Source organism: Notamacropus eugenii, chromosome 1 (assembly GCF_028372415.1).
Source record: "Notamacropus eugenii isolate mMacEug1 chromosome 1, mMacEug1.pri_v2, whole genome shotgun sequence".
In the NCBI taxonomy this organism is placed as follows: domain Eukaryota; kingdom Metazoa; phylum Chordata; class Mammalia; order Diprotodontia; family Macropodidae; genus Notamacropus; species Notamacropus eugenii.
This window is the reverse complement of record NC_092872.1, coordinates 199,894,017-200,182,374: the sequence shown is the minus strand read 5'-3', so window position 1 is coordinate 200,182,374 and position 288,358 is coordinate 199,894,017. Positions and strand designations below refer to the sequence as shown.

At 37.3% G+C, this 288,358-nt stretch overlaps 4 protein-coding genes across 7 annotated transcripts; 2 read left to right on the top strand and 2 right to left on the bottom strand.

Annotated features, from left to right (window-relative positions):
* The first annotated feature begins 6,159 nt into the window (after positions 1–6,159).
* LOC140524514 (ubiquitin-conjugating enzyme E2 N-like) lies at positions 6,160–6,657 on the top strand. The gene has a single exon (XM_072639062.1). It carries the CDS (start codon positions 6,160–6,162, stop codon positions 6,616–6,618), a length of 459 nt encoding a protein of 152 aa, XP_072495163.1. The 3' UTR covers positions 6,619–6,657.
* A 97,438-nt stretch (positions 6,658–104,095) lies between these two features.
* SEC23IP (SEC23 interacting protein) lies at positions 104,096–131,411 on the bottom strand. 4 transcript variants are annotated; one of them, XM_072624186.1, is made up of 19 exons: positions 131,138–131,411; positions 127,847–128,382; positions 125,949–126,171; positions 124,705–124,898; positions 122,455–122,544; positions 121,504–121,621; positions 119,654–119,743; positions 118,980–119,121; positions 117,941–118,149; positions 116,951–117,063; positions 116,572–116,721; positions 116,187–116,282; positions 114,900–115,094; positions 113,117–113,272; positions 112,623–112,725; positions 111,805–111,990; positions 111,012–111,174; positions 110,340–110,438; positions 104,096–105,203 (listed from the first exon to the last, which is right to left on the bottom strand). In XM_072624186.1, the coding sequence occupies exons 1-18, from the start codon at positions 131,379–131,381 to the stop codon at positions 110,357–110,359; spliced, it is 3,090 nt and encodes a 1,029-aa protein (XP_072480287.1). In that variant the 5' UTR covers positions 131,382–131,411; the 3' UTR covers positions 104,096–105,203; positions 110,340–110,356. The 4 variants fall into 4 exon arrangements, with proteins under 4 accessions (XP_072480287.1, XP_072480314.1, XP_072480306.1 ...); XM_072624213.1 differs by having other exon boundaries at positions 111,012–111,171; XM_072624205.1 differs by having other exon boundaries at positions 127,847–128,379; positions 131,138–131,396.
* Positions 131,412–137,537: 6,126 nt separating this feature from the next.
* On the top strand, positions 137,538–170,688 carry MCMBP (minichromosome maintenance complex binding protein). Its single transcript, XM_072624173.1, has 16 exons — positions 137,538–137,997; positions 146,225–146,310; positions 147,028–147,168; positions 149,362–149,403; positions 152,505–152,606; positions 154,409–154,553; positions 156,526–156,677; positions 158,121–158,221; positions 158,956–159,125; positions 159,872–159,995; positions 160,531–160,648; positions 164,363–164,528; positions 166,633–166,766; positions 169,297–169,461; positions 169,748–169,836; positions 170,265–170,688. Exons 1-16 carry the CDS (start codon positions 137,940–137,942, stop codon positions 170,389–170,391), a joined length of 1,920 nt encoding a protein of 639 aa, XP_072480274.1. The 5' UTR covers positions 137,538–137,939; the 3' UTR covers positions 170,392–170,688.
* Positions 170,689–173,987: 3,299 nt separating this feature from the next.
* Positions 173,988–260,879, bottom strand: INPP5F (inositol polyphosphate-5-phosphatase F). Its single transcript, XM_072624157.1, has 20 exons — positions 260,604–260,879; positions 236,209–236,289; positions 215,896–216,032; positions 209,115–209,243; positions 208,516–208,683; positions 208,042–208,098; positions 202,952–203,150; positions 201,817–201,996; positions 194,455–194,522; positions 193,843–193,967; positions 192,916–192,993; positions 191,808–191,928; positions 191,044–191,172; positions 186,168–186,285; positions 183,733–183,931; positions 181,204–181,275; positions 180,952–181,025; positions 178,079–178,207; positions 177,480–177,567; positions 173,988–176,498 (listed from the first exon to the last, which is right to left on the bottom strand). The coding sequence occupies exons 1-20, from the start codon at positions 260,698–260,700 to the stop codon at positions 175,352–175,354; spliced, it is 3,396 nt and encodes a 1,131-aa protein (XP_072480258.1). The 5' UTR covers positions 260,701–260,879; the 3' UTR covers positions 173,988–175,351.
* Positions 260,880–288,358: the final 27,479 nt, after the last annotated feature.

Below are 288,358 nucleotides of genomic sequence, written 5' to 3'. Positions count from 1 at the left end.
TAACAACTATTTATTAAGAATCTACTATGTACTAGGCACTGTGTTAAGTGCTATGGAGACAAAGAAAGCAAAAGACAGTCCCTACTCTCAAGAATTTCACAGTCTCAAGGCAAAGACACCATACAACAACCAACAATATGTGAACAACATATATACAAATAAATTGGAGATAGTCAGCAGAGAGAAGGGACTAGTATTTATGGAAATCAAGAAAGGCTGATTTCCAAAAGTAGGATTTTAGCTGGAACTTGAAAAAGCCATGGAAGCCAGGAGGTAGAGATAAGACAATTCTAGACAGAGATGAAAGTCTAGGGATATGGGTTGGTAATTACTGGCATCTCTCAGTCACTTTTTTTGTTTTGTGTTTGGTAATATCTAATATATATATTCTACAGTTTTGGCATCCTCCCCTCTTTCTCGTATCTTGAGACATCGAAACTTCAAAACTCTCCAGCACAGACCTCCTCTGTGTATATGTAATCTAATCCAGTTATTCTTTCCATCTGCTTTTTTTAGTACCATTTCTATTTCTTCATGCAATATTTCTGAGGCTATATTAGATTCTCAAATGTGATGCATTCCATTGTACTTGATGGTAAAGAGTTTGTCATAAAAATATTTACAGATCTTTTCTATTTTAACAGATTTGTTATCATTCTTCCAGTTTCATCATTAAATGTACCCAGGATTACTTAGCTTAGTTGGATCTCTTTCCAAGCTTTCTTGTTTTGCCCTCCACTGATTGTCACTGACATATGAAGCAACACTACTCAAACTCTTCCACTAACTGCTTCTGTAAGATCCTACAAATGAATTTACATAAGGTGGCTGTATTCTTACTCTCTTATCTCTGTCTCCATTTCTGTGTCACTGTCTCTTTCTGTCTCTGTCTGTCTCTCTGTCTCTGTCTGTCTCTGTGTCTCTGTCTCTCTGTCTCTGTCTCGATGGAAAAAAAAAAGTGTTGGATGCCTGAGGTGCTTTCTAGCTTCTTTTGCTCTCCCCTTTGCTATTATAATTCCTTATATTTGTTGAAGTTCATTAGGAAATGTTATCATCTGTTTCGCTGTCATATCCTCCATTCTTTTAACATTTTTTTTAATTGATAAGTTGTGCTTATATAGGTCAGGATGGAGTTATTTTCATTGTACGTAATATACCCATTTTCTTGAGTTTTTTCTTCTAGTTTTGCATTAATTTTAATCTTTATTGTAACAAGCCAATGGTATGGCTGTACAGAGACAATGAATTCAATACTCATTTCACATCACTAACTAGTTAATTTTCCTCTATTAAAATACAATCAATTTAAGTTTTATGTTGTTTGGTGTTTTTTCATATCCAGTAGCTCTTGACTTTTTTTTAATCAAAGAAATTTTTCCTAATATATAAGTCATTTGGCTCCTGGGCAGTCCAAAAACCTTTGAACTCTCAATTCTTACATTTCGTGTATATGTGTTAACATATATTTCATCATCTTCCCCTACAATCATCTTTGCTTTGAAGTTACCATGTACCAAAAATATATGTTGACTTAATTTAGAAAGTTTGTTGAGTTGTTTATAGAATTTCTTTACCTCTTCATCCTCTGAAGCAAATATTTGTGCCTTTTCATGGTAAAAATTTTAATAGCTAAAATGATCAGTGTTACAATTACTGTAGTAAGAAATAACTAGACGTCCCATGAAATTATGTTTCCTAGTCTTTCTGGAATCAAAACAAAACAAGATCCTTTATTTACCTTCCATTTAGTTACAACTTTTTTTTGTATTCTGTTTTCATAGATAAGAATGTCAATATTTATATGATTCCATTCCTCTAAGAAAATGTCACTGGGTGAGGAGTTCACATTTAAAATCCCAATAGGTAAATTTATGTTTACTCATAGGGTAAAACTTTATTTTTATTCCTATAACTCTTTGGTCCATAGTCTGCCACCTTTACTTTAAAAGTAGAAGAAGAGAGAACTACAGGACCAAGGATTATTTTGTTGTATTGTAAATTTCATAGATTGCAATAACTAAAAAAAACATCACCAACTACCAAAATGCTAGTGATATTCATATTTACTGTAGCTATGATAGCAAAGTGTAGGTACCTAGGTATATCATAGTGGTAGAGTGTAGCACTTGGAGTCAGGAAGACCTGAGTTCAAATCTAGCCTCAGGTACTTCTTAGTTTAGAGGCAGTACAGTAGATAGAGCTTTGGGCCTGGAGTCAGAAAGACCTGAGTTCAAACTTGTCATCAAATACTTACTAGGTGTGTGACCCTGAGTAAGTCACATAACTTCTGCTTGCCTCAATTTCCTCATCTATAAAATGAGGGTAATAATATCACCTACCTCTCAGGGTGGTTGTGAAGAATAAATGAGATAATATTTGTAGAAATCACCTAGCATAGTACCTGACTATAGGCACTACACAAATGCAGTCTCCTTTCTTCTTCCTTTCCTTTTCCCTTCCCAGTTGGGTGACCTTGCACATGTCACTCAACCTCAGTTTTCTTATCTATAAAATAGGAAAAATTATAGCACTTTTTTGAGAAGCAAATTAGATGATTAATTTAAATTCTTTTGTAAACCTCAAAGACATAAATGTTAGCTTTAATTTTTATCATAATTAATCTAGTCTTCAGAAACCAGGCAGTCTTTGAACCACTTTGAACCATGTTCAAAGTCTTTCTAGCATGGCAGAGCCTACTGGAGTTTGCAGTCTGCAGGCATATATACATATATGAGTCTTAACAGTGGCCTTTGGATTCCCCAACTTTGTTGCTTAACAAGGAAACGGACAATAATTTGGGTGCGGAAGAAGAAAGCAGTAATAACAGGGGTCAACAAACACAAAAGGTAGACAAGTAGAAATAAAAAACTTCTTTTACAAATGAAAAAACTGAGGCACCTGGAGAGAAGTGACAGCTAATTAGTAGCAGAATTGGCTCTCCAACCCATTCTCCCAATGCCCAGGCCAGCACTCTTTCAATAGCTTCATCACAAACAGGATGAATAATCCCCTGTGTTCACTTAAACCCATTTTTCCAGCACCATCCCTGCTGGGCCTTTTGTTGGTGCTTGCCAAACTGAACACTATAACTCTTATTTCCTTTTATTTCCCCAGCCCAAGGTCTAACAGAGTTGCTGATAAACAAGAAAATGTGCACAGGGAAGGCAGCCAAAGGAGAGAGGAAGAGCAGAAGTGGTGAGTCTGGATGATACCCAGACTGGCTCATCAAGCCTTCACTAACGACAAGCTGACTTCCCTTAGGCAAATGATTCCTTGTAGCCAGAACTCAGTTGTATGAACCTCAAAGAATCCAAATGTACTGTGATTGATTCTGCAATCCACTCTGAAAGCCATACACTTACACAAGTTCTAGGTTAACAGGACAATAATCTTGAAATTAACAAAGCACAGATAAGCCTAATACAAAGATCAGAGTAAGTGGCATGAAGCTTTTTAGATATTCTTTCTTAAGCCGAGAGTATTTTTCCTATCTTTAGCTCCATGAAAAATCGCATGGTACCAAGAAAGTTCTCCATCAAGAGACTGGAAAAACACAATGTGTCAAAACCACCCACATCATCTAGAAAATCCTTCACCACTCTGGGCAGCAAAGCAAACTCCACAATTGATTACCCAGTTATGACTTATCCTAGTCAGTGAGTATAAGACTTCTCCCAGCTGACCTATCTAGAGCCAATCTGCACAAAATATTTCATTTTACTGCCATGTGGCTAAAATTGAGAGGATGAAGTCACAGAAATCATTAATTTCAAACTGAAAATAAAGATAAATAAAAAGAAATTAATAACTATATTCACACTGAGCTTTGTAAGAACATAGCGATTTCAGAAATGCCATCATTCCAAATGCCATTGTTTGTCAAGCTAAATATTAGAATACAACTGCGAAAGGTTGTGTTAATGAGGCATGATATAGTAAGTAGAATCATGGTAAGCACCTTGTTGGAGACTTTATGACATTTTGCACTACCAAATCAAATAGTCTACTTCGTCACTCATAAGCAAGTATCTTCTAGTCAATCCCATGTTCTTAGACCCTGTAGGGAGAATACCACATATTCTAAGAGGTCCACAAGGGATCTGGCTTTCTCTACAGGTGTGGGGCGGGGGTGCTTCACCTTCGCTTCCCTTTTCTTAATACTATAATCTTTGAAGTGAAGAAAGCCTTTTTGCTTTCCCCAAGACAGGTGCTGAAAATTTTATAGCCAAAGAGCACCTTAACAGCCCTCTATGAATTCAAGTCACCAGACCTGGATGAATTACAATGAAAAGGCTTTTGGAATGGTTGTTGAACTATGATGGATTGATTCCTGAGTTCTGAGGAATCAAGTTAAAAATGGAGAATTGACTTGGAACTTGAAACAGATGTCCTACTTTTCAAAAAGGGGAAAAACATGGATTCTACACACTATAGACTAGTACAGTTGATGTCAATATCAAGTAGAATTCTTGGATGCATTATTGAAAGGGGTAATGTGTGAGCACTTAGGTAGGAAAGCTGTGATTATTATGAGCCAGCATAAGTTTATAAAGAATAAGCTATGCCAAACTAATCTAAATATCTTTGTTTGACAAGGCTACTAGACTGATAGATCATGGAAATGCACCAGACAATGTGCCTAAATTTAAGCAAAAAATTTTGATCACTTCTCACACCATAGCCTTATAAGTCTAGCAGTCTGACTATAGCAGAGAATTTGAGTTGGAAAATAGCAGGAATAGGGTTGAACAGTTATGATGGAATCATATTGTAGAGGACTTTTTATTGTCAAGTGGAAGGTTTGGGCGTTTTCTATGGATAATTTAGAATTGTTTAGAGGTTTTCAAGTAAGGGAGTGATGATTCCAATAGAAGGTAAGGTCTTTGAAGGCAGGAACTACTTTGGTTTTGTTTTACAACCTGGTATATAGTGGATAGAGAGTTTGTCTTAGAGTCAGGAAGATCTAGGTTCAAATTCTACCTCTGTGTGGCCCTAGACAAATCATTTAAATATTTCTCAGTGAACTAAGACCTTGCTAGAGGGAGTTACCACATTAAGAGTTCTTATATCAGAGAACTGAGTCAAAAGTACAATAATACAAGTCATTCCCCACTGATAAATGGTCAAAGGATATGAACATGCAGTTTTCAGAAGAAGAAATTAAAACTATCTATAATCATATGAAAAAATGCTCTAAATCACTATTAATTAGAGAGATGTAAATCAAAACAACTCTGAGGTACCACACCTATAGGTATCACACCTATCAGATTGGCAAACATGACGCAACAGGAAGATGATAAATGTTGGAGAAGATGTGGGAGAATTGGAACACTAATTTATTGTTGATGGAGCTGTGAGCTAATCCAACCATTCTGGAGAGCAATTTGGAACTATGCCCAAAGGGCTACAAAAATGTGCATACCCTTTGACCCAGTAATATCATCTCTAGGACCAAACCTCAAAGAGATCATAAAAATGGGAAAGGGTCCCACATGTACAAAAATATTTATAGCAGCTCTTTTTGTGATGGTCAAAAACTGGAAATCAAGGCAATGCCCATCAATTGGGGAATGGCTGAATAAATTGTGGTATATGAATGTAATAGAATACTGTAAGAAATGATGAGCAGGAAGACTTCAGAGAGGCCTGGAAAGACTTATATGAAGTGATGCTGAGTGAAAGGAGCAGAACCAGGAGAACTCTGTACACAGCAACAACCACAGTGTGCAAGGATTTTTTCTGGTAGACTTAGTATTTCATTGCAATGCAAGGACTTAAAAAATTCCCAATGGTCTCTTAAGGCAAAATGCCTTCCATATCCAGAGAAAGAACTATGGAATTCGATTGCAGAATGTAGCATATCATTTTCTTTTGTATTATGTTTTGGTCTGGTTTTTCTTTTCATGGTTTCTCCAATTCATTTTAATTCTATGAAACATGACTAAGGTGAAATTGCATTTAATAAGAACCTATAGAAGGTTGCATGCTGTCTCAGAGAAGGAGGGGGGAGGGAAGGTAAAAGGAGGGAGGAGGGAAGAGGAGAAAATCTAAGATATATGGGAGTGATTGTAGAAAACTGAAAGCAAATAAATTATCTCTTTAAAAAGAGTACTCTTGGGAGACAAGACCCCAAGGCTGAATTCCAGATCAGACAAGATGGCTGGGCTGTGCCACAGGATTATTAAGGAAATCCAGCATTCGCTGACAGAACCAGTTCCTGGAATAAAAGCAGAACCAGATGAAAGCAACACATATTATTTTCATGTGGTCATTACAGGCTCACAGGATGCCCCCTTTGAGGGAGGGACTTTTAAACCTGAACTATTTCTGCCAGAAGAATACCCAGTGGCAGCTCTTAAAGTACGTTTCACGATCAAAATTGATCATCCTAATGTAGATGAGTTGGGAAGTTTATGTTTAGATATTTTGAAAGATAAATGGTCCCCAGCGCTGCAGATCTGTACAGTGCTGCTCTCAACCCAAGCTTTGTTGAGTGCTCCCAATTCAGACGATCCATTAGCAAATGATGCAGCCAAGCAGTGGAAGATCAATGAAGCCCAAGCCATAGACACAGCCAGAGCATGGACTAGGCTATATGCCATGAACAATACTTAAATTCAATCTCAACATCAAGTGTGCATCACTTCTCCTGTTCTGTGAGGACATCTTCCTTCTTTGTTTGTATTTAATGGATACAATATTAGAAATATTACAGAATAAAAACCAAAACCATCTTCAGTCCTTTGGTGATTAAATGCGCATTAGCAAATCTCTGTCTTGTCCTGATTCACTGCAGTAACACATGAGCAGAGGCTAGAAATATCATCTGGATTGTTGTGAAATTGTTAAAAAGCAGTAGCCCAGATCTGCTTTTATTCATTTCTCCCATCATGGTTAAAGTATCAGCACTGTGAATGAAAGTAGTTGTCGGTTAGCTGCAGGGATGTCTTTTTTTTCTTCCAGTTTTGTGGGCTCCTTTTCCCTTTTTATGGTGATGCTAATTACTTTGGTTAAAGCAGCTAAGCAGCTGTGATTTAGAATATGCCCTCTAGCCAAGTCGAACTCCTTAGCCACTATAGATGGACAAGCATGGTTGTTTGAATAAAAATGGGAACATTAAACTTCACAGCCCTCGCTAATATCATGATTCTACTGTCAAGTGTAGAAACATCCCTTCAAGAAAAGCTTGTGACCATTTTGTATGGCTTGTCTGGAAACTTCTATAAATCTTATGTTTTAGTAAAATATTTTTTGTTGTTCTACTTTTCCTTTGCACAGTTTATTTTGCTGTGTTTATTTCATTTCCTTAATGTCACAATCATATTTGAAGATTAAAACTAGTCTAGGACATTTTATGTTTTGGGTCTTCTCTTCACCATCTGACATTAAATAGTAAGACATGGACTTTGCCAGTTTCTTTTCATTGATGCAGATATGTGATAAAATGCTGCTAAATGAACACTCATAAATTGATCCCAAGAATACAGAAATCTCTAAAGTAACTGACATGTTAATTAAAATAAACCTAAAGGGCACAAAATTATCACTGTCTGATCAGTCAGGTGATGATTGGTATCTAGACCTAGAATGTCAGGGAAAGACTGACAGCAAGCAGAGCAGCAGTTGTGACTGGCAAATGTATAACTTTTCTTTTGTGCTACATCATGTCTGGCATTGATATGGATATTATAATTTTGTTTTTTCCCAATTTGTCTGAATTTAATATATGACTTTTTGTATTTTATAGGACAACAATGATAGATTTGCTAATTATTCAATATTTGCTTAGCCATTTATTACAATCTTATCTACAGATCAGATGAACAAAATATTGACCAGCTAAACTGAATTATTAGAAAGTTTTTCTTAATTTGAAAGTCCCCAATTTTTAGTGTAATATAATCAATATTAAAGTTTCTGCATAATCATTTCCTGATGATCCCACTAGGGATTCCTTAAAGGAGCTCCCCTCAGCCCCTTCCCCTGCCTTTTTTTCTTCTTTAATTTGATTTCCCATGATTTTTTTTAGTTGTCCTATCTTTTCCTCTTTGCACTTTTCTCACTCTGCATATTTGATTTCTTTTTATTTTTAAGCCAATCATAGTCAGTCTGAGTTATGTTCATGTTAATTTGCAGGTGGAACTTTTGTCTCTTGCAGTTCAAGGTGATGGCTATGTAGCCCATCTGAATTTTCCCCACTCTTATCTCAAATCATCTGGAGTTTCTTTATTGTGCTCCTATGTAAGATGAAGAATTATCTATTAAAATTACATTTTCAACATACAAAAATAAATAAATAAAAGTAAAAAGAGTACTCTATATAAACACTATTACAAAACTAATCCTATCCCCTATACCCCAGCACCCCAACACAGAACCTAGCACAGAGTAAGGACTTTTAAATACAGGTTCATGCAGACAAGTTATAAAGATGTAATGGTCCCATTAAGGAGATTCATAACTGGTTTACTGGATAAACCTAAAGAGTATTGAATTTGTTCACTTGATTAATAAATTGATGTCAACCTGGAGGGAATGTCCAGTAGTACACCACATACCTCTGTCTTGGGTCCTGTTCTACTCAAAAATCTTTTGAATGGATGGCATACTTTTCAGATTGGTAGGTGGCATGAAGCTGAGAGAGATAGTTCACGTACTGAACGATAGAATTGCAATTCCAAAAGATACCCACACTCTGGAATAATGGGGTGAATCTAATAAAATTTGAAATTTGCTAGAAATAAATGTAAAATCCTTCATTCATGTAGAAAAAACCAGCTGCACAAGTATATGGCTGAGATGGTATGGTTAAAACAGTTGATGTAAAAAAGACCTATGAGTTTCAATGAATCGTAATCAATCATTAAGCATATACTGAGAACTTACTATGTACCAGGTATTGTTTTAAGTGAAAAGGAATTCTCATATACATATATGTGTCTTTATGCATATGTAAATATTTAAATACAAGTAATAATATATTCAAATATGAATATTCATATTTATATACAGATATATCTTAGATACATACAAAGTAGATGAAAGGTAGCAGAGGTTCATAAACTCTTTTTGTGTCAAGGACCCCTTCTAAGAATAATGTTTTTACACACATGAAATCAAATACATACGATTAAAAAGGAAACCGGTTATACTGAAATACAATTGTCATGAATAATGTTTTAAAGTTCATAGACTCCAGGTTAAGAACACCTGCATAGAGTGAATTGAGAAAGGCCTCCTAAAGAAGGTGACATTTCAGATCAATTCTGAAGAAGATGGGGGAATTCTAAGGGTCATAGATGAGAGGGGAGGGCATTGCAGATGGGGGAACAACCACTGTAAAAGCCCAGAAAGGAAACAGATACAAAATTTATACATGTATATAGATGATATAGATAGATACAAAATTTCTCATATATTTTATATACCATAGGTATTTTATATAATATTTATTATTACACATCTATATGAGTAATAATAAAAGAGCCACTATGGGGCATAAAGACACAGACCCATAGACCTCATAGATCCACAGAGCACATGAAAAGAAATAATGTGTAAGAAAACAAGAAAGACAGGAGGGGCCCAACTAGCAAAGAGTTTTAAATGCCAGTATATATTTGATCCTAGAGGTAATAAGGACTGAAATTTATTGAATGGCGAAGAGACATAGTCAACATACACTTTGGGAGAATCCCTTTGGCAGCGATATAGAAAGTGGACTGAGGTGGGAAGAGACATGAGGCAGGGAAATCTGTGATGCCTCATGATGCTAATGATGCCAATGCAGGTTAATGATGCAATAATGCAGGTCAGAGATGGCTATGAACCAAGTTCAGAATGAGCCAATAGTATAAATATCCACCTAAAAAGCTCATGTGATTTATATCAGTGCTTCAAATAGTCTCAGATAATATCAGTATAGATATTCACATCCTTTCCATGCCTTAGTGGGAAATCCTGATTATATGTACTCGTCAAAAATTCACCATTTGATCTTCAACCCTCTGGTAATGACCCTCACCAAACTCAGCTAGGTTGACTCTCATACGATATGGTATAATGGAAAGAAGAGAATACTTTGAGTCAGGAAATGATTCTGATGGTATGATCATGACCAAGTCGCAACCTCCCTGAGCATCAGTTTCCTTATCCGTAAAATGGGGGTAATAAAAGCATCTACCTCTCAGGGTTGCTATGAGAACAGAATAAGCTAATATCTAGAAAGAAAGTTGCAAACTTAAAATACTACTTAAATGCTAGCTGCTGCTCTTGCTGCTGTCATCCCAGAAAGAGCAGTTGAAGAAACAAGGAAAACAAGAATGTAATTGTCCCCTTAAAATATCATATAAGTTGTTAAATATAAGAAAGATTAGGCATAATCAATTCATTAACACCCCTGAGCAGAATTAGAATCAATGGGTGGAAAATACAGGAAAGAAGATTTTTGATTCAACAGAAGGCAAACATTTCTAAGGTTTAGAAATATCTCGATCTATGTATTGATTAGTTTTGCTGAACTACTTTTTCCCATCTTTATTTTTTTAATCTTTGTTACAAGAGATAACTTTCTGGATAGCAGGGAGGTACATATGTGTTAATGAAAGTGATATATTCTTTAAAGACATAAATAAAATTATAATATTTTTAAAAAGTTAAAACTGTCCAAAGTAGAATGAGCTACCCTATGAGTTCCCAAGCAGTGATGATATTAAAGCAGGGGTTGGATGATCAAAAATCAACAATGTCATTATAAAAATTCATGCTACAGAAAAGGATGATATCACATGATCTCTGAGATCCCTTCAAACTCCAAAAGTCTTTGGTTTTCAGATTGTTTTGATTCTGATTCTAACAATGGCACAAAGAAACGTTTGGTGGAAGAGCATGTCAGTCCTCTTAATCCCAAGTGATATTGACACAAGCCTAAGTATACAGGGTTTGGGGCCCTGCCTACCCTATTTGTAAAAAGAAGTCGGCATGTCTTCTGTTACATTCTGAAATCTCATCATCATTAGCAAATATTTGCTAGGGACTTGTCATTGAATTTAGCATTATGAGCTCCAGTTTTTGCAATAAGGCTCTCTTGGGGCTCATTTATAAGAAGGAAGGAAAGAAGGAAGAAGGAAGGGAGGGAGGAAGGAAGGGAAGTAGGGAGGGAGGGAGAGAGGAAGAGAGAGGAGAAAAGTATGAGAGAGATGTATTTTTGGCATTGTTTCTATAGGATAGAAATCATTCTACCATTTTAAATGACATATTCAATAAACATACTCTCCCCCACCCTCATTTCAATTTAAACCTTGATCTTTAGGTCTCTCCTAACCACTTTTCTAAAATTCTGACTTTTAGATTCAACATTGTATTGTACATTGGAAAACATGCTTTCATGGGTAATTTGGTAGTTTTCACCACTTGCCATTGTCTCAATCCTTGGTGCATTGATTTCGCATCTTTGACAGCCCTAACATTCCTTTGGGGGCATAGGAAAGTCTATTTTATATCTAGGTTCTGTGCTTTTTGTAGTGATTACTGTTTTTAGTAAGACTAGCTTTCCACAAGTGAGAGAACATCCTCCTATAACATTAAATGTGTTCTATATGAGTTCATTTAAACTTAAGTCAGGCTCAGAACTGCTGGGTTCTTTTTATTTTTTCTTTAAGAATAGTCTCCAAACCTTAGGTCTGAATGGACTGAAAAATCCTCATTCTGGAGGAACAAGCTGGAGTCACACAGGTGAGTTATTACAAGGTAACCTATAATGAGCCATCTATATGTTATCTTTCAAGAATTATAGAACACTGGCTTCCATAGCTAGAGAGGTTAGAAGGGGGGATACAGCCATAAAAATTTCCATGAAATGATCACCTTGAGACCTTGGGAAAAGTCCCCAATAGCATAAGAACTCCACTGTTTACATATCATTGTCCTCAAAGGAGACTCTTGGGATTCATGGTAGTTTTCCCCAAGGATCAATTCAACCCTATCCTAAATTATTACTTTAAAGATTTCTCTTGTTCTAATTCACCTTTCTATATTAATAACTTACATTTCTGTAATACTTCAAGGTTTACAAAACACTTTCCTCACAATAGCTCTGTAAGGAAGGCACTAAAGATGTTACTATCCCCTTCTTACAAATAAGAAGAAAGGAACTCGAAGAGATTAAATGACTTGCCCAGGGTCACATAATTTAAGTTTTAGAAGTGGGCTTTTACTTAAAATGAACTGATGCAAAGTGAAATGAGCAGAACTAGGACAACATTGCATACAGTAACAGCAACCTTGTACGATGATCAACTATGAATGACTCTTCTCAGGAACGATCCAAGACAATTCCAAAGGACTTAAGATAGAAAATGCCATCCACCTCCAGAGACAGAACTATGGAGTCTGGATGCAGATCAAAGCACACTTTCTTTATTTTTTTCATGTTTTTTTTCTTTTGGTCTGTTTCTTCTTTTACAACATGAGTAATATGGTGAGAAAAAAACTGTTTTTGGAATGAAAAAAGTGGATTTTTAAATCCACATCTCCCAACATGCAGTCCTGTTCTTTAATAGCACAACAATATCTCTCCAAAATTCAGTCTTCCTCTAACACAAAGCAGCCTTAGATGACCATATAGCACTTCAAACATTTACAAAGCAAGAACATACATTGTTTTAACCTCAACTGTTGCCCAAAGAAGATATGTTGCTGTCTCATACACTTTCTATACTGTGCCCAGTCAAACATGAGACATCATTAAACATGTCTGAATGGAGGATCACCAATTTTCAATACCCTTTCCATCTTTGCTTTACCTCATGCTTTCCAAGGAAAAGGAAGTGGGAGGAAATACGGACAAAAATTTTTTTCTCAGTCTGGATTTAAAGGCATGGGAGATGGAGGGCTGAGACTGCAGTCAGGAACACATTGGTTCAAACCAACCCCAAATAATATCCCTACTTGACTTCTCCATGGCTCAGGCAGCTTCTTATGATGTATCTTCTAAGTTTGTGAAAGGAATTCTCACTCCAACAATTCTCCATCTTGATGAGATCACAGCTTCATCTCTTTTCACGTAAATGTGTAGAATTAAGTTCTGTAACTGAAAGACTGTGAATTCCCCATCACTGAAGGTCCTTTAGAGACAGCAAGATGACCACTTGAGAACATTTTCAAGGGAATTCATTCTTTAATTAGGGTAATCCTTAATGCCTATTCCCATACTGAGATTCTGTGATTTTACAAACTGCTTCTTAAGTTTTTAAATAACATTTTCACTCTTTAAAGGATATAAATGTAGGCTATTCTACGTATGGGATGTTCCTGCATTTTTCCAATGTACGGTACCTATTTTCCTTGTGAATGATTAAATCTCCTGAAACTCAGGTAGCATTTGATGGCAATTAAGTGAAATGGAGTCTCTCATATTATGTAACTGATATATTTTGAAAATATAGCCAGAGCAAGGAGAATACAGGCTAGAAAAATTGTCAGTTACATTTTTTAATAAGCAAGAAGAGACATTACACAGGAAAAGAAAAAAAGAAAAGAAAAAGAATTTGGGCTCTTGGGAGAAGGAAGGAAGAAAAACTTTTAAGTAAGAGAATGAAATAATGAGAAAGAGAACCAGACTTGGAATTAGTAGACCTAAGTTTAAATCCAGCTTCTACTATTTACTAGCAATATGACTTTGGACAGTTCATTTCCTTTCCCTAAGCCTCAGTTTCCTCATCTGTGTGGGAGTTGGGCTAAATCTCTAATTTCTCTTCTTAATCTAAAACCTACAACCCTGGCAACAATAGAGAAAATACTAAGAGAAGAATATTTTACTCTCAATGAAGTAAAATGTTATAATCAAGAGTCCAAGGTTGAGAAGACCTTGTTTGGGTCCCATTTCTAATACTGTGTATGTAACTGTAAACTGTAGCACCTTTACACAGATGTAAAATCTGTCTCTCAAGGCATAATCTCTCTTCTGAATTCTAGACCTAGATCTTCAAGACCCGCAGAACATCTCTACTCGAGTATGCCACTAGTACCTCAAAGTCAACATGTCCAAAACCAAGTTTTTATCCTTCTTCCTCAATTTGCTTCCCCTTGAGACTTGACTATTTCTCTCATTGGTGCCACCATTCATCCAAACTCTCAACTTCAAATCCCTGTTGCTATCTGACTCTTCCTTCTCCTCTTCACATTCAAACTGTCCCCAATTCTTCTTGATTTTTGCCTCTACAACATTATCCATTCCCTACTCTCTAATCTTACTGCCACCACCCAGGTACAAGTGCTCATTACCACCCACTTAGATTATTGCAAAATACTCCAATAAGGTTTCTACACCTCTACTATCTCCCTATAATATCCTTTATACCACTACTGGACTCATTTTCTTTATGCATAGATTTAGTCAATTATTTCTTTGTTTGAAAATGTACAACAGCTTCCTAAGGTCCCCCCTAATCCAATGCCACCCTACCTTTCCAACTTTTTCTCATCACTATCCTCCATATAATCTCCACTGCAGATAAAATCGACTAATCTCTCTCCCAAACACCCTGCCTTTTCCCACCGTCATGCCTTTGTCCTGATCATTCCCCATGCTTAGACTGTCCACCCTTCCTTCCCCAATCTTTGCCTGATGGATTCCTAATCATTCTTTAAAGCATGCATTCTCAACCTTTTTTTGCATCATGGGTACCTTTGGCAGTCTATAGAGGCCTAAGGACCCTTTCTCAGAATGATTTTTTGAATGTATAAAATAAAATATGTAGAATTACAAAGAAAAGCAATTGTACTGAAATAGTTATCAAAATATTTTTTTAGAGTTCACAGATGACAGGTTGAAAACCATTGCTTTAAACACCACAAAGAAGAAGAGAACACTAAAAGGTCTGAGGAGTTAGATTTTAGGATATGATGATGAAATTATGAAGCTAATCACAAATACCCTAACAATGTAAACTTGTATGATCTAATAGACACATTCCATCTTAAGTTTTCTTTTCTACTCAGGAAAATAAAGAAAAGTACTGTTAATAAACATTATTTATATTTTCTTGTACACTTATTAACCTCTGAAAATTATCACTATTCTTTTATGATGGTCCATTCTGGTTGAGTTTATCAGGTCACATTTCTTTTCTTCTTTCTAACTTTCTATTTTATAGTATGAGATGTGTCCATCAATATCTCTATTTTATTTATGTACATTTTCCCCACCATCTCTCCTGTCTGAACCTTTTCCCAATATTTTCTTACCTTTAACTTGGTCTCTTCTTTGCCCATCTTTTTTTTCTTCACTCAGTCCATTTGTATGTCCATCCTATTTTAACCATTTTTTTCTTGATTGTTTTCTTTTGCTATTTGAATGGGCTCATTAAATTCAGCAGTTACTGTGGCTTATTAATATTTATATCTCCTCATTCCTACTGCTCATACTGGGTAGTTGAAATGAAAATGAAAAGAAAAATTCCAGCTTCTTAGGTTTCTTTCTCAATTCAAAAATATTTATGTTTGCTAATTTTTTAAATTGACAAGCATTTATTTTCTCTCCTTTTCACATTTCCCCTGAGGGGAAAAAGAAAAAAACCTATATTACAAATATTCATAGTCAAGTAAAATCAATATCCACATTCAAAAATGTGTGTATTAATCACCTGCTATGTGCAAAGCATTGCCCTAGGTATACAAGAAACTGATTTAGAACATGGTTTTCAGTTATACTATGTGCACACTGGGAAAAGAAATATAATTTTCCTTCTTGTTCAGCCTTTTTTCTTTCTGTTTCTTTACCTCTAATCCTTAAATCAACTTATTTACAAAGTAACCAACCAAGAAAAATTTAGTGTTAGCTCAAACTAGACGTGCATATTTGTACTAAGCACCTTAGAGTTGGTTGAAAAATGATTGATAAATAGAAATAGAAATATATTGGTACATATGGAGAATTCTAGTGAGATGCTGAATGGTTGTAAGTCCAGATTATCTGCACCTCATCATAACAGCAATGAATGCACCAATTAAATATATTAAGAACAGTAAAAGAGAAAAAAGGAAAAATCCTGAAAGGGAAAACTTTGTAGGAAAACTAACAAGTGCCATAAGAAAAAGTAAATTTTAAAAATGGGTCCTAATACGATGAATAAATTTCATGGGGTAAAAGAAAAAATCAAGGAGAAATCTTCAGAATGAAAAAACAAAATTCAAAAATACTACACCCCTGGAAGAAAAAGTAGTCATTCCTTAAGAATAGTTAAAAAGAAAAAAAATAAAACAAAAAAATTTAATAAAATTTTTAAAAAAGAACAAGTAGAAATATACCATTAAGCTCAAAATGGATGGATGATTTGACATAATACATGATATACGCTAAATAAATTAATGGAACAGTGAAGAAATTACCTGTCAGATTTACGGATGGTTATGAGCTCATGACTAAACAAGAAACAGAGAAGTTCACAGAAGGTAAAATGGATATTTTTTATTATATAAAATGTAAAAGATTTTGCACTAACAAAGCCAATGCAGATAAAATTAGAAGAAAAGTAGGAAACAGAAAAATCTTTGCACCAAATTTTTCTCACAAAAGTTTCATTTTAAAATATATAGGGAACTGACCAATTGGCAAATGGTCAAAAGATAAAAGTAGGCAGTTTTCATAGGAAGAAATCAGTTATCAATAACCATATAAAAAAATGTTCTAAATCACTAATAGTTAGAGAAATGCAAATTAAAACAACTCTCAGGTACTTCCTCATACACATCAGATTGGCTAAGATGACAAGGAAAATGACAAATACTGGAGGGAATGTGGGAAAACAAATACACTAATGCACTGTTTGTGGAAGTGTAAATGATTCCAACCATTTTGGAAGCAATTTGAAACTATGCCTAAAGGGCTATTAAACTGTGTATACCCTTTAAACCAGCAATACCACTACAAGTATCATACTCCAAGAAGATTCAAAAAAGAGGGAAAAGAACCATATGTGCAAAAACATTTATAGCAGCTCTTTTTGTAGTGGTAAAGAACTGGAAACTGAGGGAATGCCCCTCAATTGAGGAATGGTTGAACAAATTGTTGCATATGAATGTAATGGAATATTATGTGCTATAAGAAATAATAGGAGTGCTATCAGAAATGACGAACAGGAAGACTTCAGAAAGGTTTGGAAAGACTTATATGAACTGACGCTGAGTGAAAGGAGCAGAACCAGGAGAACTTTGTACACCGCAACAGCCAGAGAGTGAGAGAAATTCCTCTGGTAGACTTAGTACTTCATTGCAATGCAAGGACTTAAAAAATTCTCAATGGACTCTTGAGGCAAAATGCCTTCCACATCCAGAGAAAGAACTATGGAATTTGATTGCAGAATGAAGCAGACCATTTTCTTTTGTATTATGTTTTGGTTTGTTTTACGATTTCTCCCATTCATTTTAATTCTTCTATGCAACATGACTGAGGTGAAAATGTACTTAATAGGAATGTATGTATAGAACCTAGATAAAATTTTATGTCATGCCAGGGAGGGAGGAGGAAGGAGGGGCAGGGAGAGGGAAAAATCTAAGATATATGGAAGTGATTGTAGAACACTGAAAACAAATAAAATAATTTAATTTTAAAAAAAAAAAAAAGAAAGAATGGGGATAGCTAGGTGGTGCAATGGTCCTAGAGTCGGGAGTTCCTAAGTTCAAATCTGGTCTCAGACAAATGACACTTACTAGCTATGTGATCCTGGGCAAGTCACTTCACCCCAATTGCCTTGTGCAAAAAAAAAAAAAAATAGGAATGAATGAATGAGATGCTTTCAGGAAAACCTGTAGGAACTGATACAAAGTGAAGTGAGAAGTACTAGGAGAAAAATCTACATGTTAACAGCAGTATTATAAAGATCATCAACTTTGAAAGACTTAATAATTCTAATCCAATGATCCACCACAATTCCAAAGGTCTCATAATGAAACATTCTATCCACCTACAGATAGAGTACTGATGGACGCAGAGTACAGATTGAAGCATATTTTTTTCTTTCTTTTTCTGTTTTTGGGTGGGGGAAATATGACTAATATGCAAATTTGCGTGATTATACATATTTATAATGAGTTTTGTGTTTCTTGCCTTCTCACTAGGTGGGGGGGAGGGAAATGGAGGAAGAGAATATGGAACTGAAAAGTAAAATTTAAGTCAGAAAAAATAATAAGTAGAAGACTTATCATTTTGTTGATATGAGAATTTTCTCCACTGGAGCAGATAGCAATCTGCCTATAATTTACTTGCTTTCTTTTTTAATTAACTCTCTGGCTTAATTGGCAGAAGGAATTTCCTCATCTCAGCTTCAGATTGACTGACACCTGTTCTGCAATTTGTAGTCTTAGGGAATTGTTTCAGGGTACTGAGATAAGCGATTTGTCCAGAATCACATAGTAAGTAAGGATAAGAGAAGGACTTGAACTTCCTCACTCCAAGGCCAGTTCTCTTAAAATTTAGAATCACAGAATTGCCTGAGGCTCAGAGCAATTTAAGTGATTTGCCAATGGTTACAGTCATTGTCAGAGGCAGAATGTCAACAGGTCTTCTTGACTCCAAGTCCATTACATGTGGCACTACATCATCAACCTCACAACAAAAATATTAAATGCCCAAATTAACAAAACAAGTAATATATAAATAATATAATCTCAGAAAGATAAATCAGACAAGTCATAAATGAACTCCCACTGGAAAAGAAAAAAACCTCTGGGTCCAGCTAAGTCTACAAATGAATTCAAACATTGAAAAAACAAATTTCCTCTAGGCTACATAAATTGTTTCCAAAAATGGTTCAAAATCATTCTGCCAAACCCTCTCAATGAAACAAACAGGGTTCTGATTTTCAAACCTGGGAGGGATAAAGCAGAAAAATAACTGTAGGCTAGTATCACTAGTTGATGTTACAAAAAATAATAAATAAAATACCAGCCAAATAATTACAAAAACATATCCCAAAAAATCATATATCTGAAGTAAAAGGAGGTTCAAAAAAGGATAGGAACACAACTCAGAGGGAATAGGATGATGAAAAGTATATGTTCATCCTTCGATGCTGAAGAAGATCATGCCATCAGAGAAATAATGACATGACTTACACTTGAATTTTTTTGAGTGAGGGAGGGCTGTGCAGGTCACCAGCCTCACCTCCTCCAGATCCATCTGAATCCAGTGACCAGATATCATCAGGATGACTGGAGATGATCCAGAATGAAGCAATTGGGGTTAAGTGACTTGCCCAACGTCACACAGCTAGTGAGTGTCAAGTGTCTGAGGTGAGATTGGAACTCAGGTGCTCCTGACTCCTGGACTGGTGCTCTATCCACTGCATCACCTAGCTGTCCCCATGATGAAAATTAATGATGAAGACAAGGAAGAACTAGTCAACTCTTATTTTGCTTCTGTTTTCCTTGCCAAGGAGATCTTAGACTAGAAGGGACAAAATAAATAAATAGGAATTTTTATGTACTTAATATTACCTTATGGATATTGACCTAAACTCCTTTGAATACTTTTAGATCTCATTCTAGAGCTTTGTAATGAGTCACTACTATAATCAGTATATTATCAAAAAAGAGGATCTAAAGAACCCCATAATCTATGAAAAATCATTTTTCCATTTTAATTCTCCACTGAATATCCTCCCTATACATCTGACCATGTCACTGCCCTGCTCAATAAACTCCAGTGGCTCCTATTACCTCTAGAACCAAATGTAAACTCCTCTGTTTGGAATTTAATACCCTTCGTTATCTGACTCCAATCTATCTTTCCTGACTGTTTATACATTACTACCCCTCAATAACTCTACCTTCTACTCATACTGGACTATTTGCTATTTACCTTACACAATATTCTATTGCCCGTCCTAGATTTATGTGCTTTTGCCTGAAATGCTTCCTTTTTTCATACAATAAATAAGCAATTTTGAAGCACCTACTAACTTTGAGGCACTGTGCTAGGTGCTAGCAATACAATGAAAAAAAATGAAACAGAAGTTGTCCTCAAGAAATTTTTCGTCTATCAGGGAAGACAACAAATATCTACATCTATTTATATCAGATAAATAAAAGGTGATTTTTGGAGGTAGGGCATGAATACATTAGAGGGAGATCAAAAGGGTCTCATATTAAAGACTATGTTAGGGTTGAGAACTGAAAAATATAAGACATTCTAAAAGCTGGTAAGTGAGGAGGGAATGCATTCCAAGCATGGGCAACAATCAGTACAAAGGAGATGAAATGCCAGCTGTGAGAAACAGAGAAAAGGATAGAAAAGGAAGTAATATATAATAAGCCCAGAAAGGTAGGTTGGATTCCAGTTATAAAGGACTTTAAATTCCAGAGGAGACATGTGAACAATAGGGAGCTACTGGAATTTATTCAATGAATGACAATCAGACCTGTGCATCAGGAAAATCACTTTGACAGTAAAATATGAATTGAAGCGGGAAGAAATTTAAGGCAAGGATATCAGAAGTCTATTGCAATAGTGGAAATGAGAGGTAATAAGGGCTTATCCTAGGGTAGGAGCTGTGTTAATAGAAAGAAAAGAACAGATGCAAGAAACTTTTTGGAGGTAGAAAGGATAGAATTTGGCAAATGGAAGGATTATATGAGAAGAGAGTGAAGAGTTGAGAATGTCACTGAGGTTGTGAACCTAAGAGATTGGAAGAATGGTGATACACTCAACAGAAATAAGGAAGCTCAAAAAGGGGTGAGTTTTGGAACGAGGATAATAACAAGTTCTTTAAGTTTTGGTTTGAATGTATTGATTTTGAGAAATCTATAGATTTGGAATCTATTGAAATGTAATAGGCAATTAGTGATATAGAACTTAAGCTCAGAAATGAGACTAGGATTGAATATATAGATGTGAGAGCCATCTGCATAGAGATGATAACAAAATCTCTAGGAGCTGATGAAGTAACCAAGTAATAAGTTCTAGGCAGAGAAGAGGGTCAAGGACAGAGTCTTGGGGTACACTCTCAGGGATGTGATATGCATGATGAACTAACAATGGAAACTGAGAATGAATGGTGAGAAAGGAAGAAGAACCAAGAGAAAAATGTTGGGAAAAGCCAGAGAAGAGAAAGTATTCAGGAGGAGAAAATGTTCAGTGCCGTCCAATGCCACAGATAAGTCAAGAAGGACAAGGATGGAGAAAATGCATCGAATTTGGTCTTTAAGAAATAATTGGCAACTATAAAGGGAGAAGTTTTAGCTGAGTGATGAGGATGGATGCCAAATGGAAAAAAAAATGAAAACTGAGTAAGAGAGAAGTGAAAACAACGAATGTAGACAACTTTTTTTCCAGTTTGGCAGTAAAAGAAAGGAGGTATATAGGATGAGAGCTTGTGAGGATGGTAGAATCTAATGAGTGTTGGTTAAGGTTTGTTTGTTTTTTAAGCAAGAAGAGACATGCTTCAATTTTCAGCTTAAAAGCTAACTCTTACAAGGCCCCTTTCCTAATTCAATAGTTGTTTGTGTTCCCCACAAAAATTACCTGGTGTTTATTGGGTACGTGTTGTTCCTACCTACTCACCACCTCCCAAAAAAAAGAACTTATATAAGCTCCTTAAGACTAAAATTTATTCCATTTTTTGTACTTGTGTCCCCAGCACCTACTACAGCACTAGACCTATAGGAGGTATTTTTAAAACACTTGTTGAATTGGATACAGTTGAAATCTGCCACTTGAAGGAATGTGAACACTGATATCACAAGCTCATTGAAATACATGTCTATACATACATGTCTAATTTCCCCTACCATACTATAAGCTCCAGGAGGACAAGTACAGTTTATTTTTCTTCTTTGTATCCTCTCCAAGATTCTAACACAGTGGACAGGATGGGATGGCATGGGATGGGATGGGATGGGATGGGATGGGATGGGATGGGATGGGATGGGATGGGATGGGATGGGATAGGGTAGAATAGGGTAGGGTAGGGTAGAATGGGATAGAATTGGATAGGAGAGGATAGGAATAGAATACAACAATAGACCTAGAAGAAATCTCAGAGATCATCTAATACATCACCTAATGAAGAAATTGAGACCCAAAGAGGTCTGATAACTTGCTTACAATCAACCAACTAGTAAATGGTGGGGCTAAGACAAGAAGCCAAGTCTTTTGATTTCAATTTCAGTGTTGTTTCCTCAACTAGTGTAAGTTGAATGAATGGACTGCTTCATCCAGAGAATATATAACACCTGTACCACACAGGATTATCAACCAACACTTGTATATCACATAGGACTTTGAATAATTTTGTCCTTTAAGGAATGATGGAAGCTCAATTTGTCGTAGCATTTAAATGGACCTTCATTCATTTAGTTGCCTGGTTTTGCCATAAAAAATAAACTGGGTTGCTTTTTTCAGTAAAGAAGTTGTAAATTTAAAAGCAACAAATATATTTCAGATATGTTCTGTTTCATTGTTCTACCTTCCTTGCTTATATAAAATCAAGCCCCAAATATCTCTACTGACACTCTCATGATGTAAAGAGCACACAAAAGCAACCTCTAGTATGTTGTCTAGATCTCATATGAAAAACAAATATATGAGCAAAGCATGGACAAAAGCCACAAGAGATAGACAAAGATGAATGAGTATAATTGCACATTTGGAGGGAAAGTCTACATGAATCAACTCACTGATTCACCTGAATCTTAGAGTTGTAAAATAATTGCCTAAATTTAGCTGAATTGAAATGCCTTTATCTGTTTTAACACACCTTGGAATAATTTTTCACTGATATTGCCTTTATATTAAGTATTTTGTAATTCAAAGAAGCAGAGTTTAATCTTCAAGGATAAGATTTCTCAGATGGCATTGTGTTAGAAGTAGCTATATCAATCCAAGGATCACTTCAATTAATGTTCTAATAAGCAGAATAGACATAACACTGTAATAGTGTTAACAGCAATAAGTGTCTTCAGCATTGTATTCATTCTTTGGGCTCTGCCCAAAGGAATATAAATTTTGATCACTGATACTAGATATCTTGGGATCTGGGGGTTAGATTTTTTTTTCTCTTCCCTATTTATTTATTCTATCATTTAAAAAACAACCTGAGGAAATTAACTCTTCTGTCCCATTTAGTTTCACTTATGATTTCTTAAAATAGAGATCTGGAAAAACCAGGCTTTGATAAAGTCCATTGGGATTCACTTGACCATGCCTTAAACCCAAATCACTCTGGCCTTCACTGATTGATCAATAATAGGTCCCAGTACAAGCTTCATTTGGTCATTGTTTAGGTTCTGATGGCTCAAGAGTGAGTGTAAATAGCAATTGTTTCTGTTCCAGTCAGAACCCTGGGGGTCTTCCCCTCCTAGTTTAATTTTTTTTTTTTGAGTAGGCAAATTAGGCCATCTTTTGCTTCATTTCTTACCTAGCCTTAATCGTTGAATGGGTGTTGCCTCAGACAGAGACCTAGGAAAGACCTTATCCTAAAAATGCCAAGGTCTCCTATTGCTTCCAGAATCATCTCCAGTCATCCTGACCTGTCTTGCCACTGGCAAGACGACCCTGGAGGACAGAGTGAGGCTGATGACTTTGAACAGCTCTGTCTCATTTAAATCCAATTCATTTGTAAGTCAAGACATCACCCTCCTGATGGCACTGGTCCTCTTTGAGAATGAAGGACAAACAGCAATTAACCAAGATAACAGGCAAAGAAATTGCAAAAGCCTTTTCCCCCAGTGGACAATGTGTTCAATAAATCAATAATCATTCATTTGTAGCGGATACTAAGAAGTATAAGAGCCATTACCAGCCCTCAATGAGGAATTGACAATACCTGGTAGCACATAAGTGCCAGAAAATTAGCACAGACGATAAGTACCATACATAGCATTTCAATTTTACCATATTACTGATATTAAAAGGAAACAAGATTGAACAATGACTAATATGTCCAAAAGGAAACATCAACAGGCTCCTTCATCCATCTCAGATCTGAACAAAAACATAGCCAGAAGCTATGGACACTAGAATGGTTTCAGCCAGAGAAGTTAGTAGAAGTAAAGGTAAATAAGAAACAGCAGGCGCACATTCTGGAGAAACAGAGGCAGAGCCTTGACTGGAGAATACATTTGGAGCACAAACACTTCCCAGCCCCTTGATCAAGTGTAATGATGAGGTTCACTTAACGGCATCTGTCAACCTACCCCAATTACAAAAATTTACAAAATCCTCTAGCCTTAATGCCTTTATCAGCTGAGAACACCTCTATTGAATCAATCAACTAATCAATCAAAGGTATTAAACTAATTTTGTGCTTTATGTTCCAGCCAAACTTTTCTACTAGTTGTTTCCCCAAACCAAGAGCAAAAAAGTCCTTAATCACTTGTAAAGGAATTAAAGCCACTAGATGAAATTAAATGCTACACTGGAAGTGTACTGGAATTGGCAGAAGAGACTCAGATTAAAAAATGGGTAGTATTTGGATTGGTTGGGTAGACTATGCGAATGAACAAAACATTGGAAAGCCACAATACAATTCCCTTTCACCGTTCAATAACTCAGTTAGTTTCATTTCCAGCAATTTTGAATCTGAAACAAGTCACTTGGAGAAGTGTTACAAAGACGGGGAATCAGCTTCAGAAATGTGTAACATAAAACCACAAAAAATTTAAATTAAAGTCTGTCATGAAATTTCCATAACACATCAATAAAAGCCAATCTCAACAAGCTAATGTTTGTGGGACAATAATTATTACTACGATTATATACCTACAATGCACAAGGCAACATGTTAGGTGAAGGGATTCAAAGATAAAAATATCCCTGTCCTTGATTTCTATTAATTCTTAAATTCTACTGGGCAGATATACCATGTGTGAAGATAAGTGAATTCAAGGCAATTTCAGAAGTGAGAGGGCATCAATAATTAAGACAGTTAATACAAGAGCCTGGTTCATTCCTTCACACAAATACACACAGCATTCATGGGAAGAATAAACTCAAACTTAAACCATAGTAGTAGTGAAGCACATGTATAAGAAATATGGGTGGCAAGGTTTAATTCACTTCACCTGCTCTAGAAGTCTTTCTCTCTAGATAGGGACCTTATGCAAAACCTTCACTGTTGTGAACCTCCATTCTTGAAGAGGACCAATGACATCGCAAGGGTGATTTCTTGACTTGCTTGTGAATTGGATTTGAGTGTGGCAGAACTGCCCAAAGTCTTCAACCTTGCATCACAGAAGCTAAGAAAGGAAAGACTATTTAGGAAGAGGGGGTGATCACCCATGTAAAAAGCTACGTATCAACCAGGTAGAGTGAGTAATGAGTCAAGGCCATTGGATTTGGCAACTAAGATCATTGATAGCCTTGGAAAGAATAGTTTCAATAAAGTAATGGGTCCAGAAGCCAGTCTGTAAGGACAAAGTGAATTGAAATAAAATAATACAGCAATAGAAATTAGATAATAGAAACAATTAGCAAAAACAACTGCACTTTGCCCTAAGCAATTAATTCAGTTAGATTAAGACACAGGAGGTTGAGGTTCTAGTCTCAGCTATGTGCACTTGAATAACCTCTCAGTTAACTCATCTTTAAATTGAAAGTTGTATTAGATTATCTCCAACAGCCTTTCCTAGCTCTAATATTCATTGAAGTTATGATAAAACCTTGTAATAATGTTGGTGTTCAGAGAAAAGATAACTCATTTTATAAAATTTTCTTATTATGAGATAGATATCATCAATTGCCCAAGGGTATGATCTGACCCATAATATAGCAGAATCTATGGCCTAGGGAGATGTTTTGTAATAGAGTTTTATTGCATTTCCATTAATTTTTTTTTACCATATTTCCTTCGAACAAGTTTTAGTGTGGTTGATCTCATCAGTTTCATAAGTAACGGAAACAAAAAAAAAATCCCTCAAGATCAAATCTTTCATAAAAATTTCAGAATATTTTTCCTGATCAATAACCAGGCTCTCCAGTATATATTTAGCACTCCTGGATTATTTGAGAAGTTATTGGAATGGCTATACTGTATGAACCAGATAAGGATAAGAGATGTCATCAATCTTTTATTTCTGACCTTAGAATTTTCTTAAATTCTTCCTACACACACACACACACACACACACACACACACACACACACACACCAACATACATAATTGATTTTCAAGTTCTATGGTGTTGTCTCTGTGACTGTCTCCCATATGTCCTCTCCTTTTTGTTTGCACAACCAAGACCCTATTTCACACCATTACCACGCACCTGACCTATTCTAATGCTTTCAACTATTCATTCCGCCATTCTCCAATCCATTGCTCACCAAATTTACTTAATATACAATACGGATCAAATCTGCTCAAAAACATTCATTAGCCCCTATCACCTGTAGCATCAAGCATGTACTCCCAAGCCTACTACTCAAGGCCCTCTATAATCTAACTCTACTTTCCTTATAAACACCGTGCACTCTGTTCCTAGATGAAGAGACTTAATTTCCATTCCGTCATACCAACCCCCATCTCTCAGAAACATCATAGGATAATGTCAGAGTGAAGGAGAAGACAGAAATGTGCCCAAACTATGCTTTGGACTCATTAAATACTCCCTTTCACTAGTGTGGATGGCTGCCTTCCATGGTCTCCTCTCAGAGGCTCTCCATGCCTCTGAGTTCAGAGACAGGAAAATAGTTAAATGGGGAAAGGGAGCAAGAAGTAGGAGAAGGCAGGAAGGAAAGTCTGAGTCTTAAATTATTTAAGTTATTTAAGCATCTGACATTTGATAATAAAAGGTTTCATAAATTGAACTAGAAAATGTGGATTTGTTTCTCAGTCGTTTCAATCATGTCTACCTCTTCAAGGGCTTATTTGGGGTTTTCTTGGCAAAGACAGTGGAGTGGTTTGCTATGTCCTTCTCATTTTATAGATGAGAAAATTGCGGTAAACAAGGTTAAGGGACCAGTTCAGGGTCACTCAGTTAGTGTCTGAGGTCAGGTCTGAACTCTGATCTTCCTGACTCCGAGTCAGGGTGCTCTATTGACTGCATCCCCTAGCTGCCCCAGATTATATGATAGGCATGGATAATAGACTTAAAGCAAGGAAGGATCTTAGAGCATGATGAACAGTAAAGAACAGTACCCTGTGGCCTGGGAGCCCTAGGTTCTAGCTCCCACTTAAACTATTGCTGGCTAAATCAGGTTGGGTAAACCACAGTATCTCTGGCTTCACATGTCTGGCAAATGGCATGATGGGAATATCTTGCCTGCCTAAATGTAATGGACTTGGACCAGACGATAGATAATAACTACCTTTACACTGAGCTTTAAAGTTTACGAAGTACTTTACATATATTAGCTCTTCGGTCCTCACAACAATCTTGTGAAGCTGGTACCACAAGTATGTGCGTGTATGTGTATGTATATACTCACATATACATGTATGTATATCTGTGTGTATGTATATAAACTCCACTATTACAGTCACTTCACTTTCCATTGTTTTGGTGGCTCAGTTGTTTCAGCAGTCAAATTCTTCATGACTCCATTTGAGGTTTTCTTCGCAAAAGTACTAGAGTGGTTTGCCATTTCGTTTTCCAGATCATTTTACAGATGAGGAAACTGAGGCAGATGGAGTTAAGGGATTTGTCCAGTGTCACACAACTGCTAAGTGTTCAAGGCCAGATTTAAAGATGAGTCTTCCTTATTCTATCCACTGTACCACTTAGCTGCCCCCCATCACCTTCCATTGGGAAATTGAAATACCTAGCTCAGAGCTTCTCAAGTTATTTATATATCATTTTAAGGTTCACAAAATGCTTTCCTCCCAGATCCTACAAGTATTATTAGCTCGTTTTACAGATGAGTTCACTAAGACTCTAGGCTATTTAGTGATTTGCCCATGATCCCATAGCTTTAAAAGAAAGTATCTGAGGCAGGATTCAAACCCCATGTCTCTGGACTCCAGATCTGGCACTCTTTGCACCATGCCATACTGCCTTCCAAGGAGAATGTCTACCCCAGAACCAAGTGGAAGCATCACAGCACAGTGGAAAGAGCTCTGGATTTGGAGAGATCAGCTTAATCAAATATTGGCCCTGCTGCACAACACCTCTGTGAGTCTGGACTCATCACATCACCTTGCTGTTTCTTAGTTTCCTCCTCTGTGAAAGAGTATTGGGACTCAGTCTCAAAGACACCTTTCAGTTCTAGAGCCTTAGTATTTATTCCTTCCTTTCTTCAGTTCATTAACCCCAAGGGCAAACCACACAACTGCTTTTTAAACACACATCCAGGAAAGGGTGAGGAAAGGGTGAGGACAGGGTTCTGAACATTTCTCTTTTTATTATTAAAAAAATCATTGATAGGTTATAGCATCTGCTATTCAATTCCAAGACCTTCTCTTGATCTGTTACGTATTTTCCAGAGGAAAGTGGAATCAATTTTATTAAACCATAGAATCCAAATTCTGGAAGGTGCCTTAAAGGACATCAGGGCCAGTGCTGTGGTTTCCTGAAATAAAGCCCATTTCTGCTGACAAGAAGGTCCAGGTGATAAAAAACAAATTCACTTCTGACCCATTTCAACTTTCTATTTCTCTGTGGAATTGGCTCCCTTGAATGAGCAGGTAGCCACAAGGCATAATTATGTCCCTCTTGCAAACTGAAAACCAGACATATTGTGGGTTAAATGGTTTTGTTCAAGGTCAAATTGCAAATTAGTTACTGCAAAATTTGATCCTCTACTTCATCCCCAGTCACTCATTCAACAATTTCTTAACAACTCCTCTATGTATGTCATCATGCTAGGACACAGGACTTTGGCTTTCAAGAATCTTACAATATAATGGGAGAAAATACATTTATACACATTAAAAAAATATGATACAAAAAAAGATAAAGTGAGTATAAGAAGAAGGTCCAGGCAAAGTGCTTTGAAATATGTGAGGAAGAAAAATGTCCTTCTATCTTACTCCTTTCCATGTAGTCTTGTGATTATGTGACACTGGTCTCCATGATATTCCTCAAACACAACACTCCATCTCTCAACTCATAGTGTTTCCAATGACTGTCCCTCATGCCTGGAATTCTTTCCCTCCTCATCTCTGTCTCCTTCAAGTCTCAGCTAAAGTCCTTTTTTCTGCAAGGGCCTTTCTCAATCTTCCTTAATCTTAATGCTTTCCCTCTGAGACTACAACCAATTTATTATATATATAAATATGTGTATATATATATATATATATATATATATGTATATATATATCTCCATATAATACATACATATATGTGTATAGATATATGGATATATAATATAATACACATGTTATAATATATTATATGTGGACATATTATTTATTATACTATATATCATATATCTTATATGCATAATATATAGTATATTATGTATAATGTGTACATATAATACATATATTATGTGTATATATATCTATGTTACATGTATATATAATATATACATATATATGTGTCTGTGTATATCTTGATTGTGTATAGTTTGCATGTTGTATCTCCTGTCAGACAGTGAGATCCTTCAGAGGAAGGAGTGTTTGTTTGCCTTTCTTTGTATCAGCCCTTAGCACAGTGCCCAGCACCCAGTAGGTACTTGGCTGACTGCTATCACATAAGGAAGTCAAAAATCGTCCCATGGATGATGAGAGCCTGTTTTGTGCCTTGAAGAAAAGGAGAAACTTCAACGGGGGTTGGTGGATAATCTATTCCAGACCTGGACCAAAGACCCACAGATTGAGAAGGATAGGAAGAGAACAGGGAGCAGCCTGATTTGGCCAAAACATGAATTAGCCAAAATTACCCACCTGGAGAGGTAGGATGGCATCAGATCATTGAGAAACTTGAAAGCAAGAATCAGGAGCTGATAATTAAATAGGCAATGAGGAATCTCCCAAAGATGTATGAGTGAAGGAAGGAATGACCATAGCAGCAAAGTAGCGAGATTAGCTAGGCTGTAGTGTGAGAAATGAATTGGAGAGGGGATAGAGTAGAAGCAGAAAGAATGATCAGGACCCTATTCGAATAGCCTAAGAAGGAAGAGATGGGGGACCTTGATGTTATAAAATTAGTATGCTCTCAGCACATCAAGCCTTTAATAAATAAGAGGGGGAAGAGGTGTCTCTTTCCAGGGTAAAATAAAATAAGTGCTTACTCCACCTAAACTATTTCCTGACAATCAAAATTGAAAATGATGCCTATTCCCCAGCTGGTCCTTTCAAAATGCTCTGCATTTAGTCCAAAGTGACTTCATATGAGACCTTCTTTAAATGTTCTGCCTTCCATAGCCTTAAGAATAGGGGTTGAATTGTGTTTCTCTGGTTTTAGGGATACATGATGTAATTAAAATTTGCCTTAGCCGTGGTGCAGCCTTATTGCTGCAGAGCCACTGAGGAGACTCATGGGACATTCTCTATATGCAGTACCCAACCTTCAGTTTTTTTCCTAATCATCAAAATAACAGTATGACATAGAATGAAATTCAGAAAGCCAATTACAGTTCTCCCAGAAGCCAGATGTCCCAGGGCTACGTGGGTAGTATAGGGATTTGAGAGAACTACAACTGGCTTACCTTTGGGTACAACTGTATAAAAGTGCTAGCAGTGATTTTATCTGACTACAAATTTAGGTGGAATTAGAGGTTCACACCAATTTTAACTATACAAAAATTTCAACCCCAAAGATCACCTCTAAAAGACACCTGATCTCCAGGGTTGAACTACCCCACAAAGGGTAAGGTGAGTCTTCTAAGCATGGTTTCATTTTTTAAAAATATATGTTATTTATTTTTCAGTTCTTAACATTCACTTTCACAAGAATTTGAATTCAAAATTTTCTCCCCATTTCTCCTCACCTCCCACCCCAGGACAGCATGCACCCCATCCACCCCTTCTTCCAGTTTGTCCTCCCTTCTATTACCCACCTTTCCTTCATCCCCCTTCCCCACTATATTCCTGTAGGGCAAAATAGATTTCTGTACTCTGTTACCTGTATATTTTAATTTCCAGTTGCATGCTAAAACAATTTTTAAGATTCCTTCTTAAAGCTTTGAGTTCCATATTCTCTCCCTCCCTCCCCACCCATTCTCATTGAGAAAACAAGCAATTCAATATAGATCATACATGTATAATAATGCAAAGCACTTCCATAATAGTTAGGTTGTAAAAGACTAATGACGTTTCCCTCTGTCCTATCCTGCCTTTCATTTATTCCATTCTCTCCCTTGACTTGTCCTCCCACAATAGTGTTTGCTTCTCATTATCCCTTTCCTCAATTTGCTGTCCCTTTTATTATCTTCTGTCTCCTGTCCCCTTCCCCCTTGCCTTCCTGCAGGGTAAAATAGATTTCCATATCCAATTGAGTGTGTGTTACTCCCTCCTTAAGATAAATCCCATGAGAGTAAGGCTGACTTATTTCCTTTCATCTCCCCTCTCTTCCCCTCCATTGTAAAAGCTCTTTCTTCCCCCATTTATGTGAGATGATTTGTTACATTCTGCCTCTCCCTTTCTCTTATTCCTAATACATTCCATTCAGTAAATTTTATTTTTTTAGGTATTCTTCCTTCATATTCAGCTCACTCTGTGCCCTCTGTCTATGTGTACATATATATATATATACATACATATATATGCACACATATACCTATGTATATATACATAGCTACACATATATAATATACACATACATACATACCCACACACACCTACATATATGTATGTATGTATGTGTATATATCTATATATTCCCTCAAACTACCCTAATACTGAAAAAGGTCACATGAGTTACAAATAATATCTTCCCATGTAGGAATGTAAACAGTTCAACTTCAATGAATTCTTTAAGGCTTCTCTTTTCTGTTTACCTTTTCATGTTTCTCTTGATTCTGGTATTTGAAAGTCAAATTTTCTATTCACTTCCGGTCTCTTCAACAAGAATGCTTGGAAGTCCTCTATTTCATTGAAATTACATTTTTTCCCCTGAAGTGTACTCAGTTTTTCTGGGTAGGTGATTCTTGGTTTTAATCCTGTCTCCTTTGATCTCTAGAACATCATATTCAAAGCCCTCTGATCCCTTAGTGTAGATGCTGCTGAATTCCATGTTATTCTGATTGTATTTCCACAATACTTGAATTGTTTCTTTCTGGCTGCTTGTAATATTTTCTCCTTCACCTGGGAACTCTAGAGTTTGGCTACAACATTCCTAGGAGTTTTCCTTTTGGGATCTCTTTCAGGAGGTGATCAGTGAATTCTTTCCATTTCTATTTTACTCTCTGGTTCTAGAATATCAAGGCAGTTTTCCTTGATAATTTCTTGAAAGGTGATGTGTAGGTTCTCTTTTTTATCATGGTTTTCGGGTAGACCAATAATTTTTAAATTATCTCTCCTTGATCTATTTTCCAGGTCAGTTGTTTTTCCAATGAGATATTTCACATTACCTTCCATTTTTTTCATTCTTTTGGTTTTGTTTTGTAATTTCTTGGTTTCTCAGAAAGTCATTCACTTCCATCTGCTCCATTCTAATTTATAAAGAACTATTTTCTTCAGTGAGCTTTTGAACCTCCTTTGCCATGTGGCCAGTTACACTTTTTAAAGCATTCTTCTCCTCACTGACTTTTTGGACATCTTTTGTCATTTGGGTTAGTCTATTTTTAAAGGTGTTATTTTCTTCAGCAATTTTTGGAGGGTCTCCTTTAACAAACTGTTGACTCACTTTTTATGATTTTCTTGCATTGCTCTCATTTCTCTTCCTGGTTTTTCCTCCACCTTTCTTATTTGATTTTCAAAATCCTTTTTGAGCTCTTCCCATGGCCTGAGACCACTGCATATTTTTTAGGAGATTTTGGATATAGAAGCCTTGACTTTGATGTCTTCCTCTGATGATACGCTTTGTTCTTCTTCATCCGAAAGGATGGAAGGAAATACTTGTTCACCAAAAGTAACCTTCTATAGTCTTATTTTTTCCCCTTTTTCTCACATTTTCCCAGCCAGTTACTTGACTTTTGAGTCCTTTGTCAAGTGGAGGGTATACTCCAGGGGCCTGTGAGATCTTAGTTCCTTCAAGGTGGCACAATTAAGGGAGAGGAGTATACTCCTCTCCTGGCCTGCATGCTGGTCTGTGAGCAACCAAGAGCACTCTTTTTGCCCTGGATCTGCGAGTAGGATTCCCTCTCCACCGTCACCATCAGCTCTACCACACCAGTGCTCTTCCTCACTCCAGAACCGCCACTCAGAACTGAGACTCAGATCAGCTGCTGGATTCCCCCAGGATCTTTAGGATGAGGGCTCCAAAAGTGGAAGCCAGTGCAGTGGCTGCTGCTGCCCTGGGGCCAGGGCTGGGGCCAGAAGAGGACTGGGGACCAGATGGAACTCCCTTCTCACTCAAGTGAAAGAGCTTCTTACTGACCTTTGAAGCTGTCTTTGGCATTTGTGGGTTGAGAAATCGGAAATGGCAGCTGCTACCCATAATTCTGCACCCTGAAGCTTGCTCCAGTCCTGTCTGTGCTACAAACCAAGGCTGGGCTGCACTCCACTCCTAACCCAGTGGAATAGACCTCTGCTGTCAGCCTTCCAGGTTGTCTTGGGCTGGAAATCTCTTTTGCTCTGTAGTTTTGTGGCTTCTGTTGCTCTAGAATTTGTTTACAGTCATTTTTTACAGGTATTTTATGGGTTACGGAGGGAGAGCTAGAGGAAGTCCATCCTTCTACCCTGCCATCTTGGGTCCACCCCACATGGTTTCATTTTTGAAGGGGCTGAGGTAGGTCCCCTGACCCAAAATGCCAACCCCCCTATCTATCACTCTCCTAGTTTTTCTTCTTTTGGTCTAGAAGGAGCTTGAGTCTTCAAAAGTACATTATTAATATGCAAATGCTCCTATGAAAGGTCTCACTTTAAATGAACATCACTTTAGGTATCAGTTTACAGAAAATTCAGAACAAGATTCTCTGGGAATGGAAAACAGGACAGGCATGTACAAAGCACTGAGTAATTGGTGATACAAGAAAGTGCCAATGGAAAACTTTATCTATTTTATATTATTTTCCCCCTAGGACTGCCCCTGCCAAGTGACAACTCTTAAAAAGTGGACCAGGAAGTGGCTTGTGCTTTTCTGAAAGGAAGGAGATGGAAAAACAGTAGGTAAGAAAGAAGCAAGCACCTATGGCCTTCCACCTGAAAACTCTGCCTCATCATCTGGCGCTGTAGGAATACAGCCTACTTTGTTGAAGGTGACCCAATGCACCTGGTCCCTCAGAAAAGAATCAGGAGTAGGGCCAAACCTCCCAGAACTGCTTCAAGTCAGAATAAATCTCTCTACCCATTTTACACATCCCACTCTGTTGGTTCCTTCCAAACCAGCCTAATAATCATTCTTGTCTATGGGAGCCAGAGTTACTGGAGGACAGTTTTGCTCATTGCTAAATATCAAAACACTTTGTTACTTCACTCTGTTTCCTAAATGTTTAGAAAGTGAGAACTATTCTCAACCCTAGAGATAGTCCTCCTGAATTTTTATTTGAGGCCAGGGTGGGAAGTATCAATTTGTCCTCTGGAGACAGGTTAGGTAGCATAGAGTTGGACCTGAAGTCAGGAAGACTTGAGTTCAAATCGGATTTCTGACATTTACTAGCTATGTGATTGTGGACAAGTCACTTAACCTCCGTTTGCCTCAGTTTCCACATCTGTAAAATTAGGATAATCATAACACCTATCTCCCACAGTGCTTTCAAAGATCAAATGAAGTAATACTTGTAAAGTAATCTGCAAACCTTAAAGCCCTACATAAATGCTAGCTATTTTTTAAACTTTTTTCTAGGTAATATTGTTATACTTGGAAAAAAATAGAAAAGTAGCCTACCTGGATGACTCCTTCGTAGCTCTCCAAGTCCTTTGTGCCTCTCTTATTAGATTGAATATCACATTCTTTTGTTAGTTATTTTTGTATGCTTTCTCTCCTCTACGGCACCTAATGCAAGGTTTTGTTCACTTCAGGCACTTGATCAATGTTTGCTAAGTAAATAACGAATGGAAGCTATTGCTTTTCCAAGACTGTGACTTCATTAGTTAAGAAAACTTCCTCCACTAAGGTAAATCTATCACTGTTTTATAACTTACATTCTTAGCAAGTTGTCTGGGGTATTGAGAGGTATCAAAGAATGAACTAAATATTCCCAGATAATTAAATTTAGCTATAATATTTCTTTTCACAGAAATACTTTGTCCACATTTTATCCCAGACATATTAAGAAAAATATTTCACATTCCAAGATAGATTATAGATGCATAATTGATTGAATTGGTAGGTTATGATTAGCTCATTCAAAGAATCGTTTTCAAATACCTTCTACATTTAAGTTCCCAGTATGAGATATAAAATTATATGAGAGATACAGTTCTTGGATGAAGGGAATACATCCTGAGTCCAAGTACCAGGTCTGCTTTTATCTTAGTATATATCAGAAGTTTGGACTTACAAGCTATTTTGACAAAACAGGCCAGTTAGGAAAAAAATGACCTTTATCATAATATTCTTTCATTCACACAAGCGAAGATACACAGACTATATAAAATAAGGAAGAAGGCTCCAGGTTAAAGTGATCAGAGTCATAGTGATGGGTAATTCAACCAATTAACAAGCATTTATTTAGTGCCTGTAATGTAACAGGATCCAAATCCATCTTAATTTATGGGACTGAGGGGAGGCAGCTAAAAGTAGCTAGATCTCAGTTACTGGAACCTCAGGTGAGAAGGTCCTCATACCCAGGAAGAAAAGGGGGTAGGTTTGAGAAATGATCCTTCAGAGGGACAACCCTCAGGTTTGGCACTCCCAGGTACAATAAGCTCTCTACCTCTCCCAGGAGATGTTTGGAACATCTCAGTCCCTCATCTCTTCCATATCAGGATTATTCTAAGGATTTTATTAGGAAGGTGGATGGTATTCTCCTTCCATCTCAAAAGTCAGAGACAGAGAGTCATTAGGTATTTCCTAGGAGTTGTGTCAACTGTAAAAGTATGAGGCACAGAAGTCCATGCAAGACAAAACCAACATATTAGGCAAGAGAAGGGGCCAGGTGTTGAATAAAGAGTCTATAACAAGTGAGAGTTGCATGTCTCAGGTCAAAAAGCATGTTTTTGGACTACCACAAATACTTTGGGCAAGTCACTTCATTTCCCTTAGCCTCAGTTTTCTCATCTATAAAATGCAAGGGTTGAGCTATAGGATGCCTGATATGTCTTCCAAATCTAACATTCTAATTCTGAATCTAGAAGCTGATGATCTAAATACAACAGATGGTATATATACAAATATCTGCTCCTTACTGCCCAGGGGACTTCAGACAAATTACTTCTCTGTTCTGAAACTCATCTGTCATGTACAACATGAAAGGGATAGAAAGAGCACTAGATTGGGAGTTCCAATCTTGACTCTATTTATTACCTGTGTCACCTTGAGCAGATCACCTTCTATCTCTGAGTTTCAGTTTCCAAAGAGGTTAGTTTTGGTTGAAATGATAGTGAAAGAAATCCATCATAAAACAGTTTCATTTGTTTGTACCCTGAAGGTAAAGCTTGAATCTCAAGTCAGTCTGGACTCCAAATCACTTGTTCTGGGTTAGGCCTGACTCAGGCTGATCTCATGATTGAGACTCAGAATTGGAAGAAAATGAGACACTTGTAGACCATCTAGTATTTAACAAAAGAAGTTTACTCAATAATTACATGGAAAAATATATTCAGAAAAGATATGGCAATGGTTCATTTGGGTGCAGCTCACCTCCCAATTTGCCATGATGGTGCATCTGATCAAAAGTGAGTATTTATTCACATAATTGTGTGGGAGTCTCCATCAAGCCTACAGGGCACCAACTACTCTGACACAATTTTTATGCCCCAGATTAAAGGTGTAAAACATAGGCTACAACACTCCCAAGTGAGACTCAAGCCATATTAAACTGCAATTAGAAAATGTTTAACAAGATAAATAAGAACTTAGTAGAACATAGATCATGTTCATATATAGTGTCCTAAGTCAATGGTAGCCCACAGGGATCCTCATGTATGGTTCAATGGCTCCATTTCCATTGAGTTTGACACCATTGCCTTGGGTGACCAGGACAGCAACATCAGTAGTTTGAGTCTTAGTCCCCTGGAACAATTAAGTTTGAAGGACAGTTTAAGGAAAAACTAGTTTATGTGCCTAAGATCGTCTAGTCATACCAGCATGGGTTCCAGTCAGATTACTAGCAGAACTTGCTCCTAACACATTACTATTAGCCTAAAAGCATACTTTAAGAATGGACAGAATGAAAATAGAAGGATATTCCAGACAAAGGGAACATTGGAGTAAAGGTACAAAGTTGGAAAACCCTAATGTATCTAGTTGAAGGAAAAGTGAGTAGCCATGATTAATCTCACTGTAGAGCTCATTAGGAACGGGTATAATAATAATATATATTCATATGTAATCATCATAACCAACTGAGACAAATTAAATTCTACTTCTCATCATGAAACCTAGAAAAATTCTGAGAAATGCATTTACTGTGAAATACCATTCAAATAAAATGCCCCAGAGTCCCAATCCTTAATCTGAATAAAACTTTTTTCCCTGCTTTGTCCACAGGAACAGAATTAGCTTAGGATGAAAAATAAAAGTTTTCAAGAAGGAAGTTTTTCAGCATGTTCTAATCAGTGGGAAATCCTTATCCAAGCAGCGGACGTAACGTGTAAAAATTAATGATCTCAAATGACTTTTTGCTTCTAAGGTACACGGACAATTAGCAGCAAAGTGAAGGACTGGAAATTAGCTGGCACAGTTGGCCCAGGAAAAGGCGGTCCCCATATTAAACATGCTACTTTTTTTTCTTACCAGGAAAGAAAAAAAGAGAGATGACAGCTCTCTAAATTTAAAAAAAGCAAGAGTCACATTAGGTCATATGGGGATTTGATTATAATTAGTATAAATTAAAAATGAAAAATTAACTTAACAATAATAGTACAGAGGTTCACGAAGAAGCTGTTTGAGCTGCCAATCAGGGCTGGTCACAAGTAAAGTTTGAAACGGGTAAAATCTGTGTTTGGCTCCCTCCATTTGTACCTGATTCCCATCTTCACACATTACCAGTCCAAAGGTCCTTACTACCTAAATTCTCTCTTGCGACAGTCCAAAGTCCTTGAGTCTAACCTCCAAAAATGCTCACCCTCCCCACAGTACAAAATTGCTTTTCCATTCCAAGCTACCCTGCCTTCACTGCACAGGTCTCAATAGAGTGATGACAAAAATGCAAGCTAAGTAAGTTAATTCACAGAGTGAGATAAATGCTAACTCAAAGGTGAACCTCCTAGGGTTATCTGCATCAGAGGTGTCAAACACACTCTGCCCAACCAGATTAAAATGCAACTGGGAAATACACATTTAAAATAAATAAAAACATGATAGAACATAGATAATGTTAATATGTGATTTTCTAAATCAACATATGACCTACAAGGATCCTGATGTACAGTTTAATGGTACCCTTAACAATTTCAGTTTGATACCAATCTGTTTTTAAAAAGATACTTATTAAAAATCCAGCTACCAATGAATGGAAAATGAACTTGGGGGTGCTAGTGAATCTCTCTTTTCCACTGATTCCTACATAGTTCCCTTAAGTAGGACTCTATGATTTAGACTTTCCACTGAAGATAAACCTATTTATAGGGCTACTGAACAAGCAATGTCTATCTGAACTCTGCTGTCTGAGTAACTACCTAAATGTCTTACTCTCCAAATAGGAGGCTGCTCAGAAAATCTATGGACTATATACTTCTTTCTCCAAAAAGTATGCTATTAAGAACATCTGCCTTAAAGTCAATGTCATAAGTTACCAAGAGTTTTACCCAACACAAAGTAAATTGCAAAGAGCATGTCAAGAAAGACTGTGTTGGTTTCCAGAGGACCACGTGAAAGTTTTGAGGCTTACTTTTGGACTTACATTACTCAGAGATTTGAACTGCTAGATGATGAAGGTCCCCTGACTGACCGTTGAGCCAAAAAGAGCTGATAACTTGAGTGGATGTACAAAAGCAAGCTACCTCCCCTGAGCTCTCTTTCATTCTACTATGAACCATTCTGTTTGCAGCTGCATCTTGACTCTGGTGGGAGAAGGGACAATGGCCACTATGCCTCATCTGGCCTCTGAGTCAATGTCCAGTCTAGGCAAACCTGACAAGACTTATCTGAGTGTGGGTTCTTCTGTGACTCCTTTCCTGGATAGGTGGTTTTGTGAGTTTGAAAGGTCAAGAAGTCTTCAAGTGCAACTATAACAGTGTCCCAGGGACAGCAGTAGCAACATCCACACTGGGACTTAGCTGCAGCATCAGAAACAGCAGGTTGGCAAGGAAAGTTTCTGCAATGGACATGGTAGCCACTGGAAATAATAATGACCCAAATTTAGTCTTTTGGTCTGACAAGCTGAGTCAAGGTGAATCATAGAATTCCTGAAGGATTTAAAAATAAAATAAAAGCTCTAGACCCACATAGGTTCCCCAAAGGGGAGATACCACTGGAATGGTGCTGTTGGAATGATCCAGTGGGGTGGTAGTAGCCTTGGGTGAAAATGGAGGGTATTGAATAAAAATAATGGGGCATTAGAAGCATAAGGAAAGAAGAGAAGAAAATTTAGAGAAATTGTTCATACATGTTGTATAACAAAGTTAAAGTCATACTGATTACATCATTTTCTAAATAAACACACAAAATTCAAGTTATAACTGAACTATGATCAAGTCTACTTATAGGTCTTAATAAGCAAGTATTGGCAGGCAAGGGTGTCATGCATTGTCTGTAAGTCCAGCATACATTGCAGGAATATATGCATGAAATGACTTGTTTACAATATGAGGCCATACAATTTTATGACACAATATTGTGTCATAAAAATTTCAATGCAGGAAAAAAAACACAGATTTACAATTAATTATTAAATTTAAGATGTGTCACTTTTTAAAAAACTATACTTTTTGAAATGACACAAATTTCAAAAAATCATTAAAGGGTTAAAGAAAGTAGATTTCCAGGGAGGCACGGAGTAATTTTTTTTTGAAAAGGGGGTGGTAGGCCAGATAAGTTTGGAAACCTTTGCTCTAGGGGGGGAAAATGAGATGAGATTAAATAGATTAGAAGAGAAAATGGTAAACCTTATCCAAGTAACAAATTCTTAGAAAATGAAAATAAACCAAACAGAAATCAGCAACCCCACAGAAAAATAAGAAATGTTAGAACAAAGTCAAAGGACTAAAGAAATGGAAGAAAATGTAAGATATCTGGTATCAAAAACAATTGATCTGAAAAGCAGGTCAAGGACAGATAATTCAAAAATCATTGCACTCCCTAAAAATCATAATTTTTTAAAAGCCTAGGCACTCTCAAGAAATCAAATATAAAAGCTGCCTTGATCTATTAAAATGGGGGGACAAAGATAAAAGGAATTCATCAATCATCTTCTAAAAGGAACCGAAAGAAGAAAAATCTAAGCAATGTCACAGCCAAGATTCAGAATTCCCATTTCAAAGAACTACAGCAACTAGTCAGAAAGAAGTTGTTCAAGCACCAGAGAACCACAATCAGGATCGTATACAAATGTGGGTATATACATGTATATCATATATCATGTACATATGATCATAAATAAGAAGGGATCTTAGAAGTACAATATACTAAGAGACAAAAGAGATAAACAACCAAAAATAACTTATCCTGCAAAACTTGGTTTAATCTCAGAGAAGAAAAAATTGATCTTTAGTGGAACAAAAGAATTTCCAGCATTACTGACGAATACACCAAAGCTGAAGAGGAACTTTGAAATACAAATAAAGAGTTTAAAGAATCCTATAAAGTAAATTTATCCGAGCAATAGGAAGAAACTCTGTAATGGTGAACAATTGACATTCCAATGGAGGAAGAAAAAACAAGTATCCCATGTGAGGGAGCTATGTGGTACAATTGGACCTGGAGTCGGGAAGATATGAGATCAAATCTGACTTCAGACCCTTGCTAGCTGTATAACCTTGAGCAAGTCATTTAATCTCCATCTCCCTCATCTGTAAAATGAGGTTAATAGTAGCACATACTTCACAAGATTGAAGATCAGATGAGATAATTATCTCTAAAGCTCTTAATAGTGTCTAGCACGTAGTAGGCACTTAATAAATAGTTATTCCCTCTCTCTTTACCTTCAGAATTATAAGGTCTTCAGGAACAATGATCAAAGCAATTCAATACTACTCAAATGGTTGCTTAAGAATAGCTAGCTCTCCTGGGCAGAATTAAATAGATGCTCAATTGCAAAGGTTATACCCTATAAACCTTCTAAAGACTATAATTGCTTCTCATTTAAACCGTGCTAACGAGAACAGAAACCCCAAGCCCATTTTCAGTGTCATTAGTCCAGAGATCTTATGCAAGAAGAAACAGAACTAAAGAAGGCAAAAAAATCTCAAGTTGAGTTTCCTGAGATCGCCTGGGGAGACCATCATTCTGAGCACCTGTCCTATACGTTGTATAGTTTGCATCTTCAGGGGTCTTATACTACACTACACTTTAAGGGTCCATTTCTAAATCAGCGCAACATTTTCTCTGAGCCATGCTACAAAGCAAAAAGTGAATGACAAATACCTTCCAAACCTTATAGGATTTCTTTGTTTCTGCCTATGTACAAAAAAGCAAAGCCACTTTGATGGGGAAATTCAGATATACAAATCAAATCAGTAAATCACCTAGTGATTACCTGCTTTACACAGAGCTTTACCATGACTTCTCTCTAAACAGTAAGCTCTTGTAATTCAGTTAAAATGAAATTCAATCAACAACAACAAAAAAAAACACACAATTATTCAGAACACCTTCATTGAATAAAGTGAGAAGTGCCAGTAAAAAGAAGACACAGGTGAGGCAGGGAAACTGAGGTCACCAGGAAATATAGCTTCCTCAATGGTTGAGACCATTAGAATTTATTCTGATTTTCCATGCATTCTGTCTAATCAGTCAAGAAGCATTAACTATCTGCTATATGCACTTACTATATGCCTACTATGTATTGCATTCTTCTGTCCTGAGCACTGGGGATATGAAAACAAAAACTGTACTCAAGAAACCTACTTTCTATCATGACAAATAATAGTTACATATATAAGTATATATGAAGTAAATAGAAGTTACCACAGAATGGGGAAGAGGACATTACTAGCTGGAAAACCAAAGATTTTCCCTATGCTACACCTAAAATCTCACTAACATCTTTATTCCCTCCACTGATGCAGATTAAAACCCCACCTCTCTCCCAGCTGCAACAAACACACACACACACACACACACACACACACACACACACACACCCCTTCTTTCATGCTGTGAAATTCTAGTTCATAAATCTAACAGATGATCTATACAATGTGCTGAAAGCTAGTGTCAGAGACCAATGCAGCACTCAGACCATTCATCAGCTGTGTGACTTTGTTCAACCCTGACTGTACAACCAGCCTTGGTCTTTCATAATTCTTCCTGTGTAGAATTTTGATGATTGGGAGTAATGACAGATATCATAGACACACAGATGAAACAACTGAATTTTCTTTGCTCATTAATTCTCATTCCTTTGCTAATGACCTCCTTGAATGTCTCACTGTGGCTCAGAGGGGACCATAGATTGTCGAAGTTTCTATGTCAACAGAGCCAAAGGGGTTGGCAGGCCATACCAAACAAGCAAGGCCTTATACTCCAAGAAGTGCTAGTTGATCTATTGAAAATGGACCATTTGTCTGTTGTCAAATGATCAGTTTAGCTCATCACAAGATGGATAGACACCAGGTGATGAATTTATTCTTTTAGTCACAGCAATTCACATGAGTCTTGACTACTAAGATATAGAGGCATGAAGCAGCTAGGTGGCACAGTGGAGAGGAGCACTGGATCTAAAGTCAGAAAGACCTGAGTTCAAATGTGGCCTCAGACACTTAATAGTTGTATGTCCCTGGGCAAGTCATAATACCTGTCCAGGGGTATGTTGGTAAATGTTTAACAACTGGTTTGCCAAAAGCATGCCACACTTTTGAGTTTAATCTCAATATTAATATTTTTCCATCACTTCTTAATCAATAAAACAATAAATCAGCCCCTGATTTATAGTGTTAACCAATCTCTCAGGTATAACTGCTCACACTGTAAATTTAACAATCAGCTCTCATGAGCCAGTTGGAGCTGGTTATAGCACATCCCTGCTCTGACTTTATCAATTTACTCTTACACAAAATGGGGGTGATAATAGCACCTACCTCCTAGGTATGTAAAGATAAAATGAGCTAGTATTTGTAAAATGCTTTGCAAATCTTAAAATGCTATATACATGCTAGGTAGTAGAGGTGGTAGTAGTGGTAGTAGTGGTAGTAGTAGTAGTAGTAGTAGTAGTAGTAGTAGTAGTAGTAGTAGTAGTAGTAGTAGTAATTTCAAACTGTATTCCCTAAAAGGTATGCCAGCTTGCTGAAATCACAGATCCTTGAAGATATATTACATTGATTATAAAATGAACAATAATGATAAAACCTCAGATTTACTTAGCACTTTATATGTTGTTAAGTCATTTCAGCTGCATCCAACTCTTCATGAATGGGGTCATGATACTGAAGTGTTTCACCATGTCCTTCTCTAGCTCATTTTACAGATGAGGAAACTGAGGCAAACAGAGTTAAATGACTTGCCCAGGATAACACAGCTAGTAAACGTCTGAGGCCAGATTTGAACTCACAAAGATAAGTCTTCCTGACTTGAGGCCCTCTACTGTCTCCACTTAACCACCTGGCTGCCCAGCAATTTACATATATTATCATTTGATCCTCACAATAACCCAGTGGAAGTGAAGGAAGGCATTTGGAGGACTGTGATGTGTAAAAGACATTAGGTCTGGGAAAGACCTTCATTTAGAAAGACCAAGGTCATCTAATGCATCCTGGGCCAATGCCAGTCATCTTGACTTTTTCAATGACTCTGGAGAAGAGAGTGAGGCTGATGACCTTGCACCTCTGCTGAATTTTGCTTTTCAAGAATGAAGGACGAACAACAGATTTAAGGCGCCATGAAAAGAGAGCTGGATTTGGAATTAACAGAACCTGGACTCAAATTTAAAGTCAATGAGATTCACTTTAATCTCTCACAGCCTTGTTTACATGATTTCTATAAAATGGGAGGGATTTGGACCTATGAGGACTTTTCCATCTCTATATCACATGCAATAGCCTTTCTTTGTTTCTGCCTATATGTAAATCATTCTATAACTAGAAATCATTCTTAGAAGCTGCAGACAGTCAGATTTAGATTTAATATAAGGAAAAACTTCCAAATGACTAGAGCTAACAAAAAAGTAGAAGTAAGAAGGAGGTTTCAGTTCAGAAGAGGCCTTCAAGGAAAGGCTAAGTGATCACTTCTTGTGCATAATATAAAGGGAATTCTCATAGATATACAGAATAAACTAGGTCTGAGTTCCCTTCCATCTCTGAAATGTGATTCTGTGACCAAATTTAACAATCAGCTCTCACGAGCCAGGAAGAGCTGGCCCTATGGCTCTAAATAGGGTCATGAAGAATTGGACCCAACTGAAATAACTTAACAACAACAACATATAAAGTGCTAAATAAATATGAGATTTTCTTATTATAGTGAACTTCTGAGTCCTTTCCAATAGAGGATAATGCAAAAGAAAGAGTTTAAGAAGCAAACTAGAAATATTTTTCAAATTCCAATCCATTGCCATGGATAGAAACCTTGAGAGACATCTTAGCAGAAAAACTTGGTCCACAACAAAGTTTTGTGACCCATTGTGATCCATTCTCATGCTAAGTTGGATATCTGCTATATCTAAGAGCAATAAATTTCATTAAGTACATTAGCAATTTAGTCTAACTGTGCTTCAACCATTATGCATATGAGGAAGAGAATCTTTTTGCACCTTGGAAAACAGAGAATTAAATGCCAGTCCTTGCCTGAGAACCACATTGTTAAAACTCAGGTTCTACTAGTCTCTTCCATTTGAGAAAATCCCCGTAGAATAGATCATTTAGTATGACATAATCTTTCTGAGTATAGTGAAGGAGGCAGAAACCAATGTCTAAATTCCCTCTTTTTTTCTTCATAATCCTTAGACACTCAAATTTTCTCATATGTATTTGAAGCAGAAGAGCAATTTAATTCCTTGAAAGAAAAAAGCAATGAGCCATAAAATGAGTGCACCACCAGCCAATGCCAACATTCCATGAAAGTATGATACATTTCCTATTGACCTTGCAGTCAATTTTAGAATGTGATGAGGAAGTTTCTGAAAAGCATCTTTCCTCTCTCAGGAGCAGGGGGTGGGGAGAAAGGAAAGAGGTCTGATATTTTTCCATTTAGTTTTCATCTTTTTCTTTTATATGGAAAGAGAAAGTCTAATAATGGATAAAAGGGCTCCACCACCTTTTAGTTTTATAATCTATGTGATTTTTGTAGTGTGTCCCAAAGGTGAATAGCAATGCAATATTTAAAATAAATCTAGGAAGCTGGGTACAATGTTGGGACTTAGAAGAGCAACAGATTTTGAGTTCTTTTTCCAGCCCTACTTATATGGCCTTAGTCAAATCCCTTAACATTTTCATGCTTTAGCTTCCTTATCTGGAAAATGAACCAGTTGAACTACATTATGCCTAATGTCCCCTCCAAATGTAACACTCTAAAATTCTGTTAACTCATGTTTAGAAAGCTAAAGTTTACCTAACAAATTTCCATACTGGATATGATTTCCAAATAGCCTCTTTTTTGAAAGGTTCTTCATAATCAGTCCTCCAGTTGAAATGTCATTATTATTATTGAACATCAATCAATTAACAAGCATTTTTCCAGCATATCTTTTCTTTTTATTAGTTTTAAATTCAATTTTATTTTCAACCCCAAATTCTTTCCTTCCCACCTCTTCCTAGCTCTATTTAAGAAGGAAAAAGATAAAATAAAATCTGTCACAAACATATATAGCCAAGCAAAATAAATTCCTACATAAACCATGATATGCACACACACACACACACACACACACACACACACACACACACACACACACCTTAATGAGACTTTTAGAATTGAGATAGGTCCTTATGTTGATCAGAATTCCTAAGTCTTCTGAGTTGTTTTTATAATATTGTTATTATTGTATAAATTGTTCTCCTGGCTCTACTAACATTATTTATTTTACTTATTTTAACAAGTCTTCCCAGTTGTTTCTGAAAACATTCCTTTCATCATTTCCCACAGCAAAATAGTATTCATTATATGCATATATTCAGTTGTTAAATTTTGTCTTTTCTTCCTCTACAATATCTCTCACATACATCCTCTTTTCTCTATAACACCATAGTTTAAACTCTTAACACATCTCTTATGGGTTATTGAAATTTCCTCCTAATTGGTCCCACAATTTCAAGGCTCCTACCTTTCCATCTGTCCTCCAGATAGCTGCCAAAGTGACTTTCCTAAAGTCAACGTCTGGCCAAGTTATTTCAGCTAGGTGGCAGAGTGGATAAATCCCTGGGCTCTATTCTAGTTAGGAAGACTTGAGTTCAAACACTTAATAATTGTTAAAATACTGTACAAATCACTTAATATCTCCCTGCCTCCATTTTCTCATATAGAATAAATAGCAGTAATAAGTAGCTATGATGATAAAATTAAATAATGTATGTGAAGCACTTTGTAAACTTTAAAAACCACAAAATAATTACTATTATTATCAACAAATTCCAAAGGCTCCCCATTGACTAATATCAAAGATTACTTCATCTTTATCTCGTCCTTTTTTGATTTCTATTTGTGATGTTTATAAAGTATAAGTATTCGTACAGTAGCACATATGTAATATATAAACAAGGAAATACACATATATTTAAGATATATGCCCAAAAATATCTTAGTGATGAGATAGAAGATCAAAAAAGTTTCCTATACTATGCTTCCTCAAGGTCAATAAGTCAATAAGCATTTATTAAGTGCTTATTATATGTTGGACACTGTACTAAGTGCTAACCACAAAAGAGCAAGTGGAATTGACTAGAATTTTGAGTGGTAATGCAACATCATTGCTGATTAACAGGCTAGATGTCAGAATAGAATTAGTAACTGGGGACTGGAAGCTATGTCACTTTAAGATGAATTAATGGAAGTGGGGATGGTTAGCCTAGAGTAGAAGAAACTGAGTGGGATGGGATAGCCATTTTCAAGTATTTGAAGTGCTGTCTGGCCCCAGAAGGCAGACCAAGGAGAAAATGGTGGACGTTTTAAAGAGATGCATAATTTGTGCTTGATGGAAGGAAATCTTTCCTAACAATTAGAGTTATCCGAAAGTGGAAGCAGTGGATTCCCTCTCACTGAAGGTCTTTGAGATAATCATTTGTCTGCAAGTTTTCAAAGCCATTCTTGTTCTGGAATGGGTTATACCGGATGGCTTCTGAATGTCCTTTCTAACTCGGAGATCCTGTGGATCTGTAAATTAATATTGAAACTCTATGAAAAATTTATCAACACACACTTTACCAGATTCTTTCAATAAGGACCCAAAATCCTGATACCTATTGCTTAGTAAATAGCAAATTACTTTGGATTCATAGATCCCTTTGAACCTGAAGACCTGCAGATCTTATTCCCCTTTACTTATCAGTAGAATAAATATCAATTGAAAGACTATACAAATGTTTCTGTAAAACACAAATTTTGCCCTAAGTTTGCCAATATCTCCTGTGAGAGATTGCCTTCAGTTAGTATTCTCCACAGATTCTTGCAATCTATATTACACAATACAACTACCAGCAAATAAAACACTCAGAAAGAAGACTTACTGAACCTTTAAAAGTTCTAGCAACTGGAATTTGATGCAAAATTTCAATAAAAACTAAGAATTGTCTATAGAAGTACTAGTTATGTTTGCAGACTGATATTGTTAAATTATGAATTTCCCCCTTGACTCTTCTAATTCCCCCTTCTACTCTCTCTCTACTCCTCCCCACCTCCAATCACTTTCTAGACATATAACTAAATTCTTAGATGGTGAGAGAATGTTTTGCATTTGATTCTGGAGGTGATAAGGAGACACTTGAGTTTATTGAATAGGGGAGTGACATAATCAGACTTGCACTTTAGAAAAATCTCTTAAGTGGCTAAACGGAGGATGGATTGAAGAAGAGAGAGACTTGAATCAGGCAGACCCAAAAGGTTATTACAATTGTCCTGGTGTAAGGATGAGATCCTGATGAGGATCTACACTTGAGTGGTGACAGTGTCAGAGGAGGGAAGCAGGTATATTCAAGAGATGAAATGTTACAAAGGCAAAATAGACTTTTAGCAACTCCCCTGTTGGAGAATGAGAGGTAGTGAGAAGTCCAGGATGGCTCCTAGGTCACAAGCCTGAGGCAGTGGGAGGATAGTGTTACCCTCTAAAGTAATAGGGAAGGTAGGAGTGGAGGAGGATTCAGAGGGAAAGATAATGAGTTTTGGTTTTGGATATATTGAGTTTAAGGTGACACTGGACATCTAGTTTGAGATGTCTGAAAGGCAGTTAGAGATGCAAGATGGGAGATCAGCAAAGAATTTGGGGTAGGACAGTAGATCTGAGAATCATTGGCATAGAGACGGTAATTAAATCCACTGGAGCTGATGAGATCACCAAGTGAAGTAGTACAGAGGGAGAAGAGAAGAGAGCCCAGGACAGAGCCCTAATGGACACTTATAGTTAGAGGTTATGATCTGAAAGATGATCCAGTAAAGAAAACAGAGGGAACAGTCAGAGAGGTAGAAGGAAAACCAGGAGAGAGTGGGGTCCTAAAAATCTAGAGAGAAGGAAATATCAAAGAAAAGAAAGTGATCAACAGTATCAAAGACTGCAAAGAGGTCAATGAGAATGATAGAGAAAAGGTCATTGAATTTGGCAGATCTAAGATCCATAATTCTGTTACTCTCCTGGTAGTCCTTGGAACTAAGAATTCTCCAAAACCAGTCTGGATCCCTGGGGCCGCTGTTCCTAGAAGAAGCCCAGCCTCACGTCATTTGCCACAGCTGGACCATTCTTCTGCTAGATATCCAACAAGATGGTACATAACAAGGGAAATGCACTAGATTTAGAGTCCTGGAACCTGGCTTCAAAACCTGGCTCTTACTGTGTGACCTTGAGCCAGTGAGTTCCCTTCTTTAGACTATGTTTCCTCAATTATAAAATTAGAGGGTTGGACTAGATGACATCTAAGGTCCCTTCTATTCTTAACTCTACGATCATACTTCATCTTTTATTCAGGCTTCCCTCCTTAATTCTGTTTGCACATCTCCCAACTAGAATCACAACCATTTCAGACCTGCAGGAGTCTTTAGAGCAGGAGTTCTTAACTTCTGTTATATCACAGATTCCCCTTTTGGCAGTCTGGTCAAGCCTATAAACCCTTCTAAGAACAAAGCTTTTAAATTCATAAAATACATCAGGTTACAAAGGAAATCAATTACATTGAAATAATGATGTAAAGTTTGCCATATCTAAGTTCACAGATCCCCTGAAAACTATGAATCCATTGGGAATCACTGGACCCTGAATTCAGCTTTTGAGACTAGGTAGTTCAGTCTCCTCCTTTATTTTTTATATGGGGAAACTGAGTCCTAGAGAAGTGAAATTTCTTTACCAAGGTCACTAAGGATGAATAAGGATGATGGACCTAGAGAACTAGACCCCAGTCACATTGCTCTAAGTCCAAGGCTCTCTCTACTATTCCAAACTGTCTCTTAATAGAGTCAATAAACATTTATTAAATGGTTACTATGTACCATGGACTTGGAATACAAAGAAAGGCATAAGATACTCCCTGCCCTTAAGGAACTCACAATGTAATGGGGAAAGACAAAATATTTTTTAAAAGCTGAAAAGGAAAGGAAATATATCTGGTCCTAAAGTCAGGGTAGGAAGTGATCTAAGGAGGTATGAATTACAGAGCTGATTTCATCTTGCCAAATGATGAGTTTCTAGAGATCATGAAGTCTAAGAGAGCCATGATAAAATATGAGTGGCTATGTGGCACTAGAGGATAGAGCTCTGGGCCTGGAATTAGGAAGACTCATCTTCCAGAGTTCAAATCTAGCCTCACACACTTAACTAGCTTTGTGAACCTGGGCAAGTCATTTAACCCCGATTGCTTCAGTTTCCTTACCTGTAAAATTAACTGGAAAAGGAAATGGCAAACCACTCCAGCATCTCTGCCAAGAAAACTCCAAATGAAGTCACAAAGTCTGTCATGACTGAAAAGACTCAAGAATAATAACATGATAAAATATACTATATACTAACTTCAATACATCTGCTATGTCATAAAAGTAGACATTCCCTATATTAATGTAGATGACAATCTATCCATATCTTCTCCTCCCATGTAATTTTTAACAATGTCTTCCCATAAACCTTTTGTAGAGAATCTACACAATGCAGGAAGACCATCCTGCAGATCTATCAATATTTTGTAGATTACACTGCAATGCTCAAGCTGCTTATCGGGCATCACTTTATCTCATTCCCTTACTAGTCTACTTGCTTTTCTGATCATACTTGTCTCTACTGATGTCTTTTGTGCAATTTTTTGCATATGGCTTGGGATGCTGGTGAAATGATGTAGCATGTTTATTCCCAAAACACATTGTTCCAGCACCATTGATTACCTGATACTGTAAATCTTCTGATATCATGATGTTATATGATCCACAGCCACGTAGCTTCACCAGGAAAATGTAGGCATTGGTGGGGTATGGGGTATGGCAGGGAAGAGATAGATTTCTGTGGCAAGCAACAATTTAGGATCATTAAAGGTCTTGTAAAATTTTCTAAATACAATCTAAACCACTTTCCTCTGGTTATTCAATTCAGGGCTCAATACCCAGTGCTTCTTCAACAGACAGACAGATAAAGAGTGAGAGAGAGAGACAGAGAGAGAAAGACAGACAGAGAGAGAGACAGAGAGAGAGAGAGAGAGAAAGACACAGAGAGAGAGAGAGAGTGAGAGAGAGAGAGAGAGAGAGAGAGACAGAGAGAGAGAGAGAGAGAGAAAGACACAGAGAGAGAGAGAGAGAGAGAGAGAGAGAGAGAGAGAGAGAGAGAGAGAGAGAGAGAGACACTTATCCCAATTAGGCTAACTCCATGGGCTGCCCATCAAACTACTTACAGTCTTCATCCCCTCAGGTTTTCCCATGTGGTAGTCTATCTCATTAAGGAGGACTCATATTATTTTGGATCTTGATGTCATCAGCACAATGTCATTCAAAAAAGGAGCATGTAGAAAACCTCACTATCTCTAGTGATTATTAGTAATTTCCCACTGGAACTTAAAAGAGCCTATGTCTCCCTATTTTATGCTTCATTTGATATTTATAATCAGAAAATCACTGAACAATGGGAAAGGTATGAGAAGACTTGCACATAGACAGTATTATAACCAAAAAAGGTAACCAAGAAGACATCAGCAAGAATCAATACTCATTTCTTTCTCATCCTTATAAAAAATCTTTAGGTGATGGTCTATGACTATAATGAGGACATCCTTAAATGAAAATACAAGAAAGAACAGACAAGACTTTACAGACTATTCCAGAGAGCAGATTTTCGCTATTGTGCTATTATTTTCAGTTGTGTCCAACTCTTCATACCTTGTTTAGGGTTTTCTTGGCAAAGATACTGGAGTGATTTGCCATTTCTTTCTCTAACTCATTTTAAAGATGAAGAACTGAAGCAAACAGGTTAAGTGACTTACCCATGGTTATAAATCTAGTAAGTGTTCGAGACCAGATTTGAACTCATGAAGGATGAGTCTTCCTGATGCGAAATTCAGTTCTTTATCCACTTCACCACCCAGCTGCCTAATACAGTTGGTTGCATCTTCATTATAACATAATTAGCTAGAAAATGGATATAATCCCACTTTATTATAATAGTTTGAAAAGAAAAAAATTGGCAGAGTAAAATGCAACCATAAAGACTTTTCTTCAGCATAATATCATCTGTAAAGCCTTTTGCAAACCTTAAAATATTGTATAAATGTTAGTCATTATATAGTAAGATCACACAAGATAGCTACAACTACAAAGACAAATTTATTCTATAATGCCATTATTAGTAGTATCAAACATTTAATATACATATGTATATATATATTTACATATACATACAAATTTTATATTCAAATAGAATGAGGATAAGGATGGAGAAAGGGATAGAAATAGAAACTGGACATGTGATTTCATTAGTATATAGAATCCCTAGGTTAGTAAACTCCCTCTACCAAAGCAGATCAATACCTTCTCTTCAACTTATGGCATTAAAGTGACTCACTTAAGGCATTAGGTGACAATGTTCATAGAATGCTGGACTTAGAGTCAGAAAGACCCATGTTCAAATCTTGCCTCAGACACTTATTTAGCACCTCTGGTGTGAGGGCTTGCTGAGCACTTTTCAAGGCTGCTCATCTATCTTTGGTGTTCACCTTTCACTCAACTCTTACCTGCGGCTCCAAGAAGATGTAACAAGGACAGTGGCCACACCCTAGTAAACCATCTCAGAAGAAGGGCTAAATCAGATTGAGGGTAACCAATAGGCCTCAAACTCATCAATGAGTTAGGGGAATATCTACCCCAAGCACATGAAGACTTCTCCAGGTGGAATGGATGGATGAGAACAATTTGTTCCAATGACTGTGAAAGCAGCTGAAGCAGGTACTGTGGAGCACTTAGAGCTTGATCAGACATGGATCTGCATCCCAAGTCATCATAAGTCATCCTGACTATTGTATTGCCCCTGGACTTCAGTGATTCAGGTCAATATTTTTTTAATACATTTCATTTGTTCCCAAATTTCATATTAAAACAATGTTTCAACATTTGGGGCTTTTTTTAACATTTTGAGTTCCAAATTCTATCCCTCCCTCCTCTTCCCACTCCCTTAGATGGTAAGCAATTGGATATAGATTATGCATGTGCAATCATGTAAAACATTTCCATATTAGTCATTTCTAGTGGGGGACCTCAACTTTCCCCTCTCAGAACTAGATAAAGCTAACCAAAGAATAAACAAGACAGAAGCTAAGGACTTCAATGACTCAGGAAGAGAGAACAAAGCTGATGATTTTATACAACTTTGCCCCACTTAAATCTAATTCATGTGCAAGTCAAGGCATCACCTCCATGTCACTGGTCCTCCTGAAAAACTAATGACAAACAACAACAGCTTATGTGGCCTGGACAAGTCATTTAACCTCTCTCAGCCTTAGTTGACTCATATGTAAAGGATAATATTGCCATAAGTTAAATGAAATTATACATATAAAACACTTTGTGAAACTTAAAAGCACTATGAAAATACTAGCTTTTTTAGAGCATTGCCTAGCAGTGAGAGATTACATAATTTGCCCAGGTCATGGAGAAGCCTCTGACTGTGTGAGTTTTAAGTGTATATAACATATGCATGTATCTGAACAGATATTGTTATTATATTATATAATTATATAATCTATAATAATATAATTGGCTATTTCCTATCTGAAAAAGATTGTTTGTTCATATAAACCATCAAAATAAGCACTTCAGGCTACTCTCATAAAAAGAGGCAGAAAAATGCCTAGGTTGCTAAGCCTCTTGGCAGGGTTTCCATAACAGCAGGCACTGCTTCCACTCTGGAGGTAGGACATTCTAACCCAAAATCAGTCCCTACAGCAACAATCTGCATATAACAGAACTAAAACATCCCTCCTGTCTTCCCCTTATTCTCATTTTCTATCAGCTATCAATTTGCAGAGGAAACCCTATTTTAATTTTCAAGTTATGGGTCTTATTAATTTTCATATTATTTCTTAACAAAAATGTCCATTGCATTAATTTTAATCAAAGTCCAAATTTTAGCAAGAACCCATATCCATCTCCTGCCCCCACACCATCCATCTTCTCAGCCTCTCTGTTTCTGCTGAAGTAACAACCATCCTTCTAACTTTGCAATCTCAAAATACTCTTTGTTTATGCAATTGGGGTTACTTGACTTGCCCAGAGTGAGAAAGCTAGGGTTTGAACTCATGTCCTCCTGACTCCAGGGCCAGTGCTCTAGCTGTTATACAACCTAGCTGCCCCAGAATACTCTTCCTTCTCCTCCATATCCAATCGACCTCTACCTTATCTTACTTCCATCCCTTTATCTTCCCTCACCCAGGAATCAGCACAGTTCATGTCCTCAGTATCCCTTTCCTGGACTAGGGAAAGTCTCCCTACTTTAAGTCCCATTTTTCTAATCTATCTCCCACTCAAATGGAAATGGACAACACTGTGATTTTGAGTCATTTTGGACCCCTTGCAAACTCTAATCAGTATTAGTCAGTTCATTATAATTCCATAAGGAATAATGATTGTTAACAATTGTTTTATAATACTTATCTAGTAATACATATTTAGCCAGCCATCTATCTAATAACAGGTATAAGAATAAACAATGCATTAGTCCATATTTTGTATACATCACATAGGAATATGGGTTCTAATAGAAGGGCCCCTATTAAAAGATCTTAAACTTTAATGTAATGTTCACTACTTGTTTACCAGCTAGGAAGCTTACTTGTATAACTGCAAGAATGCTGACAGATTTCTCCATCCTGTTTTGCTCAAATCCCATGGCCAAACCAAGCATGGGTGGCAAGGTATGGGAAGCCCCCCCAAATCTAGTCTCAGAATATATGTATGACTTGTGCTGTCTACCCAAAGCATCATTTGACCACCTTTGCTTAAGAACTTTCAGTGGCTCCCTATTGCCATTAGGATAAAAAAAATCAGAATAATTCTACTTACCATTCAAAGCTGTTCCTTCAAAGTCTGGCTCCAAACTACCTCTCCAGGCTTATCAAACACTTCTCTCCCTCACACATTGTATTTACTCACCTAACTAGCCTACTTGCTCTTCCTTGAACTCAATATTCCATCTCCCACCTCCACACCTTTACCCAGATATGGAACTCTCCACACACTGAATGCACTCCCTACTACTTTAAATCTACATTAAGCCTTATCTCAGGTGCCACCTTCTATAGGAAGAATCCTCCCAATCACTAGGGCTTTCTTCCTCCTATTATCATGTGTATTTTTATCTATTAATACATTGTAGCCCCTCAATAGAATAAAGCCTCCTCAAAAAGATGAATTGTTTTTCATTTTGCCTACTGCACCTAGCTCAGGGCCATGATGGACACATAACAAGTACTTTAAATAGAATTAAATTTGATTACCTGCAAATACTAAGGTAGAAATATGTAGAAAATGCATCAAAGAGTTGAAATATTAGAAATCATTGGTTTAATTTCTTCATTTCACCTAATTTACACAGCAAGTCAGTAGTAAACAATCCAAAACCATTTAAAATCAAAAGGGAAACAGGCAATTGGCTGGGAGGGTTTAAGGGGAAATCTTTGCAGCAAGATTCTGTGATAAGATTTAACATCTAAGATCTGTAAAAAATTGATTGCCCAATTGATAAATGACAAAGGATATGAACAACTATCTAAGGAAGAAATTCAAACTATCACCACCATTTGAAAAAATGCTCCAAAGCACTAATAATTAAAGAAAATTAAAGCAAGTCTGCATTTCCAACTCATACCCATAAGATTATCCAAGTGGACAAAAAAGGAAAACGTTGGGGGAGTTTCCAGAGGAGAGGCACATTCATTCATTATTGGCAGAGCTGTGAAATGGTATGATTATTATGGAAAGCAATCTGGAAATATGGCCCCAAAGTTACTAAACTATGCATACTCTTTTTACTTGGTCATACTACTAACAGGTCAATATCACATAAAAAGGCAAGGAAAGATATAAAGGACCCATAAGTAAAAAAGGATTTTTTTCAGCTTTTGGGAAATAGCAAAGAACTAGAAACTGAGGAGGGAGGGTACCCATCAGTTGAGCAACAGCTAAACATGTGTATATGAATTTAGTGTTTGTTAAGTTCAGAATAAAAATAAATAATTTTTTTAAAGCCAATGTCAATACCACAGTAGGACTAAGATTTTTCTCTCATCTCCTAATCCAAGGTATTTCCAATCTCTCTATTTTTTCTTGATAGAGAAAAACTGCCTGCTGCCCATAAAGTTACAAACTACCTCTCAAAAATTTTAAGACTACATTTACGTTTATTGCTTCCAATGATCTGTACTTTGTACCTTCATCATTAACTCCCAGGAAACTTATGGCATAATTTCTTTAATATCCCTGTGCCAGAGACTGATTAAACTCATATGGCTACAAGATGCCAAGGAAAGCTCAGTCTCCTTCATCCCTAGTTAGCCTATGTGTTTCTTTTTGTTCTAAGATTGCAAAGTATTGTATTAGAAAACAATGTAACCAATAAAAAGCTTGAAAGACATAGTTTCTGGGTGATCAATCATTTTACTAATCATGCTAGTAGATAATTAATAAAAGGGATCCGTGAAACTCCCAAATGGCAAAGACTGCTTATGAGCTTATGAACCCACTCAATGCTTATATGCCCTTGGAAGAGTGGGTGTTCCTGAGGATGGCCATCAACTCTGATTGGTTAATAAGTAATGAGAGAATGAACGTTATAATAAAAAGTGGGCTTATTCTCATGAGGGTCTGGAGGATGTGACTTTAATCATTCATCTCAGACAAAAAGATTTATCTCTTCTCCTGACTTTACCTGCCTAGCGTAATCTAGACAAAAGAGGATCCACCTCTACTCAAACCTGGCTGACTAAAACACAATGGGCTAGAATTCACCTTAGATTAAACTCTTTGTAAGGTTCTCCAGGTGAGTCTTCAAAAGTTGGCTATCAAAAAGCATGTACCCCAGGGATTTGGGCAATCTCATCCAACAGCAATGTCCTTCGTATTTCTGAAAAGATCCTGGTCCTAATTCAATAATTGATTATTAATATAAGAGAGAAATAATCATTTCTCTCAATATGGAATCAAATGATCCATGTTTGGTTTTCCATGCTCAGCTGTATAACAGTGCACATGTCATTTAACTCCTCTGGGCCTCAAAATCAGGAGTTGTTAACTTGGAGTCAGGTCTATGGAAAGATTTCAGCAGGATGGTGAACTTATATGGGAAAAACAATTACATTTTTATTTCAACAGAATTAGTTTCCTTTGTAATTTATTTTATGCAGTTAAAAATACTATTTTTGGAAAGTGTCTAGAGGTTTTACTGGACCCCCAAAGCAGTACATGACATACACAAAATTTAAGAACCCTGGAACTGAACAGTTCCTTTCCAGTTCTTGGATATCCCTACAATGATATCCCCTAATCCTGACTATGTATCTCCCAAATACATGCTGGTGTTCCCTGGAACCCTACAAAAGCAGACTGTGGATAGACCAGCAAAAGTACCCTTCATTTCTGGAAGAAGAAAAAAGGCAATTCAGTACATATTCTACCCCTCCTCTACACCCTCCCCCCAAAAAATAGGTGAGAAGTTCTTGCCTAGAAAGCTCAAAGAATCACAGTTCTCCCTGTATCTACTAACATCTCTGGGGCAGCTGGTGGTGCAGTGGATAGAGCACCAGTGCAAGAGTCAGGAGGATCTGAGTTCAAATGTCACCTCAGACACTTGACACTCACTAGCTTGTGTGACCTTGGGCAAGTTACTTAACCCAATTGCCTCATCCTGGGTCATCTCCAGTCATCCTGATGAATATCTGGTCACTGGATTCAGATGGCTTTGGAGGAGAAGTGAGGCTGGTGACCTGCACAGCCCTCCCTCACTCAAAACAAAGTCAAGTGCAAGTCATGTCATTACTTCTCTGAGGGCATGGTCTTCTTAGGCAACTAAGGACGAACACACATTAACATCTCTATTAATATCTTTCACAATTGAAGATAACACTGTTTTTAATGAAGAAAACATGATGGAGTTTTTTGGTAACAAGGTTGCCATGTTTTCCATTTGTTAAAATTTCTTTCTAAAACAAACAAAAAAGAAAAGGTTTTTTCTTTTTTCTTCCTAAAAACCCAAAAGGTTTTTTTTTTATTAGAATGACCAAGCTGTCCCCAAGGAAGTGATGAGAAATGTCCCTTCCCTTCTTTGTAGAGGAGGCAGGGGACTACGGCTGGCTGAACAGTACCTATACTAACAGACTAGGTGGCATGCTGGTGAGTTTTGCTGAACTGCTTTTTTTTCCTCCTCTCTTCCTTTTTTTATTTTTTGTTTTGAAGTATGTTATTATTGAATAGTTGAGGGGGAGGGTTATATTTGAAAATGACATTTATTTGAATACAGAAGATATCCAAAAAATTTAAAGCAATTCAAAAAATTAAGTCTTTCCTTCATTATCTTGGGGAGAAGGTTTCTTTTTTAAAAATGATGATGATGATTATGGTGATGGTGATGATGATGATGACGATCTCAGCATCTTGGTTAGTTTGAATTAAAGATTTTATGACATTTATTTTTTACCAATACCTCTTTCTCTCCCGTCTGTTGTACCACCACCACCTCCATAGTCTTTAATTGGCACAGGATCCAGATATCTAGCCCTTACTACACTTTCCCCTAACCCACATCATACGGGCATTTCATGACTCATATATCCTTCACTAGAAATGACCTCTCTTGACATCTCAGATGAAAGACAAATAAAACTTAAGGTCAGCTTTTAGATCAACTCTCAAGAAAATCTCCTGGGTACTTTATGATTAGAATTCATATTTACTGAGCATTTCTAGCAACGTGAGTACAAGTCAGAATATGTATAGAGCATATACAGCTTGAGGCATATGACCTCCTGAAGATGGGTCATTGCCTCACATAGGAAATATGGTGCATGATAAAATCTCAAAAGGCTGAGTAACACTTCAAAGACCGAGTTATTGAAATAATAATAATCTCACATTTGTGAGGCATTTCATAGTTGCAAAGAGTTTTATATACTTTGTCTCATTTGATCCTCTCTCCTGGTGATCTCATCTGCTACCATGAATTGTCACCTTGAATTGAATTGTTCAATCAACTCCTATTAGAATGTAAGCTTTTTGTGATTAGGAAATGTTTCATTCTTTGTACTCGTGCCTCTGGGGTCTCGGACAGTACCTGATGCTTAGCAGACATTTACTAAACACTTGTTGACTGATCACCCAGGACTCACAGATCTATAAATCCACCCCTGATTTTACCCCTGAACTTCTAACTTCCAGATGGATAGATATCTCCAAATGCAAGTCCCACTTTGTACCTCAAACTCAACATGTTCCAAACAACTTAATATCTATCTTTCTAAAGTCAAGCCCCCTAAACTCCTCCCAATGTTCATGTTCCTGTTGAAGGTACCACCATTCTGTATGTCACTCACACTCAAAACCTTAGAATCATCCTTCTCTCTTCCTCAGCTTCCATATCCAATCAGCTGTCAGATGTGCATCCCTCTCTACATCCCTCATATTCATCCCACTTACACAACCACTCCTCTGGCTCAAGCCCTCATCACCTCTTAACTCTACTAGTACAAAAGGCTCCTAATTAATATCCCCACCAGTCTCTCCTCTCTCCAATCCATCCTTTGCACATCTGCCAGTATAATTTTATAAAGGCAAAGGTCTGGCAATATCATTCTCCTACTCAAAGACCCTGGATACAATGGATAGAGTGCCCAGCCTGGAGTCATGAAGACACATCTTTCTGAGTTTAAATCTGCCCTCAGACTCTTATTAGCTGTGTGATGCTGGGCAAGTCATTTAACCCTGTTTGCCTCAGTTTCCTCATCTGTAAAATGAGCTGGAGAAGGAAATGGCAGACCACTCCAATATCTTTGCCAAAAAAACCCCAAATAGGGTCATGGAGAGTCAGATAAGACTGAAAGATGACTAAACAGCAACAATTTAAAGACCTTCAGCATTTCCTTATAGCCAGTAAGATAAACACAAACTCCTTTCCACATGTTTAATGGTCTCCAACAGTCTGGCTCAAAACTACATTTCCAGCATTATTTCATGTTACCCATTCTGGAACTCAATTTTTTTAAATGCTATTTAAAATAAATAATTAAATACTTGGAAGAATAGTGAAGTAAATAAATAAATGTTAGTAAAGTCCATATAACTAATTAATATCAATTGATAGTCATGGAAGGAGGCACATTAATGGAGGCTCAAGAGCTATTGTACTAGGAAAACACTCTGCAACCCTGTAGGGTCCCCTAGAATTCTAAGGGGAAAAGTAACTATTCTTGCTCTAGGGATCCAGTCTACCAGTTCAAGTAGGAGTTGGGAAAGTAGATCCAAGGTATGTACTACATAAGGGAAAAAATTCCCAATAGAATTGTCAAAAAAAAAAAAAAAAGGAATGGACTAGAGAGAGAGAGGTAATAGGTTCCCCCTCACTTGGAGTCTTCACATAGATTCTAGATGACACCTAAATGGGTTTGTTGTAAGGTTTTGATTTTTATTCAGGTTGAGTTAAACTAGACAGCCTTTCAGGTCTCATTCAACCATAAGATTCTATGATTAATATTCTCATTTTGTAGGTAAGAAAACTGAGGCTCAGAGAGGCTGTGACTTGTTCAAGATCACAGAGCTTGTAAGTGATCAGAATCAAGATACAAAAACAGATCCATCGCCTACAGACACCCTCTCCACCATACCATGTGATCCTGGTCCCAAGGAGAAGGCAATAACTTAGTTACTGGACCCAGGGTACAAGTTTAGATTGGAAGACATCAATAAGACTTAAGTTGCTTATTCCTTGAGCTCCAGGATGTCCATTTTAACTCAGGTCAAGGAGGAGTCAAGGGCTTTGACCAGGTAGAAAAAGTCTATGGAAAGAGAAGCCTACTACATGCTTAAGCACGGATCAGTAAGCACCCCAACATACAGAGAGAGGCCTGCTATCATAGGTTCTGCATTCATAAAAGGAGAGGCAACTTTTCAGGAGTTAACAATCATTTTAATCAAGTAAATGTATCATTCCTTTAACCAAGCACATATATTATTCACCTAATTCAGAGGAATCAGCACTTTGAGCTTCAAAGAAAATACAGAGAGAACTTAAAGATCAACAGACATGGCTTCCTCTGCCTGAAGTCAACAGACAGTTGGACCCCAACTGTCTGCATAGTTACCACAGAGGGAAGCACCAACATCTAGTTTTCAAAGGGCGGGGAGAAGGCTCCTTTAGTGGCTTCCCAGAGACCTTATCTGCCCAAACAAACAAAATCAGTAAGCCCCAAAGTAATTGACAGACATGGCTTCCTCCACCTGATTATATTCAACAAACAGGTACAGTTGTCTGACCATTGTCACCAGAGAGGGAAGCACTGACATCTGGGTTTTCAAAGGGTTCTAAGGGGGCAGTCCTTAGAGCTGTTTCCCAGAGTCCTCATCTGGCACCCAAATCTTCTTACAAAAACTAAGCCCCAAAGTAAAATCTCACTCTCAGAGTATTTATACACCTTTTTAGAGTCTGTGCCTCAATAGAAGAAAAAAAAAAAAGGTGCTTGGGATCCTCCTACAAAACAATTCCCCTAATCAAGCTTCCCACAATGGACAAGCCCATCAATGGGTGGGAAAGATCTTTACTCTTATTATTCAATAAAAGGCACTTTTAGTAAAACAAAAACTGCAAAATATCCTCATTTGATTGCCATCACAAAGCATTACACCTTTCTAGACATACAGTCCATCTACATAGTCTTTCCATTCCAGATAAAAATCTTTTCCTTTGATGGAGAGAAGTTGGAACTCAAAGTTTTAGGAACAACTGTCAAGTACTTGCTACTAGGCAATTAGAAATACAGGTAATGGGGCCCTACAGGACAAAAGAGAAAATGGGGACAAGGGAAGGGAGGAATGATAGAAGAGAAGGCAGATTGGTGATAGGGGCAATTAGAATGTTTGGTGTTTTGTGGTGGGGGGAGGGGACAAATGGGGAGAAAATTTGGAATCCAAAATGTTGTGAAAATGAATGTTAAAAGTTAAATACATAAATTTTTTTTAAAAATCTTTCCCTTTTATCCTGATCTCAAAAGTCGTAATATCCAGACTTTTTTAAGAGGCATTTGTAAAATTTGCTTACTGGTGACCTTGCCTGAACTTAATAGGTCACTGGCAGCCACTCAAGACAGACATCTGAGTAATAGCCAGAGGCAGTAAATTCTAAGTCAGGTGATTCCCAAGCAGGAGAAATTCATAACAATAATGGTTTTCCTGTATGCCTACAAATTTAAAATGCAAATTTTCCTATGTGGTTTTGTGGAATCAGTCTCATTAATGTGGAGTGAATATGTGTGTGTGTGTGTGTGTGTGTGTGTGTGTGTATGTATGTTTTAAGATTCTTACTACAGTAAAAATCATTCCCTCTTTGGCTAACTACCATTCCACAGACCTCTATAGAAAGTGATTTTTACTTAATGCAAATTTGTTAGCAGACATTGGGAAGGCAGAAGCCAGAGCACAAGGGGTTAATGAGGGCCTAGCCAAGAAGAACAAGGAAGGGGAGAGAAGGGGGCAGATATGTGGTGACTAGACATGGACCAGACAGAAGTAGAAGGGTGATATGTGGTGGAGTGGGGTCTAATTCAGAAGGAGGGAAGACAGACAGTACACTAGATACACAGGTGTGTGAACAGAGCAAAGGTCTCTTCTCTCAGGCCAGAGAGCTCAAGCCAAGCCCAGCACTGGTGACCATCTCTCTGCAGATGTGTTCTGGTTTCACTTGCAGGAGGGTATTTTAGGGCTTTGGGGTTTTGTTTTGGTTGTTTTGTGGAGGGGGCGGAAAGGGGAAGGTGGGAGGCCCTGGGTCGCCTACTAGAGGGGCAGGAGTGGAGAGAGAGAACATAGTACTGTAGGCTAAAGTTAACTTGGGTGTTTCTAGGAATGAAGATTTCTTTCAGAATTTTTTTTAAAATGAAGTCAAATTTGTGTAATGCTAATTTATATAAAGTCAGAACTGTCTGTATATGAATATGTTGTTGTTCAGTCTTTTTTTCAGTCATGTCTAACTCTTCGTAACCCCATTAGGGGTTTTCTTGGTAAAGATACTGGAGTGGTTTGCCATTTTCTGCTCCAGCTCATTTCACGGATGAGGCCCAGGGTCACACAGTTGGGATATGAAGGAATACTATTGTACCATAAGAAGGAAACTAAATAATTAAAAGAAACATGGAAAGAGATGTGTGAATTGATATGTAATAAAGTCATCCACAACCAGAAAAAAATGGTATACACAATTGTTACTAAAATAAATGAAAATGGTAAAAAGCAACCAACTCAGATTAACTGAAATGACGAAACACATTTTTCTATTTTTGGAAATGAGGTAGAGGTCTACAGGAGCAAATATTGCATATATCATCAGATGGGTCCATTTGAACAGTTTGGTTACCTGCTTTTCCTTTATTACAAAGGAGGGGTTCAATGATAGGAGCTTACTTTGGGAGGTTATTATTCAAAGAAATGATTATTAATAACCAGTGATTTGGAGAGATCCAAAGATTCCCCCTCTTTTCCTAAAGTGATGATTTTTAAAAATTCAGTCTCTTGAAGGACATTGCTGATAATGAGATTAGACTAACATTTCTTCAGATTCCACCCAGGTGGAGTAGCTCTGTTCTGCTCAGGTTTTGGTGGGGCATAAATTCTTTGAATAGAGAGCCCCAGGTTGGGGAAGGTGGTCTGAGTATAAATCAGTCTCCTCTAAATCACTATTGATTAGAGAGATGCAAATCAAAACAACTCTGAGGTACCAGTCACACCTATCAGAGTGGCTAACATGACAAAACAGGAAGATGATAAATATTGGAGAAAGTGTGGAAGAGTTGGCACACTAACCCATTGTTGGTAGAGCTGTGAGCTAATTCAACCATTCTGGACAGCAATTTGGAACTATGCCCCAAGGGATACAAAAATGTGCATACCCTTTGACCCAGCAATATCGCTTCTAGGACTGTATCCCAAAAAGATCATAAAAATGGGAAAGGGTCCCACATGTACAAAAATATTTATAGCAGCTCTCTTTGTGGCAGCCAAGAACTGGAAATCAAGGGGATGCCCATCAATTGGGGAATGGCTGAACAAGTTGTGGCATATGAATGTAATGGAATACTACTGCACTATAAGAAATGATGAACAGGAAGACTTCAGAGAGACCTAGAAAGACATATGAACTGATACTGAGTGAAAGGAGCAGTACCAGGAGATTGCTGTACACAGTAACAACCACAGGAATTTTTAGTCCTTCACCACACTGCAAGGACCTAAAACATCCCCAAAGTACTCAAGGGAAAATGCCATCCACATCCAGAGAAAGAACTATGGAATTGGAAAGCAGAATGAAGCAGAACATTTTCTCTTGTGTTAATGTTTTGTTTTATTTGGGTTTTTCTCATGGTTTCTCCCATTCATTTTAATTCTTCCATGCAACATGACTAATGTGAAAATGTATTTAATAAGAATGTATGTGTAGAACCTATATAAGATTGCATGCCATCTTGGGGAAGAAGTGGGGAGAGAGGGGGAGAAAATCTAAGATTTATGGAAATGATTGTAGAAAACTAGAAACAAATAAATTAAAATAATTTAAAATAAATGAAGATAATCTCTGTGCCCAAGGGTGACATGACTTCACTCTCAGTCTCTCATTGTAATGTACAATTATCTCATTAATTATTAACCAGTCAAGTTTGATTCGCACCCCAGAGAATATCCATTCTTCAAAGGGTATACAAACTGTGATTATCTTTAGTCTAAGAGAGATAGCCAAATGACCATCCTTTTATTAATAAATGTGCTGATCTTATCAATAAAATGATTACATTATCCAGAAACTGTCTCTCAAACTTTTTTAATCACCACATTATGTTGTAAAAAACAAAAGGCATCAGAGGCCTTTTGGCTTCTGATACTTATTAATTGTGTGAGTCTAGGCAAGTCACTTAACCTCTGTCTCAGCTTCCTCAATTGTAAAATAGGGTTCATTAGAGCACCTACATCCTAGGTTTGTGAGGATGAAAGGAATTATTGTGAGGATGAAATATTTGCAAAGTGCTTAGCCTATTGCCTCTTTTTAGATGCCTCATGCAAATAAAACAAGATCCAGAAAAATATCTTCTTGTTTTACTTACAAAATCCCAAATGCCAACCATGACCAGCAAACAGATCAGAACAGCTGAGTGGTACCAAAATTCCAGCATTGCTTGGCAAAGCATCTTGATAGCAATTTGCCCAAACCACAACCAAACTACTCACTTGATAGCTTGACTGATTCCATTTGATGTGTACTGTGAAACCCAGGGGATTACTTTCTGAGATCTTCCCACCATTCCATTTCTTTCCTTATTGTCTTGCCTCTCCTTCCAGAATAAATGTTGGTTGAATTGAACTGAATTTCACAATATGTTTTCTGTCCTTTTGTAGCAATATTGGGTTTTTGTCACACACACAATACAGAATGAAGGCTCTATTTAGACCTGATATGCAGCATTAAAGTCCAGCTCTGACAGGGAAGAGTTAGAACCAACACTGGCAAGTTACTGTCCTGACTGAAGCATAAAGATGCAGAGCAAATACTTACCTGCTCCTTGCAAGTTCTGGGCTTTGCAAAAGCTACCGGAGAGACATTGAGAAGGTCTCCTGTGTTTTGGAAGCAAAAGGCTCTTACTAAACCAGTAACTTTGGCTGGACCAGGAAGAGAACAACACAGCTAACCAGTCTACTGTTTCTTTCCGGTCTATGGGCTGTGAAAAATATTTCATCTCCCCAGGCAACCTCCACAGGCGAACACAACATTCTTTGGCCTCAGCTGCAGTGCCTCCCCAGTCCCTGATAAACCCTGCTAGAGGACCAAGCCTCCTTCCTCCTTCTCTAATCACCATATAAAAACTGCTGGTTCCTCTATGAATTATTCCCAGCTTTCAGCAAGCTCCAAGAACTATATGTGGAAGCCAACTCAGCATTTCCTTCCCTTCCTGAGTCTATGACCCTTTCAAGAAAGCACTGAGAAGAAAAGGGTGTCATAGCTAGTAAGCAGAAAAAAAGTTAGAAATTAATTGCAGTCAAACAGCCTGGGAAATTTGAAGTGTAATTCAGAAGACTTCACTTTCCATTTCAAAGCACCCAATTATACAAAGAGCCCTGCTTTTCCACTAATACTAGGACAGCGGTATCAGGAATACTTCTGTAGCCCCAGCTAAATGTTGAAAGGTAGATTTCTTTATCTCCTGAATGCCAAGAGATCTTCCAGGATCCAGAAGGGAGATTCAGAGCAAGTCAGAACTGTGCCCTAAAGTCTTTCAATTATTCTCAGAGGCCAACATGGAAATGTGTAGGAGGGAGCACCTTGCCACTTGGGTGGTTGTACTAATTTTGTGAAGGGTTCATTCCTCATCCTTCCCTTAAAATTCCTTCTAAACTCATCATTGGCTATGTGCCCTGGTACTGACATTCAAACTAAGCAAGCATACCTCTGAATACAAGTTTCCAGGAGTTCATATATAGCTTCTGTTGGCATCCCAAAAGAAAACTAACCTAGGAGGTGAAAACTTTGCTTAGAGAGCAGTTTTTAATCTAGTCTACCACCACACACCCATTTTACAGAAGGGAAAACTGAGGCCCAAAGAAGTGAAGTGACTTGCTAAAGATCACACAGCAAGTCAGAGATAAAGCCAGAGCTAAATCCTATGTCTTCTGACTCCAAGTTTAGCCCAGCCCTACTTGTCTGTACTGGTTCTCTAAGACTCAATGGGAGAGGTAGAGATGTTGGTCTGATCAGTTTTCTCTGCTATCAGTAAACCCATAATCAAGGAGTTTAGGTCAGACACTAGACCAGCCTCTAGGGACACAAAGAAAAATAGTGAAACAGCACTTGTCCCCCATGAATTTCCATTCTACCAGAATGTCATTGCTGTCACCTCAAAGGGTTTATTGAGCACCTAGAACCGGGACACATGGCACTGTTTTAGTCACTATGAAGTTAAGAATTGTGGAAAGTCTCTGCTCTAATGAGATTCTCCTTTTTAAATGCTCTACCCATCAGCAAACTGGCCTACTCACTATGCCAGGAGTATATCCCATGCTTTCCTGCCTCAGTCCCTTTACCATTCCATTATGGCTGTGATGCTTCCACTTCTCCCCAAGTCCTCTTATTGAAATCCTTCATCTCTTTCCAGGAACAATTCAGACTCTACTCCTCCCCTCTTCTCCCCAAGAAGTTTTCCTGGACATCAGGCAGTAGAAAGTGGTGTTAGATTTGAAGTCAGAGAATCTGGGTTTGAATTCTGTCGCTATGTTGCTTATTACCTGTATTAACTTAGGAAAGTCAATTAAATTTTCTGGGCCTCAAGATTCCTCACTGTGACATTTAAAAAGTTCGAGAGACATAATTTCTGGATACTTAATCATTTTACTAATAAAAGAGGTCAATGGCACTCTTGAATACCAAAGACCCTCATGGTGGTAGGCTCACAACTTAAATGCCCTTGGAAAAGTGGGTGTCCCTGAGAATACAATCAACTCTGATTGGTTACCATTTAATGAGAGAATTAATATTATGATGAGATGTGGGCTCACATTCTCATGAGGGTCTTGGAGGTATGTGACTTGAATCACCCAAGTCTTGATCAAAAGGATTTATCAATTTCCATATCACCTTTCTGACACAAGGAATATTCCACATTTTCCCAAACCTTTCTGAATAAATACAATGATCCATAGTCTTTGTCCAACATTTCCTATACTGGTTGATTTCCAGATGAGGAAATAGAAAGGGGGAAAAATCTTCATGCTAATTCAATAATTAGTTATTAAATATAAGAGAGAAATAATCATTTCTCTCATCACCTATAAAATGAGAAACCTGAACTTTTTGGGTAACAAATAACAAGAAAAGAAATGAGTGGCCATCAATTGGGAGATGGCAAAACAAACAGTGGTTAACAGATGCAGTGGGATTTTATTGTGCTATGAGGAATTCAGAGAAATCTGAAAAGATTCATACAAAGTGATGCAGATGAAATACAATATACACAATGAGAATAAGATAAATAAAAAGTCAAAACATTGGGTAGCTGGAAAAGCCATTAATGATCCTGGAGAATAGATAATGAAATATTTTTTCTTCCTCTCAAGAGAGAGGTGGGAACTTTGGGACCAGAGAATTACAGACACTATAAGATGGAGTCATATGTGTTGTTTTTGTTTACCTATTTTCCTTAGGTACAAGGGAAGGCTCAAAGATGGGTGACAGAGTTATATTTAAGAATGAATGTGATATTTTTAAAAAGCAATAAAACTTATTTTTAAATAAAATAATTCATAAACCTGCCTAAAGATATTCTCTACCTCCTGAGAACACTCATTTCATCTTGTTTATATTCCCATAAAATCATAGCTACAGAGTTGGAAGGGATCTTCAAGCTACATAGTCCAACCCTGATATTTTACAGATGAAGAAACTAAGGCATAGAGTGACTTGATCAGGATCACACAGATAGTAAATTTGAAGCCACGTTGTCTAACTCCAAACCCAGCATTCTTTCCACTACACCAGATTAGTTTATTTGCAACATGTCTTATCATGGTTCATGCCAAGTACTGAGTCTCATATTCCCTCACTCTCCGTTCTCTGCTTTGATTCCAAGTCCATCATTCCTCTTCAAATGGATCCTGTCTTATTTTCTATCCTCTGTGGGACTGGAGATTGGCACATGAACCCCAATCCCCATGACTACATTTCCAGAACTCATTAATCTTGCCTTCCTGCATTTCTGCCTATTTTCCACAGCTTTATTCCCCAATAGTGAATGTGCTCAGCCACCTTCCAAAATACCTGTCAGAGCTCCTGATGTAGTCAAATACCTGACTGTCTGAACTTCCTCAGGTTATCTGTTCCTGGAACCTTCCCCAATTCCTGGGGCTGTGCTGATGAGTCTTGTCTCTAGGTCAAAGCCACCCTGATCTGGCCAGACCTGCCACCACTGAGTCCTGGTTTCTGACAAGCTAAAATATACATGCTTAAGTTCTCTCCATCTCTCCCTCCTTGATCTAAAACCTCTCCCAGTAAAAAAAAAAAAAATACATTCACCTCATCTTCATGTCTAGGAATATTTGGGAAACAGATATAAACAAATACCACCTCTATGCTCTCACCCTCCCCAACCTCTACTCATCTCAATAAAAAAAATTCTATTTCACAAGATACCTACATAGATTATATCCAACCAAAGCACAGTGATGCTCAGGCTTTTGAAAGCTGTGAAAACTTACTGATGATTGGATTTTTTCCCCCAGTACCATCATTTTGGATGCTATCCCCACCTCCCTAAAAGTACTGGGAAGCATTCATTAAGGGGAGTTGCCTGATCAATTTGATGAATTACATAGTGGTGAACCTTATAGGAATGGAGAACCTGCAGCCTCAAGGCCCTTTGGCCTGCACTTGATGACCTAAAGGACCACATGTGGCCTTGAGGCTGAAGGTTCCCCACTCCTGGTTTAGAACCTTCACAAGCTAGCACCTTCCCACCTTTCCCATCTGTGCTCCCATCACGTACTATGCCATCCAGCTACACTGGTCGGCTAGCTGCTCTCACACATGATACTGCATCTCCTGGATTTTTTTCACTAGCTTGTACCCCATGTCCAGAATGCTCTACCTCCTCACCCCTAGCTCTCCATTTCATTGGCCTCCTTCAAGACTCCCTTTGAATCTCACCTTCTACAAAAGGCTTTTCCCAGTCCTCCACCCTCACTGTGCCATTTGCACTTTATACACTTGTGTGAACATAGTTGTTTGCAAGCTGCCTTCCTCATTAGAAGGTAAGTTCCTTAAGGGTATAGACCATATTGGTTGTGTTGGTTGTACTGGTTTGTTTTTTTTTTTTTTTTAGTTTCTCTGTTTCTCCAGTGCTTAGCACAGCACCTGGAACATAGTAAGAGCTTAAATCAATCTGTCCATCGACTTGCACTTATTAAGCACCTACTAAGTGCCTGCCAAGTCTGTGCTAAGAGCTTGTTGACTGACTGAGAGCATCTCCTTATAGAGCAGGGTTTCTTGCCCTGCAGTCAGTGAAGACACAATATGAGATATTAAAAGACAGAGACTTTCCCCTCCACTGTTAACGGAAGCCTATTAGACAGTGAAGGTCTTCTGAGACCTCTAGCAACCCAAGTTTATTATCAATTCTGGATGGAGTCCAAGATTACTTTAATGGATTCCTCTGTGGGATCCTAGAGATGAAAGTAGGACTTTCTGCAATGTAGGGAGGTTTGCCTGACTGACAACCCCAACTGTGTACCATAGTTTGGTACTGTGAGGGGGGAAACCTTTCAATCCCTAGAGAAAAGTGGGACTCAGCAGAAATGAAGAATCGTATTAATTAAGAGTTACTTATGAGTCCTTTAGGTATTTTCTGTGTTTTCTATAGTGTGGAATAATAGCTATTCTGATACACACACTGATACCTTGAAAACTTCTACAGGACCTAGAGACCTTTTTACCATCATCTATGGAACCTTAGGTCTGATATAGATAGATAGATAAGTTATTGTTTATATAATATATTATATTATTAGATATAATATCTTGTAATATATACATATATAATATTTTATATAATGTAGTATTTAGATAATACACAAACATATTATTTTATATAATTTATATAATATATATTTATATATTATATATAAAATCTGTCTTTTCTCTGTCTCTTTGTGTATATATATTATATATGCTTTATACATACATATATGTATATACATGTATATATATATATATATATATATATATATATTTTCTCTCTCTCTTTCTCTCTCCATATATATATACACTGAGATTGTTTAGAGGGAACTCTGAGTAGAGGGAAAATGAAGCCCAAAGTTACATCTGGAGAAGTTCCCAACAGTGAACCTAGTCCCTATAAGCCACACAGTCCTGGGTCCTGGGCCACACAGGCTACAGTAGGATGTCAAGCTGGAAGAAGCTCTAGGGGCTCCCCTGGCCTTTAGTGCTCTCTCCCTCTGGAAATTATTTTATATTACTCTGTTCCTAATTTGTGACTACTTACCTACACCCAAACTATGTGCCCTTTCCCCATTCCCCAGGAGAATGAAAACTTCTTGAGACAGAGACTATTTTATTCTGTCTTTAGATTCCAGATTTATCTTATAAACAATATTGCAATTTAACAAATGTTTGTGTTTTTGTTTGCTTTTACATGAATCCAGGCCAAATCCTCACGTTACAAGTAAGAAAACTGTGACACAGAGCAGTTAAAGGACTTTTCTAGGATTATACAGGTAATTCATACTAGAATCAGGATTTGTACCCAGGATCCTGTATCTCTAACCCATGTTCTTCCCACTATGCCAGGTTGAATTGATAATGTTTTGGGGCTTTGTTGAGAATTTCATGATACCCTCAGATTGCCACCAAAACAGGCTTTATGCATTAGGGGCTCAAACTAAAACTCTTTGTCCTATACGTGCCATAGACAGATATTCTGCTGAACTAGGAAGTGGAGTTTCTATTGAACATTAAGTGAAAATAACTCTCACAGAAATGCTGAGTAATGACTAATAAGTATTAATAATCACCTGTAAACCAGTAGCTTTTCCCCAAGCTTTGATTTAATGAAAACAGCAGACAACTCATTTCATCTAAAAAAAAAAAAAAAAGGCAATATGGTTGAGGAGGAAAGCACTTCAAATTCTATTTGATAAAATCTGAGTCCTTCATAGACAAGGCAAATACCTTTTTATGTTAAAAGTGGGAAAAATCTACCCTAAGGCCAACAACCCTCTCTCATTCTGCTCCCAGGTTCAGTGCCTAAAGAACATGACCCTATTCCACCAGCATAGACAGTGTACAAATAACAAAAGTCCATGCAGTTAGAATTTCAAAAGTAAATCATTTTTTTTCCACCATATTGTATGACAGGGAAAATTGAGGTAAATATGTTGAGTCTCAAGCAGCCTGTTCAGGAAAGTGGATCATGGTATCCTAGAAAGAGCACTAGACTGGAAGTTGACATACCCTGATTTCAGTCCTAGTTCTGTCACATAATACCTTGACAAGTGACCTTGGGCAAGTCATTGTCTATGTGACTCTAATGTCTCCTATGTAAAATGAGAACAGTAACACTAGCCTTGCCTATCCTGTTATAAGCATCGAATGAAGAAAGGCTTTGTGAATTGTACAGAACTCTACAAATGTTGGAGAATATCATTGTTGAAATTCTAAAGTCTAATGTTTCATGTTTGCATCAGGCCATTCCTTCTTCAAAAAATATTTATTTTTCATTCGATACCAACCTGAGAGTTTTTCACCAGTTTCTTAAAGACAATGAAAATTAAATATAGACCCAACAGTCTCTTCTCATAAAAAGTTATAGATAAAAACCACCATGTGAAGCTAAATCCTCTGTGGCTGACTAAAATATACAGAAAATCAATTATAAAGAAGGCAAACAAAAGGCTGATTTATTATACTGTGCTGCCAGTAGCAAAATATATTACTGCATCCTAGACCTGAATGTTGACTTTAATGACTTTTTCTCTATTTTATACTGAAATGCATTTTTACTTCTTTCTCCTAAAAAAAAGTCATCTAATGCATGTAGAAAAACATAAAGATCTGAAATCGCACTCTTTCTGTGTCTTCCTTAAGATAACATTCAAAGGATTTATTTTGAGAAAAAGATGAAAAAGCCAAGTCCAACTTATTCTTATTTCTAAATTGTGTATGAGCCACAGTCTATAAGCACTTCAATAATAGTGTCTATCTCACTGTCATTAGAATATAACATTGTTTTCATCTAACTTGGCTTTCCCTGCCTCTTGGATCCTAGGAAAATTTCTTTCCATTACCTTTCCAACTCATACCATTTCTCCAAATAAAAATAGACCACACACAATTAGCAAGTTGGCTTATGTTTCGATAGTAATAGGATTAGCTAGCAATTATGAATAATCAAAACTCTAGATTAAAATGTTGGAGAATCAGCTTCAGTCTTTCAGGTATCATGAAGTTGCCCCCAATGAGAATGATAATTTCCCTTTGAAATTTCAACACAATGGAATCTGATCCTTTGAATTTTGTGGTTTTTTTGAATCTTGTTTTGTCCACTTTAGTGTTCAACAATGGGCTTAATTTGCCTTTCCTCCCCTTAATCACAGAAAGAATGTGACTATGTGCCATCCTATGCAGGACAGTTGGTTCTTAAAGAGCACAGCACAAGGAATGGGGAGCCCTGGGTTCTAGCACTTACTAACTCTATGAACTTAAACCTTACTGAGCCTCCATTCCCTTTTTCATAAAATAATAGCGATGCCTGTCCTGCCTACTTCACAGCACAGTTGTCATGATCAAATGAGATAATCCATGCATCATTTAAGATGTTCTCTTCTAATAATCAAGCTAATTAGAAAGACTTCATCCCTTTCAGTAAGTGTAAGGCACTATCTAACTGTCATTTGGCTGCTAGGTGGCATAATGAATAAAGTCCTAGACTGGAAGTGTATTCAAATCCTCGAACATGTGTTGATCTTGTAGGCCTGCGCAAGTCTTTCTGTCTCTTCATCTGTAAAATAGGTATAATAATATCACCCACCTTACAGGCCAGTTGTTGAGAGGCTCAAATGAGATAACATATATAAAGCACTTTGCAAACCCTGAAATGCTAGATAAATGCTAGACTATGAAGAATTTGTTGCTCAGTCATTTCAGTAATGTCCAACTTTCTGTGACTCCATTTGGGGTTCTCTTGCATAGATACTGAAGGAATTTGCCATTTCCTTCTCTAGATCATTTTACAGATGAGAAAAGTGAGACAAATAGGGTTTAATGACTTGCCCAGGGTCACACAGCTAGTAAGAGTCTGAGGGTAGATTTGAATTCAGCCAGATGAGTCTTTCTGACTCCAGACCTGGCACTATATCTACTTCGCCACCTAGAATACATGGTATTATATGGAATCTTTATGTCTTTGATCTCTTTGGGATATATGTTTAGTATGTGTCTACCAATATTCCTGGGTCAAAGGATATGAATAGTTTAATCACTCTTCTAAAACGATTACAATTTTTTTCCTCTATGACATTAGACCAATTCATCACTCTACCAACAATCTATTAGTGTTCCTCTCTTCACGCAACACCTGAAAGATTATTTCTATATTGTTGCAGTTTTGTCAATTTGATAGGTGTGAGGTGAAATCTCAAGAGTTGTTTCTACTTGCATTTCTGTATTGTTCATGAACTGGAGGATTTTTTTTAATGACTGGTGGTCATTTTCATTTTTCATGCTCCTATCTTTGACCAGGTGAATTCAATGTTGAAAGTATCAATCCACAGTAGCTATCTACAACATCCAACAAGATCATTTTGATTACCTATATGGTACCAGTTTACAAGAACCAAAAATAAGCAGTTAGGAAAGATGCTGGACAAAATTTAAATTCTAAGGAATGTATTAAAGATCAGGAAACCAAAATGTAGAAAATAAAAGAAGTGAACACTTCAAATTAAATCTGCTTTCTTGGACACAAATCTTTCAGAAGGCACTCATGTCCTGCCCATGTTTGCTAGTCAATCTCCTACTGACTCAGCCACTCCAAGGAATCACAAGCTTATATAATTACTACCTTCTCAAACTATGTGTTTCAGTCAATCTGCACAACTAGCTGTTCTTAATGTCAATCTTTCACCTCATTGTCTCAAAGCATTGGTAAAGCTTTTCCCCTTCTCCCAACTATCCCCATCTCCAACTATTGAAATGCTTCACTTCCTTCAAAGCTCCTTTAAGGGCTGCCGTGATCCTCTCTGCTGAAAGTATTCTCTCCCTCCTTCAATTTTTCCCAGACAGGGCACTGGGTTGGGATCTCGTCTTTTCTCTGCCTCTATAATAGCTATCTTAGATCATACTTCTTTATGAACATTTTTATATTCTCCATAGTAAGCAAAGGTTCATGCCAATATTCATCTTTGCAACCCTAGCATCAAGCACCATGCCTTTTCCTCAACTTAACAAATATTTATCCAATGCCAGCTCTGGGTAAGATGCTGTACCAATCACTTAATAAATGGTTGCTGAACTGGATAGAACATATCATGTAGCTAGTACCCTTCATAAGTCCATATCATTCATTAGGGATGACTACAATTTAAATAGGTATTTATTGGTGCTGGAAGGTAATCCCAGACCATAAAATCCTTTAAGTGGGCTTTTCATAGATATACTATAAGTCATAATAATGGTCACTGAGAGATGAAACTGTAATTCCTTTAAGATGCCTTCCTCTAATAACCAAGCTGGTTAGGAAGGCTATATCCCTTCCAGCAAAGTCTCAAGCACGTGCATGATCATATATTTATATATGGGTATTAAGGTCTCAGACAGGTCACTTAACCTTTTGGGGCCTCAGTTTCCTTACCTGTAAAATGAAGGGATTGTCTCAAATGGTCTTTAAGGTCCCTTCCATCTCTGAATGCATGATACTACCATTCTACGTAATGTATTGTGCTCTTGAGGAATACATCAGGAGTTGATTCCACAAGTGAGCCAGTTAACCTGACTGGGTTCCATTGCCATGGACTGGGTTGCTTACCACAGACAGATCCTCATGGAAATGTATGAGGTGTGCCCATCAGAAGTGTCAAAGGTACATGTGTAGTTTCAATTCAAAGGCTAGCTTTTAAGTACCCACTAGGTACAGAAATGAGAGACAACATGGCATAGTGGATAGATGGCCATCCTTAGAATTTCAAAGATCTTCATTTAAGCCCTGCCTTTAATGCATATTAGCTGTATGACTATCACTGCTCTGGGCAATACTCTAAAATTATTATTAAATAATAATAGCTAGCATTTATATAGTACCTACTATGTGCCAGACACTTTACAATACTATCCTACTTGATCCTCACAACAACCCCAGTAAGAGAAGGGGATGGCAGGAGGGGAAATACTATGGGACTGGAGTCAGGAAGCCTCTTATCTTGCTGAGTTCAAATCTGAGCTCAGACATGTACTAGTTGTATGACCCTAGGCAAGTCACTTAACCCTGTTTGCCTCAGTTTCCTCATCTGTAAAATGAACTGCAGAAGGAAATGGCAAACCACTCCAGTATCTTTGCCAAGAAAACCCCATAAGGGGTCACAAAGAGTTAGACACAACTAAGAAATGATTAAATAGAATGAAGATGTCATTGTAAGTAGAAATCTTTGTGCCCATTTTATAGATGTCATTCAAGACTCTAGGAAGTAAAGTGACTTGGCCAAAGTCCTAGAGCTAATCAGTAGAGAAGTCAGAAACCAAACCCAACTATTCTGGCCCTAAATTCAAAGCCCAATCCACAACACTCCACTGCCTTTAATAACTCAGTTCTGAGCAGCTATTTTCCCTGAAATGCATTAGTGGATTAATCTTCAGAGAGCCTCAGCATCATAGCTAGGGTCTTTTCTAAGAATCTACTAGAGACAGATATTTTAAAATAAATTCTTCATAGGTCATTAGAGAGTTTGAACAAATTAATAGGGGGAGGGAAAGTACAAAATAGCTAGGGCATTTAATTAAATCACTCTACAAAGATCTTTTTCCCCCTAACTAAAATGTTCCTTTCTGATGCATTTTGATTTTGTTAGAAGAGGAATATTAATCACTTTACTGAAGCTAGTCATATTCTAGGTCATTCTAGCACCTAGAATTGCAAGCTAAAATAGGAAAAAAATTACCTTTTGTATAAATTTGGAAAGATTTAAAGAAATCATTCCATTCAGCTCCTTCTGTAATCCCAGATGTTAAAGGGAAAGATAGATTTTTAATTTAACCAGTTTAACACCAGAATTGAGCAAATTAGGTGATAGGATCAAGTAGCAGTTCCCTACTTTTCATCATAAATAATATTTCACATATATCATAGCAATCTGAGGCAGCATAGAAAGCCCTGGGATGCATCAGACAGGTCTTTTCTTCAGGTCTCAATGATTTTGTTGAATACAGTCAATTAAAAGATTTTTTCCCCTTAACTCTGTAGTCTTTTGAGAATCACAACAGATTAAAAAGGTTCCTAATGTAAGGCTTTGTCTCTTAGTACATAGCCACTATGAAATCAACCATTTTCTTTCTATTTCTTTCATCATCTTAATGAGTTAGGTTATATCCAATGAATTAGAGTTGCAATGGATAAAATTCCATACTGCAATGGATTTGTGAACTCATCCCTTTGGATTACATACCTGCACATCTTGTGTGACTTCTGTCCATAAGTTCATCACAAGGCATCCATGCCACATGCTCCTCACATTGCAAAGATACCAGTGGAGCACTCTTGGTAAACACCTGTCATCTCTTGCTCCTGTCACAGGACCAGCCCATCTTCTCTTCCCATTTCCCTAGTGGCATCTTTTATTCCTGTTCTTTTAAGTTTCTCATTTGTCATATGTTGCAGCTACCCCTACCATGTACTTTTCTATTCCCTGTTATATTCATTTTTAATTCTTCAGAAACTGTCACTCTGTCTCATTTCCATATAATGAAACAGGTTGAATTTGGTATTAAAAAGATGGGCTTTTGCTTTCATGGAAAACTTGGAGTCACTAAAGGAGCTTTGAAGTGTTACAAAGACAGTTTAACTCTCCTCCTCCTCCTGTTCAACTCTGGGTCCAACCCATCGTACATCTGTACTATATTGTCTGTCCATTCAAAAGCATGTCATCATCTGGACATTCTTCATCCACTTGATTTTTCCTGATGGATGCTCAAGCCAAACTCTTTTATGTGGTTACACCATTCTTCCAGGAGGATATAAAATGTTGTGAGGTTTAATACAACCAGAACGTCACCTGCAAACAGGAACACTTGGAGGACCTCACCACCTACAGGAAATCACTCTTCCACTTGGATTCTGCTCTGGATCTCCCATTGTCATAGGGGCAAACCTACCTTTGATGAGGATACATCTTCCAGGATCATGCTTCACTTGATATTAATGATCCAAAAGTACATCTTTTATACAGTTGACATGGATATAGTATTTCATAGTTAAAAAACGCTTGTACATTCCGTTTCTCATTTTATCCTCATAAAAACCCTATAAGATAGAAAGCAATAGCTATTATTAGTATCCCATTTAATCTTCATGACAACCCTTTAAGATGGATAATAGGAGCATTAGTATTATCCCCATTTTACAGATAAGGAAAATGAAGCTCAAAGAGGAAAAATCACTTCTGCCCCCTCACAAAAACACAGTTTCAGTGTTCGGTACCATCTTCTCTATATCACTAAAAGTTCTGAAAGAATGGCCTGTTTTTAAATCACTTAAAAGGGAAATTAGCTGATTAACATAGGCCAGTCTAAACAGTCCCCGTACACGCACATACAAGTTTCTTAAAATTTAGAGTCTTGAGTACCAGAAAGTACTGAGAGTAGGAACTATACCTGTGATCTGTGAATTTCTTAAATGAATAATTGTGTTTTATTATAATTGATTTTTCTTATAAAGTTATGTATTTGATTTTATGCATTTAAAATCATGATTCTAAGAAGGAGTCAACTGACTTCACCAGACCCCAGTGAACATAAGTTTTCAATGTGGCACCTGGAGCATTCCATTCTTGTACAAGAAAGGTCACCAAGAACTACCTTTGCCAGGGTCAAGATGCCCTTTGAGTTCAAATCCACTCAAAATTACAGTTGGCAAGACCTCTGCAATGTATTTACTTCAACTAGTCAGCCACAGGACACAATTCAAAAGCATTTCATGAACTAGCACAATAATATATACATATGTATGACATACATGTATATGTGTATATACATGTATGTGTATGTGCATGAATAGAACATTTCCCTCCATTAAACTGGAGAACATTCTCTATCAAATGCACACACCATCAGAAGACACTCATAGGGATCCCCAAGTAAGGAACCTATACGATTAACACACAACAGTTAAGTAGAAACTCCCATCCCTGTTGCTGCTGTGGTGACTCCAGTGTCCTCTCTGGGCCTGCTTCCTGCTGGGTCCGGGTGCTTGGGGGTGTGGCTTCGTGACTTTGCTGCTCCCCTCTCTACTGACCCTCTGTTGTTCTCCACAGCCTCACGTCAGTCAACCAGCATTTGTTAAATACTTACCTATGTGCTTAATTGCACACGTGCTATTAGTTCTTTGATAAGTAAATACAAATACAGATAGAAAGACAGTCCCTGCCCTGAACGAGCTTACATTCTAGTGGGGGGAGTCAAACAAGGAAGCTGAAAAACTGAGAGTCTCAGGGGCATAAAAGAGGAAGCCCCCTCTTGTAGCCTGGAGAAGAAAGAGACTTGGCTGGCCTGGGAGACCTCCTTAAAGGAAAGTTTTGGGAGGAGCCATCCAATCAGAGAGACAGGCCACAGGGGCAGAGGGATTTTCCAGTGTGTGGATTCCAGGGCTGGAATGAGACTTCAATGAGAAGAGTTAGGGCAAGGTAGGGGAAGCTTGGAGTGCATCCACAATTTCCTGATCAGGATTTAGTCTTGTGTGATTTCTCCACTCGTTTGGAGGAGTTTGTGGGGAGAGAGTTGTTTGCTGTACCTCAAAGGGCCAAACTTGAGGACCTAGAGGGCTGTATGCACTTCCCCTTTCCTTGATCTAGAGTCACCAGCTGATAGGCTACCTGTTCCCCATAAGCAGAATGGGCTCTACCTCATCTCTTTTAGCTTGGCCCCAGAACTTAAGCTTCAGCTCTTTTAGGAAGGCAAGACCCTCAGACACCTAGATATTGACCAGAAGAAAATTTCAGCTGATTTTTCTCCACAAGAGGGATCTGTTAGTTCTCAGAGTCTTTACCTCCAGGGGGCAAGCTTTTTTTGAAATAGGGAACAGCCAAGCTAATTAGAGACTGAGGCATTAGTCTGGCTTTGAACTCCCTCCTTTTATCAGGAGCAGGGTCTCTGTCCTAAGCTTCTAACTAGGCTTAGAAATTCCCCTTTTAACTGCTCTCAGTTCTTAGTTTCTAACCTGCATCTTTCTCAAATAAATCTGCCTTCCAAAAAACCACAAAGGGCTATCTGGATCTGAGACACCATGTTTTTCCTCAGTCCCTGTATGGCACAGTGGGAAAAACTCTGGACAGTTTGTGAAGAGATGGAGACAGAAAAAAATGAAGAAGTCGCAGCTGAAAAGATCATCTCGACCATTTCTTTGCAGCGGCAGGAACAGAGTCAGAGATAATAGCTCGTAGTAGCTAGTTTTTATATGGAGCTTTAAAAATCTGCATTTTTTTTTTATAGATATCTCATTTTTGTCCTCACAACAACCCCGAGAGGTAGATGCTTTTATCAGTCCCATTCTACAGAGGAGGAACCTGAGGTAGATGGAGGTTAAGTGATTTTTCCCAGGGTTAAAACAGCCACAGAATCCAACCTTTCTTCCCTCCACCCGCTGAGAAAGTAAGGAGAACATTCATTGAAGCTCAGTTTTTAACCTTCTCCCTATGGTAAGAGAATTTTTTCTATATCAACTTTATGGGGGTCTCTGGACATAGAATATTTCATATATTGTCATACATGGTTGAAGTGTTGATTACTTCTGATGAACTGTTTCTTTTTTGCTTAATCTTTGTTATAGTTTAACCAGTGTTACAGTTAATTGTAATTCCAGTGACTCACTGGGTAAAGAAAAAGAGAACATTGTAAGAATATTTGTTGATATTGAGTACCCCAATTTGTCAGCATCCTTCTCAAGCTGCATCCTGATAGGAGTACAATGCTCAATGATGAAGCTACTACCTCCTTCATTCTGGATGATCATTTTGTGATGTACTGTGGTGCAGTCTAAAATCTTATGGATTCTTTCAAGTAGACATATATATAAGCAAAGGGGAAAGGGACAGCCCCTTCAGAAGTGCCCTAATGAAAGCCCCTCCACGAAAATGAGTTTTGGTAATCATGTTACTAAACAGACAGGTGAAAAAACTCAGAGAGGAGTGAAATTAGCTCTAATTGCCTCTACCAAAACCTCCCAGTATTTAGATGACCTAAGGGAAAAGCCTAGACTCTTCATTCTGGCTCTCAAAGTCCTCCTTAGTCTGGATCTTTTATAAATACCTAATCAAATAATAACACAAAATCCTTGTTTACTGTCCTCAGGGAGTTTAGGATCAGATCTAGTCAAGCAGATAAAACATATCTATCTGCTGCAACACTAAAAGCCAGTACATAATTAAGGGATAATCTGTGTGGCACATATTATAAATAGTCTAGGAGTTCAGAGGCAAGAAGATTGATGGCTGAGGAATTCAGGGGAGGCATTGTGGAAGAGGTAAGAATCCTGGTGGCTTTTGTAGGATAAGTAGGATTTGGACAGGTAGAAAGGATAAAGAGTTAGAGACCAGGCACTCTGTAGCTCAAGGCACCCAGCAGCATCTGGTGCCATGGATCACTCAAAGCCTCAGAGTTTAAACAATCCATTGCACCAGAAATGGGATGACTTCTAGGGTGGGAGCCCAGTTAGGAAAAGGGGAATTACCTCAGGAAGAAGTTTCAGGGAGGTTCCAAATAGCTGGGCTTTGGAACATTGATCTCATCATTGGTTAATTCCCCTTTGATTATCAGCTTTTCTGTAATCCCTCCGCAGCTTGCCTCTACAGAAACAAACAGACAAAACATGCCCCAGAAAAACATACATACGTTCAGCCCCCTGGACCTCTTCTCTGATTAAAGAGCTCCCACACAGTCACAGGGAACTGATGCAGAAGGTAGGGAACTTCATAGCTAAAGATGACCTTAACCTTAGCAGCTGTACTCCAATGGAGTCCCTTGCAACTTTCTGTCTCATAATCATCCTGTCCTTGGTAGATACTTGGTAGAATAATAGTGGCTATTTAAATAACACCTGCAATTTCTTGGTGCTATGAGCTGCCTTAACAAGTCAGCAGTTAATTACACTCTGCAGGCGCTAGAAAACCAGGTGATCTGCTCACTCCCCTAACCTGATGGCCTGAGCTCTGCAAATGGTACTGAAATTAGGAAGGTCATCCAGACAAGAGGATCAATATGAACAAAGATGATGTATAGAGGTAGAAAAAAAAACATGCCATAGTCATTGGCTGGTGAAGAGATGGATCGGCATGCCAAATGAGGAGACTGCATATTAAGGAGTAATATAAAATAAAGTTGGTAAAGGGGTCTCAGATTGTCAAGAACAAGGGTGGGGAACCTATCACCTTGAGTCCACATGAGGTTTTCTAAGTCCTTTGGTGTGGTCTTTAGACTGAGTCCAAGTTTTGCAGAATAAATCTTTTTATTAAGGGGATTTGTTCTGTGAGGTTTGGATTCCATCAAAGGGCCATACTTGAGGACCTAGAGGGCTACATGTGGCCTCGAGGCTGCAGGTTCCCCACCCCTGGTAAGAACAATGAAAAGTCCAGCTGAGGAGCTTTGATTTGATACTGAAAGAGATAGCAACTGAATCTTTCTGAGTGATACTAAAAGCTATTACTAATTAAAGACAGCCATTTCCACATGTATAATGCTGCTGGCTGTTTTCATAGCAGTCAAAAATTAGAAACAAAAGTGCTGTTCCCCTACTGAGGAATAGCTACATATGTGTATATGTGTGTATATGTATATGTACATAGATTCATATATATGCTTACATACACATATACATACATATTTATGTGTATGTATATTTTGCTGTTGCTTCTGTTAATTCAGTCATGTCCAACTCTGTGACCCCATGGACCATAGCATACCAAGCCCTTCTCTATCTTCCACTGTCAAAGTCTCTCCAAGCTCATCTTTATTGTTTCCATGACACTATCTATGCATCTCATCCTCTGCTCTCCTTTTCCTTTTGTCTTCAATTTTCCCAACATCAGGCTCTTTTTCAATTAGTATCTTCTCATTAAGTAGCCAAAGGATTTAAGATATAGCTTCAGTATTTGACCTTCCAGTGAATATTTCCTTCATTACTGACTGATTTTATTTCCTTGTTGTCCAAAGAATTCTCAAAGGTCTTCTCCAGACCCACAATTCAAAAGCATTGATTCTTTAGTGTTTAGCTTTCTTTATAGTACAACTCTCACAGCTATACATTGCAACTGGAAAAACCATAGCTTTGACTACATGGACCTTTGTTGGCAAAATGGTGTCTCTACTTTTTAATATACTGTCCAGATTTGTCATAGCTTTCCTTCCAAGGAGCAAGTGTCTTTTAATTTCATGGCTGCAGTCACCATCTGCAGTGGTCTTTGAGCTCAAGAATGTAAAAATCTGACACTTTTTCCATTTCTTCTCCCTCTGTTTGCCAAGAAGTGATGAGACCAGTCGCCAAGATCTTAGTTTTTTTGGATGTTAAGCTTTAAGCCAGCTTTTACACTCTCCTCTTTCACCCTCACCAAGAGGCTTCATGTGACGGAATATGTCACAAGAAATGACAAAATGGACGATTTCAGAGGAAACTGGGAAGACCTCTATAAACTGATACACAGCAAAGTGAGAAGAACTGAGAGAACCATTTATGTAGTTACAACTTTGTCAAGAAATCCAACTTTGAAAGACATTAGAACTATGATCATGCAATGATAAACCATAAGTCCCAAAGACTGAAGATCAAACACACCGCTCCTCTCCTATATTAGAGAAGCAATGAACTTAAAATGAAGACAGACCCTGACCAATTTGAGGATTTGCTTTGCTGGACTACGTATATTAATGTTGAGGGTTTTGTTTTTTTCTATCCCTATCACCTAGTACAGAGCCTGGAATGTAATAGGTGTTTAACAAATGCTTATTGAATAAACAAATGAATGATCAACCTTGTGAGATAAGTAGGACAAGTATGATTAGCCTAATAGTGAGAGGTTAGGTGATTTGTCCATGATCTTATAACTTGTTACTGAACCAATATTCAAAATCAGCACCAACAAAATTAGTGCTCAATGGGAAGATATGTTGAGGACACATAAATGCGTGTAAATATAAATAAATACTTTTTTAAAACTTAAGTAATGGTCCTGGAAGTATAACTGTCTAGCTTCAGATATTTTGGAAGATGCAGAAAGATAGAATTAACCTCCTGTTATGTGGTATGAAAATATGCATGTGCCCTCAAAGAAACTGAGTACTGCCAACTTTGTGAATTCTCTGTGGCTCTCAGACATTCTCTATTATCTTCTTTCAGATTTATGTTAGACTAGACTTCTCCACTCCTCTCTTGGACTCTGTTTAATCCAGTCCTAGACTCTGATCTAAACATTGTCTTCTTCTTATGACTCCACCGTTTAGCATCTCAAAATTATCAGAAACCACTTGTGGTTACCCATGACCCATGGGACAGCTTCAGTCCATCTTGGTCCAAAAACTTCTTGGCCAAGGTCTTTCCTCCAGACCTGACCCAGGTAGTAGCAGCCCCTTAACTGCTATCTCTAATCCATTCACCCAACTGCCAAAATAATATTCCTAAAATATAGGGTTGAACAGGTCATTCCCCAGCTCAAAAAGCTTCAATGACTCCCCATTGCCTCTTGGAGAAAATAGACTCCTTAGCCTAGAACTTAACACCCTCTATAATCTAGCTTCCATTTAACTTTCATTCTACTCCCTTTTATAAAGCCTACATTCTAACCATAACCAGATATGGTCTGGTTATGTGGATAATGACTATAACCTGGACTTTCGATCTCCTCTGGGCATTTTGCAATCCATCCATGTGTGGAATTATCTGATGATGGAAATTATTTCATAGAATATACTTGCCTTGTACATCACAGGTGCTCATTAAATATTTGTTAACTTTGGTTGAATTTCTCCCTAACACTAATTTCCAAAAAGATTAAAATTATTTCTTCACCTCTGCCAATAACCCAGAAGTGTTATGCAGTATAAATTATTGTTTGGGAAAGAGCCTTGAATCCAAAAGTCAGGTGGAAAGCTGTTGTAACAATCCAGATGTGAGGTGATTAGGGTTCCTAATAAGGTAGCATCAATGATAATAGAGAGGAAGGGACAGATTTAAAACACAGTTTAAAGAAAAGCTGTCAGGATTTTAGTACTCTACTGGATATGCAGAATAAAGAGGAAGGAGTTCTTGTTATTAATTAATGACTTTTTGGTAATGAAATGACTCCTTGGGGTGACACCAAGGTAATTGAATGACTATGAGAAGGCTAATATCAGTAATAGATGGATAAGAGGGAGAAGAAATTGGTTTGGTAGGTGAACAATGAGGTCTTTTTTTTCTCTAACATGTTGAGCATCCAAGAGGATGAATGAATGTAATGAAAAGAACTCAGACCTTGAAGTAAGAGACCTAGGTTTGAATCCTGGTTCCCAAGTTTACTAGCTGTATAATCATGGACAAGATTCTTAACCTTTCTAAGGCTCCTTGTGGGTAAAAATACTTGCACTACCTATATCAGTTTTTATTAGGAAACTCCCATATACATTCCAGTTATTCTTATTAAACTATAGATAATAACAGTTGGATGACCTGTCTCACAATGCTCTGAGAGGAGCACTTTGTAAACCTTGAGCCACTGGTTTGGAGTCTGAGGTTTAAGATTTGCCAAGTACTTTCTCCCAGCACTGGTATCTTCATCGTTCTTTATCCCTCCTCCCCATCTGTTAGGTTCCCCTCCTCACTTCATTAGTTTGCATGTACCATATATGGATTTTGCATTTACTTCTCTGTGTACTCATTTAACTTTAGTAAAATGTAAGGTCTTTGAGAACAGGATTTGTTTTTGTTCCTGTTTTAATTTCTAGTTTTCTATCCCCATAACCTAGTACAGAGCCTGAAATACAATAGGTGTTTAATATATGCTTATTGAATAAACAAATGAATGATCAACCTTGTGAGATAAGTAATGCAAGGATGATTAGCCTACCTGTGAGAGGTTAGGTGATTTGTTTATGATCCTATAACTCATTACTGAACCAGTATTCAAAATCAGGACTCATACTCCTCAACGTAAATGTGATATTTTTAATGAAAACAATTAGAAATGTCCAGTATGGTCAAGATATGAGAATATAATTCTGATGAGAAAATAATACAATTCCTGTCCCACAGGCTTGTGGTTGGGAGTGATGCACTAACAGAAACCCTCCCTCTTCAGGGTTATTAACAAAATAAGAATATTCCTCCACAACCACTGGATAAACCTGATGTGGTTCTATACATATTCATTCTACTCTTTCTTTCTTGGTGATGTTCTAGGTATTCACTTTCCCTGGTGAGAAAAAGCAAAAAGACTGAAATTATCTAAGAGTACCATGAAGATAGAAATAAAATTTGGCTATAGATGGAGTTCCTCCAGAGGAGAGCAAATGCAGATGTGATGAGCAATATAATTGGAGTATAATATAGAATAAGGGATACAAGATACAATTATTTAAAATTGCAATTAAAGAACCCGCCCTGGAGAAAACAATTAATTTGGAGTATCAATTTTCCAAAGGCAGTGGTGATGAGTGCTAACTTTAAATTAAACCAAATTAGCAATGGTTATCATGAAAGAAGTGATCTTTCACTGACCCATGTGGCTTAACTGGTCTTCTATGTGTGTTTGATTTCTCTCACTGTAGGTAGACTGTGGGAACACAGGCTGCCCTTGTTCTGAACAGGGAAGTCCACTAAGTCAGGTACAGACTGAAAAACTAATTGTTGAGATTTCCTCTTGCTGTTCAAAATATGCATTGCTGGGTATTCTTTCCTGAGCAGCCTCTACCACAGCAGAACCAAGCTATTTATCCCAGTAAAATCAGATTAATGCTTTGTAAACTTCTGGTCCTATGCATGGTTTTATTCCTGTTTTTCTTGTTTAAAAAAGGAGCAAGTCCTGGGAAAAATGTTACCCTAATGAATGTGCTCAAATCCATGTCAAATATCCTATTTATGCTGAAGATTGACCAAGTACCCAATTCATGAGTTGACTTCATTAAAATAACACAATGTAACAGAGCCAATCATACACTATTGATTTTTTTAAAGATCTTCTACCAAAAAATATTCATAAGGATTTCATTCATAATAGCTAAAAAAAGGTCAGAAAACTGCCTATATGTCTAATTATTGTTTTTCCAATGAGATATTTTACATTATCTTCCATTTTTTCATTCATCTAGTTTTGTTTTATAATTTCTTGGTTTCTCATAAAGTCATTAGCTTCCATCTGTTCCATTTTAATTTTTAAAGAACTATTTCCTTCAGTGAGCTTTTAAACCTCCTTTTCCATTTGGCTAATTCTGCTTTTTAAAGCATTCTTCTACTCATTGGCTTTTTGAACCTCTTTTGCCAATAGCCTATTTTTAAAGGTGTTACTTTCTTCAGTATTTTTTTGGGTCTCCTTTCACAAGCTGTTGACTGGCTTTTCATGATTTTCTTGCATCGCTCTCATTTCTCTTCCCAATTTGTCCTCCCCATCTCTTACTTGACTTTCAAAATCCTTTCTGAGCTCTTCTATGGCCTGAGACCATTGAATATTTATTTTGGATGTTTGGGGTGCAGAAGTCTTGACTTTTATGTCTTCCCCTGATGGTAAGCATTGTTCTTCCTCATCTGAAAGGATGGGAGAAAATACCTGTTCACCAAGAAAGTAACCTTCTATAGTCTTATTTTCTTCCCCCTTTTTGGGCATTTTCCCAACCAGTTACTTGACTTTTGGGTCCTTTGTAAAGAGTTAGGTATACTCTGGGGACCTAAAAGATCCCAGTTCCTCCAAGGTGGCACAATAAAGCCTGCACACTGGTCTAGGAACAACCAGAAACTTTTCTGCCCATAATCTGTGAGTAGTAGAATTCCCTCTGCACAACTACCTCCAGTTCCACCACGCCAACACTCAGGGCTGAGATTAAGATCAACTGCTCAATTCCCCTCAGGGGCTTTAAGCTGAAGGGTCCAACAATGGACACCGCTGTTGTCTGCTGTGGCCACTGCAGCCACCGTCACCACCCACTGCTGCTGCTGCTGACTCTGCTGCCACCTGGGACCAGGGTTAGGGGTGGACCCTGCTCCCTTCTTGCTCAGTTGGAAAAGCCCTCTCACTGACCTTTGAAGCTTTATTTGGTGCTTGTGGGTTGAAGGGTCTAGTAACCTCCATTGCTGCTAGGGATTCCACCCATGAGGCCTGCTCAGGTCCTGCTCCTCCTGGTGCCGTGTGGTCAAGGCTGGAATGTGCTCCACTCTGTGTCCAGTGTGACAGATCTTTCCCATTGGCCTTCCAGGTCACCCTGGCCTGGAAATCTCCTTCACTTCGTTGTTCTGTGGCTTCTGCTGCTCTAGAATTTGTTGAGAGTCATTCTTTACAGACATTTTATGGGCTGTGGGGGAAGAGCTAGAGCATGTGCATCTTTCTACTCCGCCATCTTGGCTCCGCCCCCTGTATGTCTAATGATTGAGGAATGGTTTAATGAATTATGACAAATGAATATAGTAGAATATCATTATGCCATAAAAAATAACAAATATGAAAAAATACAAAGCTATATGAAAAGATATGGGAGGATGCAAAGCAAGGTCAGTAGGAAAAGAGCATATACATTGTCCGCAATGATATATTTTAAAAACTAAGGCAGTAAAGTAAGTACATATATTTGAGAGGTGACACAGAAAATGTATGATCTTTTTCGTTTGCTTTATGATCTAGGTACAGGGCGTCTTATATAAACTGAAGTGAAAATGAAAGTGAAAAATGAAGTGAGCAAAAGCAGAACATTGTGCACAGTAACAGCAATGTTGTAACAATGGCCAACTATTAAAGACTTAACAACTCTGATCAAGACATGATCCAAGACAATTCCAAAGGACCCATGATGAAAGATGCTATCCACCTCCAGACAGAGAACTAATGAATTCTGTGTGCAGATTGAATGTTTTTATTTTCTTTTTCTAGGGTTTGTGTACTTATGTTTACTTTTTCACCAAGGCTAATACAGAAATGTGTTTTTCATGACTTCACATGTATAATTGATATAATACCCCTACCCTTCACAAGGCCTGGAGGAAGTGCAAAAGGGGGTGAGAGAATTTGGAATTAAAGTTTTTAAAAAATGAATGTTTAAAAATGTTTAAAGTAATTGAGGAAGAGCCAAGATGGCGGACTAGAAAGACATACATATGCTAGCTCCTAACCCACAGCCCATAAAATACCTGTAAAGAAGAACTCCCAACAAATTCTGGAGCAGCAGAAGCCACAGAACAACAGAGCAGAGGAGATTTCTGTTCCAGAGAGACCTGAAAAACTTCCACGAAAGGTCTGTCATGTACCGGACCCAGAGCAGAGCCCAGCCCTGCCTTGGCCACGCCACACCGAGAGAAGCAGATCTGAGCAGGCTTCCGGAACAGAATCTCCAGTGGCAGCACAGGTCCCTCCACCCACAGGAGCCAAAGGTCAGTGAGAGGGTCTTTTCAGCTTGCCAAGAGGGGAGCAAGGTGTCTCCATAACTCAGGCCCCCTCGGAAGGCAGCAGCACAGGCAGCGGCAGACAGGGGCTCCCAAAGCAGGCAGGAGCTTGGATCAATTGTTGAAGGTCTCCACATAAACCCGCTGAGGGAACTAAACCCCATGTGGTGGCCCTCCCCCCACCTGAGCACCTGAACTTAATCTCACACTGAATAGCAGCCCTGCCTCCACCGAAAGCCCTGAGGCTGAGGAGCAGCATTTGAATCTCAGCCCCCAAGCACTAGCTGGGCAGAACTGGAGGTGAGGTGGGTATGGATAGGAAACTCAGAAGTCAAGTCACTGGCTGGGAAAATGCCCAGAAAAGGGGAAAAAAAATAAGACCATAGAAGGTTACTTTCTTGGTGAACAGATATCTCCTCCCATCTTTTCAGATGAGGAAGAACAATGCTTACCATCAGAGAAAGACATAGAAGTCAAGGCTTCTGTATCCCAAACATCCAAAATAAATATTCAATGGTCTCAGGCCATGGAAGAGCTCAGAAAGGATTTTGAAAATCAAGTTAGAGAGGTGGAGGAAAAACTGGGAAGAGAAATGAGAGAGATGTAAGAAAAGCATGAAAAGCAGGTCAACACCTTGCTAAAGGAGACGCCAAAAAATGCTGAAGAAAATAACACCTTGAAAAATAGGCTAATTCAATTGGCAAAAGAGGTTCAAAAAGCCAATGAGGAGAAGAATGCTTCATAAAGCAGAATTAGCCAAATGGAAAAGGAGGCTCAAAAGCTCACTGAAGAAAATAGTTCTTTCAAAATTAGAATGGAACAGATAGAGGCTAATGACTTTATGAGAAACCAAGAAATCACAAGACAAAACCAAAAGAATGAAAAAATGGAAGATAATCTGAAATATCTCATTGGAAAAACAACTGACCTGGAAAATAGATCCAGGAGAGACAATTTAAAAATTATGGGACTACCTGAAAGCCATGATCAAAAAAAGAGCCTAGACATCATCTTTCATGAAATTATCAAGGAAAACTGCCCTGAGATTCTAGAACCAGAGGGCAAAATAAGTATTCAAGGAATCCACCAATCACCTCCTGAAAGAGATCCAAAAAGAGAAACTCCTAGGAAATTTGTGGCCAAATTCCAGAGTTCCCTGGTCAAGGAGAAAATATTGCAAGCAGCTAGAAAAAAACAATTCAAGTATTGTGGAAATACAATCAGGATAACACAAGATCTAGCAGCTTCTGCATTAAGGGATCAAAGGGCGTGGAATAGGATATTCCAGAAGTCAAAGGAACTAGGACTAAAACCAAGAATCACCTACCCAGCAAAACTGAGTATAATACTTCAGGGAAAACAATGGTCTTTCAATGAAACAGAGGACTTTCAAGCATTCCTGATGAAAAGACCAGAGCTGAAAAGAAAATTTGACTTTCAAACACAAGAATCAAGAGAAGCATGAAAAGGCAAACAGCAAAGAGAAGTCATAAGGGACTTACTAAAGTTGAACTGTTTACATTCCCACATGGAAAGACAATATTTGTAACTCTTGAAACTTTTCAGTATCTGGGTAGTTGGTGGGATTACACACAGACACAGACACAGACACACACACACACACACACACACACACACACACACACATACACACATACACAGAGACAGAGAGCACAGAGTGAATTGAATAGGATGGGATCATATCTTAAAAAAATGAAATTAAGCGGTGAGAGAGAAATATATTGGGAGGAGAAAGGGAGAAATGGAATGTGGCAAATTATCTCTCATAAAAGAGGTAAGCAAAAGACTTTGTAGTGAAGGGAAAAAGAGGGGAGGTGAGAGAAAAACATGAAGTTTACTCTCATCACATTCAACTAAAGGAAGGAATAAAATGCACATTCATTTTGGTATGAAAACCTATCTTACAATACAGGAAAGTGGGGGTGAAGAGGATAAGCAGGGTGGGAGGGATGATGGAAGGGAGGGCAATGGGAGGAGGGAGCAATCTGAAGTCAACACTCTTGGGGAGGGACAGGATCAAAAGAGAGAACAGAAGCAACGGGGGGCAGGATAGGATGGAGGGAAATATAGTTAGTCTTACACAACACAACTATTATGCAAGTCATTGGCAAAACTACACAGATATGGCCTATATTGAATTGCTTGCCTTCCCAAAGGGAATGGGTGGGGAGGCAGGGATGAAGAGAAGCTGAAAGTCAAAGTTTTAGGAACAACTGTCGAGTACTGTTCTTGCTACTAGGAAATAAGAAATATAGGTAAAGGGGCATAGAAAGTTATCTGGCCCTACAAGACAAAAGAGAAGATGGGGACAAGGGAAGGGAGGGATGATAGAAGAGAGGGCAGATTGGTGATAGGGGCAATTAGAATGCTCAGTGTTTTGGGGTGGGGGAAGGGGACAAATGGAAAGAAAATGTGGAACCCAAAATTTTGTGAAAATGAATGTTAAAAGTTAAATAAACAAATTTTAAAAATAAAAATAAATAAATAAATAAAAGTAATTGAGAGAAGGTTAATTAAATTTTTAAAAAAACATGTTTAAGTTTATGTATTTGATTAAAAACAATAAAATATAAATAGTTTGAATTTCAGGGACATTTACCTGGAAATTTCCTCCATATTGGTTTGGGGTTTTAGTTATTCCATAAAAGTATTAAGTTTCTAATAATCAAAAATTTTTAAAAGAATTGTATGCTCTCATTTATTCCAGGACTAATATTTAAGAGCCTAAGTGCATCTGAGTTATTTTACCTGTGCCCTGTTGTTACTATGGCCCAGAGAAAAAAAATGGAGGCATAGCTGCTAGGGAGAACCCAGACCTACGCATCTCTTACAACAAAGAGCTCCTTCTGTGCTGGAAGCTTCCTGTCAATGTAGCTCCCTTGTAGTGTGAAGAAAGATCATGTCTATCACTGGAGCAGAGACAAGGTTGGTAAGTCAGCATCTGATGCTCTAGTCTCCACCAGGGCTAACACTTTAGGAGATGCTATGACTGCTGACTGCAGTCCTGCGCTCTCATTTCATCCTGGCAGTTGTTTTCAGATAATGTCATTACTCCCTATAGTTGAGTACTTACAGTTACTTGCTTACAGTGACCCTGAACATTAGTTTAAGGTAGTTGCTATTCTTAAAGAATTAACAAGAATCTACATTTATACAACGCTTTCTTCACATTATCATATTTCATCCTCATGATAACAGTGTGCTAGGTAATACAAGTATTATTATTCCCATTTGCACACAGGGAAACTGAGACTCAAGGACATGAAGTGACATGGCCAACATCCACAAATGGGATAAAAAGCAGAGCCAGGATTTGAACTCAAAGCTCTAACTCCATGTCCACTGACCTTGACATCATGTCACACAAACATTTTGTTTCACTTCTATTTCTTTTGGTTCAGGGAAGATTGGCTCAATAAAATTGTTATATAGTAGCTGTTTCCCAGAGGGTGTTATATCTAATTCTCAGCTAATATCAAAATTCAGAGCTATGCTCTATAAACTCTTAAAGATTCTTAAGGTTCAAGTAAGTGTAAGCTCCACAGTGATGATAGGGATTGGGTCCTAATTCTCTTCATTATCTCTCAGAATAACTAGCACAGTGCTTCTCAGACTGACTGGGATTAATAAATGGCTATTTTTAAGTGAAATAGGAAACCTAATCCTATTTGTTATTTGTTTTGAAAGGAAAAGTGCATTTACCTTTATTTGGAAATCTGTTCAGCTGTGTTTGGGAGAGCAAAGACTTCTTAGTTACCTCTGTATCTTCTTCAGCTCATGGCAGTGACTTGGACATGACATGACAAGCGCTTTATAAACATTTATTGACTGCTACTGAATCTAGTGTTATAAATAAACACTTAACGACACTAATAGGTTATTAAGTTCTCCATTTAATTTCCTACTTAGACCTTCAGGAAACTAACCTAATTCACACTAGCAGAGTCAATTCTTGCTATATTTGCCCCAGTGACAAATTCAGTTGGCAAGGGAATGAAGTAGAGCACTGGTGGGGCAAAGGATAATCCAATCAACCATACATGCAGTCACATCAACATAGGTGACAACTTTGGTTGAATTAAATTTTGGCTGCCAACTGAAAAACAACTATTTTGCAGGGTTAAGCAGTTTGCTAAACAGCCAAGATTACTATGGCTTACACTGACATTCTATTTACATTTGTGAAGGCTGTGTCATATAATGCACAGAATTTAGGACTTAGAATCGGGAAAGACTGGGTTTAAATCCCATCCTGTTGCCCCTGGGTAAGCCACTTAATAATAGCGAACATTTATATAGCACTTACTAGGTTCCAGGCACTGTGCTAAGTACTTCACAATTATTAACAGATTTGATTCTCACAACAATCCTGGGAAACGGGTGCTATCATTATCCCCATTTTATAGAGAAGAAAACTGAGGTAAAGATTAAGTGATTTGCCCAGGATCACACAACTAGTAACTGTCTGTGGCCACATTTGAACTCCTGATTCCAAAAATACTTTCTATCCACTGTACCCCCAACCACCTTTGACTTCTCCAAATATCTTATCTCCTCACAATAACTGGCCCTGCTACCATGCTTCCCTTGTCCCAGGATCCACCTTTTACTATGTCTCCCATGGTGATACAGACAAGCATCTCTGGGAAGTATGAGCCACACTCCTTTCCCTAGTCTGACTATACAATTAGTTTAAAGTGGGCTCTGTATTGCCACAACTCTCCAAACTCTGACTCAACTGCATTTTCCTCAGGTACAAGAAGTTCTGGTTACAATTCTGGTGAGCTGTTATTATCACTATTATTATATTTGTTAAAGGTATTATATAAAAGTGACATGAACAAAGGAATTGACTAACCTGAAAACCTTAGAATCTGTCAATATTCTATCCTGTGCCTAAATCTCGAAAGAATGTTAAAAATAATATTGTGATAAACACTTCAGCCAAAATAATAAAGATGTGATTTCTTCTTAATGATCTCTATATGCCCCATATTTCAATAATTCCAAATTTATTTTCCCAAATGCATCTCTAAGCACTGACATTTTTTCTGGAATGTAGCCTGATTGCTCAGCCCAGACCAAAAATGTGGTAGTGAATAATATTGGGGGGTGAATTTGGCCATAAGAATAGTGGGTAGGTAGGTAGCACCATCCAATGGAGGAAAAAAGGTAGTACACTTTCTTTAAAAATATAATCTAGTTTACTTTTATAAGTAAAGAAATTGCTATATGTAGCCTCAATCACAGGATGTTATTAGTAGCAGTTTAAGAAAACCAAGGTGAAGATTCTGGGAAAGAAATGCCAAGCAGGCAGACCCACAAATGGAAATGCAAAATTTTTATGTGACTGTGTTTTTTTCAAAGGGTACAAAAATGGCCTCCCTGCCAAATACATCAAAAATAAACAGCCCAAGAGTGACTTGCTAAAAGATCTTATCCAAATAAAGCTTTTCAGGAAAAAAAACTGTGTAATAACTTAAAATAAAACCATTTGTCTTTTTTCTCAACTTCAAAAAAAAAAATCTTTTCTAGCTCTTAGAGGATTTCCTTAGGTATATTTATCTTTCTCCTCATTGTACAGTGGAAGGAACACTGGGCTAGAGGGCCAAACGCTGGATTCTAGTCTTGATTTCACAATTGACTGATGGTATGACCTTCAGAAAATCACTTTCTGTCTGGTGTTCAGGTTTTTCATTTGTAAAATGACAAGCTTGGACTAGATATCACACGTCCCTTCTAGCTTTCTTGTTCTATGATTTATTCTTCTTCATTCTTGACTCCTTTAAGGTAAGTACTGATTTTCCTTTGTTCATTTCATAGTTCTTTTTAACATTCATGTTCTAAATCTAACATCTGGTCCTTATGCAAAAGGATGGGACTTCCTTGTAATTGGGGCCGTGGAACTTGGGGTCACTCTTCACATAGTGGGGGTGGATTTGAGTGGAATCATTAAAAGTCCCTCATTTGTCCCCTTTGTGACCACTGGTACAACTCCTACAGCCAGCATGATGCTACCATCAGTGTTCTAGAAGTTTTTCCTCTGTTTAAATCTACATAATCAAATTTCCCCTTGTCATTTAACCTCCAAGTTCTCACATGTAATCCCTGAGCACTAGGGCTTAGAGTTAGAACTGAAATGTGTTCTAGTCCCAGGGTAGAATTCTGTGTGACTTTGGCAAAATCATTTAACATCTGTGCACCTCCATTTATTCACAGGCAAAATAAGTTGGTTGGACTGGGTTCAATTCACCAAACATTTACTAAGAATTTATTGTGGTCAAGGCTCTGGGCCAGGGGCTAGAGAGACAAAGACAAAAAGAAGTCTGTGCCCTCCAAGAGGTACTGCTATGGTATGTAGATGAGGTAGACAGTTCTGCTGTGACAATCTTGTGAAATTGTGAATTAATTCCAATGTGATTTGTGTATTAGGGAACAATTTGAGCACAATAAATGTTAGCTTATGCAAGAGTTCATCTGACTGCACACTCAGAATACCTCACAAACCTCAGCCTTTCTGATGCCTACTTCCATAAACAAATGTTTAAGTTTGGGGGGGGGGGTTGTTTTGGTGTTGTTGGGTTTTTTTAGGTAAAGTACCATATTGATCATATATCTTCTTGTGCAACAGGATCTTTGGGCAAAAGAGGGTTGGTCCACACCCTCACCCACACACCCACAGTGTCCCAGAGTTGTGGTCTGCTCCATCACCCAGAACATCAGAACTTAAAGGTTGGGAAAGGCTTCGTGTAGAAGATGGGATTTTAGGTGGAACTTAAAGGAAGCCAGAGAAGACAGGAAGCAGCAATGAAGAGGGAAAGCATTTCAGGCATAGAGGCAACCAGAGAAAATGCCTAGAGCTAAGAGATGGAGTGTCTTGTTTTTGAAACAGCAAGGAGGTCAACATCATTGGATTGAATAGGACGTGGCAGAAATGAAGTCACAGTCAGGATTCAAGCCCAGTTCTTCGGACTCCAAATCCAGTACTCTTCCTAGTGCAAACAGCTGCCAATTTTTTTCCTAATTAAATGAACTTTCAAGCTATTTTAGTGTAAGATGGCGAATACATCAATAACCTATGATTCCATCTGCATGGGAGATTCACAAGGGCATGGTGTGGAATTTCACTCCAGCAGCATGATCCAGATTACCACTCAGCTACAATTTATAGTCTAAATTGGCTGAGATTTAGTGTTTAAGTGACTTGACATAGCTAGTAAGATTCAAAGACAGATTTTGAACCTAGGGCTTCCTGACTTCAGAAGTTCAACTCTAGCAACTATACCAAGCTGTCACCTACATATAAGTCAATAATAAAAACAAAGAATCTTAGCTGCACTTTTAGAGTTTCCAGTTTTATTCAGCAAATACTTATGAAATGTATACCAGTCAACTCCAACATCTTAGCCTAGGAAATTAAAATAAAGAGATGAAAATCAATATAGCACCTTCCCTCAAAGAATTAAAAGTACAATTGGGGTAATAAGACATATTCCCAAGAGTACAAAGTATTAAGTACTTAGCACAGCACCTGACACATGGCAGATATTTAAATAAATACTAGTTGGCTTGACTAGGAGAGTTCAGGGGATAGAAAAGTCACAGATACTCAAGGTTGAAGTGAACCTCAAAAGTCATTCCCATCCACAACATCCCCAGGTCACAAAACCTGCACTTGGAGACTTCAAGGGAATCGGAACCCACTCCATCCTAAAGCAATCCATTCTGCTTTTGTGTGCCTCTAATTGTTAAGAAGTTTTTCCTTAAGTGGATTCTATGTCTTTTTCATCTTCTACCTCTTGCTGCTCCACCCTAGAAATAAAAGAAAAAAAATCTAATTCCTTATTCACATGACAACCTTTCACTTGAAAAAAGCTATCATGTTCCCCATCAAAGCTATTCAATAAAATTAACATCCCCAACTTTTTCCAACAACCCTCATTTGGTTTGGGATAGGTGGAAGGGAAAAAAGGGTTTGTTAAGTGCCTTCTCATATACCAGGCACTATGCCAAGCAGTTTAGAAACATACCATTTGTTCTCAAGAATTCTCCCCATTCTGGTTATCATTTTATCAACATCCTATCTAAAATATGGAGCCTAGACCAAAACATACTATTCTAGATGTGCTGTTATTCAAACAGATTGCAGTGAACCTATAATCACCTGTTTTGGACTTTACACTTCTCTTAATGCACTGTCAGAACACAATGCTCTACCTACAGCTGATGAGAACAGAGTATGGTGGGATTGTTACCTTCTTGTTCCTGGGAGCCAAGTCTCTCAGTGCAGCCCAAACATCCTTTTGGTGTATTTGGCTGCCACATAACCGTCTCTAACTCACATTGAGCATGAAGTCCACTAAAACACCCAAGACCCCCAGATCTTCTTCATAACTGCTAACCCCACCTTCCTCATCCTGTACTTCTGAAGTGGATTTTTTTTTAACCCAAGCATAAGACTTAGCATTATCATGACTGAATTTCATCTCATTACATTCATCCAAAGATCTAGTATACTCGAGAAATTTCTCTATGGCGACTTAATAACTTACACTTATATCATGCTTTAAAGCAACTTGTTTATGTTTGATTCTCACCAGGAGTTTTGCATTAGAGGCATTACCCCAATTATATGGATTAGAACATTTGAGACTCGGATTTAAAATTTGCTTATAGTCCCACATGGTGTCAGAAGTCAGATACAGACCTATGTCTTTGATGATTCCAAGACTATAGACAAAAATGGCACAAGATGAGAAGGGCATAGATGGGTTGGTTGCAGTGTATACCAGTGAAGAGATTCATGAGACCAAAGTCATTAATGTGGAGGCAAAGTGCAAGACAGTGGGGATGCAGTAGAGAATGGAGGCTGTTTCTCAGAAATAACACTGAACATCCCAACTCTGAACATTTTCACCAGCTATCACCTCCTTCTACCTCCTGGATTCCTTCAGGACTCAGCTTGAACCCCACCTATATAGGAGGTCTTTCAGTCTCTTCCTCCTTGCCCCCCTCCCCAATGCTGTCTCCCATTTACACCCTCTCTATGGTGTACATACATAGTTTTTGCATCCTGTATTTCTACATACTCCCCCCACCGTTAAAATGTGAGCTCCATAAAGAAAGGGAATGTTTTCATTTTTCTTTGTATCACCAGCACTCAGTACAGTGCCTAGCACATTGTAAGTCGTTAAAAAATTGTCGTTGTTGTTTATCCTTCACTCTCAAAGAGGACCAGGTGATGCCATCACAAAAAAATGAAGTGGATTTAAGTGAGGGAGGGCTGTGCAAAGTCACCAGCCTCACTCCTCTGGAGCCATTTGGGTCTAGTGGCAAGATATAGATCAGCACATCTGGAGATGGCCCTGGATGCAGTGCAGGACCTTGGCCTTTTTAAACTAAGGTCTTTAACAGGTCTCAATTTGACTGAGGCAATGCCCATTCAGTGACTAAGAAATAAGGCAAAGAATGGACTCTTTCACCTAGTCAAAAAAAAAAATCGATCTGGGAGAGGAAGACCCTCAGGGTTTTACTTGTTGATTGAACATTTACTTTTGATTTACTTTGATTGAACATAACATAACATTTATTGATGTTTGAGAATTTTACTTCCTTGTGTTTTTCTAAATTATCCACCTAGAATGAATCTGTAGCTATCTTAAAATATTTTCTTTCCTCCCATTCTTTTTCCCTTAATTTGGCAATTTCATGACTCTAAGTGTATTGCTTTAAAAAAAGATGATTTGTAATTTTAAAGGACCTCTTTATATTCAGAATGTCCTTACTTTTCAGGTTTAGGCTTATGTCACTCTGATGGCAAGAACAGGAAGCTATTATAACAGAAAAGTCAGTTGCTGACTTGCTGCTTTGGAAGACCAATAACTTTGAAACAGAAATAAAGTATATGACAATGAAAAAAGGCAGGTGACAACCAGCTGGAATAGGATTATACAGGGAAAATACAGAAATGAGTGCTGGTTACCTCTCCAGTTCCTGAATCCCACCTAGTGGACAAAATCACACAGTAGGAACTTAATAAGTGCTTGAGTGGTTGATGGGACATAAATGGGTCCAAGAAAGAATCCCTGTGGTCCTTCACTGGAAATCTCCCTCCAAGGTGAATATCCAAACGTAACTCATCACCTAGTCCTCAATTCTGCACCTCTCCATCCGAAGGGACAAACACATTGTCTGACACTTTACCGAAGACAGGTGTGTTATGTCTATAATATCTCCCTGATCAGTCTAGTAATCCTGTCAAGAACAGAAATGAGGTTAATTAGATATGACTTTTGAACAGAATTTTCTGAATATATCCCTCTCTGCTCCCTTACCCAGCAAATCTTTTAACAAAGATTTTAGAAGCTAGAAAAAGCAATTCAAATAACCATCACATCCATTGTATCTGACTATATACATGCCATATTCCAAACCCACAGTCCCCCACCTCTGCAAAGAAGGGAGGTACATTTTATCAACTCTTCCCCAAGGCCAAACTTTATCATTATAATTATACAGTTTCTGATTATTGTTTTTCTTCTTTTCCTTCATATTTTTGTACTCTTGGTGTATTGTTTCCCTGGTTGTATTTATTTCAAGTCTGTATCTGTTCATTAAAGTCTTCTCATACTTCTCCGAATTAATCTTGTCATTTCTTACAGTATAGTAATATTCTTACATTCACATACCACATTTTCTTTTAGACATTTCCTAGTTGATAGACAACTACTTCATTTCAAGAGCTTAATTTTTAAGTCAATTTTGAATCTCTAATTTTGTCAATCCGCAAAACTTCTCTCACCATCCCTCCTCCTCCTAGACATAGATATTTTAAAGAAAAAAAAAAGAAAAAATCCACAAAGCTGGGCCATACATCAAAAAAAAAAAAAAAGATTGAAAATATATGCAATGCACCCATGAACCTCTTAGCTCTGCAAAGGAATGAGTTGGAATATCTTATCTCTTCTCTGGGGCCATGCTCATTCTAATTACATGAGTTTTTCTTAATAAACATATGATGGCTCATTGAAAAGTTCTATTTTCTTCCAGTTCTTTGCAAACTAGCACATTTGCTAGTTTCTAGTCAATCAATCAACGAACGAGCATTTATTAAGTGGTTACTATACATAAGACATTGTGCTGAGCACTACACAAAGACAAAAATTAGAAATTAACATTTTTTTCCCTAAGGTGGATCCCTTTGGCATTTCTATGAAGGCTATGGACTCATCCTCAGGATATTTTTCAAAGTTTAAAACACAGAGGATTACAAAGGAAACCATTTCTATTTAAATACAGTCATCAAATTAAAGAAAAAATAAACAAGTCTGCTGACCCCAGGTTAAGAAGTTACAGGAACAAAAGTTATATGGCCTCATCAAAACTAGTATTGATTTGCTCTTCTTGACTATATACATTTGTTAAAAGAAAGGGCTTCAACTAGGGGTAGAGTAGGAAAGTTGATTAGTAGGTAGTAATATTTTTAAAAGAGCATCAGTACAACATTTTGTCAATACCTTATCAACGTACTTAACAAAAAAAACTGCTCATAACAATAGTTATGAGTAGTAGTTTTCTTATTCAATCCTCTTCTCTGTTCTTTATATCTTGAAATGTTCCTTGATAATTAAGATGACCAAAAAAAATATATATATACATATATATATATATATATCAACCAGTAATAAAAATTTAGCAATTATATCCACAGGCTTTTTCAGTCTCAGGATGAAATTCATCTAGGCCAGGGGACTTGAACTCATTTAAGGCAGTCAGGTACTTTCTTACTATCTCCTTACTCATATGGGCTTTCAATTCCCATAAATCATTTGTTCTCTCTCTCTACCCTTTTGATAAAGAAAACATGAGCAAACATGGACAGTTCACCTTCTCTGTCACCTCACCTAGCTTAGGCTAGTTTCATTCTAAATTGGTTCTTCCTCTTTTTCACAGCATGGCTAAAAATACACTTTTTTTAAATTCAACCCCCTTAACATCATCCTCAGGCATTCCCAAGATGCTGTGAGTTGGTGTGAGATCTTGGAAGGGAGGAAATAAGCATTTATTAAGCACCTACTATGTACCAGGCATTATGCTGGGTGCTTTACAAATCTCTCATTTAACCCTCCAAACCAACCTGGGAGGCAGGTGCTTTCATTAACCTCATTTTACAGGGAAGAAAACTGAAGCAGAGGTTGTCACTTGCCCAAGGTCACACAACTAGTGTCAGGTCTGTCTTTCCAATGCCTAGCCCAGCACTCTATTCACCAGGCCACCCTATTGCCACCTTGAAAAAATTGCAGCTGAGTGATGAGTATTCAAGTGAACTGTAATTGATCTCACATTGAGTATCGGGAAGGAGATGGTGCTCCCCAAAGCATTTTGTTCTATCCCCAGAAAACACTACGCAATTTGGATAACTTTAGATTCTTGAGTCAAAAAAGAACTGATACATAACAGTCATCTGTCAAGATGGCAGCAGTCATCCGTAAGAAGTAAAACTTGTGCTGTATGTTCAACTCGTGCTGCATATTTGAAAAGTGCTGGAACTAGCAAGACTTTGGAGTTTGTGCATGTAGACTTTTATCTCTGAAGAGAGGAATAGAAAAAGCAGTTCTTTTTGACCTTTTAACGTTTTTCCTGCAGGACATTGCTCTTCTTTTGTATTGTTACATGCCCTCTCTTCCTTTCAAAATATATGCTCATGAATGAATTCCATGTAGCTACCTTGACCCCTAGATAACTTCCTTTACAAGATCATTTGTAATACCTTTGGAACCCTCCCATTCTTGCTGAGATGAGTTATCTTTCAGTCTTAAAACTTCAGGATTATACCTATCATTTGTCAGAACTCGTTGAATCCACTCTCTTGAATGCCAGGGCACTCAACAAACTATGTCTGGTCTTCCTTTCATCTAGTCTCAGTTCCTTCAGTGCACTTAATGAAGAAAGCTAACCACCATTAATCAGCCAGCAATATGCCCCACAGCAGCTTCCCCTTACCATGTCCAGATTCCAACCCTGTGGAGTTTCCTGCCTAACTGTTCATAATTATACAGTCTTCCTCTTTCTCATCTTTTCCTCCCCAAAACTTCTTGACATGGGTTTGGATTTCCCTCTGTCTCAGCGGAGTCTTTTGATTTTCCAACTTGTCCAGAAATCCTCTGTTCTATAGGGTTATGTGGTTGGTGTTAACAGAACGAGTCCTAAAGTTGGAACCAGAGAAAACAAACCAGAGGGCCTCTTCTGCATCTTTTGTTTGCTGGTTTTTTTGCATTTAGAAAAGGGAGAAAGGATTCATTCACTGGTATAGTGAAAAGAATAAGAAGGCAGTCATCCCTCTGTACTCTTCCTGAGTCAGACAATATCTAGTAGGGTGTGTTCACTTCTATGCATAAAATTTTTGAAAAAAATACTTGAGAACGTTGAAATGGCAACTTGGAGAATGAAAGGCTTCAAGATTATGCCATAAAGAGGTTCAGTTAAAAGAACTAGGACTGTTTTGCCAGGGGAATACATTGGAGGGGACAGTACAGTATAGCTGTCTTCAAGTACCTGAAAGGGTACCCACACAGAAAAGATCAGACTTGTTCTGCTCAGCCCAAGAAGATAATAGCAATGAAGATGACAGCAATGAAGAACCAAGAAGAAAAGAGCAATGGGTATGTGGAACCTGTCTTATTTTATTAGACTCCTGTAGAGACTGGCTTCACTGCAAAGGCCTGTGGATACATTAGATGTAGCTAACCTGAAGAAACTAGAAAGTTTCCCATGTTTCCATGGGAAAGAATGCCATCTCTAGACAGGACAATGGAAAGAACCTAGATTGTTACAATCAAAACTTGGGTCACGGTACACGACTAACTATATGCTTATCTCCTTTGCATTTTCTTGTCCCAGCACTGTACTACCCTCCTCCCAACCCATCCCCATTTGTCTTCCAACTCTGCATGACGCTTAATTTATCCTTTGTTCCCTCAACCAAGTTTAAGACTAAAAATTGGTTAGGCAAATTCCACATAGAATATAGTCGTCTGCTTGTGTTTATGGTCAAGATCTACCCTTGTGTACTCAAGTAATAAAAATGTCTTAGCTAATTTGGAAATAGAAAAAGTACTGAATTTATTCTTGACAAGTAAAAGTAACAGACAAATTTAAGCATAAAGGAAAAAAACTAGCTATAGGAAAGGAGAATCAACTACTTTGTGAAACATTAAGTTTTTACCTCACTGGAAGTCTCTAGACAGAGATGACCCTTGTTATCTACATTGTAGAATTCCTGTTCAGGGATGGAGTAGACTAGATAACCTCCCCTCAAGTTCCTTACAATTCTGAGATTCAATAATACTGGCCTGGAAAGCAGAAGAAGCAGGCTACAACTCCAGGTCTAACTAGTCAAGTGACTTCATAAGGTATTTTACTTCTCTTGGCCTCAGTAGTTCGAAAAGCTTTAGCCTAGGTGATCTCTAAAATCCCCTCTAATTTTAAAATTCTATTATCCATGTCTAATTATGCAATGAATGTGTTATATTCACATATGTTAAAATATATTTACTCTCATAACATTATTGGATATTCATCATTGAAACTAAATGTATGCTGAAAAGCCAAGGAACATGGAAATACATAAATTTGCTGTAAAAAATGCAGATATTACTATTTTATTCACACTAATCAGAACATATACATACACAAAATGTGTATCATACATCGATTCCCAAAAAAAATCACCATGTTTCATGAGTTATGTAAATAGTGCAAAATGCTTCTACTGCATAACAAAAGAAGAGTTAGCATTAGGAAAATATTTAGATAATCTGAATTAAAAATGTGAAAATGAAATATTAAAGAGCCATCCTTTATAGATTATTAGCTTTATATCTTTGAAGGGATACATTTCATACTTTGCAACACACTTTGGTAAAAAAAATCAAACTATTATCTGGCCAAAACCCACTTTGGTTTTTTACATAATTTGGAACATCAGCAGCCAGATTACAGCATCAGCTCTCTAAGATGACAAAATGGGAAAATGTTCTCATTTTCTGTCCCTGGCCTCCACTCATCTTCACAAGTAAAGATACATGCTGTGGCAGCTCTCATGCCTCTTTACAAGAGCACGACAGCATTTACCTCCATAAGTATCTCTGTTCTACATCAGGAAAAGGGCATCATAATGCCTGAGATCCTTATTAGAATGTAAATGAATTTTGTTGCTTACTTTTAGCAAATACAAATGACCCTGCATTCAAGCAGCTCAAAGATAAAATTCACATTTTAAATGGAATATGAATTACTCAGAAAAAAAATATTACTACAGTTTCTCAGGAAGTCCTTACTTTAATAAAAAGGACATCCTGCCTTGATAAAAAAAAAAAAATACAAGTTTACCAACCCTCTCACAGTAGTTTGCTACGGATTAGAAATAACAGTCCACATGCTAAAAACCTATTTTCATTGATCATGTCAATTTAACAACTGTACAGCTAAAATGATCTGAGAAAATGAAAACTGCATCATGTTATAATATACATATATGTTTTCCCAATTGCATTTTGTAAAATGTGGTATTGATGATGTTGGGTTTTGTTTCATTGTGCCTGTTCATATATATTTTTAAACAAAATCTTGTATCTCAGAATTATAAAATGAAGAATTGATGAAACAATTTCCTGTCAGCCTTCACCAGCATAATTGTAGGGATTCCTTTTAGAATTGTCTCAGCACCATAGGAACATTCTGTAAAAAAAAGAATTTTTTTAAAAAAATCAGTGAATTTTCCAGATTTAGAATAACAATATAGTTAAATATCAAATGTTAAATATCAAACAAAAATGTTGCTTCCTGAAAAGAAAGAGAAGGGAAGACGCTCCTATTAAGTGCCTAGTATGTGCTGATATCTATGCTAAGTACTCTACAAATATAATCATCAAAACAAAGGAAATTCAGAGTTCACAGTACAAATTCTATAAACTGATTAAGGAAAACAAATAAATATATTCCCAAGCCCTTCCATCACCTGTCTAATTTGTGGGGGCATCCTAACAAACATTCTGTGACTTTAGATGAGTTTTATTATGATATGCTGACTTCATAACAAAATAGAGAAAAATAGACATTTAAAAATCTACATATGCTGCACAAGTTAATTCAAAATAATCTATGAATAATTCTAAAGACACTTATCTTTAGACTACAACTAAAAAAGCCCACATCTCATAAACTTAAGGAACTACACAACTAAAAAAGTACTGACTTGCATGTAAACGAACTAGTTACACAAATGAATATTTTTAAATCATTTTGATGATTGGCATAAATTTTACTACTACTAAAATTGATCCAAGAAGCAGAGAAAGACAGCCAGCCTCAGAGTCAGGAGAACCTGGGGTTTGAGTCCTGAGTCTGATTCACCGTGGTTGAATTCCCCAGGCACTTAAAACTACAAGATACAAAGAAGTTGCTGCTCCATGATACTCGAGAATTCCTTACTGGGAACTCCCTACACTAATGAAATCATACACAGATCAAAGTATCTCCCTTTCGTTACAAAATGAGAAAAAAATGCTAAGGAAAAGAGGTTCAATTTTTTTTTCATATTAGATAACAATGCTATCAAATTCCAAGGCATTTCTTCTCAGTGATAAATCTTAGATAATTCAATAAAACAGCTCCCCATATTTTAATTTCAAATCTAAGACTGTGAAGCCCTCTGATATTAAATTTCAATAAACAGAATTATGCTCTGTGTGGGAAAAAAAAGTAAACAATGGTAGAGAAAGACGACAAAAACAGCTCCTTTGCCCTTTCTAAATTTTGACCAAGATGAATTACATACAGAACAAAAAAATATTCCAAAAGGTCTTAAACATCAAATTTGGTCAAATTGACGAGAACAGTTGGTCAGTACGGCAGTAAAGATCAGTCTGACAAGCAGAACCAACATTTGCAAGTACTTACCAATTGCACAGCTATATAAATGAACTGCAATGATTACACAAAAATTGGTTGCAATGTTCCAGGAATGGTCTTGCTACCACTTAATTAAGCACAATATAACTCTGATAAGAAACACTATTAAAAACTTATTAAAATAGCAATATCAGTAGTCTATCGTATCTGTGACAACTGGGGTTCCCTGGAGAAGACTAAGATTAAAAGAAAACTCAGACAAGTAACACAGCATGAATCAGCCTCAAACTCTACTTTCTGAATATTAGTATTTTGAACTGTTACAAGACAGAAGGCTAATTTTTAAAATTTGTTTTAATATTATAATACCACAAGGATGCATAATATTACATGAAAACTGCATCTAGGATTACATAAGTAGGCACATTTGGAAAGTTCCACTAAGCAATGAAGATGAGATGCTCAAGTTTAATGTCAGATACTCTGCCTTACAAATAATTCTCTGAATATCCATTTCCTGTGGTTTTAAATGAATATTTATGCAACACTTGGAATACTGTAAAGCATTTGTGATATATGAAAAATAAGTTTGTTGATAGAAAACAAAAAATTGTTACAAGTATTACTCAACAATTTAAAGTGAAATTTAATTCTATAAAGTACATTAAGCTGTCTAGTTTCAAGATAGTTCCATCACCTTTTCAATTGTAAAAGGAATATTTACATACACATACAATGATGGAAGTAAAAAATTATCTGAATTAATGATACATTTTAGGAGTCTCTGCACGCCTGCCATGCACACTGAAACATTTTTTCTTTTTTTTTATTTAAGTTTTCAACATTCATTTCCACAAAATTTTGAGTTCCAAATTTTCTCCCCATTTTTCCCCACCTCTCACCCCCCAAAACTCCGAGCATTCTAATTACTCCTATCGCCAATCAGCCCTCCCTTCTAACATCCCTCCCTTCTCTTATCCCCATCTTCTCTTTTGTCCTGTAGGGCAAGATAAATTTCTATACCCCACTATCTGTATTTCTTATTTCCTAGTAGCAAGAACAATACTCAACAGTTGTTCCTAAAACTTTGAGTTCCAACTTCTCTTCCTTCCTCCCTCCCTACCCATCCACATTTGGAAGGCAAGCAATTCAATATAGGCCATATATGTGTTAGTTTTGCAAATGATTTCCATAATAGTCATGTTGTGTAAGACTAACTATATTACCCTCCATCCTATCCTGCCTCCAATTTCTTCTATTCTCTCTTTTGACCTTGTCCCTCCCCAAGAGTGTTGACTTCTAATTGCTCCCTCCTCCCACTGCCCTCCCTTCCATCTTCCCCTCCACTGTGCTTATCTCCTTCTCCCCCACTTTCCTGTATTGTAAGATAGGTCATCATACCAAAATGAGTGTGCATCTTACTCCTTCCTTGAGTTGAATGTGATGAGAGTAAGCTTCATGTTTTCTCTCTCATCTACCCCCTTTTTCCCTCCACTGAAAAGTCTTTTACTTGCCTCTTTTATGAGAGATAATTTGCCCCTTTCCATTTCTCCTTTTCTCACAATATATTCCTCTCACCCCTTAATTTCATTTTTTTAGATATGATCCCATCCTATTCAACTCACCCTGTGCTCTGTGTGTGTGTGTGTGTGTGTGTGTGTGTGTGTGTGTGTGTGTGTGTGTGTGTGTGTGTGTGTGTGTAATCCCACCAACTACCCAGATAATGAAAAGAGTTTCAAGAGTTACAAGTATTGTCTTTCCATGTAGGAATGTAAACAGTTCAACTTTAGTAAGTCCCTTATGACTTCTCTTTGCTGTTTACCTTTTCATGCTTCTCTTCATTCTTGTGTTTGAAAGTCAAATTTTCTTTTCAGCTCTGGTCTTTTCATCAAGAATGCTTGAAAGTCCTGTATTTCATTGAAAGACCATTTTTTCCCCTCCAGTATTATACTCAGTTTTGCTGGGTAGGTGATTCTTGGTTTTAGTCCTAGCTCCTTGGAATTCTGGACTATCATATTCCACACCCTCGAAGCTGCTAGATCTTGTGTTATCCTGACTGTATTTCCACAATACTTGAATTGTTTCTCTCTAGCTGGTTGCAATATTTTCTCCTTGACCAGGGAACTCTGCAATTTGGCCACAATGTTCCTAGAAGTTTCTTTTTTTTGGATCTCTTTCAGGAGGTGATCAGTGGATTCTTTCAATATTTATTTTGCCCCCTGGTTCTAGAATATCAGGGCAATTTTCTTTGATAATTTCATGAAAGATGATGTCTAGGCTCTTTCTTTGATCAAGGCTTTCAGGTAGGCCCATAATTTTTAAATTGTCTCTCCTGGATCTATTCTCCAGGTCAGTTGTTTTTCCAATGAGATATTTCACATTATCTTCCATTTTTTCATTCTTTTGATTTTGTTTTGTGATTTCTTGGTTTTTCATAAAGTCATTAGCCTCCATCTGTTCCATTCTAATTTTGAAAGAACTAGTTTTTTCAGTGAGCTTTTGAACCTCCTTTTCCATTTGGCTAATTCTGCTATTTAGAATATTCTTCTCCTTATTGGCTTTTTGAACTTCTTTTGCCAATTGAGTTAGCCTATTTTTCAAGGTGTTATTTTCTTCAGCATTTTTTGGGGTGTCCTTTAGCTCCACTTTTCATGATTTTTTTGCATCTCTCTAATTTCTCTTCCCAATTTTTCCTCCACCTCTCTTACTTGATTTTCAAAATCCTTTTTGAGCTCTTCCATGGCCTGAGACCACTGAATATTTATTTTGGATGTTTGGGATACAGAAACCTTAACTTTTATGTCTTTTCCTGATGGTAAGCACTATTCTTCCTCACCTGAAAGGATGGGAGAGGATACCTGTTCACCAAGAAAGTAACCTTCTAAAGTCTTTTTTCCTTTTTTTGGGCATTTTTCCAACCAGTTACTTGACTTTTGGGTCCCTTACCAAGAGTAGGGTATACTCTGGGGATCTGTAAGATCTCAGTTCCTGTAAGGTGGCACAATCAAGCGTGTACACTGCTCTGAGAACAAGCAGAGATTTTTGTGCCCAGAATCTTAGTAGAATTTCCTCTTTACAACCACTTCACCTCCAGTTCCACCAGGCTAGCACTGGGGGCTAAGATTCAGATAAGCTGCGGGGCAGGGCTGCCATTCAGCGTGAGATAAAAATCAGCTGCTGCAGGGCCTCTACACAGGGCTGAGGTAAGAATCAGCTGCTCAGTGCCCCCAGAGGTTTTTACAATCCAACAGCGGATATGGGCTGCTGTAGGGGCTGCTGTGGGAACTGCTGCTGCCTGCCCGAAGTGGCCTCTGCCTGAAGCTGGAGCTATGGGAAGGCCCTTCTCCCTTCTCAGCCAGCTGAAAAAATCCTGTCACTGACCTTTGGCGTCTGTGGGTTGAGGGAATCTGCGAACTGCTGCTACTGCGACTGGGGATTCCGCCCCTGAGGACTGCTCGTGTCCTCCTCCCGGAGCTGCACCATGTGGCCAAGGCTGGGCTGGGCTCCACTCTGCATTAGGTGCAATAAACATTTCCCGACAACCTTTCAGGTCACCCTGGACTGGAAATCTCCCCCACTCTGTTGTTCTCCACTTTAGCTACTCTAAAATTTGTTGAGAGTCTTTCTTTACAGGTATTTTATGGGCTGTGTGGGAAGAGCTAGTATAGGTACATCTTTCTACTCTGCCATCTTGGCTCCGCCCCCTACACTTAAACACTGTTACAAATCTGGGAAGTTCAAGAAACTAAAGATAAAGGCATTAAATTTTACATATAGAGAGAAATATTATAAAGTAATAGTAATGCAAAGCATGATTCAAGAAGCTACAAAATGTTTCCTTCTCCACTAACCATCGAGTAGAGGAGAGAAAACAGTAAGAAAAGATCTTGCTATCATCTCCATGAAAACACTGAGAGATGGAAACATTCAGTTCAGTTTATATAATTTATAAAAATCACATACTAGGAACTGTAGTTTCATTAGTGCTGAGGCTGCTCAGGGCTGATGTTCATTGTTCGATAAATTTCTTTAAGTAGTAACAAAGCAGTATCTTCAGATTCCCTATTAAAAAAAAAGGCAATTTTACTTCAGAAAAAAAGACACTCTGAGAACTAAATATCTGTACAATGGAAGATAAAAACAGATTACCAAGAAGACTGTTTAATATTGGAATTGTCCAAAAGAAAGGAAGAAATGATTATCTGCTCTGGTTACATATATTTCTTAACAGACATAAAAGATGACTTTTCAAGCAAGGTTTCTTTCATTCCTATTCTGTAGAAAAGTATGGAAGTACGTAAAAATATGTTTTTTAAAAAGCATGTAAAAAATACTAACAAAGACTTTGAGGCAAAGGAAAATTGTATACTGCCACCTGGTGGACAATAAAAAAGAAATCTAAAAATATTTCACAAGACATGGGAAGTCTTTCTTTTTCAGTAAGGGAAAAGGCAAACTAAAACTCAATGGCAACATAATTATAGAAGTTTTCACAAAGATTTCAAGTGCTAAGTTTGTTTTAAACAATGTAAAGTCACATGATTTTCTTCCTCCATAAATGAGACCTAATGAAAATGACTTTAAAATACAAAATGTTAAAGATAATTAGTACATAATTACAATGAGAATTCTTACCAGTAACATAAGTGACTCTGAAGAGCGAAAAGATATTCATTAAAACTTTCTATTGGCTTTTCTTGTAGAACGTAGTCAATACGGCGGCCTCCATTTAACATTCCAACTTTTCCTAAGAAGTCCTCATCCTTGGAAAAATCTGGACTTTCAACAATCTTTTCTGCTAGAATTTAAACCATTTCAACATAAAAGTCAATCACTCAATCATAATCCTTTGAGTTTAGCTGACTGTCTGGACTCAAAGAGAAATGATGCTTGACACGAAACCCGCAGCAACCTGGGGAGCTACCAGGCTGACTCCTCATTCTTCCAAAGGGCCAGGGAAAGTTAGGGCAGGTTACACAAAGAGAAGAGGAAAAAGAGCCAACCAGCTGACAGAAGTTGTGGAGAAAAGGGGTGAGAGAGCATTGCAGAAAAGAAAGGAGATAGAATTAGAATCAGAGAAATCCAAAATTATCCTGGAACAATGACCTGACACTGCACTGTTATCTAAATTACAATTAAACAAGTCGAAAGATGTCTCAAAGAAGACATCTTCAAATACCTTTAAAAAATTCTAATACTCATTTTTGACTTTCTGCTCTAGGCTCATGCTTCTCTGCAAGATTAAAAATTGCACAGTAGGAAGAAATAGTGAAAAGGGAACTTGTATGCTGAAATTTCCTATTTTGAGAAGTCAGCTAAGTCAAACAAAAATATCTTAATTTTTCAACAATAAAGACAGTACCTGAACAATTTCCAAAAGTTACATTATGCTAGGGAAAATGTCTTCATAAGGAAATGTCATATTTACCTTCCACTACTTGCTTTTCTTCTTCCTCTTTGATTTGACTAGCTACCTTCTCCAATTCTTCTTGCAACTGAGTAGAAGAGGTGTGAGCACGTGCAAATTCATTTAATATCTGCCAGGCACTTTTCAAAGAGCTTATAACACCTTGTTTCAGATCAGATCCCATACGAGAGAGACTTTCTTTCAGCTCTAAACAAAAAATAATAGCAATCTAAGAGATTTATAACAAAAAACCCGATGCTACTGAAAGTCAGATTTTTCAGCGTGTTGTTTGGTTTTGATGAAATTTTTCTCTTCATCTTTTTAAAATAAATGCTTAGTCAGGGTTTTTGGGGAAGATTAAAGGAAGAGATACAGGGGGAAATATAGGTGATGTAAAAACCAAAGATATGTTTAAAAAATTTCTTTTAAATTAAGGACAAAAGTAAACATCTAAAGGACCTAAAGGAAACAAATAATTTCTCAAATTTCAATTAAACTTATTTTCTCATACAAGCACACTGCTTAACATTTCCAATAACATGTTTGAGAACCCTTATTTTTTGCCCCATGAAATTTAAGTGAATAAATCTGACCAAGATTTTGAGTACAAATTTCTTCATAGGAACAAAATAAAAATCTACTATAGACTATTAGCCATCATCTTCCTTCTCAAAGTCACATTTTCACTCTTTCCACTCCTATAATCATTAATATATGCTCTTCAAGAGTAAAAATGTTGTTCTCTACTTCTTTTTAATTTCCCCAAACTACTGAGTACTGTATCTGACAGTAAGAAGGGAGTAAATATCATCAGTAAACCTCATTGTGACTGCCTTTACCTAGGTGAAGTCTCTTTCTGCCTTTGTGATGTGGAATGAGAACTGGTTTTACATCCAAATCTGGAATTATCATAGGTTCTAATCTATATGCCACAGGATCAAGCTGAAAATAAAGGAGGGAAGAATTACTGAAAAATAATTTATTTACCTTTAGTTACACATCTTACTTGGGTGAGAAAAAAAGAATACCTAAGCAACTTTACGAATAGACTAGACTCATCAGTTCTTCAGTGGATATAAAAAATGTCCAGATTAATAAGTGGAAGTAATTTGTACAAATAAAATCTTTTTTTTCCCCAAAGAGACTAAAGACAAAGTCAGAAAACTATACATGGAAGGCATTTCACTAAACTTTTAGTACCCCAAAAGAATAAAGTACCTTTACTGACAAATCCTGATTACTAACAATCCTGTTAAGAATCATGAGAATCTATATACAAAAACAGCATATTCTTCTACTTTTCTCCAAATGAGAGTAAATTAAATTTACTCACTGGATGGTAAATATTGAAGAATCCTTTGCAGGTAGGAAGCCTGTAATTTTCATCTATCCTATCCACTCCACGTACAGTGAGAAAGACACCAATAGGCGATCCCAAGGCAAAGAAAATCTCTGGTTCAAAGTCTAATGAGTTGTAAACCACAGAAACCTAATCAGAATTAAATTGGGGGTTTGGGGGAGTAAGGAGAGAGAGAAAAATTAAGTTTTTTATTGTCTCATAATACAATGTCAAAATACACAATCCACAGAATTAAATATAATCAAACCACAGGCAAACACTGTTACCATTCAACACATCAGGTCTGCATGTGCAATACAGCTACAGTAGCATTATACATAGCACCTATAATAGTTGTCATGAACTACAATTGCTGTCTTATTAAGTAACCTGTTGATGAAATGATGCTGACCAAAGTGAACAGCACCAGGAGAACATTATACACAGTAACAGCAACATTGTATCATGACTAACTTTGACAGACTTGGCTCTTTTCTGCAATGCAAGGTTCTAAGACAATTCTAAAAGACTCATGACAGAAAACACTACCCACATCCAGAGAAAGAACTCCGGAGTCCAAATGCAGATGGAAGCATACTATTTGCTCTCCTTTTTTTTGTTTCTTCTTTCTCATGGTTCCTTCCATTGGTTCTAATTCTTCTTTACAATATGACTAATGTGAAAATACGTTTAATATGAATCTATGTATAGAGTCTATATCAGACTGCATGCCATCTTGGGGAAAGGGAGGGGAAAGAAGGGGAGAAAATTTGGAACTCAAAATTTTATGGAAGTGAATGGTGAAAACTAAAAATATATTAATTAAAAAAAGAAATCTGTTGAATTAAAAAACTCAAAATAAAACAAAACACATCAATGATTACTGGGTACAAAAAACTGCTTGGTCCTGGAGGAGACACGGAGGTTTATATAAGACATAGCAAACACCCTCATAATGCTTACAGTCTGGTAGTAACAGATGACACCCATACCTATACTCAAATCTATCTGTGATCTTCTGATATTCTCCCCAAAGAAGCAGCAACCTAGGCATGCCTCTTCTTCCTGTACGACTGTTGCTCATGTCCCGGGTTCAAATCCCAACTCTGCCACCTAACTCCTGTGACCTTGAAGAAGTCCTTTTCTTCTCTGGGCCTCAGTTTTCTCATCTGTAAAATGAGAGGATTGGACTAAAGGACCTCTGAGGCCCCTTCCAGCTCTTAAATGCACAATTTTATGATCCTACTTCCTCCCATAAGTCTACCACCAAGAGTCCACCCAATGAGTTGGGTGGTTGCTTTTCCTCATTTTTCCTTGACATCAAAAGGTTATCAAAGGAGCTCTAACCATAATAATCAATCACCTAACTGTAACATTTAATAACACATAAATGCATTGGGAACTTTAAAACAAACACATATATTAGGCAAGGCCTTCCATGAAGGAGGTATAATTTGAGCTGTTTCAAAGGATGGGTGGGAATTCAACAGAAAGAAATAAGGAGATCACTCCAGCCACAGGAAGCAGCAAAAACACAAACCAGGAAACACAGTTTATGTTGGAGGGCAGTCCTGGAAGGAAAGGGGTCAAGAAAAGAATCCAAGTAACAACTATTCTGGAAAGTTAACCCAAAACTTCCTTTTAACATATTGTTATTTCCTTGTTACTTCATATTATCTTGGGAAAGGACATGTACTAAAGCATGAGAGGTTTTACTACTACAATTATTTATAGTTATTTTTATATATAGCCATAGTAAGTAAAGCATTAAACTTGCCTGTCCTGTTCCAATTTCAAAAGAGTCATAATCTACATGCACAGATGACACAAAAGGACCAACTGGAAGTTTTCTCTTTGAAGGATCAGCCTCTGAAGCAAGGGGAGTTGTTTCTTTTGCCTTCTGAGCAGTTTCTTCTTGACCTTTTAAGTTAGCCATCATGGTTTTCTTGTCTGAAGCCTTTTTTTTCTGCTCCTGTAAAAGAACCAACCTCAGAATTTGTGCCTAATGAAAACTTGAGTTGTGGTATCTAAAAAGTTGAGCACTGAATTCCATAATTCAAACTTAAAAGTACAGAATATGACAAGATGCATTTTCCCCATGAAATCATGTACGTGACAACAGAAATGTTCATTAATGCAACACTGACATTCCAATCTACGAAACATTCCTATCACTTTTAAAGGTATCTATATACATTGTGTTTCTCCATAACTACTAAAATAATCATGGTCAAAAAAATGCTTTGCCTCCATACAAGGACGGATGACAATGAAGAGATTCTGAATCTATAAGTCACATAAAGAAATTAACCTCATTACTTTTTTAGTTTTTATTATCACCACCATACTTTCATTGAGTAACTACCTTGTGTAGGGAGCTCTATGCAAGGCATGAGGGATACAAAGAAATATAAAAGAGTGAATTTTCTATTGTTAAGGAGCTTAAAAATCTATTAAATAAGATTCAAAAGGCATGACTGTAAAGAGATATGTTTAAGTGCCTGCTTACATACAGGATAGATCGTGCTTTATAGGGCATTTCTTAAAATACACAATGCATTACCAAAACACTTTAAAAGTTTAGAAGCTTATGGAAATTAATTTTATAATATTTAAGTCACACTGTGTATACAGAAAAACAAATAATATAAGATAAAATATGTCAAGTACCAAAAGAGTGGAAGAGATAGTATACAGTGATAGTATACAGAGATAGGATAAGTGATACAGTAAGGACTGTACAACTAGGACAATTAGAAATTGCTTTTTCTCTCAGTCCAAACTCGTAAAGAAAATATGAAAGAGGTTTTTTTCCTTAAGATAACTAGAGTATTTCAGTGAATTTATATAGATGTCTGAAGACCCTTCAAGAGGATGGTACATATTGCCTCTTCCTCCCATGATTCTTTTAAACCTAATCTACTTTAAATCTAGGGTTTTTTTCCTCTTGTGTTTAAAGTTTATAAATTTAGGTACCTGAAACAAATTTGTCTATTATTTTACTAGTAACAGAAAAATTTCCAACAAATAAGCAATTAACACACACACACACAAATGAATTTACCAGCTTAGCTGCCTTGTCTTTTACAAAGTTGACTATCTTCTTCCTAGGCCCAAGAGGTATTCCCATTTCCTTTAGGTCATCAACTGTACACATAAGCTTAAAAAAAATACACATAAAACCGAAAAATTTAATAATTCTATATTAGGTAGCAACCTAACATCTAAAACCTCCAAATACATAACATCTTTATACATCTATATAACATCTATATCTATATAACATCTAAAACAGATTAATACTCATTCAACTAAGAACTCTTTAATTTTTTAAAAATCATACACATGAAACAGAAGCTTGGATTTCATAATCTAAGATCTTATCTCATGCCTAAATTTCCTAATCTGATGAGAAATTTTAAAACAAAATTAAAAACTATTATCAGTACCAGAGACTCCATGTCTATCTTTTCCTTTTCAAAAGTGCTCTTGTATTCAGAAAGGCTAAGTGCTTCCAGAGTTTCCTGCAAAGTTAGGACTTCATTTTCAACATCAAGGTCACAAGATTCATCCATTGGCACCTTTGGATCTTCTAATGCCTTAAGAGAAAATAAAAATGGAAAAAATATTTGCAAAGCTTTCAAAGACCCTACCTTCTTGGGCAATGGAAAAATCATGACATGGGTGAGCTCTAAAATTTCCTATTACATTTCTCAAAGGATGTGTTGACGATACAAAAACATTTCTGCAACTTGACAGTTCAGGTTCTGAAGCAGACTTAGCTGTAGCTACAAGTCTATATGCTAACTAAACATTCTTGAGACATACCTGCTTTTCAAAAGGAGCTGTATGCTTCATGATACCATTAGCAGTAGTTAGAGGGACAGTTTTTGAAGTCAGGTCTTTTTGATTAGATAGTATATCAAATAATATCAAAGATCCTGAAGAACACAAAGTATATTTTTCCATTTATAAAGTTAGTAAGATTGACATTTAATAATAGAACACATTTAAATATTTCTTAAGGTTTATCAAGTGCTTTTCTCACCACAATTCTGTGAAACAGAAAGTGCAAACTAGTACCATTCCTATTGTTTTAAATCCCACCCACAGGGGTCTTCCTGGACTTACATTCTTATTTCACAAAAGAGAAAATTGAGGTAGAACTTGATTCAGAATTTTCCTCTAAAATTATTTTTTATGCCTATTAGAAAACAACATAACATTCATCTAAAAAAAAGTCTTGGGGTGTTTCACAATACTTTGTAACACAGTTTAAGAAACACTGCACTAGACCATGCTGTTTCTTAGTCATATGCTCAGTCCTGGACAAAAATCTAATTGATCTAAGGTAGGTAACAAAGTAGAGTGCTAGACCTGGATTCAGAGATCTGAGTTCAAATCCTGCCTCAAATACATAAGTTGAGTATGTCATTTAACTTCTGTCTGTCTCAGTTTCCTCATCTGTAAAATGGGGATAATAACAGCATCAATCTATCTCCCAGGGTTTTTGTTAACCAAATGAGATAATACTTGTAAAGAACTTCGCAAACTTTACTAGCTGTTATACAAATGTCAGCAATTATAAGCATCAACACCACTAATTTACATTGGATTATATCCAATTAAATTGGATATAAATGAAAAAAAGATAATGTATAACATAAAGAAAAATGAATTTCAAGGTGAAAGAAAAAGTAGTTAAGTGGAAAAGCCAGCATTTTAAAGTATAAGAGTTAAACTTCATCCTTTATAAAACTTTGCAGGCTATGGAAGAGTAACCTACAACTAGGTTAAATGCATGTATTGAAAACTTACCCAAGCTATGTCCAGCAACTGAGACCCCTCCTTTAAAACCTGGGTTCCGACTGATAAAAAGTGCATGTAGACGGTTTATTTCCATTCCCACTTTTTCCACAATGGTCTGACAGTAGGTGGGGCTATTGTAAAACAGTATGTCTAACAAGGTTTCATTGGTAAAGTGTCGCAGACGGCCAATACTTGGTAGAGTTATTTTTTTAATGTTCCTTTGAAAAACAAAAATATGAATATATTTAGTCATTAATATCAAGTTCCTCAATAAACATTGTTAAGATAAGCCTCTTATGTACATGACACTGTGCCGAGTGTTAGAGATACAAGCTTTAAAAAATTACTATTTCTGCCATGTTTCTAGACCAGTCTATAAAAGTAAATTCTGACTTACAACATACCTTGAGGGGAAAAGACATAAGTGGGACAAAAAGAAGGAAATTTCAAGTAGCAAAAGGGAGGAAAGAAGAGAATTGCTGTGTTCATAGTGAAGGGAGACTATTCTCAGATAAGCACCTGGATATAGAGTATGCAAAAATTGGGCAGATTTAAACAAATGATATTAGACTGATTGTAGGACTCTAACAAAGTGAGAAGAAATCTTAGAGATCATCTAGTCTCACGCCTTCATTTAACAGATAAAAAAGCAACCAAAGAGATGAAGCAACTTGCCGAAGTCACAAAGCTAATTAGCAACATAGCTTCTTAGGAACAGAACCAAGACTGTGAATTTGCGGTACTGGATTTCTTTCCATTAATCCAACTTTCAAGGGCTTACTTCAATATAAATGTAATATACTGTACATTAATATTATTAAAGTAGTATAGTGGATTAAAATAGAGTTCCAGTGATCTTAGCTATCTCATTCAATATTCCCATTTTGAAGACAAGCAAACTGAGGCTCAGGGAGATATATGAGGGAAAAAAGTGGGGAAAAAAATCATGCCCTAAAGTCTCAGTGCAATAGTTTAATAAATCTCTACCTTTCTAATTCTGAACTTAAAATTATGTTGATCTAAATCTAGAAAATCAACTAATACAAACCTGTCAACACCTGTAGCATCACCATGTAAGGAACTATGCCAATGAACTGGAAGGAACTCCACCCTGCTGACTTTATGGTCATCTAAAGATTTCTTAAAATGGGTCTGCAGCAATTTTAGAGAAACCATCCTGAAATCATCAACTTAGGAAAGAAAAATGCAATATTTCGGTGAAAAATTCAATATTAGCTAGATCAATTATTAAGGAAATAATTACTATATTTAAAATCCCAAAGGCATTTTCTAAAGAAAAAAAGTAAATCTATTTCCTCAATAACACTAAAAAGTAAGGGAATAATTAATAATTCCTTCATTTTAGAAACAAAGAGTTTTATAAAAGAAAATTGAACTGCCTTCAAAAACGTGAATTTAACAAGTAACGCAAAAGTTTTAAAAAATACAAATTTAATGAAAAATTGACAGAAATTCATTAAGAAACTTCATTTAATTAAAATTATTTGTAAATATAGTGCTCATGAATGATTGCAGTCAAATGTAAAATCATGAAAAAAGCAGTTTTTCCCTTAACCAAATTACATTCCTCCTGCTAAAATATTATAAACAATCATGCAGTAATTTTGTACAGCTGAAAATTAAGAGTTTTAAGAGCACCTTAACAGTTTATATATTCATTTTTAAACTATTCTTTGAATGAAAAAGTAATGATAAACATACCACACTCAATAATGCTTCTAAAACGTAAATCACAAACAGGACCAATGCCATGTACCATAAATACTAAATGGTCAACCTGAGGCATCTCACCTGTAGAAAGAGAAGAATATCATCTATGTGGTGCCTAACTGATAGTAGTATCTTGCTCAAAGTCCTTAAACTTTCATCTTACAAAAACACTTAAAAGTTCTATTGGCCAAACCCCACTAATACACACCTCAACACCCCTAGAGTGAAAAAAGTCGCCTCTCCCCAGCACACAGAAGGAGCTGTCAAATTGAATTTCATATTTCATGTTACAACAAATGAAACTAAAATGCTCACAAACTGTAATAATCTAGGATTGTTGGTCCATATACAAAGGTTTGTAAAGATTTGTAAAACAAAAAGATTTACAAAAAGATTTGTAAAATCATAGTCAAAAGCCAAAGGCATATAAAACAACAATGTGCTTATTCACATAGGAAATAAAATACAAACTGAAATGTGTATAAATAGCAATATACTGATATGTTTAATATCAAGCTAATTTTTTAAAAGGGAGGTTTTACAATCTCCAACATTAATGATAATGCTTTTTACCAGCTCAAAAATAGTGTTAAAAGACTAAAAATGTATATAAGTCCTATGTAAAGTAAAAATATAAACTATAAAAGCATCTTCCCTAATAAAAGCATATTTATAAATTACAGGAAAGGTAAAGATAGAGGTGATTGTTGATCAAAGCAGAAGATAAATATAATAACGCATTTTGTACAGAAAGCAAGTATTCAATGTAAAATATGAAGGATTCAACATGCAAATTCAGTTCACTTAACAAAAAATTCATAATTGGGAATTAAGGAATTAACAACATAAAACTAAAAAAAAAAGCATGAATTTAGAGTCTGATCAAGCAAAAACATAACTGGGAAGAGGTGTACAGTTATTAGTAACAAATCATTTGTGTATACAGTGAGTACTGCAATAGTCATTTATGAAAAATTATACATAAAAGATATGAAATTACATATTTAAAATATATGTTGAAAAGAAATCTAAAATGAAGCCAAGTTCTGAGTACCTATAATCTAGGGCCTGCAGAGTGAACCATTAAACTAACTTTTATCCTTTCAGTAAAGGTATAAAGAACGTTGCATATGCTGTTAGACAATTTTAGTTGGCTTTGTTTAACTGTTTATTACAAAGGATGGCTCACTTTTTGAAGAAGGGAGGAAAGGGTCCTAAAATAACTACATAAAAAAAGGCATTAATAAAATAATTTTAAGAGGAGAAAGTATTATATACAAGATCCCCTTTATAGTAAAAGAATGTGAAAATATATCAAAACAAATGGACTTGGTGTAAGGAATAGAAGACAACAGAAGATACTAGGATTAAGTGCTAAAAAAAGATGGCATGAAAGAAAAGAGGAGAAAGACTTCAAAGAAGACTCCATCAAGGGAAGCATCCATGCACCACAATCCTGTTTCAATTTACCCTAAAGAACTGGTTCTCTCAAGACTACCTACCTTAAATATGTGAATGAATGTGAACAAATGAACACAGTTATATCATCAAACAAGTCAGGTCACATTTACATCATGATTTTAGGTTCACAATGCACTTTCCTCAGAATGTTTAAGTGGTAGTGTCATTACCTCCATTTTACAGATGAGGAAACTAAGGATCAAAACTGTGAAATGACTTGCCAACCATCATCTAAGTGGCAGAGCCAGGACTCAGATTTAGTTCTTCTGACTAATTCCAGGGTTTTCTCTACTGTACTACTCTAATAATGAAAGATTTGAATTGTTTGATCATATTACTGGTCTTTCGTCTCAACTCTCTTTCACTAGAAGTTCACATACCATCAGTAATTTCATCATGATCATCAATTCCACGTTTTACAACTCTAGGTCTTGTCTGTCCATCTTGTGTGGTCCCCCATTCATCTGGCACTGAAGAAGGCTGAAATTGAACTATAACCTAAAACATGCAACAAAAGTATTCTTTAAAATATTTGTTGGCACAAAATTAAATAAATTCATTTCAACTCTGAGCAAAAATCTCTCTTCAAACATAAATGAGTAAAGTAAAACTTTTGTAGATGACAGACCTGCTGACCCTAAGACTAATATTATAAAATATATCCACTGTATTCAACAAGACAGCTGACAGTATGCAAAAACAATGTTATCAACTATAGGTATACCGCAATTTAAGCAAACTTTGATAATTCAGATTAAAAACTAAATCAAAGCATACTTATTTTCATTAAGAAAATGGTTGTACAAGACAATGTACAATAAGAATTCTTTAAGTGTCTAGTGAATGAATTTTTAAAAAGCTTACAAATGTAAAATTAAATTTTAATACCATTTTAGGAAATCATTTTACAGTAAAACATGCCTAAATTCATTGAGTTCTGTCCTCTAACTTTCTGAGAAACATCTTGCAATTAGCAAAAGTTATGAAGAAAACCACAAATCAAAGCTTTAAACTAGAGTAACTTCACAGAAAAAAAAAAAAGGAATGGTAAAAGTTATATACAATTGTATGTATTAAAACTTTCTACCATTACAAAGATATCGGTATATAGGACTAACAGCAACAAAAATTATGTAGTGATTCATAGTTGTTCTAAGTTCTGCTAGTTTTCATGACCAATTTTAAGTACAGCAAACAATTCTGAATACAATATGAACATACATGCTATTTACTAGTGTACATCCACTGGTGAAGTTAACACTATTTAAGTGTACTCAGAAAAATAACTTGAAACATACAAAACAAATTAATAATTCAAATATCTTTATTACCTTTGGATTGTGCATAACAATTGTTTCTCCACTGGGAAACTCAAGTCTACGGTGCCATTGATTGGTGGTTACAGCCTTTTTGTATTCTGCCTAGGGTAATAGGCAAAATAGTCTTAAGCCCAAAATGACTACTATCATTAAATTATACCATATTTAAAAAGCATTTGTATGAAAAGAATAAATGAATATTACATTGGCAAAGATGAGACTACACATAGGACCTGGTGATACTTCATTAGAAAAGTACAAAAGTATTAGAAAATTGATTTCCAAAGGCCAAGATTCATTTGGTAAATCGATGTAAAACAGGTTATTTGTTTCATATCAGGGTACAGAATCACAGTGTTAAGCAAGATACAAAAAAGAAGAGAAATCTTGATCAGGTAATTCACAAGTCACACAAAAGTGATCTTTAAGAAGATGTTTGAAAAAGAAACATAAAAACTGCCTAGAACATGAAGTAAATGTTGCAGCTATCAATCAATACGAAATTAGTCATCTCACCAACCAATTACTAAAGTAATTACTATACCTTCAGCAATTCCCTGTAAAAAAAAAATTGAAATACTATTCAAGGACCAAGGGCTCACTCAGTTTTGGAAGGATACAGGTGCCAACTTAGGAATGTAGGAGACAAATGTATTTTTTAGCTTCTTGGGTTGAATGTTTTAGCAATGATCAAATGAAAAATCTTATAATCAGTTGATAATATAAAATTAGATTTACATATGAAATCAATATAAAAAATTCAGGATTTTCAAAACATTCTGGTTTTGTGCTTGCTGAAGTTTCCTTTATCTAGGAAAACAACAAGAGAGCAGAACTAACAGAGATGGGGGAAGAAAGAATAACAATAATTTACATTTACACAGTTCCTTAAAACGACAAAATGCTTTTACCTACATTAAACAGCCTTACAGCTTTCCAGCTAAATAAATTGACTGCCATTCTGCAACAACCAAATACCTAATAGCCCACCTGCTGATGGCCTCTCCATACAGTACAGAATACAGTAAAGGAGCTGGCTATTGTGTGAGGAATTCTTCAACCAGGGCAAAATAAAGGTTGTGGCTCAGCATTCCTTACACTGCTTCTCATTCCAAAGCATGTTAATTTTTTTCAGAGACAAATAATTCCTGATGATTCTAAACTACATTGTGCAGCAGAGAGTAGGTTTGATTCTTCTTCTCCAATCTTCATTGTTATCAATTAGGTGCTTTCTTTCCTATTATAAAAATCTTTTCTCATCTAGTCAAACCCAATATTCTTTTCTTCCTTATTCTTTGGCCAATGTCAGTACAGTTCTGGCATCTAATAGTTTTCAGTACTACAGATTTCAGCATTTTCAGAGAAGGTGCAATGAATTACATTTAAGGTAATGTTTGAATATACCATGTCCTAACAGGAAGCAAAACTTACACACTGCTTTCAAGATATTAAAAAAGAATCCTGAGATGATACTTGACAACAGAGTTCCTTTTTAATGTTAAGAGACAACTCACATATCTTTAGTCTGCAAACTGGAAAAACTAGTTGAAAAAAATACAGTTTGTATTTGGGAATGCCATGCACAAGAGCTAGATTAAAACAGGATAATGTTAGTTCAGCATAAGGCTGAGAGTAACCAAGAAATAACCAAGAAATGACACTTATTTTCTATGTTTTATACTCATTTCCACATATTAATTAATACCAAATTTTGCATCTCATTCTAAGAACTAACATAACCAATGGTATTTGATCCACACAATTAACCAAAATGAGGATGGAGCAAAAGAAAACACCCCATTATCCTAAGTTCTTCCATTTGCACTGTTCCCTAAAAACATATATAAATCTCAGTACAATAATCTTCAGGGAACTGAAGTGGTATAGTGGAAATAATGTCAGAGGACCTGGACTCAAAGCCGTGCTCTACCTTAGACTGCCTGTGTGTCCTTGGGAAAGTCAATTAACTTCTCTGCGCTTCAGTTTCTTCATCTGTTAAAAGAATGGGTCTAGAATCAATGTTCCTTCCAACTCTAAATCTATGAACCAATGAACAGGCTGATCTCCTTTAAAGGTGAAACAACTATAAAGAGATCCAATAGGTAACTTAGTAATTAAGTCCTATAAGAAGGTCCAAGAAAGAATCACCTTATATTAAACGTAGCTTTAGAGAAAACAGTATGAGAATTAGTTTCCATTGGGCACATGTATATTGTGCCTATATTTTTTTAAACAAATGATAAAATATTTTAAGATGCATACCTCTAGTTTTTCACTAAATTCCTCTGTATAAGGAATATACCGGCTATCTGTATCCCCCTTGTAAAACCAGGTACAGCGTCGAACTTCAGTCTGTTCTTCTTCCCAATACACAGCTTTTCTCAATCTGTCATAGAGGTAAACATCATAGCGTCCACCATCCGTACTTAAAACAACACTCTCAGGATCTGGCTGGACTAAAATGTAAAATATGAACTTTATTTAGACACTTAAATATACTCTTCCTCCTAATCTACAAACAGATGACATTCCCAACAAAATGCCCAACTCATCTATCCAGTTGAAAAAAAGTTTTAAAATTAACCTGTGATACTTTTAAGTTTTCTTTTTTCCTCAGCAAGAAGAAATAAGATTCAAGGACCACAGCCAGAGAGCAATAAACACTTATTATCATAAAATAATTCAAAAATATATATGGAATTTTTAAAAATAGAAGTGCGACAAAAAGGACATCAGGGTGGTGTAATAGAAAGAGAGAACAGGCCTCAAAAGTCAAACGATTTGGGTTCCAGTCCCACCAATGACTTATACTAGCTTGGTCTGTCATCAATTAAGCTTTCAGTACCCCAGACAACTCTCTTTAAAAAACAAAAAAGAAAGTACTGATATCTTTAGCCAGAGAAATGTTTGTTCCTCACTGGTAATTCCAACTAACTCAAACTAAACCAACTAACTCAAAAGTCCAACTTTTAAAAAATTCATATTGCCCAGTAATTATAAATACCAAATTTTTCAAAAGAATAAAGAGTCCCTCTACATATCAAATACTAAACTAGTAACTCACAAGAATGATCTAGAAAATTATGTCCAAAAAAAAAACTTTCTAGGTCAAAAGTGTTTGAAAGTTTTTGTTTTAAAACTAGAATAATATTCCAAAGAAATAAATTCTTGCTTTATAAAAATCAAATTCTGAAGCCAAATGTCTCTTTGCTACCCTAAAAAGAGGAAAACAACAAAAAATGAATAGATGGATTATATAAGGATTTTTATTTAAACAGTTTTTCTACATAAAATGAAAGATCATTCAACTCAAAACATATACCCCTTGATCAAAAAGTATTACTAACACTTTCCACCTTTAAAAAAAAAAGAGAACCAAGTAATTTGATATTCACAAAAAGTCAATGGAAAAGAAAGGAATAAGGTCCTTCAACTCCAACAGCATACCTAAAATTTTTCTCTCCCTCATCCCACCCTGCCAAAAAATAAAGAAAATTTGTACTTACCTGAATTATAGACTTCTTCAAGATGCACAGAATCAAACATACTGAATGGCAGCCATATTTGTTTGTATTCCACTTCCTTGCAATAAAACCAATGGGGCTGAACTGCCTCATACAGATTTTGGAGGAAAAGAGGAGGTGGTGCTTGTATCACAGGAGCTGCAGGTCTAGCCAGAAGCTGCTGTTGTACTGGTGATGACAAGACTGTCTGTCCTGCTGGAGGAATCTGAAAAGAAAAACCCCATGTCTCCTCCAAGTCTGAGATGCAGCAGCCTGAACTCAGAGGCAACAAGGAGCACCTTAGATACTAACACTTAATAACTGTATAATCACAGTCTCTCAGAGGCTCAGTTTCCTCATCTGTAAAATTGGGATAATATCTACATAGTACTTCCCCCAGACAATTCTTTTAAGGCTCAAATGTAAAGGGCTTTGCAAACTTTAAAGTTCTAAACAAATGTGAAGTATTATTATCTTGGAAATAATAATTATGCACTCTCTTCACACCTAACAATGCTCCTTAAGATCTTCCTAAGGGCCTTATAAACTAGCCCTACAATCAAAGAAGGAAATTTTTCTATCTAAAATATTTTCAAGTTAGAAGCACTAAGACAAAACTGTGACTGAAATCAATTTAGTTACTTTTTAAGGGCATGAAAAGCCTTTCCTCAGGATTTTTGTGTGCTGACATAGCATGAGTGAAATATGAACTTAGTGATGATGCCTGTTTTCCCACACTTTAGAATGAAAACAAAACAAGATTACAAACTAAACTTGATGCTGGTCATCACATCACTTATTTTTGTTTCGGTGGATCAGATACTTTATTCTTTTCATTTGTAGCTCCAGGTGAATTTCTGGAATCAGTTAACAATTCATAATTTTTTTTAATCAAAAATTTTTTTAAAAATCAAAGAGTTTCATAAAAGGTGCAGAAATTTTCTTCCAACAGTACACCATATGATAGAATATTTTTTTTATTTAGATCAAGTACCTATTTAAAAAAACTAAAAGCAGCTATAGAAGTATATATCAATTTTAATAACTAAGGTTTTAAAAATGAAAACTGTACTTGATTATATCCCAAAATATTTGCTCCTGAATATTTCTCATTTTATAAAGTTACTCATACTTTGCATTACATTAAAACTTCTTTTATTTGCAAGTTATTCAGTTTAATCAGTTACTTTAAGTAGTTTAAAGTAATAAAAAGAAAGAATAAATGTAATCATCTTATTTTAAAATTGCTTTTACTACAAAGAATATAGGTTTCACATTTTCTTTACAAGTAATTACCTTGCCAGGTGGATTTCAGAAAAATCTGGAAAGACTTAAATGATTTGAAGATGAGCAAAGTGAGCAGAAATAGGCAAACATAGTACACAGTAACAGTAACACTGTGCAATGATCAATAATGACTGACTTAGTTCTTCTCAGCAATACAATGATCCAAAACAATTCCAAAAGACTCATAACAAAAAATGCTCTCCACATCCAGAGAAAGAACTATGGAATCTGAATGTGGATCGAAGAATATTATTTTCACTTTGTTTCTTGTGGTTTTTCTTTTGTTCTGTTTCTTCTTTCATAACATGACTAATGTGGAAATACATTTCCGCAAATCACATGTATAACCTATATCAGATTGCTTGCCATCTTGGGGATGGGAGAGGAAAGGGAGGGAGTTAGAAAAATTTGGAATTCAAAATCTTATATAAAGGAATGTTGAAATCTATCTTTACATGTAATTGGAAAAAATAAAATACTATTTACCAAAATAAAAAATAATTAACTTTCATATTCCTGCTTTTAAAAAGCACAGAATGTTTGAAATGCAGGATAAGACTAAAAAGAGTGATGAGAATTAGAAGAAGTAAGTGAATTAAAGAGAATTTCTATACCGGTGGCATTGATCCAGGAGGACTTTGATACATCTGAAGAGGTGGTCCAGAGGATGATGGATGGGCAGGATGGTTTGGTGTTTGACATTGCTGCAACTGTGGTGGAGCAATATAAGGGTTAGCTCTGCTGCTGGTAGGGTTATGGCGATATGGATTATATCCTTGTTGTGGTGTTCCATGGGAACTTGCAAAATTAGTAGGTGGGAGACTACTATGTGGAGAAGACTGATAAGCACTGATTCCCATCTGTGAAGGTGGTGCAACACTATAAACAGACTGAGTCTTTGAAATGTGTGATGAGAATGTATGTGGACCATCTGGAGATCCAGTTGTAAGAGGAAGGGAAGTTGGAGGCTTAGACAAAGTTGGTACTCCAACAGGTGCTGCTGCGGTTGTTAATGGCATCTGTCCAATATTCCCAAAAGGATCACTGTTGCTGGATACCTGAGAGAAATAACTAAATGTCTGTGGTAAAGTAGTATGACCAGAAGTCTGACCAAGGAAGCTGTCTTCCTCACCAACATCTGTAGAGTCTTCTGAAATAAAGAATAGAGTAGAAACATAGTTGAGATTAAATTTACCACTTAGTTCTGAAAAAGCATGTGCCATTCTCTAAAACTTACACTGCAAAATATTTCTAATAATGTATCCACTCAGTCAATGAATTTTGAACTGCTGCAATAAATAATTGAAATTATGTTCTTCACTACTCAAACAGCTCTATGGTAATGACATGAAATTCAAATAAATGTATTAATTTTTCTTGACAAGAGTAGATGCAACATTATATTCTAAAACATAAAGCAATTATTCTACAAATGAAAATTCTGCTGACAATAAAATCAAGTGAATTATATTTCCCCAAATCATCTAGTACCACAAATTGATATTTTAAAAACACCAAGTCAACTAGTAAAGTCAATTACTAATAACTAAGGCAGACAAAAATTTAAAGCTTTGAACTATCATTCATCTCTTTGGCCAAGATAAACAGACTCATAGGAAACACCATCATCAATCCCCAAGAAATATGTCCAAAGCCTAAATCCTTCTATACATTCAATCTTAACATAAAGTGAATTGTAACATCAATGATTTTGTCATTTTATACTATTATTATATGGGCTCATCCTATTCCACTCCACACTGATCCATCCTACTCAAATTCCAGCACAAAATCCTCTGCCAGGACCCAGTAAATGTCTATGTGGCTCTAAGTATATTAAAAGATTTTCTACTCATTTCTCATTGCCTTCCATTTTTATTCATGTCACTCCATTCCTCAAAACATTCCAGTGATTCTCAATTGGTATGAGAGTTCTATACCATTTTTTAAAATTTTGTTTTTTATTATTTCAATTGAAAAATATCAACAAATATCAACATTCAAATATGGATATTCAAAGACAGAACAAGAAAGAGGATTGTATATGAAACTGTGAATCTCAATTACATTCAATACAATTCAGGTGTATTATATACAGCTTGCTTTTTTAAAAGTGTATGTTAAATGTACCATAATAATACTAAACTATCATGCCTGTCTTTGTCCCTTTCTGAACTCCCTCATCTGTGTGTAAATTTTTTCTATTAATTTGTCTTTCCAACTACACACTACCTGAATAAATAAAAATGTTTAAAAAGAGAATTAAGTCAATACACACAGAAATGCATAGTCCAGCCTTTCGTTTTATAATCTTTTGAGTTTTTAAAAAATATTTCCTGTTGTGTTTTTTCGCTTGGCCCTTGAATTCAGTTCTTGAATGAAGGTTTTCACTGCATGTTCTAAGATGTCAGTTTTCTATTCCACACTTGCCTCCCTAACCTTCTATTCTGTCACTATTACTTCTTTTCTTCCAGGTATTCCTGGAAATCCCAGTGACCAGCACAAATTTTTTTTCCTGAGGCTTTACCTGGACTTGTGAGGTAGATACTATATTCCTTAGGTTTTATCCCATAGGGATCCCTCAATCCAAGATATTTCTTCATGCTATTTTGAGTTTTCATTGATTTGTTCCACAATTGAATGGAATGGGCAAGGTCTGCCTGGTTCTGAGTATGGTGGCCCAAACTAGACCCTTCCTTCAAGAAACTCTGGACCTCTTCCAGTGCTGGACTCTCATTTTACTCTCTAATCCAATCAACTTCCTTCCTACACTCTATTTCACATGAGAAACAGTGTTCCTTCGGTTGAGTCTTTTCATTCACTAAGTTTGTCAATTACAATCAGCTACAGATAACTATTAGTAACACAAATAACTTGTGCATGAAAAGAACTTCACTACTTATTGAATGTGGGGGACTGGGGAAAGACAGAGACGTCCAATGTTACTTAGTTTCAAATCTTGGTCAATCAGTCAACTAGCATTTATTAAGTATCTACTATGTAACAGGCGCTGTTCACTTTCTTCCTAAAGGTGAAATTACTTCAAGTGCAAATACAAGTATTTAAAAGCTCAAGTTAGTTTTCCAGATATAAGCAGCTGATAACGTTTAGTGATAATGTTTAGTTACACACCACCATTCTTTAACAGGAAGGCAAGCAGAAATATGGTCAATGCACCTCCAAGAGTGATCCGGGGCTTTCGCATTCCATCAATGTCCAAGATCCGGTACCTCTGCCAGCATGGCAAGGTACTGCTGGCTTTCCAAAATGCTTCCCTCCCCAGCCTCCGCCTCTTCGACGCTGAAAACCTTAGTCCTGGGCTACCTACGTCACTGGACCGTTGGCAAATTTTCCACCTAAACGGCTCACAGTTGATGATTCTTCGGAGCTCTCTCCCCCACTTTTCAAAACAGGCTTCCTCCCCTTTCCCCGTAATTACACTCTAACGACCCCCTGAGAGTGGGTAACCCCTTCCTTCCCGCTGGGGAGCACAGAAGGGCGGGAGACAAGACCCCTGGAAACCCACACGGGAACCCTTCAGCATTCACTGGTGGTCCATCCCTCTTACCAACGCGCCGGAGAGGAAGGTTTTCCAGTCCCTTTAAGACTCGTACCTGACTGCAGTTCTCCATTTCTCTAGTGATCCCCACCTCGGGGTGGCCATTCCCCTCCCATGAAGTACCCACTCTTCCTCGGGAGCTCAAATCTCTGCCAGCTCCCCCATGAACACAGCGGGGGGCGGACAAGGAGGAAGAGTTCCGTCGCTCTTACACGGCCCCTCCCCTTCTCGGGTGCCAGCCCCGTGCCTCTCGGAGCGCCCCCTCCCGCTTCGCCGTCCACTTCCACTGCCCACTGCCCTGGGTGCCCATCACCCCACACCCGGCCCCCGCAGCCCTCGCTCCTACCTCCCGGGAGAAGCAGAGAGGCCGGGGAGGCGGGGGCCTGGCTGACAGGGATGAAAGGCACATTGAAGTGGAACTCGGAAGCCGAGGAGAAGAGCAAGTTGGTGCCGGCGGAGGAGCCGGCGCCGCCGTTAGCTTTCTTCTCGGCCATGGCTCCGGCTCGCCTCCCGCTTACACGTCTCAGGCCAGCCGGTGCGGCTCCACCGGCCGGAAACGGGTCAGACGAGGGGCCGGGCTGCTTCCGCATTTGCGCGCTGAGCTTTCCAAGATCAGCTGGCCAGCCCCGTCCCCGCCCCCTTCCGTGCCTTACGGCGGCTCTCTTACAGCACCCCTTCCTGAGCCGGAGTCAAGATGGCCGCCGCGGCCTCACTCGATCGCGAGCCTGGGAGACAGTTGGGGCTTCGAGAGTTCGGGGAAGATGGGTGACGGGCTTAGGGCGAGCTCCGCGTACCAGGAACATTACAGGCGATACAAAAAGTACGTGAAGCAAAAGGAAAGGAAAGCATTTCGAACGTTTCACACGGCAAAGGACAGTTCCGGAACTACTTTGGAGGCGTGCCCCCGAGTGCCCTGGGAGGAGACTAGTGATGTCACTCGTGACGTTGATTGAGCCCCGCCCTTTTGCATAACCCGGAAGGCAGATCTGCCAGAAGGTGGCGCTGTGGAGCTGTGAGCGGTTTATGTTCTTTTCTACGCAAAGGAACCAAACCAGCAGCATTTTTTATGGCAGCAAACAGCTGGAAATGAGGCCAGGGCTCGTCAGTTCGGGGATTTGGCCAGAAAAACTGCTGGACGTGAATGTCATGGAAGAGTATTTGCAGCCACTTAAGAACCAGAGATGGGGGGGCATCAGAGAAGCATCGGAAGATGCACACTGGAGGAAGCAGAACCAGCAAAGGGACGAATATGCAGCATTCCTGGGCAGTGTAGCCAGTACAGTGTACCCTGTGATTGTAAAAAAGAACTAAGGAAATGCCTTCCCTCCTTCCATAAGAGAAGGGCCTGGAATGCCCCCCTCCTTTTGCCCTTGGCTTCCCCCAGGTCTCAGCTCAGATCCCACACTTTGCAGGAGGTCTTTCGCAGTCTTCCCCTTGTACTGTTGAGGTTAGGGAATAATAACGTTGCGGTTTGGGACCCCAAAATGCCAACATCCCAGGTCCTGACCAAATGAATACGGCCAAAGAAAAACAACGTTTATACTGGGTTGACTCTTAAGGAGCCTAAGCATTTGTGACACTTGTATTGACCAGCAGGCCAGATTGAATCTCAGCCAGAGAGAATCAGAGCTAGACTGAATCTGAGCGCCTTCATGGAGATGAGAAGGATCTTATGTACAGAAAGACTGTGGGAGGGATCGGAGGGGGAGGGTCTAGTAGTTTGGGGTGATGGGAGTAGGGATTTAGCGAGGATCTTGATGGGACCCGGGTGACAAGAGGTGAGAACCCAGAGAGGATTTTGATGTGGTGGAGGGTGGAAACAGCTGGAGGTAATTCAGAGGTAACAGACAATAGAGGGCTAGGCTAAGACTTTTAGGTCACATAGAAGAGAAATATCTAGGAATAACTGATCAAATGGACTTCTTTGTCAGTCTGGTGAATCCTATGGACTCCTCAGATTAATGTTTTTAAATTCATAAAATAAAATACATATGATTACAAAAGAAGCTAATTATATTGATACAGCTTAAAATAAAAAAAAAATTTACAGACCGTGCTCCCATAGTCCCAAAACTGTCAGCAATTATTGAGCATTAGTTTTGTATCAAGAATTATTCTTTGTAAAGTCAGAAGGTGTGATTATTCTATACCAAATGTAAGAAATAAGTATTCAGGGCTTGCTGAATAGTATCTAAATTGTACAATTTAACTTTCAAAACCAATTAGTATTTTTAATACTGGCACTTTTATTTCTATTTCTAGCGTTCAAAAAATAGAAAAGTAAAGAAATAGTCACTAAGGCAAATGTAGATACAAAATATTTCCCACAAATAATCTGACCAGAAAGGTCAGAATACTCTAGGGAACATGAAAATGGTTTCAAGGCTTTTTCAAATAGAATCAGATTGTAATATGGCAAACTTGGAACCAGGAATGTTCTAAGGAGCTTAGAACATTTCTGGTCCAGAACCATTAACTCTGGGCTAAAGTAAAATTGTACTGGCCTACAAGTTTCCTATTAGAAAATAATTACTAATAGAGAAGAAAATGACAGTTAAAAGATCTAACTAAATTATTTTTTGTCAAGTCATCTAGGGAGCAGAATATTCTGTTTTTGTACCCCATCCTAATTTAGCCACTGCCTTTCCCCTTCTTTCTATAAATAATAACATTCTCTTTATTCCATTCAGAGTAGAAATTGGAAAAAGGCATAAGTAGTTGTTGATGGAGCAAGATAATTTCTTTTATCTCTTTCCCAGTATATCCCTCCCTTCTGGAAAAGTTAACTGGGCTACAAAATAAAAAGAATTAGAGCAATTCTATACTGATAAAAGAATTCAATGCATTCTAAGAAGAATGTAATGTACCTCTTGGAAAAAATGTAATGCTTCAGAAAGAAAATAAATTAATCATCCTGCCTAACTGCCAGGGCTATGAAAAGGCAAATTAGGGACAATCTCCATTTGTTTAATAAGACACTGGAGAAAACACAAGTATTAACACCATTGGTATAAAGTAATTTTTCAAGAGTCATGTGCTTTGGAATATATAAGATCTTAGGATCATAGATTTAGAACTGGAAGGGAACTTTGAGTCCATTAAGTTCAACCTCATCTTTTTATAGATGAGGAAAACAAAGCACAAAGTGGTTAAATGATTTGTTCCTGGTCATAGAGCTAGCAAGTGTCTGAGATGAAATGTGAAGTCAGGTCCCCTTGACTCCAGAGTCCAGGCCTCCATCCTCCACACCATGCAAATCGAAAAAAAAAAAAATGGAAAAAATCCCTGCCTTTCATATCCAACTTGTTGTCAAGGCCTGTTGATTTCATCTTTACAAGATTCCTCCAGATGGCTCTGAAGGAGAAAGTGAGGCTAGTGACCTTGCACAGCACTCCTTCGCTCAAATCAGTCAACTGCAAGTCATGTTATCATCTTGACATCATGGTCCTCTTCGAGAATGAAGGACAAACAACCTGTGAGGGAATGGCAGCTCCTCTCCCCTCCCCTCCCCTCCTCTATGTCCTGGCCTGAGGTGCTCTACCCAGGGGAAAATACATTTCCAGGGCCAAAAGCTGCCTTTTTTCCTTTGAGTTTACTGACTAGATTTCTTGCTCAAGGACCAAGCCTTAAACCCAATTCACTCTGGAGCTCAATGATTGGACAACAGATCCCCACCCACCTAGCACAGAGTGAACATAAAGATGAAATAATAACTGTTTCTCTTTTACCCAGGAACCCTGAGGGTCTTCCCCTCCCAGTTTGATTCTTTTTTTTTTTTTTTTTTATTAAAGGACGGTCTCTTGAGTAACCACTTAAAGAAGCCCATTCATTGAGTGGGTGTGTCTCAAAGTGAGAATCTGATAAGACCTTAACCTAAAATGGCCAGGGTCTCTGGTTGCATCCTAGGCCATCTCCAGTCATCCTGATGAATATCTGGTCGCTGGATTCAGATGGCTCTGGAGGAGAAGTGAGGCTGGTGACTTGCACAGCCCTCCCTCACTCAAAGCAAAGTCAACTGCAAGTCATGTCATTACCTTGATTCATGGTCCTGTTCAAGAAGGAAAGACAAACACAACCACTCTAGTGCGGACCCTCATCATCTCACAATTGGGCTTTTACAATAGTGGGTCTGCCTGCCATAGTTTCTCTCCACTCCATTCTCCATTCAGTTGCCAAAGTGATTTTTCTAAAATGCAGGTCTGGCCATGTCATTCTGCTACTCAGTAAACTCCAGTGGTTGTCTATCACCTCCAAAGACCATGCTGCCCCTTTCAATATCAGAAAAATTTTTAAAAACTACCAACAATGAAAAAAGGCACTGTTATGCAGGTTTTTCATCTGTTTCTCTGGCTAGTTTTGGTCCAAGTGGCATAAAAAGAGCCTGCACTTTGGTGAAAGAAGAGTCTGGGTGGGAATACAGTAAATCTAGTGAACAGAGAAAAATGCAAAGCTGTAACAAGGCCTGAGGAAGCTATAAAATGCAGTTAATCAGTGCTAATTTTTTGAATGATTTCAGTTCTTAGAATGCACAGTTTATTAAAAACATGCAAATAAAATTTTAAAATCTGATAAAAAAGGAGGGGAAAAAAGAAAGGAAGGTTCTGGCATATTGGGTATGTGGCAAAATTGTGGGACGACAAGTCACACAACATGAATAGGCATGAATGTGTTAAGATCTTTACTATTTAACTCTAAATGAGGAAAATATTGCCAGGCACTGTGTTAGGTGCTTGGGATACAAAGATAGAAATAAACTAATTCCATTGCTAAAGAAGTTTACATTATACTAGGGAAAACAACATGAATAGAAATAGCATTGGAATAAAAGGGAAAGAACATTGGCTTAGGGTCAGAGAACCTAAATCTGAAGCCTGCCTCTGATTCATGTATCCTTGTTACTTCAACACTTCTGTGCCTCAGTTTTCTCATCTGTAAAACAAAGGAGTTGGATTCTATCAGGGTGGGGAACCTACGGCTTTGAGATCACATGTGACCTTCTAGGTCTTTAGGTACTGACTTTTGACTGAGTCCAAGCGTTACAGAACAAATCCTCTTAAGGGGATTTTGTGAAGTTTGGATTCAGTTAAATGGCCGCACTTGAGAACTTTAGAGGGTCACATATGGCCTTGAGGTCACAGGTTCCCCACCCCTGGATTATATGGTCTCTGAGGTCCCTTTCAGCTCTAAATCTATGATCCTACAAAGAAAGCAGAAAATAAATACAAAGTAATTTCCAGGGAGTAAAAGAAGAGGCCACGAAGAGGTGGTGAGAGCTGAAGTCCTATTCTGAACAACAAAAATCCTGGTTCTTTTTGGCTCAGTCAGCAGAATGAAAAGTCTGGCCAGTACTCTCTAGACAGAAAGGAAGTGACAGTTGTTATAATCATCATAGTAATAGCTATCATTTACATAGTTTTAAAGGGTTTTAAAGTCCTTTTTACAAATCAGAGCCATTTGATGTTGGCTAAAGTCTAATCTAGCTAACTCCAGAAATATGCTTTCTTGGGTTAATTGTTAGGTGACAAATATTCAGCTGAATAGCTCTTAAAAGATTATCTGTGAATTTGTAGAAACATGAGGTATGGTGTACCTTAGCAAAATTAAGGGATCAGTCTCTTGGGATTTTTAAAGTCACTTCCCACCCCTACCATTTGGGTGATCAAAATCTCACAAGAAGTCTAAATGACATCTAATCAAAGGCATTCATTCATTCATTCATCTAACAAGCATTTGTTGAGCACCACTTAAGTATCAGATACTGTAGGTACTAAGACCATAATAGAGGATGGTCACCATCAAATAGCCCACCTTTAAAGGCATCCTTCTTTAACCTAGTCAAGGTGCCTAGGCTTTTTTCTGCTCAAATTTTCACTCACTAGGACTTTAATATATGTGTTTCTATACTTAACATAAATGTGTATTTAACATATTATGTGAATATACATGTATGTGTATATCTAATGTAGAATATACATAGTGCATAGTGTTGCACAGCATATAAGCAGAATGAGTATATATAAATTAGTGTATGTATCCGTATAGAGAAATATATGTATATATATACACATACATGTGTGTGTGTTTGCATATAAAGTGCAGGACTTCACAGCAATAAAAATGAGCCTTAATTAGATCTATTCTAACTCAGGTTTGCCATCTATGTAGCCACCCGTGAAATCTGTCTTCATTCCAGACCCCGACAAGGCTGTTGAGGAGCTTCAGTCCCTGCGTCCTTTAGGGTCACCAGCGGCCGAGGGCAGCTGGAGGCAAGCCCTGACTGCTGGACCTCCCTGTCACTAGTTCCAACGTATGGGAGGCAGGTTTCAGAGACACCAGGAGGCAGCTGGCACTGCCCAGGGCTCCTGAGAACGTGCCCGGCACTCGCGCCTCTGTGGAAGGAGCGCTGCCTCAGTCTCCCACTCTGTAGATGCGAGCTGCTTAATCTTCCCAGAGTCACAGACAAGCCTAGGGACCCCTACTCGCAACGGCCAGTCACGTCAGAGCCTGAAGGCTGGACTGAGCTGGAGGGGCTACAGGAAGGGGGCCTGCCTCTGGTGCCCCGGACGGTGGCCGCTCCAAGCCCCGCCGCGGGAGGAGGAGGCGCGGGGAATCGAGCTTCTGCCGCGGCTCTCCCCAGTCCAGCCCCGCCTCGCCAGTTTGCCCTCCTTTTCTGACCTTTTCCAAAATGGCGGCGACGGCGACGCCGCCGCCAGGGCCCGGAAGCCCCGCCCCGCCCCGCCCCGCCCCTCCTCCTAGCGCGACCGAATGCACTACCGCCCCCTCCCCAGCTCGCGCTCGGGGGTCAGAGGCGACGCCGTCGGCGCGTCCGTTTCCCGCCATAGCGTAGAGGAAGGCGGGGGGCGAGGGGGGCTCCTGGCGCTTCCGCCTCGTAGCTGCCGCCGCCGCCGCTGCCGTGGTTGCTGCTGCCGGGAGCGGGGCGAGCCCGAGGCCGGGCGGTGTCGCTCCGTGACCGCTGCCGCTTGCCCGGCGTGGGCGTGGGCGAGGGAGGGAGCGGCCGGGGGCTTGGGCCGACCCCGAAAGGAGAGGAGGAGGAGGAGGCGGTAGGACGTGCGATCGTTCCCTCTGCCCGCCGCCGTCGCCCCCGGAGCCCCGCTCGGGGCAGCCCGCTCCGCGCGCCCCTCGGCAAGATGCCGTGTGGGGACGACTGGCTGAACCATCCGCTCGGCATCGTGCAGGGCTTCTTTGGTGAGTGGGGGGCGCCCCCGGGAACCCTAGGTAATTCGGGGGAGTCCTTCCTGCCCGGAGATTGAGGAAGGGGCGACCCGAGCGCCCCCTCCCCCGCCACCCGGCGGGCGACCCCCCGGCCCCGGGGCCGCCGCACGGTTCGGGCTGCCCCCTGCGGGGGGCGGGGAGCGGGCAGGAACTTTGTCTCCCTTCCCTCCCGGGCCCCCGGGCCCCCAGACCCGGAACGTGGCCCGGGACTGGCGCAGGCCGCAGCGGGTGCCGTCGGGCTGGGCTGGTGGGAGACGGGGCGGCCGGCCCGCGGGTCCTGCACGGCTTTGCCGTTTCCTCTCCAGCTCGTTTTACAGAAGAGGAGCTGGGGCAAACGGAGCTAAGTGACTTGCCCAGGGTCCCCCGGCTAGGATCCCAGGCCACTCTTAAAGCCAGGAAGTGGAGTCTTCTTTACTCCAGCCAGGCATTCTGTCAGTGCTCTTGGGAATCGGGTAAAGTTGAAAAGGACAAAACCGGTGTGAACATTCTGCGGTGCCACAGACGGGGGCAGTGGTCGTGAAGAGAGCGGGGGCTTGTGCGAGGACTTAGGCTCAGGGTCCTGGGGAGACTGAGACAGGGTTTGTAAAGCAGCATGTAATGCCAGCTATTGCCTGGCTCACTGAGGACGTCCTTTATCGGGCTACTTCAAGAAGTAGGAAGTAAATTTTAGAAATAGTAACTGACATAAAACCCGCAAATTTGGAGATCTTGGGGGATGGAGGAATGTTGACCATTTATTTACTTTTAATTTGCGGACAACTAACTCATTTTCCCAGTCTACGACAGAATAGAAGCAGGAAACCATCACCATCTCCACGTCTCTGAGGGGCACTGACAACAGGGAGACTTAACAGCTGAAGTAAGGGGAGAAGCAAGAAATCTATTTTAAAACTGACAAATTCAAAGTAGAGTATTTGAGGCCCTTTCATGAAGGAACTTGTTGTCTTAAGCTTTTGGATCTCTAAGAGTCATTCCAATAAAGAAGTGTAATAGTTGATATTCTTAATGGTGATCCTGAGTAATTAAAGCAAAAGTTAACAGATTTATCTTTAGCATGCTGCATTTAATTAGAGAAGAAAGTGTGTGTTTCATTTTAGGATTTCCACCAAAAATGGGGTTTGTTTGTTTTTTAAGTTAGTCTTTAAATGCCTTATACAAATTATTTATTTGTATACACACACATTCTTCAAGAACCTATTCTTGTGTGTGTGTATAATATACTTATTCTCCAGGATTCTGGATAAATTAGATTGGTTACTGTGTACCAGAGATTTAGCTACACTTTGCTCAAATCATTTTGTCTTTGTCACACAGAGATATGCATTTCTCATAGCATAGTAAAGCATACAGTGTTGATATATGGTGCCATCAGCTTTATAACAGGGTTCAACAGTGTTTTTAAAATTCCATGGATTATTTATTGTGTAGCGGTTATGAATAATACAGTACTCATGCTTATTGGTCTTAGTATGTTAATAAATCAAAAGCTGGATTTTTTTGGTATATTTTGCAGTTAACACTATTGAAGGATGGCAATTTCACAGTTCCTTCTTGTGCTGTGATAAAACATTGCTTCAGTAATAGATGTTTGCTAACGTAGATAATGTGGCATGAGAATAATTAGGTATATTTCTAGTCAGTCTCTGGACAGGAGAGAATTATTTTTAGTAATGAGTGCCTAAATATAGAGTAACTATCTTTTTAGTCTTGAAATAATGATTTTTACTTGTAAGCACAAGCAGGAATACTGAACAGAAAGTTTGGATTCAGTCAAAGGGCCGCACTTGAGGTCCTAGAGGGCCACATGTGGCCTTGAGGTTGCAGATTCCTCACCCCTGGAGTAAATATGGTAATTTTTTTTCTTGGTCCTTAACCTGCAGTTTTATCACTGTAGTGAACTACATCTGCAACTTAAAAAGTTAGCTTCTGGGACTTTCCCATGGGTCACAGAGCTAGTATGTATCAAAGGATGTACCTGAACCCAAGTCTTTCCAATTCCAGGACCAGTCTACTATCTGTTATTCAATGCTTTATCTTCACATTCCTATATTTAACCCAAAAGAGCCCAGCCTCAAGAATCTGAAAGACCTAGATGCAAGAACTCTGATCCTAGGCAAGTCACAACTTCTAAGTTACCCCAGCAACTCTCTAAGATCATTAAATTGCAAAATAATAACCCATTTATTGACCTGCATTGATAGTGAGTTTTTTCCTCAATAAATGTCCTTCACTCTTTTGACATCACAGGTCTGTCCCCATCCCCCCATCTTCAATTAATGAATTTATGTCTTAAGTAGAGATTTGGGGTTGTATTTGCCAGATGGTGTGATTAATCTCATATTTAAGATATTTCCTTTAGACCTTAAAAAAAGTCATTATCAGTATGTATGATCTAGATTGAGGAAGGTATCCAAAGTTGGAAAATCCCTGTAACTCAGGTTATAACCGTTCCATTCCCCTTCAGAATTAAGTGAATTATTGCCTCAGTGCCCACATTTCTGTCCAAAATTAAAGCCTTTCTAGTAGCTAGTAGACCTGCCATGGCTTGAACTTCCCTGCTGAATTCTTCAAGAACCCAGGGTCACTGCCAGGAACTAATGAATAAATCTGTTTTAAATTTCCATTGTGGGATGGCTACCTTTGATGAAACCTAGCCATGTTTTCCTAGAGGGCTCTAAAAAATTACTTGGATTTTCTTGTATGCAATTATGATAGTATAGTGCAATTGCTAATAAGGTTTTCACCAAATGTAGAAAATTGTACAATGTGAAATAAAACTGAATTAAGAGAAACCTTTTTAATTTAACAAGTGTTTGAGTCACTCTGAGGTAATTTAACTTTTGATGTCATAAGGAGATATCATTTCTCCCTGTTTTTTGCTGGGGTTTTTTTTTTAATATAGATGAAGTCTGTGCAGTGAGATGTTCTTTTATGTGTTTGATTTTTAGTAGAGACAAGAAAACCTTTCATTAATTGGGTTGATTTCTTAACCTTTTTTCTCAGGCTAATGGATCTGTTTTATTACATTTACAAAGGCAAAATCCAGTTGTAAGAGACTGGGGACAACCAGATTGCTTGATTGCTGTGAAATTTTGATATTAATAGAAAATTTAAAAAACTTAAACTTTCATATGGAGTAATATCCTTTCATTTCAATGGAACATTTATTTCCATATCTGAACTACCACATTATTTACATCAGTGTGGTCTTCTTGACTCCAGTGTCTTGCTTCACTTTATCACTTTTCATCAATCTGTACACTGTTATTGTAGATCAAGTTTAAGAAATAAACTGTAATGGTATCGTTCCTTTGCTGAGAAATGTCTACCCATTGGATACCCACGCAATGGGTACACAATGCCCTCCAAAATCTGGTTTTGGCCTTATTTCCCAGGACTGTATCACTCTATAACTCCACACCCTTTCTGTGTTTTGAGACAGCTTGACTCTTTCCTTACGAAAACTTCCCTGTTATTCTTTTTTAGCAAATAAGCATTTATTTTGTAGTAGGCATTGAGCTACATAGACAAAAGAAAAGCAAGACTCTTCCCTAAATGAACTGTAAAAGCACCTACTGATCTGCTTCAGCTTTCATCTATCTCTCCCTCTGCACCTAATATGACACTTACTGTTTGTAGTAATTACTTAAAAGCTCAGATTGTGTACTCCCTTTGGTGGATACCTTTTCATTGTTTAACTCACCTGCTTGCTGTACATGACAAGCTCCTTAAAGAGACAGAAGCTGCTTCCCACTGAGGACCAGGACAGTGCTGTGCCTTTAACTGAAGAGCTGGAGTTTTTTTTTAAAATGGAAGTACGGATCTTACATAATAGTTTCATGTGTGAGGCAAGACTGATTATTTGAGTTAGTTGCAATGAGTTAAGTGGATTTATGCTCTATTCTGTGCACTGGGATACAAGTAAGAAAAGGAAATTATCTTTGTCTTTAAGGAGCTTACTTTTTTTTTCTTTCTTTGTTTATTTAACTTTTAACATTCATTTTCACAAAATTTTGGGTTCCAAATTTTCTCCCCTTATGTCCCCTCCACCCACCCCAAAACACCGAGCATTCTAATTGCCCCTGTCTGCCAATCTGCCCTCTCTTCTATCATCCCTCTCTGCCCTTGTCTCCATCCTATACCCCTTTACCTGTATTTCTTATTTCCTAGTGGCAAGAACAGTACTCGACAGTTGTTCCGAAAACTTTGAGTTCCAACTTTTCCTCCTCCCTCCCTCCCCACCCCTTCCCTTTGGAAGGCAAGCAATTCAATATAGGCCAAATCTGTGTAGTTTTGCAAATGACTTCCATAACAGTAGTGTTGTGTAAGAACTAATTATATTTCCCTCCATCCTATCCTGTCCCCCATTACTTCTGTTCTCTCTTTTGATCCTGTCCCTCCCCATGAGTGTCGACCTCAAATTGCTCCCTCCTCCCCATGCCCTCCCTCCCATCCTCCCCCCCACCCTGCTTATCCCCTTATCCCCCACCTTCCTGTATTGTAAGATAGGTTTTCATACCAAAATGAGTGTGCATTTTATTCCTTCCTTTAGTGGAATGTGATGAGAGTAAACTTCATGTTTTTCTCTCACCTCCCCTCTTTATCCCTCCACTAATAAGTCTTTTGCTTGCCTCTTTTATGAGACATAATTTGCCCCATTCCATTTCTCCCTTTCTCCTCCCAATATATTTCTCTCTCACTGCTTGATTTCAATTTTTTAAGATATGATCCCATCCTCTTCAATTCACTCTGTGCACTCTGTCTCTATGTGTGTGTGCAATCCCACCCACTACCCAGATACTGAATAGTTTCAAGAGTTACAAATATTGTCTTTCCATGTAGGAATGTAAACAGTTCAACTTTAGTAAAGTCCCTTATGACTTCTCTTTGCTGTTCACCTTTTCATGCTTCTCTTCATTCTTGTGTTTGAAAGTCAAATTTTCTTTTCAGCTCTGCTCTTTTCATCAAGAATGCTTGAAAGTCCTCTATTTCATTGAAAGACCAATTTTTCCCCTGAAGTATTATATTCAGTTTTGCTTGGTAGGTGATTCTTGGTTTTAGTCCTAGTTCCTTTGACTTCTGGAATATCCTATTCCACACCCTTCGATCCCTTAATGCTGAAGCTGCTAGATCTTGTGTTATCCTGATTGTATTTCCACAATACTTGAATTGTTTCTTTCTAGCTGCTTGCAATATTTTCTCCTTGACCTGGGAACTCTGCAGTTTGGCCACAATGTTCCTAGGAGTTTCTCCTTTTGGATCTCTTTCAGGCGGTGATCTGTGGATTCCTTGAATACTTATTTTGCCCTCTGGTTCTAGAATCTCAGGGCAGTTTTCCTTGATAATTTCATGAAAGATGATGTCTAGGCTCTTTTTTTGATCATGGCTTTCAGGTAGGCCCATAATTTTTAAATTGTCTCTCCTGGATCTGTTCTCCAGGTCAGTTGTTTTTCCAATGAGATATTTCACATTATCTTCCATTTTTTCATTCTTTTGGTTTTGTTTTGTGACTTCTTGGTTTCTCATAAAGTCATTAGCCTCCATCTGTTCCATTCTAATTTTGAAAGAACTATTTTCTTCAGTGAGCTATTGAATCTCCTTTTCCATTTGGCTAATTCTGCTTTTGAAAGCATTCTTCTCCTCATTGGCTTTTTGAACCTCTTTTGCCAATTAAGTTAGCCTATTTTTTAAGGTGTTATTTTCTTCAGCATTTTTTTGGGTCTCCTTTAGCAAAGTGTTTACTTGTTTTTCATGCTCTCTGGAGCAGAAATCTCCTCCGCTCGTTGTTCTGTGGCTTCTGCTGCTCCAGAATTCGCTGGTGGTTCTTTTTTTACAGATATTTTATGGGCAGTGGGTTCGGAGGTAGCGTATGTGCATCTTTCTACTCCTCCATCTTGGCTCCGCCCCCCAAGGAGCTTACATTTTAAAAGGGAAAGATACCAAAGGGGAGTGGTGTACTGAGATGGATAAGTAGCTGGGTTGGTAAATGGAGCCATAGGGCTGGCCCTTGATGCCTTCTACACTCTTTCCCTAAGCAATGTTTGTGTTTTTTAGATTGTACTTTTATTTTTTAATTACCTAGCATTTACTTTGTTTCCTTCTCACCTACCTACCCCACCCCAAAAAAGAAAATAAAAACAAAAACCCTCGAAACACACACACATACATTCTCTCTCCCTCTCTCTCTCTCTTTGTCTCTCTCTCTCTCTGTCTCTCTCTCTCTCTCAAAAAATTCCCATATTGGGCACATCCAAATATATCTGCATCTTGAATCCATCTCTTCTCTACCAGGAGGTGAGTAGCATTCATTACTAGTCCTCTAGAATCATGATTAGTCAAACAATGGTAGTAGTGTTGATCTGATCACTGTTGTGTGGTCAGTGTGAATGGTGAGTTTCAGAAAGATGAAGGTGAGTTAAGGTCAGATGACTGGGTAATGAGCTCTTGAGTCAACACTGCCATGGAGAGCTGGAGGTACATTGAATATTGTATATAAAATGTTTCTTCGAGGATCTATTACCGTAGCATTTTCTTTATACCAAAAACTGCTTTTGCCTTCTCATCAACTATTAGGTAGTAACTTATCTGAGTCCTTTCCTATAGAATGTTATAGCCAGAAGGTATGTTAAGATCCATTAGCCCAATCCCTTCATTTTACAGATGAACCAAGGTCAGTAAGAAGGCCTAAAGTCCTACAGTTAGTAAGTGGCAAAGCAAGGACTTTGACTTTTAGGACTTTGACCCTCCAAATACCATATTCTTCTTACTATACCACTTATCTATGACATTTTATAGTTGACATGGTGCTTACTTCACAATAGCTCTTATGAAACAGCAGAATGAACTTCAGATATTCTAGACCTAACCTCAGATTCTGTAGATGTTCTGTTATTAACTACCAGCGAGATGCTGAGTAACTGTTTTAATTTGTTCATCTTGAGATGAAAGAGTTTCTTGTATCCAACTCAAATTCTGTGGTGAATGAAAACGGCCAAGAATTTAAAAGACAAGGTAGAATTGGGTTGCTAAAGTTTGCTACTTTGCTTTCATCTTTTAGTTGAGGACACTTCACTTTAGTCAAAACTCGCAACAGAGAAATTGAATTTTTTTGTTATATACAGGTCCTAGAGAGGTCATGTTTACATAAAAATACCATGGTCTTGTTTTGGATCACAGTCATGTTATATAGAAATTAGTTATTTGAAGATATTCTTTGTAACAAGATCAACATACCATTGTTATTTTTCAGCAGAATAGTAGTGATTTACTTAATTTTTTTACAATGGTATTTTATCTATATATTTGTAATAATGCCTCATGTTTATTTTTATATTACATATATAAATTATATTTATATATTGTGTTAAATATATATTTAAAGATGTACAAATCATTTTGCTCATAATTAATATAGAAAAATAATTTCATTATAGAGTATAACATAATTTTAATTTCATAGATAGCTGAATCAAATGATTGTAGAAATATAGTCCGTATTTAGAAGTTACATATTGCTCTACTTTGTATTCCCATTTCATTTACATAAGTAGTTTATGCAGCCTTGCTACAGTGGAGCAGGTTTCAGTGATGGGGTTGTTCCTTCCAGCCTTACAAGGTTGTAGATCACTGCTTGTCCTGAGTGTCCATGTCCTATAAATTCATCTTGGGGTTCCGCCCCATTGCATTCCCTTGTCGTGAGACTTTACGTGGCTTACATGAGTAATTCATCCATGTCCTTGCTAGGAAGCCAACCCATCTTGTTTTTTAAATTGTACACTTCTCTAATGACAGCCTTTACGCAGGTTCTCTTAAAATTCTTTTTTTGCACCATCAGAGCCTGCTTTTTCTCGTAGTATTACGTGCACTTGGTAGGAGTTGGTACTGTGATGTCCCTGGGTCTACAGAGACCTGGTTTTGATGTATTAGTTTGGTCAGTTCACTTAACCTTACTTTCTTCATCTGTCAAGTATGTGTGATATTTACACTGTTTCACAAAATCGTCATGAGGAAAACACAGGAAAGTGATGAGAGACGTGAGCTATTTCCAATTCTTTTTTAAACTGTTTATTAATAATAACTTATATTTACCAAGTACTTCAAAGTTTGCAGAGCTGATAACTCCTATTTGACAAATGGTTAGAACTAGTTTTTTTTACAAATAAAGTCCAATGGTTTGAAAAGATGAATTTTCTCCTTACAGCCCAAAATGGATTAAATTCTGACTGGGAGAAGAAAGTAAATGAATATTTTAAAGAAAAGTTAAAAGAAAATAATGCTACTAAATGGGTAAGCTTCTTTGTTGTTATTTTCTGTTTCTGATTTCTGTGAATTAAGTCTTAAATTATTTTATAGGCAAGTTAATATCATAAACTTCTGTCTTTTCAGTGTAGTAAGTAGAGTAAGATGCTATTGTGGTGGCTTCAAGATGAATGTTTTTTCTATACCTCAACCTGAGAAAATAAGTTTACCGTTATGTATGATATCTTAGTGCCTCTAGATGGCAGTAATAGACCAGCTGCTATTTGTCATTTAACGTTCACTATAGAAGAATCCTGCATTGCTGTTGTCACAGGTAGTATTTTACCTTGACTTGATTGGAATTGGTATCTGCATTCTGTGTAGCACTAAGAGCAGATCTTACTTATCTTGACATATTTATATGTAGGAAGATCAAATACAATTATTGAAGTGTGATTTCATTATATTGGATATTGGATATTGGCATAATGAAGTTGTCAGCTGAGACTTGGAAGGGAATCTTTTGACATGTAGAAATTTTTGTCTGATGATGGTATTCTTAATAATTGACATGTAATTATTTTGTCTTCTCTGATAGAATTCAAGTTCCTTGAGGGCATGGACTATTTCATTTCTGTGCTTGTATCCCCAATAGATAGCGCAGTACACAGAATGAAACATAGTAGCTATGTGATAAATAATTGATGAATCTGTCTGTCTGCCTAGTTTTACTTTTGTTTTAAACTTAATTTTTTTCCTGTTAAGGTACCATCATTAAATGATGTTCCGCTTCATTATCTGAAGCCCAACAGTTTTGTGAAATTCCGCTGCATGATTCAGGATATGTTTGATCCTGAGTTTTACATGGGAGTGTATGAAACAGTTGACCCAAATACAAAAGCACGGGTATGTATTGCTACTTTAAAATTTAGCCACAGAATAATTAAACTGTAGTTATTCTTTATATACTGAGTATAAAGCATTTTAAATTGTGCTTGGTTCAGGTTGGCATCCTAACTATTTTCTGGTTAATTGAAACTAGAATTGCCCCTCTATAAGGAAAACTGTTAAGACAGCTAGGTGTGTCAGTGGATAGAGCAGTGGGCCTGGAGTCAAGAAGACCTGAGTTCAAATCTACCCTCAGGTACTTACTAGATGGGGGATGCTGTGCAAGTCACTTAACCTCTGTTTGCCTAAATCCACTGGAGAATGAAATGGCAAAGTACTCCAGTATCTTTGCCAAGAAAATCCCATGGACAATTTTGTTGTGCTGTGGTCCATGGGGTCATGAAAAGTTGTTTACGGCTGAATGACTGAACAACAAGGAAAACTGTATAGTCAGGAATGTACTCTGTTGGTATCCTGTCTTATTGGTACACTACCCATTTTCTCTGACGATAGAGGATTTGGTATAAGGCGGGAAGGGGGGGATGTTGTATATTTTTATAAGGATCTTCGAAGACTTCATGTAATTTGGAGAATTAATTACTGGATCTATACTTAAAAACAGTGTACTACAGAACCTTAGAAATCACCTTAGAAGGGTCCAATTCATGGATAACAGGAAGCCTTAAGAAGCCAAGAACTAGAGTATCTGCTAAATGAATTCTACTAATTTAGTATATATACATTTTATTGATGTTTTAGAGATACCAGTGATTGCCCAGTGTGCCTTCCTTTTTCTCTCCCTCTACTCTTCTCCCTTGTGACAAAACTATGATAGAGAGATCACCTCTGACAAAGCTGTATTCTCTGCCCCCACTTCTTTGTCTTGAGTAAGGACATATGTTTTATTTGCAAGATCAGACAAGCCCTAAAAGACCAGAAAACTAGATAGTCATATATAAGGGTTGCCCTACAGGAGTCTAATTATAGTCTCTTCAGGTAACAGTTCTCCTTATTCAGCACAGAATAACTTTTTAAAAGTTACTAGAGACCTAAGATAAAATAGCACATTTTTAAAAATTATTTTATTTTTATTTATTTTTAGTTTTCAACATTTGCTTTCATACAATTTTGAGTTCTAAATTTCCCCTCTCTCCAAGATGGCATGCAGTCTGATATAGGTTATACATATATAATCATATTAGTCATGTTGTGGAAAAAGAATCAGAACAAAGGGGAAAAGCCATAAGAAAGAAAAACTAAAAAACAAAAGAAAGAAAAAATAGTATGCTTCAATCTGCATTCAGACTCCATAGTTCTTTCTTTAGATGTGTATAGCATTTTCCATCATGAGTATTTTGGAATTGTCTTAGATCATAAAATAGCTCATTTGTATAAAAGTTGGTATAAGATTATATTATCTTGTTCTGTGTTGGGGGAAAGGGAGGTACATGAAAGTTACTGTTTGAGTAAGAAAGGTCACCTGAGACCTTGGGAATACAATATAATTTTAAGAGATATTGTTACTATTATACTCTGAATGTCTATATTATAGTTGTAATTAAAACATCGAGACGAGAATTCTCTAGGGTAGGCAATAGTGACAGGACCTGTGATTTCATTGAAATAGGAAACTATTAAACAAACCTCCTCTGTCAATGCAGGTTGATACATACCTTCACAGTTTATTGTCTTAAGACTATTGCCTAGGCCACTGAGAGATGAAATGACTTGTCCAGGGTCATGCAGCCAGTATGTATTAAAGGAGGGTTTTGAAACTGGCCTATCCATTACCCTGTGCTGCCTCTGAGAGACTTACCCTTGGGTAATTTTACACTTGTTGGACTTTTTATTTCTTAAATATTTGGATTCTGTTATTAAATATTGAATGCCAAGTTTATGATCATAAGCTTTAATTTGGCCATAAAACTAATACTAAATTCTTAGAGATACTGATGCTTTAGGTAATAGTTTGCACACTTCACCAAATGAATTTTAGTAACTAAGTGCTGTGTTTGACTGTTTTAGGTGAAGAAGCATCTAAGGGAGACTCCCCAGAGTCCATGAATACACATACAGCATTTCAGAGCTCCTTACAATTTGGTGTCTGAATTTTGTCATTGTGCTACTTACAGCAGTTCAGATTCTTGAGCTGTAAAAGGCAATAATTTGTTTTGATTCAGAGTTCAATCAGTTTGTTGTTGTTGTTCGCAGGTTTTACATTTTGGGAAATACAGAGACATAGCAGAATGCGGGGTATGTGTTGCAACTTAAAATTTTTTTTTAAACCTTCATGTTACAACTCTTTTCTTTTTTATTGGTAACTTTTTGGTTTTACATCACATAAATTTGCAAATATGATTATCTTATTTCTTCTCAGTGATCCATCTCTTGTAACAAGAAATTGGGAAAGATGGGGGAGAGGCAGCTTTGCCCAAGTAACACCACACTCATAGTCTCTACCTCTGCACTGAGGGGATGAAATGCATTTTTTTTTTCATCTCTTTTCAAGGTTTAAGCTTAGTTGTTATAACTACACAACGTTCAGTTGTGTTTTCTTGTTCTTTCCACTTAAATTATTTTAGTCACCGTGTGTATTTTCCTGGTTCTGCTTACTTCACTGTACATTAATATCTCTTAAGTTTTCCTGTTTCTTTGAATTCTTTATATTTGTTATTTCTTATGGCTCAGTAATTCCTTATACTCTTGTATCACAATTTGTTTAGCCATTCTCCAATTAATAGGTTCCCTGTTTTTGTTACTACCAAAAAAAATGTGGTGCTATAAATATTTCTGTCTTTGACCCCTTAAATGGTATCTATCTGAGCTTATTGCTTAGCTTGAGCTGATTCCGAATTGTTCTTGCTTTTTTTAAGTTTACAAATAAGTTTTTATTTTGTTTTATATGTTTGAAAAAAATAATAGAATTCTTCTGTCTTGTAATTTATAGTATAGTTTTACTTGGTGTTTGTTTTTGTTATAGAGATTTCTTATAAAGGGAGTTTATAATATATATTTTAATGTTTTTTTCAAACACTAGAAATTTTGGTTTTATTCAGCATATTTAATCAAAAGAAATATATTATTGCTTTGCTAATATGCTTATTTGAGCTTGGTTTGCATTTTACAAATTTGAATATCTGCACACTTCAGTAATCTTTTTATTCCCTGTTCTCTCTTCTTAGAGGGAAATAACTGATTTTCTAATAGAGCAAAGTAACCTCTTTAGTAATACAGAAATGAGAAGGAAAAAATTTTACTCTCTTAACTAAGGGAGAGGAAAAAACACAGAACATTGAATGTAGTAATGATTGAAAGGGAAAGCCAGGTGGGAGTATGCTTATTTTTTTGAAATCCAAAATCACATAGGAGCTGAGCTGTAGTAAGCAGTATATACTTACATTCTGAATTTCATGAAATTGCTTTTCTGATTATGCAAAGTTATGCAAAAGACACACCAGACTAAATGAAAATGCTAACGTGTCATTATTTTTAGAATTCTTACTAAAGAAGTTTGGGATTTATTTCTGGTTTAAGAGAAGAGATTGTATGCATATGTTGACATTAAATCATTGAGAAAAATTACATCCTCTATAGTCTAATCTTTTCTCTTTTAGAACTTTTTTAAAAATTACATATTTTACGTGAGATCAGAGCAACAAATATTTACATGTTGACATAGTCTTAGCATTGATAGCATTTTATATATTGATCCATTAACCTGTATTGATAACATTTATGAAAAAACATTCCATTTATTAACATTTTAACATAGTATTCTACAGTGTTTCGCCTTTATGTGATGGGCCATTGTGCATGGTCCAATTGATGATACTTCCTTGGTAAATTATTTATTTGACTTTTAAAGAATGTCTTTAATGGAAGATGAGTTAAAGTAGTGTTCCAGAGAATAGAAATAAAGTTGATGAGTACAAGTCAGGTTTTAGCTCATTACAATGAAGAACTTTATTTTTTTTTAAAAATTTTTGACAATTTTTTTCTATCATAAAAAGTCCCAGAGATTCATCTTTTATAATGGAGAATAAAAAAAAGGGGAAGAAAAATTCAAAAAAGCAGGTTAACATATTTAAAATATTTCATATTTTATGTTTGACATCTGCGTTCTCCACCCTCCCTGTTCCCCCTTCACTTCAAAGAATGTGGGAGAGGGGAATGCTTTATCATCCCTTATTTGAAGCCAAGCTTGGTCATAATTTCACAGCATTGGTTTTGCTTTTCCCACTTTTGTTTTTGAGGTCTTTGGGTATGTGTTTACCTTGTATGGTTTCATCAAGGAAGAACTTAACAGTTATGTTATGATTTAGTGAGCTCACCAGACACTTAAAATGTTCAGGTGGAGATGGAGGAGATTCCTGTATTGGATAATTAGGTTATATCTAAAAATCGATTTTATAAGGATATCCTTAGATTTTTTTGGGTCCCACTAAAAGGTCTATATTTGTCTTTCCCAGGGAGTATAAGTATACCCAATGTAACCATACCCCTAATGGTTTCAGATTTACAATATCATCAGAAAGACTTTATAACCAAACCCCACCGTAATCATTATACCTTACTCTGTAGTATCTCTAGATTACAGATCAACCCAGTTTAGTCTGTCTGTCCCCTTCCAGCTCTGTCTGCATGATTATAGTTGAGCTGTGTTCCTATACAACTATGATACAGTTTTACTTTAAATCCTGATTTCATAGAAACACTTAAAGGTGTTAGTGTAAGATATGCATGTAGCTTATACACACGTTTGACCAGAGCAATTTATTCTTTCAGAATTAATAAGGAAAAAGCTGTACCTGAATTAGAATGTATTAAAGCTAGTTTGCTTTCTGTTAAAGTTATGGAAAGGTCCTATATTTTTTTTTTAAAAATCTATATATTTTTGCTTTAAAAATTTTTTTCATGAAATATATTTCTAGATAAAAAAATCTGTTTCTTTATATTAGTAAAAAACAAGTTAATGTATTTTTAACTTGCTGCAGAAGAATTGTTTTATGATTTGGGGTATTGATTTTTTTGGTCTTAGAAAACGTATGTTATGGAGGATAGGAAAGTATTCAGATTGCAACATAATTTACAATATTTCCCTGACCTTATTCTTCTTAAACAATTATAAGTTATTTTTATTGGGCTGCCTATTAACTTTCATTTTCATGGCAACTACATATAATTATGTAAATTGTTATATGTAGTTGTTGGGTTTTTAAAATAAATTTTTGTTGATATCTCTTAATTTTAGTAACATCACTTCCCAATGTATCCTTTTTTTCATCCCCTTTCCAGGATGGGGTTTCTTTTTAAATCACAATTTTAATATGGTTATTACTTACTTTGTGTCACAGCCTCAACAAGAAGTTGATTTGAACTCTACACAGACCACTACTTTGGAACGACAGACTTTCTATTGTGTCCCAGTGCCTGGAGAATCGACATGGGTAAAAGAAATATCCTTTTCCTGTACTTGATGAATCTAAGTCTCCAACTTTGACCCCAGACAGTTCACTAAAACTCTGTAAGGCTCAGTTTCCTCATCTATAAGTTGGAAAAATGATCATATTTGTACTATTGACCTCATAAGGTTGTGAAGAAATATACTTGTGAACCTTATATTGTGGTGTTCCAAATAAACTTGAAGGGAAAGGAAAAGATAAAAACATTTTACTCAAATAATCTGAAAATAAATATATAACTTTCATTCCACTGAGCACAAATGAATTGATTTCAGAACTTGGCTTTATTTCTGTACAAGTTTCTTTTCCACATGTGTTTCACGTGTGTCTTAACTTTTTAACAAAAACTAAACATAAAACTGCTTCAGACTCCTCTTTGTGATGTAAACAGAAGATTTTTGTTTTTACTTCTGTAACTTTAACATAGACATTTAGATTAATAGATCTTAAAGTTCTGACCTTTTAAAACATTGAGAACAAGGAGAGAATGATCTTCAACTATTGTAAAAGTGTTGTGATTTCATATGCAAATCAGGACTCCAGAATGATCTATACTGTAAGGTTGGGTAAGGAAGCTGGACCATCATTAAGGACAGATGTTGGTTCTGATATTAGCTGTGTGACCACTTAGCTTCTCAGAGCCTTTTTGAAAGAAGCTAAAAGTGGAACATAAATGAGTAGTTACTAAAATATATGCTCTGTCATTTACTAATACGTCACTTCACCTCTCTGGGTTAACTATAAAACGAAGATATACTAAATGATCTTTAAGGTCTCTTTCAACTCTAAAATTTTATTCTGTACTAGTTTTTATTACTAGCATTTTAAGGGCTATGGTTAATATGGCAGAAAAATTATGCATTATGCAAACTCTGCTTGGTCCCAGAGAATGTAGCTATAGTATCAAATGCATAGATTTTGGCTTTAAGGCAAGAAAATGTTTCCTACCATTTGGAACAGTCCAAATTTGAAATGTGTTGCTAAAGGATGTAGCAGGTCCCTCATCACTGGAGTTCTTCCAGTAGAGCTGGATAATCACTTGTTTAAGGATATTGTGAGGGGCTCCTATTCAGGTATGGTTGGACTAGATGACTTCTGAGGTCTCTTCCAACTCTGAGGTCCTGTGATTTTTTTTTCCTCACTGGGATTCCAAAATTTTGTTACCTGCTCTGCTACTATATCCTTGCGATTCACAAGCCTTGCCATCCATCTTAAAACAGAACTCTCCCCTATGTGTTGTTTCTCCCTGTTAAAATATGAGTTGGTTGAGAATAAGAACCATTTTGCTTTTCTGTTTTTAACCCCAGAGTTTAGTATAGTATTTGACTTATAGTAAATACTTGGTAAATTGTTTTTTATTCATTATTTCTTTGCTTACCCTATTCTTTAGTTTTATACTTATATCTAACTTCAAGAAGGAAGCAAATTTATTTTAATAATTATGAGTTTGGTGGAGGGAGAACTCACAATAATGAATTAAAGGTTATTGAAGTACTGAAATAATGGTAACAGCTTCCTGATATTCTACAAATTTTAGGAATGCCAAGTTATGGTGTAGCTTCTAAAAATTCTAGTATGTTAAATTTGATTACTCTAAAAAATTTGTCATCATTTTACCATTGTTGATATTGAAGTGCTCTGAAAGAAATTTGTGGAAGCAGTAATTCAGTAGAATGTGTTTCCCTATATACTGATTCATCGAACTAATATAAGAGCTGGTAATTTTTAAGTAGCTATAAAATAGTAGTACTTTAGATTCTAAAATGAGTGGTGGCTTCCTTAATCTTTTATTTTACGCATATGTTAGTGCAAGTCAAGCTCGTGTTAGCCCTTCAACATCCTACACTCCAAGTCGTCACAAGAGAAGTTATGAAGACGATGAAGATATGGACCTTCATCCATCTAAACAGAAAGATCAACATATAGGTTTAAGACATACAGGTAATATAACAGTATTCTCTAGTACGTTTAGAACAGGACTAATTTTAAGAGTATTGATCACAGGGAATGATGGATACTCCTGTAATTCTCTGCCACTAGAAAGCTGATGCTTCTGGATTGCTTGAGCTTGGAAATTCAGCTGCAGTAGGCTAAAACTGATCACGTTTCTTCACTAATCCTAATTACCATTATGGTGAGGCCCAAGGAGTGGAGGGCAGAGCGGCCAGGTTGCCTAATGTGAGGCATAGCAGTCCAAGTTAGAAACCAAGCAAGTCAGAGCTTCTGCAGCACTCATCCCTGGGATATCGAGCTTGAGCTGACAGCACTTCTACCTGGGCAAGATTGGGAGATTCAGTTATGCCTCCTTAGCCTTCCTCCCTCTCCCCAAATATCTGTCAAACTTTATTTAGAATGTTATATCACAACTACTAATGGGGTACACAACGTTTTATATTAATATTGCTAGCTCAAAGTGAACTGACAAATTCATTTTAGCTGGCCTATAGTTTAGGTACTGTATAATTGAATTTGAAAGTTCTTGAGTGAGTAAACTGAAAGTAAAAGTCTTTCCTCTGCTCATATGGCCTTCAATTTCACCTTAACTTCTTTAGTGCTTTTAGAGCACCTAAAATTGTTTCTTTGTCCTTGAAAACATGCTTGTTATATAGTCTTTGTGTGACAAAGCCATTTATTTTTTGGTCTTGAATATCACCCAAGAAAAGGTTTGGAAATCAGTGAATTAGCTTCATTTTCTCCAAACAAATATTCATGGTCAGATTTATTATACAAATAAAATTGTAATTCAAGGCAAAAAAAATTGAAATATAATTATATATTTTTTTTAATTTTACCATGCAGTTAGATTGTCACAAATTAATAAATTTGCATGTTGTGAGAACTTGAAATTTTTAAGTAGTTTTTTGACTTTTAAAAAATGAGTCATTATTAGTTAATTTTTTGAGTAGTTATTTTTCATCTCTTCATTTTACATGCAGAATACCTATATCACTGTTTGTTCTCCCATATACTGTATTTTCATAGCAGGAAAAAGAAGTGAAATATTTTATTAGCTTAATAATACCTTTAACAATAAGAAAGGAAAGAAAACTAAAAATTAATTCAGTAAAGGGCTTGGGAAAATATCAGTGAAGTTAATTTTATCTAATATTATCAGTGCTCCTATGTTCAGTGAAGTTAGATTAATTTTGTCTTAATGTATAGCAATCATTTGGAAGTACAACTATAAACATTTTTGCAGTATACATTTCGTTAGTCATTCAACTATGTATATTTATAGTAATGTGCTATATAAATGTAAGAGGTTGTTTTTAAGTAGTTGTATGGGTTAGCACTAATATAATTAGGATACATGATAATTTGGGGGTAATATTCCACACAATTGGTTTTATAAAAGGCAGACTTAAAAAAATTTACATTTGATGCATATGGAAATAACCTTATTTAACTGGAAGATAATTAGTGCTTAGCGGAGTTCCTGGCACATAGTACATTTAATGAATATTTATTGATTGTTAATTTCTTGCTAGTACCTGGAAAGTTAAAGACATTATTAGAGGATAAAATAACTTCAAGGACAGACTTTTAAAAAAGATGAATGATTTTGCTTTAGATACATTTTATTTCTTTTTATTCTTTGTTCATCATAGTTTGCTTTATTCTTCGCACTTTATTGGTTTGATAAAATGTATACCCCACTTTTCTTGTAGTTTGTACAATTCATGATAGGAGAAACATTTTAAATTTATCCTGTTCTGCAACTTAGGCTATTGTTGTCTTCTTTATAAGTTTATTAAAGCTTTTATTAGCTTGTATTATTTCCTGAAAAATAAACCTTAACTTTTGTCCAGTAAGAAGCATTATTGTTCTGATAGGGAATCAAACTGATAAGGCTGTTGAGGTTCAGTCTTCTCCCAGGGAAGTTAGAAAGTACAGTTATTTCTTTTGATTTTAGGGAAGGTTGGTGATCTTCATGGGTATGGAGAGCCAAAACGGTTAGAAACTGAGGCTTCTGCTGGGCAACACTTGAACTCTCCAAACTGCACCCCTCCTCTTGATCTCAATTTCCCACTGCCAGGAGAGAAAGGCCCTGCATGCCTGGTAAAGGTAAATAGAGTGTTCATGAACATTTAACAATATAAATACTAATGGGAAAGAATGAAGAATGGACAAAATATATTGAATGGCAAGCTTAATAGAGGATGCCACACTGAGACAATTTCCTTCATTTCAGATTGAACTCAAATTTTACCTGCTTTAGGATACTTACATTAGGGGGAAAATTTTCTTCCCTAAAATGTCATTTAGTGAGAGAAGAGATCCAACAGTGACTGAAATCATTAGAAGGAATCATTCTGTTTTAATTGAGATAAAGTATTACCTTGTCTACATTGGCTTTCTTCAAAATATTGCAGATTTTTTTATAATCTGTAGCTAATTCTCTTTAGGTAATTCATTAGGTAATAGGAATACTTAAAAGATCTATGCCTGTCTCAGTACAAGTATTGCAGACTATTAATGCAGGTTATAATTCTTTTATTCATTGGTAGTTTGGGTGAATTGGCTGTACCTGAAAAAAGATTGTCGCTTTGTGACCATGTCTCTTTACTAGTTATTAATTTTGTCAGACTCATCTAGGTTAGTGTTCAGTCAAGATATGTGCAGTCTTGCCATTCCTGCACCTGAAGCCTCTCCACTTTGAAAGGACCTGTCAGTACTTGACTTTCCACTCACTAGTTCAGCCGTTAAGCACTTTGCGTGATCTTCAGTTCAGGTTGAGACTTTAAAATAGCACTTTGGAAGAAGAGGCTATGAAGAAGACATCTGAAATTGTCATTCTGTTTTCTTGTCTTCATATGGTTGGTTGACTTTGAGGTGGCATATGTTCTTAGTCTTCAGTTTTTAACAAAATAGCATTATGTGGGGGAAAAAACCTGTGTATTGAATTGGCTGAATTAGAAAGGCTATTGGACTTGAGAGTCAGCAAATTAGAGTTTTAGTGCTAGCTCTCCTAACTGGGTAACCTAGGGGGGAGGGGAGTTTTGGGGGAGGAAGTTATTAAAGATAATCTCCATGGTCCTTTTCAGCACTTAGTAGTCTATGATTCAAAAGTAATTCTTTATACTATTAATGAGTACTTGCCGTTTGAGTTTTCTAGGGAATAGATAGATTCTATAGATCTATAGATTCAATAATCAATAGATTATTGAAAATAATGATGGATTCTTAGATTCTAGGTGACCTGGGTGTGAATTCTAACTCAAGGTGATTATTAGCTGTGTGGTGACAATGAGCCACCATTCAGAACCTCTTTCTTCCATTTTGTAAAATTTGGCTAATACTCCTTGCACTCCCTACTTCACAGGGGTGTTGTTAAGTGAGGAAAGTGCTTTGTTGTAAACCATATTAAAGCACTATAGAAATGAGTCGTTTTCTTTGCGGCTGCCAGTTATTGATTGATTAGAGGGCAAATTTAGAGAATATATTTTGTTCACATGGTATACCATTAAACCCTGAAACTGATAATTTCATGCTGACTTTTCTTGTCAGGTTTATGAAAACTGGGATTGTTTCAAAGTGAACGATATTCTTGAGGTGTATGGCATTTTATCTGTGGATCCAGTACTGAGCATATTGAATAACGAAGAAAGGCAAGCATGTTTCCTCTTTATAGTTTCTTGAAGGGATTTTTTTTAAGGCATTCTGGTTTTTAATATCAACACAAAGGATTTGAATTGTTTTCAGACACGTTGAATATATCTTTAAGTGAAAGACTATGACATTGGATAAAAATCTTTTTTAAATAAAGAACAATAATGTTAACATTTCAGACCAAATCTTTTATAAGATCTCTTAGAAAATAACATAATTTCAGTTTTCTTTTGCTTGGCCACTTGTTCCTTAATGGAACTTATATGGAATTGCAAAATTACTGGAATGTTTAACATATTAAAGGAGGCAGAATGTATAATTCAAAAACTAAATCATCAAGAGCTGAATCCTCCATTTTGAGCCACTCTCAAGTATATTTGGTTATTTAACAAGTAATTCAGGAAAAGTGTTAACATTTTGTGCAACACTAACAAATTAGATCTTGAAATAATACTGCCTTAACGCAGTACATGAGGTTTTATGATACTGTTTCCTTATGTGAATACATACAAAAGAAAAACATTGTCATATCAGAATATCAGTTCCCATTTGCCAAAATCAGAAGTTAATTTACAAAGTTTTTTAAGGAGTTGGCCAGTTTTACAATTAAAAACTGCATATTTATAATTCTTATTGAGAAATAAGTGAAGAGCACCTGGAGGTGGGAATATTAAGTTTTGGCTTGAGTACTGTTCTTGGGAATGCTTATTACACAATTATTTTAACATCTTAGGGATTCATCATTACTGGATCCCATGGAATGTATGGATACCTTAGAAGAACAAAGAGTACATAGCCCCCCTGCCTCATTAGTTCCAAGAATTCATGTGATTTTAGCACAGAAACTGCAGCATATCAATCCACTCTTGCCTGCATATCTCAAGGAAGAGGAGAGCAAAAGCTGTAAGTAAAAAAATGACAATGAATACTTCATAAAACTTTTCAAATAACTTTTTTATAGTTTTTTATTAAGTTAATTGGACTGATAGGAAAATTTTTTAGGTTGCATTTATTATTTCATATTATTAATTTAATTCTTTTTTGTTTTTATATCTTCTTCATTTCCAAGTACATCTTCTTCCATTATCTGGTGAGACATCTTTTGTAACAAAGAATTCTTATTAAAAAGTAAGGTCGAAAAAAACACAAGTTCAGTACAAGTAAACAACCCATCAAATGAATCTGACTACACACACACACACACACACACACACACACACACACACACACACACACCCACCCATACATATACAATTTTGGGGAAAATGTTAAAATGTATGATTGCATTTATAGTAATATGATCTAAAGGACAATGAGTCATATGTTCATTAAAAATGTAGTTCTTTAGGAGAAAAATATAGTACCATAGTAAATCAATGTAAACTTCCTCACTCATCTCAGTTTCTTTGCTTGTCTTTTTTAACTTTTACTGATCTCCTTCACAGACAAAGTGAGGGAAAAGCCATATATGACTTTATTAAGTGGAAATGACATTATAAGGACTCAAAATCCACAGGGTCAAAAAACAAGGATTGTGCTCTGCCACTAAAATATTAGATTGTATTCTTTACTTTGTGGTGACTACCTTTTCTATTTAATAATTAAAAGAAAGTAAGTGAGGGTGTTGAAATTTTTCTGTTTTGTCTCAGTTATTTCAGGTTTCATGTCAGAATTATCTCCTGTGAGAGCAGAACTGCTTGGGTTCCTAACCCATGCCCTTTTGGGAGATAGCTTGGCTGCTGAATACCTTATATTGCATCTCATCTCCACAGTGTAAGTTGTTAAGATTCTGATGAAGAGGAATATTTAAGGGACTTGAGAGAAGGGACATGTCTTCTGAGATAATATATATTATAAATTAGAATTGGGGAGGAGAGTGTGATTTAAACCAAATATGTTATTTCTGTAATATGAAAACTCCCTCTACCAATGTAGATGATCACTACAACTTTAATTCTTAGTAAAACTGCTTTGGGATCTCATAGCTTAACTAACTTGCCCGGGGTCACACAGCCAGTAGATTTTAGGACAAAGATTTAAACCCAGGTCTTCCTGACTCCTCTATCGTTATGCCTCACAGTTTAGGTCTGTATACTCTTAAATTTTCAAGCTCAGAATGGAATGCATAATCTGACCAAAGTTGAGTAAAATGGAAGAATTAGCTATTTCATCATACTAGTTACACATTCCAAAATCTGACCTGTTATTTTGAGGATAGTGCTGTCATTAAAATGCCATTTTTTTGACACCACCTAAATAAAAATCTTGTTAGTAATGTTTTTGATAATTTTTGGTTTTGCTTTTTCAGATACACAAGGAGAGATGTTCTTCCTCTAGGAAAATTCACGGTTAACTTGAGTGGTTGCCCTCGAAATAGTACCTTCACAGAACACATATATCAAATTATTCAACAGCTTGTTCCAGCAGTAAGATCAGTATAAATATATTCACAAACTTGTGCATAACTTTAGAAAGTTCTTGCTTTGTTTTGTGTTCTATTCAACCCCAATATTGAAGATTCAGTAATTGCCACAATCATAATTTCATCCAGAGTTAAAATGAGTATTTCTTGTTTCTCTAGTGTCTTTTATATCTCTTGCATGAAACTAAAAACTGAATTACTTCTAGGATTTAAGATGGAGAATACAAGCTTGGGCGGTAGGCAGGAAATATTTAAAAATTTGTTCCTAGTGGTAGACATTTTTTGCTCAATTAGCACAGTTTTACTTCCTTGTTTAGAATCTGTTTGGATATGCAGAGTATATTTTGTTAAGTATTCAATAACAGTGTGATAAAAATTACTAAACCAAGAGTCAGAAGACCTGAGTTTTATGTCTATCATTAATTAACTGTGTTACCTGGGGCAAGCCAAACTCCTTTTCTAGACCTCATCCATAAAATGAACATGGACTCAGTAATTTGAGGTCCATTCCAGCTCCATCTTTCTCAGGTTGCTTCATTTTCTTTGTATGTGTATATTGAACTATGTTTTCACACACACACGCACGCACGCACACAGAGTAAATCTTAACTAAATAGGTGACTAAAGTTAAATTTTGATACCTCACAAGGTCCACAATCTCATTGATAGTTCCTTCTTTCACCATAACCTTTTCATTCTATGCTATTTTTGTCCATGGTTTTCTTCTGAATCTTGATTTTGAGGTTTTTTGACCATCATTTCTGTTTTCTCATTTATACATCGTGAGATGTCTAAATTAGTCATTTCCATTATCTTCTATGGTAAAAACAAATTACCTTAAAAAGCGCCCAGACTTTTGTTACGTTTCACATTGATTTGTTGCATTCATCCAGAGTAGGGAGTCAACCCAGGTTCAAATACTTCTGAAACTTAGCACTTGTGTAATTTGGGCAAATCACTTCACCTCACTGGGCCGGTTTTCCAAAACAGAAAATGAGAGGGCTATACTAAATGTTTCCTCAAGTCCCTTCCAGTTCTGTAATGATTTTTTTCATTTGTAAATGCTCTAGAGGTAATTTGGCTTAGTTGGGTCTCATCCCAAGAGGTTTGTAGGTACTATTCCCCTCCAGTGCTTTTTGTCATAGGAAGAAGTAGGGCTCTTGATCATCCATTATTCTTTTAGCATAACTTCTTTCAAATGAGTTTGGATCTCCTTGTTGTCATGACTTCAGTTAGAGTTAACTAAAATTATGATCATTGTAGTCAGTAACTTATCCATTTCCCATTTTCCCAGATACATTGCATTGGAGACATTGTAATTGTCTTCCATCTGTTCGGGTTTGGTATTGAATTTTCCCCTTTGCTCTAACTAGTTAGTCTACACATAGACATTGTAACTCCCATATGGAAACAGTACAATATGGTGGAAAGGGTGTGGGACTTGGAACCAGGAGAGACTTAGATTTGAATCCTACACCAGATGCTTAGTTGTGCTTTAACTATGGGCAAAATCCCTGACTGTCTCTGAACCCTTTTCCCTACCTGTTAAATTGAGATTAAATAATACTTCGACTCCACGTGGTTGTTGGAAGGATAAATGAGGTGTGTAAAATGTTTTTTGCTAACTTTAAATACTACCTGGTGTCTGTTATTTAATATACTCCATTTCAGTTTTTGTGATGTTCAGTGCTTAGCATGTCTAGGGCCTTCAAGCATTCATGGTATATAGACATGAGACTTCTAAATCTTACAAGACTTTGGCATTTTTCATTTCTGAATATCAAGCCTTATTTTGCAAACATTTTTGAAATCTCTCCTGTCTCTACCTTTATATTCATAATATATGTCAACCTCATTTTGAGGATCTTGATAAGTTATTCATGCAAGTTCTTTTTCACGTTGCATTTCACTGTAATCTGTTTATCTTGATTGCTACAAAACAATATTACCCGAGTTTGGTGAAATGTGTGATGTGGTACCTTTTGGTACAAGATGAAAACAGCCTCACAAACTAATTCATTTGTCTCTCTGAGCTGAACCTGTGAGCCCTCCTCTTATTCAGCTGTTACTCTGTCTTCTGATTTCATTTCCAGTGAGAAAATCCATATAAATGTGGTACATTTTTCCATAATATTTGATCATGTTGATGATAGACAAAGATTACACAATAAGATTATTTACAGTTAAGTTGATATTGTAGATGTTCCTGCAACTAATTTTTAGCGTCCTTTCCCTTATTCTGTTACCCTGCCACTGTCACTGCAGAATCACAAACATACCACACATTAACACAAAGTGAGGAACACTTTGCAGGTTTTTGTTCTGTTTTCATGCGTCTTCAGGGCCCGCCTTCTGGTGATGAACCTCCATACCTAAGTAAGCCACTTTGCAGATATCAGAGACTCGCACTGGGGACAATACTATCAACCTCTCCAGCTTATTAGAACCATTACTGGCATATAGCCTTCAAGAATCCATAATCACTGCCATGTCAGTGAGAGACAATGGAATAGGACTTTTGTATTCTGAATATCATTTGTCTTCCAAACAGATCACTTGTTGCTATTTACATTTAATCACTTCTAAATTCTGGGGTGATTACTTTCATATGGCATGTTTTGTTTTGTTTTTTAATGTTTATTCATTTTTTTGCATTTAATTTCTCCTTTTAGCCCCTCTTTCTCTCCTGTTACTCTTTCAAAATGTTTTTGTGCTTTTATTTGTTCTTTCCATTAGTCCTGTTGGATGGAGCAGATATTACTATCATCACTTTCTAGGTGTGAAAGCAGTGGTAGAAAGGTGAAGTGATAGAGCTCATTTGGGACACAGTCAAGATTATAACCCCAGTATCTTGATTTAGATTTGTGTTCTTTTTATGAAAACCACATTGTTTCAATGTCTTTCTTCTGTCAGAATGATAGTTATGTTTTTTAATTTTTAGCCCCTAATAAAGCCTCCCTAAAGGTACTTATCATTTTCCATCAGAAGATGGATGTCAAAGATAAAAGGCATTTTGGGGTTGGCTGGTAGAATGTGGCATATGAGAATATTGTTGTGGTATCAGGAGGCAGAGGAAAACACAAGGAGTGCCATGGAATTTGGGAAAAGGGATAAAGAATCAAAACATGGTTAGTGAGGATTTCATGCCTACAGTTCATGAAGAAATAGTAGCACTCAGCTGTGTAGAGTGATTTAGACAACCACCTGACTGTATTCATAGGTATGCAGGCCCTAGTTGGAGTCTTTTTAGGTTGTTTTACTGTTTCTTTTTTGAGGAGACAGGTTATACTGCTTTGAAATTAGGGGTTTAAATTGAAGTTGGACTTTTAATTAGTGAAATAGACATTTTTTTCTCTTACATCTCAGTTGAGAGTGTACTTGTGGTTGCTTAAAAAGAGTAGTTAAATTTTCCAAATAACATTTGTATGTGTAGCTCATTTATCAAATAACTTTTTATTCACTGGTGAATTAAAAACTGTCCTCCAAGTTAATTTTTACAGTTCAGTTCCAAATAAAGTAGCGTATGCACTGTTTAGACCTTGATTACTCAACAGCTGAGAAAACTCTTCCCCAGTGACAGAACCATACTATTAAGCTCATCCTAGGATCATTGTGCCAAACTGTCCATAAGAGACAATATGTTGAATCCTGATTATAAATTGTCTAGAAACTGAGGAATTTTTTCCCTTTCTTATTAAACTTTTTCTTTTTTTCCAAGTCTTTCCGTCTGCAGATGACAATAGAAAATATGAACCTCTTAAAATTAATTCCTCACAAGGATTACACAGCTAATCGCTTAGTCAGTGGAATCCTGCAGCTGTCTAATAATACTTCCCTTGTGATAGATGAGACTCCTCTTGAGCAAGGACAGCTTGACACCCCAGGTAAGCATATGTGTATTGGCCCTACATTGTTGGTATACAGTTATAGCTAGTTTTAGTCACTCTTTTTTGAACCCCATAAGTTAAAAAAAAATCATCACAGCAACCTTTCAAGATAGAAACCTGACTATATAAAGTTAAAAACACATCTTTTTTAGATGCTACCTTTTATGTAATTATTGGGGAGAAAAAAAGGTAGAGAAGGTAGTTTGCACTTGCGTTGTTAAGAGTGAGGATGTAGTCTAAAGCAGCTCATGCTGGAACATTTACACTGAGTTAAGTGTGATCCCAATGGTTTTCAAATGAAAAGGTCTGGTAAAACAATTTTGTGTATTTCTTGTTGAGTTTGCAGTAGATCCCATTGTCTGAATGAAGACTTCAATGGCTCTGTGATCTTCATCAGTGTGGTTACTTTTTCTGACAGCATAGATCACAACCCATCTACACCTTCTTATCCTGCACTCTGTTCTCGTCTGTGTCCTCCTATAATGGGGAATGGGAGGCGTTTCCACCCAGCTTTTGACAGGGCCTTCCTTTGGCCCTCTTGACGGTGCATGGGCCAGTTACTAGTGTAGCACATAAGATTTCTTTTGTTGGTAATGTGCTGCTGCCTGTTCTCTCCCTATACCGCATATTTTTCCCAGTTATCTTCTTCCCTTCTAATTTTAGCTACATTGGTTTTATTTGTGCAAAAACCTTATTATTTTGTGTAACCAAAATTGTCTATTTTATCTTCTGTGATCCTCTTCCATTTTGGTCATGAACTCTTCCCTTCTCCATAGTTACAAAAGGTACTTCTTTCTCTGTTCCTCTTTTTATGATGTCACCCTTTATGTATTTAGTCATGTATCCGTTTGGAGATTATCACAGTATGTGGTATGAGAGGTTGGTCTAACCTCCTTTTGTCAGACTGCTTTCCAGTTTTCCCAGCAGTTTTTGTAGAAAACTGAGTTCTGACCCCAGTAACTGGGATCTTTAGATCTTTAGTTTTATGTTCTTCTAATTGACCTTTGATTTTTAACCAGTCACTTTGAGAATTACTAATTTGAAATATGGTACTATTAAGCCCCTTTCCTTCCCATTTTTTTCATTATTTCTCTTGAGAATTTTGACCTGTTATTCCTTCACGTAAATTTTTTTCTAACTATTGAGTAATTTTTTGGTAATTTGAAATATCACTAAATAAATTAATTTAGGGAGTATTGTCATTTCTCTTACATTGGGATAGTTTACCTCTGAGTAACTCATATTTCTCTAATTATTTAGATCTGCCTTTATTTCCGTAAAGCAAGCCTACACAACATATGGCCCTCAGGCCACTTGCACCAAAAGACTTTGGGCAGCATTCTCCTGTGTGTCATGTGACCCGTAACAACCAACCATCATCAGTCTGCCTAGTCTAAATCTTCAGCCCAAATAAATTTAGCCTGTTTTAATTTGGACCCCTGCCTACTGCTGAGTTGTGCAGATCTGCCATAAAGAATGGTATTCTAGTGTATTCATGTAGTTCTATGTATGTAGACTCCCAAATATTTTATACACTCTGTAGTTATTTTAAATGCAATTTCTCTTTTTCTTCCTGCTGGATTTCATTGGTAATATACGGAAATGCTGCTATTTATGTGTATTTGTTTTATATCTTGCGAATTTGTTTTTGTTAATTTCAGTTAATTTTTAATTGACTTTCTGCATTTCTCTAAATAAACCACATCTGCAAAAGTGATCATTCTGTTTCCTCTTCCTGTTTATGACATAAATTTCTTTTTCTTGTCTTATTGCCATAGCCATCATTTCTAGCACTTTATTAAATAACAGTGGGGATGGGGGATAGTGATGCTTTATCTTTGATCCTAGTGAAAAAGTCTCTAATTGGTTTTTTTGTATTTTGTTTTTAATGACATTTCCACTTCCTCTTGCTTGATGTCTGGGTCTATGATGTCATTCAGTCAGTAAGCATTTGTTCATGTTTCTTCTTTCATTAAACAGTGCAGTAAAATCCTATTGTCTAATTTATATCAATGAAACATTGCATAGGGAGTTTGAATAGTACTTATTATAGTTTGCATAGGTAAAATCAAATAATAAAAAAAATCTTCTCTTTTATTAGGAGTCCACAATGTAACAGCACTGGGCAACCTGATTACTTGGCAGAAAGTGGATTATGACTTTAACTACCATCAAATGGAATTTCCTTGCAATATTAATGTACTTATTACTTCAGAGGGAAGATCACTCCTCCCGGTATGTTGAGGGATTTTTGAGTGAAGGGAAATTATACTGATAGGTGTGTGAATATAAGCATACATTTTCTTCTTCTGTTTCTTGTCACTCATTTTCTTTCCCAAAGGTAGTTATTTACTTTTATTCAGGCAGTAGAATCATTTTAAATATACAAATAATGTTTTTATTTCACTTCATAATGATGTTAACACACATTGTTCAAAAGAGGTTTTATAACAAGAAGTTTAAAACTGTCCAATTGTGTAGTATTATTACCATTTGTAAGAAAAAGAGCCATTTTCAACCACAGCTGAAAACTATAGGTGTTTTAAAAAGTTGTCAGCCCCTCCTGTTTCATAATTGTTTTCCTCAATTGATGTTGTCTAATTAACACCTTTATGTTAATTGCTACCTTTAGGAGTTTTGGTCAGGATTTTGCCTCTTAATTATTTTTATTTGTCTTCCAGTAAAATCTGAAGTATTATTAGAGCTATCATGAAAGTGTCAACTTTCATGTAGCCTTTCTTGTGCGGCCTTTTTTTCAACCAGTATAAAAACAGACATTTGAATAAACTAACAGAGTTGGAGTTAGGAAGTGTTAGGTCATTCCCTTGAGATTTTTAGGGCAAAAAAAGCACCCATCAAGAGTTATATTTAGGGATATCAACTATTTTACTTTAATAGAGTTCTGAGGTCATGGAATAATTGTGGGAAAAGAACTAGCTGCAGAGTATTCCCAGAAACGTTCTAAATTCTAAAAAAGCAGAGTCATAGTTAAATGTCATTGTTGGTTCTGCCCTTGAATTAACTTTTCCTGTGAATTTCCAGTGCTTCTTCTACATTTATTCCGATATAGCAGGCTTCCATATGCTTTCTAGGCCAGGAAGCACCTCCTTAATATGCTTATCTTCTCGCCAACAGAGATGTGATAGCCAGTGGCAAAACCAGTTTAGAATACAAGTTTACTTGTAAAAGAGTTGTGGAGGAGAATATGTGAAAGATAATGAGCAAAAGCCCAGAAGTCTTAAAAAAACAAAGAAACAAGTAGGAGAGGGCAATGTTTACATAGAACTTGAGAAACAATTAAGCTAGATCATCTTGAAAGAACTGAAAAGATAAGGAAAATGGAAGGGATATTCAGAAAAGGTTTCTCTTTCTTCCTCCCTCCTTCCCTCCCTAACTGCGTATATCACGGGGACAGGAGAGAGGTGGAGAAGGAAAAATTCAGTGAAGCAAAGATCATTTCGGACATGATTGATAAAGGAAGTGCCAGTTTGGAGTATGTAAGAAATAAGACAGATTTAAAAGGGTAATAATTTCTTAGGCTGTATTTGTGTGATAGACTGCATGTGGCCCTCTGGAGATACCTAGTAAGACAGGCAAGAAGTAACATTTTGTACCAGTATTCTTGTGTTTAACAGAAACAATACAATTTTAGTAACACTCATGGAGAGATTTTTCCTTGTCTTAAAGACAAGACTACCAACATTAATGCATTATATCAATATGAGCTCTTATTCCAAAAGAATGGAAAATATTACAGGCAGTATTGTAACCAAAAAGAAAAGGTAATGGTAGCTGCTGAGCTAAAATGGCACTTCTCTATCTTTGTAAGATTCTTGTGAAAATGGTTTATGTACATGTATGTTAAGGGTTGTCTTTCATGTAAGCAAGGAAAGAACTGGCCGATTGTTGAGTTAGTAAGGTGACTGGAAAAGATCATGCCATGTGTCTTTTATGATGGCTGCCCAAAAAAAGGCATCTAACTTAAGAAAATAGCCCTTTGGAAAGGGGGGGAAATATCCTCCCTACAAAATTTCCTTCCATGCATATGTTCAGATTATCTAAAATTTCTTGATAGGTGAAACTGCAGAGGTAACTTAGTTCTGAGTGACATAAGTATCAGTGACAGCAGAACACAAAAGTGCTCATTCTAGGTGTTGCTACTGTCAAAGGAGCATACATCCCTAGAAATCTTCAAGCACTGGATAGTGAAGTCCCTGTTCGTGCTGATTCTTTTGAGCATTAGGTTTTCTCAAGAGGATGCATGGCCACCAGGTGTCAGACTAGCTATCCACATAGGAAATTATTATGGGTATGAAGAATGGGATGTTCCAGATTTTCTCATATAGTTGGTTAGTTCAGCTTCTTGTTATCTTGTTCAGACATTACAGATGAAATTAGTGCACAGCATTTTCAGTAATCCCAAGCTGCCTTATACTGACTGCAAAAGAATATTTCTTTAAGCAGTAATGTTCTCATGACTTTTATTTGCCTCAGAATTTTGGAACCCTTCAATGCAAAACCTATTTGAGATTTTTTTTTAAATACAACCACCTTTTTCCTATTAAATTTGTATCTTAGTCTGATTTTCTTAACTTTTCCTATGATTATGATTCTTCTATATTCATTATTGAAAATTTATCAACTTATTTAATAATAACACATTTGCCTTTAACAAAAGTTAGTACCCATACTGTAACCAGAAACATTCAGATCCTTTTAACTGTTTAGAAACTTGGAAATAATCATATTTTGCTTTTCTTTATAGTCAGATTGCCAGGTCCACTTGCAACCACAAATAATTCCACCAAATATGGAAGAATATATGAGCAGTCTTCTCACAGCAGTACTTCCTTCTGTCTTGAATAAATTCCGCATTTATCTGACTCTTTTGCGATTGTTGGACTATAGCATATCTGATGAGGTAACCAAGGTATGTTTGAGGCAAAGGGTGTTCTCTTTTAATAGTTGATGTTTTGGGTTTGAGGTTTTGTTTTTTTAATTAAGTTCCTGTGTATAAGGTAGCAATGTTAAGGATACAAAATTGGGGGGGGATAAAGTGGGGAAATAGAAATGGTTTTTGTAAGAAGTCAGAAATAATCAGATTAGGAAATACTTAAATCCAGGATGATTTATGTGGCTTTGAGCAAGTCATTTCACCTTGATATGCCTTAGCTTCCTTATGATATTTTATTTTAATGTTTGATATTTTAATATAGGCAGTTGAAGATGACTTTGTTGAAATGCGCAAGAATGACCCACAGAGCATAACAGCTGATGACCTCCATCGATTGCTGGTTGTAGCTAGGTAATTATCACTCTCTTTAGCAAATTAGGAATAGTTTTCTCTCTTTAATATTTCTTTAAAATATTTTTTGTTGCAGTAGGTAAAGTCGATGCTTTGATGAGCCATTAAGAAAAAAATGCATGCTTTATATTCTAAAGTCTGTAAAGGTAATGAGCAGTAACATGTTCTTTAGAAAGATCTTTTATAGGTATATATGGCTATTGCAGAATAAGAACTTCCCCCCCTCAGGCTGCATTTCTAATATGTGGGATATTAATATGTGTTCAGCATACTGAGATTCCAGTCCTAGCTCTTCCTTGCTCAGTAGCCCATCTCTTCATTAGATTACATCTGCTACATGGACTCTGTGGTCCCTTCCAGATCTTTCGTGTTTAGATAAGGTGCATTAGGTCACTTTGTTCTCAAATTGTTTTTTGTATTTCACACAGGTTCTTGTCCCTAAGTGCTGGTCAGACAACACTGTCAAGAGAGAGGTGGCTACGAGCAAAGCAGCTGGAGTCTTTACGAAAAACCAGGCTTCAACAACAGAAATGTGTTAATGGAAATGAACTTTAAAATATTTTTCTTTCTTTTATTTTAGTTTAACAGATTACGAAGAGTAACGTGCAGACTGCAACAAGATTATTGTAAAATTGAAATATCATTTATACCATATTGTTTTGTAGATTATTTGTATCAAAACAAATGACTTTTCCTTGAAATCCAAATCATGCCTGAAAACAACTGAAGTTTATATGGTGTTCAGTAAGGCCTTCTTTTAAACTTACTGCTTTTATGAAGTTTTTGAAGTTTTTTTGTAATTAAACTGGTAACTGTGCAAATTATTTGATATTAAAGATTTAATATTGGTAACACTGTTGATTTAGCTGCCTCATCACTCTGCCTTCAGGAGCTGTTTCAGTGGAGGATGGAGAGAGAAAATGAAGTAGGTTTGAATAACTACATTATTGTCCTCTTCATGCTTTAAGAGGCAGATTACTACAATGAGCCATCAAATCCAGCTTTTTTTTCACTGTCTTCTATTCTCTTTTAACAGAGAGGTTAAGTTTCCTTAGACTAAGGGGAGCTGCTTTTAATTTCAAAAGAATTAAGAGCCGTGTGTGTGTGTGTGTGTGTGTGTGTGTGTGTGTGTACTTATATTTTTTTTAAGATAGCATTTAGAACACCTTTAGAACTAACTTAGAATTGAGAACGTTCTTACTCAACTTGGTCCTTCAGATAATTTTCCCAGACTCTTTTATTCTATTTTCCCCCTAATTCTGTGCTAAACTGGAGAATATTGGTTACTTACTTACCTTGGTAGTTAATTTTGACGGTTACAGTAAAATCTTGATATAGCATAATTTGCATATGCTACATTTCATCTGCAGCATTTTCATATGCTGCAGATTGGTATGTTCCTAAAGCATAAAATAATTTTTATAACAAAATAGTCAATATTTATTTTGTTTCATTTTTTGAAGAACTGCCTTAAAGAGTCAGCTTCTTTGGCTTGTTTTACCCTCCACACAAATGAGTAAAGTTCTCAGTTAAGTTTTAACTAGATAATAAATGTTTTATATCCTTTATAGGATATGTATCTTTATATCCTATATAGCCAGAAACTTGGTGGCCTGTAAGGATGAATTATAGTGAAAATGTGGGGTACAGGAAACATACGTAGAATATGTGTCCTGTTTCAAGATGGGGGCATCCCACTAATTGCTTATCTGGTCTGAAAAAAGGGGGCTGTACCTTGAGGTATATTCACTCTTTCCCCCTGAAATGTTTCAATGAGAGTGAATCAGATTACAGAAATGTAAGTAAAAGACTGCGAGATGCCAGATGATACCAACCCAGCACCCTACAAACAAAACACAGAGAATGAATGTAAAGGAAATGTCTTGTCTATGCAAGGGAACACCTGCAGTTTAACTGGGGGAGGGGAGGAAGGACTAACTGGCATGGTAGAGTCAATGTGGTGTGTGGGAGAGCCGTTCCAGTCATGGCAGACAAAGATCAACACAAGAATGAGAATGGAGGTGCACGTACATTTTGGCCAAATCCTAGAAACATGAGTTTCACAAGCAAGGAGTGGAACTCTCCCCACCTTTAGAGAGTCTTCACTTTTTGCTTCTAGCCTCTCTTTTTCTTACATGGTTACCATGCTAGTTCATGCTCATCACTTCTTGCCTGTACTACTGCAGTACTAGTTGTTCTGCATTTACTTTCTTTTCTTAATCCCATGACAGACCTACAGCATAAGTCATTCCTTTGCTCAAAAAGCTCAAGTAGAGCTCTATTGTTTTCTAAGATAAAATATAAAAATTCCTCTTGGGCATTAATGCCTATCACTAGTTCTGAAAGTCTAGCTTTGTCTAGGTTTATCACACATTATTCTCCTTTATATTCTATATTTAATTTTCACATTCCAATTCAGCTAGTCTGCTTGCTGTTTCTCCGATACAATCTCTGTGCCTTTCTACAAGCACCTTGCATGACTTACATTTACCCCCTTCTTATCCCCACCTTGTTACCTTAATTTAAACCTTAGCTCATCATATCTCCTGCATGACCCACTCTCTGCTAAAGGGCACTTAGGTGGTACAGTGGCTACAGCACCTGTGGAGGAGTCAGGAGGACCTGAGTTCAAATCTCACCTCAGACACTTGACACCCACTAGCTGTGTGACCTTGGGCAAGTCACTGAACCCCAATTGCTTCATCCTGGGTCACCTCCAGTCATCCTGATGAATATCTGGTCACTGGATTCAGGTGGCTCTGGAGGAGAAGTGAGGCTGGTGACCTGCACAGCCCTCTCTCACTCAAAGTCAAGTGCAAGTCATGTCATCATTTCTCTGATGGCATAGTCTTCTTGAGCAACAAAGGATAAACACATCTACTCTCTTCTGTGCCAGGCACCTTTTCCCTGGAAATTACAACTGGCTGTCAGTACAAATAATACTGAGAAGTGGTCACATTCTAATTCACTCTGCCTATTTCCAGTGGGCTGGAACCATCTGCCATATTTTACAAAATTGTAATTCTGAACAATGAATTCAAATACTTGCAACCCCTCATAGGAATTATTCTTTGTAGTAATGTGTGTGAATGAAAAGGAAGAAAGGTTAAAGATGAGGATGAGGGTTTGTGTCTAGATGATGGGATAAGATAGTGGAGAGCAGCAGGTCTGGGAGATGTAGAGTCTGAGGGGGCAGTAAGACCCTTCAATTAAAAGGAATATTCAGGAAGCAGCTGGAAAAGCTAAGGACAATTCTTGGTAATTTCTATGACTGAAGTTATGGAAGTTACTGGGCCAAGGGCACGAGGTGCCAGGATAGAATGAGGGATACTAGATCCAAAGTTGCAGTGGTCACAGAGAATGAGCACAAAAAAGATATTCGATTCAGTCCCGAGGAAGTCATTGGTGACAATGAAGAGATATTTCAGTAAATGTAGTTTGAATGTCAAAAGCAACCTTTATCAAATTAGAGAATTACACACACACAGATCTTGTGCTGAATGTCAGCTTTTGTCCATATTACATAAAAGTAGGGTGCTTAATTTTCCTTGTTTCAAGAAGGAAATAAAAGCATCCTTCTTATTTAATTTTGGGAATTCATCCATGTATTTAAATTTTTGTTGAATTTATTTTGATTGGAAAACAAATTATTATCCTAGTAAATGAACTTGAGAAACTTGGTTTAAGTTGGCCTTAAGACATACTATGGTTTTTACCTCTATGAGTTCCCTTCCATTTCATTCAATCAACCAGTATTTGTTTATTAGATTTCACACTAAAATAATAAATACTGGGAATTTCATTTAGGAGTTTCAATTATACTTAAGCTACTATGGGTTACTGACTGGGAGAGATGTTCTCTAAAGGCCTACAAACGGAAATCTGGCAACCTTGTAAGAAAAAAATGAAGCACCATGGTTCAAATATTTGGGTTTCACACGAGTAATTAAGAGTTAAAATCATTTATTTTTAGAGATCTGGATTTTGAAGACTTTTTAAGAATGTTATAAAAATACTTAGTACCAAATGAAAGAAGTTAAGAATGGGAGAGAAGGTTGAAATAGAACATTTTTGTTTTTCTAATAGCACAACCTGTCATTCTGCAGTCAAGTCTAAACCTATATATATTTAAATCTGAAACATCAGGAAGCTAATTTGGAATTAAATTTTTTTATTAAAATATTTCTCATATACATCCCTTTGCATTAAAATACAATAGTTTATTTTAAATATACAATGACAAGATTTTATTGACACAGGAAAAACACCCACATCACTGATAAAACATTAATAAATAACAAAAGTTAAAATGCTTACCAAAGTTTCAGCAGACATAATCTATTCAGCTGATAATCACATCAACACCAAAGGAAGGCTCTTGAGCCACTGTACTACAATTACAACACATATTTGAGATACCATGTGCAGTCTACCCACAGGACACATACTAAAACACAGGCACGCACTGGGTTTTACACGGTGAGGAGGGTAATAGCTCAAAACCAAAGTTTTAATGGTCTTGAAGTCAGCTACCTTTTTTTCTACAGTATCTTACATGAAAATGTCATGGGAAAATGCCCATTATGAATTGCTAGAAACAAATTTCATTTCTATTCATACTTAGAAGTTCCTAATAAATACCCAATAAGCAGTGCACACATAAAGTAGTTTTCACTTCATTCCTGAAAGCACTTTAGAAGGCTCTTAGGGTATCCCCGCAGTGAATGGTCACACAGTTCAGATATGTTCAGATTTATTTTAACAACTGAGCTTTTAAGTGCTCCTAGACTGCATATGCAAATGTGCAGGCAGTAATATATTCTGATTTCTGTAAGTGGATAATCAGGTCAAAGGGTACCTCATTCCTGACTATAGTACCCCCAAATTAGCTCTTTATAGGGAGATGGATGTTTAAACAAAATCACAAAAGCAATCATTTATTTTTTTTGCATCTCAAACATTTTCCCACATCCAATCAGTCCTAAAACAACCATTTTCAAAACTCCAGTAACTAACCAGCTTATCAATTACCTTACTAGAAACACTAACACAGAAATGAAACTACAGTAGGCTCTTAGTCAATGGAACACACAACTAAAACAAGGATTAAAATACACAAATCCCCCAAATAAACATAATATACCTTATAGATAAAATATTTTATTTTTAGCTGTGAATTACCAATTAGGTAAATGTGTCCAGAACCAGACTTTTAGTGGAAGGCATTTTACAGACTGTCCCCAAATTATGGATTTTGGAATTTAAATGAATAATAGCTTGTTTGATAGTGCCAGTGTATAAACTACCTGCTGAGGTCAAAATATTCTGTGAATATCATCTCAGTGCTCTTAGAAATTCTGAATCCTGCTCAGAAAGTCTCAAAACTATCCTCCAAAAATACATAATTTGCAGTTTTGATCCCCACATTCAGGCAGTACTAGTTACAATGGTATTTTGGTATGAAATAATTTTCTTCAGATTATGTACAAGCCATTGAAGAACTATTTGTGGTTGGCTAAATCTGGATTATTCTAGTCTGACACTGGGTAAACATGTCTTTAAGTTCATTTTGTTTGACCACATTAACTACCTCATGTTCTGCTGGACTCTTCTGGACTTTAGCAACTGCAAAGTTTATCCCATGGGTTAGTCCAGCTTGGGTAATATTTGCAACCTGAACCATGGAACTTCTGATCTTTGCAAAAGGTGAGACTGCTCTACTACCATTACTTTCTGCAGGGGAAGGGGTTGGGTTAGGTCCTGCCTCAAGGTCAAGTACACTAGATCCAGAGCCTGGGGTTTTCTGAGCTGTAGCAAAATTAGGTGGTTCGACTGACAAAAAATGTGGTCCCATCTCAGAAGGGACATCCAGCTTAGAAGGTCGAGAAGGCATCTCCTTCATTACTTCTGACTTGGCTTCTTTAGTCTTACGCTCATCAGTGGCAGACTGACAGCCTTCCTCAGGAGCCTGTTGAGAAGCAGACTCAGTCTCTAATGGCCGTGTCACTTTATTTTGAGCATCTTGTACAAACCTATGACAATAAGCATCTATGGGTTTAGCAAAGTCAATTAATAAGCTGTCAGCAGAAGGACTTTTCCTCATTGGAGATGGCAGCCCTGTTCCCAGGTTAGTTCCATGTGGTACAACCATTTCTGAAGGAACATGAATGGTAATGTCAGTGCCACTTATAGACTGAGATCGACTGCCTAATCTTGGAGCTGAAGCAATGATGCCACAACTAGGAAGAACATAGTCCACTGGCCCTACATTTTCTAAGGAATTAGCTACTTGCCTGTCCTCTTCACACTTTGAATTTGTAAGGTACTCATCGGAATGGAATGAGTCATCTGAAGATATCTCCTCATCAGATTGTACCTGAACTTTACTATCCATTACACCTGTACTTTCCATTGTTTCAAGACTACTATCTGACTTCCAAAGATTCACTGTTAAGTTAGGTTTTAAAAAGTTGACTTTCACTTCAGGTTTTGTGAAGCTTCCTAGTTTGCGTAGGTTGCCAATACTGACGTTGGATTTGGTCTGTTTCACTTTTTGATTTAGAGATGAAAATTTGCTCATCAAAAAATTCTTTCCTTGAGCCAGAGATCCTTGGTTTTGAGCTCTAATCCCAAGGATGTCCTCATGAGGTTTACTACTCTTCCTATAAATCAGAGGAAAAAAAGTTAAGAATTTCTGTACAAAGTTCTACTATGAAAACAAATCAGTTACATTTCAAAGACTACTAAAAAGCTACCTAAAATGCCCATTTCACAAAGATGAGTAATCTTAGTAAGTAGAAAGAAGATTGGAATTGGAGCCCAAAGCCCTAGGGTCAAGTCATTTTATCTATATCTGATCATTGGTTTATTGATCTGCAAAACTTTCATTAGGTTTCAGGGAGGAACAAACAAAATAATGAACAGTGAAAAAGTAAGCTACTCTCATCAGTATCATCATATTGATTAATATAACCAAATTATAGAGACTTTTGCAACAGCATATTTAATCATATCATGTAGAAACTATTATGGGAGGATGGAAGAAAAGAAAAAAGTTTTATAAAAGTGTGAAAGCAAAGATTATTTATGTTACATTATTAAAAATACTACTTAGAGTTTGACAGACCATCAGCACCAACTAGGATTAATAAGATACCTGTATAAACTTAACTTTTCAGTTAAAAATAGATCATCTAAATCTAACCCTTTGAAATAGATTACTGTCTTTAGAAAAACCAACGAAAAATATTCCATTCTTTATATGATATTTTGGGCAAAACTTCTCCCACAATTTACAAAAGTAGCATTTCCCAAACCTTATTTTGTAAAAACCCTGGTATTCTGCAGAATGTCGATCTGACATAATAAGATAATATTTAGCTGATAAAGTTTATTTTGCTTTTAAATTTCCCTGAATTTTTTTATGCTAAACGTACCCTATACCTCAAAAGTCTCCTAGACCAGCTGGCCTAGCCCTACTCAAAAGCAAGACTCAATATTTTTTTTCTTCTTTAGAAGCCTAAGAAATACCATATGTGTGTGTGTGTGTGTGTGTGTATGTGTGTGTATGTGTGCGTTTCACACACACCTCCCACTTTTTCCTAGTAACCCTAAAAAATGAGGGGAGGAATAAACTCACTCACCTCTCAAGTTTTTTCTCTATGATGGGCACATCTAAACCCATGGCTTGCTTGGTGATCTGCAGCATCTCTGCAATGCACTGAAGAGTATCTGAAACCCAATTTACAACCTGTCAGCCTCTAAAAATACACTTTAAAAAGAGCCAATCTAACCTAAAATGCAATTTGATGCTAGTCGGCAGAGTTATTCTCTTCTATGGAAGAAAATTTATCCCCACTAAAAAAATATATCCTAAAGTCCCAAAACAACAACACTGAAAGATCCTTACAGAAAGTGTCCCCAGAATCCTAATGCAGTTTTAGTAGCTTAAATCTCTGACCTCCTTCAGCATTAGTGCTAACATGTTAACAGATGTGCAGAACACCACTTGCTATGTCCCAAAAGGAAGAGTATGTCCTGATGTTTGTATTAAATGGGAGATGTGGCAGTGTGTCTGCAGCTTATATATATACTGCAAGGTCAAAATGAGAATTTATCAATGTAATCCATGTCCTCCATCATCTGTGACCTTTTTAAAAATCACATCCTGCCTCAGGATAAACCATCTGCTCAGGCCACCTATCCCCACTCAGAATGAAGACACAATTTCTCTTACTCTTACCTTTTCCATCCTCTTCGTGGTTACGCACCACCGCACGAAGGGTATGAAAATAGCCGCTCATTTCTTTATGTTTATAGTGTAATCTCATGCAAGAAAACTTTGGTTTCCCAAAAAGAGTAGGTTCAGGACCTAGAAACCCCAAATGAGTATCATAAATATAGCACAAGTCACCTTTAGTACAGCACAAACCCCATTTAACACTTTTGTCAGTCTTAGTCATTCGGTCAATAAACACTTACTATGTGCCAAGCACTGTGTAAACACTGGGGATGCAAAAAGAGGTAAAAGACGCTCCCTACTCTCAAGGAGGTAACAATCTAACGGGGGAGACAAAAAGCAAACAATCTACATGTTGGATAAATAGGAAATAACAGAAGGAAGACCTAAAATTTAGAGGGGCTGGGAAAGGCTTCCTGTAGAACATGGGATTTAAGTTGGAACTTAAAGGAATTCAGGAAAACCAGTAAACAGAGAGGAGGAGGAAGAGCATTCCAGGCATGGGGAGAGACAGAGAAAACGCCCAGAGCCAAGAGATGATGTGTCACATAGGAGGAACAGCCAGGAGGCCAGTGGCACAGGACCAAAGCGAGTACATGTGAGAAGAATGGAAAGGTAGGTGGGGGCTAGGTTAAGGAAGGCCTCTGAATACCAAACAGAAGTATTTGTATTTGATCCTGGAGGCAATAATGAGCCACTAGAGTTTACTGAGTGGGGAGTGGGAGAGATGCCTGGGTGTGACTTAGTTTTTGTATCTGCCCTTTAGAGAGACAACTTTAGTAGCCAAAGGGAAGACAGAAGGAAGTGAGGAGAAATTTGAGGCAGGTAGGCTATTGCCACAGTCCAGGATTGAGGTGATGAGGGCCTGCACCAGAGGGGTGGCAGTGTCAGAGGAGAGAAGGGGGCATATTCCAATGTTACAAATGTCAAATCAATGGGCCCTGGCAACAGACTGAATATGGCGGGGAGTAGGGGTGACACATCATGAGAAGCCCAGGATGACTCCTAGGTTATGAGCCTGAAGGACTGGAAGGATGGCATTGCCCTTTACAGCAATAAGAATGGTAGGTGGGCAAAGGGCTTTTAGGGGGGAAAATTACGAGTTCAGTTTTGGACAGACTGAGTTAAGATGTCTACCAGACATCCAGTTTGAGATTTGGAGATAATGGAACATGTGGAGATGTGACACAGGAGGTCAAACAGAAGTTAAGGCAGGATAGGGAGACCTGAGAATTATCAACCACAAATATGGCAATTAAATCCATGGTAGAGTTAATGAAATTACTAAGTGAAGAAGTATAGGACAAGTGGGCCCAGGATAAAACTCTATGGGACATTTATGGTTATGGGCTATGGTATGGATGAAGACTGAACGAAGGAGACTGAGAAGGAGTGATCACATTGGCAGGAAGAGAACCAGGAGGGAGCAGAATCCCCCAAACCCAGAGAGTGCCAAGGAGAAGATGATCAATAATCTCAGAAGCTGCAGAGAGGTCAACAAGAATGAACAAGAAGTTATTGGGTTTGACAAACAGGGTATCACTGATAATGGAGGAGAAAGAGTTTGGGTAGATGGATAAGGCTCAGAAAGCAGGATGAGTGGAGAGAAAGTGGAGGCACATGTCATAGATGGCCTTTATGAAGAACTGAGTCACAAATGGCTAGAAATTAAGGCTGAGAGTTAGTGGGAATGGAAGCATTGAGAGAGGACTTTTTGAGGATGGGGGAGACATGGGGATGTTCACAGTCAGCAGACAGGGGAAGACTGAAATAAATGATAGGGTGGGGATAACAGAGACAACAATCTGTTGGAGGAGATGGGATGGAACAGGATCACTGGTAGAGAGGTTAGTTTTGGTAAATAGTAATCATGTAAGGTGGGTAGAGGAGAAGACAATGGCAGAAGGCATCTGACTGATAAATGAGGAAGAGAGGAGACAGGGAAGCTTATGCCAAATGGCCTCAATTTTTTTTCTGTAAAATATGAGGCAAAGTTCTCAGTTGAAAGGGTAGGGGGAGAGGAAGCCATGGGATCCTTCAGGAGGGATGAAAAGGTTTGAAATAACTTCTGTGTGAATGGGAGTTGATGAAGCTGTAGAGATGGACTAATTAGAAGAAAGAGGGCCAAGCTGAGATTGTAGAACATAAATTTGTTGTGAAGCCAGCCTTCACTCTGCTTCATGTATAGGTGTTAAGATATCAGATAGTGGCAGCTCCAACCCACGGCTGAGGCTTAGCAGCGCATAATCAGTGAAATGATGAAGAGGCTGGAGACTAAGACAGTAGGGTAGTGCTAAATTGGCTCACCAAGGGGCCAAGATGGGGGAAAAAAGGGAGAGAGTATAGCCTACATGGCCCAAGAGAGAAGTGTCAGGCTAGGGACTAAAGGTCAGGGTGTAGGCAAAAAGTAGGGTTTGTTAATGAGAGGAAGAAGGAAAGGTGGAAAGCCAGTATGTTATGGTTAGATAAGGGGATTTTGGAATTCTTGAACATGATGGTGATATATTTCTGTCTAAAAGAGGAGAGAAAAAACATTAACTTTTCACTAGAGAAACATAACTCAATCATGATTTTTAAAAAGAAATCTGTCTTGTCCTTTTGGCTCACAGAACCAAAATATTTTGAGGGCTGTTGCAGTATTTAATGAAAAAAATAAATAGTTGGTCACTGTCACCATCACTGAAGGTCAGTCTTCAAAATTAATGCAATGGAAAAAAAACTTAGTTGTTACTGAAGTATGTCATTTACTGAGAAGCAGAAGAGTTCCCAAAAGTCCAGAAAATAGCTTTCTGGTTCTAAAACAAAGTCATATTAGTTGCTTAACCTTTTTGAAGAAACAAGATAGTATTTCAACAACCTAAATATTCAAATTTTACCTATTTCTATTTTCTCCAAGTTTTCCAGACTCAGTCTTTGATACTGATTTACTTTATCAACTTCATCATCATAACTAGAGAGAGGAAGAAATAGAATAAAGATTAAAATAGAAAATATTCAGCTTAAGTACATGAAATAATTCAGAACTACTAAGCAGTTAAAAATAATAGAATCATATAAAAGGGACATGCAATTTAAGAAAACACCTAATACTTTTAAAATGAGAGCTTTTTAATCAATGTGCAACTTACTAGGCCACGTAGTATGCAGAGTTAGAAAGCAGCAGCAGCACATCCACATCTTTATGAGTAGCATCAATGAGGCTAAAAAACACAGCAAGGATCAGGGAAAAACGATTTTCATGACAATCCAGACTTGAAGTCACCAAGTACAGATGTGCACAAAAGGACAAACAGTACGACTGCTTAAAATTCAGAGATAAAATATAGTCTGTCCACAGATAACGGAGGCCTCAATCCTATTCTGATTATTACTTGGTTGGCTCTCTCTCTTTCCCCTCACAGAAAATGAGCATTTTGGAGGGAAACAGCTGCTGCAGTGAGGCTGTGACACCGCAGCATGCATGTGTGTAAGAACCGAAAGCGAGGGAAATGTTTGTCAAGTTGTGGAAAAAAGCATAAAGTCGGGCAAAGAGTAAAGAGAAGTTGAGAAACATTATTAATCTTATTAATATGCTGCTCTTTCAACTTCATTTTAGTCAGCTATTAAATTAAGGACATAGAAAATTCAATCTCTATTCAGATAATAAATATACTGAAATGTCATCATAAGAAAGGAAATTTCAAAGGTTCAGCATTACCCCTGACTGTCAGCTGTCAAAGTGAAAAACATAAATCTACAGTATTCCCATAGGGGCACGTAATATATCTACATTTTTGGCTAACACTTCTCCATGTTCATAAGGTGTGTAGATCAACTTTTCACCTGCAAGCCATGACAGTTTTATATAGATGGGGCAGCCAGACTGTTTTCTCTCTTACCAGCCACTGGGATTCCTACACTGACACCACTATCTTACACGGTAGTAACCAAGGACAAGCTCATACAGTCCACGTTAGCCACCATTCAACAAGTCTGGCTTTCCCACTTGCCACTGTCCAAAAATTAAATGTACCAAAATAAGGAAGGGAAGGAATGATTGTTCTTAATGATACTGCAAAAACAAGTACTAAGTGATACCAAAATGAAAGTACAGACTTTTGGTTTTATTTGCAGACACTTTATGAGGACATAAACACCACATGAGACCAACCAGTGGCCACACCTCAAGATCTTATCACAGCTACACTATGGTTACTGGAACAAATGTTGCAGGCATAGTACTTCATATCATAGGTCAAGGCCATTTAACTGTATTAAAAACCAAAGTAGTTCAATGTCATTTTATCCTTTATTTTTCTGTTTTTCAAAACTTTATTTGCCATTGACTATGTAGCATTAACCCTTCCAGACATGTCAAATACAAGCAGTCCTCAATTTACAAACAGGCTATACTCTAAAAGTTAATACCTTTGTAAACCTATTATTTTACATCTAAAATATTTTACCATGGAAATAGCATCTCAGGGTAGCTAACAAAAGACTTTTATGGTAAAAAATAATAACACTGGAATACCAGTGACCTTTTTTTAAATACAAAGAAAAATTAAGTAATAAACCATTTAATCTAGTTTTAAGATTTTCTTGAAACACCAACACTGGATAAGGGATATGAAGTAACATATAGAGAGAGTTTTATAGAGATTGTGACGGAGGCTTTTAGATGTTTTTGAAAGATTTTTATATGTTGGTGGCCTGGATTTCTGCCATGTAATTCCATCTCAAAACTCATCTACTTTCTGTTTCCTGAAACAACTGTCATTAGCAATACTATACTTCTCAGTCATAATGAGGTTTGTCTGGGATATTCATAAATGAACGTAGCCAGAGGGGGAAGTTCCTGAGTTTACTGGACAAGAGCTGAAGAAAAGGAGTCAAAAGCAAGATGTTTACATATAGACTATTTCAAGGACGCATGATTTAGATTCTTACTCCCTCCACTAACAATACAAAGTGATAACTTGGCACGGTGGCCTCTCCAAACTCAATACCATTCTACCTTGATGGAACTTTCAAGAGCTAATTATGCACTGGCAGTATAACCCTCAAGAACTGCCACCTTCCCACCACAATGAGATACTTTATTAGGTGTTTGATTCAATCCAAACTTTTATTAAGGGTATTATAGTTCTGTGAAGGTTGGATTCAAAGGGCCACATATGAGGACCTAGAGGGTCACATGTAGCCTTGAAACTGCAGGGTTCCTCACCCCTGTCTAGGACTTGAGTAGAGAATATACATGACAGTCCAAACTGATGTAGTAATACACTGCAGTTTAAAAAGTACTTTCACAACATTCTAAGGTAGAATTAACTGAGTGAGTAATAAAAACTAAATGGTGAAAGAGTACCAAAACATCAAAACAATTTCCCTGACAAGGACAATATCTTCAGCTAGAGTCAGCACAGTAATCTGAGTGAAGGAAGACTGTGGGAGGGCATGGCCAGAATACAAGGATCATTTTAAAGACCATATGCACCTTAGGAACTACTTAAAATGATGTGCTCCCCAAGCATTGAATACTGCCATGCACCATGCATAGAAGTGCAAACCTTTTGTTATCTAAGTAAACACTGCCCATACTATCTATCAACTGTTAATTAAGACATTACATCAGAAGGTTAAGAAAGGGAACTGACTGAGTACTAATTCAAACTGACCTTGGATCACAATCAATAAGGGCCCATCCCCCATGGAATTTTTCATCATCAGGCAACAGTAATTTCATATAGCTCTGTAAAAGTTGGCTAATCAGTTCTTGGTGGCTTCTCTGATTTTCCTTATCCAAAGCCTCGTGTTCTTTCTCTTTTGTAAATATGGAATAGAGATCTTCAGTCACAGGAATGCCTTGCATCAAATCTAAGGTAGAAGATGAGGGAAGTGGGAAGAGTTTGAGAAATGTCAAGCATAAGTCATTATCTTAGTTTATAATTTGGAAAGAGAATAGTTTAAATATCTTTTTAAAAAGCAATAGGAAGGTCTGTAACCCCTGAAAATTTATCACATAAGAAAAAATACAAAGAACAGAGACTGAAGGTATACATAATGGTTTAATAAATACTATAATGGACTCTGACTTTCATGCGTTAAAGATTGTGGAGTAAACTAAAAAATGAAGATAGGTGGTGCAATGGAGAGAGTGCTGGGCCTGGAGACTGGAAGACCTGAGTTCAAATCCAGACTCCAACACTTACTAGCTGTGTGACTCTGGGCAAGTGACTTAACCCTGTTTGCCTCAATTTCCCCATCTGTAAAATGAACTGGAGAAGGAAATGGCAAACCACTCCTGTATCTCTGCCAAGAAAACCCTAAATGGGGCCATGATGAGTTGGACACAACTAAAACAAATGAATAACAGCCACAAAAAATAAAGGGAAAATAAATTTTAGATCAATAAAACAGAACAGACTAATCTATAAAGACAAGACATTAGCAATATTTACTAAATTTTTTGCAGACAGAAGGCTAATCATGCTAAGATATATTCTTCTTTACTATAAAAATCACAAATAATCTTAACAACATAAAATATGTTGTGGTGTCACAAAAGAAAACTGGACTAGGTTTCAAGGCTGGAGTTAAAGTCCCAGTTTCCAATGTTTAAAAGCTAAGTGACCTTAGGCAAGTCACTTTTAAGCCTGAGCTTACTCATCTATAACTGGGAATAAAACTTTCATCACCTACTTGCGAGGAAAAGAATATTAAATCTGGCTTACAGAAAAAAGTAGACTACATTGTCCATGGCAAGCAGCCCATAGTAACCAAAAAATTCTTTCCAGAGAAGGAAGTTTCAAACAACAACCATTTTTAAGTGCTTCCTATGTGTCCAACGCTGTCTTGGGTGTTAAAAACAAACATACAAAAACCAATAGTCCATGTGCCCTCAAAGAGTTCAGCATTCTTTGTGACCCCATCTGAGGTTTTCCTGGCAAAGATACTGCAGTGGTTTGCCATTTCCTTCTCCAGATCATTTGATAGAGGAGGAAACTGATACAAACAAGGGTAAGTGACTTGTGACAGCTAGTAAGTGTCTGAGGCTACATTTGAACGCAGGTCCTCCTGATTCCAGAGTCAGCATGGTCTCCACTGAAGCTGGGCAGAACGCTCCTAAAACACTCAACCATGTTCAAAACAAATACAGCACACATACAGAATAAACACAAAGCCATCAGGAGAAAGACAATTAAGGAAACGTGCAAAGGCGTCTTGAAGGCACTGCCATTTGACAGCAGCCTTGAAGGGAAGAATGGATCCCTCAGAGGCAAGGGTAAGGAAGGAAAGTTTTCTAAGAAGCCAGTCTGGCTGGAGCATAGAAGATACAGTGGAAAGGAAGGTGCACTTAACTGGAGAAAAAGAGGAATTTAAATTTTATCTTAGAGGTAACTGAGAGCCACTGAAGTTTCTTTTGCTATCCAAATATCCATTTGGCATCTAGGTGGAATTGAAAAGGGAAGAGGCTGAAAGCAGCAGACCACTTCAGGAAGTAGACTGCAGTAAGTCAGGTAAGAGATGATGAAGACCTGAACCGGGCAAGCTGTATGAGTGGAGAAGAGACAGATGGGAGGAGTGCTGAAGAGAGAAAACTAACAAAACATGGTGAGCAGCTAGCTATGGGGATGTGAAAGCCAAGAGTCAGGGATGACTTCCAGGTTGTGACTTTAGGCAACTGGGATAATGGTAGTACTCTTGACAGAAAGAGGGATGTTGGGGGAAATAATGAGATCTAATAAGAGCTGAATTTCTGCTAACAAGAAAGGTCCTAGGTCACAGAATTTTCATTTTGTGATGCAGTGGATTCAGACACCTCATTCTGTATGTCCCAACCTCCCTGGCTCTGTGGCACTGGAAGCAGAGACAAATAGTTATACAGAGAGATGGTTTATTTTATTACCAGCAGTCCAAGCAATTAACATCAACCAACAGTTTAAAAAAAAAAGGTCATCTCATTTGGAAAGGGGGACAATAGAAAATACAAGGTATATTACAAAACAGAAATGTTGTTCTATATTAAATCCTTTGTTTCCCAAAAATGTTCATCCATGAAAGAAATGAGTGAACTAGCCATCACAACTTAGGGAAAAGAAAAGTCTCTTACCTATAACTGCTTGTCTGTAAGCATCCTTAAAGCGATTCAGGTAATACCTATTAGCAGAATTAACTCCATCTTTCATGACTCCGGCCAGCTTCCTTTCACCAGTCCTAGTGAAGTCACCCTGTTAAGAGAAAATGTTATTTCAGCCAGTTAGTTAAGCCTATTACAAGTACCAAGATATTAAATTTAAGAAAAACCAATGCAAGTCTAAAATCTAGGATTTTGAAAACTATATATGCCAAAAAGTTTAAAACCCTGGTTCCTATAAAACATACTTAGAAGAATTCTTTGCCAGGGCTAGATTTTAGGGACCATCTAAACAAATCCTCACATTTTACATAAAACTGAGATCACCACAGTGACACAATCTGTCATGTAGGTCTATACATGATGACTATAGTCTACACAATTAGACCTGTGATTTTACTGTACCAAGAACTCCCACGTGGAGAAACTTCTATCAGTACAAGTCAGCAGCACTTCCTCTAGAATCAAGAGTTGCCTAAGACACTGAAACATTAAACTCATCTGTCCTGGGTCACTCTGTCAGTATACATCAGAGACAGAAACTGAACCTAGGCCTTCCTGGCTTTGAGGCTGACTGTTACCTGCTATAGACCACACTGCCTAAGATGTATATACTTTTCCAAAAAGTTTATATAAAATGGTTTTAAAGGTTGGTCTGTTCTGTTCTGTAAAATGGCCCAGGTACTTTAATATGATAAATCAATCATATTGTTTGTAGCCTATAATACAGAATATCTTTTTAGTTTTCTTGCTATATGTGACATGTCATGGAATTCCTAGAGAACGTGTCAAAAGTTACTACAAACACCAACATTTATATATGACAAAAAAGACTTCTAAGCCCCTCAAAAAGTCTATCTTCATATAATAATCAATAGAATAAGATTCTGCTACAGGAGAATTTGGGTTGAATTAGAATGAATCCCCCTTTCAGTCACCTAAGAACTGAAGGATTTAGGAATGTCTGATTGTAAAACCTGCCTACTCAGCCATCCTTGGTAGTTCTAATTTACAGCTATTATAAGTTGCCTTGTAAGTATTTGGAACGGAGAGAAGGGTAGAATAACTTGCCTATCCCTTCTCTTCAGTTCCTGCTAAGAGAAGGCATTTCATTTCAGGAAAAAATGGTCCCCAAATGTCAGGGACTGCTTGCTACTATGAACTCCAAACTGTGAGCCCCAATAAATCTTGTGGACTGAAAGGAAGAGGCAGCCTTTTGTTCACGAATGGAGTAGGACCACTCTTAAAAATGACTTTCAGACATAGCAGAGCTTGGGCAACAGAAAACAAGGGCTACTGCTCCTCTTTGTGCGATACGGTAAGACCCAGCCTTCTGCGACGTCTCCTGGCTGTGCCCTCCATTCCCACTGGCTGAGCAGGAGAGCACAGCTTTGAGGCTGGGAGACTCTGCTTTCCGGCCCTCCTCCCTTCCCAGTTTTACACGCCAAGGGGAAAGCATTCTCTCCTTCATCTCTTGTTTTCCTGATAGAACTAAAGAAAACTCCTTCACTTTTCCATCTTTCACACCACAGGCCCTGTCTTGTAGTTTTCTAGGCATGAATCATATTAGTCATTCATTGGCATTGACTCTGTAGGATTCCTGTTAAAAATTCTACATTTGCTATATGAGAGATATTTTTTAAAATATGTTTGTACACTAAGAATTTCTATTAGTTCACATGAGTAAGTCTTAACTTACATGGGATTTTCTATTCATTGTTGAGCTAAGGATTTCTGCCATATCCCATAAAACTGATGGCTTCTTTTCTGAAACATTTTTATTTATGGTTACTTATTTCCCCATCATATGTAAAAACTGCCCTACCCCATCTCTTGAGAAGACAAGCAATTGGTGTCAACTGTACTGGTGAAGTCACAATAAAATCCACAAACATTCAAAAAGGGTCATATTAATCCATAAAAAAACAAATAGATGAGCAGAGCATATCACTCCAATTATGGCACTGAGACGCAAAGGCAGCTCACGGGGTCCATAAACACATACAGAGCGTTTCCAAAAGTCTTAGTTAAGTTTTAATAAATTCAGCGGTAAAAATGCCAAAAATTGATAAAAATAAAACATTTGAAAGGTTCTTCAAAATGTTTAAATATTTCTTATTAAAATTTAGCATAACTAATGCTTTGTGTTATACATCACTCTACTAAGCTTTTAAACTTTCTAAAAACTTTCATCAGCTGCTGCTCAGTGACTAGCCTTAAAATTCAAAGAACGAAGTTTTGATGTATACCTAACAGTTTTAATGCGTCATTGAGATAACAGAGGGGCAGAGTCAAGATGCCAGAAGGAAAGGAAACAGTAAGGCCTAGATTCCCACTACACCTCCTCCATAACGACCAGGAAAACACAATAGAATGAATTCTGATCGAGAACCCTATGAGAAACCTATGAAAAAGTCACATAAATATTTTCTTCCAAGCCAGGATGGCTTAGGGAGACAAGTTTACAGACACTAGGGTTGGGATCCAGCCACCACAGGAGCATGCAACGTAGAGCATTCTAGCACCAGGAACTGGAAGACAGTGGTCCTAGAGGATCCTAGAACTAGCACTGGCTGTAAGATTGGGTGACATCTGACCACTGCTACTCAGCAAGATTGGAGCCCAGTTGTGTAACCAAATGGAAGAAGTTCTAGAAGTAAAACTTCCTAGGAGCAGAGCAGGGACTCAGTTCTAGCTTCGAGCTCAGTGTAGAAGCCTGCAATGAAATAACCAGAGTAAGAGCCCCAGGTCAAAGGGGAGCCAGCAGTTCAATTGCTATGAATCTACAGAGCCTCGAAGTAAGCTATCAGTAGCTGAGTCTGGCAGCAGTTTACTGAAACCACCAAAAAAGAACAAGTCAACAGACCCAAATCTGGATCAGGAACTTGCAGAGATGAGACCAGTGAACGTGCTCACCAATAGGATCCTTTGGGAGCACTGAAAGTTTGCAGGGCCCCGAACTGGGCTATGAAAGCAACAGAAAGATTAAAGAGGAGAGAAGCTCAGGGTCAAACACCGCCCTTACAAATGTGGAGCCCAGGACTAAAATCAAGTCCAAAGTTAGGCAAGAGGAATGAGCAAAGAAAAACAGAACCCAACTAAAAAGAGCTATGATAGTGACAGGGAAGCTAAAGGCACAGACACAAGAAGATGTGAAAACATCTACAAACAAAGCCTTAAAGAAAAAAGGCAGCTCAGACAAAAGTAAAACTTCCTAGCTAAGTTTTTATAAAATAGCTTAAAAATTATCTAAGAAAAAACTGGTCCTGTTTGGCTGAGGAAAAAGGAACATGCACAGAAAGGTGAATCAGCTAAAACCAGCTGATGGTGCCAGGGTAGTTAGGTTGGCCTTTATTGGGTTAACAACAGGAAGCCACTTAAGGCTAAAGGCAAAGAGGAAAGTAAGAACATCAGACAATGGCATTGCAGGAAAGAGAATGAAAACAGGGACATCAGCCAAAAGACTACAGACCAAAGAAGGGATATGACTAGAGAAATAAGTCGGTGGTGGAGGAAAGTGAAGGAAGAGCTGGATAAAAAGATTTTCTTTGAACCTGGTGACTGATTATATAGGGGCTGGGAGTAAGCAGTGAGAGAGGCTTTGAACGTAAGTGTGATGTTGGAAAACTGCGTGACCTTTAATATGAATTGTTGTTCAGGAGAGAGCTTGAGAATGGAGGTAGAGATCCGTGAGCAAGCTCTGTAAAGATGATTAGGTAAAATGTGGAGAGAAAACAGGATCATGAAAGACAGGAATCTCCAGAGAGAAGAGGGCTCAGGTGGAACCTTGGAGATGCCCACACTTAATAAGTGCAGAAAACAGGCAAAGGAAAGGAAGAACAACGAGAGAGAGGAAGAGAACCGAGATGGTACAGTGTCATGGGAAACGATGGTAGGAAATTCAAGAGCACAGGAGGGAGCAATACCTAATATTGAGAAGAAGTGAGAAGACAAGGAACATGGGGTTACTAAAGACACTTGGAGCTGAAAACAGTGAAATTCATGAAATAAGAGTTCAGTAATTAGAGTTACCATAGGTGCAAAGAACCAGAGACTTCATCAACTGAAGAACGATGCCTTAGTAGCGAAATCCTAGGTTGTGCAAGGAAGTATCAGAGTCAGAATTTGAATCCAGGTCTTTATAGCTCTAAACTCAACTTTCTATCCACTATGATGCTTTTAAAAGAACCTTGGATGGGGAAGTCTAGAAACACATATCCTGTTTTTGCTGAAAACTATGGCAAAGTTCTGCTGAACAAATCACTTAACCTCTCTGAAGTGCTGTTACTTCTCTGTCAAATGAAAGGCTTAAATAAGATGATCTCCAGAGGCCCCTTCCAGCTTTAAATCGGAATGATCCTATGGACCTATCCTAGGTCTGCTGATTTAGGACTGACACGTTGCTATGTAGTTAGCTCACCAACAAAAGTGAAAAACGGACATGGAACATGGGTCTCCACAGTGAACATCTTTCCCTGAGCTTTAAAACAAGAAAATGTAAAAGGATTTTAAAATTTTACTTCCTTCAATTATTACCAATTTTTTCCACATGTGTCATTTCACCAAAAAGATGAAATGGTTTATGTCTGTTAAACCCTTAAAGCTCTAGATGTACATTAATAACACAGGTGTTATGTGATGCAAGCAACAATACAAGTTCTCACAAAAATCAATGAGCTATAATCCTTTAAGTCTGTCATTGAGTGTTTTGGGGTTTTCAAAGACCCCATCACATAGAAAAAAACTCATGCAACTTAACCAAGGTTGATATTTTCAAAAGTTACTTCTAAACCAAATCCTAATACCTGTTGGATAAATGATGGCCAAATGCATGCTACTTAAAAAAGAATACCTTCAAAGCTGCCGTTCCAGCATACTGTCTGCTTATGGAATCACCATTATTTGCCCACATTATCTGGTAGATTCGATTGCATTTCATTGGCAATGGTTGCTCAGGGGGCATCACACCTAATTTCTTTAGCTAAAGTTTAAAAATATATTAACTGATTACTGCAAAGAAACTACAGGACAGAATACAGAAAACATAAAGTGCATACAAAATTAAGTACCTAAAAAAAAAGAAATAGCGCTGTCTATTTAATATTGCAAGAAAAGTAACACTCCATTTGTCAAAGACGTATAACCAAGATACCTGGAATGGCTTCATGTAATTTTTGGTATGAAGATCTACACAGTAATATTTCACGCAACAGAATATCAAAGTGAAATGAAAACTACATTAAGTACATAACACTTGTAGAAACAGTCGGCAAGTTTCAAAATGTCAGGATCTGCATCTTTGAAATTAATACTTGTAAAAAAAATCCCTTTTCCTCAGTATGAGGGTGCTCTTCTGTCATAGAGCTTCAACACCTTTTTCTTTTTATACAAAAGAATCATTAATTCAATTCATAGAATTTGGAAAGAATCTTTGGACTCATTTAGTTCAAAGCCCCTGCCCTTATAAGTTAAGAAAACTGAAAGTCAAAAGGTTTAAATTGCTAGTCAGACATCAGTAGGTCAGCATTTGAACCAAAGTGTTCTGTCTTCAAAACTAGTGCTTCTTATAATGCAACTCAATTAATTAGGAAAAAAATTAATGACATTTAAACTTACCTGCTGTTCCATGACCACTCTTGCAATAGCAGCTTGTACTACATTTGTACGATCCAAACAGTCCATGCAATTAACTCGAAAAATCCCTTCCTGTTTACATATTACCCCTGCTTGATCAACCCTTCAAAAGACCAGAAGAGGCTATTTTAGTAATACTTAGTGTGATTTTCTGCAAAACTGACACTTTGTAGCATATTAAATCTGTTTCTGGAAAATGATAGATTTTGTTCTTATTGATCAAGCTGACTAAATTTTAAGATAACCCAAGTTTCGATGGATGATGAATATCTGAAATATAAGTTCAAAGATGCATACTTATACTGACCTAGGAAAAGCAGCTAATTTAACAGTACATGATACCCAAGCCAAGCATACAGTTCATTATATCAAGGTCTGACATAACTGACTAGGTTTACTCTGACTGCTTGAGGCTATGATTGTGAGTCTGGATAGGAATTCAGGGGTCGTCTCATTTCTCTTCAGGCATAAGACCATCCACGTCACCTTAAGACCCCAGCGACCTGTTTTAACCTTTCCCTGAAGATGTTTAAGAAATTACATAGCCTTCTTTTCTTAACAATTTCTGTCCTGCAATCAGCATGTCTTCGGGACGTCCGATCTAAATTTCCCATAATATAAGTCAATTGTCTCCTGACGTTATGTCAGTATTCACTTATTCCACTCCTATTTATTGAGTACCTATTATCTACAAGCCGCTGGAGTGGGCACTTCTCATAATGTAACTTGTCAGCAGTCAATGAATATCGTTGACTACCATCCTTTTTGTTAAAATTTAAATTTGGTGTCTTTAATTTGTGTCTCTCCATTTGATAGAAAGAAGAAAACATGGATTAAGAAACAATACTCTTAAGTCAACTTATTTTCATTAAATAATGTTGGGACAGATCTAGACACAAAAAAACATTTTTTAATTCAGCTAACTTATGACTTCTCCCCCAAAAGCAAAATAACAAAATAAGAACATACAAGAAAAAGATGAGACTTGGGAAACCAAATAAATTCCCAACAAGCTGCACTGGCAGCAAAAGAAGTAAATATTAGAATTTTGTAAAAAAAAAAAAAGTTAGTTTCGTTAAATATTACCTACCAACACCACTTCATGTCCAGAATAATGTCATGAATGGCATCCGTTAGGGTTTGAACATTCTCAAATTTCATTCCTCGACTAAAACACATTGAAAAACGGTATATTTAAATGGCAAGTTTTTTAAACATAAAAAATAATATGAAATATGTAAAGCACAGTATGTTTGTAACAGAAATAAATTACATAAACATTTGAAGCTAGTCTGCATGGCTCAGTGAAGGACAGACTCTAAAAGCCCATGAAGTATGGCATTAAAACAGGTAAGCTGGGTAACTTCTTCTATTCTGACTGGCCCAACATCACCCCATTAACTGCATAAATTAACTTAGCCAGAGCCAGAGCTATGGAATAGGACTGCTACATATGTGATAGTAAAAAACTGAAGGTCAATTTAGAACTATTAAGTATCCTGCTTTGCATAGTTTTTTCAAAGCAAATGGATTAGAAGTGTTAGAAGTGTTAAGAATAGGCAGCCCAAGGTGATTGTGTACAGAAAGGAATTAAAAGGAACTTTTTCCAAAAGTGCAAGGTGTGGGACAGAAAAGGGAAAGCTCCAGAATCTAAGTGGCTAAGGGAAAGTACACACACACGTACACATGCACACACACACACACACGTGTACACACATACACACACACACACACCCTCCAAACAATTTTAAGGAATAATCCAAAAAAATTAATCAAAATTATGTACACATGGAAATGAAATCTAAAAAAATGTCTGCTTTATGAAGAAATAAGATTTTCCATTAAACTGAAGTACTTCAGATTGTAAGAATGTTAGAACTGGAAAGCACCTTGGAAATTACTTAATCCAATGATTTATTTTACAAATAAGATAGCTGCAAGTTAGTGAAACTAGCTTTTATCACACAGCCACTTACATTCTAACAGCTCAAAGAACATTTCAAGGAAGCCAGCTTACCAATGTTCATGAAAGTCAAATGAAACGTAAGTGAGATTTGAGTTGTTGAAAAGCAACACTTGCTTGAGGTAAGCATCTCCAATAATCTTTTCTCTTCCTGTTTGATCTACCAAATTAATAATAACCTGTTAAAGAAAGGAAAGGGGAAGGGAAGACAAGGCAAAAATAAGATTTCACCAAACCTTTGAAACTTGAGGTCACCCCTGCTGAATCGTACTTTTTTTTATGGAACATATTGCAAGAATGGTTTTCCCAGCTATAAATTATGAAATTAATTCATGCTACTAAAACCTTTTTCTTATGCAATTGTAAAAATCCAGATTTATAAGAATTTGTCACTAGACTGCTCCCAACGTTCAAACAATCTGGTCGTTGAATCTATAAATAATCTTAAAAGTACATTAAAAATGCAGTTTCAGTGAGCTTTTAATGTTTATGTATATAAAACACACACATCAGAGAAACAGACATCCCTCAGTTCAGACTGTCTGGATAATGGATATTTTTCCCTAAAAATATTACAAATAAACACTGAGAGAAACCTGTAAAGTAAAACATTTCTAAACATGGGGGTGGGGAGGGAAAGTATGATAACTAGATTTCAGAGCAAACCTGTTTTTTGTAAATTTTCAATTGCTCTTCAAAATGTGCTGAGAAATATGCAACTGTTTCCTTTTCATCTACAAAAAAAGAAAAATACAAAATGTTTTCTTGCCATGTATGTCTAAAGTAGAAAGGCATTGAAAGCATGTGTGTACATACGTATGTTATATGTACGTATATGTAAAACACATATTTCCATCTTTAAACGTCTACTTTGGGCTATCAGTCAACAAACATTTCTTGAACACATGTCACTGTGCAGGGAGTTAGGCATACAAATTTAAGCAAAAAGAGAGTCCTGACTTCAAGGAGTTTATATTCTACTAGGGGAAGACAACACATTAGAAGGAAGTGAAAGGTACATGTCATATGCAAGGGCATGGCAGCCAAGTTCAAATAATCAGAAGCAGAGCTGAGAGAGGAATGAAGGACTGCCAGCCTGGCCCTTTTCCCAAAAATGGAGGTTCTGAAAGGAACTCGTCAATGAGAAAAGGGGCTACAGGAGTAGAAGGAGGTTCCCAGGCAAGAAGATTGCAGGCACTGTAGGAACTCACAAAGTAAGAAGGCAATGGTCACAGAATTTAGAACTAGAAGGAACCTCAATACTAATAACAATCAACAGGCACTTGTCAAGCACCTACTATGTTGGCAGACCCTGCTAATCACTGTACATACAAACAGAAGCAGAAGACAAGCCCTGGCCTGGGAGCTCACAATCTAATGAAGCAGACAACAAGTAAACAAATCCATGCAAACAAACTATATATGAGATAAATAGGAAATAATTGACAGAAGGAGGGCATCAGTATGAAGGGGAGTTGGAAAAGGCTTTCCGTATAAGGTGGGACCTGAAGGAAATCCAGGGAAACCAAGATGTTGCGATGACAAAGGAGAATATTCTAGGCACTGGGGATAGCCAGAGCAAATGCTGAAAGCTAAGAGACCAATGTCTTATTTGTGGAACAGCAAGGATGTTAGTGTTACTAGACAGAAAAATATGTGGGGAAGTCAAAGGTGTAAAGACTGGAAAGGAAGATGGGAGCGCAGTAGGTTATAAAGGGCTTTGAAAAAAGAGGATGTTGTATTTGATCCTGGATGTGTTAAAGAGTTACATTTATTTAGTAGGAAAGTGACATGGCTGGACCTGTACTTTAGGAAAATCACCTTGGTAGATGAATGAAGAACAGACTGGAGTAGAAACCAGAGGCAGGCAGACCCACCAGCAGGCTACTGCAATAGTCCAGGCATGAGGTGATGAGAGCCTGAGCCAAGGTGATGGCAATGTTAGAGGAGAAAAGGAGTTGTATGAGAGAAGACTGGATATGAGGGGTGAAAGACAAAGAGGAGGAAAGGATAACACCAAGACTGTGAGCCTGGGGGACTAGAAAGGATGCTCTTCACTGTAACAGGGGTACAGGTAATGAGTCATTAACATATTGGGTTTAAGATATCTACTAGATACAGTTTGAGAGGTTAGGAAGGTATCTGGAGATGTGAGACAGGAGGTTAGCTGAGATGTTAGGGCTGGAAAAGTAGACTTGAGACCCATCAGCACAGAGATGATCAATAAATCCACAGGAGCTAATGAGACCACCAGAGGCTTGAGTGATACGTATGGTTAGTGCATGTGACTCGGATGAGGACCCAGCAAAGAAAGCTGAAGAGTGTGGTCAGATAGGTAGGAAAACCAGGAAGAAAACCTAGAGTAAAGAGTACTGAGGAGAAGACGGTGGTTAGCAGCGCCAAAGGTTGCAGAGAGGTTTAGAGGAATGAGGACTGAGAAAAGGTCACTGGTTCTGAAAATCAGGATCTTCGGTAACTTGTGGATAGAGCAGTTTCAGTGGAATGAAGGAGTCAGAAACTGGGATGTAGAGGGTTAAGAAGTGAATTAGATGAAAGGAGGTAGAAGCATCTATTATAGCCTTTACTTGGAATTTAGTCACAAAGGGCAGAAGAGATTTAGGAGGAGGATGGTTGGTAGAGATAGGAGGATTAAGTGAGGATTTTTTGAGGATGGGGGGAGACATGGATCTGTTTGTGGCAGAGAAGAAGGCAGTAGACTTGGAGGGACTGAAGAGACTTGAGAGTACAGATGAGGCCAAGAAGTGATGGAATTGTTTATACAGAGTGGTTTGCCTTGCTAAGAAGAACTACCTCTTCATGTGAGACGAGCAAAGGAGAAGATAAGTTGACAGAAGGCATTTAATATAAGATGAAGAAGAGGGCCTCAACTTTCCTATAAAATATGAGGAAAGACTCTCAGCTGAGAGGGGAGGCGAGCCAAGGGAAGTCTGAAGAGAGATGAAAAGGTTTGCAAGATTCACTGTGGAAAGTAGGATAGTGAGTTAATAAAAGAGGTATAGAAGGATTACTAGTGGTAGTGAGGGCCTCACTGAGGTTGGGTAACAAATGTGTAGCATACCCAGGCCCTAATGGTTGTGTGATTTTTTTTCCACCTTTGTTGAGCTATACATGTATAGGAGTAAAGGTGGTGAATGGTAGGAGTGATTCAGGGCTAAGGTTTGGCAGGGTATAATAGGGTACAATATGACAAGAGGGCCAGGGACTCAAGAGAAGGGGACAGTATAGATTTTAACTGGTTCATCAAGGGATCAAGATAAGGAAAAGAGGAAGAAGGGCTAGTGTACAATGGTGATGGCCTAGGAGAGAAGTGAAGAGTTAAGGTACTGGAGTGGTGCTTGCTATGGGAAGGTAGAGGGAGAGGCAGAAAGCCTATAGAACATGGTCAGATAAGGCAATTTCAGAGTTTTTAAATATGGAGGTAGTACATCTGAGGGTGAAAGCAAGATCAAAGGTATGAGTATCTGTGTGTGGGATAGAGGAGTAGGATCTTGGGAAGTGAGGTATTGAATGGTTAGAGCTTCAGAGTGTCAACATGTATACAGAAGTCCCCTAATATAAGAGGAACCAAGGAGACAAAGATTGCTTGTCAGGTACTAAGCTTATTGAGAAACGAAGGAAGAAAGACTTGGAGGTAGAGACAATATCTATCAGGATTTGGACTGGGTAAAATACGTGGAATGTATGGACCTCAAAGGAGGAGAGGTTACTAAGAGATGGAGATGGAGGAGAGCCTGGAAGAGGCAATGGGGAAGGAGTATTCCAACTCCCCAACCACAACAGTGAATCAAGGAGAATAAATGCAAGGGCAAACAGTACTAGAAAGGTTGGCAAAGGAGACTGTCATGAGGTAGAATAAGGTCTTGGTGATTGCTAGAAGGTGGGGAAAGTGGGAGAGGAAAAGATTCAAGATAAAGGCCCTAATTTGTTGCCTATGGAACAGGTCTTCCAAAGGCACAGAGGAAGGGGTGATTAGCATCTGATTGGGATTTGGGAATAGGAGAGTTGAGGGGAATGGAAATAAGGAATTGAGAGTTGGATGTTATGGAATGGGGATTTGGACAATAACTTCCAGGGATTCAGAATTACTGGCATGTGTAGGATATGATAGGTGTAAGTATCTTAATCACCGAGTGAAAGGTGACAATCCTCTTCCCAAAAGAAGATGGAGATCAGGAATGAAACATGTCCATCACGAGATGGAAGACCACAGTCAGAAGGCCTTCACTTCTCCTTTAATCTTCCCTTTGAAGATAGGGTAGGAGATACACAAGAGGAGATGAAAGTTGAACCTGCACAGCACTAGCAGACCTTTATCCTCCTCTACCATCAGGGGACAGGCACAGCAGGAAAGGGAAGTTCTGTGGTCATAAGGCAGCTGCTCAAAGATTCAAAGACTCAAAAGGAGGGGAAAGTCTTCAGGGAAGGGTGATGGAAGCCTCGAATTCATGCCACCTTCCCTCAGGGGACATACACAGAAGAAGACGGAAGGCCTGGTTAGACAGAAGGTTGTGCCTTCCTTCTCTTCTTCATAGAAGGCTAGCTCTCAGGGGATAGTGAAAGCCCTGTGAAGTCTCCCCTCAGGAGATGAAGACACAGTGAGAAGGAAGATCAGGACTTAACCTCGCCACATCATAGGAAGGTGGAGCTAACATTTACATAGCACTATAACATTTCCAAAGTGCTTTAAAAATATTGTCTCATTTTATCCTTACAATGATCCTGAGAGGTAAGTGCTTATTATTATTCCCATTTTAGAAATGAGAAAACTGAGGTAGACAGAAATTAAGTGATTTGCCTAGGGACACACAGTCAGCATCTGAAGCTACATTTGAACTCAGGTCCAGGTCCTGATTCAAGGTTCAATGTTCTATCCAGTGCAATACCTAGCTCCTTAGTCCAACCTCTTCATCTTCAGATAAGGAAACTGAGGCTTCAGGATATCAAATGCCTTTACTAAAGTTATACAAGTACTAAGTTGAAAAACCAAGATTTTAACCCTATTCTTCTAACTCCAAATCTAGTACATTATATAGCACCAACATTTTAGAAAGACCTTATAAAGTGTAACTTTACAAGTGTAACTTTAAAAACCAACATGTATAAAACGGATAAAATACTTTCAAGACTTGGAATCAGGAAAACCTGGGTTCAAATCCTGTCTGATACTTATTAATTGTTTAACCCTGAGCAAATAACTTAACCTTTATATGTCTCAGTTTCCTCAGCCATAAAAGAGTTGGACTCAGATGCTTCTATGATCCCTTTCAATTCTAAAAAATCCCTTATCCTATGATAATCAAAACTGTCTAATGAAATAGTGAACTAATTAAATAATTCTACATTTTTTAAAAGCTTGATTTACTGAATTAAAAAAAACTACATGACTGTACAAAGTATAAAGGATACTGAATGCAAAGAGGGATAACATTTCATAAGGAGAGATTCTAATAAAATTACAAGTAAATTAATTTCTTGTTCAATTATCTGCCTACATAGTAAATAACTAATGAACTAGGATCTCCAACAAAGACAGTACTGGGTTACACAAGCCTAAGACAGAGCTGCTGAGCCACATCCAAGAACCAAAAGAGTTCTCAATAGGACGAGGCTTCTCTTCAGCATCCAGCCACTATGTGATCAAGTCTTGGCCACTACAAAATAGCCATGAAACAAAATAACACCATTATCCCTCCTTCTTCTAAAAAAAATATGCAGTCAAGCAAAACGAATTCCTTTATGTGCCATAACTCTCTCCCAAAAAAATTTCATGTCTCATTCTGCACTCTGATTACAATACATCTTTATATCAGGAGGTAAATGTTAAACTTTATCTGTGGTCCTCTGATATTATGGAGAGACACTGCAATGAATAAAGTTCATAAAGCCTTCAAAGTTATTTTTTTTTTACTTCTGTAGTGACAGTTGCAGGATTGGGAAAAAAGGGGTCAGATGATGCTAAGAATCACAATTTTTAGGCTCTCTATTAATAAGAAGAGTACTCTAAAAAGACATCTTTGTGCAATGATCAATAAATCAATATGCTATTCATGGGAAATAAGTCCTAGAGAAGTGGATACTTTCACTAATCATAAAACCAGAAGAAACAAGGACATTGCAGTTAAATGGAAAGATGAAGACTTGCGACTCAGGAATTTATAACAATGAATTTCATAATAGTCGTGATCTGGTAGAATATTAGGTTTGATTATTAGGTTTTTTAGGTTTAAAACTTTATCAAGGCATATAAGAACCAATATGCTAGAAATCCCTTAACTTCTTTAATAAGCTTACACAGGCTATTTTGGCTCTTTAGCATGTGACAGACCTGGATTCTAAACTCAATCGGAATCCCTGGTTTCCAATCCTGCACTTTTGCTATGTGACTAAGGACACAATGTGGTACAGAATAAAGAATACTTTATTCATCTAAAATTAAAAGAAGTAAATTTAAATCCTGTTCTGCATTTGCTATCAAGTGCAACATTAGGCGGAGCTAGCAACATCTCTGGGCCTCAGCTTGAAAAGGTTGGACTCTAACCTATAAGATTCCTTCCAGTTCTAAATCTATAACTCTATCATCTCAATAGATGCAACAGAGAAATTTTCTTGATATTCCTTTGAGTATTTATATCAAGTGAGAAATGAAACAGAAATATGCTAAATGTTTTCACCAATTATGAAGGATTTTTAGCACAGAGGCCAAATGAAAGAGGGAATCCCTAAAGATGATGAGGTCTTCCAGGTGTCCTTATTTGCAGATATTACATCAACTGAATCAAGCCTCAGTACACTGTAGTGCTTCCTAAATGAAATCCATAAACACTCAAAAGTTCTCAACTATTCATAAAGGGGAAAAAAACAAGTAAAGGAATTAAAACTGCCCAATCTAGGATATGAAGTAGGAGAAAATTTACAAAGAGCTGAGAGTTAAGATACTATGTCTTGAACTGAAAATAAAGACAAACTTAGCTCAGAATTAAAATGGACAAAGAGAGCCAGCTGGACTGCATTTGGAAAATGACTCCAAACTTTTCTTTGAAATAAAACCCCTAAATTTTTAACATTAACTACTGGTGCTCCATGACTGTAAATAATGGAATATCAGTCAAGAACCAAAACTGCAGGCAACCCAAAGATAATGGAGAGATGTATGATAGTTATAAACAGATCACAAAAAGCTTCTAATGAGAAGGTGTGCATATGACTGTGTTGAGTGTGTCCTACAAGAGATGTGTGACTGGAAAAAAGGATGGGTCAGTTAAGAAGTAAGAGAAAACAACTAAATGGCACTAGCATTTTGCTGGTATCCTCAAAATATTAAAACACCTCAAGGAAAGCCTCTGGTGTTGGGGAGATTTCCACAGAGACTTATGGGAGGAAATGGACGAAAACTGTACCAAATTAGAAACCATAAATAGTTGGTCATCTGTACCAGTGGAATGAGTACCATCTCAGATCTACTGAAATACTGAAAAGTTAATAGGGAAAAAATTTAAGGTTTTGTGTATATGTCTGTGTCCGTATGCTTATGTGTGCGTGCACTAACAATTTTACTATGAAGTTAAAATAGAACAACTATCTTCTAAAGTTCAAAATAAAAAAAATCTGCCTTTGTTCAATTTTATTAAATATAACTTACTTTGATAGGCATTACCATTTAAAAATGTTTCCTCGTGATACAAATGTTACTTATGTTTACCTTTTATACCAATGAATCCATCCTTCAAGTTAAACAATTTAAGGTCACCACAAAAAATTCTCTCTTCATTTTATGCATGCTTCAACTAATTGTTACTTAGGAATTTAAGTTAAAGATTAACACATTCCAATCTGTGATTATCCTTTTGATATAGAACACACCATATACTGCTTACCTACATAATATGACATAATATAATGACTTTCTTAATTTAGTAATCTGAAAGATCAAATACAAAAGTCTCAACTTTTAAAATACACATCCCAATAAAACTGTTGACAGATCACATGGATAACTGGCCCACTTACTTTTATCTAGTCGTGGTCGTGGATTGTACCGATACCCAACCTGACTCCAAAAAACAGGAACAGAGCCTCGTGTCTGAATAAATGACAGTGTGTGATTATGAACATGAATTAACTGCTCAGTTTCTACATAATTTGCAACATTTCCATTTTTATCAACACCTCTTCGTTTATATCGCATCCCTGTTGAGATGACAAAAAAAGGAAATTAATATTTTAAACAATTTATTACAAGGATGTTATTCAAGCATTCCTCTAACCTAGAGGTTCTGGTCATTTTTATGTCACAGATCCCTGTGGTATTCTGAGGAAGCCTGAAAATAACCACAGACCCACTGACCTCAAGTTAAGAAATCCTACTCCACCCCATCTCTCTCTCACTATAGCTTCAATGATACTTTGGAAATCACCATAGGGTTCCTCTTCTAGAATTATAATCAGATTACCCAAAAGTATATCTGAAAGGCAAATTCAGTTTTCTCTTGCTTTTGTTTTTTAATATTAGAAGAGACTCCTTAAATTTGTTATTTTGTTTCTTTATTTCTTATCATATTCTACTTGTATCCCTGTTTATATGCATATAAGGATGTAAGGACTGTTTTGCTAGCTTTATATCCCAAGCACCTGGCACAGTACCTTACACACAGTAAGCACTTCGGCAAACAAACATTTGCTGAGGTACTATGATCAAAGCATAATTGACTGCTTAGAAGCATTAGCATTTGTTTTGCAAATATATACCAACTTACTTTCCTGTAGTTTACTTATTTGCTTATCTGCTAATGATAAAGTCATTAGTCACCTCTTTTAACTAGCTATTATAAAATTTTCATTAAAAATTTACCTTCCTTTTTTCTCCTAATATTCCCTTCTCACCAAACCATACTTATTCCTTAGTTTCAGTCAAATATATGGAACTCTAAGCATGTGTAAGCATCCCCTCAAATTAGATTATTCCTCTACTTCGGAAAGATTCAGCAGTGCTTTAAAGCAAAGGGATGATATTTCCAGCCCTGATGTATCAGGGGAACAATACACTGAAGATATTCCAGGCACCAGTTTTAATCTTGTCCTTTGCTCTTTTCACTTTTTATGATTATCTTGATATGTTTAGTAATTCAGGAGCCTTTGTACTTACCAGCTCTATGCCTGCTTCGGCGTGAAATAAGAGCCACAAGAAATCGGGGATAAATATCATCTACACAAGAGGACTCTTGAGGAGGAGTATCTGGGCTGCTTTTCTCATCATCAGATGATTCATTATAGTTGACCACAAGTTCTTCAATCTGCACAAAACCTTGGATGACTGGGATAATCCAAAAATCCACTTCAGAAGTCTGCAAAAAATATGAATATTCTTCTGTTTCTATCCTCCACAAATCAAGCTACACTGAAATCAAAACCAAAACCAGCTGTAATTGTTTTATTTTATTCTAGTAGAGTTGTTCATCAGAAGTTTTCCATTTTAATTTAACATACATTTATTTAGTATCTTACCAAAACAAAAATGGAAAATAATCAAGGAGCTTATATTCTACCAGGAGATACAATATGTAACCAGATGATTAAAAACAAGATGACTTAAAGAAGAAATTACTACTAATGAGGAAACTCAAGAAAAGCTTTCTACAGAAACACATGAGCTAAGCCTTAAAGGAAGCTAATGGTTCCCGAGAGGTAGCAGTAAGGAACAAGTGTCTTCTAAGCAAAGACAAAATAGCAAGAGAGGAAATATCCAATTCAGAAAACATCAAAAAGGCCAGTTTGACCCAGAAAGGATGGAAATGAACGTGGAAACATGTCTGCAAAGGGTAGCTAGAACCATATTGTGCAAGATGTTAAACTCTAAGCTGAGGAGTTAGTATTTTACAGATAATAGAGTCACAGAAGATTTCTGAGTAAGGGAATACCATGGTCAGACTCATGTTTTAGGAAGCCTGTTTGGGCAACTGTGTTGAGATTGGAACAGAAATGGAAAAAACTAAAGGTAAGGAGACTAATAGTTCAGACAATAGGTGGTTTGGTTCTAAAATGGACTGGTAGCCACCTGAATGGGGAAAAAAGAATAGATACAAGAGATGTGACAGGGACAGGTGGCAAACCTGAGGAGTGACTGGCTATGGGAGATTAGAGAGAGGGAAGAATCAAAGGAACAGCCAACCCCTCAACATATCCACATGATAGTGTTGAGTTTGAGATGCTGATGAGATATCCCAGCAGAAATGTCAGACAGGCAGATGTCAATGCTGTGAAGAAAGATAAGATATGGATGTATAAATAATTTGGGAGTCATCTAAAATAAAGATTATTGAAACCAGGAGAGGTTAAGTGTAAAAAGAAGACCCAGGACACTTATAGGTCAAGAAAGTGGGACATGTATAATGACCCTACAAAGGGAAGTGAAAAGAAACAGTCATCCGGTTAGAAGAGAACCAGGCCCTGCCAGCTTCACAGAGGCTAGAAAGAGAACAGAGTATCCAAAATGGGGGGACATAGCCAAGAGTGCCAGAGGCTGCAAAGGAATTAAGAAAAATTCTACTCCTCAATCATGAGGTTTTTTGTTTGGGAGGGGAGGAAGGAGAAAGAGCTGGACTTACATAATATTTTTAAAAATTTTCTCCTGGTAGGGAAACTGCCTCGATCAATTTAGATCAGCAATTGTTCTACAACTTAGTCTTAGACAGTTGTCTACGTCAGTGAGAGGTTAAATGACTCAAACGTAGAGCTTTTCCCCCATTTTTCCTGTAGATTATGATAATATTCCAGTTAAAGATAGCATTTTCTCTTTGTCTCAGTAGCTGATTACTATGTAGAGAACAAATAACTTAAAGCAAGATTTTAAAATTCTAACATTTCCTAAAGCTTCAGTGAAATTTTGAGCCACTTGGTGCAAGTATCGAGAACTGAATCCCCAATAGTCACAAAAGTGCAGCATTTCACTTACAATGGGAGGGGGGAGGGGAATAATAATAATTAACTTTTATATGGCACTGTGTTAGTCAATTAACCTTTGTGTGCCTTGGTTTCATCATCTATGAAACAGGGAAAATAAAGATCCTACCTCCTAGGTAAATGAGATATTTCTAAAGTGCTTGGTAAATCTTAAAGCGCTATCTATACAAATGCTAGTTGTTAACAACAACAAAGTTCTTTGAATGTCCTCTAGAGACTTGTTCTTTAGTCCATTGTCCTTGTACATAACAAGAGGTAACTAATATAATTCATATCTTGTAAAAGATAAATGAAGTAGACACTGACAGAACCTGATAATAAATGGAGTCATTCTGGAGTTGGACCTACCCACTAGCCAGCAAACCCCCAAGGAGATTAAAGGAAGAGCAAAACGTTCTATGTATCCAAAAATACTTAAAGCTACATTTTTCTGATGGTCAAGAACTAGAAACTAAGGGGATGCTCATCAACTGGGAAACAGCTGAATAAATCATAAATGTATAAGTGTAGTAGAATACAATTGTGCTGTAAGAAATAACAAAGGGGAAGGTTTCAGAGAAACCTGCAAAGACCATAATGAATTAACTGTTGCAGAATGAAGTAAACAGAACCAAGAGATCAATTTACATTACAACAATATAGTAAAAATGAACAATTTTGAAACACTTAGGAACTCTGATCAACAACAAATATGATGATGAAACATGATTCCGGAACTGATAAGAATGCTACCCACTATTTCCTGATAGAGGAATGGACAAAAATGTAAAATGAGACACATTTTTATATACAGGCAATATGGGAACTTATTTTGTTTGACTATACATACTTGTTACATAGTTTTCCTTTTCTTTCCCCAGGGAGGTGGAAGATGGTCAGTCAAGCATTTAAGTGACAGGCATGGTGCTAAGTGCTGGGGATACAGAGAAAGACAAAAATACTTTCTGCTCTCAAGATGCTCACTATTTTAATGGAACAGACAACCTGAAAACACCTATGTATAAACAAGATCTATACAGGATAAATTGGAGATATCAAAGAAGGCATTAAGATTAAGGAGGACTGGGAAAAGAACTTGCAGAAGGTGGAACTTTTAACTGAGACTCAAAAGGAAACCATGGAAGCCAGGAGTTGGAGATGAAGAAGAAAAGAATTCCAGGCCTGGCGTACAGCTAGTGAAAATGTTTAAGAGTCCCGTACAACGAACAGCAAGGAGGTCAGTGTCACTGGATCAAAGTATATGGGGGGGATAAGGTCTGAAAAGAATGGAAAGGTAGAAAGAAAAAAATATACTTGGAAAATTGGGTGGGGGAATGAAGATAGGATTTAATTTTTTAAAAAAAGAAAATGTTAAAAAAATTTAAAATGCGTTGCTAGCCAGTTGGGAATGGCACAAAAGTGAGATGAGAATACCTAAAAAAAAAAAAGACCAGAAAGCTTAAGACACATACAGCAAGAGTTCAATACTCACTTAATCATAACATTCAATAATTATTTTTGAAATCAACCATACTTTTCATTCCTAAAACATTTTAGCATTAATTTTGTATCATTCTTTTTAGTCTCAAACAAGACATTATTCATTAAGATAAAGCAACCTTACCTCCACTGCTTAAATAGTGCAAAATCTCAATTAACCAAAATGGATGGATAATGACATATTTTTAGTTATATTAATTTTATATTTAAGAGAACTAAAATTCCTACCCCCTCACTCTTACTGCTAAAAACTAGAATATGTGTATCTTATCTTTGCCTTAATGAGTATGACATATAGACTATAAACTTTCCTTAACAAGAATAGATATCAACAATCCTCATCTGGAATTACCACAAAACATTGGGGAAACAGCATGGAATAGTATTGAAAGAGCATTGGAACTGGAGTTAAGAAGAACTGGGTTCATATTGTACCCCAAGATACTTACTAGCTGTACGACCCACTTTCTTTTTTTTTTTTTATTTTTTAATGTTTAACAATCACTGCCATACAATTGTGATTTTATCCCCCCCACTTACCCCCCACTCCCCCCTTCCCTCCCCACGACTGCATACAATTCTGTATAGATTCTACATATACTTTCCTATTGAGTATATTTTCACTATAGTCATGCTATGTAGTCAGACTAAGATAAATGAAAGAAATCGTATAACAAATCAGAACATGATACACAAACACATACACATACACAAACATGATCTGTTACATTATGTGAGTGACTTCCATATTTCTCTCTCTGAGTGTGGAAGGCATTTTGCCTTGAGAACCACCATTGGGATTTTTTTTTTTTTGTAAGAAGTTCTTGTGTTATTACAAAAATTTAAGTCTACCAGAAAAAACTCTCACACACTGTGGTATGACCCACTTTCTGCCTGTTTTCTCAGCTGTAAAAGCTCTAAAAAAGCTGTATATATTAATGAATTGGCTCTGTAAACATTAAAGGTCCTGTTATCTATTATTATTATCACTATAGATGTTAAAGGAATAGGAAAATTGGCTGCATATGGAGAAATATATCATATATATCCAAAGGAAACACTCTGGGATTTACTGGATTTTGCTGAAGTAGTGGTTTAAGTTTTTGATCAACAATTAGGTACAAGAAAATTTGCATGAAATCTGAGAAACGTTATCAAGAAAAAATCATCTGGGATTTATGTTTATTCCAAGAAATCAACTGCATTTTTTATTTTGTACTATTTATTATTGTACATCATTTACTTTTCTCGTCTGGAGTCTGATTTCATAACAACGATTTAAACAAACAAAAACTAAATCCATATAATAGTAAGAAGCTGTTTTGCTTTCTTGGAAGTTCACCATGGTCCTACAGTTCCAAGGCATTCTTTTTCAGGCATTAGACAGAACATGAGGGAAAAGAATAGAAGCACTGATCTAGAAGGAACCTTTTTAAAAGAGCATGTTATTCAGCTACATGCTTTCCCTTACAAAAGAAAAACCAGGCTCAGCATTTCTACTTTACACAAACAATAAATATCTTTTCTAACAACTGTATGATCCTCATCCCACACAGCTATCAAATATTCATATTACAAGAGCTTCTCTGGCTCCACTCCATGAGGACTCTTATAGGTATGTTATAGCAAAATCTTCTTGCTATTTCATAATCAAACATTTTGAGAACATTCCAGGGTACTTAAAGAAGTATAATGGTAGCACAATAAAGAAGACCTCATCTCCTTCAAAAAAAAAAAAAAGTATTTCCACATTAGTTCTGGGAATAATAGGGCCTTTTTTAGGAGATAAGTACTCACTCCAATTTCGATTAGATCTTTTATCATGTATCTATTCCAAAAAAATCTCTCATCAACCTGGAAAAAGCAAAAGAACAAAAGTTCAGGGATTACTTATCTTCAGTTTCTAGCACAAAGCTAAGACAGTCTCACAAAGCTGATATAATTTTAACTTAACCAAAATATGATATAATATAATCAAAATATAATATCATAATATAATCAAAACAGCTGACAAAAATCTATCCTTGGTATAATTGAAAGAACTCTAGATATGGAATCTGGAAAAGTCTGGTTCCAAATTCCAACTCCATTCATGACTAGCTGTGTGAATGTATGTATATAAGGATACTGTTACTTGTGGTATGCCGCTCACAGTGTACCTATTAGGATCCACTGAGATACCGTATAGAAAAGTTCTGTAAACCTTCAGGCACTATACAGTATCAATTATTACTATTATTGTTGTTGTTATAATAAAGAAGGGGTACTTACATTCTGCCAGAGTGGTAAGTTTTTGTTCTCACAAACACTCTGCCTTTGCACTGAGTTGGTCAAGTCGTATGTTAAACTATAATAAAAGGATTCTGAATCCATGAACATTTTTAACAACTCTTCCAGTAATCTCCTTTCTAACTTCTCCTTCTCTTTACTCTCCTTCACCTATAAAGTAAAAGGAAGCAGAATTTAAATCCAGCATTTATAGTTTAAAAAAAAAAAACCAAAAAGGCAACCTGTCATAGGAGATGAGAGATGGCCTTCAAACTAGAAAGATCCAGAGTCATTTACTGCCTCTGATACATTGCAGGATGATCATGTAACCTCTCAGTGGCCTAGACAATTCTCTAAGTCTTTATGGGTTGCAGAAAAACGTCAATCTGAATTGCAAGAGGGAAATTTCCTCATGGAAGCTCCCTAAACCAATAAAACCATAGGTCCAGTCCCTATCCTACTTATAGTAGAGAATTATAAAAAATTTTAAATAGAGCAAATCTGTTTTGGAACACAATTTCATTACTAGATTAAATTACCTTATAATATGAATCAAATCAAAACTACTTTCAAATTCAAAACAAATTAAGGCAACTCCTTACCTTCTTTTTATTGGGAACAGATACATTTGATTTAATTTGAGTAAAGGTCTTAAGTAGAAACTTGGAGTCATCAGGAGACTGTGTAATCTTCTCTGGTTTGTTAATTCCAAAGTGGTGCTTCTTGCAGAGCTAAATGAGTAAAAATAAAGTTCACTGCTAATGATGAATGTTCAAACCCAGAGTGAAAGTAAAGTAAGAGAGGTGAATGTTGGTATTTTTTCATTTTTGCTTAAAGGCTAACTAAATGTTGTACAGAGACTACATCCAATTTAAGGAAGACCGGTCCAACCCCAAAGGATTAATACTTATGCCTGTTATGTAAGTGCTTATAGACATATACACATACATAGTTCAGTAAGATTCACAGACTGATGTTTTCAAATCTTCAAGGAACAAAAACTACTATATTATAAAAGCTTTTCATAAACAAAAATGAAACAAAAAATGGGACACAGATTTTGAAATGTGGCAATTACAAAACTAAAAAAATGAATAAACTAACTTCAATAATGAATACTTATCAATTTAACTAGATCCATAAAGTCATTAATATAAGTAGTCCCTTCCTTAGTAAAGACTAAAGCCACTGAATGTCATTCAAATTATCATTTCTATTTAAACCTAGCAGTTTCATCTATTTTTAAAAAATCAATAAATGTCTAAGTAAATTAATTCCCAGATATTTAACAGTTTAATCACTGTAAATGGAGTTTCCTATTTTTAAAAAATATTGTTTCAGCTGCCAGTATGGAAAAATATATGCTCCCTTACTGCACATAGCATATCAAATTTTATTTTGATGTTATTATTTCTAACTTTTTTCTAACAAATATTATTATTTCTAACTTTACAACATCTCTCAGATATAATCCCCTCTTTCTGCTCACACAGCTGCCATCCTAGTTCAAGCTCTCATTCCATTTCACCCTGATTATGCAAAAAAACTTCCAGTTTTATACTGTAAGTACTTAAAAAAACTTACTGACTGAATGATTACCAAACTCATTTCTTTCATTTTTTATTATTGAGCCAGTTGGATTTTGAGAATTAACAGAATGTAAGGTTGCTGAGGGCAAGATCTGGGTTTAAGATTGAAGGCATAGTCAGGTAGCTCCATTTTGTCTCTGTATCCCCCAATTTGCTGTGCACATAAACAGTTCTTCAAAAAATGCTTTTTGATATAATCTGCACGTAATAACTTAATGACCCCTTTATAGCCAAAGTTAACCTTGCTATTATTTTTCTACTAACTTACTGCAGCTGCTAGCCTTTCTAATACCATATCAAGCAAAACCAGCCCAAGTGACTATTTCTAGATACACACCGTAGTCTTGTACCTATTTTTGTTTAGGAATTCCAGGCCAGTTTAAAAAAAGAGTGATGCTACAAAACAAGCATATCATATACTTTTCATAACTATAGGTAGGAGATATATTCTTTACCATATAAAAGAGAGAGACAATTACAAAACATAAAAAAAAAAAAGATGATCTTGATTATATGATAGCCAGATATAGTGGATAGAGAACTGTTCCTGGAATTAGGAATACTTGAGCTCAAATTCACCCTCAAACACATATTAGCTTTGTGACCCTGGGCAAGTCACTTAATCTTTGCTTCAGTTCCCTCAGCTGTGAAAGGGAGATAACAACTTGTCACAAGGTTGTGCAGGTTCAATAAGATAATATTTGCTATAGCACAGTGCCTGGCACGCAGGAGGTGCTTATTTGTTCTTCATTCTCGAGGACGATCATGACATCAGGGAGATGATGCCATGAATTGCAAGTACACCTGCAATTTAACTCACTTAAACTTGAATTTAAGTGAGGCAGGATTGTCAAAAGTCACCAGCCTCTCTTCCTCCTCTCAAGCCATCTGGGTTCAGTGGCCAGATATTGATCAGGACAGTTGGAGATGACTCCAGATGCAATGAGAGACGCTGATCTTTTTAAGGGCCTTCCCCAGGTCTCAGTTTGACTGAGGCAATGCCCATTTAGTAATTAAGAAATGAGGCAAAAGATGGCTTAGTTAGTCAACTCAAAAAAAAAATCAAACTAGGAGGGGAAGAGTCTTAGGGTTTCTGGTCAAAAGAGAAAAGATTGCTATTTACACTCACTCTGAGATATCAAAACTCAAACAAGGTCCAACTGAGGCTTGGGCTGGGCCCTATTATTGGCCAATCAGGGACAGTTAGAGTGATTTGGGTTTAAGGCACGGTCAGGTAGTTCCATTTTGAATCCTGATGGGCTTTATCAAAGCCTGATTTTCCAAAGCTCTATATCAAGAAATCATAAATAAAACTGTGAAAAGGAGCACCTCCCTCAAGGCTTGTTGTGAGGATAAAACGGAATAATATTTGTCCTTAGCATAATACATAGTAAACAGTAAAATCCTTTAACCTATGACATTTGTGTAGGATGAAATTCCTTTTTCCAGAAACTGAACCAACTCTGTATGGAACATGCTTAGCTTCTTATTATAGTTTTCATACATGTGCCTCTCAAAAAGAAAATGAGACCAAAGAAAACTATGTACTATTAACCTTAAATCTATAGTTCTATAACCAAGATTAAAAACCAATAGTTTTCCTTGTTAAAAAAATGTTTTACCTTAAAGATAATGTGTATCTTTATCTATGTAAAACTAGAATTTTAAAACGGATACCTGATGGGAAACCAAATAAGGAAAATGATGCTTGCTATCTATTAAGGCAACAGGATACAGCAAACAGGATATGCAGAAGTGGAATATAAGCCTATGAAACTTTAAAGAACTGTTCTAAACAGTGAGAACATCTGTGCTCCCATTTCTACTATCACTATAGATTCTTAATTTCAACTTAGAGAGAGCAAAAATTGAAAGGGAAAAAAAGATGAAAACACACAGTCTAACAGCCCAACATAGTGTAGGCAAAGACTAGGCAACTGAATGATAAAACTAAATATTTTCACAAGAGCCAAAATACAGAAATAGACTTGCTACTGCTTTAACTCTGGGGATAAGAATAGGTTTGAAGACAGATGAAGATGGGAAGCAAAGCAAAGAATTGGTGAGGCCTTCTGGATAAAGAAGATGCAGATGTAGTAGTCACACCTGGTGCTGCAGGGTCTGCCTGCCTCAAGTCTCTCCACACTCCAGTTCAGCCTCTGCTCAGCTGTTAAAGTGACTTTCCTAAAGCACAGGTCAGACCGTGTTACCTCTTCAGTCAAAAAACTCCAGCGGCTCCCGATTGCCTCCAGTATCAGATATTAAGTCTTCTGTTCAGCTTTTAAAACCCTTCGCGATCGAGCCATTCCTGCCTTTCCAGTCTGGACACATTATTCCCCTCCATGTATCCTATGACCAATGGCACCAGCCTCCTCACTGTTCTTCACACAAGACACTCTAAGAATCCTTGCTGGTGATGTCCCCCATGACTAAAATGCTCTCTCCCTCCTCACCTCCCCTTCCTAGCTTCCCTAGTTTTCTTCAGGCCTCAGCTCAAGTCCCACCTTTTGCAGGAAGCCTCTCCTAGTCCTCCTTAATCTTTGTGCCTTCCCTCTGAGAAGACTCCCAGTGTATCTTGAACACCCTTGTTTGCATGCTAGTTTGTATGCTGTCTCCCCTATTAGACTGTGAACTCCTTGAGAGTACAGACTGTGTTTTTGCCTTTCCTTGTTCCCCCAGCTTTTAGCATAGTGCCTGGCAAACAGTAGGCACTTAACAGATGCTAGGTGATTGATATAAAGAAAAAGGAGAACACCAAAGTTGTAGTAGAGTAACTTTCATAGTTAAGGTTTTCTTAGAGATAAGGGTGGGGGGAAATGTAAATGCATAAGCACCAAAAATAAAATAAAGAGAATAAAAACAAGATAAGTACAGGGAAAAAGGGAATCAAAATAATCAATTTATAATATTACAGCCTATTGAATTTTAAATTAAATGTCTAGCTGCAACTTGACATGGTTAACAGAAGGCCTGCCCACGAGTTAGGACCACCTGTGTTTTGACCCTGTCTCTGATCCACCCTCACCATGGGGTCCTGGGCAAGCTGCTCAACTTCCCAGTGCCCCCAGAAGCTTTTGAAGGCTATACAGTGCAGAAAAGTGGCCACGAGAATTTCCTCATCAGGGGTGTCCTAAACTGATGAAATCACAGGTCTGGAGAAAACAAAAATTAAACTGCCATTTTTTTTCCTGAAAAGTACTCAAGTCATCATGATTATTGGACTCATTACAAAGAACACAGACTCAAGAATACGAAAGTCATGTCTCTGGAACATTTCTAAGAGACCCTTCAAACTGCGTCATGAGAACATTAGGCTGAAAAACCCTGTGGGAGGATTACTTAAATTATTTGCTTTAGAGTACACATGCTTTCAATAATGTCTCCATGGAAATTTGGAAGAAGATATCAAAGATTTAAATCCTAATATTGGAAAATAATTGATGCTTGATTATTTGGGGGTTCATTATCCAATCCACTGGCTTCTTTTCTTAAGCACAGCAACAAAAAAGTCATTGTGGGGGAGGGGGGAAGAGCCATAAAACTGAAACTAAAATCTATCTATTTTTAAATCATTAAAAAGTCTTTTAAAGTGATATGGTTAGAAAGGGTATAAAGTTACTTATTAAAGTGGGAACTGGAGATATGTACTTTATTTGTGTTACTCTTTGTCCTCTATTAGTATAGATAACTAAGAGTTATCCATGGTAGCTTCTTAAACTCCATTAACAAAGGCCATAATCTTCAGAAGCCTGATAACACTGTATACTGTAAAGGATACTGAACAGAGTTGTTTGGAAAAAAAAATACTTTCTAATCTGTACTTGAAAATAATTATCTTTTCCACTTAACAAGCCTGAAAGTGTCAAAGAAGTACCTTCCACCTTAAGTAAAAAAACAAAGGGAACATTCAACTCTTTTACAGTATTTGTTTTGGAAATTTTAAAAAACTTCCTTATAACAAATTTTTTGTCTTGTCTTGTGCTTTGAATTAATGGTCAGATGGGAGAGGCTCAAAAAAGTGTCAAGTTTGTGGCTAGTAAGTCGTCAAGGAATCTGATTTAAAAGGTGAAAAGCAGAAGTCTACAAGATTTTCCTGATAAAGAGCTACTTCTGAAGCCCCCAAAAAGTGGGATAATGAAAAAGTCAGAGTCACTCATTGGGGAGTGGAGAGGGAGCAGTTCAACACATTCTTCTCCCCAATCCCATCTCAACCCACGAAGGAACTCTCATGTACTTCAGGTGAAACCTTGACTATTAACAGTGAAGGACACTCCCTTCTCCCAGGAAAAACAGAATGAGGGGTGTCAGCATTAGTAGAACTGAAGAATGACTTATTAAAGCTCTAAGACTTACTCAGAAGTTATTATTCACCAGTAGGGGATTCTGGTAGAAGACATTGACAGGGTTAGGTCCCAACCCCAGCACATTCAAGGTCAAGCCATGTTATCAGGTCAGAATCCCAACCCCTGGTGTTTCCTTCCAGAGATCCTTCAACTAAAGATTAAAAAAATCAAGCTGTGTCATGAAAACATTGGACTCAATAGCCCCATCTTATGATTACTTAAGTTGTTTGCTTTATAGTCAGCAGCACCAAATACGGGTAACATAGAATAAGAAGTTAAGTGTTATGTTTCTATTCCTGTTGTTTATAAAAAAAAACAGAAGCCCAGTTAGGTGGCTCCCATTTAAATTTAAAGATGGTTTATTGATAAGATACAAAAGACCTTTGACCTGAGCCTGAAACATGTGAGCTTTATCAACCTTAGTTTGTTTCTTAACTTCTTTGATAAAGTTAGCCCTGTTTCCAACTCACACCTTAGAAATTACTCCTTTCCTCCATCAATGAAAATCACAATTCATTCATGCCTTGTATCTACCCAAAATGTTAAACGATAAAGTTTTCCAGTTGTTATCTTACAGTTAGTTCCTATATGACAGCCCTTATATAATTTTTTGAATACAGTTCATCACTGGAAACATATTACAGCCTATTTACAACCACCACACACCCCCTCCACTGTCTTTTGAGGCATCTTCAATTAAGATTCTTCAGAAATTGCTATGTTGAGTATCCACAACTATATAGTATTGCAAGAGAGACTGTGTTACAGGGAACATTTTGGTAGAATGCTACATGATTTCCCAAACAAAATCCAGACAACCCAGCTTACTACACAGAAACAAGTTACTTAGGTACTAAGGTACTATAGGTACTAAGAAAATAAATAAATGGACTGACAATTCAGTTGCATATTATAAACTAGACAATTGTCAATTTTTTAAGATTTTTTTCCCTCATGGATTGTTATCCTCTCTTTTGAGTAAGGAGTCTGTGTGTGTTCATCCTTCGTTGTCAAAGAAGACCATGCCATCAGAGAAATAAATGACATGACTTGCACTTGACTTTGTTTTAAGTAAGGGAAGGCTGTGAAAGGTCACCAGCCTCACTTCTCTTCCAGAGCCATCTGAATCCAGTGACCAGATATTCCTCAGGATGACTACAGATGACCCAGGATGAGGCAATTGCGGTTAAGTGACTTGCCCAAGTGAGTGAGTGTCAAGTGTCTGAGGTAAGATATGAACTCAGGTCCTCCTGACTCCTACACTGGTGCTCTATCCACTGCACCACCTAGCTGCCCCAAGGAGTATGTAGAGAGGTAAGAAAAACTTTTTTCCCCTTTCTCATTTAGAGTGTTATTTTTGTCAACCAAAACCAATTTTGTGTCATTGCACTTTAGCAAATTAAAATCAAGCTAAAAATCCAAAACCTCCCCTCTCCAAGGTTTGATCTTACCTCAAGCTCAAGATCTTGAGGTTCCATTTCAGAAAGTGATAATACAGCAATTTTGGTAATTTTGCAGACCTCATGGTCTCCAGGAAGTTTGCCTATCAAGGCTTTCTGACGAATTAAGATAAGCCACCATGGGAGATCTGAAAAAGAAAAATACCATCACCTGCTATTTATACAGCACTATTATCCTTGAAAACTGAGTAGCTTTATCACATTTCTCATTTATAATATTCCTCAAAAAAAGGCAAAAAAGATAGAGTTAAAGACAAACTCTGAAATGAAACAAAAGAACTTGGTTCATAGGCATGGCTACTCTAATCTTCTCTTCCCCCACTCCTCAAACCCCCCAATGACCAGACCTCACAGGGGAAGCAGGGAAGCAAAGCAACATGTTTATTTACATTGCTTGGATGAACTTGGAGTCACCAACTAGAAGCTTTCCAGTAAGATGGAAGACCACATAGCTGGACCATCTGCTCTCCATTGCGTATTCAAGGCCTTCTGGGCCTTACCATCTGCCCCACTGCTATGGCTGCCAGCCTTTGAGGCACTGCCATCTGATCTGCCCTGCTGATGTAACCTGCACATCCGTGGGACTTACCATCCCCCTTTAGGATAGCAGCATTTTTCAGACTTTTCAGTCTCACCATGCAACTGAACTCTCCTGTACATACCATTTCCTTCCATTCCAGCATGAGTTTCTTGAGAGTGAAGATTGTCTTGTTTTTTCTGTTTATTGTCACTAGCATTTAGCACAGTGTTAGGCACCTAGTACATGCTTAGTAAACACTTTTTCATCCACTCATTAATGTTTATTGAGAGTCTACCATGTATAAAGCACTGGAAATATAACAAACAAAAACCCCACAGTGCTCTATAAATAGCATAATGGAATTTGAGAGTTAAAGAATCTGGATTCCAGCTACTTATCAGCTCCCAGCTCCACCAACAATGAATTAGTGTTCCAACTCTCCCACATCTTCTCCAACACTTATCATCTTCCTGTTTTGTCATGTTAGCCAACCTGATAGGTGTGATGTGGTACCTCAGAGTTGTTCTGATTTGCATCTCTCTAATCAATAGTGATTTACAGTATTTTTTCATATAATTACAGACAGCTTTAATTTCTTCCTCTGAAAACTCCCTGTTCATATCCTTTGACCGTTTACCAATTGGAGAAGAAACTTCTCAGTTTACTCATCTGTAAAAGAAACAGGTCAGCCTAGACTGGCCTCTAAAATTGCTTCCAGTTCTAAATATGAACTATGTTGGCAATCAGTAAGACAGTTCATGATCCCAAAGTGCATTGCCTGCACAATGATGTTTTGCAGCAGATCAGTTAAACCTCTGGTAAGTCTCCCCTATGCTTCAATAAATGACAAATTTAAAACAGTGAAAAAATTTAGTTTTAAAAAATGATGTCTGTATATAAAGTATGCTGTACAAATAGACCAAGCAACTGTCATATTGATACTGAAGTGAAAAAATGTAATTTGTGTGTTAGACTCATAATGGAATCATGGACAGACTCCACTGGGAAAACTAAACATTTTGGCTACACCGTGTTTTTCACAATAGTGTTATGCTTAATGTTAGACTATGTTCAATCCCAAATCCCTTTTAACTTTTTAAGACCTTTATCCTTTGGCTAACATGACAAAACAGGAAGATGATAAATGTTGGAGAAGATGTGGGAGAGTTGGAACACTAATTCATTGTTGGTGGAGCTGTGAGCTGATCCAACTATTCTAGAGAACAATTTGGAACTACACTCAAAGGGCTACAAAAATGTGCATACCCTTTTACCCAGCAATATCACTTCTGGGACTCTATCCCAAAGAGATCACAGAAATGGGAAATGTACAAAAATATTTATAGCAGCTCTCTTTGTGGTGGCCAAAAACCGGAAATCAAGGTGATGCTCACCAACTGAGGAATGGCTGAACAAGTTGTGGTATATGAATGCAATGGAATACTATTGTGTTACGAGAAATGATGAACAGGAAGACTTCAGAGAAACCTGAAAAGACTTATATGAACTGATGCTGAGTGAAAGGAGCAGAACCAGGAGAACTCTGTACACAGCAACAACCACAGTGTGTGAGGAATTTTTCTGGTAGACTTAGTACTTCATTGAAATGCATGGTCTTAAAAAATTTCCAATGGACTCTTGGGGCAAAACGCCTTCTACATTCAGGGAAAGAACTATGGAATTGGATCACAGATAGAAACAGACCATTTTCTTTTGTATTCTGTTTTGTTTTGTTTTATGGTTTCTCCCATTCATTTTAATTCTTCTATGCAACATGTATTTAATAAGACTGTATGCTGTCTCAGGGAGGGAGAAGGAAATAAGGGGGAGGGAGGGGAAAAAAAATCTAAGATATATGGAAGTGACTGTCGAACACTGAAAATAAATCAAATAATTTAATTTTTAAAAAAAGGAGCAAATACAGCCATACAGTAAATAATGATTGAATGTTTTGTCTGTTAGAGATGACTATAGAAGAAGCTAAATTGGGTCAAGTGCCATTTAATTTTAGATTTTAAACTTACAGTTACTACTATTATTGTGGCTATAACACTATAGTCTAACAAGAAGTAATCAATAAAACTACAATTAACTTAAAAAAAGACATTTCTATTTTTTCATCTTAATTTTGCAATTCATTTTTGCAAGCCAAAAAAGGGTAACTGCTCATTTTTTATTTGAACTATCTACAGATTCAAATTCTTATTACTAAAACTTTTTTTTCACATTTCAAGAAAAAAGGAATGATTACACAAACAAATTATATGGAAATATTAAATAAGTACACTAACTATAGCAGACACACAAGTATGACAGTCCTCACTTTGAAACAGAATACTCCTGGGCAAAGTGAAAACAGGTACAAAACTGTTCCTTTAATAACTTGATAAGAGTTCTATTATAGCAGAGAATGGAAAACTAAAATACACATTATTTTGCCAGAGGCAAGGGTTATGTTAGGATAGTCTATTAATACTTAAAATACATCAACAATGGGGAGTAGTCTTAGGAAAAACGGGCAAAACTCATCCAGCAGAATTGGAAAATCTGGCCTGAATGCTGAGATGTTTCCCAGAAATCTCATTCGATGATAAAATCACTCAAAGGGAATGATGGAATCTCTGCTGCTGTAACTATTGTCTTTGAGAGTGGGGTAGGAAGATGAGGGGAAGAGAATATGTAAAGCCTATTTTTAAAAAAGGGATGCAGTTCAGACTAAAAAACCACAACGTTTAGTAAGTTATAATATTCATAATCTATGATTTTACAAGTGAAATTAATTAAAGTACTACTTTGGCCAAAAGGACTAACTTAATGCCACAGAAGAGAAATTTTTTTTTTCCAAACTAAAACTGCTGAAATAAAATTTTAGTAACAGTTTTACACATTAAAAATCTTAACATTGGGGTCCTGAGAAAAATAATTAAAATGTCATTATATTTGTAAAAGGACTATTCTATAATCTCAGACCTAAAAGGAAAAAGGAAAAAACAAAGTCCTTACATAGCAAGATAAGAAAACAAATCAGCAAGGGATTACTCTGAAAAGTACGACTGCAGGGCCAGCTAGAACAATAGCAAAGGAAGAATTTTAATTGCATACCACACAAAAAATGACTCACTAATTAAGTGATAGGAGAGAAAAAGGTTTCCATCCTTTCCCATCTGGCTGACCTCCTGGACTTCAGGATCTCCAGAAACTCATCATTCTACAAGATAAAATCAACTCTTGAAACTCATACCTCCACAGTATCCCTGCCTCAGATTGTAGAGAGGGGATGCTGGATACTGGAGAGCTTCTCCCTAGTGTGTCTACCATTTAAGGCAGGTGCTCCCTCTTCAGATAATTTCTCACTACAGCTGTTATCATCCCTAAGCTGAGTATTACCCCATACCTCTGGCTTTTGCAACTTTTTTTTAATGTGCTGTCTTCCCCCATTAAAGTGTGAGCTCCTTGAGGGCACACCATGTCTTATACCTTTCTTTGTATCTCCAGTACTGAGAAAAATGCCTGGTACAGACTAGGTTCTTAATAAACGATTGTTGACTATTGACTATTTTCAACTTCGAAAGAAAATGTTTTCCACTCTCATGACAAACCTGTGAGGCAGATATTATGTCTCCCATTTTACAGACAAAGAAACTGAGTTTCAGAGAAATTATATGACTGCTCTAGATTACATAACTAGGAAGTAAGGAAGGCAGAATGTGAACATAGATTTCCCAGAATCCAAGTCCAGCACTTGATCCAGGATGCAGCTCTGCTTTGCACAGATTTGTAAGATTTATAAGATTTGGACAGCAAGCTCAATGATTTAACCATATGATGTGGTAGCCAAAAGATAATGCAATTTTAAACTGCACTCTCAAGTGTTACAGCTAAAGGGACAGTCCTACTGTAGTCTGGCCTGGTCAGATGAGATCTGCATGATGATCATATTCAATTCTGGGAGTCAAACCTTAAAAAAGGCATTGAAAAGAAGAAAAACTTCCAGAGGAGGAGGATCAGAATGGTGAGGGGCATCAAGGTCAAGCTCGAGTAGGGTGACTTGAAGGAATGGGGAAGCCAAAGAGAGGAAAAAACCCAAGGGGTCTATGATAGTTCTCTCCAGGTATCTGAAAGGTTGTCTGGTAGATCTGGGAATTAAGCTCATTTGGCTTGACTTCAGACTGTAAACTTTCTAACAATAAAAGCTCTTCAAAAGGAGAAGGGGCTTTAGGAGATCAGGGAGTTGCTCTTCATGGAGATTTTCTAGTAAAGGCTAGCTGACCATGTGTCAAGTATGTCAAAGAAAGGATTCTTTTCTGGATAGGATGCACTAGATGGCTTATAAGATCTCCTCTAAATCTGAATATCATCTTCCACTCCTCTCTCTAATCTGTTATATCCAATCAGATGACAACTCCTCAATTCTACTTATTACTTACATCCATCTCTTCATTATCAGTCAGACTGCCCCTTCTCTGAACAAAGCTCCTGTTACCTTTTACTTGAATTATATGTATTTTAGCTCACTATCCACTTAAAAGCATCTCCAATTTACCTTTTTTATACAGTTGTCAGATTAAATTTATTTATGTACAAATAACACTCCTCTATTCAAAACTCTCCGATGGTTCTCTATTACCTACCAAATAAAAGAGACATGTTTTGAGCCTGAAATTCAAATCCTTCCATATAGTTTAGTGCCAAAGTCTATTTGCACCCTTAGCTTCTTTGATTCTCCTTCACATGATCTTTGCTCCAATAAAATCAGACTATTCACAGTTACAGAAACAACTCAAGCTTTCCTCACTCTGTGTCCTTATTCACATTTTTCCCTGGGTATGAAAACACCCCTTCACCCAGACTCTGCTACCTATCCTTCAAGATTCAGATCAACTGCCAACTCCTCCATAAAGCTTTTCTTTTATCAGTCAGTTATAAATGATATTGAACTCTTCATAGTTCTTAAGCATTTATGTTCTCTTAGTTACATTATGTGCACATTACCTCCTCTACTGGACTGTAAATTCCTTGAAGGAAAAGAACTATGTTTTCATTATCTTTGTGTCTTCACCAATGCCTAGCACTGTGCTATACATAAACACTTAATAAATGGCTGCCTACATGAAGAATTTATTTAGTTTCTTATTACTAAGAATCCACCATACTAGACAACAAGAATTAAAAGGTAAGAAGTAACTGTCTTTACCTTCAAGGACTTTGTGGTCTAAAAGAGAGAATAAATTATTTGTACATAAGTATGATAAGGGGCAGTTAAGTGGTATAGTGAATAGAGTATCAGGCCTTGAGTCTAGAAGACTCATCTTCCTAAGTTCAAATCTGTCCTCAGATACTAGCTATGTGACCCTGGGCAAGTCAGTTAACCCTGTTTGCCTCATTTCCCTCATCTGTAAAATGAGCTGGAGAAGGAAATGGCAAATCACTACAGTGTCTTTGCCAAGAAAATCCCAGACGGGCTCATGGAGAGTTGGACACAACTGAAATGACAGAACACAAATAAAGATTTAACAACAAAAACAATGTATGATAAGAGGTAAAATATGAGAAAGGTAAAGGATAGATCCAGACAGAATGCTCAGAAATTTGAGGAGGAAGACTCAAACACTTATAGGGCCTCTAGCTCCTTTTGGGAGAAAAGAGGATTTTCAATAAATCTATCAATAAACAAGAGGTTATTAAGTATACAGTAAGTATAAGGCATTGAAGATACTAAGAGAAACATGAAACAGTTCCTGCTCTCAAGTAGCTTACATTCTACAAGAGGAAACACTTATACATATAAGTAAATATGAATATGTACACACACACATATGGGGTAAATAAAATTTTAGGAGAACACTAGTAGCTAGGAAGATTGGAGATGATAATTCTCTGATAATCTAATAACAAGATACTATAGCTGAGGTCTGAAGGGAGAAAAGGAGCCTAAGAGTCAGAGAGAAGAAGGGAATATACTCCAGGAAAGGAGGACAGTTTTTGTAAAGGCATATAGAAGGGAGACAGAATGATGTGTGTGAAGGACTGCAAGCAAACCCATCTGGCTAGATGAGAGAATATATAATAAACATAGATAGTCAGGCTGGAGTCAGATTGTGATGAACTTTATAAACCAAACAAAGGAACTTGTATTTTATTATATCAACAACTAAGTCCCACTGGAACTTACTGGTCAAAACTGTGCTTTAGAAATATTATTTTAATAGCTGTAGAGGACAGACTGGAAGAGCTAGAGAGCTGAAGGAAGAAGACCAATTAAGAGGCCATTGCCTTGAAACACTATTGAAGTGAACATCTGATGAACTAGAATAGTGGCTATGTGAGTAGAGAGAAAGGAATGAATACAAGAGATGAAGAGGTAGAAGACAAGCTTTGGCAATTCAATGGACCTGAGTGAGTGAAGTAGAGTTGTCAAGGATAATTATGGGGCTATAAACTTAAAAGCTGGAAGTGGCCTCCATAAAAACAAAGAAATTCAAAGGAGAGGAAGGGTTTAACAGGGGAAAGTTAATGAGTTTCTGTCTTTTGGACAAACTGAGTTTGAGACACCTATGGAGCATTCAGTTTGAAATGTTCATTAGGCAATTGGAAAGAATATGTTCCAAATGCAGAGGGGGCCTTGTCTGATCTCATAAAAGCAAGAGAGGGCAAAATAATATCAGAGAACAACTAGCAATTCCATCTCACTAGAACATGAAGTACATAAATAAGAATAAAGTAAATTTAGTCTGAAAAGACAGTATGCAACTGGATTGAGGAAGCATTTATAATAAGCTAAATTGTTTTAATCTTATTCTATAGGAAATGGGGAACCACATGAGGTTTTTGAGGAGGGCATAGACAGACCTCTATACTCAGATTATTTTAGCAACTATGAGAAAGATGCATTGAAAAAATGAAGAGACTGAAGGCAGAGAGAAAAGTTAGGAGATTTTTAGAATAGTCTATGTAAAATGAATTAGGTTAATAGTATTATATACCAAGGGAAGGTAATAAAAACAAGAGACCACCATGGTTAGAATAACAAGCACAAAAGAAGATGAGAACAAAGGTATAGGAGGGAGAAAGTAAAGGAAACATTTAGTTGACAGAATAATCCAATTTTGATGTAATGCAATATGTAAGAAGGAAGAAGATGAAATAAATCTAGCAAGGTAATATGTTACCAAGATGTGAAGGACCTTAAACATCAGACAAAATAAAGTTTCCCTTGGTAGGAAACAAGATGTCACTGAAGGGTTTTGAGCATAAGTGAGAAGATCAGATCTGTGGATAAATGTAAGATTAGTTTGGTATCCATACAGAGTATGGTTCAGAGTAAGAAGAGTATCCTGCTCTAGTCCAGAAGGGTAGAGATGGGGAGAGAGGGGAATGGGAGGGGAAGAAGCATTTATGTTGCACCTACTCTGTGCAAAGCACTGTCTTATTGGTAGAGAGGAAAAAAGGAAGAGCAAACCATTTCAGTGGACTCACTGAAGACGGAAGGCATTTTCCAAAGCAAAGACAGTAGATGTAACAATTTAGAGGCATAGAGTTTAGACAATTTTTTTTCCAGAATTGTGTCAGAGAAGAGGAAGAGGAAGATGTGATGGTATGTTAGAAGGCTTACGATGAGTTAGAAGAACCAAAGAAAGCCCTTTAAAGGAAGAAAAAGAAAAGAGAGATGCCATATTAGTTATACTGGTAGGTTCCCTAAACATGTCTTGAGACTGCAAGGACCTAGGAGAAGAAGGGATTAAAAATAAGTAAGAGAAAGATACTGATGGAGACAGAAAAAACAGGGTCAAGAGCATAAGTAAAGAGATATGTTTTTACCAAAGAATAGTATACACCTCTTTATTTGTCACCTAAAATCAGTCACTCAAGAAGCATTTATTTAGCGTCAGGCACTTCACCAAGAACTGGGGATGACACAAAGAAAGGCAAAAGACAAGTGATGGCAAAGAACTGAAAATTGAGAAGATGTCCATCAACTGGGAAATGGCTGAATAAGTTGTTACATATGACTGTGAGGCAATACTATTGTGTGATAAAAAATGATAAGCAGGATGCCCTCAGAAAAACCTGGAAAGACTTTTAGGAACCAATGCAAAGTGAAATCAGGAGAACATTGTATATAGTAACAATAATACTGTAAGATGATTAACTGTGAAGGACTTAGGTGTTCTCAGCAACACAATGATCCAAGACAATTCTGAAGGACTTATGATGAAAAGTGTTATCCATCTCCAGAGAACTGATGGAGTTTGAATACGGACTGAAGCAATACTTTCTTTTTTAGGGTTGTTTTTTTTTTTGTCTGTGTTTTCTTTCACAACATGACTAACATAGAAATGTGTTTTATATAACTACACATGCATAGCCTATTTCAAATTGCTTGCCTTATCAATGAGAGAAAGAACGGAAGAAGAGAATTTTAAATTCAAAACTTTTTTAAAACATACGTTGAAATTGTTTTTTCAAAAAAAGAAAGGCAAAAGATAATCCTTGCTCAAGTCTCTCACAAACTATTGGGTGAAAATAATAACAGCTAGCATTTATATAGTGTTTTAAGGTTTTCTAAGAACTTTATACTTTGTCTCATTTTATCCTCACAACAATCCTGGCAGTTATGGGAGTTATAACATTATCCTCATTTTACAGTTCAGGAAACTGAGGCAAACAGAGGTTAACGGCATGACCAGGTCATATGAAAAGGAAGCATCTGGTGTAGGATTTCAACTCAGGTTATCCTGATTCTAAGTCCATCACTCTTTCCCCTGTGCCACTTAATCAATTAGTGATGTTTCTAAGAAATTTTATGCATGAAAAGAAAAGAACTGAATGAAGTCCTTTTCGATAGCCTTCATCTTCTCAGTTATGTATGAAACCAGTGTGAAGGTTGGGATATAAGAAAAAAGGCAAAGGATGGGAAGAGAAACTACAGGGAATAAACTGAGGAGTCCATAAGAGTAGAATACAAGCAGCAGTGAGGTCCTAGCTGAAATCACAACCCCAAAATTTTCAGTGAGTGGCAATTAGCATGATTTTATTTCAAGTGACATTCAGCAGCCCAAGAATAGAAGCAGAGAAATTAGATGACAGCTATTACCAAAAGATGAGGATTATCAATTTGGGAACAAGGTTGATGAGTTCTAAGGTAGTGACTAATGAAACATTAAATTTGTAGATCATAGTGGTCAAATATGGCAAAAGAGGCAAGCAAAATAAAAATAGGAAAGAACGCTGGAGATCCAAGTTTCTAGAGGTTAAGATACACCTAGTCTTCATTCATTATATAACCAAACCTGATACAGAATAGGTATTTGATAAATGTTTGCTGATTGACAGTTAGACTTGAAACAACCCCCCAAAAAAAGTCATCCTTTTTTTCCTGGCAAACACAATCTTAATTCATTTAAACTTCTCTCATAGTTCCTATTCTTCAGTCCTTTAATGTTTTCCATTGCTCTCTTTGGGTGCTCATCTTCTTTACATATCTTAAGCAATGACTCACAAACAGGCAAGATACAATAATAGAGTATCTTACAAGAGCTAAATACAGGGAAAATACTTTGTGAGTCACATTTTACTTTCATTAATATGCCTCTGTACTACACATCTCTAATTCCAAAATTATTTCATTACTGTACCTTCATTAAATTTTACTGGAGATCTTACTGGAATAAGCATCAGAAAGTGATATAGCTGCCTTAACATTGTGATAGTCATACAAGTTTTATCAATTGTATAATTCTGGAATTTTGCTTGCAATCATTATTAACAAGTTATATGTATGACCTATTGCATACCTTGCAGAGTCTCAAATAATATATAATTGCTATAGAATTACAATTTAGAAATTAGCTTTCATAGAATGGCCACAATTTCCACCAGAAAGCTCCACTATCAAAGTCAGAGTTCCACTGTATGAATATAACGTGAGGGATGTATTGGAGGGAGGGAGAAAAAGAAAAGAAAGAAGAAACAAGGAAGAAAAAGCAGGGAAACTGTTGGAGTGTTCTTTGGCTTATAAAATTGAGAACTATTTATTACCTTTTACTCCATCTAACTTCACTCTGCTCCATTCAAGTTGCTATGACAATCTAAAAACTACCAAATAACTTACTCTCTTAAACGAGAGAATAGTTTTTATAATTTTCCCAAAATGTTAGAAATTGCTTTAAATATGTTTCATTATACAAATATTGTACCATATGTTCTCAGTCATGTCCCAAGACTAGAATGATAAATTTTATTAACCATGTTTGCTTCCAAAGGGGTATTCCAATTTAAATTTCCACTAAGCACCTAAACACATCTAAAATCAAAGAGAAAAGCCTAGTATGCAATAAACATGATTTCTTTTTAATTAAAGGACATTCCTGGAATTTCTGATATTGTGTTCATAAGAATTACATAAAAGTATCCCCTTTTTTACACATGTAGGTGTTAGGTGTTAAAAAGCTTACTGTGCTAACTTCTCACAAGATTTTTTGCCTGGGAATATTTTAGCTAATCTGAAACCTCAGTTTCTCAAAAATCTTGCACATAGTAGGCACTCAATTTGTAAAACTGGTTGACTGGTTCTTTTATTGCCTTCTTGGAATCCCCCAAGAATGAGCTATGTGGAAAGTTGAAAATGATTCATGGAGAGAACATCTCACTCTTAAGGTTCACTTTACAAGACTTAAAAGGATTTAGCTAAGGGACCAAAAAAGGATGTTTAAAGGAGGCCAGATTTGTGAGTTGAAGAGACCTCAAATGAGGTAAAGATACAAAACTGCTACAACAAGCCAATCTACAAAGAAAAAATAGCTTTAAAAGAAATAACCAGTAGAAGTTTGATGAAAACAATGAAGAAGAAAGGTTAGGCTAATTGTAAAACTTAACAGTTGTTTCTCCTTTATCTTGTGTCACTAGAAAAGAACAAGGTTTTTCAAATATAATATGTGCATTTTCCAGATAAACTCATCTTATTCTTTTAAATGCTAAAACTTTATTTGACCTTTCCTTGATGACTAGGAGCCATCATTATGGTTATCACGGTCATAAATTATTTTAATTTTGTAAAAGTTAAACCCTGAGGGATATAAGGGATATATACCATTTGTGGGCCCCTACACTAAGAGACCCAAATATTATCTCACCTCTCCATTCCTTCCTTTTTCATATCTTATGGCCAGCTCCTAAGAGTCCCCTTTCTGTTCTAAACTTTTTATGCAATTCTATGTCAATAGATTGTAAGCTATGGCGAAACAGTTATTTTGTAACTTTAAGGCTTCCTTTAAGTCTCAACTAAAATCCCACCTTCTATGGAAGACTTCTCAAACCTCTCTAATTCAATGCTTTCGTATTTCTTGTTTCCCCTGTATACACCTTGCTTTGTACATATTTTTCTGCATGTTGTCTCCCCTATTAGACTGTAAGCTTCTTGAGGGCAAGGACTATCTTTTGCCTCTTTTTATATCCCCAGAACAGAAGACACTGAATTAAAGTTTCCTGATTAAGAACTTTTTTTTTTAAAAAAGAATCCTTTAAAGCCTCTGTTCTTGATGGATGAGGTCAGTGATCCTCACAGTATATTTGTTACATCCCTAAATAAAACAAAGCTGTTTTCTTATCAGGATATATACAATAAGTAGGATGAGGGAAGAACAATTTATTGAGAAAAGGTATGAAAGAAGAAAGTGAGTAAAGGTTATTCCATTTAACAAACTGCCCATTCAGCAGTCCTTCCCTAGAACTGGCTCTGGGCCCAGAAAAGAAGAAAAGAAGAGCTCTCCTTCCTCTTCTCCCCGTCAAAGACTGGCCTTCCTCCTCTCCATACTCAGAACTCAGGAAATAACTTCAGCTGCTTCAATGGTTGAATGAGCTTTTCTGGCAAGTCTGAGAACCTGGCCACTCTTTGTGTCTATGGAAAAGCACTGAGTTACACATGAGAGAGACTGTGACACACACTTGGATTTATGAGCCCATCTTATCACTGCCTGTTAGTTCCCTGAGGGTTGGAATTTTGAGTTATTTCTCTTCATTTCTCCTCCGGTACGATTTAACAAATGTTGAGAAAACAAAACATATAAATTAGTTCTTGCCTGAAGAGAATTATACTTTGAAGGGCTAGGCAACTTTACTTTTTGAATATAACTTCTGTGATTTTTTTTTTACCTATGTGGCAAGTTCTATAAATCACAGGGTTTTAAGTATCAAGGAGCCATGAACATATGGAAATATCAATAATAATCCCAAATTGAAACACATACAAGCATTAAAGTAATTGCTCAAATAATGCCTTTCCTACAAAGCTCCTGCACAAAGCCATTTTCAGTTTTAAATCTCTAAATACATGCAAAAAAAAAATTAAAAACCTGGCGAATTATTAATAAGTGAATAGCAAAACACCTTTACATTTTAAATGCTTTATAACATGGAATGCAAACATACATGTCTTATCACTACAGTATAGCTATGAGTCAGGTAATACTAAAATCTCTGAAGAATTAAAGTTGAGCACCATTTGAAGGCAATGGAGAGGCGCAAGGTGGATGTGAGCAAGCTGCAACACCTAACAGTCGGCCATTAAATACCTGTTAAACACTTCCTGTGCGCCAAGCATTATGCTTCATTATTATTACTATATTTTATTGTACTTTCCAAATATTATCTCATTCAGTCATTTGGTCCCATTTGACAAAAAAAAAAGGAGTCATCAAAAAAATATAAGAACAAAAAAGATGAGATGGTCATGTGGTTAAAGCCAGGGCTAAGCACTGGATGGCCAACATGCTCCATCCTCACAACTCCAAGAGAAGGAAAGGAAAGCCCCAAATATATTACTTGGTCCCCTTAAAGCAAACTAATAGGAGGAAATGCTAGAGTTTCACAGGCTAGGCAGGTGCTCTGTTGGTGGGAATATACACACTGAAAAGCTTATAATAACTATATCTGACTAAGCAAACGATTAGATTCATCATATAAAGTGCAGTAGCACTTTTGGACTTATAGGATCATCGAGCAAGAATTATAGCCTGAAATCTAAAGGATTATCATTGCTTCAATTTGTTGTTTCATATTGTTCCTAAATGATGTATTGGGATTTAAAATATTTTTAGACAGTATTTTGTAGGAATACAGTGTTAATTGCACAGAATATTGAAAATATTTTATTACTAAGGTAGAATCAAGTGGAAAAATGTCTTCTATGACTAGCATCATGGAAAGAAAAATAAACATCAACTTAACTGTAGGGTTTTATTTAGTCATCTAAATTTCTGTGCAAGGCTATTTTGCCAATTTAATAATGATGACATAATTCGCATCACAAGCTAAGAAAAATACATAGTAAGTTATTTTAAAAGCATAAGATCTGATCAAATGACTTTTGTTCATGATTATTCAGCACTATAAATTAATAATAATTTAAATTCTTCAGACACAATTGCCTTATTTTTTCCATTCAACATTCAGCAACCATTAATTGAGCACCTACAGTGTAGGGAGCCCTTTGGGAGATTTTCTTAATGAATGTAAGAGAAGATCCTTGTTATCACGGATCATTGTGGTTGACTAAAACTTCTTAAAATGGTTGATCCTTTACTTTTCCTATTATTTCAGGACTATATTATGCAGCCTACAACACTAGTAGCCAATATCCCTCACATGTCCCTTCTATGTTCAATTTCTTCTCACAGAGGCAGCATGGCGGCACGGTAGAGTCAAGAAGACCTAAGTTCAAATCCAACCTCAAACACTTACTAGCAGTGTGACCCTTGGCAAGTTACTCAACTTCTGTCTGCTTCTCTTTCCGCAACAGTTAGATGAGGTTAATAACAGCATCTTTCTCAAAGGGTCATTGAGGGGCTCAAATGAGTTAACATTTGTTTAAAAGTACTTAGCACACCTGGAACATAGTAGGTGTCAAATAAATGCATAGTCCCTTTCCTTATTTCTTCTCCTTCTAAGCACAGACAGTAACCTTCTCTCTCTACCCTTTAGCTTTACACACCCAAAATGTAGTCACTTTCGACCTAAGGCATTTCTATTAATGATAATCTTTTAATGTAGAACCATAATGAAATAGATGGTCATGGGTCTGTCAAAATTATTCAAGTTAAAAAAAATAGAACATTCAGATCACATTTTCAATATAGTTCTTTAAGAAACATTATTTACTGATCTTTCATGGTAATTATTCTATGAAATTTAAACAATTTGTTTTAAATAGCATTTTAGAAAGCAATATTTTATTTTTTTCAAATCTATAAAATCTTGCTTATAATTTTAAGTCTCTTCTCATTCTACACTTTCCTTACTTAGAACTACCAAAGGGACTTGCCTTAAGGAAAGTTTAACCAAGTCACTCAGTATTATTTCATTAACTCCAATGGCTTCTTATTGCCCCTAGGATCAAATCTAAACCCCTCTTTGGTTTTTAAACCCTAAAAGGTCTGGTCCAGCCAACCACATTTTCTCTATGATCCTCCCCTTGCACTCCATCTCTGCCCTCTGCCTGTGCCTCTGGACTGGCTCTGTCTCATTCCTGAATACAAGACTCCCACTCCCCTCTGCTTCTTAGGGTTTTTATTCTCTTCAAGCAGAGCAAAGTCAGGAATGAGATGCCTGAGTTTTGAGTAATCTCCACACCAAAGCAACTACAGATGTGGTTCTCCTCTTAGACATGTCTAATTGGAGAATAGAAGACAAAGAAGATTTCAGAAAAGGTAGCAAGGGGCAGAGTCTAAAGCAGAAGCAAGCCTGACATAAGACAGAATTTGCACCCCCAAAACACTGGGGGCTTTGGAACCACTAACAGTAATATAGAATACTGTCTTTTGTGTTAAATCCTTTCCTTATTGTCCCTACTTCACCGTTATTCTGAAGTTCTTTGTGCAAAAATTATCAACTAGTTCTACTTTATACTGTGCACCTTAACCTTGAAGATATCTAATTGAACAATCTTTTATGACTCCTATGTACTCTAATCACTACTGTGTCAGATAATGAATGACCTTTGCAACCAGGGGTATCTGTGACAAATTGCTTCAAATCTTCTAAATGTATAGGAGTTTTTACTTTGCCTTACAAGAGAAAACTCTTTAGCACTATAGAGATTTTCCTCTTAGCCACTATTCTCCAAAATCATCCTTACTATTCTATTTCAAAGTCTATTTCTTCCTTTTAGGAAGCTTGGAAAAGCCTGTCTTTAATACTAGCTAAATGATCCCTAGGGATTTTTCCTGAATTAGAGTACATGAAACTCACAATGAAACTGTCTAAGTAGGAGTGGATGGGAAGGAAATCAGACTGTTAGAAGATAGTGAGAAAGAGAATTGGGAGGGGGTTGGGGGAGTCCTACCTGCCAAACCTCCACTCCCAAGGTTGAAATTGGAGGGCAAGAAGGAAGCAAGACAGGTTTTCCCTACCATTCTCTTCTGAGTGGGACGGAAAAGAAACAAAAAACAATGGAAGCTGACAGCAGGTAGAACAGATTTCTCTTATTTACTTCCTGTTTCTGCCAACCAGTGCTGAGGGGAATGGGAGGAAAGAGAAGAGGGAACAAAGCTTTTCTAGCTTCTTCCTTTTTGAAGTAAGCTCCTAGAAGGCAAGAGCTACTTCAGTGTTGACTATCTCCAGTGCCTAGGATGGCACCTGGTACATCATAAGTGCTTTATAAATGCATGCTGAATGACTAATATGGAAATATTTTTAATATGATTGTACATGTATAGCCTACATCAGACTGCTTTGCCCTCTTGAGGAGGGAGGGAGGGAAAAAAAATTTGGAATTCAAGTAAATGCTGTAAACTAAAAGATAAATAAAATTTGTTTAAAAAATAAAATACTGAAAACACACAAAAAATGCTTGGTGAATTAAATATCAGTGCAGTAGGATCTGGACAGAAGAGAGGCAAGAAGAGAGGAGAGTTCTAGTAGGGTGGTAGCTCTGAGAGTACAGAAGACAAGACAGCTATACAGAGACCCAGGTGGATTCTATCTCCACATCTCTCACATCTGCCAAATGCCCTCCTAATGCACAACTACACTCACAGTCACAGCCACAAGACTAGTTCAGGTCCTTCTCCCTCCTTACTGGGACTACAGAAACATTTTTCCAACCTGCTCCCCCTACTTCTAGCTACTACACCTCTCCAATCCATCCTCCAGTCACCCAAGTGGTTTTCCTAATACACAGATTTTCTAAGGGATCACATGACCTTCATTCCAGATCCCCCAAATCAATAAACTCCAGTGACTCCCTATTACCTCCAGGATCAAAAATAAATCACTTTATTTGGCATTTATATCTCTACCCAATCCAGACCCTTCTTAATCTTCTAAATCTTCTCACATATGACTCTCCGGAACACACTCTATACTCTATCCACAGTGGCCAGCTCACCCTTACCCACACATGAGACCCTCCAATCCCCAACTCCTTGCCTTGACAAGTTGTCCCCCACTCCTTACCTTTGCCTCTTGGAATCCCTGGTTTTCCTCAAGACTGGGCTCAAGTATTATATTCTATGTGAAGCCTTTCCTGATTTCCCATCTGCAGTGTATTCCTTCCCAAAACTAACTTATTCTTTTGTATACATTCATGCATATATGGTTGTCTTTTCTATTATAATGTAATTTCCTTGATGGAAAGGACTCTCTTTACATACTCTTAGTATAACTCCAGCATCTAGAACGGTGCCTGGCATATACTCCTTAATTAATGATTGCAGCTGACATTTTTAAAATGTAAGATTAAGAAAGTAACTTTCTGAATATTTCAAACGCCTATCTATACTGGTCAAATTTCATATTAACTATTTATTTTCTTTGAGTTCAGTCACAACTTTTACAAAGGTAAAGAAAAAACATTAAAATTATATTCTAGCCCAGAACTCATACATGTCAAACTACTCTTATCAGCTTTTAAAATCAACTAAAATACAATCTAAGCAAACTAGGTAAACAGCACACTATTAGTTAAATAACTATTAAACTTAAAATTTTATATGTTATTTTCAATGGTATTAAAAACATTTAGATTACAAAAATATTTGCTTTTACAGTTATATAGACAGGTGAAAATATTGTACTTTTATGGTAAATTTAGAGGTTATAATTCAATTAGTAAAATTATTTCAAAAATAATTTTTAATTAAAAAATTAAAATTGTATTTCCATTTATCTAAAATATCAAATAAAAGTAAAGTACTATGGATTTGAAGTCACAAGGTATAGGATAATACACTTTGTTTAATGTACAATTATGGAGAAGTCCCTGGACCTCTAAGGGACTCAAAAAATGAGGAAGTGGGAAGCAGATGTTTTCTAAGAGCCGCCCTTCTAATTCTAAATACCAAGACATGCTCCATAGAAAAGTTATCATCCTAGTAATATCAGTAAAGAGAAATACTCTATCATCTAAACTGTACTATGTTTGATATGTAAACAACAGGAAAAGCCTTAGATCATAATCCTCTTTATTGTGTACAACCTCACACTTTTGCTGTATTGGACTGTACACTCTGTAAAGACAGGGAACTGTTCCCTGCAGTACTCTACATATACAGCACTCTTTATGTAACAGGGCTTAATAAGCATTACCTAGATTTTATCTCTAGCTAAACGGTACAATGATACAGCACTAGGCCTGGAGTCAGGAAGATTCATCTTCCTAAGTTCAAATCCAGCTTCTGACACTTACTAGCTGTGTGATCCTGGCCAAGTCACTTAATCTCGTTTGCCTTAGTTTCCTCATTTGTAAAATGAGCTGGAGAAGGAAATGACAAACCATTCCAATATCTTTACCAAGAAAACCCCAAACAGTGTTACAAAGAATTGGACACAAATGAAAACTGAACAACAATAGGGATGAATATCAAATTATTCAAAATCAGAATTTCATAATGTTTAAGTCTTTTTAAAAAAGAGGGTCCAAGAAGCCACTTAGAATATAATTATGTAACCAGATCCCACAGAGAGAACAAAATTAAATAATTCACTGCTGGTTATGCCATAGATATTACTGTTTTGTGTTAAAAATCAAGAGTAAGCAATTGGATATGGAAATCTATTTCACCCTGTAGGAAGGCAAAGGGAAAGGGGATAGGAGAGGGAAGATAATAGAAGGGACAGCAAACTGGGGAAAGGAATGATCAGAAGCAAACACTATTGTGGGAAGACAGGTCAAGAATGGAATAAATGGAGGGCATGACAGGACATAGGGAAAGGTTGATTAGTCTTTTACAACATAACTGTTATGGGAAGTGCTTTGCATTGTTACACATGTATGACCTATACTGAATTGCTTGTTTTCTCAATGAGGGTGGGGGAAGGAGAGAATAAGGAACTCAAAGCTTTAAGAAGGAATGTTAAAAATTGTTTTAGCATGCAACTGGAAATTAAGATATACAGGCAATGGAGTATAGAAATCTATTTTGCCCTACAGGAAAACAGAGGGGAAGGGGGATGGAAGAAGGATGGGTAATAGAAGGGAGGGCAGACTGGAGGAAGGGGTGGATGGAGTGCATGCTGTCCTGGGGTGCAGAGAGATGGGGAGATAATTTTGAATTCAAATTTTTGTGGAAGTGAATACTGGGAACTGAAAATAAATAAATTATATATTAAAAAATTTTTAAAAATTATTATTTTACATTGAAGTTTGAAAGAAGGATTAGATTTGTCCTATTTGCTGCCACAGGAAAGAATTAGAACCTACAGGTACAAGTTCCAAAGGGTCAAATTTTGGATTTGTGTTAGAGAGAAGTAAAAAGCAATTTTATAATAATTAAAGATATGCAAATGTGAAAAACATAAAATAAAAATCAAGCATAAGAACCCTGAAATATACTAACTTTGTGGCAATGTGATAAGTCACTTAACCTCTCAATTAACCTAGGCAACTTGTATATTATCAATATCAATTAAGTATAAATTGCTTAACTGCATGAAAGGAAATTTATACAAAAGAAGCTCTTTATATCAATAATCTGCACCCACAAAAATGAAAAAATATTCAAGTCTGAACTACAGAAAGTACTACTATGAAATCATGCTGGAAAAGTAAGATGAAATCAATTTGAGTAATGGCATACACGCCAATCTAAGCATTATGCAGCTTATTCTACAAGCAACAGGGATCTGCTCAAGTTTTTGAACAGGGAAATAAAGTGATATACATGGTCAGGCCAATGCATTCAGGAAACTGTTTGGGCAATTTAGTGAAGGATATGTTCAAATGGGTGACCTCATTTAGGAGGCTACAAAAATAATCTAGGAGAGAAGTAATAAGGGCCTGAATTAGGATTGTGGCCATGTGATAGGTATCATGGATGTAATGTTTACAAGTATGTATTAAATTGTTTCTGGAATGATCATAAGAATATATCTCATAGGTTTTATCTATAACAATCAACAGGCTTGGATCATAATTATGAGACAATCACATTTTTTTTAAAGTTAAGCATATCCACTATTATCAAAAATCAGAATCATCCAGGATCAAGATTAAATTTTAATAAACAAAATGACTTAAGATAGACCATAACACCAAAACTCCTTTTACACTGCCTTTTATTCTGTCACCTACATACACTATTAGACCAAGAAAAAAAGAGAAGAAAATAAATCAGTCATAACTAAATGTTTGTGACCTTGCAAAGATCTAAATAGCCTCATCTTTGATGAGAAAAATACAGCACATAATGACAATTTTTAATAACTAGCAAACTAAATATTTAATAATAAATTAAGGTACTATTTATAGGTTGGGAAGTTTTTTTGTATGAACTTTAGAAACTTAAACTTACCTGAATGGAGTTGAACTTTCCCAATAACACCTTCCACCAGTCCCAAACAAATGGGATTCCAGGCCAGAAGAAGGTCAGTGGCTAAAATAAAATAAAAAAGCATTCATTTTAAAATCCATTAACATGAGAAAATGTAGTAAAATACCTAAAGCAGCATATTTTAAAAACAGCAAAATGGCTAACAAAAGTAACTATGAGTATGAAACATGATCCAATTTTAAAGCCCTGCCAAGGTTCTAATTAATTACTATAACAATGAAAAGGAGGCTTAGCATTTTCTTCCCACATTTCTCAATGAATAGACGTTATTATGATCTTGAATATTTGAAGGATTTGGAGTTTTTCAAGAGTGGGTACATGTTCCTTCCTCTGGTATAGAAGACTTACTAGACTGTCTTCTAGAACTGCCGAATTCCTCTGACCTAAAAAAGCTGAGTTATTATTATTACCCATTATCATCAAGGAGAAAGGGGAGGGATGAAACAGGGATTAGATTGAATGATTACAAAAGGCCATACTAGATAGAGTATACCTAGAGCAATAAAGCAGAAAAGGCTTTGGAGTCATAAAACCTGAGCTGAAATTCCAGCTGTGTTGTGTGATGACGTTAAGTCACAACTTCTCTGGACTAGTATTCTGTATTCTATAATATAATTATATAATATGCATAAAATACATTATTACATATAATTATACAATATAATTATATTGTGTATATGATGTATAATTCTATAGTAGGATTAAACTAAATGACCTCAAGTCCCTTCCAGTTCTTAATCTTTTCTCTGAAGTGGAAAAATGGTAGGCCTCTGCCATGGTGACACAATTAAATGAACTACACTTTGGCATACCTACTTTGAAGAAGCCAAAAGGGTTAAAAATTTGGCAAGATTATAAAACTACATGTGCCATTTAGAAGTTATACCCAGAAATAAGCAGTTATGGTAGTATATTTTTTGAAGGTAAGCCACACTGATATAATATTTTTTTCTGAAATTCTACTTAAAATGTTTAAAGGATATGAATTTAACAACTAATTGAGTTAATAAGATTCTAAACACTGTAATTTAACCTTCCTATTTATGTCAAGTCTACAACCTCTATTCATGTGTTGGAATGGGAGTAAATAACCTTACTACAAGTAATGAAGTAATGAGTTTTTCAGGTGAAGGGTGGTATATGTCAAGTCAATAAGAATTATGAAGAATACAATAACCAACCACAATTCTAGAACTGATTATAAAGCATTAGCTACCCCACCTCCTGAGAGAGGTGACAGACTCACGGTGCAAAATAAGACTTTTTTTTTAACAATGTGGAAATTAATTTTGCTTGATTATACGTATTTGATAAGGGCTTTTCTCTTTCTTTTTAAAATTGGGACAGGGATGAAGTAGTTATAGGGTTACCAAAAAAAGGAAAAAGAAACAAAGAAAGAGAGAAAAGGAGGTCACAGAAGAATTCTTTCAAAGCACAACAGACAAGCTACTTAAAAGGAAAAACAAAAACATAAAAGACTTGCCATTTCTGTGGCAATGTTCTTTTTCTAATCATTTTGTATGTGGAAGCATTCATTTTGTTTGATATTTAGTAAGTCTAGAATAAAATCATAAGAGGTTTTCTTTCCATGCTATTAAGCAAGCTTCCTTTTGTTATGTTAGATGGTAAATCAATGTCTCATTTAATTCTGATCCCAAATGAAAAACAATTACAGAAGACTAAGTTGGGCCTGACCCAGAACACTTATGTGGTTTATGATCCACTTTATCAAAGGTAATCCTTAATCAATGAACTCACTCATCCTCCAACCTAGTGGAGTAACAATGAACTAAGAATTATTTTTTTAATTTATTTCAATTATTGCCAAAAGGGAGAAATATCTGGAGAGTCTGTTGCTTCAGAAATTTTACCTAACTCTGATTAGAGAGATTATATTTAATATAATTAATAACTTAAATGCTTGAATTCTAATGGTCTGATACTATTCAACTTAGACATTTATGATATGCGAAACATTATAGCACACCAAAGTGAGACATAAATGAAAAGTGAGATGAAAAGCACCCCTCTCAAGAGGCTTACTTACATCTGGAGGAGGAACAAATACAAAGTATGTACACAGTGATACAAAGTAATACAAAAGGGAGTGTATGCTTATAACACAGTAACCATATTTGGTCGAACAGAAAGAAGAGTCATTTGAACATAATGTTCACAAGTCAAATCTGTGTAAGTATATCTATTAATTGGGTGCAAACAATTTAGACCACTCAGTAGTGCCTTGTACACAGTATGTTCTTGACAAATGTTTAACTGGATTCAAATGTAAACAAAAATTCAACGTGCCTCTTATTGTTTGAGTTTTTACCCCTTCATTCCACCTACCAAAAATAACAGCACCAAACAAAAGACAACAGAGAAAATTCTACTATGAACTACTAAAGTACAGAGAAAACTCACTAAACAAAAGCAATAGTTTTATGAGGAAAATAAAGTTCTTGAATTACTATTAGAATTCCATTATAGAAAACAAATTAATCTATATAGAATTTGTGTCATGATCACTGTCCTACATTTTCCAGCAACTGAGGTCTCTGGAAATCATTACAAATTTTTCACGGCAATAATTTGAGAAAGTGAAATGACACTGAAGAACATTATTAAAAAAGAAAAAGATGACTTTTTGTTTCAGGAAGCAGCCTAGTGGGATTGAAAGTACCACATAACTCCCCAAATGCAAGCCAGCCCACTCTTCTCTTAGTCAATTCTGGGTTCTACTCATTTTCTATCTGCAATATCCACGTAAGATATATGTACTGATAGTCCTTTGAGTTTATCCATTCAAATGTTTATCATGGCTTGAATTCTAAGATGTCAATTATTATTAATTTTTTTACTTCTGTCCAGGATTACTAAAAACTGCTAAAAAAAAAAAAAGCTCTTCCAAAAAAAGCCTATTTATGAAAGACCATAATAATTACAAAAGGAGATGAGCAGAACCAGAGAATAATTTATACAATAACAATATTACAAAGACAGACAATTTGAAAGACTCGGCGAATCTGATTAACACAACGTCCAACCACAAATCCAGAGGACTTATGATGAAACATGCTTGTTCACCTGTTAGAAAGGTGATGAACAAGAGATGCTTTTTAAAAAAAAATATGTAAAATATGGGAATTTCTTTACTTAACTATATATGTAACAGAGATTTTGTGGGGATTTGTGAGAAGGGAGATGACAGATGTTCATCTGCAAATAAAATTTTTTAAAAGACCATAAATAACTACTAATACATCTCAAAAAAGTCCTAGTGAATTATATGCATTGGCATGAAAGTTATCTTTGATTATATAGGAATACGGCCTCACCCCTTTTACAATAAGACTTCCACAAACTATTTCTTACATAGACATAGCAATCATACAACGACTGAAGGGTGCAAAAAATACAAAGAGGAAAAATAAATAAACGTTTATTGACACTGCCAAGTACTTTTAAGTAGAGGCTCATGAAAAATCTCTGGACTCAACCAGCTTTCATGCTACCAGAGTAAAAAGCATACATGGGATGCTCTGCCTCCTGACTGTCCTGCCTTCCTGCAAGTCCCACCTTCTAGAGAAGCTTTTCCCAATGTCTCTTAATTCTATAGTGCCTTCCCTCTGTGGATTATTTCCACTTTATCCTGTATGTGTGTATGGTTTGTCCCTAGTTATATTTGCATGTTGTCTCCCCCATTAGACTTCAAACCCTTCAAGAATAGGGACTGTTTTTCACCTTTCTTTTCATCCCCAATGCAGAGCACAATGCCTGGTACATAGTAGGCTCTTAACTGACTGACATAACACCTAAATAGATACAAAACACAAGCCAATCAAATACAAATTAATGGGGCTGGGGTGGAAATTAGGAAAATCTTAAGTTCATCCCTGAAAGAAGCCAGCAATACTGAAAAGCAGAGGTGAGAAGGAAATACATTCTAGGCACAAAGAGAAGCCCAAGCAAAGGCACAGAGATGGTATGTCATTTATGAAGGCCTACAAGTAAGCCAGTGTGGTTAGAAGACAAACAGGAGTAATATGTAATAAGTTGGGAAAGACAGACTAGAATTCAGAGTTCATCTCTGACCATAGAAACCAATAGGAGACACTGGAACATCCTGAGTAAAATGGTCAGACGTGTGCTTTAAGAATATTCCTCTGGCAGGTGTGTTGAAGATAGCACACTTTTAGAGAGGGGCTGGACTAGAAGTGAAGAGACTCATCCCTAGGTGGCAACAAACTAAGGAATAGGACAATTTCTAAAGACTTAAAAACTGTAAGGGGTTACAAAGAACAAAGTGTATTTTTAAGAATAAAATAAACATTTTTCACATGATGTAAACAATGACTTGTCCATCAAAAGTGTTATAAAAAAAGATAACCAAGAAAATATGATTAGAACAATAAGTGGGTCAGTCATGTAATAAGACGGGTACTTTAAAGTCTGCAAAGCACTTATATTTACTTCCTTGGATTCTCACTAACAAACGCTATGAAGTAGATGTTTGAATAAACGATGAAAAGTAGAGAGCCCAAAGGGTTCATTCATATCCATATAACAAACCTGTTTTCTTTTTGAGGGAGATTTGCATTTAGACACAAGCTGCCAGAAATAATTGCTTATTAATTTATATTATTCTAAACCCAAGCATTTCTGTTTGAGAAAAAGATATCCAAACTGACCCCATGCCCTCAGTCATCTCACCAACACGAGATCAAGTAAATCTTGAACAAAAAAAGTTTGCTTCATTAAACAGAAGAATGGTTATTTAACTTTTGGCCTACTCCTGGAGAATGACTTTCCTGACACTCTTCAATCCCTATTTGAATACTCCTTCCTTTCAAGGTTTCTCCTTTCCAGTTAGGCATAAGTATAATGCTAAAAGGAAGGCTTCAAACACACCTCATGGAACACCACACCCCACCCCTACAGAGGACTTAGGGGAGGTCTTGCACAAAAGTCTCACAGGATGAAGTCTCATAGGTTGCAATCTGTATTTTGGAGAGAGTACTCACACTGACATTATATATCCATTAAAGAAATCGAGAAGGAACATGATATAAAATGTAAGGGATGGTCAAAATAACAGACGCCAATAAATAGCTTATTCTAAATGAGTTAAGAAAGAAATTAAATGCCCCCTAAGTTACTAGAAGATGAGTGCTAAATAATTTAAAGGCCACTGCATTAAACTCCAAAATTTCCTAATCTTAAACCCTTTTTTCAATATTTTTTCAGACATGCAATTTTTCCAAACCTTGAATAATCTGAAATTATGTAAAATTAAATCACTATAATCAATATCTACTCAGTTCCCATTGTCAATTAGTCTCTATACAAAAGGACAAGACATCTATCTCTGAAGGAGCAATCAAACAAACACCTATCAAAGGGAACATTAACAATTAAATGAAAGCTATTAATATTTATTTTCAAAACTTCTAAAAAGACAAAACAGAAATCAAACAATGGAGACATCAAATTCCAAAAGCAATAAAGTTACATTTAAATTTTATATTCAACCCAATTATCCTAAGGACAAAAAAATAGTGAAATATCATATGAAGATAGGTTCAATATAAGAAAAAAAATTTTCCAATACCTGTCAAAAAATCAAACAAGCTGCCTGAGCAACTAGTGAGCACCAGTCCCCTCCTTTGGTACTTCACATAAATCTTGGGCAGACACACAAATCTGAAACCATATGGGTATCTAAATATGTTAAGTTATCATTTTTACTCTTTCTATTGAGGACAAGCCCATATAAGTCTGACAAATATGGGTTTATAACAGGAAAAGTGATCACCTCCATGCATATTGACACATGTATAAGCAGACTGTATGGGCTCAAAAGAACATAACAATGGGCATTATGTTATCCCAGGAATCTATGGGACCAATGCCTTACGTATGCACGTATACACATATATCTACACATAATAACACACACACACACACAACTGAGTAGCTCTTTTGAAGGCTCTTCAACTGACCACAACAAGCAATTAGGAGCACAGCCACAACATACAATAGGGAAAAGAATGCAGAGATGGGTAAGGAAGGGTACAAGGTATTTTAAAAATAACTTTGTTATCTTTTGTTTTTACATCACCTATATTTCCCAAAGTATATCATCCCTATCATCCCAAACAGTCATCCTTTATAACAAAGAATTTTAAAAAAGAGAAAAAAATAGCACATTATCTATGTTGTTCCAACTTTGCAAAGAGTGAAAAGAAATACAAAAGAGGACTAGAAATACAAAAGAGGACTTCTTATCAACGATTACAAAGAATGAAGTTCAATAACCCTTACTATTAAAAAATAAAAATAATATTAAAAGTGAAATAGCATATCATATACTGAAATTCTATCTGGATCTGTGGGGAGAACTTCCATCTATATCACCTTTACTATATGTACCCAATATGGGCAGTTAGATGACATGGGCCTGCATTCCTAGGAAGACTTCTTGAGTTCAAATCTGGTCTCACAGTAGTTGTATAAACCTAAGCAAATCACTTAACTCTGTTTGCCTCAGTTTCCTCATCTGTAAAATGAACCGGAGAAGGAAATGGCAAACCGTTCCAGTATCTTTGCCAGGAAAATCCCAAATGGGGTCATGAAGCATTGGACAGGACTGAAAACCAACTGAACACCATATGTATCAGTAACAAGGGAAGCACTTCTGCAGTTTATAAAACTACAAAGTTTTCTATATATAACTATAATAAGTTATACATATAATTGATATATATGAAAATAGCTTATACTCGCTCCGATAATGTTTGGATTCATTACTTGAAATGCGAGAGGCAGGGTGGCATTGTGGACACAGAGTTGACCTTGAAATCAGGAAGACCTACATTCAAGTCCCACTGAGAGGACCATGACATCAGGGAGGTGATGCCATGACATACACATGAATTGGATTTAAGTAAGGGTAGGCTTGTTTCTGCAAGGTTATCAGGTCAATGGTCTTAACAGCTCCTCAGAAAGCTTTAGGCAAGTAAATATAACTCTCATTTGTTCCTGACCCAAAGTATTGCATCACTGGTTTCTGTCAAGGGGAAGATCATATATGCACACATACCGCGACAAGCCCTTAATGGTCTGTCCTCTACACAGGGAAAAGTGAAAAGGCAAAACAACTATGAGCTCACTTTCATAGACAAAGGAGAAGGGAAATTCCTCCATCAAAATTCCATTCTTCTGTGTTCTACATAGACAGTCACAGTGGAGGCAACTGAGTCACTGAAAATCTATAAGGTCCTGTCTGTTATGTTTTTCTACAATGACGTTTACAAAAAATAAATTAAGATAAACACTGCCATCCTTATTTCAGACAAATTAGGTAGTATTTTATTTCTACAAAGAAAGTATTCTTGCCTTTTTGGTATGGAGAAAATAAGTTGCCACTAAATAGAACAGTGCCTACATAAAGTATGAGTCATTCATTCCAATATCCTTACCGTGAAAGAGACACACCCATAACCCCAAGAAAAAGCATATGCCCTAAACTGATCTTGTAGTAAGTTATGCATTGGCAAATTCAACAGTTCCTGTTAGAAGTAAAAAGCCTGGGGTGTAACTAGTCAGACTCCAAGTCTCATTTCCTGCTTAGAATAAAAAGAACTGATAGGAATGAGAATTAACACTGGCAAAAAAAATGAACCGAGGAAAAGAAAAATAGTAATTATTAGCTTATCAAGGTTCTTAACTATGCTTTGACAATTTAATGAAATACATTTTGACAATTTAATAAAATACATTCAAAGAAAGCGTGACCCAAATTAATAAACCATCTTGTAAATAAGAGACTCTAAACTCACTTCAAACTTTAAATATTCCTTTTGTGTACTAACATACTAACTAGTTCTCCAACAAGCATTAAAGTCAAACATCTACTCTGATTCAGAAGCTCTAGTATTTAGTCTTTTCCCAGTACAAATGCCAACTAGTCACAAGTTAGACCCTATTTTGCAGTATTATTGTCTTAAAGAGCAAAAATTCTAAATTCTTTTGATAAAATTATGTTACATGAATAACGTGAATTCATCTAAGTAGAAAAAGTCACAGATTGCATAAGACATTATGAGGGGCCAGAAAAATAGCAGATACGTTACAATGTGAGAAGATACATCACAATGCGTTTCTGAAAAAAATAAAGACAAATTTTACTTTTAAGATGACATATTCAAACCTAGTAGTTCTGACCTAGGAAAGGAATCTAGGAAATAATTGTAAATATGGTCATAATACATTGCAGCATCCATAGCACAGCAAACACTCAATAGCAAATATTCTACTTGTAGACAAATACACAGTTCTTTACCATTCTCTTCACCTCAGTTCAAGGCAAACACAAGTGAGATATTTGGAAAGTGCTTGGCACATAGTATGTGCTTAATAAATGCCTCTTTTCTCCTCTTCCTGTAAGGGCAAGCAAAGTAGAATCTTTTGCTGTTTTTGTTTTGGTATAATCAAGAAATATAATCCTCTGATTGAATAATGATCTGGGAAGATTTGTAGGAAGGTCTACAGCTTTTGTTAATGAGGTACTGGTTCTCAAGGGTTGTGATGCCCTCTGGCTCTAAAAGGTGTATAGAAAGACTCTGAAATGCAGTTTTACTTTGGGGCTTAGTTTTTGGAAGAAGGTTTGTGTGCCAGATGAGATTCTGGGAAGCCGCTAAGCAGTGCCCTGGCTTTGAAAACCCAAATGTTGGTGCTTCCCTCTCTGATAACTATGGTCAGACAACTGGACCTATCTTTTGAATTGTGATGTATATATTGCTTACTGTTAGACAGTTTGGAAGCACTGTCTTCTGATTTAGATTTTTTTGTATTTTCTCTGAAGTTCAGGGTGCTGACTTCTTCCCCTGAACTAACTGAATGACACATGTGCTTGATTAAAGTGATTGTTAACCTCTCAAAAGCTGCCTTTCCTTTTAGTGAAGCAGATCAGAGAACCTGTGATAGCCGGGCCCCCTGTGTAGGTCTGGGTGCTTACTGATACACTCCCCCAAAAGCCTGAGAAAGAAAAGAGCAAGCTCCATAAATCCCTAGCCCTAAGAGATAGATGTGATGATGAACCATTCCAGGAAAGAAGGAAAACTAGTGCAAAGGTCAGAAACCATGAGATAAAATGCAAAGCTCAAGGAACAGCAAATAGGCTAGTTTGGGAAGAAAAAGGATAGAAGAAGAGGAATAATATGCAATTGGCCTAGAAAAAAACAGATTGAAACCTGATGGTGAAGGGCTTTAAAAGCCAAGCTGAGGAGTTTGCATTTTCTCCTAAAAGTGGTAAGGAGGCATTGAATCTTCTTGAGTAGGTAATTACATGGTCAGACTTATATTCTGGGTAATAATCTTCATTATTACTGAGGAGAATATGAACTTTTTTTTATACATGAGAAAGTAGTGTGGCAGCAATGTGAAAAATGGGGGAGAAGGTGATGGGTAACTGTAAGGAGAAACAGTGCAAACACACAATAGTAGTAAAGGAAGAGGCACAAGGAGACATTGATAAGCAGAACTCAGAGGTAACTAATTAGCAATGGGATTGAGGTGGGAGGAAGGAAAGAGGTTCCAAATACATAGTTTTCTCAATATGCTACTTGTCAAGATGAAGAAGAGGAAAAGCAAAGTTGTTTTTTATAAAAGACTGAATCAACATTATTAAAAGAGTAACAATCTACATTGACTGTGACTATTTTATCAATGAAAGAATCTGAATGGGTGCTTTTTTGCTTATATGTGAGTGGAAAGAGTTTCCTTAAGGTCTCTCAGTAAGTAAAAAATGAATCACAGCAACAGAACATACTATGATACTAATAGTACTTGCAGTGCTTCCATACAATATTAGTTCTGATCTAGAGAACTTGTATTTTATAAATGGGAACAAATAATTAAATTAACTTACAGAAGCTGTTTTAAAACATCTGAATAGAAGAGACACACATGCTATTTTTCTTAGAGGACTCAGTGACATACCTCATTTAAAATGCCATAAAATTGTGTAAGATTATAAATGTCTTTGCTCTGAAAATTGAATTTCATTTGCCACTGCTAGTCTGGAATCTATTCAAACTTGCCAGTCAAGTCAGTAAATGACAGAGCTCCACAGAATATGAGAAAATCCAAAACTCTTTTGTCCTGTACACGGTTACACTCCGTCCTCACCTCGGACCTTCCCTAGCTACACTTTCAAGACTGAGCTGAAGTGCTGCTACTTAAGGCCTATCAGGATCTCCCTAGTCTGATTAGTTCCTAGATTACCTCCCCCTCAAATATACTGGTACATATATTTTATGTTTACATATGTGTGTTCATATTGTTCCCTGCCCCCAAACCATGTAAACTCCTTAAGGGCAGAGGATTTTTTTCTTTTGTTTTTGTATCTTCAGAGTCTAGCCCAATGCCCAGAAGTCAATGATTCAGGGAACATTTTTAGACACCTACTATGGGCCAGGCACATAAAAAGAAAGACAAAAAACAATTCCTGGTCTAAAGGAGAACACAGTCTACAGGGAGCAACAACATGTCAACAATTATAAACAAGCTACATATAGAATAAGTGAGCTCTAGACACAAAAAAACTCAGTTAAGAACTTGTTGAATTGAATGGCATATTTCTCCACTCAGACAAAGCTCATGTCCCTTTTTCTCCACATACTTGCACATATTCATCAGGAGAAACCTGATGAATTCAAAAGAGCTAGGTTCACAAGATATTTCATATGATCTACGGTCTCTATAACCAAACTTACCAAAAAGGGTTTAAATTTTTAATTGTTTATTATGAATCTCATAACAACAAACGCAAATAAAATATGGAACCAATGTATGTTTTTATGTAGATAAAACCTTAAAACTCAAATAACCTACATTTTAATTGGAAAAATTGAAGATTTTTTTAACTGTGGAAAAACTGAAAATTTTTTAACTTTGAAAAACTTGAGTACCTTGATAAACAAAATGAGCAAGCACAATTTCAGGGCACCCATGAAGACACATGCTACCCACTCACTTAACATTCCAAGCTCATACTGGTCTGATCAGCCAAAGTCAGATACACTGTAACTTGACTCTAGCATAGTGATGTCATCTTGGTCCTCTGAGAACAAAGGACAACAACCAAGAAATCACCAACCAACCCAACCAGAGAAGTGTACTCAAGGTACAGAATAAAACATATTTTTTTGGACATAGCCAAAACAGGAATCTGTTTGACTATTCATATTTGTTAAAAAGGGTTTTCTTTCTTTTTTTTCAATAAGGGGAAAAGTAGAGAGAGAAAATAGATTCTTTTGCCAACTGAAACAAAATTAAATTTAAAAAGATTTTAATAAATAGCAAAAATCAATTTTTTTCCTTTGAAATATAAGTTCTTGCCTATGTTAGATTTTGAATGTGACTGTACCTGATTTGTTAGTCAGTTTACTTCATTCTGTATCACCTTTCATATTTCTTTATATTTTTCTTCATATCATTATATGTAACAAAAGATCTGTAATACATTAATAAAACATAAGATATACAGCTACTTACCAACTGTTAATTCAATAGGTTGTTTCCATTTATTCCTATACCTATACTATTATATATTATATATATTATATTATATATATATTATATTATACTATTATATATTATACCTATAATGCATCTATGAATGGTCTTGGGTTTTTTTGGCAGGTTTCTGGGAGGAAAGTGGTATTTTTTCTTTTTTTTTGTAGACAAAGGAAGGTCCTTTTCCACTTCTAATAACATCCTTAGGATATAGTCCTATCAATACGACTGCTGACTCAAAGGATAGGATCACTCTGTGACTTACCAGATATTGTCAAAATGATTTCTAAAAAGCTTGGACCAAATCATAAAGGTAATCATAAAAGACAGTGTGGCACAGTGGGAAGATATGGAGTCAGAATCTGGATTCAAAGACTGTTCCTACAACCTCTGTAACCTTGGATAAATCAATTCACCTCTCAAGGTGAGAGGTGAATTCCTCATCTATAGGAAGAGGGAGAGTTGGCCTAGTTGGCCTTCTAACTCTTGAGTCTATGCTCCTATGAACAGCAGTCTTTCAAAAGCAGTACAGTCAATAATAATAGCTAGTATTTATGTAACGCCTACTATGTGCCAAGCACTGTGCTACACACTTTACAAGTATTCTCATTTGATTTTCACAACACTCCCAGGAGATAGGTGCTATTGTTATCCCTATTTTAACGTTGAGGAAACAGGAAAACAGGAATGTACTGTCCAAGGTCACACAGCTAGTAAGTATTTGAGGTCAAATTCGAACTTGTCCTTCCTGACTCCAGTCTCAGCACTCCATCCACTTCACCACCTAATGCCTTGAATAGCACTGTGCTTAGAGTAGAAAACTTAAAGCTAAAGTTAAGAAGATTAGATATGCAACCCCAGGCAACATAATTTCATAACAAAAAAGAAATAAAATATCAAATCTATTTGACAATAACAACAAGACCTTACATAGTTCAATCTTAGCAACTTTGCAACTAGGATTGCAGGCCCCCAGTCTCAGTTTTCTAATATTTAAAATGAAAGCAAGACATTGGGGGTTTTATAGTTTCTAAGGTTCCACCTCTAAATACATATAATATATATATGTATATATATATAGAAATGATGATAACATGCACGTTCACTCAGTCCTAACCTGAAAACATTTCAGTTTGATCATGTTAAGTAATTTTTGCAGATTTCATGATGAAAAGTAACATCTTAAAATTATTTTGTATTTCTTTTCAGAGAACTGAATAGCTTTTCCAAATGATTAACACTTTGTATCTCCTTCTTCAAAAATTCTATGTACATCTTTTGGTCACATTTCCACTAAAAAATGGCTTCAATTACAGATTATGACTAAAAGAGAATTAATTGGATATATTTACCAGAAGTTATTTCTTTTTCCACACCAAAATCAACTTTCAAAGAGGCTTTTTGTAAGAAAAAAAAATGAGAATGGAAGGAAAGGTTAAAGAAAAGCACCTACTGATCCAATCATTTAAATCATCTTAGTTTTCTCTGTATAGAACTGTATTATACATTACTCTTTTTATTTTACCCTACAGCACTACACTGGCCTTCTGGATGTTCCTTACACAGAACACTTTATCTCCAGCCTTTCTGTCTTTGCACAGGCAATCTCCCTTTATTTGGAAGGTACTTCCTTCTCATCTCCTTCATACACAAAATCTCATTTCCTTCCCAGCTCAGCTTCAGGCATACCTTCTATAGGAAGCCTTTCCTGAACAACTAAAATACTAATGTTCTCTCTCCCTCAGTCCCCTTGCATGTTGCATATACATACATATAACATGTCATCTCCCCAAAGCAACACTAATATCATTTGTTCTTTGTACCCTTAATGCCTAGCACAATGCCTGGCATACTGCAGGTACTAAATAAATGTATACTGAGAGATGCATATTGTGTGTATACATACAATATAAAACTATTTTGTTAATGTGGTTCATTCATTTTAATCCTATCTGACTCTTCATGATGCTATTTGGGGTTTTCTTGGCAAAGATACTGGATAGATTTGCCATTTCCTTCTCTATTTTATTTGTATAAGGAAACTGAGGCAAAAAGGGTGAAGTGATTTGCCCAGGGTCACAAAGCTAGGAAGTGTCTAAGACCAGATTTGAACTCAGGTCTTCTTGACTCCAGACCCAATGCTCTATCCACTGTGCCAGCTAGCTGCCTTTATCATGATGGCTAAACATACATGTTAGACATAGCCTCAAGGATATAATTTTCATAACAAGAAAGAGATAAAATAGAAAACATCTGTGTCAACAGGAGTAAAACCTTCTATGGTTAATTAAACCATTTAATTACTGAGAGCAGTCCAAACATAAAACAGAAACATACCACCACCACCCCAAAAAAAACCTGATTTTAAAAGTATAATAAAGTATCCTGACAACAAGCATTTGGTTTCTGAGGAAAGAAAAAGAAATGACAGCAGAACCAGGATATTTTTCTACTTCTGCTAGTCTACATCTGAGACAAAAAATCTAATTATACAAGCTTCTTTCAACATATTTGTCTCACCCTGATTCTTCTCACTTCCCTTTCTTCCTCTTTATGAATAATTCTATTCAACAACACTTAGTCTTTTAAGGTCTGAGGTTCTGAAGGCTATCCATTCTGAATTAAGGTAGCTACTTCACATATATATATTCCCAGAAACTTGTTGGTAAAGGAAGAGATACACAAAAGAGAAGTGACTGGTCTAGGATTACACACTGAGGAGTGACAGAACTGGAATTTGAACCTGAGGTTCAGGATCATAGCCCAGTGTTCTTCCTACAACATGCTGTCTCCTCCTTGTTTCACAGACAATTACATGACTTCCTCAAAAATAAACTCCAGATATTTAAAAAATCTAAAATCTAGATAAGAGAAAGCTTTAAAGGAAAAAAAAGATCAAAGAAAATTAAAATTAACAGTATGACAGTGGTAGAACAACAATTAAAGTAACACTTTTATATCTTATACATTAAGAAACATTAAAAAAAGAACCCAAGGTAGATACATGAACTTCCAGAGTTGAAAAGTGTCTTGGACCAGTAGCAAGCATCAAGAGGCATTCTTGTATTAAGGAAATAAGGTTATCCATAGGAAAGCTGAACTTACAATGTAAGTGACACCTAAATATAGCTCCTTCAGGACGCAATTCAGAAAAAACAAACAAAACAAAACTCTATTCTCAATAGGACAGAGAAAGGGACTGGGCCTGAGATTTCATTGGTATAGGGAAGTCCCAGGGGAGATAGCTTCTTCTCCCACTGCAGATTGGCTTCAAGTTAAATACAGGGAAATATTAAAGTAGTAGAAAATCTTAAGTTATGCCAGATACATAGTGGTATGCAGAAAGAATTCATTAGTTACATTATTCAGTAATTACTCAGTAACTTCTAAATACGACCCTGAATTTTCAATTTGTCTCAACATATCTGACTAGAGAAAACAATTTAAGTCCTTCTGCAAAGTTCTACTACAACAATTGAGAAAGATATTTTGGCTTTCTGGGCCTCTGTCTCCTCAACAAAATGAAAGGTTCATATTATAAGTCTCTAAAGTCTCCCCTGACTCAAATATTGTGAATTCCCATTTTCCTTCTGAAATAAATTAAAAGATCTTTCCACCTAACCTTGTACACTTTTGACTTTAAAAAGTTGTGAAGATAAAATTCATTCACTGGAGTTTTTCACTGGATAATAACATAATGGACAGAAAAGCTTTGGAATCAAAGACCTAAATTTAAGTCAGGACTCTTTCACATGCTGATTGTGTTACTCTGGACTAAACCTTCAAGGGACCCAGGAAATTTTCTAAGACTTTAAGTTACAGAGATAGTGTAGATACCATTCTGCAATGGTAAAGGAAGTTCCTTACATTGATGAAATCACAAGTCTAGGTTAAAAAAAAATCTAAAAACTAAACAATCTTCCAAGAATCAAAATTACAGATACCCCAAAAGGCAATGACTAAGTAGATAGATGCACAGTGGACATAAGAAGAATGCAAAATATAGTCAATGACTGCTTAAACAAGTGACAAAAGAGAATCATCTTGGAAATATATATTCAGAAACATAGGTAGTCATGTAGCAAGAGCATGGGATAACAGATGGGTAGTCTAAGTGCTGCACCAATACCCAGAATGTTAAGAGAACCAGAGTTAAAGGGAGAGGAAAAAAAAGAGTTAAGGGGAGGACACACAGACATGAACCACAGAATGATCAAGCATGAATATCCTCACATCAAGTATAACCATTAATCAACTGGTGTACAACACTCAGAAGAAGCCAACTGTCACAATTACCAACAAAAACACAACCAGGCTCTTCTCCTATCCAGTCATGACCACTTCAGCATGCAAGATTTCTAATAACTCCAGGCAGAAGGTACAAAATAATCACATGTAAACAAGCACACAGCAAATGCTTTATTAAACTTATTCAAAACCAGAAAACTTCAGTTTTCCTTTTGAATTCAATACTAAGTTCACCTAAAATCATAAAATCTGACCCAAAATTAGGGCATAAGATACTTAAGAGTTTTTCTTCAAGGCCTGATAGCAAAATTCATGTGTGTGTATGTATATGCATACACACATACACACACACACACGCACACACACAGAATGAGCCATTGTGCTGACCTCATTGTTGTACGCCTGTGAAATGTGGACAGTCTACTAGCACCATGCCAGGAAACTGAATCGTTTCCATTTGAACTGTCTTAGGAAGATTCTGAAGCAGGATACGGTACAAGATAACCTGGCAGGATAGGGTACAGACACCGAAATGCTTGCTTGAACTAATCTTCCAAGCATTCAAACTATGCTTCAGAGAGGCAACTCCAATGGTCTGTCCACGTTGTTCAAATGAAAAATGTACGCTTGTCAAAAAGACTATTTTATGAAAAACTCATTTCTGGTTCCGGGAAGATGGCGGAGTGATCTGTAATTGCTATCTTCCTCCCCTTGTTGACCTTGACAAGCCCAGAGAATATCTCCCCGGGAAAAACCCTGGAACGGTGGGAGCAGTAGAAGGAGTAGACAGACTGAGAGTCCAGGAGGCTAGAAAGATAACTAAGGAGGGTTCCTCTTGCTGTGGCCAAAGGCAACCAGTGCAGGACCAGACAGCCCCACCTCAACAAACCAGGAGAAGATCCTGAACCCCAGAGCGGGTGAAGCCAGCAACTGCCAATACCAGGACCCCAGGAGTGCTTCAGCACCCCAATGGAATCAGGAAGATACTAGAGCAGACAGCTGAGCTTGCTTATGCTCTACCTCAGTAGAGGAACCTCTGGTGTCCAGACCACTCCTCCCCCATATTTAACGAGCTAGCTCCAGGGTAACTTCCTGGAAAACCCAAAAAGACCTAACCAGTCTCTGCTGTCAAATACCAGCCAGCTCAGCACCAGGTGAACTCAAGTTTTAGGCACAAGAACTGTGGGACAGAGCTCCCTGTGCCACAGACACAGAGATCTACCTTAAAAGCCAGGAAAAGGGTTATTATCATGAATAAGAAACAAAGCAGAAAAGAAAAGACCACAGAATCTTTCTATGGGGGCAAGAATCAAAACACAAATACCGAAGAGGTCAGCATTGAGACTGTACTCCCATCTGAAACTTCAGAAGGGAATATGAAGGGTCAGAAACACAAAGAGCCTAGGAAGAGCTCAGGAAGGATTTCAAAACTCATATTAGAGAAATAGAAGAAAAACTGGTCAATAATTTTAAAAATACAAAAAAAGAATTCACTGAAGAGAACACTTCCTTAAAAAGGAAAATTGGACAAATGGAAAAGGAAGTACAAAACCTAATTGGTGAAATTAACTCCTTAAAAGGAACAACTGGACAGACAGAAAAGGAACAACTGGACAGACGGAAAAGGAGATGTAAAAGTTAACTGAAGAAAACAACTTGATAAAAAATAGAATCAGACAAGTAGAAGCTAATGAATCCATGAGACATCAAGAATCAAACAAAATCTAGAAAATGAAAAGACAGAAGAAAATGTAAAATATCTAATTGAAAACAAATGATCTGGAAAATAGATCCAGGAGAGAAAAATCGAAGGATTATTGGTCTACCATGGAGAACTAACATGGGGCAGGCGATCACATGGTGGTCAGAAGAAGCAATATAAGGACACTCTCAAGTTCTGTCTCAAGAACTTTGGATTTGATCGTGCGACCTGGGAGACACTTGCACAGGACCACTCAGCATGGCATGCCTACATCAGAGAAGGTGCTGTGCTGTATGAGCAAAGCAGAATTGAAACAGCACAAAGGAAATGTAGGAAATACAAATTTGGAGTAACTACTCCAAATGTTCACAGGGACTACCTGTGCCCAATCTGTGGTATAGCATTCCAAGCTCATATTGGTCTGATCAGCCACAGTTGTACACACTGAAACTTCACTTTTTCATGATGAGGTCATTTCGGTCCTCTTTGAGAACAAAGGACAACCACCAACCAACGTATACACACACATATTTCATTCATTAGCAAGAAATAACTGACCAACCAGTGTTCTATAAAATTTAATTTGTTTTACTAGGGTAAATTGTTTCTGTCCATTGTTAACATTTATTGAGTACTGCTGCACAATTATTAGCACTAGACTGATCAATGATTCTCCAACATCTTTGACCTAACAATTCCTATGATCACCCTCTGTCCCACATTAATCAATCAATAAGAATTTATTGAATATCCACTATGAACCAGACCCTTTGCTAGTTGCTGGGAAATAACAAAGATAAAAGAAAAAATACAACTTTCTGGGGAAGAACTAGCAGCTGAGGGAAGGAAAATGAAGAGAAATCAGGAAACAACCTCTTCTGTGAGCCATGAACTGAGCTCTAAAGGAAACCAAAAGATTCTAAGAGGTGGAGGTGAGGAGAGAGATTACATTTCAGGTGTAAGGAGGAAGCCTGGACAAAGGCACAAAAACAGGAGATAAGGTATCGTGGGTAGGGGACAATAAGATTGCTAATTCGACTGGACCAGGGAGTGCATGAAGGAGATTAATGTAAAACAAGGTTGTAAAGGTAAGTTGGAATCTTTATCAAAGATCTTCAAACGTCAAATAGAGGAGTTTGTCACTCCTCTATACAATCCTTCTATAGCTGCTACCTTAAAGATTAAAAGTAAAAAATCTAAACAAAACATAGGAGAGCCCAAGAGGCAGAAGAGGTTAATCAATTGTTTCTTATTTTTGGTTCAGGTCTATGATTTCAATGGCATAGGGAACTCCCCCTACCAAATCACACCATCAACCGTTCTACAAATTACAATCTTAGAGATATGCTTCCCACTGCCAAATAACTTTGGAAATCCATGTTACCATATCATAATGGCATCTCTCCTTGAAGTTTTTAGTACTAACTTGAAAAGTTTACTTCTATAGATCTGCAACCTCATCAATGAGGCTATCTCAAGATCACAACCCCTACACAATTTCTCATCCTATGGGACCCTGTTCATGTCTTCAATGAATGTATTATGGATCTTCTAAATCTCATGACACTTCATTGATGTCAATGGAGCACATGGGTTTTCCATCTGATACCTCTGGTTCTCACTGTGTGATAAGCCCAATTCTTTTCCTGGCTGAACATCTCTGAGGATATACCTTTTCTGCTTCTCTTGTCAGTAATATATTGCAGGCTACTGACATGTACCATGAAGTTTTCCACTGACTGTCAGGAGACACACAAATATAATTCTCTAGAAGACTCTCGTATTTTATGATTTCTAGCCACACAGCATCACTGGAAAAATATGACATTAAAAAATTAGATCTTAGCTTCAGGGAAAAGTCTGAGTTCAAAAGCAATGAACAATTTTCCCTAACATACTTTTCCACCTATTCAATCTGAGGTCTAGTTTCATCTACAGTATCTACTAAAGATATATTTCCTGAAGAGTCACCCTATGAGTTGTCCATTAAACTAAAAAAGAGAATCTAAACAATAAGTACTCATAATTCACTTGTTTGTGAATACCTCTGAGTGATTATAAGTTATATTTAAAAAGTTTTGGAGTGTTCCTAGGCTTGATGATTCTGTTTTGAGGTAACGTTGTACTGGATCCATCTGGAGCACTTTATTATCTATATATAATCCCACCATAATTTGAACACTGTCCTGAATATGCTTTATGACAAAGAAAAACACTAGCACTATAAGTAAATACAATCTGACCTACTGAACACAGGCTAAAGATGGAAAAATACAAGCGAACAGATACCAACACAGACTATCACCATTTCTGAAGGAATTTTAACAGAGACAAATTATTTGCCAGCAAATTTGTTGTGACAGCCCAAGAACAACACTGGTTTAGACTCTAAACTCACCTGTGAAATCTTATGGAGAAACGAAGATGATATGAAAACAAAAAATAACATTTTTAAAATGTATAATGTCATAGAGGAAAAGAAGGAAAAACTACAAAAGCAGTATTGTCTCAAAAACAGTGAAAAATAAGTTTAGAGGAGTCAAGTGAGAATTCTAAATAATCTAGATCAACTCAAAGACATCTAAGGAAAAGATTAAAAAGGAAGACAAAGGATGAAAAATAGGAAAGACCTATAAAGATTTCTGACACTTTTCTCCATCAAGGCAGAGAATCATCATAATGTTACTCTAAATTAAAGTTTCTGGTGTAGTACAATGAAGTAGAAACAGCATTAAAGAAACAAAGACAAAAAAATAAAAAACAGAGGAATTTGCCTAAATCAAGCATACACAAAAGGAAGCCCATCCTGAAGGTAAAAGCATGAAGTGTATTGAAGGATTAGTTCAAGATATCTAAAACAAAGGAAAAAGTCAGACCTAATTATTAGAGAGGAGGGTCCTCATAGATAGCTAGATGGTACAGTGGATTGAATCCCAGTCTAAAATCAGGAAGACTCATCTTTGTGAGTTCAAATACAACCTCATACATATTACCTATGTGTCCCTTGGGCAAGTCACTTAACTCCATTTGTCTCAGTTTTGACACTTTGTTGAGACATTTGTCTCAGTGTCATCAGTAAAATGAGCTGGAGAAGGAAATAGCAAACCACTTGTCTCTGTGCCAAGAAAACCCCAAATGGGATCACAAACAGTTGGACATGACTGACACAAATAAACAATAACTATGATTTAAAAAAGGGAATAATTACGAACACATACATCTATTTTTCCATCTCTACAAAATCTTTTAAGAAAATTATCTATCCACAACATTGAGGACATTCTTAGTTAAGACAAGAAGAAAACAGGCAGACTTTCACAAATGATATGCTACAGTAGATTACATCTTTACAGTCATTCAATTGCCTGAAAAGTATAGAAAATATAAGATCCCACTATTAATATAATTTATAGCTTGGTAACTATAAATGCCACCTTAACACATCTCCTCTACCAAAGCATCTCTCATGGATGTGTCGTCATACAAAATTCCTCAAATGATACCACACTACTTCAATGATCCCATCATTATCAAGAATAAGGCATAAAACAGAGAACTTTATGGACATCAGGCTTCAGAAAAACCTTGACTTAACTCCATCAAACCCTTAAATCAATATCCTCTTCCGGCTCTTTCACTGCCTCATGTCTCTCACCTCTCCAATCCAACCTCCACGCTTAGTGGCCAAAGTGATTTTCTTTTAAGTGCAAGTCTAACTCCAGCAGCTCCCCATTGCCTCTAGGATAAAATATGACCTCTTCTGTTTGCAATAAAGCCTTATCACATAACGGGCAATTAATATCTGTTGATTGATTTGTTTTTTAAAATCCTTAATAATCTTATGGAACCTGCTCTTCAGCTTCATTATACCTTTCTCACTCCCATTTTCACACAACAGTCAGGTCAAACAAGCCGTTTTGGCTGCTCTTCACCCACAACATCACACTCTCCTCACCTCCACCTCTTAAGAATTCTTCTCTGGAGACTCAGCTCAAGCACCCCCTTCTACACAAAGCCTTTCCTAACTTTCCAACTGCCACTGCCCTCTCTCCATATGTTACTTCATATTTATTTTGTGTTTATTCTGTAGATACATATTGGTGCAGGTTCTTTAAAAACAGGGAATGTTTCATATTTGTCTTCCTAATCCCATGCTTAGCATGTAAGTTCTTATATACTTGTCGAATGATTGTTAGGCTCCTAGAGTCATCTCCATTGAGTACATTCACTTTCCAGTTATTTACTCTCTTCTCAATTTATTACATCCTGGCTTCTAACTTCACTCTACCAAAAGTCCTCTATCTGAGGCTTTCAATTTCTTAACTGCTAAATTTAACAGTTTTTTTCTCAGTTCTTCATCTTCCTTGACCTACCCCTCTGTAAATTTTAAAACTGCTGATCATTTCCTCTGTCTGCGTGGTCCTACTCCCTTGGCTTCATTGACACTATTCTTTCCTGGTTCTTCGTACATGATCATCCCTTTTCAGTCTCCTTTGCAGGTTCTTTACCCCTTTCTCCTGCCCTCTAAGCACAGTTGTTCATCAAGTCTCTCTCCTGAGTCAACTTCCAATTCTAAGAAGCTCCTGTGGACTAAATTATCTCTATGCAGATGACTCTCAATCTATATATCCAACCCTAATTTCTTATCTGAACTCTAATAAATGTGCTGTCAAGGAATTGAAGCCTCAAATATACTCCTACCTCACTTGGCCCTTTCAATTCTTATAGTTCTTCAAAATAAAACTCCTTATGAAAGCCTTTCCCATTTTTCCACTTAATTTTTTCCTCACAAACTTTGAATATATCTTCCAAGCAGAATAAAGTCTGTGAAGGTGGAGACTTTCTCAATGTCCTGTCTTTGTTTCTCTAGTATCTAATACAGTATCTTGCACATGGTAAGTACTTAACAGATATTTGTTCAATTGCAATTAATAAGAAAAAAACTGATCATGATGAAAGTTAAATAAATCTCAGAAAGCATCCTGAGGACATAAGAAGGGGCTTTCTGGATGCTGTGTAACATGGTCAGTCTTTGATCTAGGTTAATGCTTTACATGAGGTGAGAACTCCCGAGTTAATACCTAGAGGCAGAACTGGAAGAGACCTTAGAAAAAACATAGGTGTACATCCTCATTTTAGGGAATGACTGAAATTAGCCCTAGAGAAATTAAATGAGTTGTCTGAGACTACACTGCTAGTCAGTGAGTAAAAAGCTTGGGAATAAAACAAAGATTTTGTGACTTCTACTAATTCAGCTTTTTTACAACTATATCAGGCTACTTCCTAGGGTTGACTGATCATCAAAAAAAGGAAGCAAGTAACATTTGGCACTAAGTCTGCATTATTTTCAAGTATATACATTATGAATTTGCTAGCAACTTAAAACAAATCCTAATTATGAATCTTAGAAAACTGAAAAGTTATATTGTGGAAAGCTGTTTTTAAAAATTTAAAGGATCAAAGTATAGGGAACAAAATGTCTACATTTTTAAAAATTCTATTTTAGTTTACTGTAGGGTAAAATTAATTCAGGGCATATTAGGAAAAGATAAACATATCAGCCAAATAACCTAGGAACCAAATGACTAGGATTAATTTCATTGTGGATATTTTTTTTTAATCCTGGAATTTCTCAAAATGAAAACTAAAATAATAATGATCTAGGAATCTTTTATATCAAACAAAATAACTACAATTTTAATAAGGTTCATCCCTAAACAATGTCAATTTTATAGCACCTTTGTGGGCACCCACAAACAGCAATGGATGTAGTCATATAACAATGTTATCATTAAAACATATTGGAATGTTCAATATAATCATTACATAAGAAAAAGTGCATTTAAATTGAAACACAAAAGTGACAAAGCATGAGGAAACAGCACTAATCACAATAAGTCACACCTTTAAAGTTGGGGAAGAGAAACTAAAATTGATGTCAACAGGGGTGACTTCCTGCCAGCGCTGCGAGGCACAGACAGATGGACAGACATGATCATTTCTCGCTTGATATTACAAGTGGAAGGCAGAACATCTTAATTTGGACCTTTCAAAAAAGAAGGCTCCTTTAAAAGCGAGCAAGCAAAGTTCATGTTTTTTTTTATTTTTTATCTCCCCCAAAGACTGACTGATTCCCAAACAGAAGAGTCACACAGGGTTAGGCCCACCCTTGAAAGATCGTTCAAGATTGCCACCTCCAGTTAGTTCATCATATGATTCTGGTGGGTGTATACTAATGAATTTTAATTGTTGTGACAAAGAGGCTTGGGAACCTGTTTTGCGAGAGAGCTCGCTTGTGGCTGCAGTTCTCTAAGAAGCAGACCCCGGATCTTAATATGTAAATCTGGGGGGGGGGGAGGATAACAAACCCCGTCCTCTGGTATCTGACCTATTGATCAGCCAGGAGGCAGAAGCCGAACTTCCTCTTTTCAAGGGCACATTATGCCAAGTCTTAGTATGGGGAGTGAATTGGGCTTGAAGGGAGCTGGGAGGAACGGGTTAAAAAAAAAGGAAAGCAATTACACCTTGACCATCCTTTTCCCTCCAGGAACCTTTATTTCTCCAATTCTGATTCCAAGGAACTGAGCCCTCTTCTTCCAAGCCCCCCATCCCGACCCCGGATCCTCCGCACCGCGACGCGGTCCTTCCACCTCGGGCCAGGGGGTGCTCGGCCCCGCCAAGCCCCACAAGCTGCGGACCCCGGCCAACCGCCCAGCTCGCTGCGCCCCGCCTCGGGTCTCCGCAGAGGGGCCGCAGCGGGCGGGGGGCGCGTGCCCCGCCCCCACCCCGCGGAGGGAAGGTCGGCCCCGGGCCCGCCCCTCCGGCTCACCGGGTCGCAGCTGCAGGCGCCCGTCCCGGCGGCTGCACCACAGCGCGCGCTCGCCCTGCTGCAGGATGTAGTGATCCTTGGCTTGGAAGAGCTCCATGCCCGCCCCGGGCCCGAGGGGCGGAGAGCACGGCGGCGAGCCCGCCCCGCGGGGGACCTCCGGTCCGGCCGGGGCCGCCAGGGCGGCGGCTGTGGCCCAGAGCCGAGGTCGAGGGCGGAGAGCGCAGCGGAGAGCCGCCTGGAAGCCCGCCGCCGCCGCCGCCACCGCCTCGGCCCCGGGTCCCTCTGCCTGCGCCCAGCCCCGGCTCTCGGTCAGCTCCCGAGGCTCCGCCCCCAGCCCCGCCCCGCCCCGCCCCGCCCCCACCCTCCCTGCCTTCACGTGATCCCGCCCGTGACGGCCCCACACCGCCCCCGTGTGGGGGACGGGAGCCGCGGGAAAGAAGCGCCCCGGCCTGTGCCCGCCACCTCCCCCGCCCCTGGCGGTCGTCCTTCCACCAGTCTGGCAGGGTCCCCCAGACCCGTGTCCCAGCGCGAGGGACGGGGACCAGAGCTGCTCCAGACGGGGTCGGGAAGGGGCGCCAGGGTCCCGCTGGTCCTGGACCGGGTAGAGACACCACCCATGGGGTCTCCGCCCCCCGGCTTCACCTTGGCAGCCCCTCACCGTGTCCTTTCAAATGACCCGTGCGACCCTTCCCGTCGGCCCGCTGAGATGCGCCAGTACTTCTCCCGTCTCCGTTCAAAAACCCAGCACTTGGTCCGCGCCCGTCGCGTGCCAGGAGCCGGGGATGCACCGAGGGCAGGCACCCTGCCCTCCAGGCGCTGACAATCTAATTAACGGGGAGACCACACGCAAAGGACCCTGTACTAACAAGCTATGTGTGCGCTACGTTGGAGAGAGAGGCGCGGTGCCCGGTGCCCGGCGCCCCGCGAGCCCTCAATCAGTGCTTGACCGACCCCCCGGCTCTCTGCTAGAACCTGGTGCACGAACCGATTTCCCCGCAGACTAAGAGCTGCCTGGCAGCGCTGGCCCCTAGGAAGCAGAGGAGCCCAGGAGGTCGTCTGGTACCGTGCTCCCGCCGGACCTACCCCCTCTGGATCTCCCCCGGACTAATACCCTCCAATGCTGCTCCGCGGGTCACTGCTGCCACTGACCACATGGCCGTGGGGCCTTTGGCGGCTTCTGGCTTCAGCTGAAGCCCTTGGTTACTGTGCCCAATAAAAAGAGTGGGCTCTTTTAGGGCAAAAACCAGAGACTTCTTTTTTTCTAGCTGTCTGAGAAAAGCAGCCTCCCTTGTTTCAGACCCAAGACCGACAACAATCCTACAAAAGACTCAACTTTTTTTCTTCCTTTACAAAGTGGGGTGTCTCGGCTAGAAGATCTTGGATCTCTAACAATTTTTTTTTTTTTTTTGCCCCAAGAACCAAGCTCATTAAGATAGTGAGCTACTACTTCCTAGACAACTAATGCCCTCAGGCCTGGGTCTCTAGGGGCAACTTCACCTTAGCTGGAAATAAGCATTTCCTGTGTCTGCCCAGAAGGCTCTCTACTACATCTCGTCATCATCCAAGTAGAGCCTATTAATCAATAGCAACCAAACATCTCTGGGATGAATTTGGGGGTTCTCCAATTTTTTTACTCAAATCCCTGCTGCTATCCCCCAGTAGGAGAAGGCTAAGGAAAAATGCACAAAGACCTAGCTGAAACCGGGAGACTAAGTCTTTGTGTCTCCCATTTAGCCACATTCCTGGCCTTTCATATGGATATTCAGCCAGCCACAGCTTTTCACATCCTCTTTGTATAGACTTGTTGGTTTAATAATTGTTCTCTTGTCACTTTCTTTGCCAGATTTTTCTCTCCTACAGTTTAAGTGTAAGTTCTAGAGGGGCCTATACTTTCTGATTCTTTTGTGATCCCTAACAGAACCCAGTACAGTGTTTTACTTGTAGTAGATGCCCAATAAACAGACCCCAAATATAATAGAAATAATCTGGAATAGGAATGAGACTTAGGTTCTAGTCTTGATTCTGTGGTTTCCAGACAAGTCCCCTTAATGGTTATATGTATAAATAATTTCTAAGGTCGTTCCCAATTTTAACAGCGCTTAGTGCCTGGTACTAATTGGTTCAATCTAAGCTCTTCCTTAAGCAGTCTCACAATACAAATTTCTGCACACATTTCTCTGTTCCTCACAGTGAGAAAGAAAAGCAGTAAATACCAGAAAGAGGACAGACAACATCTTTAACCTATTCACATACAGTTGAGACAGACTAAGAGCCATACTCTCAACTCCTTTAAGAGGTAAAGTGTTTTCTACTTGTTTCAGGTGATTTTTATCTCCCCCAGAAGACCACACATATTCTAACAGCAGGACCACATCTCAGTCCCAGAAAGTGGCTACTTTTCTCAATTTTAACACATGGTTTGAGGAGGAATTTTGCCATTTCCTACATAGAATAAGAGGACCACCTAGGTAGTGCAGTGGATAGAGTGGCAGGCCTGGAGTAAGGAAGACCTGCGTTCTGAACCTCAGACCCTTACTAGCTTTGTGATCCTGGGCAAGTCACTTAATCCTGTTTGCCTCAGCTCCTCATCTGTAAAATAAGCTGGAGAACTGGAGAAGGATTTGGCAACCCCTCCAAGTATCTTTGCCAAGAAAACCCCAAATTAGGTCACAAAGAGTCAGACACTAAAAAGGACTTACAACCCCTACAATACAAAATTGAGGAAACAGACATAGATAAGTTATATGACTTGGTTACGTAGTTTGCATGCAAAGCTTAGGTCTCCTGATTCTTTTTGTACTGTTTCTTCCCACTCCCCCTGCCATTAAATGAGGGGTTCTTAACATAGGATCTGTGAACTCTTTTAAAATTTCAAATATATTGATAACTCTTTTCAATATAATTCAAATCCTTCATATTTTATCCATAGATTTCATCAAACTGCCAAAGGGGCCCAAGACACACAAAAATATGCTAGATCACTCTGCATCAGGTCTAGCTTGACTATTCCAGGGTGAAGCCAATTGATGGGAGGTGTTTGACTCTCAAATACTCTTGTTGCCCTAATGTCAGCAAAGAGGATAATAGATACATACTTGCAGCTGAATGTTTTCAAGGTATGAAAATGGATACCTTGATTTGCTGCCCCTCCCCCCAAATTATCCAGATAACCAGAAAAATTGTATGAGGACTGGCTGTATTGGCTTGACATACAAACAATCCTTTGTGGTAACCAGGAATAAACCTAATTGGGCGTGCAGAAAATCAGCAACTCTGAAGCCAATTAAGTTCATACCAGCTTTGAAGCAGACTCTGAGCCATTTGGATCCTCAAGAGACATCCCTATCTTCAAAGACTTTCCTGACTGCAGGTTATGAGACTATGGACGTACATTGTTTTGTGGTTTTAGGAGACAAGCTTATCTCCAGAGACTCCCCTAACTTTGATCTTGGGGCTCTCAGAATGTTCTATTTTTGGAGACATCTCCTTATCAAGTTTTGAACTATGGACTGCTTATCATCAAGGATGCCTTCTGATATATGTATCAAAGGGTCATAGCTCTTACACTTGGAATTCCTCACTCTCCCCTCTCCTTGGGGCTCACTGACTCATTCCTTCTTAAGCCCACCTTTCCCCCCAAATTCCTTACCTTCGTTTGTTAAAATGGTATGTAAACTCTTCCCATCCATTATCTAGCATACTGTTTAGCACAGACTGGATAGTACCCATGCACATGTTATTTTGTTTTCCTCCCTGCTTGATAAAAACCTTTCTTTAATTTCACGGGCATCATCTTCCTCTGATATTCTTCCCTGTAGGGAAAAGGGGGATTTAAATCTCAAGATAGGGCCTTTTCATTCTCTGGGAGTCTTCCCCTTTGAGGGAAAGAGAGATCTAAATTCGATGAAGAGGGTATTTGCCTTGGTTTACAAGGGGGTATGTAGACATTCTTTCCCATTAGCAACCATAGCAGAGAGCATGTACTCATGATAGATTTCCCCCTAGATATATATTCCTCCAAAAAATGTTGTTGCATTACTTTCACCACAATTGATATTTCATCACTGTGGGGAAAAAAATTCCACTGTGATTCTTTTAAAACTAGTTGTAGTTGTCATTCTGAAACTATTCAGGTTTTTTAAAAAATGATTTTAGAAAAAGTGCCTGACAGCTTCAGCAGAAATCAAGAGCTGTTTCTCCCACACAACTGGAAAACCCTTGCCCAACCATACCAAGGCAACAAACATAAAAGAGGTCAGGAAAGAAATATTGGTCTCCTTGCCTCAGTATCCGCTCAGGAGGTGTTTAGCTTGTCTGCTCCATTTTCATTTACTGCTTGCTAGAATCCAATGCCTCATAAAATTTCATTTCTCAGCTAGCTTGATATTTTATAGACGGTCCCTCCTATCCCTCAACCCAATCCCTGATCCTTTGGTGTGACCAAGTTTCCTTCACTTATCTGAAAACTCTTCCCTTGCAATATCACTCCAGTTCATCAATCCAGTGGTCCACCAAAGCTTTTTCACACGTACTTGGAATATCTTTGATTGATTAAATTAATAGAAATAAATTCCTCTCTGGTTAAAGTACCAAGATTTAGCATTTGATCATTTACTTTGAGGGGGAAAGTAATTTGGTTGATTTAGTCAATACCTCCACCCTTATAAATACTTATAGATTCTGCCATAGAGACAATGTGTCCTAATAACTAAACAGTATTGGATTTGGCAGCAGGAAGATGAGTTCAAATCCTGCCTCAGACTATATACTAGATACTAGCTGTATCACCATAAACAAACTCGGTATCCTCTTCTGTAAAACTGAGATACTAATATCTATAGCACTTACCTCATAGAGTTGTCAAATGAGATAATATATGTAAAGGAATTTAGAAACTTTAAAGGAGACTTCTGGATCATGTGATCAACAAGATAGAAAATTAGCCATTTTCTCCAAGCCTTGTGACCTCTCAAACCTCCAAAATAGGAATGATGTGCAAGAAATAGAGCTATTTTAGCTGTCTCAGTCTAGGACACCAAGAACCCTGTAGAGGCAAAACCCTGATGATTTAATGCCAGAAAAGGCTAATTCCTAACTCCTAACTTGCTTATTTGGCAATCTCTTACCCACTTCCCACTAGCTCTGGCAGGACCGAGTAAGCCAACCCTCAAGTTTGTAATGAAACTCAACATTACCTACCTCTTACCCCTTTTTTCTCCCAGTGCCATGGAAAACCAAAAGGCAGAAGTTTGCTCTATCTGGGACTGCAGTCCTCTATGCTGCAACAACATTCAATTAGAGAATCAAGGAACAGAGGGCAGGACACCAGAGTGTACATGGATCTACCAGGACTGCCTGCAGCAAAGGGTGCAGTATACAACTGGCACCGGTTCTATCTATCCCCCCAGAAGACACTTGGGGCACATCAAGACCAATGAAATAGAAATTGCCTAATGTGAGAAGAGACAGCTTTGAGGTCCAGCGCCCACCCCATCCCTAAAATTGCAATCAAAGGGGTCAGAAAGTGAGTAATATGGGATTATAAGAAAAAAAAAGACTGAAATTACCAAGGATTTCAGGAAGAAGAGACCTTGAACGTAAGCAGATAAACCAACAGGGAAGATATTAATAACAGAAGGGACTGTGACCTCCAGATCAGCTCACAGAGTACAGCTATCTATATGAATAAATATTGCAAGACAATGGAAAGTGAATCTGATGAGGCAGAGGAACCTGTGGATTCCCAGGAGAGAACAGAACCATGACAGGATGTTCTTGAATGATTTAAAGAGAAATCAGAATTGTGAAAACAGAATTTATGACCTGCCCAACAGAAATAATTGGCAGAATAGAAAAACTTGAATCCACAGTGGCAAGTCTCACCAGAGAAACAAAAGAGAGAATAACTGATTGAGAATACAAACACAGTACACAGGACAGTCTGGAAGAAGGGAAACCTGAAAGTGCCAGATAAATGCTAGTCATTAAAATAGGATCAAAACTCAGCTTTAAAGACTCCAGGATCATTGGTGGAACTTATCTAGCTAACTCTTTGACTTTCTGAACTCTAAACCACTTAGTCCTATCATGCTCCAGATCCACCTAACCTTGGGTTTATCTCTGAATGTGACCTCTTGATCACCTAACACCCTATTTGTCTCACTTTTCATCCTTGGCTTCTGGCCCTGTCAAATTCTGCTAAGTAAGCAAAAGTGCCATCAAACACTTGATACCTGGAAATATGGGCTCTGGGCTCATGAGAAGATCAGAAACTCCTTTAAGGAAGTAAGAGACTACTGTGGAAAAAATCCTAACTGTGCATCGGGAGGCTCTGGGTTTAAATTCCATCTCTGATTTTTACTACCTACATGACCTTGGGCAAGTCACATAATCTTGTTTGGATTCACTTTCTTCATCTGCCAAATGAAAGGGCTGGACCAGATGACCTCTAAATCCTCTATCCAACCTAAATCCATGATTCTATACATTTTCCCTACTCTCCATTTCTAGCCAGATGCTACTATATACCTATGAGACCAGTTTTGACCATGACCAGAAACCCTGCCTCAGAATATCTTTATCTTGGTATCAAGTTCCATTTATATTTTGGTGCCCTATTCTTCTGACTCAAACCCCTTTCCTAGATACTGACCCTTTCTCTGCCCAGACCCCTTCTCTGCCTCGATCTTGGATTCTTGTTCTCTGATCTAATCTGGGATCCTGTTACCTGCTATCAAACCTCAAAGAAGTGTCACATTAACTACTCTGGCCCCCACTGCCTGAAGGCCAGGTATGTTACATTTCTCCCCTCTTACAGGGTTTTCCAGTACTCTTAAGAGGTGTTAGGGTGTCTAGGCTCTCTGCCAATGACTCTAGCCCCCACCAATGTGTGGCTGGGTCTTCCGATCCCCAGTTTTTATTTAATCACTAACATAAGCTTTGACAAAGAAAGATTTACTTCAAAGTTAAATTAACTAATATATAGACAGCTTACTCCCCCAACATGTGGGACATAATCCTCCTCCCATAGCAATCTCTGAGATGGGGAAGAGGATTAAGTTCATAGTTTAGCCCCGTTCCCAATAGACTATAATTCCAAATTCCAAGTATAAAATCTGCTTCAGCTCAAGTCGCAGACATTTTGGTTTCTCCAGGCTTCTATGCTGAGTGAGCTGCTTGACTGCAACATCCTACCTGGAATCCTGTAAACAAGACAGCTAAAGCTCAAACTCCCAAGTCCATTGGGGATCATCATGAGCATCTGATACTGAGAAGGACATAGAACAGAATTCCTAAGCCTCTTTCTTGGAGCCAAGGTAAAAGGTGTGGGATTGGGAAATTAGGCAAGGTATCCTTTCTCCCAGTTTAGTTTAGGGTGCCTGCACTGTAGGTGTACTTTGTATAATCCTTACCCTCTGGTTGCAGCAGAAAAGAGATAGACTATTCCAATCTGGCCAGTTTTAATGACATAACCTGTTCTGACTGTACTACCACAGGTGACTACTCTCATCCACATCGCAAGAGAAGCAAAAGAAGGAAGGTGAATCCAAGTTAGGACATGCACAGGCCAAGCTCCTTTACACCAGGAAATCAAATAAGAGGTCAAATAGTATATGTTGCTAAATTTAGGATATATTAATTCTCCGGAAAGGTAGTTTGGCAGGAGCATGCTGGAGCAGATTCGTACCCAGTGGTAAGTGCCAGTCCTCATCCTCACATTATTAATAAACATCTGGAAAAGGGGGCACTGGTCACAAAAAAAACAGCATGACCTCCTCAGGAGTAGGTCATGCCAGACTCACCTCATTTCCTTTATTCAACAGCATTAAACAAAGCACAATGCTATAAATGTAGTTTGTCTAGCATTTAATAAAAGTATTTGACAAAGTCTCTCATGCTTTTTTTTTTTTTTTTGGTGGAAAAGTTGTAGAGATGTGTGCCTGATGAGAGGACAATTAGGTTAATTTGAGACTGGTTGAATGGCTGGAACCAAAGAGTAAGCAAATATTAGTGGTCCAAATTCAACTTTGAAGAAGGTCTCTAGGGAAATGCCCATAGGATCTGTGTGCTTGGCACATATTTAATGTATTTATCAATGGCTTGGATAAAATCATATTTATGGAATCTGCAGATGACAGAAGGCTTAGTGGAATAATACCATGAATGACAATCAGGTTCCAGAAGGACATGGTAGGACATAAAGGTCTTAGCAAGCTAAATCTTTCATTTAAATCTAATAAGATTAAATGTAATGGGTATAAAGCTTGTACTTGAGTTCATTAATCATCTTTAAAAGTACACAATTGGGCTATAATCCATGTGAAAAAGAACCTGGCATTTTAGTGAACTATAAACTGAGGGCAGCTAGGTGGCACAGTGGATAGAGTACTGGACCTGGAGTCAGGAAAACTCATTTTCCTGAGTTCAAATCTGGCCTCAGATACTGACTGTGTGACCCTGGGCAAGTCACTTAACCCTGTTTGCCTCAGTTTCTTTATCTGAAAAATGAGCTGGAGAAGGAAATGGCAAACCTCTCCAGTGTCTGTCAATAAAATCCCCCAGTGGGATCACAGTACTAAAGGGATTGAACAACAACAAAATTAAAGATGAAATAAAAGTAGAAAAATCTGATGCCATCTTCTCCAACGTTAAGAGGGCCATGGTACCCTGAAAGTGGGAGCTGCCAGTCTCGCTGTCCTGGTCAGACCATATCTGGACTATTTTAATTCATTCCATGAGTCATGTTCTGGAGAGTGAAGATCCTTGAGACAATGAGGATCAGGATATGGAGCCTGGAGAAAATAAGATTTAGGGAGGCTGTAAGAGCTGTCTTCAAATGTTTTATGGACTGTTGTCTCGAAAGAGGAACAAACTCATTCTTCTTGGACCCAAAAGGCAAAAGTAAGAGCAAAAGATGGAAGTTGTAGAAAGGCCAATTTAGACTAATATAAATCCTTCATAACAATTGGAAGCTATCCAAAGCAGAAATCAGCCTCCAAAGGTGGTGGATTCCTTCCTCTTCATTGCAGTTTTTCAGGCAAAGACTAGGTAATTGATGACTATTTGGGGGATTTTGTTATAGAACATTCAGGCATATGTAGGACTTGAAAGCCACTGAGGTTCATTCTCACTTGGAGATTTTTCTCAATCAGTGCATAAGTGCTTATAGTCTGTAACAGTAAGCACTGCAACGTACACAGGGGGGCCTGCTATCACAAGTTCTTAGATCTACATTTATAAAAGGAAAGGCAACTTTTGAGGGGTTAACAATCACTTTAATCAGGCACATGTATCATTCAATTAGTTCAGGGGAAAAAGGCAAGCACCCTGAACTTCAGAGAAAATACAGAGAAATCTAAATCAACAGACAGCGCTTCCAAACTGTCTGACAATAAGCAATACATACATCACAAATCAACAGACAGATGCAAATGCCTGACCATACATACATAATTATCAGAGAGGGAAGCACCAACATCTGAGTTTTCAAAGGGGGTGGAGGGGGCTGCTTAGCGGTTTCCCAGAGTCTCATCTGGCACACAAACCTTCTTCCAAAAACTAAACCCCCAAGTAAAACCTCACCCTGAGTGTATTTATACATTTTTTAGAGTCAGAAGGCATCACAACACTTGAGAACGAGTGCCTCATTAACAAAGGTGTGGACCTTCCTACAAATCTTCCCAGGCCCATTAATGGATGGGGAAGATCTTTTTTAATTACATTATTCAATCAGAAGCACTTGATTATACTAAAACAAAAAATGCATTATCAATACACATCTGTCAAGAGTTGTGCTAATTGCTGAGGGTACAAAGAAAGCCAAAAATCATAGTTCTTGGGGAAGGTAACATACAAATAAACATATTTTATGTTGTTCCTCAATCATTTTTCCGTTGAGTCTGACTCTTTGTGACCCCATTTGGGGTTTTCTGGAATCTGAGGCAAACAGCATTAAGTGATTTGTCCAGGACCACGTAGCTAGTCAATGTCAGAGGCCAGATTTGAACTCAGGAAGTTGACCCCAGGCCCAGCACTCTATCCAGTGCACCACCTAGTTACCCATACATGATTTATACAGAGAAAATGAAGCCATTCCAGAGAGAAGATGCTAGCAGTGTGCTTGTGTAATCATAATTGTCTTCCATTGCTCTCTCTCAAAAACTACAGCCTCCAACACTACAATCTCAGTTCAACTCTCCTCTATAAATAGACAGATAATAAATAGATGGACTGGTGTCTTGGCCCCCTCCTCTTTCCAGATTAGTGACAATGATGCAGTTAGCAAGAGAAATCAAATGGACTTTCCCTCAGGATTTGTTTACATGCTGCAACCTGGCTGCTTATGACATGTTGGGATGACCTACAGTTCAAGACCACAGAAGGACATGTGCCTTAGGGAGCTAGCAGATGGAGATGAAGTCAGACACAAGATCTGAAGCCCTCAGCAAGCAAACCCTGCTGTTTCTTCAGCGTACACTCATTGTTCCTTGTCCTAACTCCTCTGAAAAATGCTGGGACCTGTTCGTTGACCTGGAAACAACATACTTACTTCCTGGGCTTTTGTTAATGACCCTTAGACTAACATTAGCTTTGTTCCAGTAACTCCTGGGAGACGTTGTTTACACTCCAGTTTATCTTGTTGGCATCTCCTCTCAAATGACCCGGATGCTTTGACAGTGAGTCTGGTCTACTTTCTGTGAACTTTAGTATTTGACAGCAAACCACACTGAGCTCTATATATGGTCTGGAAGAAAAGAAAGAAATATTGGAAGCCTTGAAAAAGTTTCACTAAGCTTGAAATTTATATGGAAAATAGAAACAGCACTTATATAGTCAGAGAATGTTAGAGACTATAGTCATTTCCTAGCTCAACTCCTTTAATTTACAGATAAGGCAAAAGAGACCTAGAGAGGTAATTTATTTAAAGTCACATATCCATTTAACAAGAATTTAATAACCATTTATGATCTGACTACATTTATGATGTTCCAGGCATACAAAGACAAATAATCCCTGCCTGTAGGGAGCTTCCAACTTATTGGAAGAGACAACAGGAACACAGTATAAGTAAAAAACAAAACATATGCAAAGTCAAATTATGGGCACCATAAGCAGGATAGGGGAAAGTGGAGGTGGTTAAGTGAGACTTCCCAGTCTGATATTCCTGGTACTACACTATGAGTCATGACCCATTGCACAGGGCAGAGCTAACAAAGGAGAGGAGGCTCCATTCCCTCCAGGAAGGAGGGGGAGACAAGCCCTGGGACCAGGTAAAATGGGACCTCAATTTCAAAGCCAGCAGAGAAACTGAAAAAGAGCAGGCAGACAAAATTTTGTGGTTTCCCTCAGAAAAGTGGAGCAGAAACTGGTACTAAAGATAATCATTGATGCAGATTGAGTACAAGCAAGCAGAGTTCCTGTCCCAGGGGGAAACAAACAGACGTCAGGCAAAATTACTCAGGGGCAAATTTACAAACAGAAACCAAGATGCAAGCAGAACCATGTTCCAGGAATGCTAGTCAAATTGGGGGGAGGATGGGATGGAGGACATCCAGGGAATTGCTGCTGCCAAATATCACAATTGAACAAACACTTGTCTGCTCAGCAGCAGTATCTATTTGTACCAGGCTTGTGGGGCCACACCACCCCATTCCTTCTTGCTTAAATGCTCTGCAGCTGGGCTATGAAGTTGGCATTGACAACATGTACCCAAATCATGACTTTCTGGAATGTTTTGTGTGAGTCAACCACCATTTAGTCACAAATTAATTGAGTAAATGTTATGTGTGTGCTAAAATCTAGTCTATCCTAATGAAGTAATTATTTTATATGTTACACTTTTCTACTCCTCTCTTTTGCTGTGTTGTCATAATTAAGGCTTATTTTTCTATATTTCAAAGATACATGATTTCATGAGTACGGGTATTCCTTAGGATCAAACGCTGGAAGAGATGTCAGAGGCCATTAATTTTAACCCCCTCACTTGACAGATGAGGGAGCTGGAGCCCAGAGAGATTGATTTGCCCAAAGTCACACTGGCAAAACTGCGAAAGACATGGGGAAAACAAATCCTTCCCAGGAAATGTAACTTTGTAATACAACAATTGTGCTGCAATTATTTTTCATACCTATATGTTTTGTCTTTTTTTTTTCCTTTGCGATCTCATTTTAGGAAACTCCATTATGTCTGAGGATGGCATACATTTGGATTAGTTAATTTCTATATCAAACAGATGTCAAATGTGTTCATTTCTTAATTTGTTTATACAGTTACGTGTTACTGTCTAAAGTTTGGATAAAATAGTGATTTGGAAAAAAATAAATTCTCTCTAAGATTGTGACAACTTCTACTTCAAACATCTGATTGTAGTTGTATGCCTATGACTTTCCCTGTATTCCACCCTCACACCCTCACCTCCACCAATGCCTAGGATTATCTTCCTCTTACCTTTTTTTTTTTTTTTTTTTTTTAGCCAGTCTGGGTTAGGTAATTTGCCCAGAGTCACACAGCTAGAAGATGTCAAAGGTCAAATTTGAATTTAGGTCTTTTTAACTCCAGGACTGGTGCTCCACTCACTGAGCCACCTAGCTGACCCTCCCACTCCCTGCCTCTTCCTCTGGAAATCCCTGCCTCCATTTAAGATTCAGCTCAAGTTCCACAACCTCCATCAGGCCCCACCCCTTCACCCCCTACACACATACACACACGCATTAAATCACGGTGTATTTAATTTGTATATATCCTGAATTTAATCACCTGTAGCCATGTTGTATCCTCTCACCCCTATACCCAATACAATAGAAATTCCTTGAGAGAAGAGATTGTGTCACGCTTGAGTTCATTTCCTGAAGTACCTAGCACAGGGCCAGGCACAGAGTTGTGTTTAACAAATGCAAAACTTGCTGATTGATTGTGATTCCTTCTTTCCAAAAGACCTCAAATATCCTCCTCCACAAGAATTCGGCTTTTTTCCATGAATTTCCACCAAGCAATGTTGGAATAGACGGCATTCCTTTGAATGCCCTCAAAAGATTGAAGGTTCAGTCTTTGCACTGAGCAAGTCAAATTTGGAAAAATACTTTGTGACACCCCCACTCCTATCCTTCACCCCCCTTTTTCAGTTCCCTAAAGGATGGTCATATGATATTGGGTACATGCAGGAAGATATGACTCCTGAAAGACTGAGAGATAGAAGTATATTGATAAATGTTTAAGAACTGAATCCTTCAAAGGGGAAAAAAGTACCTATCACACACTTTTTTTTGCAGATGATGGGAGACAATTGAGGATTAAGTAACTTGCCCAGAGTCACACAGCTAGTAAATGTCTGAGGTCACATCTGAACTCAGGTTCTCCTGACTCCAGGACCTGTCCACTTCACCACCTAGCTGCTCCACCTTTCATATGCTTTTAAGTTTAATCTGTGTCAGTAACATTTTCTCCATCACTTTTTTGAGGCTAAACAATCAATTAAGACATGATTTGTAATGTTTGCTGATTTCTGATGTGTGTGAACTGTTTTGAGCTGACTTCAGGACACTCTTTAGTGAAAAGGTGAAAGTCTATGAAAGAGATCTATGAAAGACCTCTTAGACTGTGAGAGAGAGAAAGGAAGAGGGAGAGGGAGAGGGAGAAGGAGAGGGAGAGGGAGAGGGAGAGAAAATGAATTCGAGAGTAATGAGGTGTAAGGCGCAAGGCTGACCAAGCCTTGCATGGAAGCGTCTAGGAGAGGGGAGTTCTTTATGGTACCAGGCCGTCCCTTTCTCTAAGCCAAGTAAGAGGTACCATTGGAGCTAGGCAGAATTACTAGCATGGGGTAATTCCAGGTTATGACAGCATCTCTATTCCTGACAGTGGCAGTGGCTGATCAGTGGCTACAGCTGTGAAGTATAAAAGACTGTTTATAACAGTTTCTGGTGACCCAAAGCCAAGAGGTCTCTTTGCCTCAGGGAACCAGTCACCAACCAGCTGGGAAGACTCTGAGCCCTGGCATTATCTTTCTCTATTCTCACATAGAAGATGGACAGCCTGTTTCCTGAAAGAAAAATGATTTTTGACAACTAGTTATTTCTATATCCCAAATAATTTATTTCTTGTATTTTCCCCAGCCTACTCAGAGGATTCTTACCATTGTCAACATACATTCCTGAGACTCTCCTTAGCATTTTCTATATTGAACATTTTCCATGTGTTGCCTAGTGCTTTTGCCAATTGTTTTCATTTCCTTTTAGATACTTAGGCCTAAATTGGAAATTAAGGGGATACCCAATAATTGGGGAATGGCTGAACAAATTGCATTATATGATTGTGATAGAATATTGTTGTTCTATAAGAAATGACAAGTAGGATGGTTTCAGAAAAATCTGGGAAGACATATAAACTGATGCAGAGAGAAGTGAGCAGAACCAGGAGAACATTGTACACAGTAACAGCCATGTTGTAAGGTTGATCAGCTATGAATGACTTAGCTGCTCTGATCTACAAATATCCAAGACGATTCCAAAGGACTCATGATGAAAAATCCTATACACCTCCAGAGAGAAAGAATTGATGAACTCTAAATATAGACAACCATAGTTTTTTGCTTTCTTTGTTTTTATTATTTTAATTTGTGTTTTCCTTTGCAATGTGAGGAATACAGAAATATGTTTTGCCATGGCCTCACATTTATAATAGAAATCAAGGTGTTTGCCTTCTCAAGGAAGGGGGAGGGGGATGGGAAAGGAGAGAATTTGGAACTTGAAAGTTTAAAAATTATTGTAAAAAATTATTTACATGTAATTGGGAAGTAATGAAAAAAATTTTTTTAAAGAAATACTTTGACCCCTAATCTCTCTCAAAGCCCATTCTCCTCCTAACCAGAGCCAGAGGCTTATTTTTTGCTAATGTGCCTGCAGCTTTAGGAAGTTTTACATTTCCAGATATGAAGCATACCGCCTAAAATCTAAATTCCTGCAGGAGATTTTCTTCTTTGGGGAAAAAGGATCCAGTTTCTTCTCTGTTTCAAAACTCTAAGTCTGTCTCTTTGTCTGTAATTCTGCCTTCAGTTTGACCAGACACCTCTAAGAACTCAGCCTTTGATATAGTTTCACTCTATAAAAGTGAGAAAAATTAAGGAGGAAATCAGGCAGGTTTCCTTTATTCGTAGTATGACCTGGGGCAAGAATCTTTCATGAGCTTCAGTTCTACTGTCTCATGCAAATCATGATGATTCCAAAAATAACATTTTCTGTCCAAAATATTTTCAATTTCATGCTGGAAAAAGTTATAATATAAAAATCAAAGACTCACTATTCTTCTTCATCATCATCATCATCATTCAGTATTCTTTAATTCTGTGGAAAATTAATGAGCTAATGAAACCCTTTAGCGGAATCTCCCTGGAATCCCTTTTACTAAATAGTAATAGTTCTATCACTCACAAGGCTTCTTTTGTACATTTTTCATGTGTGTGTGTGTGTGTGTGTGTGTGTGTGTGTGTGTGTGTGTGTGCGCATGTGTGTATGGGCCTGTAAGCTTTGCTAGACTTTGTTTAAAATATTTCAGTATTTGGAATGACAGCATAAACCTGTCAATATAGCACTATATGAAAAAGTAAAAAGAAAGGAGACTCTTTACGCCAGGGGAAGGACAGATCCTGATTTTGTTGGTCTAGGTAACTCCTGCCAATGCATGTCAGCAATTATATTGTAGTTTACAGTCTTAGACCATTGCCTAGGGCCCTGAGATATGACTTGCCTAGGGTCACACAGGCAATCTTCACCAGTGGGAGGCATAGAACTCAGGGTTCTTGGTTCAGAAGCTAGTTCTCTATTTCTCTATGCCACAGCTCCTCTCCAGACTCTTTCTTAATAGACAGGAAATGGCTGATTACACAACACCATAGACATTTCAGAATCAGGTGTCTGTGTAGGCAGGGCATGGATTTGTTAAAGGAGAAATCAAAATGAGCATCAAATTATAACACAATTTAATTCAACTAAATTTGACAAACAATTTTAAGTGACTACTACGTGCAAAGTGAGATGCCACATGGCTAGAAGGTCTGCCTTATGGTCAGTATTGTTGTTGTTCATCCTTGATTCTCAGAGGCCCAGTGACATCAGGAGAGTGATGCCTTGACTTGCAAGGGAGTTGGATTTAAGTGAGACAGAGCTGTGCAGTCATCCACTTCACTCTCTCCTTCAGGGTTATCTGAGTCCAACAGTAAAGACATGCATCAGGACAACTGGAGATTTCTCCAGATGCAGTGGGAAACCTTGGCCTTTTGAAGCTAAGGTCTTTCCCAGATCTCAGTCTGTCTTATTCAATGATTTAACTCTAGTTAAGAAACGTGGCAAAAGTTTGCCTACTCAAAAAAAAAAAAAAAAATCAAACTGGGAGGGGAAGACCCTCAGGGTTTCTGGCCAGAACAGAAAACCTAGGGTCAAGAGGACATGGATTCTAGTCCCACCTCTTGACCTATGATGGTTGTAGAACCACAAAGATTATAAATTAGAGTTATAATAAATAATGAGTTCAATGGACAGAGTACAGAGCCTAGAGTCAGGAAGACATCTTCTAAGTTCAAATCTGGTCTCAGCAACTGACTAGCAATGTGACCCTGGGCAAATCATTTAACCTTGTTTGTCTCAGTTTCCTCGTCTGTAAAATGAGCTGGAGAAGTAAATGGCAAACCACTTCAGTATCTTTGCCAAGAAAACCCCAAATGGGGTCAGGAAGTGGCTTTGAGTCAATGCAAGGAGTTTCTGCACTAGGGAGTTCCCGGCATTGATACAATCACAATCTCCCCTCAGGGGAGAGAGGGGACAGGGAAGAAGTGGGTGCTGTGCTTATGCTAGGAACAACCAGGAACAATCCTTTCCCTCAAGGACCTTATGATCTACTGTAAAAGTGATTAAAATGTTAAACAGCAGGAATCTAATCACAGATTTCTTGATCAATCCTTTCAAGATCTCCCTCCAGATGATACTGAATCATGAATGAATTCTCCAGGAGTCATTCAACTCAATGGGAATCCAGATAATTATAATATCATTTAGCATGCATCTCTGCATCTTTTCCTCAAAAACAGCACAAAAAGACTTTATCAGATACTTAACTAAAAACTAAGTAAACCTGATCCACCAGTCTAGTAACCGTGTCCAAATGGAAAATGAAACCGCTGTGCTGATACTGGAGTCAGAAAGACCTGAATTCAAATTCAGCCTCAGATACTTACTGTGTGACTATGGGCAAATCACTTAATTCTGTTTGCTTCAGTTTCCTCATCTATAAAATGAGCTGGAGAAGGAAATGCCAAACCATTTCACTATCTTTGCCAAGAAAACCCCAAATAGGGTCATGAAGACTTGGACAGGACAAACTGACTAAATAACCACTGACTAACCTATTCTTGTTGAAACCATGCCAGCCCTTCCTAATCAACTCTTCTTCTTTTGAATATCCATTAACCTTCCTTTAAAACTATTTTCTACAATTTTGCCAGGAACCAAAGTCAAGTTTATTGGCCTATAGTTGAGAGACTTCCTCTTCTCTTTTTGGAAACCTGAGAGAGTTGCCTTTCTCTAATCCTGTTCTTTATGATTTTTCCAAGGACATTGACAGTAGCTCAGCAATTATTTTGCCAGAGATGAGGAAGAGGAGAATTACAGTCATGGGGGATAACCAGTGAAAATTCTGGGACTCTGGAGATCAAGTGTCTTGTTTGAGGAACATTAAGAAGGCCAATGATGTTCAATTGTGGCATACATGGGATAAAGTATAAGAAGATTGGATGACTGTGTCAATATGATATGACCAATATGTCAGTTGGTTTTCTATACTTTTTTCCCTCTTTCTTCCTTAATCTTTGTTATAAGGGATGGCCTGCTGAGTAGGGCAAGAAGGAGAGATGTATTTGGAAAGGAAGGTGATTTTTTAAAAAAAGTATCAAAAATAGGATTTTTTAAAAAGTGAGGGTACCTTATTGAACTAACTAATCATATGGTCAAGAATGCCAAGATAGGAAAGGGAGGCCAAAACTAAGATAACAGGCCTGGGATGATAGGCAGGGTTGGAGGAAATGGATATCATCATGGTAAGAATAAAAAACAGGTTTAGGGTTAGGAAGTTTAAGAGGTGTGAGGTAGTGGCAAGGAGACAAAAGGGAAGGGAATTTCAAAGTTCAAGATCATGGAGAAAGAAGAGCTTGGTGAAATTGAAGGCATGATCTTCCTTCACCTCTAACAGAAAGCAAGTAGAAACTTAAGTTACAGGAGATGAAGTTGATAAATCAGGAATTCTGAGTATTTAAGGGGCCATCAACACACATATTAAAGGTCCCAGGCAAGGGCGGGGGAGGGAATCTGAGATATAAAGGAGAATTATGACTCAAGTACTAAACTCTTTGAGAAAGCAGGTAAAGTGACATGGAGGCAATCGATGCCAATCTGAATGTAAAAAGTCCTATTCTAAAAAAAAAAAATTAGAAAAATAAGGAAAAGTAACTTTCATAACTATGGCTAGAGGGAGATATCTTAAGCAAACAAGACAGAGGATTTAATTAAAATTTTTTAATTACATTAATTAAAAAAAATTTGAACAAATAAAATCAATGACATTGTCAAGTGGGGAAAATATTTGCAATAGAAATTATTGTTAGAAACCTAATGTCCAAAAAATATGCCTAATTGACATAAATACATAATAGTAAGAACCATTCTCTAGTAGATATGTAGTCAAATTATATAAACAGTTTTCAAAAGAATTTTAAACTATAAAATGAACGTTGGAAAACTGTCCCAAGTACTAATATTTAGGGAAATGAAAATTAAAACAACTCTATGGTTTTACCTCATGAGAATTATCTTTGTGAGAGAAGCAATGAGAAGACAGGTATACTAATACACTGTTGATAGAACTTTTAATTGGTCCAACCAGTGGATATCAATCATGCAAATGGGAATGTTATCCATGTGGATTTGTTGTTGTTGTGTTCATCCTTCATTTTTGAAGAGGATCATGACATCAAGATGATGACATGACTTGCCCTTGACTTTATCTTGAGTGAGGGAGATCTGTGCAAGGACACTAGCCTCACTTTCCCCTCCTGAACCATCTGGGTCCAGTGGCCAGATACTCATCAGGATGGCTGGAGATGGCCTAGGATGCAATAGGAGACCCTAGCCCTTTTAGGTTAAGGTCTTTCCAGGTTCTCATTTTGAGTGAGGTAAGAGCCATTCAGTGAATAGGCCTCTTTAAGAAGTGATTCAAGGGATAGACCTTTTAATTTAAAAAAACAAACAAATAAAAAACTGGGAGGAGAAGACCCTCAGGGTTGCTGGCCAAAAGAGAAACAGTTACTATTGACATTCACCCTGAGCCAGAAGAGCCCAAAATATAACCATTAAGTGGTGCTTGGGCAGGGACCTGGTGTTCACATGTGTCTGTCTAGATATGACTCAGAGTGGCATGAATAGATATCTTTAGAGTCTCTTCCACCCACCTTTGTCCAAGGAAGACCGATTTATGCCAGAAGAGAAAGTAGAAGATTAGGATCAGAGGCTAACCACTGTTTCTTTAGTGAAAGAAGATACCAGGCTAAAAATCTATCTGCTCCCTCTAAATATTTTAATTTAGGAAACATCATTTCTAGGTTCAAGCTGAACTCATGATCACTAAACCAGAACAGGGAAGGAGTGCCCCAAGCTACATATCCAAAACTTGACTTCCTGAACACTTGTTCTATATGGAACACACAGAATGAAGAACAAATAAATCCATTTATCCACATCTATAGCAAAGAGATATCAGAAAAGGCATGTAAATGAGGGCATATTAGACAATACACAGCGTGAATGAGCTCTCTCATTGGGTGTTAGAGAAAAAGAAACAAGAAAAAGGGAGACAGACAGAGAGAAAGTCCCATATCTCACCAGAGAAGAAATTTCCTGAAAATTCTAGTATAGTAAACTAGGGATAGGGACATGATTGAGGCATCAACTCCTCTACATGTCCACTTCTTTCCAGTCTTTCTCTCCCTTTGGGCCCTTGAAGACAATCTGGAACTATCTGTCTTTTCTTTCAAAGCTGCAAGTCAGAAGACAAAAATCTCTCTTCTCCCAAGTTCACTCAGGTGTGGAGCATTAAGTAATCAATTTGCACCAGTGTAGAGAGTCTTATGCAAATACACTTTGAGTTACACAGAAAAAGTTTTTAAACTGTCCGCACTCTTTGGCCCAGTAATCCCACTATTGCCCATACACTCCCAGAAAGTCACAAAGACAAAAACAAAGGTCCAACATACACACCAGAACATTCAGAGCAGTGCTTTTTGTGATAGCGCAGAGATGTAAATAAAGTGAGTACCCATTGATTGGGGGGAAAAAAGCTCTGGTATGTGAATCTAATGGGATATTACTGTACAATAAGGTAACAAAAATGAGGAGTTTGAAGAAACATGAAATTTGTATGAATATATGCAGAAAGAAATAAGTATAATACTGACTTCCTGGGCTCCCCACACAAATAGCATTGTTATGAAGTGTTCAAACCGGAAACTCAAATAGACATGATTCCAGAATTCATCAGTTTGGTTCCACCTCTTTGAAACTGAGTTTAGAAACTACTGGGAAAAAGGAGCAGGAAGAGAGCCATGTAGGGGTAAGTGTCATTGGTGGAGTTGTGGAGTTTCTAAACACTCTCCCCTGCCCTTCTCCTTAGGGACTCTAGTGGGTTATGGAAAGACTTGGGACTGAAAGAATACTTCCCACTGGCCCTGCCCTGCTTTCTTCTCAGTTAGAGGAGAAAGAAACGGAAGAAATAGAGGTATGACCTCTAACTGACACCAAAGCAATCAGAGCTCTTTTGGACTATTTCTTTTCTAATTAAGATTTTTCTCAGTTTCAGATTATCAAGTATATTCTGTTTCCAATTATAAACAAAGAAAAAATTCATCAGCTTCCCATTCCTTGTCAACAGAAATTGGGGAAAAGGTTTTGATCCCTTTAGTAACACAAGGGATATATCCCTCCTTCAGCCCAAGCTGAGGCACGGTGGAGAAGAGGGGACACTGCTCCAATATGGAAACCCATGAAAATTATAGGTACACTATGGCCATTCCCCTTTGTTGTTTTTGCTCAGTTGTTCAGTAGTGTCTGATTCTTCATGACCCTGTGGACTATAACATGCCAATACTGACAATGGAGTTTTCTTGGCAAAGATACTGGTGATTTACCATTTCTCCTCTGGGGGAAGGTTAAGTGACTTGCCTAAAGTCACACAGCTAGTAAGTATCTAAGGCCACATTGGAACTCAGGTTTTTCTGACTCTAGGCCTAGGAAGGCACAAATGTTCAATAAATAGGAGAACCTGTAAGAAGAGAGATGTATGTGTGTGTATACATGCATATATATATATATACTTTCATACATATATGTGTAGATATCCATATAGTTACATATATGCATATTTGTGAGTGTGTATTTCCATATGTATCCTTAGACCAATAGAGCTAAGCCTTTGCAGCTGATATGAGTAGGGCAGAAAGAGGCTCCCATGGGGGTAATCATGCTCCATAGACCTGGGACTGCCTCTTCACACCTCTTATGGAATGTACCCTGTGCTTTGCTGTTCATGTCATACTACATGTGGGGTACCTCACTCACCCTTTTAAAATGCTACATAAGCAAAAACAAAGGAATAATGTACAAAACGAATACAACAATGTAAATAAAAAGATGACTAAAGGAAAGTTGAATTCTGAGTAGTTGAAAGCAACAATGAAGGTCCTAGAGGACAGATAATAAATTAACCTGACTTATAGTAAAGAAGTAGAGGCCTGATAGAGCAGGATGTTATATGTGTCATCTGATGCAGTACCTGTTTGGGGTGTGGCTTTTCTTTGTTGTAAGGGCAGGTTCAATCTCAGAGGTGGGCAGGGTTTTCTCCCCACCCCCCACTGCAATATGAAAACAAAAATGATTCAAAAAAATCTTTTTAAAAACCATTTTAAAAGAGGAAAGGACAGTGGTAGTTTCAAATTACTTAAGGTCTTACATCAAATTTTCTGTAGATTTGTTTTTGCATCCTCCAATTTTAGCTCTTTTTTGAGGCAATACTGCTGGTAATCTTCCAGTAGCCTTTTGGATAGTCTTTTTAAAATGAATTTGTATGCTAAAATAGTATTGCTCTTGATTTCCATCTCTCTCCACTTGGCAAGGAGGTTGTGTACTGCTAGGTTTTTTTTGTTTTTGTTTTATTTTTGCTGAAGCAGTTTCTGGGTCAGAAATTGTAGATGGACAATGAAGTGGGTCCAGAATTAAACAGGGGGAAGAGAATGAAGCATATGAAAAATTATACAGTATTTTTAGTAATCCCAAGTTTCTCTCTAACACAAAACTAACATTTTAACTCAAATATTGCCCCTAATGAATGGGTCCCAGAATTGAATAGGCAAGGAAAATACTGAATGGCTTTGGGGAAGTTACATGGTACTTTTAATGACTTCCAAGTTGTCTTTTGAAACAAAAGCTCTCTCTATAAAAATCAATATCCTTCCTGTGATGCTGTACCACTATGAGTCACAGAACCCAACTGTTCCCAAAGAACTAAGTTGCAGGTCACCCAAAGGGCAATGAAAAGACACATCGTGGTCATGAGTATCCTGTTACAAAATGCCAAAGAAGAATTGCTCAGAAGTAGTAGTATTATGTATTCTGTCAGACAGGTGGACAACCATATAGGTTGAGTGAGAGATAACTGATCTCTAGCTGGCATGTTCCCTTAATATCCATAAAGTGTCAAAAGAACTAGAAGAAGTCTCTCATTCCATTATTATATAGACCCCCAATAAAGGGTTTATGGGAGGATGTGAACAAGAGAATCATGAGGGGGAAAAAATGTACGGATGGGAGGCAATTTGCATCATTAGAGAAGATATCTATATTGACGAAATCACAGATCCATCTAAATATCAGTGGTCTCCCAATAATGCTGTGTGGCTCCTGACCTTGAAATACCAATGTCTACAAAAAATCAAAGTTGTGGAAGAGCTGAGAGATGCATGATAGGTGTGAGTAGACTGCAGCATTATGATCTACATACAAGAAGCAGCATTAGGGATACCATTCAGGAAATGTATGTTCACAAAAGGAGGTGGGCTAGTCATGGAAAAGCAAGATCAAGGAATGGATAGTCCATGAGCTATGCTGGAACCCACAGAATATAAAAAGGCCTAGAAGACAACCTCTAGCATATTGTATAGATCTGAAGATCTATGGGAAATAAAGATCACATGAACAAGAATCACACAGGATGAGGCGTGAGTAGATTGTAATCTGGACTGTTGGGAAGAATTTCCACAGATCCAAGGAAGGCAAAAGAAGAATACATGTGGCATCACAAGCTTCACAAAACAGAAACAAGTCATTGAGGAAAAAATGAGTCTGCAGAGAGTTTGGCATAAGATCTAAGCTAAACCAGGTCATCCCCAAAGCATTTGTAGATGACACCAGATGGGGGACAACAAGCATATGTAAAATAGAAAGGATGTGCCAGTGCTTTTCTGGTGATTTGTTCTCAACACATCTGGAGTCTACTACCTCAGACTTGACATACCGTGTGCAGAAGTACGGAAAAGTAGCTGAGATGCACTATTTATCTTTTTTGCTATTTATTTCTCATCTTGCATCTATCCATTCATGTATATGTATACATATAGGTGTGTACATGTGTATATACTATATATATATATATATATATATATATATATATATATAATATATAAACACAGAGAGGGAGGAAAAGAAAATAGAGAGAGAGGGAAAGAGGGAGAGAGAAGTAGAGAGATAAAGGGAGAAGGAAAAAGAGAAAGGAGAGACAGAAAGGGAGAAAAAGAGGGAGGGACAGAGAGGGGGGGGGGAGGGAGAATGAATCATAGTAAGCTCCGGATATTCTCACTCTAATTCATATTTGCACAGACAAAGCAGGTTACCCAGTTCAAGGCTAACTGTGTCCTCCCCCTCAGAGCTCTGAGGGATATCCCTGAGGGATTGGGGTGTGTTTTATTTGATACAGTCTGTTCAAACCCTCCATTCTAATATGTTCTCTTTAATATTAATGGATAATAGCACCCCTATATAATTTAACTAATTGACATCGATTAGCCTTTTACAGAGGTACATTTACTGAGAAGATACAACAAAAACACAAATAGAAACACTTGTCCCCACCCTCACCTCTGACAAACACCTAGATTCCCCAAGAGAAGTGGGCACAGGCATCAATTAACTGCCACGAGTATTCATCCTACCACTTCCACTTCCAAATGTGGCAGCATAGCTACTGAATGAGTTAGTGTCTAAGCTACTACTGGTCTGGGTCAAGCAAGGCCCTCTTTAGGGCCTTTGCTTCCTCTGCTTGACCTCTAACCCATCTGGCATGGACTCCAAGTGCTGGACTTTTAAGCACTCAAGATTCCTGATTTTCAGAGCTTACAATTTCTTAGCCATCTGCAACATTCCATCACCTAAAAGCAGGGAAGAACCAATAAAAAGAGCAAAACCCAGAGACCTATCTAAGTTCATAGGCCACATATCTGCTCAGATGAGGAGACAGATAAGACAGGCAGAGGGGAGGGGAAGGCCTCTGTCACCATGCATTCCTGGTTGCAGGGTGACTGAAGCACTCCTCTTGAAAAAAAATCAGTATGGCAGGACACAACCTTTTAAGTTTAATTTGTATCATTTAACACTATTTTAAGTCTAGGCAATCAACAAAATGATAAATCAAGCCTCAATTTGTAGCATTTGCTGATTTCTGAGATATGTAAAATTTAACAATGACTGGGAGGCCATTCAAACCAGCTTCAGCACACCCCTGGTTTGGGATTAGAAAGGGCCTGAAGCTCCTCTCTCATCCAGAGGAGGTCCGCAATAGCTTGTCCTCTTTGCTCACCAACAGAAAAGGGGAAAAATGACTAAGTTTTCTGCCAAGGGAATCTTCTCTAAGCAGTCCCAGTTCCAGCTTAGCAGCCAACAAAAAGTCCAATTATTTCACCATGTGGTTAATGAACCAGAAATAGAATATGCACTCATGCTCCAAAGTTCACATGAAGCTTAGATTGGCTAAGCAAACTGTACACACTCATCAGGGCTGGGTTTGGCCAGTCCCCAGTTACCTATATGCAAAGTATACCAAAAATTTTGGTGCTTTAATAGCTTATAACTGCACTAAGACTTTTGGGAACACCTTACCTATATACAAACAGGCATATATGTTTTTATATGAACATATATTTATTATACACATATAAGACAGATTTATAATCAATATTCAAGGTCCTCAGCAGCCAATTTGCAAGATATCTCAAAGAGAGAAGATTCCGAAAGAATGGAAAATATCACCATAGGTGGAACTTTTAATTTTTTTAAAGCAACCAAAAGACATTGGTGATGCCTATGTTTAGTTTCTATCTATACCAAGTCACTGGGCATATAGAAGAGGAGAACCAAAGATACAAATATCTGAAAGAGCAATGGAGAGATGAAAGGTAAGCATAAGCATGCATCAACGTATTACCTACTGTGCATATAAAAAGTTCCAGAGACTTCGTTTCTAGGTAATTAATAATTTTATTAATTAATTAAGAAGTTAATTAATAAAACTAATTAAATCATTAATACATTAAATTAATAATAAATCAAATTAATAAAATTAATTGATTAGTTAATTAATTAATTAAATTATTAATTAATCACACCAGTATGTGACCAGTGATACTCTTAAATGCCAAAGACCCCTCAAGAAACCCACTCAATGCTTATATGTCCTTGGAAGAGTGGGTATTCCACAGGGTGGCAATCAACTCTGATTAGTTAACAATTAATTAGAAGAATGGATATTATAATGAGAGGTGGACCTATTCTAATGAGGGTCTGGGGATCATGACTCTGATCACTCAGTCTTATCCAGTCTACCCTCATCTAAGGCAATCTAGACAAAAAGAGGTTCACCTCTGCTGAGACCTGGAGAAGTGGAACACAATGGGCCAGAATTCACCTTAGATTAAATTCTTTGTAAGGTTTTCTAGTTGAATGAGGTCTCCCACCCAGGAATGAAAGGCACTTCTGGGATTTGGGTAATCTCATCCATTAACAATGCCCTTCAGAGACTGAACAGCCTACAGGCTTCTGAAAAAATCCTGTCCTAATTCAGTAACTGAAAGAAATAGCCTCTTTTTGAGAGAGAAATAATCATGTCTCACAACGACTCAAACATTAGAAGCATCAAAAAAGACATGATGGAAGGGGAAAATATGTTAAACAGACCAGCTGAAGGCTTCAAACACTTTGCCTATCCTCTATGGACAATATATGGTTAAGATAACTGAACAGGATGACAAGGCCAAAAAAATGAAATGGCATAGATCAGGGGTGAGGAATCTGTGGCCTTAAAGTCATATGTGGCCCTCTAGGTCCTTAAGTGTGACTCCAAACTGCACAGAACAAATCCCCTTAATAAAAGGATTTGTTCTATGAGGTCAAAGGGCAACACTTGAGGACTTAGAGGGTCACAAATGGCCTTGAGGCTGCAAGTTCCCCACCCCTGGCATAGATATACCTTGGAAGTTATTTGGTATTATCTTTTCACTTAGAAGGTAAGGAAACTGAGGAAGAGAGAAGTGAATTACACAACATGACACAAATAACAAGAGACAGAGCTAGGATTATAACTCAGATCCTCTAACTCCAAATCTATTGTCCTTTCCAGTGCACTATGTATCTGCCTAGAGTGTTTTTCTGTTAAAAGCAGAAATTTATGATTTGCCTTCATAATAATTTCATTCTTTAAAAGACTTTGGCAGTCATGGGTAATTGCTACTCTGGAGCTGATTCTAATAAGAAGGTCAATGCTATCTGAACTGGAAATGATGGGACTCTAGAGAATGTGACCACATGTACATTAACATTCTATGAGACTCTTTGACTGTCTCAACTTGTTCTAAATTTTGTAAGAAATTGTGACAGGGAAGTGAAAGCTAGAAACACCATACATTTTTGAAGAATAAATTTCAAAGAGTTCATCAAAAGCAAAACACTTCTCTGTGGCTTAAAATTCAACAGAGGAAGTTAACCCAATAAGGATGGAAAACTCTGAAGAATAAAACTCAGAAAAATAAACACATATGATTCCAATGAATATGAAAAAGGGGAAAATTAAAAAAGACCAATGTGGATGTGTGATACATCAACCAATCAAGATTTCTTAAGACATTTACAGAAGCTGAATGCAAAATTAGATGATGAAGGTAGATACAAAAGAGAGACATAGTCATGTATGAATATTGTCAGCATCAGTAAAGTTTAGAACAATCTGAGACTGATGACACAATGCTAAGTAGAGGAAAAAGGGCAATGTTGAGGACAAGAGGAAGAAGACCAAAAAAGGAATAGTACCATTGATGAAAGAGAATGGGATGCTGAAAATGGATGATGGGGAGAAAATGGAACCTTTGCTGATGTTCAGTCATGTCAGACTCTTCATGACCCCATTTGGGGTCTTCTTGGCAGAGATACTGGAGTGGTTTGACATTTCCTTCTCCAGTTCATTTTACAGATGAGAAAACTGAGGCAAACAGGGTTAAGTGACTTGCCCTGGGTCACACAGTTAGTACATGCCTGAGGCCAGATTTGAACTTAGATCTTCCTGACTCCAGGCCTGGTGCTCTATCCACTGTGTTACCCTCGCTTCCCATGAACAGACTGGAACTACT

Coding starts and splice junctions, on each gene's coding strand:
- INPP5F (XM_072624157.1), bottom strand. CDS start 260,700: ATGGAGCTCTTCCAAGCCAAGGATCACTACATCCTGCAGCAGGGCGAG. Junction 201,997..202,951: donor CCGAAGCAGGCATAGAGCTG/GTAAGTACAAAG, acceptor TCATCTCAACAG/GGATGCGATATAAACGAAGA. Junction 183,932..186,167: donor TTACAGACAAGCAGTTATAG/GTAAGAGACTTT, acceptor CTTCTACCTTAG/ATTTGATGCAAGGCATTCCT.
- SEC23IP (XM_072624186.1), bottom strand. CDS start 131,381: ATGCGGAAGCAGCCCGGCCCCTCGTCTGACCCGTTTCCGGCCGGTGGA. Junction 116,722..116,950: donor CAGCTCCTTTTGAAAAGCAG/GTATGTCTCAAG, acceptor TTTTCTCTTAAG/GCATTAGAAGATCCAAAGGT. Junction 111,175..111,804: donor AGAAAAGCAAGTAGTGGAAG/GTAAATATGACA, acceptor TTTAAATTCTAG/CAGAAAAGATTGTTGAAAGT.
- LOC140524514 (XM_072639062.1), top strand. CDS start 6,160: ATGGCTGGGCTGTGCCACAGGATTATTAAGGAAATCCAGCATTCGCTG.
- MCMBP (XM_072624173.1), top strand. CDS start 137,940: ATGCCGTGTGGGGACGACTGGCTGAACCATCCGCTCGGCATCGTGCAG. Junction 137,998..146,224: donor CATCGTGCAGGGCTTCTTTG/GTGAGTGGGGGG, acceptor TTCTCCTTACAG/CCCAAAATGGATTAAATTCT. Junction 149,404..152,504: donor GAGACATAGCAGAATGCGGG/GTATGTGTTGCA, acceptor TTTGTGTCACAG/CCTCAACAAGAAGTTGATTT.